The following is a 288358-nucleotide window of genomic DNA, read 5'->3' on the forward strand; positions in this document are numbered from 1 at the left end:
AAGGGAGTGAACCCAGTCCCTGAAAAGAAGCCTTCCAGAGAGCCATGAGTGCCCCCGTCCTGGCTATTTACAGTTTATTACCCATCAGGCATCACAGGCATTGATTTTCTCCTCCCTATCAGAGAGCACAGGCTGAATAGCCAGGGTACGGGGAAGAGTTTTCATAAAAATTAATTGCGCCACTCAGCTTTTCACCATATTTAGCAAATGCTGCTCCATTTGCCCTTCTCCTGGCCTGGACCTGCTCTTCCTGCTTCTGTCACATCCAGCGCATCCATAATGTACTCGGGCACATCCACACATTATTTATTTATAGTCTTATTTTCCTGAACTCTAGAAAAGGTGGTGATTTATTCTTGGTATAGGCCTGTGGTAGAGGTTTCAGGAAAGGTGGCAGCAAGCACTGGGATACTTCCTCCTGGTTCTCTGCCTGCCAGTCTCAGCCTGCTCTGCTCAGTCCATACCCCTCCCTCCTTTTCCCTAATTAGGAACTGCTACCAATTGTACATGGACAGATTTATGCATGGCTGGGGACCAGCTAGTCTCCCACTGATTGTCTAAAAGAAGAGTATGTTCTATGTCAAAAATCCTTTGCTTGGAGTCCAACTGTTTTCTTGGAAATAGCTCCTTTGACCCAGGCCCATAATTTTTTTTAGGTTTAAATTTTATGGGCCTGATTCAAAGTCTGTCAACATTTTCTTTCTGAGACTTATTCAGGGTACAGCATATTTTTGAAATGTGCAAAAGTTTGGGGATATTTCTGTCATCTGCTGCCAAGAGAATGTATTGGAAAAGAAGAGGGTGGGAGAGGCAGAGCATTATGCTTAATGACCACTTACTAAGGGATTTTTGAACACCAAGGCAGAAATGACATTCACATCAGAGGTGTGTGCGTATGCCTGTGTGTGCATACTTATATATGCATGAGGATATAATATTCTGTTGTTTAAACATAATAATAATACTTTAATAATACCTCTGGTTTCCAGTTTTGTGTGTAAGGAGCTTGGAAGGCATGACACTGTCTGAACAATAAATACAAGCTGAACAGACTGAAAAATCAGCAACTCTTCTTGGATCTGGATCCGTAAGAGAGAAGAGGACACAATCAGAGCATTGCCCCCAAAGCTGGAGAAACAGATATGTGAATACAGTGTCAGGATCTAGTCCATGCGTCTTACATATAGTAGCTCACTTGATCTCTCAGATCTAATGAAGTGGGTTATTATCATCCCCATTGTAGAGATGGGGAAACTGAGACACAGAGGTATTCAAGTATTTTGCCTACAATAACACAACTAAGTGTATGAGTCAGGTTTTGAAGTAATGCAGTCTACCTCCAGAGCCTATGTCTTAATTATTATACCTGACTATCTCTCTAAAGTCTAGGACAATTTCCAAGTTGATGCACATAACGTGGGAGATATATTTCTAGATACTTCAAACCACACCACTTGGTAGATACATCTTATTACCCTATATAATACTGACCTTGGAGTGCTTCGTATTACATCTATAGATAATTCTCTGGCGTCAATTTGGTACCTTTAATCACAGAATCCATTGTCAAGAAGAAGACATAAGTCTCTTAAATGTTATGTCAAACTGAGGTGTTATTTGCCTGTATGGTTGAATGAGTCACACTAACTTTGAAACCGGGTAGTAGAGGCAGCAATAGTAGCAGAAATACAAATACTACTACTACTAATAATAACAATAGCAGCAAGAGTCAAATGGCACTCTGTTGATCAATTATTATTTACCAAGCATCATGCTTAGTTTTCATATTCATTATATTTTTTAATCCTCAATAAGCCCTCTAAAATAGGTATTATTATCCTCACTTTACAGGTAGTGAAACTAAGAATTATAGAGAGGTTAAGTAAATTCTGTAAGGTCACAACAAGTAAGAGGATGAGATTTGCACCTAGGTCTTAGCCTTAGGCTGCACAATCCTTTATTGCCAATTTAATCTTCTGATAAGTTTGTTCACCTGTAAAATGAAGGAAGTTGAATTCCAAGATGGCTTCTAGCTCCATAGTGAAAGGACTGAATGCCTTTGAAGACATATAAATTGAATGTCAGGAGGAAAGTAAGTAGAGGTGGGATGATTTCATTAGATAAAGATTAAAGACACTCAGGACTTCCCTGGTGGCCCAGTGATTAAGAATCCACCTTGCAATGCTGGGGACACAGTTTCCATTCCTGGTCAGGGAACTAAAATCCCACAAGCCACAGATCAACTAAGGCTGCACGGTCACTACTGAGCCTGAGCACAACTGGAGAGTCCATGCATAGCAACAAAAGATCCCTGCATGACACAGTGACGATCCCACACGCCACAGCTAAGACCCAATGCAGCCAAATAAATAAATTTAAAAGAAAAGATTAAAGCTATTCTTCATGGAAAGGATATAAAGCATTTCTGTCCAAGAAAACCTCATCTCTGGACACAGGAACCAAAATGTCATGGTGACCAATGGCCAGAATAGACAGACTCTAAATCAGAGAGTAGATTCTCAGATAGTTGGATGTGGAGGAAAGAGCATGATGTTGGAAGTTAATGTTTACCAAACACTGGGACTCTGTACCCATATTTAAACACAGTTTCTTCTTTATATAAATGTATTTTAATGAAATGTATGAGTCAAATTAGAGAAAAATATTATATAAAAAAGTTTTAAATAATATGCAGATATGTCGGAAACAATAAAACTATTACCTACAACTGAATTTAGGAACACAGATAGTCTAGAACTCACTCTGATATTAACTAGATGTGAAACAACAAAGCTCTCCAATCTTTAGTTTCCCCGTTTAAAAATAGGAGAGTTAAATTAATTTCCAAATATCTCTTAAAACTCGAGTAAAGCTTCACTTTTAAAAACTGTTCATAAATAAATTTTAAAATGTATCCATATTAGATTTCCTTACACCTTTCACTGAGTCAAGTATGCTAGCCCATCCCATAATTAGCCAAATAGGCCATTTTTCAGTTAAAAGCTGTTTGACCTATTTATTGAGTATCTCTAATCTTGAATGGTCATCTGTCTGTTCAAAGTAGTTTAGGAAAATGATTCTGAATCTCCTTCTCAATCTAATTTTACACTCACATAACAAATTTCAAGTCAATGATACAAAGATTTCTGGTTTTTAAATGGCAAGATTAACTGACACATCAGGGAAGCCCAAATGTATAGTTATGTATAAATTATGACATATGCAATGAATAAATAGTAAGCAATCATAAAATTTTAAAAAAATTAAGATATCTCCACCTTCCATTCCTCCTTGAAATTACCTAAAATCAAGACATTTGAGAGGTCTTGAGAGAAACAACTGGAATGAAGTCTGTAATTGAGAACCAAACTGTATGAGAAAGAGCTCCCAAATTTAGCGAACAGTAGGCCAGAGCACAGAACAATGCTAGGGAACAATTGCACCTGGAGGTCACAGAATCCAAACCAGGTGGTGCCTTCTAAGGGAGAAGCAATAGAACAAGATGTGCAGCGATGATGGGACCTTCCCTGGACCTTTTTAGCAGCCAAGAATAACAAGAAAGACTGGGATAAAAAGGGAACACATGGACTTGCCATCATTTCTTGAAGGTATTAACACAGGAGAGACAAGAGGTTCTAAAGTTTGAGTAGATGTTAAACTCCGGTCAGCCTCAGAGATGAAAGTATCAACTAGTTGACACTCAAAACCCTAAATCATAAGGAGTTTTACTGTGCACCAGTGAGGCTTCCTGCTACCCCAGAACACTGCTAACACGAAACACGTCCAAATATCTGGCTCATCATTCAAAAATGAGTGATAATAAAAAGGAATTTGCAAAAGATCTAGTCAAAAATATTGTAGTAAAATATCCACTATGGAGAGCGGTATAGAGGTTCCTTAAAAAACTAAAAATAAAGCTACCAGATAATGCTGCAATCCCACTTCTAGACATATATCCAGAGAAGAACATGGTCCGAGAGGATACACACATCCCAGTGTTCACTGCAGCACTGTTTACAATAGCTAAGACATGGAGACAACCTAAACATTCATCAGCAGCTGCTGCTGCTGCTGCTAAGTTGCTTCAGTTGTGTCTGACTCTGTACGACCCCCATAGACGGAAGCCCATGAGGCTCCCCCATCCCTGGGATTCTCCAGACAAGAATACTGGAGTGGGTTGCCATTTCCTTCTCCAATGCAGGAAAGTGAAAAGTGAAAATGAAGTCGCTCAGTCGTGTCCGACTCTTGGTGACCCCATGGACTGCAGCCTACCAGGCTCCTCCGTCCATGGGATTTTCCAGGCAAGAGTACTGGAGTGGGGTGCCATTGCCTTCTCCGATCCATCAGCAGAGGAATGGATAAAGAACATGTCGTACATATATACTGTGGAATATTACTCAGCCATGAAAAATACTCCACCATGAAATAATGCCGTTTGCAGCAACATGGATGAACCTAGAGAGTACCATACTGAATGAACTCAGAGAAAGAGAAATATCATATGGTATCCCTTATATGCAGAATCTACAAAGAAATAATATAAATATAATATAAATATAAATATAATATAAATACAAAGAAATAATATAAATATAATATAATATAAATGAATATAAAAAATAATATAAATATAAATATAAATAATATAAATGAATAAATATAAAAAACAGAAACTGACTCACGAACTTAGAGAATGAACTTATGATCACCTGGGGGGAGGGTTGGGGTAAGGGACAGTTAGGGAGTTTGAGATCAGTGTATATATATATACACTATATATAGTAGTATATATTGTTATCAGATACAGCAATATACACTGCTAAATTTAAACTGGATAACCAACAAGGACCTACTGTATGGCACAGGAAACTCTGCTCAATATTATGTGGCAGCCTTGATGGGAGGGGAATTTGGGGGAGAATGGATACATGTACAGGTGTGGCTGAGTCACTTTTCTGTACACCTGAAACTAACACAACATTGTTAATTGGCTATACTACAATATAAAATTAAAACTTTTTTAAAAACACAAAAGGAGAGAAATAAAAAATCACATCATAAAAAATATAAAGAAGCAGACAGAAATATCAAATACATATCTAGGATCTCAGAGAATTAAATAGAAAAAATGTCATTTTAGAACAAGAGCACAAAGAAAAGATACAAGTATTCAAAAGGGAAAAAAATGATCAGACATCAGAAGGAAAATACATATGAAATATCCAGGACTCAGGAAAGAAGTCAAAGAGAAAAAAAAAACCATCAGAGAAGTCAAGACTGTTATGGAAATATCAAAAGTGCAATTCACACTGCAGAAAAAATAGAACTGAGAAAGGAGAACAAAATAAAATGTATATACTAAAGATTTTTATAGGACTAGAGAGGAAAGGCAATGGCACCCCACTCCAGTACTTTTGCCTGAAAAATCCCATGGATGGAGGAGCCTGGTAGGCTGCAGTCCATGGGGTCGCGAAGAGTCGGGCACACTGAGCGACTTCACTTTCACTTTTCACTTTCCTGCATTGGAGAAGGAAATGGCAGCCCACTCCAGTGTTCTTGCCTGGAGAATCCCAGGGATGGGGGAGCCTGGTGGGCTGCCATCTATGGGGTTGCACAGAGTCAGACACAACTGAAGTGACTTAGCAGCTTAGCAGAGAGGAAACAGAAAATATAAAACCAGGGAGATCCTAAATTTAAATATTTTTCTTCTTGAAAAAAACAGTATCAATTGAAGAGAAAAACAATCAAAGATATAATTCAAGATAATTATCTTCAGTTCAGTTCAGTTCAGTTCAGTCGCTCAGTCCTGTCCAACTCTTTGCGAGCCCATGAATCGCAGCACGCCAGGCTTCACTGTCTATCACCAACTCCCGGAGTTCACTCAGACTCACGTCCATCGAGTCAGTGATGCCATCCAGCCATCTCATCCTCTGTCGTCCCCTTCTCCTCCTGTCCCCAATCCCTCCCAGCATCAGAGTCTTTTCCAATGAGTCAACTTTTCCCATGAGGTGGCCAAAGTATTGGAGTTTCAGCTTCAGCATCATTTCCTCCAAAGAAATCCCAGGGCTGATCTCCTTCAGAATGGACTGGTTGGATCTCCTTGCAGTCCAAGGGACTCTCAAGAATCTTCTCCAACACCACAGTTCAAAAGCATCAATTCTTCGGTGCTCAGCCTTCTTCACAGTCCAACTCTCACATCCATACATGACCACAGAAAAACCATAGCCTTGACTAGACGGACCTTTGTTGGCAAAGTAATGTCTCTGCTTTTGAATATGCTATCTAGGTTGGTCATAACTTTCCTTCCAAGGAGTAAGCGTCTTTTAATTTCATGGCTGCAGTCACCATCTGCAGTGATTTGGGAGGCCAACAAAATAAAGTCTGACACTATTACCACTGTTTCTCCATCTATTTCCCATGAAGTGATGGGACCAGATGCCATGATCTTCGTTTTCTGAATGTTGAGCTTTAAGCCAACTTTTTCACTCGCCACTTTCACTTTCATCAAGAGGCTTTTTAGTTCCTCTTCACTTTCTGCCATAAGGGTGGTGTCATCTGCATATCTGAGGTTATTGATATTTCTCCCGGCAATCTTGATTCCAGCTTGTGTTTCTTCCAGTCCAGCATTTCTCATGATGTACTCTGCATATAAGTTAAATAAGCAGGGTGACAATATACAGCCTTGACATACTCCTTTCCCTATTTGGAACCAGTCTGTTGTTCCATGTCCAGTTCTAACTGTTGCTTCTTGACCTGCATACAGATTTCTCAAGAGGCAGGTCAGGTAGTCTGGTATTCCCATCTCTTTCAGAATTTTCCACAGTTGATTGTGATCCACACAGTCAAAGGATTTGGCATAGTCAATAAAGCAGAAATAGATGTTTTTCTGGAAGTCTCTTGCTTTTTCCATGATCCAGCGGATGTTGGCAATTTAATCTCTGGTTCCTCTGCCTTTTCTAAAACCAGCTTGAACATCAGGAAGTTCACGGTTCTCGTATTGCTGAAGCCTGGCTTGGAGAATTTTGAACATTACGTTACTAGCGTGTGAGATGAGTGCAATTGTGCAGTAGTTTGAGCATTCTTTGGCATTGCCTTTCTTTGGGATTGGAATGAAAACTGACCTTTTCCAGTCCTGTGGCCACTGCTGAATTTTCCAAATTTGCTGGCATATTGAGTGCAGCAGTTGCACAGGATCATCTTTCCGGATTTGAAATGGCTCAACTGGATTTCCATCACCTCCACTAGCTTTGTTCGTAGTGATGCTTTCTAAGGCCTACTTGACTTCACATTCCAGGATGTCTGGCTCTAGATGAATGATCACACCATCATGATTATCTGGGTCATGAAAAGTAAGATGAAACCATACTCACAGAAAACTAGTCAATTATGTTAAATCAGAGTTAGAACTACAGATTGAGAGGTTATACCATATACCAAGGAATAATGAATCAGAGAGATAAATATCAAGACATACTTCAGTAATGTAATTAAAGTTAAAGAAATAGTTATTTGGGTAGTGATCCAGAAATAGCAATCATGAAACTGCCAATATTTTGTCATTTCAGCCTGTAAAAAATGAAACAATTTCTTGTGGTTTTATTTAATAACAAAATCTTGGAGATAAGGGCTGAAATGGAGAATGGAGTGCAAATATATTGGTAGAAATTAAAATATATAATCTAATTCTGATTAATCTGGTAATAGAAATATGCCTATGGAAAGGTTCAAAGTAAACACTAAGAAAACAGAAAAAGATATCACAATCAGCTAAAATCAGGGTACTCAAGAAGAAGATAAGGTCAATAAAAATTGCAGGAATACTTATTTCTTTGTTCATAAAAGTGAAAATTAATTATATCACTTTAGACTATAACTATAAGGATAATCATGACAAATTGAAAATAACATAAAACATCAAATTATCATATGAATTGAATATATAACCAGCAAAGAGCAAACAGACCAGAAAATAAATGAGAAACAAAACAAAGAAAACTTTTAAGTTTTCTACCATATAATATGGGCTTCCCTGGTGCCTCAGGTAGTGCAGAAGGTACCGCAATGCACGAGACTCTGGTTGGATCCCTGGGTCAGGGAGATCCCCTGGAGAAGGGAATGACTCACTCCAGTATTCTTGCCTGGAGAATTCCAGGGACAGAGGAGCCTGGTGGGCTACAGTCCTTGGGGTCACAAAGAGTCAGACATGACTGAAGCAACTTTGCACATACACAGCACAATGCTATACCAGCAATAAGTCCAAAAATGTCATTAATAAGTGTACATGTTATAATATTATATACTCAAAATACACTCAGATACTCATAACAAGGCAAAATCCAGCCATAAGTGGGATATAAGACCTACCTCTGAAACAGTCATTCCAGGCACTCTCGCCAACAGGGCCCACAAGCTGTGGTCGTGGTGTCAGCCTGCACATATGGGCCTCTGCCATACCCTGCAGGCTGTGGGGCTGAGGACTGGTGACATCTGGATGCTGAGCATCAGCCTGCTCTGCTCTCCATGGGTAAATCACACACCTGAATGATATCAACAAAAAAAAAGGTGTTAAATCATAGAAATCAGCAATTTGGCACAGGAAGCTTTGGGAAGTGTCATTTAATGTAGGCTGCCTGAATTTGGGACAAAATTGAACAAGAGGAGTTTGGTGCTTTGCAAAGTGCAAAAGCTGCTGGTGAACTTTATTCTCCTCTATCAGATGTAACTGAAATCAATGAAGCTCTAGCAGAAAACTCAGGATTTGTCAACAGATCTTGCTAGGAAAATGTCTGACTGATCAAGATAGCACTAACCCTTCAGAACTAATAAGTGAAGAAGCATGTGAGAAATACACAAAATCTATTTAGGACTATTTATTTACACAAATGAAATAAACTAATTTGAAAGAACTTAATCTAGCATACTTAAATTAGTGGGGGAAAGAGGTCTCTTTAAAAGCAACTTTTGCAAAAAGAAACTACTTGCAGCAAAATGGTACCAGAAAAAAAAAAAATACTCCTTAAATTCCTAATGACTTCAGATAAACAGTATGAGTCTTTTTCACAGTACCTTATGATTTTTAGGCTAGGCTCCCATTGTAATACTCAGAATTCCTGAAATTAGTTGTGGTAAAACCAGTTATAAAAATTATTCAATTCAAGGATAACACTGTTATCTTAAGCCTTATATAATATTGTAACGTGCTTATATACATTCCTGGATTACAGTCAAAATACTTAATGATCTTCCCATTGGAAATAACTGGCAGTGGAGGGAAGTTTTTGCTAGTTACACGCTGTTAGATAAAGAACAATACTATCAGAATTTTGCTAGGAGCTTCCCTGGTGGCTCAGTGGTAAAGAATGGCTGCCAGTGCAGGAGACGTGGGTTCTATCTCTGATCCGGGAAGATTCTGCATGCCTCAGAGCAACTAAAACCCTGCACCACAACTACTGAGCTGTGCTCTAGAGTCCAGGAACCCTAATTACTGAGCCCATATGCAGCAACTACTAAAGACTGCAGACCTTAGAGCCTGTGCTCTGCAACAACAGAAGCCACTGCAATGAGAAGCCCAGGCACTGTAACTAGAACGTAACCTCCCTTCTCTGCAACTAGAGAAATGCCCATGCAGCAAGCAACATCCAGCACAGTGAAAAATAAATAAATTATTTTTTTAAAAATTTGCTCTACACTGTGTTTGCTGGTGCTATTTTTATACAGTGAAGCAAGAGTCATGAAAGAAAATAAGAAACAGTTTAATAGTAAAATATTCAACCTCTTAATTTAAAAAATAGGGCAATTTCAAAGTGATAAAAGAAAACCTGGAAAATGAAAAAGAATGGTGGTGGAGAGAAAGAAGGAAAAGAAAGAAAAAAATAGAGAGGGAGGAAGGGGAGGAAGAAGAACAAAAGGTTATGATCTCAATATTTTTAATGTATTCATAGTGTTAAAAAGTTTCTTACTGCAAAGGTTACACTCCATAAAGATCTACCAGGCAGAGTATCTATGCCTAGTAATACAGCATCCAGAAAACTCATAAAGACAACACTGAAGCAAGAGGGAGGCATAAGTTTTTGGATCTCTCACAATCTCCACATAAAAACAGAGGAAGTAGATGATAAACTCAAATATTCACAGGCAACAATTACAACAAACCACAAATGCCAAAATATAAATGGGTAGGGAAAAACCACCAGCAGCCATGAAATCTGCCAAAACAGAAAAGTGTCTAAAGACCCAAGAACTCAAGAATCCCAAAAGAACCAACAGGTATTCACTGAAAAGCAAGCTGTTCCTGTCTCCAATCCCAAAGAAGGGCAATGCCAAAGAATGTTCACACTACTGCACAATTGTGCTCATTTCACATGCTAGCAAGGTCATGTTCAAAATCTTTCAAGTTAGGCTTCAGCAGTATGTGAACCCAGAACTTCCAGATGTCAAGCTGGATTTAGAAAAGGCAGAGGAAACAGAGATCAAATTGCCAACATTCATTGGCTCATAGAGAGAGCAAGGGAATTACAGAAAAACATTACTTCTGCTTCATTGACTATGCTAAAGCCTTTTACTGTGTGTACCACAACAAACTGTGGAAAATTCTTAGAGATGGGAATACCAGACCACCTTACCTGTCTCCTGAGAAACCTGTATGCAGGTCAAAAAGCAACAGACATGAAACAACAGACTGGTTCAAAATAGACGAAGGAGTTTGTCGAGGTTGTATATTGTCACCTGCTTATTTAACATATGTAGAATACATCATGTGAAATGCCAGGCTGGATGAATCACAAGCTGAAATCAAGATTGCTGGGAGAAATATCAATAACCTCAGATATGCAGATGATGCCACTCTAATGGCAGAAAGTGAAGAGGAACTAAAGAGCCTCTTGATAAGGGTGAAAGAGGAGAGTGAAAAAGCTGACTTAAAACTCAACATTCAAAAAACTAGGATCATGGCATCCGGTCCCATCACTCCATGGCAATTAGAAGGTGGAAAAGTAGAAAGAGTGACAGATTTTATTTTCTTGGGCTCCAAAATCACTGCAGGTGCCATGAAATTAAAAGACGCTTGCTCCTTGGAAGAAAAGCTATGACAAACCTAGACTGCATTTTAAAAAGCAGAGACATCACTTTGCCAACAAAGGTCCATACAGTCAAAGCTATGGTTTTTCCAGTAGTCATGTACAGATGTGAGAATCGGACCTTAAAGAAAGTTGAAAGTGCTGAAGAATTGATGTTTTCAAATTGTGGTGCTGGAGAAGACTCTTGAGAATCCCTTGGACTTCAAGGAGATCAAACCAGTCAATCCTAAAAGAAATCAATTCTGAACACTCATTGGAAGGACTGAAGCTGATGCTCCAATCCTTTGGCCACCTGATGTGAAGAGCTGACTCATTGGAAAAGATGCTGATGCTGGGAAAGATTGAAGGCAAAAGGAGAAGGGGGCGGCAGAGGATGAGATGGTTGGATAGCATCACCAACTCAATGGACATGAATCTGAGCCAAGTCCAGGAGACAGTGATGGGCAGAGAAGCCTTGCATGCAGCAGTCCACGGGGATGCAGTCCGACATGACTTAGTGGCTGAACAACAGCCACCACCAATCTGGGAGGAGCAGTTAAACCTGGGAAGAGTTCTTCCCAAGCACATGATGGGGGAGCTCAAGGGCCACCCACATCAGGCCTCAAGGTGCTAGCAAGTAGAGCTTAATCCCCACCTACCCTCCCCCTTCAGAGGGGCCTAGACTGTGACTTACCTCCAGAAGATAGAATAGCAAAAGAGCAAAAGGGCAGTAATGAGACCTGGTAGACACTACCTTAACTAATGAAGGTTCACATTCCCAGTGGTGTCGTGGAGCTATCAGGAATGCCCTGATGTGAATATACGCTCGTGCTGCAGTACTTGGAGTCACAGAGTCAGACATGACTGAGCCACTGAACTGACCTGAACTGAACTGATAAAATGCAATGAAAAGGGCATTTCATCACTGTGCTATTTTTTTCAAAATCGTGTAACTCCAGTCTAATCATGCGGAAAACATAAGATACACCCAGCTTGGGAATATTCTATAAGGTATCTGGCCAATACTCCACAGGACTGTCAAGGTCATGAAAAGCAAGGAAAGGCTAAGAAGTTGTCATAGACCAGAGGAGAATCAGGAGATTGACAACCACACACATGTGGTACTCCCAACTTGTCCTGGAACAGAAAGAGGTATTCATGGAAAAACTGGTGAAATTCATATAAATTTGGCTATTTAAACGGATAGTAATGTGCCACTGTGGGTTTCCTAGTTCTGATGAATGTACCATGGTAGTGTACAATGTTAACAGTGGGAGCTACTGAGTAAGGGGAATATAGGAACTCTCTGTACTATCTTTGCCACGTCTCTGTAAATGTACCTTTTTCCAATTAAAAGTATTTTTTTATGGTAAATACATTCTTTTTTTAAAAAGAGGGCAAAAATGGATGGAGAGAACACAAATTAGTTTTTCAAGAGGCTTCCCAGGTGGCTCAGTAGTATAAAGAACCCACCTGCCAAGCAGGAGACTCGGGTTCCATCCCTGGGTTAGGAAGATCCCCTGGAGAAGGAAATGACAACCCACTCCAGTATTCTTACCTGGGAAATCCCATGGACAGAGGAGCCTGGTGGGCTACAGTCCATGGGGTCACAAAAGAGTCAGACACAACTTAGCGACTAAATAACGGCAATAATTTTTTTCAAGAAAATCATTTAGTTTGTAAGCCTCTCAGATTAATTTGTACAGAACTTATTTAGGATATTCACTTATTGTACAGTGCTTCTAACAAACACAGAAGTATGAAAGATGTTATAATAAACTCCCATGTACTTATCTCTGAGCCTCTGCTATTTTCATTTTTGCCAGTCTTCTTTCATTTAATGTTTTTAAAAAGTCAACACAGAAAAAAGAAGTAATGCAGATAAAGGCAGCAATCAGTGACTTGGAAATTAGAAAAAAAAATTAACCATGTTAGTAATATTAAATTACTAATAATTAAATTCAAGATCTGGCTCTTTGAAAAAACAAAAATAGATAAACCACTAACTGATCTAATTTTTTTGAAGAGCAAAAGCACAAACTGACAAGAGATATGAAAAGACAGTTCAAGGAAAAGAAAATTAAAATCTTTTAAATGCTTAAAAATATGTTAAATATTATTAATAATAAGAAATAAAAATAAAAAACTATGCAAGACTCCATGATTTAGTTACCACTATTGGCAGAGATCAAAATATTTGGTAATATCCAGTTGGTATGTTGGCAAAAAGAATGAGGAAACAGGTATTCCTGTGTATGTAGACGGAAGTGTAAACTTGTATGTTCTTAATGAAAAATAACTTGGTAATATTCTTCCAAATTAATTATTTTAGTTTTTAAGTGAAGTTTATACAATCTATTGTGATAAACCCAACATCTTAAATTCCACTGGAATAAAGTGGAGTATAAATATATGCATATATACTTCCTCTAAGCAGAAGATGTACTGTTGCTCATGGACAGGTGTGCAGCTGTAAGAACCCAAATGCTTCCTGTCCCAGACAGCTGACTCATATGAGACCCTGGAGCAGTCATTCAAGACTGCCTGGGCCCATTTCATCATTCCTCAGACCCCTTGGAAAATATCTTAAGATAGGTATTAAAATATCTGGTCATCAGGGAATTCCCTGATGTGGTTAGGAATTAGAGTTTTCACTGCCAAGGGTTCAGGTTGGATCGCTGGTCAGGGGACTAAGATTCTAAAAGCCGCACTGCATGACCAAATAATAAAATAAATAACCAACAGGGACCTATTGTATAGCATAGGGAACTCTCCTCAATATTATGTAATAACCTAAATAGGAAAATAACTTGAAAAAGAATAGATATTTGTATATGTATAACTAACTCACTTTGCTGTATACCTAATGCAGCACTGTTAATCAACTATACTCCAATACAAAAAGTTAAAAAAAAACTGGTCATCAGACTTTGATGACAGAAATGCCTACGACCAGTGACTTCCAGATTTTGGGGTTAATCAAAATCAGCTACATCACTAGAAATTCCTACTCAGTTAGTCTGGCTTATGCCCAGGAGTTAGAATGTTTAGCACATAAGTTGAGTAAATCAGGTGTATGTGGTCATTGGAACCAATTCAATAAACCTTGCCTTTAGGTACCAGTTTTCTGATGAGAAGAAACTGTGTTTTGTTAAAAGCTATTACTTGGTTTTTTCAAACCTGCATCACAATATCAGTTTCATCAACATTAACACTATGATCACCATAGTCTTGAAAATCTCACAGTGGCTCCATCAACTCAATAAAGTATCACAGGTGATTGCCTTCACCAATCACAGGGGCACCGTAACCAGGGTTGTCTTCTTCTCACACTCAGGGTCATTTGGGTCCTGTTGCAGATGCGGCTGAGATATCTGTCCTGGGGTCATCAGAGGGAGACAAAACTCCTAAGTTTCTGCATCAGGGGAAGAGTCAAGTCCACCTGCCCTCAGGTGTTGTGACCTATTACATCAGCTCCTGGTTGGTGCTGGTGGGTTTGAATATTCTGCTTCAGAATCCATTCTCCATGTCCTTGAACCTGGGTTCAGACACAAGGGGACACCCTTACAACCTCTAGGCCTCGGGTAGCTGTTCATCTTCCCAGGTCTCTTTTGTGCAAGGGGTGTCAGAGTTCCCACCTGTTTCAGGCAGCGTGCCCATGCAGCTGCAGGAACCAGGCTAGCCACCACGGGAGCTGCCTCTTCTACGTCCAGTAGAAGTTCTGGAATCAGGAGGCTGCACAGCCTGGGAACCTCTGTCTCCAGTGACAGACACCTGGAGTGGCCCCTCCACACCTACTATTAGATCACATTCCATAGTCAATTATAAGTAACTTTGCCTTCACCACTTATCTGAGGTAGAACTTGTTCCTTCTGTAACCTAGAAGAGCAAAATCTCCCGAATTAATGATTATTCACATACTCTAGATTCACCAATTCCACTTCCTGGAAATTATGCTACAAATACGCTTACAAATGCACACAAAGATATACGCACAAGGATTTATTTAGAGCATTACCCTAAAAAAGTAACACTTGCATACTGGAAGTAATTTAAATATTCAATAAAGGAGGATTATATTTTAAAACATTATAGTATTTCAAAACAATAAAATATTATAGCACCATTGAAAAGACGTAAGAAGTTCTTTATATAATACTATGAAACAAATTCCAAAATATGATGAATTTAAAAGCAAGAGTCAGAAGAGTCTGTATAGCATGGTAAAATCTGTGCACAAAATGAGAAAGGAATCCCACGACATATCATGCAACTGATGAAGTAGGACACGTCTGTTCTCAGCAGCTGAGTGCATTTAGCTATATATTCATGTTCCTGAGCATGTACTTCTTTGCCCTTTGGTTGAAGCAGTACAGGATCTAATGTCAATAACCATCTTTACTCTTCAGGGACTGAATGTACTCCTCACCCTATGACCACTAACCGTTTTGTTGGTTTCAGGCATTTCCTAAGTGTATGATAAGAGAAGAGGCCTTCTGTGAATGTAACTTCTTTCCTAGGAAGGAGTTTGCTGTTGTTGTTCAGTTGCTCAGTCATGTCCAACTCTTTGCAACCCCATGGACTGCAGCACCCCAGGTTTCCCTGTCCTTCATCCTCTCCCAGAGCCTGTTCAAACTCACGTCCATTGAGTTGGTGATGCCACCCAAAAATCTCATCCTCTCATCCTCTGTCATTCCCTTCTCCTCCTGCCTTCTATCTTTCCAACCATCAGGGTCTTTTCTAATGAGTCAGCTCTTCACACAAGGTGGCCAAAGTATTGGAGCTTCATCATCAGTCCTTCCAATGAATATTCAGAATTGATTTCCTTTAGAATTGACTAATTTGATCTCCTTGAAGTCCAAGGGACTCTCAAGTGTCTTCTTCAACAATACAGTTTAAAAAGCATCAGTTCTTCAGCACTCAGCCTTCTTTATGGTTCAACTCTCACACCTATACATGACTTCTGGAAAAACGATAGCTTTGAGTAGTCGGAACTTTGTTGGCAAAGTAATGCCTCTGCTTTTTAATACGCTGTCTAGGTTGGTCACAGCTTTTCTTCCAAGGAGCAAGCATCTTTTAATATCATGGCTGCAGTCACCATCTGCAGTAATTTTTGAGCCCAAGAAAATTAAGTCGGTCACTGTTTCTATTGTTTCCCCATCTATTTACCATGCATGAAGTGATGGGACTTAATGCATGATCTTTGTTTTTTGAATGTTGAGTTTCAAGCCAGCTTTTTCACTCTCCTTTTTCACTTTCATCAAGAGGTTCTTAAGTTCCTCTTTACTTTCTATCATAAGGGTGGTGTCATCTACATATCTGAGGTTATTGATACTTCTCCCAGCAATCTTGATTCCAGCTTGTGCTTCTTCCACCCCAGCATTTCTCATGATGTACTCTGCATATAAGTTAAATAAGCAGGGTGACAATATACAGCCTTGACGTACTCCTTTCCCAATTTGGAAACAGTCCATTGTTCCATATCCAGTTCTAACTGTTGCTTCTTGACTTGCATACAGGTTTTGCAGGAGGCAGGTAAAGTGATCTGATATTCCCATCTTTTTAAAAATATTCTACAATTTGTTGTGATGTTCCGCAGTCAAAGGCTTTAATGTAGTCAATGAAGCAGAAGTAGATGTTCTTCTGAAATTCTCTTGCTTTTCTAAATCCAACTTGAACGTCTGCAAGTTCTTGGTTCACGTACTGCTGAACCCTGGCTTGGAGAATTTTGAGCATTACTTTGCTAGCGTGTGAGATGAGTGCAATTGTATGGTAATGTGAACATTCTTTGGCATTGTCTTTCTTTGGGATTGGAATGAAAACTGACTTTTTCCAGTCCTGTGACCACTGCTGAGTTTTCTAAATTTGCTGGCATAATGAGTGTAGCACTTTAACAGCGTCATCTTTTAGGATATGAAATAGCTCAGCTGGAATTCCATTACTTTCACTAGCTTTGTTTGTAGTGATGCTTCCTGAGGCCCACTTGACTTCACACTCCAAGATGTCTGGCTCTAGGTGAGTGATCACACCATCGTGGTTATCTGGGTCATTAAGATTTTTTTTGTACAGTTCTTCTGTGTATTCTTGTCACCTCTTCTTAATATCTTCTGCTTCTTTTAGGTCCATACCATTTCTGTCCTTTATTGTGCCTATTTTTGCATGAAACATTCCCTTGGTATCTCTAATTTTCTTGAAGAGCTCTCGTCTTTCCCATTCTATTGTTTTCCTCTATTTCTTTGCACTGACCACTTAGGAAGTCTTTCTTATCTCTCTTTGCTATTCTTTGGAACTCTGCATTCAGATGGATATATCTTTCCTTTTCTCCTTTGCCTTTAGCTTCTCTTCTTTTCTCAGCTATTTGTTGTCCTCCTCAGACAACCATTTCAGCTTTTTGCATTTCTTTTTCTTACGCATGGTTTTGATCATTGCCTCCTGTACAATGTTATGAACCTCAGTCCATAGCTCTTCAGGCACTCTATCAGATCTAATCCCTTGAATATATTTGTACTTCCACTGTATAATCTTAAGGGAGTTAATTTAGGTCATACCTGAATGGTCTAGTGGTTTTCCCTACTTTCTTCAATTTAAGCCTGAATTTGGCAATGTAGTTCATGATCTGATCCACAGTCAGCTCCCAGTCTTGTTTTTGCTGACTATATAGAGCTTCTCCATCTTCGGCTGCAAAGAATATGATCAATCTGATTTCGGTATTGATCAGCTCATAATGTCCACGTGTAGAGTCATCTCTCATGATGTTGGAAGAGGGTTTTTGTTATGACCAATGCATTCTTTTGGCAAAACTCTGTTAGCCTTTGCCCTGCTTCATTTTGTACTCCAAGGCCAAACTTGCCTGTTACTCCAGGTATCTCTTGACTTCCTACTTTTGCATTACAGTCCCCTACAATGAAAGGACATTTATTTTGGGTGTTAGTTCTAGAAGATCTTATAGGTCTTCACAGAACCATTCAACTTCAGCTTCTTCAGCATTAGTGGTTGGGGCATAGACTTGGGATTACTGTGATGTTGAATGGTTTGCATTGGAGATGAACAGAGATCATTCTTTCATTTTTGAGATTGCACCCAAGTACTGAATTTCAGACTTTTTGGTTGACTGTGAAGGCTACTCCACTTCATCTAAGGGATTCCTTCCCAAAGTAGTAGATAAAATATTCATCTGAATTAAATTTCCCCATTCCAGTCCATTTTAGTTCATTGATTCCTAAAATGTCTATGTTCATGCTTGCCATCTCCTAGTTTGACCACTTCCAATTTACCTTGTTTTATGGACCTAACATTCCTATTCAATATTGTTCGTTACAGCATCAGACTTTACTTTTACCACCAGACACACCCACAACTGGGAGTTGTTTCCATTTTGGCTCAGCCTCTTCAGTTCCTCCTGGAGCTATTTCTCTGCTCTTGTCCAGTATATATTGGGTACCTAGTGACCTGAGGAGTTCATCTTTCAGTGTCATATCTTTCTGCTTTTTCATACTGTTCATGGGGTTCTCAAGAACCCCATGTCTAGGAAAGAGACAGACACTCTATTAATATAACAAAACCTAGATATCTTAGTGGTACAATAAAGCTGCAGAGTGCAGGATGTCTGATTGCTTTTGTGATCAGTATTCATGGCCAAGCCAGATCCCATAAAGGTGTTTTCTAACACCTTACACCCTCCATGACCCTAACAACAGAACCAGGAAGGAGAGAAAGCAAGAACAACAGTAATAACATTGGAGATGGTAACCAGAGAGAAATAAATTTCTAAATGGATGGGTCTGCCTAAGAGAGAGGCCTCTGAGGCCTCTTTTCAATGATTTTTAAGGTAATTTGCTAAAATGACAATTGTTGGGCTTAAAATGAAAAGCTATAAAAGCATGTTGTTGTTGTTGTTCAGTTGTAGTCATATCCAGTCCTGCAACCCCATGGACTGTAGGATGCCAGGCTCCCCTGTTATTCACTGTCTCCCAAAGTTGGCTCAAATTCATGTCCATTGAGCCAGCAATGCTATCTAACCATCTCATCTTCTGCTTCCCCCTTCTCCTTTTGCCCTCAATCTTTCCCAGCATCAGGAACTTTTTCAATGAGTAGGCTCTTTGCATCAGATGGCCAAAGTATTGGAGCTCCAACTTCATCATTAATCCTTCCAATGAGTATTGAGGATTGATTTCCTTTATGGGCCAGGCATTATTCTCAGGTCTGATGATACATCACTTAGAGAGTCCCTGTACACTTGAACCCTATGTTCTAGTGGACAAAGACAGGCACTGCATAAATAAAAGGGAAGAAAATGAAGCAAACTAAGGGGAAAGAGGATAGCAGAAGAAACGTGCTCTTTAGATATGGAGGTCAGGAAAGTCATCAGCTGATGAATTAGCATCTGTGCAGAAAGGTGAGTGAAGTGAGGACATAAACCATGAAGACATCTTCAAAGAATACTCCAGGCTGAGAAAATAGCAAGTGCAAAGGCTTCAAGAGAGGCCAGATCTTAAAGGGCTTTCTTGGAACTGTAAGAACTTTCTATTCCATTCCAAGTGAAATTGGGACATCATCTGAAGGTTTCAGGTAAAATAATAACACAATCAAATTTATGTTTCAAGAAAATCATTCTAGCTGCTATGAAGTGACCAGTCTGTAAAGTGACATGACTGGAAAAGACAGGCTAGTGGAGGCTATTGCCATAGTACAACCCAGAGTCTGTAGAAACTTGGACTTCAGTGGTGATAAATGGTCACTATCCGTATATATATATATATATATTTTTTTTTTTTTTAGGTAAAACAACAGATTTGCTGAAGAATGGATGTGGAGTACAAAGGTGAGAAAGAGTCAGGAATAGCTCCCTGGTTTGTGCCTGGAAAGTGAATAATTAGAAGAGCCATTTATTGAAGTGGGGAATATTGGGGTCACAAAGTTTTGGGGTATGAAATTAAGATTTTGTTTTACATATTTTAAGGAGTACTAAGAATTTATTCTCCAAGAGGCGTTGCCAAGGAGGCAGGCTGGACAGGAGAGTTGAAAGATTAAGGAAGAGATCTGGACTGGAGATATAAATTTGTGAATAATTACATTCTGAAAGTGAAAGTCGCTCAGTCATCTCTGTGATCCCATGGACTATACATATAGTCCATGAAATTCTCCATGCCAGAATACTCTAGGGGGCAGCCTTTCCCTTCTTCAGGGGATCTTCTCAACCCAGGGATCACAGGGATCGAACCCAGGTCTCCTGCACTGCAGGCGGATTCTTTACCAGCTGAGCTGCAAGGGAAGCCCAAGAATGCCGGAGTGGGTAGACTATCCCTTCTCCAGGGGATCTTCCCAACCCGGGAATCGAACAGGGGTCTCCTGCATTGCAGGCAGGTTCTTTACCAACTGAGCTATGAGGGTAGCCCCTAGATGGTACTTAAAAGTCTGATGTGACATACTGTGATGACATCTAACAGTATATAGGAAAAAACAAAGATATGGAAAAAGAGAACCATTGGATACACTGGCATGTAGACGCCTGGAAGATGGGGATATGTGACAAAAGAGACTGAAAAAGAGTGGATAATCAAGGGAGAAGAATGTTGATCCCTGACAGTCAAGTGAAGAAAGTGATTCAAGGAGGGAGTGATGAAATGAATCACATACTCCTAGGAGCAGAGTGAGATGAAAACTGAGAATTAACTACAGAATTCAGCAGTGCATAGTTTACTGACGGATTACAGTAGAGTGGTTGGCAGAAAACCTGACTGGAATAGATCAGTGAGGATGGTCCAAATACAATCCTTTATGTTTGTTTACACCACCAACCAAAAAGCATAACGCACGCATGCACACAATTGCGGGCACACTCAATCCCCGCCACCTGCCGTGTCTCTCATAGTCTTGCTTACAGGTTCATTTCCTCTGAGTTAAACCATAACTCCGGAGAAGGCAATGGCACCCCACTCCAGTACTCTTGCCTGGAAAATCCATGGACAGAGGAGCCTGGTGGGCTGCCGTCTATGGGGTCGCACAGAGTCGGACATGACTGAAGCGACTTAACATTAACATAACAAACCATAGCTCAACTTCTAGGGTTTTTAACTTCTGTGTACTATATTTCATATCAGTGTACAACTTTATAGAGCTACATTTTTATTTCACAATTTGGACTAAGTTCTTAATAAAGGGTATCAGAAATAAGAGTCTTGAGCTTACTAGAAAATACAGTTGCTATGGAAGATAATGTTCCCACTTAAATAACTGCTCCATTCAGTGTGGCAGGAGGATGACCTCAAAGACCTAAGTGTCATTACTCTGTTGACATGGCTAATAAGGGCAAACACATTTTCCTTGACAGGCAGAAGCCGCCGAAAGTCCCTTCTCTGGCCACTAATTAGAGAGGCAAGTTGTGCATGCTGAGGTAAGCCTGGACCTGCCTAAACACAGAAGGAATCTATTCTTTGGTCTGTGTCTAACAATAGTGAAGAAATTAGAGGCGGACACTTGAGCAGACTCCTATTATTACCAAGTGAATTATTTAATGCACTGTCCTTTATTCAGGGTTTCTGAGCTTACCAAAGTGTATACACATCACCTTTCAGCCTTGAGGACAAAGGAATAAAGCAAACTCATCACTTTACCAGAAGGGATAAGTACTGTTTCAATTAATGTGCTAATCTCTAATGAAGACAGCAGTCATTAGTTAAATAAGCAAACCATTAGGATAGGAGCAGAAATGTCAGTCCAATCACAGATCTACTGATTGTTGTTAGATATCATCTACAACCTACAAATCCTGAAAACGGTTTAGTAAAATGTGGTCTAAGACTGAAAGCTCTATTGCTGTTAAATAAATTGATTACATCTATATTAAAAGGAAGCCACCAGCTTCCCTGGTGGCTCAGTGGTAGAGAATCTGTCTGCCAATGCAGGAGTCTCCTGGAACTTGAATAGAATTTGTATCCTTCTGCTGTGTGAAAATTGCATAAATCTTAATTATATCAAATTGGTTCATAATGCTTTTCAGGTCTACTATATTCTTCTACTTCTCTGTATATTTATTCAATTAATTTCTGAGAGTTTTACACTGAAACTCCAACCAAAAATCTTTATTTATCTACTTAAAATGAACAATTGTAATATACAGTGGAACTATACATAATTTTGTTCTGTATTTTCCAAGTCTATAAATGTGTTATCATATTTTCAATTTAAAAAAAAAAAAAGAAAAGCAAAAAAACAAAAGGAATAAACCAGTCTATCAGCATGGCAGGGTCTCAAAAACATGTTGAAGCTAGATGGGCAATGTTCAAAAGTAATAATCCTTATGTACATTTTAGAAGTAACTCACAAAATAACACTATACATTGGGTATGGATATGGAGAAGTAGAAGTGTTAGTTGCTCAGTCATGTCTGACTCTTTGCAACACCATGGACTGTAGCCCACCAGGCTCCTCTCTCCATGGAATTCTCCAGGCAAGAAGACTGGAGTGGGTTACCATTCCCTTCTCCAGGAGATCTTCCCAACCCAGGGATCAAACCCAGGTCTCCCACATTGCAGGCGGATTCTTTACTGTCTGAGCCAGCAGGGAAGTCTACTGGATATGGAGAGATAGATGAATATATAGATACAAAGTAGAGTTTTTATACAGGTTTATAATGACATGCACCAAACTATTAATGGTGGCTGCCTTTGAAGATGTTGGGAAGAAAATGGGACATAAAATGATAGTTAAATGGGATATTAACAGTTAATTCTGGGTGATGGGAATAGGAGTGCTTGTTATGTTCTCTTTTATGCTTATTTTTTTTTAATAAAAAACATTTTAAAATAAATGATAACCTATCATGAAGTTCTCTGGGTTGGATATGTGGAGACCTGCAGCCCACAATGGAGAGAAAATCCATGATGGCTACCATGCTATCGTCACATGGATTTTCTTGTAGCCTGTCCTTAGCTCTCTCCATGTCTTAACCACTGCCCTACAATCTAGCTATCATTTCACAGTTTCACTCATCCTGGGATGGTGTGATCAGGGAGTTTATGCAGAGTAATTGTTTCACTGTAAAGAACTACTGGTGGTCTACAAAGCTTACAGCTCTCAGCCCAGTTTGTCTTTCAGGAGCAGCTTCTGCAACAATCATTCAATAACCCATTAGAAACCATCCAGCCACACTTCCAAGTATCAGGGAATGGACTACTCTGACGCATCACTAGACAAAGAATGCAGAGAAGTCAAGAAAACTTGACAAGTGAAGAACTTTCATGGAAGGCAGAAGCAGTCATTAATAGAAAATAAGTAGCGTTGAAGTAGCAAAGCCTGTTGATAAATCAGACTCAGGAAGAATGGCAAAGTATCAATAATGTTAAAATCCAAATTATCTTTTAGTGAGTGCAATTTGGCATCCAGATGGATCATACTAAACAATGCAATTCTATTTAATTATTTAAATATCATTTTGAGAATCACTTAACTTGGCAAGTAGAACTGTTTAAAATCTAATGTTGTATAGGAACCACATTACAGTTTTGCTACATAGAAGAAGACTTTTCTGTAGTCTTTGCATCATTTGTAGTAAACAATTCTAAGATTTTAATGGGCTGTATGTTCCAGCAAGAAGTACAGGAACTGACATTAAGAGTTCTTTGTATGTACCATGGCCCAGGCTGGTATCTTTAAGTATATTACAGTAGAACATCAGTATCATGTAGAGATTATTCTAGAGAGCTCAACATTCAGAAAACGAAGATCATGGCATCTGGTCCCATCACTTCATGGGAAATAGATGGGGAAACAGTGGAAACAGTGTCAGACTTTATTTTTGGGGCTCCAAAATCACTGCAGATGGTGACTGCAGCCATGAAATTAAAAGACACTTACTCCTTGGAAGGAAGATTATGACCAACCTAGATAGCATATTGAAAAGCAGAGACATTACTTTGCCAACAAAGGTCCATCTAGTCAAGGCTATGGTTTTTCCAGTGGTCATGTATGGATATGAGAGTTGGACTGTGAAGAAAGCTGAGCGCCAAAGAATTGATGCTTTCGAACTGTGGTGTTGGAGAAGACTCTTGAGAGTCCCTTGGACTGCAAGGAGATCCAACCAGTCCGTTCTGAAGGAGATCAGCCCTGGGTGTTCTTTGGAGGGAATGATGCTAAAGCTGAAACTCCAGTACTTTGCCCACCTCATGTGAAGAGTTGACTTATTGGAAAAGACTCTGATGCTGGGAGGGATTGGGGGCAGGAGGAGAAGGGGATGACAGAGGATGAGATGGCTGGATGGTATCACTGACTCAATGGACGTGAGTCTGAGTGAACTCCGGGAGTTGGTGATGGACAGGGAGGCCTGGCGTGCTGCGATTCATGGGGTCGCAAAGAGTCGGACACGACTGAGTGACTGAACTGAACTGAAAGGATTCTAGAGGTGAGAAAACTAGGCTTTGACTCTTAAAGTAACAAACAATCTCAGATGGTTGGAAAGTGGGAGATCCAGATTTCAAACCTAGGCTGCTCAACTTCAAAGTTTTAGTACTAGACAGCTCATTTGAAATACATTTTTAAAAAGTAATATAGACTATACTAGGAAGCATCATATGTAGCCATCACAGTAAATGGAAATGGAAATTCTGTGATATATATGAAAGCCTTTTATGAGAGAGCTTGTAAAAAAGCATCAATTCTTTGACCTATGAACCCCTACAAATACACTGTGGACTGTGGAAATCTCCCTAATTGAGATTTAGTAATCCATAATCACATTTTAATGAGCACATGAATCTCTGGGGATCTTATTAAAAGGCAGATTCAGATTCAGCTGGTTTAAGGTGGAGGTGAGACTCCAGCTCTAACAAGTTCCCCACAATAATGATCTTGCTGGTCCATGGACCACAGTTTAAGTAACAAGGAGTTATAGAATATTTAACTCTTTTCAAGTGAAGATGGTCTTCGGGGACAATTGTCTGCTGGTGGCAATCAAATTGTTTTGAATGACAAGATCTCATTTTAAAAATTATTTAATTTTCTTAAAGACCTTGGATTTATATCCTGCAGAACATACCGTATGGAATGATTTCCTACTAAAAAGAATTCCTCTAAACTCCCCCAAATTACAGACCTATCATGTCACCAAATGTATACCCAAAATCTGGGGTCCATTTTCCCCTCAATACATTGCACACATTGATTTCTCATTTAACTATGCAGCATAACCAATAAACTAGCTTCTGGATGAACTTTTTACCATGGAGCTTTGATTTATGTTGCTTCACTTAACAGAGGAACTGATTGAAAACAGCAGCAAGTATTAGACATTCTAAACATTTTTAAAATAAAAATCTGTCTCTGTGCTCTCAATAAAGTGACCCAAGACACTTAAGGATCTTGTGAGAGACTTTTTTTTTTTTTTTACAATATCACCTTTAAAATTACAACAAAGTTTAAGTATTTCAAACCACTATTTCAAATAGCATGGGGGGAAAAAGACTATGTTCCAGCCACTTCCTTTTTAATTTATATCTGAACAATTTTATGCAAATCTTTAGATACATGCTCCCTGCAATTAAAAAAAAAAAAAGAATGGGTTGTTATTCTTATCCATTCGGAGAACATAATACTACTGTAATGTTCTAAAGAAGGTAAAAATATCAGTTAATTATAATCAGGTAGAAGCATTAACCTTGATTATAATTAAACCAAAATCATAATTTGGGGACTTCCCTAGTAGCTCAGTTGGTAAAGGATCTGCCTGCAATGCAGGAGATCCTGGTTCAATTCCTGGGTCAAGAAGATCTGCTGGAGACAGGATAGGCTACCCACTCCAGTATTCTTGGGCTTCCCTGGTGGCTCAGCTGGTGAAGAATCCACCTGCAATGCAAGAGACCTGGGTTTGATCCCTGGGTTGGAAAGATCTCCTGGAGAAGGGAATGGTAACCCACTCCAGTATTCTTGCCTGGATAATTTCATGGACAGAAGAATCTGGTGGGCTATAGTCCATGGGGTTGCAAAGAGCTAGACATGACTGAACGACTTTCATTTTCATAATTTTTGGCCAACATGTCTCTGCCACAAGATGAATCATGATGAACAATTCTGCTGCTTGGGTTTACTCATCTGATTAATCAGAGTGTATTCTGTGGCTAATGTAATCCTGACAGATCTATCAGAATGCCTCTCTTATCAAAATTTAAACTTCCACATTATAGAACTGAATAACTGTGCCCTCAAAATCTTCCAAGAATAGCAAATATTGTGTTTGCCTAAAAAATAATCCACTCCCTCTTCTTTTGTTAACTATTCAATTCTCTTTAGATATCTATATCCGTACATAATCACACCCTTCCTGCCTCATGAAGCCAATGTGCTTTTGAAGGAAGGCAACCCCACCCCTACCCAGTCAACCCTAAACCAAGCAGAGTGCCCCTTTCTCTGGGCAGAGTAATTAGTTCAGAGATGGACTCCTGATGCAGTTGGAGTCAATAAAATATAAGAATGGGTTCATTGTCACAACCCAGGAAAGAAGCTTCCTGACTCCTCAGAAGGAAGACGAAGGAACCTTCTCCCTTTTCATAGCAAGCATCAGTGAAGCCACCTTTAACCACAAGGGGGAGCCAACCCTTATGATGTCGCTGACATAATAGTGGAGCCAAAGTAGGAACTATGTAGGTTGTTTCAAAGGAACTACCCTTAATACACTCTTTCCATCTCTGATTCAACCAATATTCCTCTAATTGATCTATGAGGACATTTTGAAAGCCCTTAAGATGCCTTGCTTTAGTTCAAAAGTACACTCTGCCACATTTTCCCTGGTACTATAGTCCAATATATCTGTCAAAGAAGGAAATGAGGTTACTGTAATGATGACCCAAACACTTCCTCTTCTTGGAACTCCAGGAAATAAAATAAAGCTCATAATTCAATAGTTTGCAGAATCTCTCTTCCTCTTTTTGAAAACTGGAATGGCAAAAAGATATTTGCCCATATCTGATCTTCCAATGTACCTCATTTGCCAAGATTACTCAACAATCTCATTTACAAGTTCTTTTTTAATATGGTGCAATATAATTTAAAGAAAAGCATGCATTTACAGCAAGAGGGTGCTTCTTTTAACAATCTTTTTGCTCACTGTGGCTCTCTCTTCCCCTTTGACTACAAGTCTAAGGAAGGACTGTTACTGTTTTATTCACTGTGTTAAATTTAATAGAAGTTTCTTTATCCAAAAAAAGAAGTCCAGAGATAGCTATCCCATAGTAGATACAGCTTCACTGTCACCAAGGACTCAAGTGTCTTTTCTCTTACATTTCGGGAATCTTCAGCATGTACTCATGGTCCATGCTAGTTAAGAACATCAGTCTCCTTGTCCACATTCCAAACAGCACAAAGAAGAAAGTGGTGGACAGAAGAATGTGCCATTTCTTTTAAAGAACTGCATTGATGAAGTTATGCTAGATTATGCTGTGACAACAAACTCCAAATTCCGAGATGCTTACAACATTTACTTTTCTCTCTCCCTCCACTCCACATATTGATCATCTCTCACCACTTAAAACTGACCTCTATGTGGGTGTGTGCCTCCTCTAATCTGACTCAATTTCCCACCCCTCCTGACTCCCTAACACCTTGCTCTGTCCCCTCTGCAACTTGAAATCCCCTGAGCTGTGACCTTGCCTCTGGAAAGCTGCCTTCACCTTCGTGCTCCAGCTAGAGCTCTCAGAGACCACTTCAAGAGCAGCGCTTTTAGGTAGAGGTTGTTTTTATTCTCATACCCAATAGTCAACAAAGTTTGAAATGGGCAGGGATTCCCCCTTGCTCCTTATCTTTATTTCTAAACTATTGTTTCCCCCAATGTCTAAAATCCTTCAGTTACAAGGAAACATGGGTTATCACATTGTTGTTTGTTGTTTAGTCACTTGGTCATGTCCAGCTCTTTGTAACACCATGGACTGTAGCCTGCCAGGCTTCTCTGTCCATGGGATTTCTCAGGCAAGAATACTGGAGTGGGTTGCCATTTCCTTCTCAAGGGGATCTTCCTGACCCAGGGATGGAAGCCATGTCTCCTACATTGGCAGGTAGATTCTTTACCACTGAGCCACCTGCCCTTGCTGCAATAATCTACCTTCTACTGGCTCCCATATTAATGTTCTAGACCTTGTCATTACCAACAAATATACTGCCTCCAAATTTTCCATTTAGGTCATCATCACTATTCTTCTTGCATCCCTCCAACAGTTTTGATCCACTAATTCTTCAACCACTTTGGGACTTCCTTTGACTCCCCCTACCACATTTCATTGTCTGTTGTACATTCTTATATGACTCTTCAGCCTGGTTAGATTTCACAATCCATTATTATAATGTTTTCCTTGCATATGCCTGCTACACACCCAGCAGGATCCCAGTTCGATCAAACGCCTGCCTCCAAGCCACTGAACACTGCGGGAGAAAGCTCATAGTCACTCTGATGGCTCATCATTCAATGTCTGTGCAAACTTCAAGTGGGGCCTCAGCACTGCCAGAAAGTCTTAGTCAACATTTTGGACATAATTTGCTTTCCCACTCCTCCTTAGGAGGCCCATTGCACAATTTCTCTTTTCTCTGCACATCTCCAACAGATCCTCCCTAGTCATGTTCAGCTGGCTTTTTTCCTTTTTTGCTAAGAAAACAGAAACAAACTAAGAGGTTAACTGCTGTGACAACCTACCCCAGAATTGCACTGAAAAGACCATGAGAGCCGTGGATTCTGACAGAAGAGTAGGAAAAGTCTAGTAAATAAGACAACATCAGCAACAGACTTTATCTTCTTTATATTTGCTTGAAAAGCTAGCTTTGGATTTTGTGTGGGACCCACCAGCCGGAGACCCTGGGCATATGGAGATGAACACTCCCCCAAAGTCATGGAATCCAGTCCAGTCTTGGAACCCCCGCTCCAGTCTTGGTTCCACCCACTTTACAGCTACACAAAACTTCCTGCACAAACAGGAAGGATTGCCAACTCAGTTAAAGACATGAAACTGCAGAGAGCTCATTTTCCTTATAAAATGGCACCATCAGCTTCTATGCTAAATTTCCTTTAATGCATGCAAATGAATGGGGAAGTGGGAGTGGTTGAACTTTTCTGTAAATCTATTTGAACTCCTTTGGGGAAAGATGTAAATAAGCAGAGCTACACGTTCATTGTGAAGACACAGACATGGTATTATTAGTAATAATTTAATTATATTAGCTAATTGTTATTACATTTTTATGCATTCACATGAAGGCATTTTGTCTTCCTGTTATCTTGTCATTAAAACAAAAAAAATAATGCTATCCTAGATGAGAAGAATCATGACTACGCCTGTCAAAATAGATTTATATCTTGAGCCTCAGACAGCCTCTATAGCATGTTTTTGCCAGGAGTATTCATTTGTTCTTCTTTCTCTTCTTTTCTGTTTCAGAGAAGACAGAAAGCAGATTTTAATCTTTACTATTGAGCCTCCCTCTCTAGTGATGCTCGGGGCAAAAACCCTTCAAAATTAGGTAACAATCAGTGCCAATTCCTTTGGTAACCATTGTAATAACATTAACATGATGAACTAATGAGATATTAATGCAGTTGTAATAGACATTTCCATAGGAGTTCCACTGTAATTGAGTAGGTTAATAATCTGCCTTAATCTGTACTTGGCAAATGTAATGTATGATGAATAGGGAAAGGTAGAATTTTGAATACTTTCAGCTTGTGTTTACTCTTTCAAAACAGAAAGGAAACACCTGTTTTTAAAAGCAGGTGCACCAGAGAACATTGGCGAAAACTTAGCCCAGAGTGTCATCATAACCCTTATTCCTCAAGTCATTTTGTATGTTTAACTTTCTAAATAGCAATAGATGTGGCAAGTGGACATTTAAGATCTTTATTTGTATTAGATACACATGTGATAGTTCATCCATTTATGTGACTTTCAGTCTATCAATACTTAGCAATTATAATTATGGATGGCAGAGCCTTGGGAATTCAACAATGGTTCAATCAGCGTTCCTCTTAGAGGAAAGAAACACCATATATCCATCCCCCCACACACGTACAGCCACAGTCACATAGATAGCACACATCTACATGCACATACATAAACATCTACACCCAGACACAAAGGCATGCACACAACACACACATGTACACTCATACGCAGAACAGCTTCTATTGTTTGAGACAAAGAAATAATGTCAAGAACCTATAAAGAAATAAAAAGGAATGAGGGATGGAAAAGCAAAAGCAAGATTGAAAAGCCAAGATATTCAGAGTGTTTCAATTGGATTCAAAAGGATACCTGCAAATAACCCAGGTTTGAACTCTGCTGAAAGAGATAGGAGCAGAAAGCGCAAGGCCTTTGTATGATTATTTGTTCCAGCAAACAACAGCACACGGCAACTCAGAGCCTTTCTATTCCCTGAGCTAATATTTGGAAGACATTGTATCTCCAGGGCAAATTCTAAGTGTGCCTCTTCTCTCTAAAGTAAAGAGGAAACGGGAAAAAATCAGGGGTTTCCATCATCCAAAGATAAAAAGAAAATACTGATGATATTCAACATTGAACATTGTATGAGGAAGATAAAAAATTAAGAGGAAAGTATGATGATAAGCTTTGCATGGCAAATACAAATGAAGGCTGTGTAAATCCATGTGATTTTTTTTTTTTTTTGAGGCAGACTGTTGTTAAATTAACTGGCAGCATTTCGAAATCCCTTAGCAATGAATGTTGCTGCCAGTTCTATACAGATCAAACCCCCTCTATGTGAGATCTGCTTTCCTGGACTGTTAAAGTGGTCTCAGTTCCACCCAGCCTTAATCCAAAGAGGTAGCCTACAGATTGGCCAGTGTCCTCTCATCTTCCCCAATTCCCTTTCCAGCTGATAATTACAATAGACCCGTTGCTCCGCTTCCCTTGGAAGAATGGACTTCCTTAGTGTAACTCAGCATCTTGTATTGACCTGGAGCACATCTCCAGGGCTTTTGCTTTGCTCCCCATCACAGCCAACCTCCTATTTAATTACTAGAGGGGACTGTCCAGAGTTTCACAATTAGCAAACTTTTGGACCCACCTGTAAATTTGACAACAGTAAGGCTTTTCGACACTAAGACTTTGGGAGAAATAAGCAGGCAGACCAGGTAGGAGACAGACCATCATCATGGAATTTAGAACACTCAGTTTTCAAATTCTGGTTTCTCCTATTTCATGCCTTATGTTACTTCACCTCTAGAGCATTTCAGCTTCCTCATATATGAAAGTATCTCTATTAGTCACCTCAGGCTGCTGTAACAGAATACAGACTGGGTAGGATAAACAAAAAAAAAATTATTTTCTCACAGTTCTGTTGGCCGGAAGTCCACAATCAAGGTGCTGGCAGGTTTGATTTTGGTGAGCCCTCACTTCCTGACTTGGAGATGGTTGCTTTATTGATATTGTCTTCATGTGGCCTTTCCTCTGTGTGAACTTTAGAGAGTTCTCTTGTGTCTTCTCTTCTTATAAGGACACGAGCCTCATCATTTTACGCTCTACCCTTAGGACCTCACTTAACCTTAATTACCTTCTTAAAGGCCCTGTCTCTACAAGGTCACATTGAGGTTTAGGGATTCAACACATCAACAAATCCAGTCCCCTGTAACCCCTCCCTTGAAAAATTTCAAGGATTCGCAGAGTTTTCATACTCCATGACGGAAGTTCCTGCACTGAAATGTACAAAGAAGGTGAGAGGAGAAAAAGAAGGCAAATCAAGGCAGCATTGTTTCAGGAACATCTCTGTGAAAAAGAAAACTGAGCTTTTATATTTTCTCAGGCCCTTATTAGCAAAGATTCTATATTTATAAGAGATAATCAAATAATGTATAATTTTATTCTTCTCTTGTATTAGGAAACATTGGAATAACCATTGTCCATATGACCAGAATATGCAGAATTCTAATTTCTGTCCCTGCCATTGACTGATATGGTCATTTTGAATATTAAAATTTCCCTCTATTTTTAGAGGAAATCAAATATTGCATAATAAACTACAGTCCAAACAAAACTATGTTATGCTTCTCAGCAATTATAAATAACCAGATCAACCCTAATCAAATTGGAGGAACATTTAGAGTCTACTGAATCCATTAGCTGTGGTGTAAGATAAACAGAATAAATAGAATATTCCTAATGAAAGACACAGACCATTGCTAGCTCTGCCCATACCATCTCTGGAATGGACACAGTGGTGTGCAACACCCTGGGATCAGGTCACTGGACCCAGGGTGGACACTGAACCCAAAATTGCCTAAATCTGTATTAGTTAAGGAAAGGCCATGGTTCCCATGCCTTCCCAGCAACAGGGCCCTTAAAGCCCATCTTTTAGCTCTTCTTCCTAATAAACCTCCTGAAACCTTATGAGAAACCATTCTCCTTTCATGGGCTGGCTTGGGTGAGCTTCTGTTCTGCAATCAAGGGAAACATCACTACTGATTTTAGATCTAAGACTGCAGCTTTTCTATGCCTTTCAATGCCCCTAAATCTAGAAAAACCCTCCAAAGCCTGAATGTCTCTTCGTCTAACAGCTCCTAAAGGACTTTTTGTTGGTATTTTGCTTATTAGATGTTATGTGTCCTTATTCTATTACTGTTACACCATATTCAAAGTGTGTGGTGATATGAGTCAGTTGGTATTGAATCACCATAATAGGATATCACCATTTACAAAGAATTTGTCTTAGGAACTAAAGACAAATTCACCTATAAATACTAAAACATATCTTGAGCAAAAAAAAAAAAAAAAAAGGCAAAACAAAAGCAACAAAACATTGGTTAATGTTTCTCAGCAGGAAAAAAAAATCAATAGATGAGTTTTAAATTCCCAGGGCTAGGACTCAAGAGCCCTAGACACTGATGTCAAAATCTCCCACTAACTAGTTCTATAACCTTAGGCACTTGTCCACCAGAACTTTTTTGTTTCATTTGTTTTAGTTTTTATTGAAGTATGCTGCTAAGTCACTTCAGTCGTGTCCGACTCTGTGCGACCCCACAGATGGCAGACTACCAGGCTCCCCGGTCCCTGGGATTCTCCAGGCAAGAACACTGGAGTGGGTTGCCATTTCCTACTCCAATGCATGAAAGTGAAAGTGAAGTCGATCAGTCGTGTCTGACTCTTAGCGACCCCATGGATTGCAGCTTACCAGGCTCCTCCATCCATGGGATTTTCCAGGCAAGGGTACTGGAGTGGGGTGCCATCACCTTCTCCGTTATTGAAGTATAGCTGCTGTATATTATGTAAATTGCAGGTGTACAATATAGTGATTTATAATTTTTAAAAGTTATACTCCATTGAGAGTTATTATAAAATATTGGCTATATTCCCTGTTGTACAATGTATCCCTGTGGCTTATTTCATACCCAGTAGTTTATAACTCTTACTCCCTTGTCTCTATATTGCCTCTCCTCTCTTCTTTCTTCCCACTGGTAACCACTAGTTTATTTCCTATATCTGGGCTGCTTCTTTTTTATTATATTCACTAGTTTGTTGTTATTTTTAGATTCCACATATAAAGTGATATCATACAGTATTTGTCCACGAGAACTTGAAGTTTTCTTATCTTTTTAAAGATGACAACAACACTTTCCCAAGCTGATAGAGTTGTTACTGGGAGTCAGTAAGGCAACATTTGCACAGAGGTGATGGAATAGCTAGAATGCTACATCAACAGTAGGTTTTAAAAAACAATACATACTATTAAAAATGTTATCTATCAATATATTATTAAATAGTATGTTATAAAATTCTGCCTTGATAATTTCAAAGTAACGATTATACTTCTATTTTGAAATGGAAGAATATGATATTCAAAATATCTAACAAGTAAATGTCCTTTTATCTAACAAATCTCCACTATGATGTCCAAAATATACTTAGGAGAACCAGCTCGTGAAATCTTCCTGCCGTTCCTGACCTTGGCCTGACTGGGACATGCGTTGGGCCTGCCCTGGACATCACGGCTGACATCAACTTTCCATCCTCATCTGCACCATACTTCCACTCTCCCTATTTCTAACTTAAGCATCATAAACATATCAAATAAATCCATCTCACTTTGCATTATATGCTTAGTGCTCAAAACATACTAGGTGTTAAATAAACACTGTTGAACAGTTTTCAAATAAATGAATAAAATTTCTTCAAAACCTATTCCTTCTTATGCACAAACTATACTATGATAATCCAAATTCTCTCTTCCCTTCACTTATACTCAGGAATTCTCAAAACACTTTCACTCTTTCAACTTGATCTGTTATTGAATTCAGGAAATTTGTCTTTCCCTTTTTGTATTCTCTCCATTGCCTTCAATGAGGTAGATGCTCAATAAATGTTGGTTGACTGGTTGAATGATAACTTGAAAATTGAGTGAAACAAACTGACAGTTTAATTTTTTTTTTAAATCAAATCAGTTTTGTCATGAGTTGACTGATCCTAATATTCTAATACCCAAACAAACTTTCATCTTTTTTAGGGAGTGGTGATTTGAACCAATATGTTCATATAAGACATTGGAGAGTTATAAGATTTTATATTCTTTATTATTGATACATTATACTATTTTATTACTTCCTCAGTATCTTCAGAGCCTACTTTGTTTTCATGGGGAAAGGATTGCAGAAGAATATGTAGGAGACATCTTGGGGAAATAAGGAAGGAATTAACTTTGAAGTTTCCTAGTTTGAAAGATTAAAAAGCACTCCAAAACAAGTCAGCATTCTCGAGGCCGGAAAATGACAATGCCTAAAAAAGTCTTTCAGCCTGTATGTGCTCTCTCCTCTGTCCCCAGTCCCTAGTGCTGGGTAACTCACAGATATAATTTATGATGGATTCACAAACAAAATGGTCAATGGTTCAGAACAAACCAAACATGAGCAGACACATTTCTAAACCCAACCGTCATGCTGCTTACACAATCTGTTGATCCATTGAACAAATATATGTTGAAAGATTAAGCGGGAGTTGACTGTCATTCAGGAAGATAAATGTAGAGTAGACTCATTTTCCGCCTGACTTAATGCTTAAGGATTTGTATTAGAAAGATGTTGGGGAGGGGATTTCTGTGGGGGATGGGAGGAAGGGAAATTCCAGTCACCCAGATCTTTAGAATGAGATTATCTCACCAAGGACCTCACACAGAGGCCTTTACCAGCCACTTCTTACATCTTGGGCCTTCTTTTCCCTTCAGTCTTTTATTGTTAAAAAAAAAAAAAAAAAATCCAAGGGAATAAATGAGTGCCGTTGGCTCGGCTATTCAGGTCTCGTTGATGGAACGATAGGAGACAGAATGTTTTATACAGTACAGTTTAAGATTTGAAAGGGGAAAAAAGAGTCAGCCAGTCATAAAGGCACATTGTTATCCAGCTGTCTCATAAAAGGGTTGTGAGCCATTAAGCTATAGAGAGGACTCAATGCCTGAAGCTAGAAACTCAGTGTTCCCGCTGGTGAGGCCAGTGCCATCCCCAGGCAGAGAGCAGGGCCAGGCTTGATTCAGCTCATTCTTGCTGACACCTTCCTCAATGGAGGTATGAGGCCAGGCTTCTGGAGTTGCATTTGTCTAGCTTGGCTAGGCTGAAAAAGACAGCCCTTCAAGGCTGTTGATCCTGTTATCAGTGTTTGAGCTTCACAAGAGAGCTTTGATAGACGGAAAGTAAAAGAGAGGGGAGGAAAGAGGGAGAGATGAAGGAAGAAAGGAAGGAAAGAAGGGAGGGAGGGAGAAAAGTAAAGAACAAGAGAGAAAAGCACAACCATTTGTACAATATAATTGATTTGTAAACCTGGGCCATAGCTACAATACAACAATGCAGTCATGCTGCTTCCTTGTATAGGAAGCTGTGAACAGTGTTCAGAGACATCCAACAACTCTGGCCTGGTTGGGAATGCATTCAAAAAGAAAACCACTGAGCACTGCAAAAAGAGATGGATCTTGACCTACCAAAGTACATGTGCCAATAAATGCGCTGGGAAGCTATTCACTTCAATTCAACATTTATTGAATGCCCATATGGGTCACGACACACGAGTAGGAACCATGCAAACTTTCAAAAGACCTGGATCTTGCCCTTGCAAAATTTTAGACAGGTGCCAGACTTCAGCAGTGCTATGAAGAAGAAAGAGGAGATTGAGCATGGAAAATGTCACATATACATTGTGGACACAAAGGCCATGAAAGAAATAATATTCAAATAGACTAGGAACATATTTATTTGCCAAGCAAAGCCGTATGTTTGGAAACCAAGAGATGATGGGTAAAAATGACTGATGAAAAGCCTTGAAGTTATTTTTAGCCAGTCATAAGCCCTTGCTTTTAATTTTTAAATGCATCCAACACAAGATGAAGAAATGCTAAAATAAAAATGCATGCACATAATTCTCTAAGTCAAATTTCTTTGGGTTCTTGTTCTTTTGAACTTTTAATTTTGTTTCTTCTCATCAGATTTCCCACCCTGAGTCATCCTAGGCCTCCAAGTTGAAGAGGATAATGACCAAAATATTCTAGCCCACTATTTCAGTTTCTTGTTGTTTTTGTCATTTTATTTCACTGGGAAATTTTGCTGGGACTTAAAATGGGGCCACACAACAGGTGGGCCTGGACCATTTCTTCAACATAATAGTCCTCTTTTCTCTTTCGTGACACAGTTATTAAATGTATCTTTCATGAGCACCTCCTTTTCAGATAAAACCCACCATCTCATAGCATAGTCTTAATCAACAAGTTTTAACTTTTGAACCAGTGAGTCTGCAGTCTGTTTCATTCCATTTGTTTATTTTAACCAAATATCATTAACTTTGAACTGCTTAATCTTAAGCATCTCATCTCTCCTCTACTTGGATGGCTAGAACTTGGCAAGCCAAACGTTAACTGTAAGAATAGAAAACAAGAAACACTAAAACTAGTGAATTCACTGGAAGTAGTTTGCAGCCTAGAGAAAACAGGACCATCTGGGTTAAGTTATAGACTAAGCTTTCTGTTTGGTTTGGCTTAGTGTGGGAAAGTTTCCCTCCTATCACTGTTTTACACTTTTGCTGAGCAACACAGAGTCAGATATTATTCTATGAGTGGCTTTTAAGTTTTCTGCAAGGCTACCCCATTGGACAAACAAGTCTCTGTGAATCTTGCACAGGATGGAAATTAGAAAGCATTCTCCTGGATGTTCATACAGCCTCCTGAAGTTATTTCTCTTCCTCCCTGGAGTGCACAGGGAACACACTGTAAGATCCACTCTCACCAGATCCAATCACAGGTGAGTAATATTGTCTTAAAATACCTCCATAGGAGAGTATGAGCCAGCTGATAGCAAAGCAGAATCTGAGAGGGTCTTTTTGCCCAAATTGGGCAGCGACTAGCATAGGCCCTCCTGACTAATTCGCAGTTGTCCCAGGGAAAGGAACAGGATGAGTATGGGCCCATCCCTACTTTGGCAAGAGGTTGCACTGGCCTGGATAGCCCTCATAAAGGCATACAGAAGGACTAAATGGTCACTGGGGGGATTTTAAGGATACAAAAAGTTAACGATTCTGCCACAAAATTATATTCTGGGTTGAAAAAAGAACCCTATTTTTAGCCCTTAAACCTAGGAGAAATTCTTTCAGAATAGCAAAATTAATGGTAGCTAAAGCTAATGGAGTGTTCTAAAAAGTATTTTACTCTTTCTCAATGAAGTTCCACGTGTATGATGACATTTTCAGAAGGAGCTAAAAGCTATTTTCCCCAAGTTTAAAGCACAGTTAGAAAATCTGCTCCAAATACAATGATCTGCTGGCTTTGAAATACTGTTCCGGAGTCAAGCCCCATGACGCTGGAGAAGACCTGAATCAGCAGAAGACGGGAGGGGGCACGAAGACGGTATTTATTATGTCTCGCGACGACTCTATAGGTCACTGCTGATTTCTGTTTACACTGCGCTGACCTTTCACACTCCAGAGCAATTTGTTCAGCTGTGATCTACAACCAAGAGTACATGCAGTCTGTCATCCACTGGGCCCCACTCTAGCCAATGGGTGTAACCAAGAAAACAGGTGGTACTACATACAAAGAAATGCCCAGCAGCCTACAGTTCCTTGAATTGTCTGTTTTCTCACTTTGCACTTTTGTACTAATAAAAACCACATGTCTGGGGATTCTGGTGTAAAACATGACCTTAATAAACTGGATTTTAACAAAGTGATTATTTCCACTTTACATTATGGAAATTGGAAAATAAGCCTGTGGAAACAATCCTATCTTCACCCATCTCAGTTAGGAGGTTCAAATACTGAAGTGCAATATAATGCTTTTTGTAATGGTTTGTGCCAACTCTTTGCAAAGGATTATCTCAGGCCACCATGCTGTGGTTGGAGAAAAACCACGGGCAGTTCTGTTAGCCTATGAGATTGATGTCTGCAGTCTGACTAATGAGGGTCTGTTTCTTGAACTTGGAGCTTGGATTGTTTTATCTACCTTTTCAAGAGCAAAGGACTCCTCCTGTGCTTCCTGGGTGTGAAAGTTTAACTACATTGCCATGGAAAAAATTGTGATTTTTCTGAGGCTAAAAACACTCATACCTGTGTCATATAAGCAATAATAATATAGTATTTGTTTCCCAGATAAAATTCTAATTCCAGGGGCTGTACTACATTAGTCACTCACTCCTGATTTACTCATGTGGATCTCTTAAGAGGGAATTCCCATATATAGATCACTTTTTATGATAGGCTCCCACAGAAAACTTTCTACATCTGCCCTCTCCTGTATCAACTTAGCATCTTATACTTCCCCTTGTCATAGTATTCAACATTGTACAATCACCCACACAGCTGGTTATCTGAGGAAAGGATCCATAGATTCATCTATAGATCTTAGTGCATACATAGAGCACCAGTGCCCAGCACAGTGCTTGACACACAGTAGGTACTCAATAAATGTGGAAGTGGACAGTGATTCTGTTACTTCTTCCTTAGAACCCACTGATATCTTGGGCTCTCGGATCCTAGACTCCTTTTAAAAATGAGAGAGAGAAGATGAAGAAGGAGGAGAGGGAAGAGGGGAGGAGGAGGAGGAGGAAAAGGAAAGAATGAGAGAGAAGGAAAGAAAATAAAATCAAAGATAAAAAGCAAGGAGCAGAAGAACAAAGGAAAGGAAAAAATTAAGGAAAACCCATAACTCTGAGTCTAACATAAGGAAGGACAGGCTAATAAAAGAAGTAATGCTGATGAATGTAAAGTGATCAAGTAAGCACTATTTTTCAAAGATGAAACAAAACAGAATTTAGAATTCTATTTCCAGCAACATGGCAGACTAATCCCTTCAGGCATAGCTAAAATGCTGAATAAAATATTTAAAATGTCATTTGAATGCATGGCATGGCTGGCAGGGAAATATAGGGATGGATCGGAGGCCAGAAATGAAGAATGTGAATCTCAGAACTAAGCAAGCAGTAGAGAAAGCACTTATCTTAGGACTATCTAAAAATCCTCAAAAGGCCCATAGCTCATTTTTTACTTGGCTGCACCCAGTAAAACTTGGGGCTCCAGCAAGCAAGCGGGTCAGATTAAAAAGCTCTGACACAAAGTGCCCTCCTAAACCCAAATATATATCGTCTCAGAGAATAGGGGGAAAAACATTCCTTACAATTTACAGAGAGAGATATTGGGCATATATGCCTCACTGGGCTTTGGCCTTAGATTTGGAAAAAGTCAAAAGAAAATTAAGCCTTGAGAATTTCTAATCACAAGTCCCATTTGTGTGGGTGGGATGTAAGAATTCCCTCTGTCTGTGTGACTCCCAGAAAAATACATACAGAAAAAATATTTCTTTAAATGGTCAAGCCACATCATATCCACATGCTAAGAAGAAAAGAGAAACAAAGCCACCTCCATTTCCCAGAAGCTGTACACACCAATTCTGGCCACAGCTTACTCATATGACGACACCGAGCTGTATATGCTGTCTTTATTCTGGGTTCCAAGTTTCTACTGATGGAGAGAAATGAATGAATAAATACTGGAGGTAGGGAGCCCCGCCTCTATCTTCAAATACTGAGACAACTCCCAAGAGACAATTAAGGTAATACATGATCCTTGGACTTACTGCTTAGTAATAGATGGAGTTTTTTCAGTCTCACTGTAGAATAAATTGGTTTTGCTTGTCTTCAAATTTTCATTAAAAAAAAAGATTACTAGGTAAAAAAATATATTTGAAATTGGAAATCAATTTCTTAAATAATAAAGGGAAGAAGAATCCAAGAGCATGAAATCATATAAACTGCAATTAAAGTTCTTTTTCTCAGGGAGATTGAAGTTCCTAGGATAGACAAAACTGCTCAGAACTGAAGTGGACTTATTTCATATCTATTTGCTTTCATTTTGCTCCTCATAATGCAAATTTCTTCAAAATAGCATAGAAGCAAAGCCCTCCTGGAGAGCTAGAAAAAGGGGAATAGATGGTTTCCTTTTGGTAGAATGTCTTAAGGCTTTTTGTTTGTTTTAGGTTTTTTCATCTTTAAAAGGAGAAGGCAATGGTGACCCACTCCAGTGTTCTTGCCTGGAGAATCCCAGGGATGGAGGAGCCTGGTGGGCTGCCGTCTATGGGATCGCACAGAGTCGGACACAACTGAAGCGACTTAGCAGCAGCAGCAGCAGCATCTTTAAAAGGTTTAAAAAGATATATTTTCTATAATAAGATAGCATCTTTTTTTAAAAAAACCACAGCTAATGTTTCTAAGTGTTCATTGCAGAAGAGAATTGTAATTTCCCTTTGTAGGATTAGCTTTACATAAAAATTAAATAAAAATCACAGCAACAAATCTGAAAATCCATAATAGAGGCATGTGAAAGGTCCCAGAAATAAGGGAGATATTTTATTTTTTGTATGGTGCTGCCAGCTAATGTACCAAAAATGAAATAAAATTTATTGTTTTGCAAGTATCAAAATGGCAGCAACTGGTAAGAATGGCTATTCTGGCTAAAAGAACTAAAGAGAGAACTAAACTGGATTGGTTTGGGGATGCAAGGAGGACATGCTTACACATTATGCATGTTCATATGCCTATACGCATCCAGTTGTGTGTGAGTCACAGTAACCACTGTGTTAGTGCAAAGGTTTTCCAGATGATTCAGCAGTCCTATCCAATATCCTATTTTCAATATCTCTACTTAGACCCTGTACATGGATAGCAATAAATTTACTGTAATCTAGTGACCCAAGAGGGAAGGAAAAAAAACATAAAGCCTCTGCTAAAAAGTGGTTATTTTCTGAAGAGCAGTTACAGTAGAGATATTTTGCCCTCTAACACTTTAAGTGACTCGGTTTATTTGGTAAGTGTATTCCTTGTAGTAGAAATCTTCTGCCCTCCTGTCATCTTCCTTCCCCTCTATCTCTGAGACTCTCTGGGTCCATGATAGTAAAGGCACAAAAATGTAGAATTTATCTAAAAAGCTTAACTCTCTGAAAGACTGGGATCATGAAAACTATGAAAGATATTTAGCTAAGTCACAATTTGAGATGGGTATATTTTGTAGGATTGTCTTTGATTCAATGTAATATAGATTCACATAAAAAAAAAAAAAAGCTTAACCAGATATCCTTTTCTATCTTATCACTATGCCATCTTTAGCACTTTACTTTCATCCTCCTGGCCTCATTATTGCCTCTATACCTCCAGGCATCACATCCACATTCCAGACAAGAAGAAACAAGTGTCAAAGAGGAAAAGAAAACGTCTACATCAGGAAAGCAAAACTTTCCAAGGCATTCCTAACAGAATTTGATTTGTGTCACGTTGGCCAGAATTAAAAGAAAAGCTGCAAGGCAGGCTACACAATAGGGTGTTTTTACTAGACATGTTGCCACCTCAAACAAATCAGGGTTCTACTAGGAAGGATAAGAAAGAATGGTATAAATATTTAATGCCAAAATTCTAGAATTCAATCCACAGAGAAAGCAATTAAGTGCCTCAAAGGAAAGTATAATATCATATTCACTTTTTACTCTCCAAGTGCTGACACACAGCCCACGGTCATCCAGCAACTATTTCTTGAGCTCCTATTGTATGCCAGGTGCTATTTTAGGTGCCTGGGATACACCCAGATACAAATTCTTGTCCCCTTAGATCTTACATTCTAGCAGGCACAGACAGATAATAAACTATAGTCAAAATAAATAAATAAAAGTCTGCAGTTTGTTCAAGAGTGATAAATTCTACAGAAAAAAAAAAAAGTATAGCTGAGTAAAGAGAATTAGGAGAGATAGGTGGAGTGGATGAGTTGTAACAAAAATAACACAGGAATTATGTATTAATTTGTTCCTTCCATTCCTCAGACCCTTCGAATTTCTGGAACATACAGTATATTTTATCTTGGAAAAAACCGTCCATTATTTTTTTCAGCTCCCATCCTTGAAAGTGCTGAATCCAACTGCTGTTATTTACACAAGAAATGTCGATGATTGTGTCATGTAGTATGGTGGGCTAGACATTGCCTCACACGGGGGAAACTGTTTGCAATTTACTTAAAGCGCCTAATTCCATAAGAAAGAAGGAAAATTCTGAGGATGAAAAGAGCAATTACCAAGGACAAAACACTCTTCTGACCTGGTGCCTTTTGAATGTCAGAGCAGGGCCTTTCTGGGGAATGTGGCTCTTCAATAGGCATAATGCAATTGGATTAACTCTCCTCTGCTTTAAATTATGAAAATAAGAACCACACACACACACACACACACACACACAAACACACAGGGAGTTACATTTCAATGTTAAAAAAAAATCCAAAATCAACACCTCCCAAGGGGTTGGGGTTTGATTGATTTTATTTAAAGTCTGGGTGGGTTTCTGACCACTAAATATTTGCTTAATTATCCCAGCAATGAAGAGTGATGCTCTCATTAGCAGGGGTTAGAAGCCCATCTGTGTTCTCTGTCAGTTTTTTGTGCGGGATTGTAAACCTGCAGATTGCATATACAGTTGGGGAGTTGGAAAATTATAATTGCAGCTCTGATATTCATTATTCCATGAACTTGGGTAGAACATTTTTTCCCCCTAGGCTTTGGCCTGTTTGCACATAAATGGTAGTTAACGGTACTCTACCACCATATGCAATTCAACCCTATTCTATGCTAAGCCAAAACATCTTGCCTTGTGTACTACTTATTGGCAAGAAACGATGTTCTCCCAGATCCAGAAGCTTAGGTTACTACAGAGCCCAAAATGACTGCTGCACAATTGGAAAGCAAGAGGATCTTATTGCTTTAGAATTTACAAACACGGAAATCACAAAGAGACCACATCCCCTGTCTCCTGAAGAAAACTGAACGTGAATGCCTCTCCAGATCGATGTGAAACACTATGAGGTGAATTTCACGAAAGTCAAGGGAAATGACTGACCCAAAGAAACTGGGATAGTTAATCTCAGGAGTGGCAAATTCAGATTTGGGGGAGCTCAGGAGATTTTAAAATATTTTTGTCAGGGAGAAGATGGTGCTCTTTAATAAAAGGCATACTTCATATTTCTTTAGAATGAAAAAAGGTCACAACACATTGCTAATTTTTTAATGGAAAACATCACAAAGTCACAAAACACATAAAATACTGACATTTTAACCTATATGCCCCACTTCCATAATATTTTTTCCCACATTTTTTGTCTGCACCCTTGACCATCTGTTCACACAACAACAATATTGAAAGGCATTTTCTGAGGCAGATTTACCATGAAAGGAATGAAGCTTTAGCTTTAGGTCCCTCACTCCCATGGGTCCCTTGCAAGGGCCTATATCAATTTTGTGTTCTCCTCAGTTCCCTTCACAAAAGAAAAAAAAAATTACAATGTCTTTGTAACTGTGCATGTTATATTATCCAGTTATTCCTGAGAGGAAAGAACTTCCATTTACTAGGATTTCAGTCAGTTCAGTCGCTCAGTTGTGTCCCACTCTTTGTGACCCCGTGGACTGCAGCACGCCAGGCTTCCCTGTCCTTCACCAACTCCCGGAGCTTGCTCAAACTCATGTCATTGAGTTGGTAATGCTATTCAACTATCTCATCCTCTGTTGTCCCCTTCTTCTCCTGCCTTCAATCTTTCCCAGAATCAGGGTCTTTTCCAATGAGTCAGCTCTTCACATCAGGTGGCCAAAGTATTGGAGTTCAGCTTCAGCATCAGTCCTTCCAATGAATATTCAGGACTGATCTCCTTTAGGATTGACTAGTTTGATCTCCATGCAGTCCAAGGGATTCTCAAGAATCTTCCCCAACACCACAGTTCAAAAGCATCAATTCTTCAGCGCTCAGCTTTCTTTATAGTCCAACTCACATCCATACACAACTACTGGAAAAACCATAGCTTTGACTCTACAGACCTTTGTTGGCAAAGTAATGTCTCTGCTTTTTAATATGGTGTCTAGGTTTGTCATTTTTCCAGTAGTCATGTATGGATGCAAAAGTTGGACTGTGAAGAAAGCTGAGCACCAAAGAATTGATGCTTTTGAACTGTGGTGTTGGAGAAGACTCTTGAGAGTCCCTTGGACTGCAAGGAGATCCAACCAGTCTATCCTTAAGGAGATCAGTCCTGAGTGTTCATTGGAAGGACTGATGTTGAAACTGAAACTCCAATACTTTAGCCACCTGATGCGAAGAGCTGGCTCATTTGAAAAGACCTTGATCCTGGGAAAGATTGATGGCAGGAGGAGAAGGGGACCACAGAGATGGTTGTATGGTATCACCGACTCAATGGACATGAGTTTGGGTAAACTCTGGGAGTTGGTGATGGATAAGGAGGGCTGGCATGCTGCAGTCCATGGGGTCTCAAAAAGTCGGACATGACTGAGCGATTGAACTGGACTGAACTGAGGTTGGTCATAGCTTTTGTTCCAAGGAGCAAGCATCTTTTAATTTCATGACTGCAGTGACCATCTGCAGTGATTTTGGAGCCCAAGAAAATAAAATTTGTCACTGTTTCCATTGTTTCCCCATCTATGTGCCATGAAATGATGGGACCGGATACCATGATCTTAGTTTTCTGAATGTTGAGTTTTAAGCCAGCTTTTTCACTCTTCTCTTTCACTTTAATCAAGAGGCTCTTTAGTTCCTCTTTGCTTTCTGCCATAAGGGTGGTGTCATCTGCATATCTGAGGTTAATGATATATCTCCCAGCAATCTTGATTCCAGCTTGTGCTTCATCCAGCTTGGCATTTCGCATGATGTACTCTGCATATAAGTTAAATAAGCAGGGTGACAATATACAGCCTTGACGTATTCCTTTCCCAATTTGGAACCAGTCCATTGTTCTATGTCCAGTTCTAACTGTTGCTTCTTGACCTGCATAAAAATTACTAGACTCTGATGAGAATAAAATTTTCTATTAAGAGCTGACGATGAGACACATTTTCCATACCAATTTCTGACTCTATATGCTTCCGATTTTGTTTTTCCTCCACTTCTCATATTCTTACAGTGCTGGGCTATGAAATGCATTCTTCAAGGTAACTCCATCCCCACACCTTCACAGCACAACACTAAGTAGCCAACTGGCAATAGGAGAGTTCCTGGAAGGCTTCCCACAGCTGAACACCTAGGCTAATTCTCCTTCTAAATAAACACCCACTATACACTTCTGGAAGTGACTGTGAAACAAATAAATATATCTCACTAAATTCTACCCCCAACTCAACTTCCTCTTAGCTGGATCCACAACACTTATGGCCTTTCCAATGTGACCCTATGCAAGAGAAAGAACAGTGGAAAGAATGTTTGCATGGAAATGGACCATAATCTCAAACAATATGTTTAAAATATTTCATTTTGAAAATTTTATAGCTATGACTTTGCAAGTGAATGGCCCTGAAGTTAAAATGGTAAATCTTCATTGATTGTGAGTCCTAGTGGCTCCACAGATGGTTGTGTTGTTGGGGGTGACCGCTCAGAGGAAATAGATGGTTGTACAGTATTCTGAGCTTCAGAAACAGCAGTATGGCATTTCCAGCTCCTTTGAAACTGGAGATGTGAATTCTGGTTTGGGTTTCAGAGAACACACGTTATTCACTCAGCTATCCATCAAGACACCAAAAAAAAAAAAAAAAAACAACTGAATTCTATCATCAAGAGACTCTGCTAAAATTTATGGGTGAAAAATAAGGAAGCCGCAGTCCCTGCCCTTACAGGACCCAGAGTCTAGTGGAGAAGACAAAAAATACATAATGTAAGACAAACTGCATTGGAAGGACAAAGGAAACAGAATTTCAAGTTGGAGTCTAAATGTTCAAACCATGGGCTTATGCAACTAAGTAATTGTATAACCTCTGATTCCCAGTTTTACCATCTATAAAATACAGGTGGCAATATACACCTCCAAAGACTAATATAAGGGTTAAGGGAGATATAAACTACATAAAATTGCCTAAATATAAGATTGTCTTTAAATATCACTCCCTAAAAGCAAAAACAATCTTATTCTTTTACATATCTACTTTTGTTCTAATGTTCAATAAATCTCTGTTCAAAGTAGTATAATAAATAGCAGGGTTAATAAATAAAAATAGAAGAAGAGATGTGAGGGCTTCCCAGAGAACATCTGATTTTACCCAAGCCTTGCAAGATGGTTTGAACACAGTGAAGAAATACCAAGAATGTATCAGACAAGAGTCTTTCAAAGACAAGAGGAAGAAACCCAACTCTAATGGTCTCAGCAAAAAAAGAGGGGAAAGTTGGCTAATTGAACTGAAAAGTCCAGGGGTAAAATTGGCTCCCCATTGCTGGAATCCTGGTATCCAAACAACATTCCCTGAATCAGTCTCTCTCCACTGCCCGGCCTGCTTTTTCTTCTTGTTAGCTTTATTCCCAGGCAAGCTCTCCCCACATCATGGCAAATGGTCACCTTCAGCTTCAGGTCTTGTTGTTTAGTCACTCAGTCATGTCTGACTCTTTACGACCCCATGGGATTTACCCTTCCAGGCTCCTCTCTCTGTCCATGGGATTTTTTCAGGCAAAAATACTGGAGTGGGTGTTGCCATTTCCTTCTCCAGGGGATCTTCCCTGCCCAGAGATTAAACCCACATCTCCTGTTTGGCAGGTGGATTCTTTACCACTGAGCCATCTGGGAAGCCCTTGGCTTCAGGTTTACATGGGCCCAAATCTGCCATCTCTGTAGAAGGATTCTCAGATATGGAATATGCAGATAGGACCACCCATGAAGCTGGCTGGAGGGGTGGCATCATACCAGAAGGCATTTCACCCACTCTGAATCTCAACTGAGACTAGGGAATGGGAGCCTCCCTTAAAAAACCCAGCAGATAAGTAGAAGGAAGGAAGAGACTGCTGTGGAATTCTACAAAGCACATTCCAGGTAGAGAAGAAAATAAGAGCCAGAGCCCAAATGTTTGCTGAGTACGTACTGCCCTGCTGTCTGGGAGGACATAAAGGTGAGGGAGCTATGATTCTGGCCTCCAGTAAGGGAGGTAAAGCATGTTGGAAAAATAAGCAATCATAATCCAAGCTAGGAAGTGAGTAAAGCCCTAAAAAGGTTGGCAGATGCCATTCATCAGAGGAGGCAGAGATCTCTTTCAGCTCAAAATGGAAACCTTTTAAAAAAGTCATGGCGCCTGAATTGGATTTCGTTTGACAGAATATGTAGGAAAAATGATGTTCACAAATTATCTGAGTGGAAATATTGCACAATCAGTCCTAGCATTGGCTTTTGAAGTATGGGGTTATTTAGAGTTCTGGTACATCAGAACTTCTAGTCATTTCTCAAATCATCATTATGATCAAAGATTAGAGTGGGAAAAGGCCAATAAGAAGGGTTATAGGGTGATTTGTGTTGTGGCAAGATATTGTCTGGTCTAAAATCTCTCTTTTAAATTTTAAGTAATTATATACTCTTGCATTTGCTCCTTTATTTCTCAATTTAGATAGACTTTTTTCTTTGAGGTAAAATTCACACAACGTAAAATCAACCATTTAAAAATGCACAATTCAGTGTTACCAAGTACATTCACAAAGTTGTTCAACCATCACCTCTATCTAGTTCTAAAACATGCTCATCTCCCTAAAGTGAAAACCCAAAACCATTACACAGCCACTCCTGTTATCCCATCCTGCATATCATCAAGTGTCTGGCAACCACTAATCTGCTTTTGTCTTTATGGATGTATGAAATACATCATACAAATGGTATTATAGTATGTAACTTTTCTTTTTTTTACTTAATGTAATATTTTCAAGTTAACAGGACTTCAGTTGATATTCCTTCCCATATCCTATAATGTGGGGCTACATACATAAGGACTCTATACCTAAGTTCCACTGTCTAGCAGTTGTCCTGTGATGGGCCTTCTGCCACGTAATATCCACTCACCCTGGTAGTCAGTATGCCCCCAGGGATCATGTCTTAAGAACTTCTTCAGGCTCTTCTAATAGTCATAGCAAGCATTCACTTGACATACAATGTTTGATAAGCTAGCCAGTTGTATATTAGGTGCTTGTAGACTCCAAAATCGGAGAAGGTAATGGCACCCCATTCCAGTGCTCTTGCCTGGAAAATCCCATGGAGGAGCCTGGAAGGCTGCAGTCCATGGGGTCGCTGAGGGTTGGACACAACTGAGCAACTTCACTTTCACTTTTCACTTTCTTGCATTGGAGAAGGAAATGGCAACCCACTCCAGTGTTCTTGCCTGGAGAATCCCAGGGACGGGAGAGCCTGGTGGGCTGCCGTCTATGGGGTCACACAGAGTCGGACATGACTGAAGTGACTTAGTAGTAGTAGTAGTAGTAGTAGACTCCAAAATATATTCTTTGTCCAAGCAGAACCCCTTCTTCAAGAACAATCAGTCAAAGAAAAGCCCACAAGTAGGCAGGAAGAAGAGCAGCAGCTCAGTTTTCAATCTCCAGTTCTTTACCCTTTACCACAGAATTTAAATCTCAAATTTAAAGAACCCTCAAAGGGTTCTTAAAGAACATCCGTTGTTTTTTAGATCGTGAAACTCAGGCCCAAGAAGCTTAAAAAACAATCACCCAAGCCCATACAGGTAGAGCATCAGAGCCCATTCAAATGCTCAGAAATTTTCAGTCTAAATTCAGTGCACTCTGATACGACCTAGTGTTCAATACTTTTCTCTCTAAAAGTAAGAACCAAATGTAAAAAGGCAGCAGATCTAAAAAATACCTTTCAACCCTGCAAAGAGATGAGAGGAGACTCTTTTTTTTTTAATCTGCACAAATCATAAAGGGAGTAACAATGCAGTTTACAAAGAAAGAGAAGCTAAGGTGTCAAACAGCAATTTTGATCTTAAATTAAAAGCACATGAGTGAATGGGCAATGCGTTATGTCATGTAAAAGTTTGGAGCTATCATTGGTGTTCTTTCTCCCTGTATGGGGTTTCTCTTTGTCAATGTGGCTTAGATCTTTATAGCGATGATGATCTGTGTCGGGCCATCTCATTTTGCTCCCAAGGGCACTAAATGTGACCAACCCAGCGATGAGGGAGAGGGTGGGAATAGGGGACAATGTTTAGGATTCGGAGGTAGTGAGGGGATCTGACTCACTCCAAGCAGCTAACCTGCTGTTCTTCCTCTCCAAAACTATGGCTTGTAAATGGGAGCTCAGATCCTTCTAGGTAGAACTGCAAGCCTGTAAATACCATGTCAGGATCTTGATTTTTTTTTTTGTAACATAAAGTTAATGATGCTTAAAATATGCACAATATGTACCCCTGTGGAACACTGAATTATCTTGATGTCTGAACTTCTGGGGATGGTCTATAAAGAAAATAATTCAGAAGTGAGTGGAAATAGACGGAACTGTAAAACGCAATTAGGAAGAGGGGCAGGGAAGCCCCAGGTGTATGTGCAGCAGCACCAAGGGGAAAACAAACCGGGGCCCTGATGGGCTCATCTTTGTCTTTTAATCTTATCTTTGAAAGATTCACTTCCTGGATTCTTGCCTGAGAGCTTCATGAGCATTTCCTGGAGATGATTTACTTCTTTTTAACTCAGGGAAAAGGTGCTTTCAAAAACAAGCCAACTAGACCGTTTTCTCCCCGCAGAGCCACAGCACTCAAACCCTCCGCACCTAAAACAAACAAATAAACAAACAAAAAACAAATCTTCTAACTAATAGTTAGACTTTTAAAAGCAGGTTGGTTGCAAGCCTCCCCAGGATAATCATTTGCACCTTCCTTCAGCCACACATAATACAGACTTTATTCAGCAAATAGCAAAGTCGTTTCCCGGCGAGTCAAAGGTCACTCTTTGCTGTATTAATAGCTGCTCTGGGAGGGTCAGTGTTGTGCTATCCTACATTTTTTCCAGGGCCTGGAGATGCAATTTCCTACAATCTGCAGGCAATTTCCCACCAATTTTCTTGGGGAGCTAATAGGCTGTGACAGGAGATGGAGCTAGCAAACAGCAGGCGGCTTCAGAAAAGACAAATTGCATCTCTGCCACCTAACTGGGCAATCTAGATCGACAGAGTTTATAGCTTTGTAGTGTTATTGGGCCCCATGCTAACAGCAAATCATTCACGCTGCTCGCTGAATTTCATATTCCCTTCCTTCTGAATTTGTTATTGCCACATATCACTCTGTAGCACTTGCCCTGGAAATTGCAATAAAAAGGGGAATCATATATATATTAGTGACTTAAACGTCTTCTAAATTTCTTACCAGAAATTATTAGCATTCAGTAATTTCTGTTTAAGGGTTTAGGGCTACACCAAACAGTTTTAAGTGATGGGATAGGAAAGTTGGAAAGAAAAATCAAAAAGGAATGGGTAACAGGTTGAAATCTTTGGGCGAGCAGAGAGAGACTATTTCTTCTTTCAAACAGGCCCATGTGCTTGTGCACAGTCAAATGTATTTCAACAAATAATATAAACATCTGTAAAACATGCCCACAAGGCTGCTTTATGCTTTGTCTAGACTGCTTTTTAAAAAGTTAGTAGTTTAATATAGCAGTGGAAATGCTTTTCTTGTAGGAAGGAGGACCCCGTTCCAGGGCCCGAAACTGGGCTCTTGTCTATCACTCAGAAATGAATTGTCAGAGGAGACACATGTGCTGACAAAGCAAGAGATTTTATTGGGAAAGGGCACCCGGGTGGAGAGCAGTAGGGTGAGGGAACCCAGGAGAACAGCTCTGCCATGTGGCTTACAGTCTCGGGTTTATGGTGATGGGATTAGTTTCTGGGTTGTCATTAGCCAATCATTCTGACTCAGAGTCCTTCCTCGTGGTGCACGCCTTGTTCAGCCAAGATGGATGCCAGATAGGAGAATTCTGGGAGGTGGTCAGACACGTGGTGTCTCATTTTGACCTTTCCTGAACTCTTCCAGTTGGTGGAGGCTTATTAGTTCCATGTTCCTTACCAGGATCTCCTGTTGTAAAACAACTCATGCAAATGGTTACTATGGTGCCTGGCCAGGGTGGGAGGTTTCAATCAGTGTGCTTCCCCTGACACTTTCATAGAATTAAACATAAACACCCATATTTTAATTTAAATATTTTTTTCCTTATTACTAAGTCATACAGGTTCAACCTAAAAGAGAAAAGACAAGAGAAGGAAATTAAAAGTCTGATTAGAGAAACAACTAGTTACTGTACCCACTCACACATTTTTGTTTTTATTAATTTACAAAAGACCTACTCTGTGCCAGGCGTGGCACAAAAGTGAGTGAGACCACTGCTCAGCAAATCCCTTGCTGCTGGGGATTTCATAGTCTAGCAACCAGACATGCAAACAGATAAACTGGAAGACACTTTTCCACAGCTGTCTGAATGGCACTTTTGAAGAAAGGAGGAACAGACTGCCTGCAAAAGTAAGCTGAGGTGAGAAGCAGAAAAACTCAGTTGGAATTAAATAGTGCAGGTGGATAAACAGCAGAGAGTCAGAGTCAGCTCTGCTTTCTAAAAGTGGTTCTATTGAGAAGATCAGTATGGAAATAGGAACCAGGGTACTCTTGTCACTTGTATCTAGAGACTATCACTTGAAAAAGATACAGGGAATTCCCTGGTGGTCCAGTGTTTAGGACTCCGCACTCTCACGGCTAAGGGTCTAGGTTCCATTCCTGGTCAGGGAACTAAAATCGGATAAGCTGCCCCCCTACCCCAGAAAAAAAAATGACAGAAAGTATAAATTCTTGGACAACACAGTCTAGATTGTAATGATTAAACTGATAGCACCATAATATCAGGGTCATTACAGCCTCACCTCAGCTTAAGAAGGTTGGGACCAGCCTTAGGGTTACAGGGGCCCACACAGCAAAGGGTGTTGAGCAGAGTAAGTGCCAGAGACACAAGCAGAATTCCTAGTTAATGAATCTCATTCCTAAATGATAGTTATTGCCAAACGCTTAAGCTAGGTATGGTTTTAAAAAATATATTCCAGGAAGGCTAATTGCCAATCACTTCCTAAAGATTAGGAAGCACCTGCTCTTCACAGATCAGTAAAACTGAAGCAGAAACACCTCCCACTTCTCTGGGCTAGCTAAGGCTGGAAGGACTGTGTAGTCTCTACAAAATTTCCCAGTGCCTCCAGAAGTAGTGTTATGATGCTTTCTTTTTCAGCTCATTAGCACATCAGGTATACATAAAGGTAAGCAAAAAGAAAGACCTCTAATGGGGAAAAGGAATATTCTTTGGTGTGCAACTTTTGGGATTCTGGGATTTTCGGATTTGATTTAAGCAGAACACAGTCTATGGTACTGGAGGACAGGAAGGAGAGATTCACCAAATAGAAATCAGAAAGGTTCAAGCAAGATCTCTGCTTTAAATTGTCTCTTTCACTTGCTGATTGTGCAATTGTAAACTTCATTATCTGTGTTTGTTCCTATCCCCAAGGCTTGTTTCAATGACCATGAGCCTTAAAGACAGAATGTGTTTTTAATCTCAAGGATTCAGAGTGAGCCCATAATAATCCTCCATATATACTGATTGACTTCGGCCCCTTAAATGAAATACAAATAACCCCTTGTAGAAACCAGACATTACCCATGTGTTCCCACCAGAGAAGTTTCCAACTGAACAGGTATGAGCAAAGACCCCAGCATCTGCTAATTAGATTCTGCAGAGCTAATTTTGAAACCCCCTGGGATAGTTATGGGGTGAGAAGGGTGGAATGGACACCACATGCATACCCACAGCAAATCTCTAAGGACAGCAATGATACATAGTGGAAAAAGCAAGAGAAAGGGTCTTTCATTTATAACCACACTTTACATCTTATGAGCAATAGGAACTGAACCATGCAACCTAGTCAGAACACTCTATCTCCTTATCTGTTGTAGTGCAAGCAATTGTAGAAGTCACAGGAGGTAATGCTTGTAAAACATCCCCCCCATCCCATAATGGCCAGCACCTTGCAGTGGGGAGGCTTGGAAGAAATGGCAGCTCTTCCTTCTCCTCCTAAGCTGGCAATGGATGTTATATTCCCTGCTGCCCAAGCCACCTCAGAAGTTCAAAGCTTCTCCCAGGTCTCAAGTTTCCACAAAGATTCAGCCCAAGCACTGAGAATAGTGTTTTCTCTTCAACCTCCCTCTTTCCTACTTCTGTCATTACACTTCTCTTGGGCATAAATTTCAAATGGATAAATGGAATATTATTGCTCCATGAGTGAATATCTTCCGTTCCTTCTTGTCATTTCTAGACATATTGTTATTGTATTAGTCACTCAGTCGTGTCTGACTCTTTGTGACCCCATGGACTGTACCCTGCCAACCTCCTCTGTTCATGGGTTTTTCCAGGCTAGAATACTGGAGTGGGTTGCCATTCCCTTCTCCAGGGGATCTTCCTGAAAATGGATTGAACCCTGGTCTCATGCATTGCAGGCAGATTCTCTACCACCTGAGCCAGACATAACAGCTTTTAATCAGATTCTGCACCAATTCTTGTATGCTACATTCACTTCTCTGTTTTCGTAAGTATGAGAAAAGTGAACCCTAAAATTCATACCACTAGAACCATAAGATACAAAATGGCACCCTGTGGCTTGAAAGAGTCAAAGGGCTTGACCCAGCATTTCACTTGCTTCTTCAGGAATTAAGTAAGGAAGAGAATATAGTTCATTAAATTTTTTAGATAAGTTAAGGACTTGTCCAAGATCACACAGAATTTCATATATTCCTCAATTACAAAGTTAAAAATGTATGGAAATATTTTCATGACTTTCAGGGACTTAAATACAGTGTTCAGACCTATGACTTTTCTGAGAATACCCAAGAATTAGAAACGAACTAGGAAAGGTCACTGGTGAGACAAAAATTCCATCTTTCATTTCTGCTTAAACTTTAATACTAAATGCATATCAGTTACTGAATCTAAGAATATTTAGAAAGAAATAATGTTGAATAAAATTAGTAAGGCTTGTAATTTTTCATAATATGAATAAATGAGATAGGATTAAAAATATTTCCTACTTAAATTAAGGCTGTCCAGTGGGAAAGAAAATTAGTTTATGCTTAGTAGAAAGATACATAAAATTTTACTATAATTCAGCCCTAAGGAATTTTTTAATTACCTCAGTAATGAAAAATGTTAAAATTACTGTGAGCGTCTGTGCTGGGATCTTTCAACACCCATTCCTTAGCTTTAAACCACTTGCCATTTTAATATCCGATTTCATAAATATTACATTTCTAAAATGTTTGGCCGTTCAGAAGATAGGAGTGAATGCAAGATAACATCTAGCAATAGCTTGCACTCAACAAGGAAGGAATATCCACAAACTGTGCAGATCCAACTGAGTTTAAATGCCAGCCAGTCATTTCTTAATCAGGAGCAGTGACAAAATCACAAATTCCATTGCTGCTGTGTCTTCAGAATTAGGTCCAACAAATCAAAAATAACAACTTTCACTAGTTTGTGTGGTCTGGCAAAGGATTAAGCCAAAAAAAATAAAATATTTTCCCAATCAGCAAATGTTCCATGAATGGATTGGCCAACCACCCCCAGTTCATTTCTTTGAATTATGTCTTGCATGCAATCCCATTTTTCCAATGATCCATTAGTTAACCAGAAATACTGTACATATTTTAATGGGTTAGAAGACCTTAAGGGAATCAATACATCTCAAATGCATGCCTCAGGGGACTCTGGTTTATTGCATAGAAGATAATTCTTTTCTGAAAAGGAGCAAGCTTCATTTGAAATTAAGATTTGGAGATCATAAATGGAATCAATTGAGCCAGGAAGTCTTTTGTAATGTATGGCATGTGGGAGGCAAATGAACGTCTGTAGTTACACCAGGAGAGGAAGGCCAGTAGAGTGACAGAAATCTTTCCCCCTACCTGCGTCACTTCAGAACCCGTAAACAGTGTGCTTTGTGAAAGAGATGTAAAACTTTTTTCTCAGCCAATGTGCCACACTAAATGAACCAAGAAGTTCATCTGAGAGACAGAGAGAGAGAAAATAAGTATTGGTCATGTTCCAGAATATCCTGATACAGTTAACCACAAAATAAGTTATTAGCTTGTCGTAAGGGCAGCCAGTTTTTAAAGTAATGGCGTAATCCACTATGGACTGCAGCAAGGAGGTAGGACAAAGGGTGTGAAGTGAACAGATGGATTTGATTTTTAACAAATTAGACCTATGACAAGGGATATAACAAGCCATTTTTCAGTTTTCCATGCTATGGGGTAACTTCCCTTGTGACCTCTCTAACCTGCTAGCTCATTTTCCCCCTACCAGGAAGTCAGGCCTTTCTGGGAGTGAAGCCTTGTGCTTTGCAATTGTAAACTACTGCCTCTTGCTTCTATAATCAAACGAGGCACCACAGGGGACTGCCATCATAAATGCTTGATTACTTAATCTCCAAACTAGTTGTTCTCTCAATCTCAGACTCCTTCCTGGACACGTTGACGAGAATAAGAACAAGGACAAATGTTCAGGAGATGTCACACCTTTGTAACTCTGGTTTCTGAGACTACCCAACAATCCCACGGTAGCACAACCCCCATCAATATGGCTGTCACCAACCCCAGGCTGATTCATGATGTGAGCCATCTTTGTCCTCTCCACCCTTTCTTTAATCCCACTCGTGCCTCCCTGCTCCAACTTCATGTGTTCAGTGGCCGAAAGCTGCCAAAGGCAGCCCCCACCACCCCGCTGCTGTGAGGCACACACCCCTTCCAATAAGCCTGAACTCCCTGGCAGTACCCACTACCTCAAAATGTCAGGCTGTTTCCTCACTGCCTCAGTAAAACTCCTATCTCGCCACAGCTAATGCCAACTAGAGCTTTGGGTGATGGTGAAGCTCCAATACTTTGGCCACCTGCTGTGAAGAACCAAGTCACTGGAAAAGACCCTGATGCTGGGAAAGACAGAAGGCAAAAGGAGAAGAGGGCTGCAGAGGATGAGATTGTTGGATAGCATTACCAATTCAGTAGACATGAACTTGGGCAAACTCTGGGAGATAGTGAGAGACAGGGAGGCCTGGCATGCTGCGGTTCATGGGGTGGCAAAGAGTTGGACACAACTTAGTGACTGAACAACAACAACAATGGGTGTACACAAATTTATACTTTGAGGTGAAAAGCTGACCCCTTTGACCTAAATTGTAAGTCTCCAAACTGACCCTTCTCTCTAGTCCACCTAAACAGAGCTGTCTAAAACAAAAACTGGACCAGGTTGTGTTGTTCCCCTGTGATCCACAGAAAATGTGGAAGCTCTCACCCTCACTCCATCGCATCTCCATTCTACCCAAATACCCACCGTTTCAGTCAAGGATAACCTTGCTCCACCCTCTTCCCATTACAGAATCATACTTTCCTCTGAACTTTCTTAATTCAACCCAGAACACACTTCTTCAGTTATAACCATTTAGCAAAATCTGAGTTAAAGCTTTACCTTCTCTGGAAACTTCCCTGACTAACATCCACACAACAAAGGTCATGGCTCACTTCTTGGTGTCAGAATCTTAACTCGTACCACCTCACACTGGTCAGAATGGTCATCATTAAGAAATCTACAAACAACAAATGTGGACAGGGTATGGAGAAAAGGGAACCAACCCTCTTACACTGTTGGTGGGAATGTAAATAGTGTAGCCACAATGGAAAACAGTATGGAGGTTCCTCAAAAGACTAAAAATAGGGATGGGAAGGAGGCTCAAGAGGATGGAGATATATGTATACCTGTACTGATTCACATTGTTGTACAGCAGAAACTAACATAGCATTGTAAAGCAATTCTACTCCAATTAAAAATAAATTTTTAAAAAAGATGTGAGCTAAAACAAAACAAAACCCTAAAAAATACAGTTGCCATATGATCCAGCAATCCCAATCCTGGGCATATATCCAGACAAAACTTGAACTCAGAAAGACACAATGCTCCCCTATGTTCACAGCAGTGCTGTTCATAATAGCCAAGATATGGAAACAACCGAAATGTCCACTGACAGATGAAACGATAAAGAAGATATGGTGTAGATATACAATGGAGTTCTACTCAGCCATAAAAAAAGAAGGAAATAATGCCATTTGAAGCAACATGGATGGACCTAGGGATTATCATACTAAGTGAAGTCAGAAAGAGAAATATCACATGACCTCACTTAATGTGGAAACTAAAATATGATATAAATGAACTTAGCCATGAAACAGAAACAGATTTATAGAGAACAGACCTGTGATTGGCAAGGTAGACGTGGGAAGGGATGGTTTGAAAGTTTGGGATTAGCAGATGCAAACTATTATATACAAAATGTATAAACAACAAGGTTCTCCTGTATAAGAACTATATTCAATATCCTGTGATAAACCATAATGGAATAAAGTATGAAAAAGACTGTATATTGATGTATGTGTAACTAAGTCACTTTGCTATACAGCAGAAATTAACATTGTAAATCAACTGTAGTTCAATTTTAAAAAAAAACCTTACCCCTTTCATGGTATCAGCTCCCAGTAATAATCACTCAATTTCTGCAAATTCAACCCTACCTAAATTGTTCTATTAGTCAGCTGTAAAATGTGACTGATGTGACACTTATGTATTAAGTACAGAAAAACAAAATAATCCTGTACGAGAACAAACACTACAAAAAGAAAAGAAAAATGAGCATGGTAGAGAGAAGCAAAACCATGGAGGAGACTCCCAGTTTATTCCCCTTGCCAGAATGAGACACAGGCTTTGTGTTTTGCTTTCATCCCATAGTTAGATGCAAGAGCCCAAAGGGGCCGCCTTAGGAGGAACTGAGAAGATTCTAGAGGTGAAGTCAGCCACAAAAGCCACTGGGTCAACTGGCAAGGAGTGCTTGTCTACTTCTGGTCCTAATACGACTTCCAAACCCCTCTCTTCCCTCCAGAGAAGTCTTTGTCAGCCTAGTTGTGCCTTCAGTGGTGATGAAGAATCCAGAAAACATGTAGCAGGAATATTACAGCAGGAACAGGGTGAGAAAGGTGAGAGGAAAGTAGATGCCATTCGCTTGCTGCCCCTCCTTCAGCACCTCGTTTCTGGGGGCGCAGGGGGGCCGTGCAAGGCAGAAAGGGAGCTAAAGGAGGAGCTGGCGGGTCGCGGAGGGTGAGGGAAACTGAAAAGCTACACAGGTTGGTCGCTGAAGGCGGCAGGCAGGTGTGACTGAGGATCTCAGGAGAGCTGACTTCAGTTAAAATAGTGCTGGCCAGTGGGTGTGGGTATTGACTGGGAAAGAGAACAAAGGGGCCTTCTGGGGTTCTGGAAACATTCCATATCTTAATCGAGGGGGTGTAAGCTTGCCAGATAAAATACAGAGAACTAGGTTAAATATTTGGGACAATGCATATCAGAAAAAAAGGTTATCTGAAATTCACATTTAACTGTGTGTCTTGTGTTTGTATTTGCTAAATCTGACCATGCTAAGGTGGTAGTTACATAAGTATAGACCAGTGTTTCTCCAATGGGGGTAATTTAGCCCCAGCAGACAAATATGGTGACATTTTTCAGCTGTCATGACTTGGATGGCCTCGATACTGGTACCTAGAAGGCAGAGGCCAGGGATGCTGCCAAACATCCTACATGGCACAGGGAAGTCCCCATGACAAAGAATCATCCAGCCCAAAGATGAATGTCAATAGTGTTCATCTTTGTGAAGAATCAGCAAGCTGACTTCACTGATAACGTTCTCTTTACTGTATGTCACAATACATTTATGACAAAAATAAAAATTATTTATCTGTGATATTAGAAACTTTAAAATCAGTGAAAGTTTGAATGGGATAGTGCCTCTCAACAACATCAGAAAAAACTTTCTATTTTTAACTATATTTTTTCATTGGAGTTTGAGTCCCTAAATTATGAGTCCTTGAGGAAATTGGCCGATGTGGGGCTCCAGGGTTATTTGAGTTGCATATTTCACATTTATATAAGACTTCATGGCTGTGGCTCCTGGGGTGCTCCAACAAAATCACTGGGATGCCATGAGATATTTTACATTTTCAAGGGAAAAACAGAGGTACCCAGCAACTTTCAAACATTGTATGAACTACCAGCTTGAGCTCATTTATAGTTTTTAACTTTAGATCAGAAAAATCACTATGGAATAGGAAATGAAGGGTGGTGGTGTTCAACTTGCTTCCAAAACACAAGAAGTTGTGAAGTTCCCCACTGGTGTACACATCCCACTAGTAAGTGTGGTCGTCTAAGGAAAATTTTTTCTTTTTTTTATGTGTATTTGTTTAAATGGCTGCCAAGTCTATAGGACACAGTATTATTAAGTTGTTTGATCCTAACTATTAAATAAATGGAAGTGAAGTGAAAGTTGCTCAGTCATGTCCGACTCTTTGTGACCCCATGGACTATACAATTCATGGAATTCTCCAGGCCAGAATACTGGAGTGGGTGGCCTTTAAATGTTAGATATTTCTTATTTCTTTTGGGGCTGTGGTGCTGTGAACAGAGAAAATTTGGGAAGCTCTGCCTAAAAGAATTGAATGATTGTATAAATTCAGCACTATTTATATGTAACACATCACACTGTTTTATTTTTTGAAAATAAGTGTGTCTCTCCTCCTTAAAGAGATCATGTTTGTCTACCTAAAGACAAAGAATGTTTGCTAAATGACTGTTGTGATTTAAAGGCTTATTTTTTAAGCCACTTTTATTGAAATAAGATTGACATATAAAGAGCTGTACATATTTAAAGTATACAATTTGATGAGTTTGGAAACCATCAAGACCAAAAGGGGGAAAGCAAGCTTCATAAAGAGAGCGTGTTACTCCCAGAAGAATAAAGCTAACAAGTGATTTCAGTTAATAGAATAAAATGTGAAAACCCACAAAAAACAGAAGAAAAGAGGAAACTTTGGTATCAGAAGATTTGAGGAGCAGCATTTTTTCTCGTGTCTTGGCATGACAATGCAGACACAGCAGCCTCCTAAGTTCGTGGGAGCAGCTTGGCCTTAGTGTGAGCACACAAGGCACAAGATAAAATTCTTGGGCTGAACATTAGAGGAGCTGATGTCACCACATCTCTATCTCATAATCACCAGTGGAAAACAGCCATTCTTCTACAAGTTAGCATGGAATTTTTCAGTTGTGTTTAAAGCATTGCCATAGACATGCTCATTTTGTCACCAGCTTCTCACTTAGCAAACAGCAGGAATATCACTGGGCCCCAAAGCCTTGCTAAGTTCAAATTCCCTGGCTTTCCAGAAGGCATCCAAACCTCTCGGCTTCTGCACAGGGCAGTATTCCTGTGACCTTTTGCAGTTTTCCACGGTAGTCTCACAACCAGTCAGTCTCAGGCAAGCACAATTAGTTGCACTGCCTAGTGCCAAGGGAGAAATGCCAAGCTGGTGAGGAAATGACTCAAAATGAATTGAAATTATCTGCAGAGAACTGATGAGGAAGACTCCAGCTGCGGCAAAAATCAATGAGTGAAAAAGAGGGTCTGCCTGAGAAAATCAATGAAACCAAAATGGGCTGACCGTAGAGAAGAATTCTCTCATATACACAGGCTGTGCCCGACCTCATGTGCTCAGCAAATATAGCCCTCGCCCAGCTTGTTGAAGGGAATATGACCTTTCCTCTGCAGCAGTGCTTCTTAAACTTCAGTGTACACACAAGACACCTGGGGAGCATGTTAACATGCGGATTCGGATTCAGTAGGAATGGGGTGGGGTCTGAGAATCTATATTTCTAACAAGCTCCCAGGAGATACTGATGCTGCTGGTGTGTGGACCACACTCTGAGTAGCAGGCATCTAGAGGAATATGGCTTCTCAAAATGTGTGGTCCCTGGACAGGCATCAGCAGCAGCATCTGAGAACTGGTTAGAAATGTAAATTTGTGGACCCCATCCCAGACTGACTGAATTAGAGGCTCTGGGAATAGAAATCTGAGTTTTTAACAAGCTCTCCAGGTGGTTCTGATGCACTCTCACATTTGAGAACCACAAGTATTCTAAATCTAGGCCATATTTTCATGTAGGTCCCCCACCATCTCTACCATGAAAAGTTCTCATGGTCAGCAGACCCTGAGATCCATTGCTTTCCTCTGAAATCATCATCTTGAAATCTGTTTTATGTCCTTGACTTTCCACATGCTTTTATTTGTCTCCTAAGTTATATCAAGAGGTTTTGTCTTCCAAACTATACCAAGAGCTATGAGAGCCAGGTCATAACTTGCTCAGTTCTGCATCTCTAGCTGCTTTAGCAGTGTTTGCTATATAGCATGTGATCAATAAACACTTGTTGACAGGCTGGTGATGTTTTGTGGATTCACAGTGAAGTCAAATTTGGTTAAGTGAGGAGCAGGAATTTAGTTGCTAGGTTGAGCAGGCTCCTCAAGTAACCAAAATATAAGTATTTGCATTAATTATCTAATGCTGCATAAAAAACTACCCCAAATGTTTTGTTTAAAAGTAATGGCTTTTAAACAACAATACTCATTTATTATCTCTCATTGTTTTTTGGGGAATTTGGGGCTTGACTATTTACCTGGAGACTCAGATGGTAGAGTCTACCTGCAATGTGGGAGACCTGGGTTTGATCCCTGAGTTGGGAAGATACCCTGGAGAAGGAAATGGCAACCCACTCTAGTATTCTTGCCTGGAAAATCCCATGGATGTCTATCTTCAATGGGGTCACAAAGAGTCGGACATGACTGAGCAACTTCACTTTCTTTCTTTTCTTTCTTTTCGCAGGGCAGTTCTGGCTTGGTATATGGGTCTCTGACGAGGTTGTAGTCAGATACTGGCAGGCTGAAGTCAACCAAAGGTTGGACTGGGCCTTATGGATCTGCTTCTACGATGACTCACTCACATGGCTAGCAAACTGATGCTGGTTGTTAGAAGATCTTCAGTATTACTCCATGGGGTGGCTACTTGAGTGACCTCACAACATGGCAGCTGCTGCTGCTGCTGCTGCTGCTAAGTCGCTTCAGTCGTGTCTGACTCTGTGCGACCCCATAGACGGCAGCCCACCAGGCTCCCCCTTCTCTGGGATTCTCCAGGCAAGAACACTGGAGTAGGTTGCCATTTCCTTCTCCAATGCATGAAAGTGAAAAGTGAAAGTGAAGTCACTCAGTCGTGTCCAACTCTTTCCCCCAAAGGAAGCCACTCAAAAGGCCAAGGCAGGAAGTCCCATACTGTCACTTTCTTAGTATTCTATTGGTCACACAAGTTAGTCCTGGCAACACAAGGGCCTGAGTACCAGGAGGCAAAGATAACTGGAAGCCATCGTGGGGGCTAGTTGTCACACTTGTATCTTCATATTTATTTGGCTGTCAGGTCTTAGTTGCAGCAGACAGGGTCTTTCAGTGGGGCACCCAGGCTTCTCTTGTTGTGGTGTGTGGGCTCCAGAGCTCACAGTCTCAGTAGTTAGGGTGAACACAGGCTTAATAGCCTGTGGGATCTTAGTTCCCCGATCAGGGATCAAACCTGCATCCCCTGCATTGGAAGGCAGATTCTTAACCACTGGACCACCAGGGAAGTCCTTCACAGGTATCTTCAGTTTGGCAGATATTGAGTTTGCTTTTAAGGAGTTCACAGTCTTAAGGAAGACAAAAATACATGCATAAAAAAATTAACAGAAGTAGATGAGGTGGAGGATAACTTTAGATCATGAGCTCAGAGACTCTCTGAGATAGTGATATGTGAACTGGATGATCAGGATTCTGCATGTGGCAACCAAGGAGGCAGAATGGTTTGGCACAAAGGCACTGGACAAACTGGAACACATTTGGCATGTGTCAGAAACAGAAAGAAGGCAAGTGTGGCTGGAGGGAGTAAAGGAACAGGGAGTGCCAGTGAGGAGAAGCTGGCTTCCAGAGAGGCAGGAAGCAACCTGTTTGTCTGTCTCCAAAGTCAAGAGAGTGTTTCTAGGACAGAGTAATCAATGGGCTTAAAAAGCTGCTGAGAGGTCAAACAAGAAAAACATGAAGAATTGGCCAATGGATTTGGTGAGGAGGGTATCAGTGACCTCATCAAAAGCAGTTTCTATGGTGTGGCTGGGATTAAAAGCCTGCTGAGTCTGAAGGTGAAGAAACAGAGGCAACTGGCATGAAATTATTCTGAAAAGAACTGATGTGATAAGAAGACAAATGGAGCAGCACCCCTGTTGTTCAGTCGCTAAGTCGTGTCTGATTCTTTGCGACCCTATGGACTGCAGCATGCAAGGCTTCCCTGTCCTTCACTGTCTCCCAGAGTTGGCTTAAACCCATGTCCATTGAGTCAGTAATGGTATCCAACCACTTCATCCTCTGTTGTCCCTTTCTCCCACCTTCAATTTTTCCCAGCATCAGGATCTTTTCCAATGAGCTGGCTCTTTGAATCAGGTAGCCTAAGTATTGGAGCTTCAGTGATTTCCTTTAGGACTGACTGGTTGAATCTCCTTGCTGTCCAAGGGACTCTCAAGAGTCTTCTGTGTTCCCCCATTACATCTAATGATTTTTTCCTTTTCTGTATGTGCCACAACCTGAGGAAGATTGGGAAATACTGATTTAAAAACACTTAGTGGGAGTCAAAAGTCAGTGCAGGCCTTCTTGCTTTTTTCCTGACTCCTCCTGGATGGGCCCCTGTTGTCCACCCAAGCTCAAGTGTCAACCCTGCCCTTCTCCCTTGGAGACTCCTACCCTCTTTCAACATAGCACCTTGTAAAGAACAGGGTTCTACTTGGGCTTAAGGTTGCTGCCTGGTTAAAGAGGTGAAGGAAGAGACTTCAAGAAAATCAGTGTTCCATATGTGCATGTAGGTTAATGTCAGTCTCCCTGGTTGCTGAGTTAGCATGAACCCTACTTCAGAACCCTTAATCCAGAAGCAGTTAATTAGGAATCAAAGAACCCCAATCAGGAGTACATATTCTAGATTCTGTAAATCCTCCAAATGTTATCTGAATCAGCACCAAGTATTCTGTAATTAGCATACAGCTGTTAGGTTTCAGGTGTCTCTATTTCTGTCTTGCAAATTTAATCTATACCATTTTTCTAGATTCCACATATATGCATTAATCTATAATAATTTTTCTCTTTCCGACTTACTTCACTCTGTATGACACTTTCTAGGTCCATCCACATCTCTGCAAATGGCACAATTTCATTCTTTTTTATGGGTGATAGTCCATTGTATATATGTACCACATCTTCCTTATCCATTCCCCTGTTGATGGACATTTAAGCTGCTTCCAATTTTGATATTTTAAATATTGTAGTAAAGTGTGACTTATCTTGATCACTGAGATTTCTGGCATCACCTTAAACTTTCAGTCTTCACCTCACCCTAAACCTGGCCCTTGATGCAGTTCCATCAGGACAGATACCATGTCTTATTATTATTTTAAAATAAAATATGGCAAATAGAGTAAGAAGTACCTGACATACCACTGTATGTCAATAAATGTCCTCAATAAATGTTATCCATAGTGCAGTTATGTCCCTCAAATAGCACCTCAGTGACCTGTACATAGTAAATGTTTGTTGAATGAAGTAAATAGCTTTTTACAAATATCCTCTTACTTTTCACATATTTAAAAGGCACATTATTATCTGTTTTGTCAGGCTGAGCAAATTTGGAGTTTGGGGGCCTGTCCATATGTTTATTTTCACCTTTGATATTTCAAACATTGCATTTTAAAAAGTCTAGTGCTTTTAGGTAGCAAATGCTTCCACTGAAGCCTGGATGGAGAAAAACTTTCTAATCAAACTGGGGGGAAAAAAAAGAAAGCTGGTTTCCTTTGCCCCTCTTGTTATGGAGTGTGATGCAGATATGCATTTGCTCTGGGATTTTACTGGTGATTAAAATAACATTACGATTCAATAAAAAGTGCACCAGGCAGTGTCGCTTACACATGACTACATGCCTCTGTGTTTTTTCCTAAAGTTCAGAAAATAAAGTATAACTCACTACTGACTTTAGGGTTTACTCTAATGTTTATTTTTATCAACTAGAGTTTGATCAGCATTCATTTCTTCTATGATTTTCCTCACATGCCAGAATCTTTGACATGGGGATCTGAATGACTCTAAGGATTTTAATCACTGGCAAATTATAGAATTGTAATTCCTAAAACAAAAGTAGTCGTAAACTAGAGTTGTTCAGAATACAGACAGTGATGACAGGAAAATCTTGTGAAACAGCCTATGGAAACACCGGGAGAAAATTTTCCCATTCTAACAGGATAGTCACTGATATTTTTGTGACTGTGCCAAGAAGCTATTCCAAAAGTTCTTGCACTTACGCAAGGCAAGACATTTAATAACCTGCTTCTGAACGGCTGTCAAGAGCCGACATAAGGAACCACACACTACACACAATGAAATTTCTGTTTAAATCAAATCAAAGACTTATTTATACACATCTCTGTATCTCCCAGTCTACCTCAAAGAAGTTGTAATTGCATCTAAAGGGCTTTAGACAAGCCAGGTAGGATGTCATCCTCACCCACTGCACAGTCGATTTGAGGAAAGAAGAGAAGGAGGAGCAGAGAAAATGTTAAGTTTAATGTCTTTTAGCTTGTGAAAATATTGGGTAACTGGTGATTTATCTTCATGTTTCTCTGCCCTCAGGAGGGGGTGGAGGGCCAGCACCAAAATCCATTTCAGCACTTTTCTTGTGTGAGTCATTCAACCAACAACCAACCAACTCTTCAACACCTTACCCTAGAAAACGTGTTGAGTTGTGGCTAACAGGAAGGAAAGCTTCCCCCAGCCATGGATGCTGAGAGGAACGTGGCTGATGAGGGCAGAGTGGTCTCCAGCAGAACTTGTCGTAAAGGGTTACTGCTCTGCAGATGCATTTTATAAATAAGGCAGGTTTGTGCTAAAGAATTTTAAGTTTACATATTTCATATCACCATTAATAGGTAGCAATTGATATTTACCAAGTACAAAATCTGTTGAGGTTTAAAGTTTAAATAGTGAACATCTAGTTGATTTAATCTAAATAATGTAAGTCTAATGTTCGCAGTGACTACACCACCACCACCAATGTTTGTAGAGAAGCCTGGAGTTGATGGGATACTAAAGCATATTTTTAACAAAAGCCAACTGGAGAGGCAAAAACTCATATTGTGAGTGATCCAACATTTCTATACGGCAACAGTGAGAGCTGAAATCACTTTGAAGCACTGTTCCTTTTAAAGAGTCCCTTCTACTAATTTTTTCACATTACTAACAAATAACCATCCTCTGCTGAAATGTTCAATTGAACTGCAGCCGTGTTGCTGGTGCTGCTGCTAAGTCACTTCAGTCGTGTCCGACTCTGTGTGATGCCATAGACGGCAGCCCACCAGGCTTCCCTGTCCCTGGGATTCTCCAGGCAAGAACACTGGAGTGGGTTGCCATTTCCTTCTCCAATGCATGAAAGTGAAAAGTGAAAGTGAATTCACTCAGTCCTGTCTGACTCTTAGCGACCCCATGGACTTCAGCCAACCAGGCTCCTCTGTCCATGGGATTTTCCAGGCAAGAATACTGGAGTGGGGTGCCATTGCCTTCTCCAACTGCAGCCGTGATGAGGCATTTTTTTTTTTAACAGTAGTTCCCTTACTTGCTGGGGATTCAGCTCCACAGATGTTAGGGACAACTTAGAACTTTTCAATTATTTAGATGTGTATGTTAAGATTTCCAACTACTTCATTCTAAGAGCCCACATCTTCTAGAAGGGAAAACATCTAAAATATATATGAATTAATTAGTAGATAATATGATCAAATGTGCACTTCCCAGGTAGCTCAGTAGTAAAGAACCCACCTGCAATACAGGAGACACAGGTTCAATCCCTGAGTCAGGAAGATCCCCTGGAGAAGGGCATGGCAACCCACTCCAGTATTCTTGCCTGGAGAATCCCATGGACAGAGGAGCTTGGCAGGCTACAGTCCATGGGTTCTCAAAGAGTCAGACATGATGGAAGCGACTGAGCATGAATGTATGCATGACCAAATGTACAGACAAAAGTTAAAAACAACACTAAGATTTACATTCTATGTACTGAGGGTATGAAAAGCTCATATATTCTGAGTGCCAAAATATCTGGTAAAATAAATGACAGCCACTAGAGATAGTCATCATTGCTGCTAAGCATTAGTCCAGAAATTAGGAAGATAAACATGGTAGACAAGGTGTGCACGTTGTCAAAGTGGCAATGATGGAAAGCAATAATATAATAATCAATTGAACCATATTCCTGAATTATCATTTGTTTGATAAAAGGTTAGAAGAACAGACATCTTGGCTGAGTGAATTCTATTTTATTCACTCTTCAAATAAAAGTCTTTCCAGCCCAAGGATATGTCATGGGATTGTGCAAATTGACATTTGAGGATATCAAAAGGATGTCTGCCACTGAGAGACATGTGAGTTTACTGTCAGTTGCTGGCTTTTCTGTTCCTGTTTCCATGGAAATTGACATTAGATAGGTGGTGAGGGGAGGAGGGGGAGTAATGGGTTTGGTTATTTCATTATTTCAAATAAAATGTTTGAACCTTTTACCTTTCGCACCCAGCTGATACTGGTTTCCCTGGTAACAGAATCAGGGATGCTGCCCCTCTACCCCAAGAGCTGACAGTAAGAACTCTTACTTTACTGATCTTGTTAGATAGCACTGAAGGAGCGATTCAGGAAGGGTATGGTTCGTGGGATGAGCCAAAGGGGTGAAGGACGAAAAGGAATTAGAAGTGACCTGAAACTTCATAAGGATTAAAAAATATAAAACAAGGGTTTTTTGTTTTGTTTTTTTTAATTCAAAATCTAGTCATTCAAGTAAAACAAATATACAGGTGATGGTCTGCCAGGGACCTTACAAACAGCCATCCTGGAGGTCACAACAGCTTTCCCCGACGGCTCAGATCGTTCACTCATGCATTTTCTTATACATCATGCTCACTTTTCTTAGAGGAGAAAAAAAAACAAAACAAAAATTCCAGACTAGGGCTCACTGGATCATTTTTTCCCATAGATCAATGTTTTTTCATACTGAGTGATTTGTTTTCCAAGGGACTATAGTTGTTTTTAAAAGGATTTTCACTGTAGAGAGTACATTAAATGGAGAAGGTGGTGGTATTGGAATGGCTGTCTGCTTAAAAAAAAATAATATACAAGAAACCATAGGAAAAAGAAAAGAGTGGCCATTAAACCAAACTATTAAGAATGGTTGCACTTTACATTCCAAATGTGAAGTTATGTATCAGAGCTATTACAATTGCAGAGTGCTGCTCACTGGATTCAGTAGAATGGTCATATAAATTGAAAAGCAAACTAATGTCTCTTCAAGCTCTGGAAACCACCGAAGGAATTTGCTCCCAAGTGGAAAACTCTAGGCAATCAACCAATGAATCACTCACCTAAAGAACAAGAGCTTTGTCTTTCTCATCAACTGTCTTTTACGCAGAAGTGAGATACGGGTCACTTCATACAATATCAGAAAGAAAACCAGAAGGGCATAGGTTTCGGCACATAGGCCTCACTTGAGTGCTGATGGTTCATATTACGAAAAGGGAAACAGTGTGTTCCTTTCTTTCATTTTGCCATATAAAACATTCTCAGGAAATATTACACCTGAAATGCTTGATAAAAATAAAACTCTTGGTTGAGATGCTTGTGTTGGGTGGAGGGAACAGATTTTACTTTTATGTAAATAAGAAAGTCAATTACAGACGTGAAAAACAGAATTATAATACATTCACACCCTATGATCTAACAATCCTATCCTTAAGGTTATACCAAATAAATAGTTCAAAAGAAGAAAAAGGTTCTGCCTATAGAAATACTTAATACAGTAGTAGTTATTAGTGACAGTGTGGTTAAAACAATAACCATGCAACATTGCAGAAGTAGTCTAATAAATGGTGGTGTATCATTTGATGGAACCAATAAAAATAAATGAAGACTATGCAGGTGGGGAGAAAGAACTTGTGATAGATAAATGTGAAGAGTGGAATACACTAGAGTCAAATGAGTGCTGTGCTCACATGTGAATATACTCAGAAAGAGACTTAAGGGAAATACACCAAAAATAGAAATCTTAGAATGAAGAGGTTTGCAGCGTCTTTGTTGTTGTTGTTTCTTTTAAGCTTTATAGCCCTTAATGACATAGATCTATAAAGATATTTGTATGTATAAAATAAGACAGTAATTTGATTCCTGGACCTTCCAGCCTCACTTTTGTAAGTGGCTTTGCATGTTGGCTCTTGCTTACTTATCAGTTCCATAGCATACAGTAAAGCTGGGTTGTTACACTGGTTACCTCTCCATCTAGACACAGAGTGAATAAAATAAAGAAATAGTATAATGCTTTGCTCACAGCAAGGGCAATGGCCACATGCATCCAAAAAATGCTAACACTGACAATTAACAGAACAGGTGGAAATTGTGCAAGCCTTATAGCACACTCCCTTTTGGGTAAAATGCATAATACAGCCTTTAAAATTGCAAGAGATATACACCACCCAAACTCTAAGGGATACTGAAACACACATTTTCTTCCTAGAGAGAACAGTCTGAATAATCAGTGTTACACTGATCCCCAAACTTTTTGGCACCAGGGACTGGTTTCATGGAAGACAATTTTTCCAAAGACTGGGGAGGTGATGGGGGAGAGGATGGTTTCAGGACAATTTAAGCGCATTTATTGTGTACTTTATTTCTATTATTATTACATCAGCTCCACCTCAGATCATCAGGTATTAGATCCCAGAGGTTGGGTACCCCTGTTGTAAGAGATGAACAGTATCCTTCCAATCTAACCTGTTAAGGTGAAATCCACTTATTGGCACTGTCAGCATCTTTTTCCCAGAGCTGAGAGATGCTATGTAGAGTAGATGTATGCTAGTTGCCAGCAGATGGTGTCAGGACTGAAACAAGTCTGCAGCACCCCTACGAGAATTGCTAAGCAATTCCAAGTCTCTTTAGAAATTACCATTTCAAAAATCCTCAACAAAATTCTAGCAAACAGAATGCAACAACATTAAAAAGATCATACATCATGACCAAGTGGGCTTTATCCCAGGGATGCAAGGATTCTTCAATATTTCCAACTCAATCAATGTGCTATACCACATTAACAAATTGAAAGATAAAAACCATATGGTTATCTCAAGAGATGCAGAGAAAGCCTTTGACAAAATTCAACATCCATTTATGATAAGAACCCCCCAGAAAGCAGGCATAGAAGGAACATATGTCAACATAAATAAAAGCCATATATGACAAACCCACAGCAAACATTATCCTCAATGGTGAAAAATTGAAAGCATTTCCCCTAAAGTCAGGAACAAGACAAGGGTGCCCACTCTCACCACTACTATTCAACATAGTTTTGGAAGTTTTAGCCACAGCAATCAGAGAAGAAAAAGAAATAAAAGGAATCCAGAGTGGAAAAGAAGAAGTAAAACTCTCAGTGTTTGCAGATGGCATAATCCTCTACATAGAAAACCCTAAAGATACCACCAGAAAAATTACTAGAGCTAATCAATGAATATAGTGAAGTTGCAGGATATAAAATTAATACACAGAAACCCCTTGCATTTCTACACACTAACAATGAGAAAACAGAAAGAGAAATTAAGGAAACAATTCCATTCACCATTGCAATGAAAAGAATAAAATACCTAGGAATAAATCTACCTAAAGAAACAAAAGACCTATATATAGAAAACTATAAAACAGTGATGAAAGAAATCAAAGATGACACAAATAGATAGATAAATATACCATGTTCATGGATTGGAAGAATCAATATAGTGAAAATGAGTATACTATCCAAAGCAATCTATAGATTCAACGCAATCCCTATCAAGCTACCAGCAGTATTTTTCACAGAACTAGAACAAATAATTTCAAAATTTGTACGGAAATAAAAAAAAAACATCAAATAGCTGAAGCAATCTTGAGAAAGAAGAATGGAACTGGAGGAGGAATCAACCTGCCTGACTTCAGACTATACTACAAAGCTACAGTCATCAAGACAATATGGTACTGGCAAAAAGACAGAAATATAGATCAATGGAACAAAATAGAAAGCCCAGAGATAAATCCACGCACCTGTGAACACCTTATCTTTGACATAGGAGGCAAGAATATACAATGGAGAAAAGACAATCTCTTTAACAAGTGGTGCTGGGAAAACTGGTCAACCACCTGTAAACTAGAACACTTTCTTGTTTCATTGTTTGTTTCAGGACATCCCTGGTGGCTCAGACGGTAAAGTGTTTGCCTGCAATGCAGGAGACCTGGGTTCAATCCCTGGGTCTGGAAGATCCTCTGGAGAAGGAAATGGCAATGCATTCCAGTACTCTTGCCTGGAAAATCCCATGGATGGAGGAGCATGGTAGGCTACAGTCCATGGGGTTGCAAAGAGTCAGACACGACTGAGTGACTTCACTTCACTTCTGAACACTTTCTAACACTGTACACAAAAATAAACTCAAAATGCATTAAAGATCTAAACGTAAGACCAGAAACTAAAACTCCTAGAGGAAAACATAGGCAAAAAACTCTCTGACATAAATCACAGCAGGATCCTCTATGACCTACCTTCCAGAGTAATGGAAATAAAAGCAAAAATAAACAAATGGGACCTAATTAAACTTAAAAGCTTTTGCACAATGAAGGAAACTATAAGCAAGGTGAAAAGACAGCCTTCAGAATGGGAGAAAATAATAGCAAACGAAGCAACTGACAAACTAATCTTGAAAATATACAAACAGCTTATGCAGCTCAATACCAGAAAAATAAATGACCCAATCAAAAAATGGGCCAAAGAACTAAATGGACATTTCTCCAAAGAAGACATACAGATGGCTAACAAACACATGAAAAGATGCTCAACATCACTCATTACCAGAGAAATGCAAATCAAAACCACAGTGAGGTACCATCTCATGCTGGTCAGAATGGCTGCTATCAAAAAGTCTACAAACAATAAATGCTGGAGAGGGTGTGGAGAAAAGGGAACCCTCTCACACTTTTGGTGGGAATACAAACTAGTACAGCCACTATGGAGAACAGTGTGGAGATTCCTTAAAAAACTGGAAACAGAACTGCCATATGATCCAGCAATCCCACTGCTGGGCATATACACAGAGGAAACCAGAATTGAAAGAGATGTGTGTACCCCCATGTTCATCATAGCACTGTTTACAATAACTAGGACATGGAAGCAACCTAGATGTCCATTGGCAGATGGCTGGATAAAAAAGCTGTGGTACATATACACAATGGAATATTACTCAGCTATTAGAAAGAATGCATTTGAATCAGTTCTAATGAGGTGGATGAAACTGGAGCCTATTATACAGAGTGAAGTAAGTCAGAAAGAAAAACACCAATACAGTATATTAACACACATATATGGAATTTAGAAAGATGGTAACAATGACCCTATATGCAAGACAGCAAAAGAACAGACTTTTGGACTCTGTGGGAGAAGGCAAGGGTGGGATGATTTGAGAGAATAGCACTGAAACATGTATATTACCATATGTGAAATAGATGATGAGTCCAAGTTCAATGCATGAAACAGGGCACTCAAAGCCAGGGCACTGGGACAACCCTGAGGGATGGGATGGGGAGGGAGGTGGGAGGGGGGTTCAGGATGGGGGACACATGTACACCATTGGCTGATTCATGTCAATGTATGGCAAAAACCATAATACTGTAAAGTAATTAGCCTCCAATCAAAATAAATTAATTTTTTTTTAAGTAAAAAAAAAAAAAGAAATTGCCTTTACAAAAGTTGACACTCCAGTCTGGTTATTTCTATGGAAAGATGTCAGTTCAGAGCATCATGGATGCAAAGGCCTGACTTTACAAGATCCACAGATGCACTTGAACAGACTAAACTGGGGTTGCTGACCATGCCAATCACTGATGTGCAAGCTTTAGTTCACTCTGAGACCACCTCTTCATTGCCCAAGGTAATCACAAGTAATAACTAGCAGGTGACTTCAGTGGTTAGCACAACTCAGATTCAAATGGCAGTTTCTCAAAGAAAATGTGACCAGCATCATATTAAATTCTCAACATAAAGTCTCAAAAATTGATAAAAATTCTTAAACTTTGTTTTAAAAATCTCAAATTTCTTAAAATTGTTCAATGCTGAATTCTTATTAAAAAAAAAAAGAAAAGGCAACTTATTTAATTTCTTCAACAGTCCTATGACATAGGCGTTTTTATTCCAATTTGACAGTTGAAGAAAGACCCTGAGGGACTGAGAAGCTTGCCCAAGGCCATACACAAATGATAACTATGAATCACCCCTGGGATCCTTACCTGATGGGAGTTGATTCCAAATGCGTTATACTGGTAACAGTACCAGGTTTATGTCCTCATTACAAGTGGGATATTACTCATGCAACTACAGAAACAACAGAACAAAAACAACAAAAATGGTACGGAAGTACATCCTAGTCCCCTGCTTTTAATTCATTACTAAGGTTTACCATCATTGTGGTTTCTAAATGAATTCCTTGAGGCCAGCAAAGAATAATGATGGAAAATATTAACACAGTTAATTATTAAAAACTATTGATCCTTAATATCAAAACTAAAACCTACAAGTTTATACAAGAGAAAGCTACCTTGAAAAAGCTGGACATCTACTTTAAATGGCCAAAAGAAACTCTCCAGAGTCTATGAAAGGTTTTCTAGGAATCGTTAACAGAACAGACATCTTAAGTATGGGGATAGGATATCAATGACATGACTGAGTGACTGAACTGAACTGAACTGACTGAAGCTCTTCAGGATCCTTTCAAAGAATGAATCTAAGTTAGAACAAAACTAAACGGGAAAACGAAATGTCATTTATGGCCTATTATTAGCAAATATTTTTTAGAATAAGAACAATATTGTTGTTCAGTCACTCAGTCGTGTCCAACTCTTTGCTACCCCATGGACTGCAGCATGCCAGGCTTCCCTGTCCTTCACCATCTCCCCAAGTTTGCTCAAACTCATTTCCATTGAGTTGATGATGCCATCCAACCATCTCATCCTCTGTTGCCTCCTTCTCCTCCTGCCCTCAATCTTTCCTAGCATCAGGGTCTTTTCAGATGAGTCAGCTCTTCACATCAGGTGACCAAAGTATTGGAGCTTCAGCATCACAACTTCCAATGAATATTCAGAGTTGATTTCCTTTAGGATTGACTAGTTTGATCTTCTTGCAGTCCAAAGCACTCTCAAGAGTCTTCTCCAACACCACAGTTCAAAAGCATCAATTCTTCAGTGCTCAGCTTTTCTTTATAGTCCAACTCTCACATCCGTACATGACTACTGGAAAAACCATAGCTTTGACAAGATGCACCTTTGTCATCAAAGTGATGTCTCTGCTTTTAAATACACTAACTTTGCCATAGCTTTTCTTCCAAGGAGCAAGCCTCTTTTGATGGCTGCAGTCACTGTCCACAGTGACTTTAAGCCCACGAAAATAAAGTCTATCACTGTTTCCACTTTCCCCCATCTATTTGCCATGAAACAAGTTACCACTGCCATGCTTTGCTGGGAGTAGTAATATTTCTGGAAGGCAATTTGGCAGTGAATAATATCAAAGATTTGAAACATCATTCTATCTTTTGATGCAGTAATTCCATTTGTTGGGATTAATTTTAAGGAAAGGAACAGAAATAAGGTGAGAATATGATATACAAACATTTGCTTTATAAGAATTGTATCTTAGTGTTTGGAATAGCTTATATGCCTAATAAGTGGTAGGGCAAGTTATAGTAAATTCAGCACTGTAAGTTGTTTGTGAATAAATTTTAATAAAGTTAACTGAATACAAAAAATCTTCAAATAACCTAATTTTCTTAAAATGAGCAAAAGACCTGAATAGCCATTTTCCCAAAAGACATACAAAAGGCCAACAAATACATGAAAAAGTTTTCAACATCACTGATTATCAGAATATGCAAATCAAAACCACAAGGAGGTACCATCTCATATCTGTTAGAATAACCAAAAGACAAGAGCTGACAAACACTGGCCAGAACATGAAGAAAGGGAACTCTTGGTGGGAATGTAAATTGGCTCAGCCACTACAGAAAATACGATAGAGGTTTCTCAAGATATTAAAAATAAAAATTACCGTGTGATCTAGCAACCCCGCTTCTTTGTAGACATCCAAAGGAAATGAAATCATCTTAAAGAAATATGTGCACCCCCACTGCAGCATCACCCACAATAGCCAAGGTATAACGAAAACATTCTACCTTGTGTTCATCAACAAATGGATAAAGGAAATGTGACATATGTATGTATATGGGTATATATATACATGCTGCTGCTACCGCTGCTAAGTCGCTTCAGTCGTGTCTGACTCTGCGCGACCCCATAGACAGTGGCCCACCAGGCTCCCTCGTCCCTGGGATTCTCCAGGCAAGAACACTAGAGTGGGTTGCCATTTCCTTCTCCAATGCATGAAAGGGAAAAGTGAAAGTGAAGTTGCTCAGTCGTGTCCGACTCTTTGAGACCCCATGGTCTGCAGCCTACCAGGCTCCTCCGTCCATGGGATTTTCCAGGCAAGAGTACTGGAGTGGAGTGCCATTGCCTTCTCCAATATATATATACATACATATATATAAAACAATATTATTCAGCATTTAAAAAGGAAACCTTGGCATTTGTGATAACATAGAATAACTTAGAGGGCATTAAGTGAAGTGAGATAAGCCAGACAGAGAAAAACAAATATTGCATGGTATCATTTATATGTGAAATCTTAAAAAAAAGTCACTCAGAGTTGAATAGTTGCCAGAGGCTGAAGGGGGTGAGAGAAATAGGGAGAGGTTGGTAAAAGGTACAGATTTACAGATATAAGATGAACAACATTGAGGATAATAATAATGTATCATATTACTGAAATTTGCTAGGAAAATAAACTTGTGTTCTCACTTAAAAAAAAAAAAAAGAAAGTATGTGGAAAAAAAAAAGAGCCCAGGTTAATTAATTGGATGTGGAGAATCCTCTCACAGTGTATACATATATCAATTCATCATGTTGGACACTTTATTCTTTATTTTTTTTGAAGAGCTAAATTATCCATAACTGGAAATAATTTTAATAATGTGTGTACAGGGCAACCTCAGTTAGCCAACACAGAACTATAGCTCTAAAGCAACCAGCTCTCTTCAGGCTGAGAAGGCCCACGTCCATCTCAAGGGAAAACAGTAACAATCAAAACAGCAACGAATACTTTTTTTTTAATTTATTTATTTAAATTAGAGGCTAATTACTTTACAATAAAAATACCTACTGTTTTACTTGTCAATTATACCTCGAGCTGAAAACGAAAAACTGAGCACCAGGTTCCAAAACCACTTGGGCAAGGAGGTTAAACTGTAGAATTAAGACAATGGGCTTTGGAATCTGACTGCCTGGGTTAAATCTTACTCTGCCAACAATTAGCTGTGTGATCTCAAGTTGGTTATTGAATCTCAGTTTCTTCACTGGTTAAATGAGTATGAAACCAGTAACTAGTTCATTGGACTTCCGTGAAAATTCAGTGAGATAATACAAAATATTCAACTGTCCTTGGCACATAGAAAACACTCAACAAATTGCTCACCATTATTAATCATCTATATTATAGTTGACATAATTGACATAAAAACGATAATGTATTATTTCTAGGTGGTATTTTATTTTTATTTTTTATTTTCTTCTTTGTACCTTGCCCTATTTTCCAAGTCAGAGATGTAGGATACTCTCATGAATAAAAAACTTTTTTCTGAGAAAACATCTGGCCCAGTGCCTGGCACATGGATGTTCTTCCAAATGCTTGCTGGAATGGTACCCACTGGCTACCCTCACCAGCTAATGTCAAATGAGTAATTCACATCCAAGACTGCCGCAAGCTGCCTGCCCATCCTACTGTGGGTCTCCTTAGGGCAAAGCCTCTCCCACATCCTGCTCCATTACCACCAGTAGATTCTTCTCCAGCGCCCCCTAATGGAATAATTTCACCTTAGTCAGCCCAGTGACCACCTTGCCAAATGCTGAGGTCACCTATTCAATAAATACTGCTGATTCACTGAATCTAGTATGATAATTTGAAGAATGAAGACATTTGATAAAGTCAGCAGCTTATTGTCCTACATATAGTAAGTATTCCAGTTTTCAAAGAATGATTTCTAACTCTTAATTATGCATCACCACTTCCATCAAACACTGTGTACATTCTCAAGGCTTCTTCTACTATATGAGGTCATCATGGCAGGTTTTCCAAGCCTTACAACACTCACACAATTCACATTGAAAAATGGGTAAGTTGTTAAAAAAAACAACTTTAAGGGCTCAATTTTGGTTTAGACCTATTATAATAGTCAACTTCAAAAGTTAGTTTTGGGAACAGAGACTAATGAAACAGCAACTTCACCACAGTATGTCTACATTTTACGCCATTTTGCTTTTAATTCTCAGCCCAAAGTTAAAAATACAGCATTATGAGAGAATATGAATATACTCCAATAGTTGATAGCTCTCTAGATAAACACTGACAGCTCTATTGTAAAGATTATTATTCTAGATTCAGTTCAGTTCAGCCACTCAGTCATGTCCGACTCTTTGCGACCGCATGAATTGCAGCACGCCAGGCCTCCCTGTCCATCACCAACTCCCGGAGTTCACTCAAACTCATGTCCATCGACTTGGTGATGCCATCCAGCCATCTCATCCTCTGTTGTCCCGTTCTCCTCCTCCCTCCAATTCCTCCCAGCATCAGAGTCTTTTCCAATGAGTTAACTCTTTGCATCAGGTGGCCAAAGTACTGGAGTTTCAGCTTTAGCATCAGTTCTTCCAAAGAACACCCAGGGCTGATCTCCTTTAGAATGGACTGGTTGGATCTCCTTGCAGTCCAAGGGACTCCCAAGAGTCTTCTCCAACACCACAGTTGAAAGGCATCAATTCTTCAGCGCTCAGCTTTCTTCACAGTCCAACTCTCACATAAATACATGACCACAGGAAAAACCATAGCCTTGACTAGATGGACCTTTGTTGGCAAAATAATGTCTCTGCTTTTGAATATGCTATCTAGGTTGGTCATAACTTTCCTTCCAAGGAGTAAGCGTCTTTTAATTTCATGGCTGCAATCACCATCTACAGTGATTCTGGAGCCCAAAAAATAAAGTCTGACACTGTTTCCCCATCTATTTCCCATGAAGTAATGGGACCAGATGCCATGATCTCGTTTTCTGAATGTTGAGCTTTTAAGCCAAGGTTTTCACTCTCCTCTTTCATTTTCATCAAGAGGCTTTTTAGTTCCTCTTCACTTTCTGCCATGAGGGTGGTGTCATCTGCATATCTGAGGTTATTGATATTTCTCCCAGCAATCTTGATTCCAGCTTGTGCTTCTTCCAGCCCAGCGTTTCTCATTATGTACTCTGCATAAGTTAAATAAGCAGGGTGACAATATACAGCCTTGACGTACTCCTTTTCCTATTTGGAACCAGTCTGTTGTTCCATGTCCAGTTCTAACTGTTGCTTCCTGACCTGCATACAGGTTTCTCAAGAGGCAGGTCAGGTGGTCTCGTATTCCCATCTCTTTCAGAATTTTCCACAGTTTATTGTGATCCACACAGTCAAAGGCTTTGGCATAGTCAATAAAGCAGAAATAGATGTTTTTCTGGAACTTTCTTGCTTTTTCCATCATCCAGCGGATGTTGGCAATTTGATCTCTGGTTCTTCTGCCTTTTCTAAAACCAGCTTGAACATCAGGAATTCACGGTTCACGTGTTGCTGAAGCCTGGCTTGGAGAATTTTGAGCATTACTTTACTAGCATGTGAGATGAGTGCAATTGTGCAGTAGTTTGAGCATTCTTTGCCATTGCCTTTCTTTGGGACTGGAATGAAAATGACCTTTTCCAGTCCTGTGGCCACTGCTGAGTTTTCCAAATTTGCTGGCATATTGAGCACAGCAGTTGCACAGCATCATCTTTCAGGATTTGAAATAGCTCAACTGGAATTCCATCACCTCCACTAGCTTTGTTCATAGTGATGCTTTCTAAGGCTCACTTGACTTCACATTCCAGGATGTCTGGCTCTAGGTCAGTGATCACACCATGTGATTATCTTGGTCATGAAGATCTTTTTTGTGTAGTTTTTGTGCATTCTTGCCACCTCTTCTTCATATCTTCTGCTTCTGTTAGGTCCATACCATTTCTGTCCTTTATCGAGCCCATCTTTGCATGAAATGTTCCTTTGGTATCTCTAATTTTCTTGAAGAGATCTCTAGTCTTTCCCATTCTGTTGTTTTCCTCTATTTCTTTGCATTGATTGCTGAGGAAATCTTTCTTATCTCTCTTTGCTTTTCTTTGGAACTCTGCATTCAGATGCTTATATCTTTCCTTTTCTCCTTTGCTTTTCTCTTCTCTTCTAATCACAGCTGTTTGTAAGGCCTCCCCAGACAGCCATTTTGCTTTTTGCATTTCTTTTCCATGGGGATGGTCTTGATCCCTGTCTCCTGTACAATGTCACGAACCTCCATCCATAGTTCATCAGACACTCTATCAGATCTAGTCCCTTAAATCTATTTCTCACTTCCACTGTATAATCATAAGGGATTTGATTTAGGTCATACCTGAATGGTCTAGTGGTTTCCCCTACTTTCTTCAATTTCAGTCTGAATTTGGCAATAAGGAGTTCATGATGTGAGCCACAGTCAGCTCCTGGTCTTGTTTTTGCTAACTCTATAGAGCTTCTCCATCTTTGGCTGCAATGAATATAATCAGTCTTATTTCAGTGTTGACCATCTGGTGATTTCCATGTGTAGAGTCTTCTCGTGTTGTTGGAAGAGGGTGTTTGTTATGACCAGTGCGTTCTCTTGGCAAAACTCTATTAGCCTTTGCCCTGCTTCATTCTGTATTCCAAGGCCCAATTTGCCTGTTACCCCAGGTGTTTCTTGACTTCCTACTTTTGCATTCCAGTCCCCTATAATGAAAAATACATCTTTTTTGGGTGTTAGGTCTAAAAGGTCTTGTAGGTCTTCATAGGACTGTTCAATTTCAGCTTCTTCAGCGTTACTGGTTGGGGTATACACTTGGATTACTGTTATATTGAATGGTTTGCCTTGGGAATGAACACAGATCATTCTGTCGTTTTTGAGATTGCATCCAAGTACTGCATTTCAGACTCTTTCATTGACCATGATGGCTACTCCATTTCTTCTAAGGGATTCCTACCCACAGTAGTAGATATAATGGTCATCTGAGTTAAATTCACCCATTCCAGTCCATTTCAGTTCACTGATTCCTAGAATGTCAATGTTCACTCTTGCCATCTCCTGTTTGACCAATTCCAATTTGCCTTGATTCATGGACCTAACATTCCAGGTTCCTATGCAATATTGCTTAACAGCATCAGACCTTGCTTCTATCACCAGTCACATCCACAACTGCGTATTGTTTTTGCTTTGGCTCATCCCTTCATTCTTTCTGGAGTTATTTCTCCACTGATCTCCAGTAGCATGTTGGGCACCTACCAACCTGGGGAGTTCCCCTTTCAGTATCCTATCATTTTGCCTTTTCATACCTTTCATGGGGTTCTCAAGGCAAGAATACTGAAGTGGTTTGCCAGTCCCTTCTCCAGTGGATCACATTCTGTCAGTTATGTGTAATTATTCTAGATTAGCTCTGCTCAAAGTGTGGTCTCCAGACCAGCAGCCTCAAGACCAACTAGAACTTGTCATAAATGCTGATTCTCAGGTCCTACCCTGACCTAGTGAATCAAAAACTCTGAGACTGGGGCCCAGAAATCTGAATTTTAACTAGTCCTCTAGTGATTCTGATGCAGACTAAAGTTTGAAAACAATGTGTCTAAAAACAGGAATCCAACTAACACCAAACCATATAACTCTTTAAGTACTAGGACAACTATATAGCCAGAGAAGCCTTGGCTATCTGGAGAGTAAGTTTCCTGGGGCAGAAAATGCGCCTCACACAAGCTTCATCTTGCTCAGGGAAGCCTGAAACTGTGGTGATTTGATGATTTCATTGCCAAAGGAAGAGTACAGAGAAGACATCCTTGAGAAACAAACAAGCCATGATCTACAGCAGTGGAAAGTATGAAATATCCTTCCTCATGCTCAAGCTGATGGCAGAGGCAACAGTCCCTTGATGGAATTAAACAGCATGCTGAAATTAAGAATTTGATCCCCTCTGTCTGATTTGCTGGGAAACTTTTGGGAAAGTCACTACCTCATTGTGCCATTAGCAAAACTGCAATTTTTAAAATCCCTGTATGAATGCTTTGGAGCCAGCTGCTACTTACCAGTCATGAACTCTTCAAAGAATCTTCAAAGATGGAAAAATCTCTCAGGACTTCCCTGGTGATCCAGTGGCTAAGACTCCATGCTTCCAATGCAGGGGTCATGCATTTGATCCCTGGCCAGGGAAGTTCCATATGCCATGCAGCCAAGAAAAAAAGAAAGTCCCATCTCTTAGGCCACTGTGAGGATTTTTAAAATTTATAAAACAGTTCCCTATCATCTGTCAAATAACAGAAACTTTGAAATTTTTAATTATCATATTGATGAAATATTTTGTTATTATGAAATAAGTAGTACTAGAAACATCTGGTAATGAAAAAGGTATTACAAAACCAATCTTACTAGGCCTTCAATTATTATCCAGCAAACTTCAATGCCATGAAAGAGAACATGACAGAAACCTACATTCAAGGTTAAGACTGTGAGTGATAGAAAAAAAAAAAAGATTAAATAAATATTAAATAAAACCTATTAAAAAGAATAGGGAAAACAATCATTTGCTTAAATTTAGTCATAAATCCTGGTGGCTCAGACAGTAAAGAATCTGCCTGCAGTGTGGGAGACTGAGACAAACAGTGTGGGTTTGATCCCTCGGTCAGGAAGATCCCCTGGAGTAGGAAATGGCTACTCACTCCAGTATTCTTGCCTGGAGAATTTCATGGACAGAGCAGCCTGGTGGGCTACAGTCCATGGGGTTGCAAGGAGTCAGACATGAGTGAGCAACTAACACTTTCACTTTCATACACCTATATACATCAGAGAAATGTGCAAGTTGTAAATATTTCAAATGAAATGAAAAGGAAATTTGGAGAGCTTGGAAATATCACAGGCCACTTTATGAAACTCAAAAGAATAAGCCTGAATTTGGTTCTATCTCCCATGAGGTCAGGAGGACACAGCTTCCCTGAACCTTGGTTACTTCTATAGGGATAATGACAATCATCTCTTGATATTTTTATATGCAAACCTGCCTTGCATGGCTCTCTAGATGGATCTGAATCTGTTGAATCCTAATTCACAATCCATTTTTCAAAGCAAGAGGTACATAAACATTTGGCTTACCCAGATTTTAATAATCACATGATTCCATGTTTCCTGGGGAAAAGAGGTGGGGCCTCCTAACTTTACAGTAGGGGAGCAAATCTCCCACTCATAGATGGTGCTCCCAGTCATGCTTCACACACCAGATTCTGATCTTCAAGACCCTGAGATATAGGCATGACTATTTTATCATTCCCATTTTGCGAGTGGAGAAACAACTGGGCAGTCCCCCAAGATTCCAAACCTTGAACAGAGGGATGAGCTCTGCAGAACACCTCTTCTGGGACCAGACTAGAGTCTCAACCAAAAGCAAATGGAAGTGGTTTCATCAAATTGAAGATAATTGATGAACTGATAAAGATCTAGACCCTCAGAAAATCCCATGAGAGAAAGAATATTGGGAGCTTGGGAAACCATAAAGCATGAAGGGAGAAAATGCACTAACAGAAAATGGGACTATTTCCTTAACCCAGAATCCCTCCAAATATATTCTCCCTTCTCCATGGGTACCCACTGCACAGGAAGAGACCATAACCCCCAGACTCCCCCGTGTCTAGGTCTCCACTAATGGATTGGTAATGGAAATGATAGAGAAATTCCTAGTCACCTGCCTGGGAGGACACCCTTCCCCTGGACTCCCACTCTTTCCCTCTGGGAAGGAGGACTCCAGTCCCTCTGGAGGCTGGGACTAGAGACCACGGGAGTAACTGTGGATGCCCAGAGCTGACTAATGGCCTGGGTCTCTGGGTCATAAGTGGGTAAGACACAAACCCTTTGTGGTCTCAGAGCCACTGTATTGTTGGGTGCTGTTATAGCAACTTAACCTCTACTCTACTATTACAGAAAACAGGGAAGGTGAGGCAGGAAGGAGAGAGACCAGAAAAGGTAAACAGTATGTTATGAACCCATCAGAGTCTGTAGTATAGAAACCTACTTCATTATACAGGGAAGGGATGAGAGAGAAATCAGCTTCAGTAATTAGGCCTTTGCCATCCACTTAATGAGAAGAGAAAATATTTAACAAACTGTACATAACACTATTTTGGCAAAAAGTAAACAAAATACTGTTAAGTATATAAAAACAAATTGGTCTGGATAACAAATAAAAAATATTAAGACAAATTGCCAACAATTTGCTGGATCATAAGAAAATAAGGACATTATAAAATTCCTCAGGTGCTATTTTTAAACAGCCAGAAAACCTGGCTTGAAATTATTAACCATGATTTTTTAAAATATAGCAGTAAATAACAGGTATATAAAGAATGAGCCATGTGGCCTTTTCAGGAGGAATCATGCATGGCAACTTATTAAAAGCCCAGGGTTACAGGTTCCATCTAATCAAATTAGTAGAAGCTTGTCCATGAAGATAAAGATCAGACTAATGACAGGCAGGAAGGGCTGCAGCTGTAGGGAAAGCCTTAATGAGAAGGATGGAGCAAAGTGCTGGGTGTGGTTGGCTTAAGTCAATTAATATAATAGATCAAATAAGTATTAATGAGATAAAACCAGCGGGCACCTCACCTTTCTTCTACAGTTTAATGAACTCCACAGCTTTGTGGATATCATCAGTCTTAGCACTAAACCCAAGTCACCTTCATTTCTTGAAATGTAAAGCCTGTAAAGGGAGACTATAGATTTGAAAGTGCCAGGCTTTCCTAGAAAAAAAGAGTATTCTGTCTCCCAGTGAATCACCAAGAAAAAGTAAAGTTTTAATTGACAACCTCGAATCACAAGAGTATCCAAACAAAAGAATGAATCTTGGCTTAAGTCATGTTATGTTAGCTTCCCAAATAAAATCATCATTAATAAACCTTTGGTTACTTATTATTCTTCCTCTTGACTTCCTGATTAACTCAGAAGAGGTAATTAGGTCCTAGTGCAGCAGGAGTCTGTGACCAAATATATTTATAAAACGAGAAGCGCATTTTAAAACTTCCTGTACAAATTTCTGAACTTTGCTTATAGAACCCACACCAATGATTAAAAACAATAATGGAGGAGAAGGAAAAACCACTTATTGGTACTAAAGCCTTTACTGTAATAAACCAAATATATTTACAATTTATACAAATGTTTAACCTTCAACAAAAATACAAAAAAAACATTTCACAAGATGCAAAACCAGGAAACAAGTTCATTGGAGACACCACTGATCTACCAAGGACAGATAGGAGGGAAACCACAAGGAACAGAAAGGTAATCTCGGCAGACCTCACAGAAAGAAAAGGATGAACTCTGCCTGGGCCGGCAGGCTCTGTTCCTGGAGCCTCCAACCCTCACCCCTCTGTCCATGTTGCCTCGGTGCTCCATTTGGTCTAGGTAGATAGGTGACCTTCTCTTGATGTGCTCGTTGCCTCCTCTTTGTAGACGCAAAGTAGTTTTGTGTCAAGGTTTGGAAACAGGTTTTTGTGTTTTTAAAGTTACGACTTTTCTATTTCTACAAATTCAAAACATTTTGGCCCAATTCAACTATAAACATTAAACCACATAATGTTTTCAGTAGATGACTTCATAGACTGTAGCCTTCTTGTCCCCTGAGCCAGTGACAATGTATTTGTCATCCACAGAGATGTCACAGCTGAGCACAGATGAGGACTCTTTGGACTGGAAGAGAAAACAATGGACGTGTGTTTGGTGTGGAATAGAGATGCTCCAGGCCCTGTCCCTCCAAGGCACCTTCACTTCCAGCATCATCAGGAACACTGTAGTCCAACTGTTGCCATTCTGGGTGAGGAGCACTGACTTACCTGGAATATACTAGCTCCATAGGGGGTCCTCCAAGCATTGAGGAGGTTATCTTTTCCAGTACTCACAAACCATTTACCTAGAATTAGCAAAGGAATAGGTAATAAGATCAAAATTCCTGGTATATATTAGCTACCTGAACTTAATCAAACTCAGAGCATTGTTTAATTATGAGCTATCATGCCCAAGGGTGTGACATAAGTAGAGAAGGCAGGTTTTAAATATGGGCTCCATTGTGAACCACCTGTGATCTTGGGTTTAATCAAAGCGGTGGCAGGGACCATTTCAGTCCCATTAGCCACTGGAAACATGACAAGTAGCTTTACACCCAGCACACAGTGGGTCCTCTGTCAATCAATGAAGTTGTTTTCTGTTAGTCTCCTTATGATAAATGGGACTAGAAAGGATTGAATGAGGAATCTAAGTTAAATGGCAGATAGGATATATGGCACATAGAATGTGGTCAGTATAATGTGATAGCTATTAATCCACCCTTCATCTCATGAATAAGTATTCCCCATGAACTTCTCTCATATTCCTCACTGCAGACTGTAATGGTCTGGGCGCCCCGAAATGCTCCCTTCTCTGACCATGGGCTCCTCATCCTGGTCAGTCTACAATGACCTGCCCCATTCTCCTACAAATTCCCACCCATCCCCCTCAGAGGGGTACCTAACTGCCCTCCACCCACACTTCTGATTCTCTTTACTAAAAACAAACATGCGTCAAAACCTTGTATTAGGCAATTTTATCGCCTGCTGACTTTTCTCAAATTAGGGAAACAGACCGAAACAGACATCACTATGCTCTGAGGGACAATTTTAAGACAATAGAATGATTGCATCCAGCTGCTCAGAGAACAACATTTTTTCCAGATATGATCTCCACTGTATTTTTTTAGAAGTATTTTCCATTTCGGCCACCAGCATCCTCCAGTTTCCTTTCAGCTGAACTCACCACAATAAGCGAATTTTAGGGACAGCACACAGCTCTCGTGGAGATGCAGCTGGTACTTGTCAGGTTTGTTCACGTGGAGGACTTCCACGTTGCTGCTCTCCATGCCCACAGCCAGCCACTCCCCAGTTGGGCAATACCCAAGGGAGAATATCTACAAGAAGCAGAGAGGCTCACTGAGTAGTTTGCCCATATAGACCTGGGAAGTGAACAGACAACAAAGGGGAAAACTAGCAAGAACAGGAGGATGTATTAAGTAAAGCGCAGGCTGTGGCCAAGTCTACAGGACAAGCAACCCAACCCAGATAAGTCAAGTGTTAAAGACCTTGAAGGAACAACTTGAGAGAAAGAAAAACAACACTTACTCCATGTGTGATAAAACCAAGAAGTAAATTCCCAGGAACTAATAAAGGTATTCATGTGTGTTGTCTGAAAGGGTTGTCTTTTATAGTTAGTGGTGGTGGTTTAGTCACTAAGTCATAACCAACTCTTGCGACCCCATGGACGATAGCCCTCCAGGTTTCTCTATTCATGGGATTTTTCAGGGAAGAATACTGGAGTGGGTTGCCATTTCCTCCTCCAGGGGATCTTAATGACCCAGGGATCAAACTCCATGTCTCCTGTACTGCACGTGGATTCTTGAAAGCCTGTCTTTTATAGATACTAACTGAAATACTTATGGATGAAATGATACAATGTCTGGGATTTACTTTAATAAACATAATCCAGTGTTTGGAGGCAGGGATGACAGATGAGAAGGGTTATGTGTTAGGAACTGAAGTTGGATGATGGGCATATGGAGTTTATCACATAATTCTCTGTGCTTTCATATATGCTTGAACATTCTCTGTTCTCATATATATTTGAAATTTTTCATAAGAACTTTTTTTTTTTTAATAAAAAAATGTAGACGGAAAATAGAATCCTAACCATAACGGAAACAGGGCTGGAAGGGAACAGGGAAGACTATAAGGAACTCAACAAAATTTTGACAGGGACATGAAATTTAGTTGAACGTATAGTTGCTTTCCATTTCTGTCCTACTTTTCTGAGTCGAATTATTTTTATTACCAAAAAAAAAAAAAAGTAAATAAGTCATGACAAAATAAAACAATTCCACCATCAAAAAAACAGTTAACATGGCATGCACTGTCTTTCCCCAAACAGGCCTAGATTCAGACACTTGACATCTAAATAATCTCCCCAATGCACAAAGTTGCCATTTTCCTATCATTTCAAAACTCCATAAATCTAGTCAGCCATGAGTCCAGTTTCTAAGGGATGACTAATAAAACAGGCACCCACTGAGATACCACTGTATTTTTTAAGCTCCCTGATGTAAGTGAAATGAATTAACTTGTAGAGCTGTTGTGATTTTTCTCTACTCCTTGTGACATCCCTGCATATTTTTAAAGGTCTATTTATATGAGAATCAAATCATCTCTCACCCCTACATCAGATGGTGAGAAGATGGACAACACATCAGACCCTGTACTTTATTCACGGCACAAATTCCTGCAATGAATTCACCGATAAACAAAACAACTAACAAGTCTTTACCTACAGCATTTTAAAAGCCAGTCTAAGTGTTTCAGGGTGATTTGGGGTGTGTGTGTGTGTGTGTGTGTGTGTGTGTGTGTGTACCTCAAATGAAAGTCTGGTCTGTTTGTCTAGCGTCCACTCTCCTGGGGGTGAGGGTGGGGGCAGGGTGCCACACACCGAGCACCGTGTGGGTCCCGGGGAGGGACAAGCACACACCTGGGAGGTGAAGTCGTGCTGCTGCAGCTGCCGCCCCTCGCGCAGGTCCCAGGACCGGACCGTGTTGTCCAAGCCGCCCGTCCAGAGCTTGGTGCCATCGTTAGAAATGTCAATACAGCTGGCCCCGTCCGTGTGGCCCTGGAATTGCCTGATAAAACAAACCAGATTGAATAATGATTTCCTGCCAGAGCTCAAGGTAAACACTGTTGTGTTGTTAGTTTTGGACTCGCCGGGCGTGTGTCATCTCCTCGGTGTCTGCTGATGTGCAAGATCAAACCAACCTTCTTCCCTCGAGGAGGAGAGGAAACGGCACCTGCAGATTTTCTTTTCCTTTTTTCATGATCCAAGTGCTGAAGAAATGGAATGCTGTTTTAGGTCACCACACAGGAGAAGTTAAATACGCTCCAAGAGCTATTTTTACAAATCTGTCTGGAAGGTGAAATTCCTCCCAGGTCTGGAAAAGTGTTTAAGTGTGAAAAGAAGGGGGAAAAAAAAAGACAAACACACAGAATCCCAAGTGTATTCCTTACAAGAGGCAGGCCTTGCCTCTAACCACAAAGGCCTGTATCACCACACCACAGACTCGGGGCCCAGGAGCACACCCATTTCCATGAGTGAGTAGCACCGAGATGCCCTTCGTGCCAGCAAAGCATGAGCTCATGTATTGACTCAACCTCACGTTCTCTATTAGAAAAAGCCCTGCATTAGGAAATCTGGACTCCCAGAGACAAATGGGCACACCAGCCTCCTGACTCAAACGCACGGGGCAGAGAGAGCTGATTGCTGACTGACCCCTGGGCATGGTCCTGCCTGGAATTCCAGCACAAGGCCTTTGTTCTCTTGAAGGGGAATCTCATGCCTCAGTCAATAACCACCACCAAAGACCCAGAGAACACATTTGTGGTTGCCAAGGATAGGATGGGGCGGAGGGAGAGGGATGGACTGGGAGTTTGGGGTTAGTAGATGCAAATTATTACGTTTAGAATGAATAAACAACAAGGTCATACTCTGCAGCACAGGGAACTTCATCCAATCTCCTGAGATAAACCATAATGGAAAAGAATATTAAAAAAAAATGTATATATGTATCTAACTGAGTCATTCTGCTGTACAGCAGAAATTAGCACAACATTGTAAATCAACTATACTTACACACACACACACACACACACACACACACACACACACACACATACAATGAATCACCACCAAGAATAACCAACCAACAGGGGTTTGCTGAGCACAGACGCTCTGCCAGGCCTCAAGTGGGGCTTGCTGAAGGGAGGGTGATGTAACCCACCACAGGGCTGATGGTGTGGGGGGTCATGGGCCTGGTTTTGCAGACCAAGAGGGAGCAGGCAGGGGAGTGACTGGAATAGGTGAGAGGTGTTCCAAGGCTCGATCACGATGGCAAACCAGGCAGAATCCATGAGAGAACTGCTTGGGAACTCAACACGCACAGCAGAGTTTCCACTGCCTCTTCTTCCTGTTACCTTATTATTCCCACAGAGCTTCACACTTTAAAGATGAGCTTGGAATGTAAAGGGCATGGAGGAGAGGATGTGAGCTCCACTGCTGCCCTGAATTCTGAGACAAGATACAAAACAGTATTTCAAAAGTCTCTCTTCTGAAAACTACTCAGAACTTCCACCATGGTCTTCTCCCCCATGCACCCCAACTCTGTCCCTCAAAGTCCCAGCCTGCATCCAAGGTGTCCCCACTGGTCCCCCAGGCCTACTGTAGTCCTACCCCACCTTTCCAAAGTGCTGCTTTTCCATCTTCAAAAACCTTGTGAAACCCAAGGACCTCCTTTTCATTTCAGCCTCTGAATTCTTCTTATCTCTGGAACTCATGAAATACCTGTACTCCTTGAGAACAACTGTTTCTCTGGGGACCTAAGCACGTAGCTGGTGCTCATTTCTCCATCCCTCCATCCACCCATCTCAGCTCTGCACTAAGGCTCCTAGAAAGCAGCTTTTAGGGCTATTCAGAACGTGCTGGGTCACAGACATACACAGATATTCAACAGACTCTGCACTGCCCTGTCACACAGGGTGGCCACCAGCTGCATGTGGCCAGTCCAAACAGAGAGATGTGTGAGGCATGACCCCATCATATCCAACAGGTACTTAAGCCCCAGGGGCTGGCACAGAGCAGGAGTTCAGAGCACATGAGAGGGCAGGGTGCCCAAACCCCTTTGCAGCGCCTCCATGATAACATCAGGATAAAGCAGTGCACAAGTGACAGGGGTTAAACAGATGAATACTTGAAAAGCACTTCAAATGAATATTTTGAAAGTGTATTTATTAAGTTAAAAAAAAAGCAGAAAACAAAGAAAAAATAACTAATAATCACTAGGCTAGAAGTTTGAAGTGGCTGTTGGCTCTGGCTCCAGTTGTTCACTTTGCTCATTCTGAGCTGCCCAGAGTGACAAAAATAAAATAAAATAACTGCAGACTGTCACCCACATGCAGGGACAGAGCCTGGTGCGGTAAGACTTGGTAGATTTCTACATAAAAGGCTGAAGAGTGAGCCGCTTTAATGAGTTCCACGCTCTCTTCCTTCCCTCCAGCCCGTGGCCTGGAAGCATGGAGGGAGTTCTGCTTAAGTAACCTATGAGTCTAAAAATGTACCACACGCAATGTTTCTAAGTGAAGATGAACTGTGACATGAAAGGGCAAAACATAGGCCCATTCTGCTTTAGATGTTTAATCACTGCTTCCTTTATTTATTTATTCATTTATTTTTTGGGTGAGTTGGGGGCTACTCCCTAGCTGTGGTGCATGGGCTTCTCATTGTGGTGACCTCTTGTTGTGGAGCACAGGATCGGTAGTTGTGGTGCATGGGCTTATTAGCTGCCCCATGGCGTGTGGGATCTTCCCAGACCAGGGATCGAACCCATGTTCCCTGCAATGGCAGTCAGATTCTTAACCACTGGACCACCAGGGAAGTCCGGTGCTTCCTTTTCAAAAGGCTTTTCTCTATCATCTCTGACATGAGCATCAACTTGGCCAGAGGGAGGGAGCTGGCCAGAGCCGAGGAGGGACACAAAGGTGGCAGATACCAGGCAGCTAGGCTTGTTCCTGGGGGAAATGACCCCTGGACAGGGCTTATTTAGTTATTGAGAAACACTGCTACTTTAAAACCATTTTGTGGGTTAAATTCGTGGAATCTCTTCTAATGTTCTTTTGTTGATTTTCTGTTATCCTGTATCAGTTGGTTCCTGTTTGCACATATGAGGTTCCAGGCAAAGCCAAAAACATCTAGCGTTGAGGACCTTTTGTACCTCCATCTAATCCATGGTATTCTGCCCCTTGGCAAAGGCCAGGGATGTTTTTTAAACAAATCTGGCATGAAGAATAGGAACATTAGGGAGGTAAATACAAAGTCTGGGTGACACCCAAGCATGGCAGCAAGAGTGTAAGCCCCTGAGGGCAGCGACACGGTCCTGACACCCCGTTCCAAGCCTGGCCTGTGTGGGCTGAGAACTTGGGGGCAGGCAGAGAAGTAGGAGAAATGGGGGGAGGGGGCCTTTCTGACCCAAGGAGCCCCAACTTAGGAAACCACCCCCGCTCACCTCACCAGCGTCTGGTTGTGCAGGTCCCACACAGCAATGTTGCCATCGCTGCAGCACGAGAAGCAGACCTTGGAGTCCGGGCTGATGGCCAGGGCGTAGCAGGCGGGGGCCGAGGACGTCAGCTCTGCCTTGATGCGCGGGGTGGGAGCCGCCAGGTCCCAGATGGACAGGGTACTAGCTTCCCCTCCCACTATGAGAGTGCAGCCATCAGGGAGCAATTTGCAGGAACGGATGTAGTTATCCCTGTTCTGTGAAATAAACATAATTCAATTGTTATAATGCATGACCAAGCAGTAACAATGCTATGTTCTCTAACGGCTATCTTGGTTGTTGACTTAAAAAGTGGTATTTCACGGACACTAGCAAAGCAAGCAGTCTATAGTAAAGATCCGGGTCTGATGGCCACTGGCTCCTTCAGAGTAGTAAACAAAACAACCTCAAAGGACTGCTCAGTGCATGTGAAGGCTCACATATAACTCCCACTGCTGCCTAGTTTCCTGCTGAAGAGACGAAACTGAGACCATCAGTACATGGAAGGTGGGTATACATGTACTTCTCTATGAAAAAAACCACTTTTCAAAGCTAGTTTAGAAATCTTTGACCTCATTACCCTGTTATTTACTATTTGCAAAATGCAGACTTGCTGCCTGGGTTTTGGTTTTCATTACTCTTAAGTCTCTCTGCCTAAGGCTTGTACCGTGTCTTCATTAGCCAGATGTATCCTTGTCTGGGAATTTAACACAGCTGCTTTCTCCAGTTGTAACCTGGCTGCTGTCATATTTAAGCCTTTCAATCCAGAGGCCAAAGAAATCAACAAAAGAAGGCATCTATCTATCAAAACCAATACATTAGAAAGGAAGGTGAAACCTAAAATGACCCCCCTGCCTCTGCCACCACCAACAAAGAAGTAACCGCATCCCCAACAGAAACAGCCAAAGTCTTTACTGTGCTTTAACCATGGCCTATTGTTCAAAGAGGAGAGAAACTGTAACCAGTGTGATTTCAAAAAAATGAGTGTTACAGAACTCTCCTACTACCACAGAATGTTAAGTTGTTTAAGTATGTTTCCTCATGTTTCATTAATAGATATATGTTTAAGTTATTTGATTACAAAAATAAATCAAGGACTATCCCAAAGATCCTTTTCATCTCAAAACCATAGTCTGTCTTCTTTTTGGAAACACCCTCTCCAGAATCCTTGCTGTGTGCCCTGCAGGCTGTGGGTCAAGGACCACAAGGTAGCCTATAGTCTGCCAAGGCCAATGGTACGTGGTCTATGAATGGGTACTGTACATGGGTACTCTGTAAAGGACATGTCCCAACATGTTCTATGATCCCTAAAAATGCAACATGGTATTCTCTTACTGTGGGAGTGGGGGTGGGGAGGTGGCATAGGTGCTTGAAGGGAGCACTCCCTCCCACCCCACCACCCCCATTCTGCTGATGGCTGCCCTGATTTCGTGCAGTGTGATCTATTAACTCTTTCCTGAAGTTAAGGTCATAAAACTCAGCCAGATCTCCCTGAAAACACAGCCCCTGTTCAGAACGGTTCTATGTCATGTTATCAAATGTTTACTCTTCAATATTTATCCAAAGGCTGCAGGGAAATTAAAAGTGGAGTGGAGTACAGGGCTCAGAGTCCAGGCCTAGCTGCCCTCCATCCATTAAACGGGACACCCCCTTCTGAACACACATTCAAACAAGAACAGCTTCTGTAAACTACCGTTGAAATATTTTTTTAAGAGAAATCCATCAACTCTGGGATTTAACCACTGAAATAGCAACAAATGAAACCTTCACGCTGAGGGGAGAGGGTGGGGAGAGCTAAATGGCTAACACAGGAAACAGAATGGGCTTCCATTTCCTCATAATGGGAATAAAACCCAGGCCCCGACAGCGATTTCCTTATTGCGTCTCCAAGGGGAAATTACCCTGGTGCACCGGTTCCTTCTCACTCACCAGACAATCGAGCTGAGAGACGGGGCTCTTGTTGCCGGGGTGGCTGATGTCCCAGACCTTGACGCAGCCCTTCCCACCCGTGTACACGTGTCGCGTGGGGTTGCTGATGGTCACCGCACACACCACCTCTCCATGGCTCAGGGTGTTGATCTGGCGAGCGTGTCGGGGGATGCCAGGGCCGATGAGGGCATCTGGGGGGAAGGGGACGGGCTGCATCTGACCATCTGCGGTAACGTGGAAGGAGTATGCGCTTTTGGAGATGGGATGATTAGGGAGAAGAACATGAGAGAAGACAGAAAAAATATTTATCATAAAGCAAGTAATCATTACCACAGTATACTTCTATGAAAAAGACAAAGAAAAGATTCTTGCTCTGCTTTCCTTTTGAAAGCAATAGAAGTTGAAGTGTTTATTGACGGAACAAATGAAATAAATAATAGCCAAAGTCTAGGGTTTAAAAAAATATATATATTGAATAAGATTTTAAAATTTTATAAAGATTTTTAAATTGTGCTTTATTTCATAAAATAAATTCCTTCAAAAGAACACTAAATGTACTTCCAAATTACCATAAAATTCCTCCTTCTATGTACCTAGTATAATTGTATGATTTCTTAGTACAATTTAAAATGATTATTTTTGATGCTTAAGATGAAGCCCTTACGAGCTCATAATAATTACACATGGTACAGTATATTTCAAAATCAACAAACAAAAACAGCTTTCTAAATGTACCAGTTTAATGTTTGGACTTAAAACCCTTCTGCATAATTGACATAAAATAATAAAAGAGAATGTCTTAAGTTAAATAAAGACTTCAAGTTTCCTCCTCAACTACCTCCCTGTCTACTTTGGCCACAAAACACAGTTTTATCAAAGGTAGCAAAGCTCCCAGTAAAAGATGACTCCTCTCAGCTTTGCTCTGGCCAGGTATGCCCACGTTCTGTCTGATGAGATGTAGGCAGAAGCTGCTGGGTAGCACTTAGTTCATAACCTAAAAGAAAGGGAATCTGGGGGATATGGAAACTGTCTGTACTTTCCATACAATTTTGCTGTTAGCCTAAAATTGCTCTAAAAAATAAGTTTATTAATTAAAAAAAAAAGAAAGAAAAAGAATTTAAAAAGAGGGAAGGGAGTGTGCCTTCTCTCTTCTTTCCCTCTTTTCTGCTAACTGAACTATAAGCATGATGACTGGAGCTTCCGTAGCCTTTTTGGGTCACAACATGACTTTGAAGATGGAAATCAGTTGCTGAGGGGCACAAAACAAAATGATAGGGTGCACAAACCCTGATGACACTATGGGGCTGCGACACCTGCCCTGGGCTGACAGCCAGTATCTTTTATGGGAGAGGGAAATGAACTTCTATGTTTTTTTGGCTATTATTTTCTTCCCTGTTAAAAACAGACAAATACCTGTATTTAGTTAATACCTAATCCCAATGTTGGCACCCCACTCCAGTACTCTTGCCTGGAGAATCCCATGGACAGAGGAGCCTGGAAGGCTGCAGTCCGTGGGGTCCCTGAGGGTTGGACACGACCGAGCGACTTCACTTTCACTTTCACTAATCCCAATGTACACTTGTTTCTAAACCAAAATCTTAAAGCATATTTTTTCTTTAACAATCTAATCTCTTAAACTCCAAGTACTAATATATTACAGATACTATAAAATCTCTACAAAGTAAAGACCCTGTAGGGGATGGAAGAAATAGGAGTGATAATATTTCCCACCCACATCTGAACTAGGCACTTTGAAGCCCACTGCTTTCACTTTCTTCTTATTCAGAGCATCACTTGGTAATCTAGAAGTGCAACATTAAACCTCTATAAGTCCGAACACATAAACAACAAACGAAGTATGTAGGGTTTTCTCCTTCCCATAACGCTCTGGGGTAAGTCTGGGCTCCTTCTGGAACTTATCATTGGCACCTTGAAGTCCCTTAACAGATTCTAAAGACCATGGGTATTAAATATAGAACTTAAATTTTCATTTCAATGCTAACTCAAAGTTTGAAAAATAACTAAGCATGAACAAAACTGAAAACTGATACAAGATATCAGGTTTCTACCTGCTTGCACATAAAACCCATATAACTTCCTTGAAAGTTATGAAAGCTTGAAAATAAAATATCTGTCCTTATTTTTCTTCTATAGAAACAAAGTATCAAATATATGAAAAGATTTCTCCTTAGACTCTAAGAATCTTAGAGTACAAAAAGGCAAAAGGAATCTTAGATATGTTATCTCCTGGCAAACTGGTTCCAATAACTAATATTAAATGGCTATTTGGCCCAAATCCTTAACATTACCCTTAATTTGAATGACAGAATACACATGATGGGAACTGCACAGAATGTCATAGGAAATAAATATGCAAATAAAACAATTATAGATCAAGGCACTTATGTCACTAGACCACTAAATCTGTATTTTTTAATTGAAATCTAATATAGCATTATGTAAGTTACAGGCATATAACATGAGTCACAACTTTTAAAGGTTATAGTTCATTTATAGTTATTGTAAAATATTGGCTATATTCTGTGTTGTACAAAATGTCCTCGTAGCTTATTTTACACATAATAGTTGTGCCTCCCTATCCCATTTGTCCCTCCTCGCTTTCCTCTCCCCACTGATAACCACTAGTTTGTCCCTACATCAGTTAGTCTGTTTCTTTTTTATTATTAAATCTTCTATTTTTTAGCCCACAGTATCCTTTGGTGTTGTTAGTCCTTATCAGGTCCACATGATGTTTCAATACATGCACGTTAGAATTAGTTGAACCTATGCCATTTATTCTGGAGAAGGCAATGGCACCCCACTCCAGTACTCTTGCCTGGAAAATCCCATGGACGGAGGAGCCTGGTAGACTGCAGTCCATGGGGTCACTAAGAGTCGGACACGACTGAGTGACTTCACTTTCACTTTTCACTTTCATGCATTGGAGAAGGAAATGGCAACCCACTCCAGTGTTCTTACCTGGAGAATCCCAGGGACAGGGGAGCCTGGTGGGCTGCTGTCTATGGCGTCGCACAGAGTCGGACACGACTGAAGCGACTTAGCAGCAGCATGTCATTTATTACAGGGTATTTGGGGTTGGAATCAAAAAGCATTGTATTACTGCCCTTGAAGATAAGACCACAAGAGCTGGGGTTGAAGTCTATCTACATTCCAACTTATGTGACCCAAATACCAGGCACCACAATCTAGGTCTGAAGATGACACATGAACGGTGGTCAACATGGGGAGAAAACTTGCTTCTTAGAGCTTTCTGTAATTTCTAAAGAGTTACGGCAGATGTGAGGGTTAGCTTTTCTTTTTGCCATAAATCAAGGTGGGCACTTCCAGGTAGGCAGTTTCTATCAGGTGCCATTTTAGCAATTCTGGATTTTTCAGTTCAGTTCAGCTCAGTTCAGTTGCTCAGTCGTGTCTAACTCTTTGCAACCCCATGAATTGCAGCACACCAGGCCTCCCTGTCCATCACCAACTCCCGGGGTTCACTCAGACTCACATCTATCAAGTCGGTGATGCCATCCAGCCATCTCATCCTCTGTCGTCCCCTTCTCCTCCTGCTCCCAATCCCTCCCAGCATCAGAATCTTTTCCAATGAGTCAACTCTTCGCATCAGATGGCCAAAGTACTGGAGTTTCAGCTTTAGCATCATTCCTTCCAAACAACACCCAGGGCTGATCTCCTTTAGAATGGACTGGTTGGATCTCCTTGCAGTCCAAGGGACTCTCAAGAGTCTTCTCCAATACCACAGTTCAAAGGCATCAATTCTTCAGCGCTCAGCTTTCTTCACAGTCCAACTCTCACATCCATACATGACCACTGGAAAAACCATAGCCTTGACTAGATGGACCTTTGTTGGCAAAGTAACGTCTCTGCTTTTGAATATGCTATCTAGGTTGGTCATAACTTTCCTTCCAAGGAGTAAGCATCTTTTAATTTCATGGTTGCAGTCACCATCTGTAGTGATTTTGGAGCCCAGAAAAAAAAAGTCTGACACTGTTTCCCCATCTATTTCCCATGAAGTAATGGAACCAGATGCCATGATCTTAGTTTTCTGAATGTTGAGCTTTAAGCCAACTTTTTCACTCGCCTTTTTCACTTTCATCAAGAGGCTTTTTAGTTCCTCTTCAGTTTCTGTCATAAGGGTGGTGCCAATCTGCATATCTGAGGTTATTGATATTTCTCCCAGTAATCTGGATTTTTAGGGGAAGGAAATTTTATCTGCTTCCCCTGGAACTCGGCTTATTATAGAGTTAAATGTTCCAGATTAAAACAGATGCACAAAGTACAGACGGAGAGCTGTATGCTTATCTTTGGAAGATACCCACCTCTCTCCCAGGTGTCCTCTTCTTTAAACCACACAGGAGGTCTGTGATCATCATACTTAGGCAGTTTTAAAACTGATTCACAGTGCAGTGAACTGCTGCCAGAAGCTGTGAACATTCGTCCATCCCAGGGGAAACCCATACGGATGTTAATACATCAGTCACAGGGGGCCTCAGAGGAAGCTGGCGCTGCCCGCTGTGCTGGAGAGCCTAATCAAATGAACAGACCCCAACGAGGCACAGAGCAGGTGTGGCTCACAGAGGGAAAGATGGAAAGGAAAAACCAGGGAAGCAAATGAAACAGCTTGGAATCTGTTATTCACCTCCAGGAAGAACATGAGTGTCTTTGAGAAAGCCCACTTCAATGGCACATCCTAACAATGTTGACAAGGTCCCAGAAGTAAACTTTGCCTTTTACTGACTGAGAAACTAGGAAAAGTAAGATCAATTAGGAGTGGGTATTTATAAATAGATAGTGTACATTTATAAATACTTCTCATGCCTGAATTTAGAAAGAGACCAGCCACAAAAGAATGCATATGGCATGACCGCATTTATAGAAGTTCACACACAGGCAGGATTTACCTCTGGTATTAGAAGTTGGGGTGGTGGCTCCCCTTGAGACTGGAAGAGGCATAGATAAGGTTTCTTGGATGCTCTTTGTGCAAGTCACTGGGCTATACACACGTGATTTGTGTACTTTCCTATACATGTGCCTCTATTTTTAATGCTTGGATTCATGGGAGGGAGGCTCAAGAGGGAGGGGACCTGTGGCAGAAACCAACACAATATTGTAATTATCCTCCAATTAAAAATAAAATTAAAAAAAAAAACTTGGATTTGTTTATTCAAGAAAAAGAGGAGGGGCTTTCCTGGTGGCTCAGTGGCAAAGAATCCACCTGCTGATGCAGGGGACACAGGAAGAGCCTATGTGCCGCAGCACAACCAAGCCCGTGAGCCTGAACTACCTGAGCATGAGCACCTAGAGGCTGTGCTCAGTGACAAGAAAAACCACTGCAATGAGAAGCCTGAACACGGAAACTAGACAGCAGCCCCCACTCGCCACAACTGAAGAAGGCCCACACACACCAACGAAGATCCAGCACAGCCAAAAACGAAGAAAGAAATCTTTAAAAAGAAAGAAAGAGGGAAGAGGAGGACTCCTGACCACTGTAGGCTGGGTCCACAGCCAGGTTGAGAGCCCAGACCCTGGATTTAAAGGGACATGAGCTTCAGGGGCCCCAGTTCACAGCCTCACAGACTATGGTCTTCCTAAGGGGCTTAACTACCTGCAGCCTATTACGTATCTGTTTCCTGATCGACAAGATAGAAATAATAATGAAACATAAGGGCCTCAGGGATGGTAGTAAGGAAAAAAAGGGCCAGCAGCTGCAAAAGTGCAAAACACTTAACACTGTGCTTGACACCTGCAGGGGCCTTCAGGAAATGACAGCGTAGATACTAAATACCCATGACTTAAAAAGAGGAAAGTGAGGCGATGTTGAATCCAGGGCTCTTATCTTGACCAGAGGACAAGTGTGACAGCCAGGAATGCGGAAAGGGAGGAAGGCGTGGGGTGGGAGCCAGGAAAGCTTGTGGTGATGGCGAGGCCAGGAAAACCAGGATACCCATAAATCCTAAAAGGCTATGTGGGGAGACAGCACAGGCAAAGACGAGTGGAGGATGTTTGGAGAAAGCACTGTGGCCAACTGCGGGGTGGAAATGAGGAGCCTTGGGTGGTGGGGCCCGGTTAGGGGCCATCTACCCACACCCCAGAGCCTCAGAGCTGAGTCCCCAGACCCGGCTGTCTGAATCAAGCACTTGCAGATCAGGATCTAATTCTGAAATCTGGTGGCAGAACTGAACAGAAAAAGGCCCACTGGACATCACAGATTTAAAACCTGAATGAAACTGAACTCTTTTGGAACCAGGGACTCTTTACTCCTGGGGCACACAGCAGAGATGGAGGCACCCTGAGTCCCTGCAGGTGCTGCAAACTGGGAAATGGCAGCGTGTTTCCGGGAAGCAGGTGGTTTCCCTAGCAGACTGGCCCCTGTTCATAAAACTACACTGTGTTCCGTGGTCAGTGCTAGAGTTGTGGGCTTGCTGGAAGTAGGCAGGGTCCAGCACACAGTAATGAAGAACCAGGGACCCTGGCGATGAAGGCTGTGGCCAAGACCCTGCTGCCTGTGGACTTGGCCCTCCTGAGCGAGAATTTCTTGCTGTATTAACAGGTATCAAAAAAAAATCTGATCAGATCAAAACCTTCACTCACTTTTTATGGCTCACCAAGCCTTCACAATTGAGTGCCTATGAGCTTCAGTTCATATGACCATCTTGTAGCCTAAATTCCTAGCCGTGTGGCACAACAGGCCATTCCCCTAAAATATCGCACACTGTCACATCCCCACATAGTGCACAAACTGTTCCCTCCTGCTTGGAATAGCACTGCCTCCCCTTCAGTGCACGTCTCCTCCCCACTCTCGCGGCTTGCCTCGACTCCCCAGGTGCCATGAGTCCCTTCCCAGTGCCCTGATTCAATATAAATCGGTATCATGCTGGGGACGACTGCCCACAGTTATATCTGTCTCATTCCCGAGTCCTCTGGGGACAGGCGGGATGACTGCACCAGCGAGCATACAGCTGGTGCTCAGTAGAAGAATCCGAATGTCTCAACTCATTAATTGCTACCTAATCACTTACGAATCGAGGCATGAAAGACTGCTCCAGTAAGGAAAGTGAGCTACAGAAAGGTGGGGAGTCCACTTGGGCTCTGCCAGCCAACTTTCCCATAAAACTTATACTAAATGTGCCTAGGAGGTGGTTTCTCAAAGGGGAGAGGTAGTCCCAGAGATACAGAGCTGATGAAGAGCAGAACAAGAGGCAATGAGAACAACAGTAACTGTGAAATCCACAGGCCACCCCATCAGCAGAACCTGGCGGATGAGAGACCCCTCAGACATCAGCTGTGGCGGAAGTTGCCGTGGGTCACGTGTGACAAGCTGGTTCCTGAGTCTGGGTACTGAAGAGCATACGGTGAAGCTTAGGAAGTGAGGGGACCCAGGCCAGAGTTTCAGTTTAGTCACTAGTGAGATGTGGAGACCATATAGAAGTTATCTGGGTTGCATTTCCCTATTTTTACAGCGTGCTGTGACAAAACATACCCTGTAAATGTGACTGCTGAGGTGTGGGGGGAATGATGTCATGTGGGAAAGTACTTGCAGGAAAGTAGGAAGCATTATATAGATTCAACCTTTGGCTCCCATGTCACAGGAGACAGCTCGCCATCCCTTCTTATTTACAGAGGAGGGAAAGCAGGACAAGAGAGCATGCATAACAGGTTCAACTCAGCTCATACAAAGGAGGGGCCAGCCAATCACAGAAGTGGGGCTCTAACCTCTACTTCACTTCCAAGTCACCACCTTTGACACTCTCGCCTCAAGAGGGATTGTGGGGCCCACCAGGATGGAGACACCTTCCTTACACAAAAAGAGAACACCAGGCATCATCCACGTGCTTCATGAAGGAGCCCTGAGGGCTGAGGGCTGTGGCATCTAGCTCATTCTAAGACAGATGAGAACAATGTTAAGTTATGATCTTGGATGATGCTCCCAGCCACAAGAACTAGTAGAGTGAAGGTTGTGGCTGGGGCTGTTGGGATGTGGACTCATAAGAAAATCAGAGCCATATTATTCTAAGATTCAGAGGGGGGGAAGTCCTCAGGTATATAATTCATCTACTAATGATAAAAATCTTTCTTTGCCAATCTAACAAGCTCTACCTTTAATTTTTTTTTTAGGGTCTGCATGCCTAGCTTATAACATCTGTTAAATCCTTTACTTCTTTCACAGGATTTTCTCAGTTTGGCCTCTGAGCATCCTCCCAAACAGTAAACATGCAGATCAAGGTACAGTCCTCACCCCACTTGAAGATAGCATTTCTACATCAATGGAAGGCTTTAGTAACAAAATACAAATAGAGGACATTAAACTATTAAGATGGGAGACTTTTCCCCTTATTTAGTTGAATACACAGCTATCCTCATATTTTAAAAAGGGGAATGCAGAACTTCTTAAAATAGATATAAAAAAAATTACTAGACAAAGTAATGAAGAAGAGATGGTCTAGCTGATACACCAGAAGTTCTCTGATCAAAGTCTGCATTTATGATTCTAAGGCCCTACTTTCTCCATCAATTAAATTTTTCCAAACTGTAAATGTGCTGGGGCAGCAACAGGGCTCCTATGCAGGACAAGATACAAACCAAGAGACACGTGGACAAAAAGTAAGACAAAGACAAGTTTAAAATAACAGCCACTTCAAAGCTCCATTTAAAAGTCCTAGCAAAGGAACCAATCACTGCAGGTAAATAGCAGCATTCACTTAAGAGATAAGACAAGCTATGTCTAGTAAGCTGAAAGCCATTTCTGAAGAGGTAAAAAGGGAGAGAAAAGGAAGGGACGATTGTCCAGCAGCTAAACATAACTCAGATCAAAAGGAAAGGACTTACACTTCAATATAAACCTAAGAAATTAGGGACACAGTCCTAGACCATTCAAAGGTAGAAAAAGAGAAGTTAAACTCAAACACACATGGTGACAATATAGCACAAAATAAGCATGTTCCTTTATGCACTTAATAGACAAAAAAAAAAAAAAACCAAATATCATAATAAGTAAAAAAGGGCAGGGGCTGAATTGATTTCCAAATCCACTAAATAAACCAAGTGTGGAATCTAGACATGGTCAGCACAGGGATCAGAAGCAAGATCAGGAATGGACAGGAGGGAGAGGGGACTGGCCACAAAAACGTTTTCTCAGCTAGAAGCTGGATGGCCTTTTTCAATGCTGCAAAACATATTTTCTTAAGAGGCAATTTTACCCCAAATGTAGTTTAGATTTTCTCTTCCCATTAGGCAACTCCAAAAAGGTAGTTTAGAAGGTTTATTTAAACACTAAACAAGTGGGTGGAAGATTTCTCAATTACACGTCTAGCATTAAAACACAGGGTGAGGGAACTTGGAACTTAGCTGGAATCTTGAGTCAAACTATTATTAGTGTGAGTTACAACTGACCTCTAGATGTTACTGTATGAGGCAAGTAGACCTTGGCCCCAAGTATTTGTGGGGAGGAAAGCGGTGCCCTTAGGCCAGGAAAAAAACATCTTGAGAGGAGGGAGGCACAAAGTATAACAAAGATGTCAATCTGTCTAAACTTCTTCTAGGTTTCTTTTTTTATCAGTGAGCTCCACAGAGTTCAGGGAATAAATTTCCTAAAACTCAAAGTAAGTTCAAATTAAGTCGACAAAACGCAACAATTAAATTTCCTAAAACTCAAAGTAAGTTCAAATTAAGTCGACAAAACGCAACAATTAAATTTGGAAACACAGTGAGAGCAACCGCTTATAAATCAGCATTGCATGTCTCTAAAATGCAAACTGCATTCTCCCTTGGAAAAGGATGAATCATACGGCCTTACACAATCCTGGGCTCATCCCCCACCTTGTCAACGCGGCAAGTATTTGTTTACTGGCTATCAAGGCTCAAGGGGACAAGAGGACTTCAGAAGCTTTAATTGTAGTGGGGAAGAAGCAAATAGAGACAGGACTTGTACACATGGTTATAATTCAAGGCCAAAGTGTGGAAAGTGTCACAAGACTTACAAGGGGCTGGTGGAGAGAGATCATATGTGGGACAGGCATCAGCAAAGGCTTCTGGGAGGTGGCAGCAGCCTGAAGTGGTCTTTAAATTAAAGAAAATATTTCTGCAGGAACAGGTAGAGACAAGTTAGAGAGGAAGTTGCTCCAAGTAGGAGGAGAGCCATTCACGGAATACAAGGTTATCCCATTCAGCCAGAGCATGAGATGCAATGCATATGGGACATGAGGCTGGAAAAACAAGCTGAGGTGACTCTATCAGAGGGATTACATCAGGAGATTATATGCACCTTTTGCAGATTTCTGAGCAAGAAACAGATAAGATCAGATAAATATTTCATTACAGAAAACTCTTGCCACAATCTTGGTGAGGATTTTAAAAAATAATAAGACTGGGTAAAATGGAAAGCATCAAACCTAAAGTCTGAGTACAGATGTAAGAAATGGGATGATGCCTTCAACAAAAAGAAGTCAAGAGAAGTCAGAAGTGGGAGAGAGAGAAAAATGTCCAGGTTGGTTGGGAAAGCTACTGAGATCTTAGATCACGCTGACACCAGAACAAGTACAGAATAGTGGCAATGTCATGCTCTTTGATAAGAAACAATGAAAGGCCACAGGGCCTTTGCATATGCTGGTTTCTCTACCTAGAGGCTTCTGCCCTTCCCCTTCAAACTCTTCAAGAATTTTCCCTTAACCCTCCAAATGGGATCAGGCTTTCAGAGTTTCAGAAAACAATACTCCTCTATCACAGTTCTTGTTATTGTTGTTCAGTTGCTAAGTCATGTCTGACTCTTCGAGACCCCATGGACTATTGACTATAGCACAACAGGCTCCTCAGTCCTTCACTATCTCCCTGAGTTTGCTCAGATTCATGTCCAATGAGTTGGTGATGCTATCTAATCTTATCCTCTGCCACCCCCTTTTCCTTTTGCATTCCATCTTTCCCAGCATTAGAGTCTTTTCCAATGAGTCAGCCCTTAGCACCAGGTGGCCAAAGTACTGGAGCTTCAGCTTCAGCATCAGTCCTTCCAATGAATATTCAGGGTTGATTTCCTTAGGATAGACTGGTTTGATCTCCTTGCAGTCCAAATGACTCTCAAGAGTCCTCTTCAGCACCACAATCCAAAAGTATCAATTCTTTGGCACTCAGCTTTCTTTATGGTCCAACTCTCACATTCATACATGACTACTGGAAAAACTATAGTTTTGACTATATGGACCTTTGTTGGCAAAGTGATGTCCCTGCTTTTTCAAATGCACTCTAGGTTTGTCATAGCTTTCCTTCCAAGGAGCAAGCATCTTTTAATTTCATGGCTGCGGTCACCATCCACAGTGATTTTGGAGCCCAAGAAAATAAAATCTGTAACTGTTTCCACTTTTTTCCCCTTCTATTTGTCATGAAGTAACGGGACTGGCTGCCCTGATCTTAGTTTTTTGAATGTTGAGTTTCAAGCCTCTTTTAACTTCAGCAAGAGGCAATTTAGTTCCTCTTCGCTTTCTGCCACTAGAGTGGTATCATCTGCATATCTGAGGTTGTTGATATTTCTCCCGGCAATCTTGATCCCAGCTTGTGATTCATCCTGCCCAACATTTCGCATGATGTACTCTGCATAGAAGTTAAATAAGCACGATGACAATATACAGCCTTGTTGTACTCCTTTCCCAATTTTGAACCAGCCAGTTCTTCCATGTAACTTTCTAACTGTTGCTATTTGACCTGCATACAGGTTTCTCAAGAGATAGGTAAAGCAGTCTGGTACTCCCATCCCTTTAAGAATTTTCCAGTTTGTTGTGATCCACACAGTCAAAGGATTTAGTGTACTCAATGAAGCAGAAGTAGATATTTTTCTGGAATTCCCTTGCTTTTTCTATGACCCAGTGAATACTGGCAATTTGATCTATGGTTCCTCTGACTTTTTTAAACTCAGCTACTAGAAATGGAAGTTCTTGATTCAAGTACTGCTGAAGCCTAGCTTGAAGGATTTTGAGTATAACCTTGGTAGCATGAAATGAGCATAATTGTATGGTAGTCTGAATATTCTTTGGCACTGTCTTTCTTTGGGACTGGAATGAAAACTGACCTTTTCCAGTCCTGTGGTCACGGTTGAGTTTTCCAAATTTGCTGAGCAAATATTGAGTGCCGCACTTTTGCAGCATCATCTTTTAGGATTTTAAATAGCTCAGATGGAATTCCATCACTTTCACTAGCTTTGTTCATAGTAATGCTTCTTAAGGCCCACTTGACTTCACACTCCAGGGTATCTGGCTCTAGGTAAGTGACCACACCATTGTGGCTATTCAGGTCATTAAGACCTTTTTTGTGTAGTTTTTTATCTGTGTATTCTTCCTACTTCTTCATAATCTCTTCTGCTTCTGTTCGATTCTTGCCATTCCTGTCCTTTACTGTGCCCATCTTTGCATGAAATGTTCCCTTTATATTTCCAATTTTCTTGAAGAGATCTCTAGCCTTTCCCATTCTATTGTTTTCCTCTATTTCTTTGCACTGTTCATTTAAGAAGCCTTTCTTATCTCTCCCTGCTACTCTCTGGAACTCTGCATTCAGTTGGTATATCTTTCCCTGTCTCCCTTGCCTTTCACATCTCTTCTTTTCTCAGCTATTTGTAAAGCCTCCTCAGACAACCACTTTGCCTTCTTGCATTTCTTTTTCTTTCAGATGATTTTGGTCACTGATTTCTGTACAATGTCATGAACCTCTGTCCATAGTTCTTTAGGCACTCCATCTACCAGATCTAATCCCTTGAAACTATTTGTCATCTCCACTGTATAATCATAAGGGATTTGACTTAGGTCATACCTGACTGGTATGGTATGGTCACAGCTACCTCAATTTAATTACACATTTATTTTTGTGATTACTTGATTAAAACCATCTCCCCATCATCAGGCTGTGAGCTCCTAATAGGGTCCTCTAGCCTATTCAGCAAATTTGGATGACATCTGTAGAAGACAGGAAAGGAAGTGGAGTGACTGACAGATGGCCTAGGAACCTGAAATCATATCCCATAAATCAAGGCTGAAGCTACAGACACACTCAGCTGGAAGACACACGTGGTGGAGAGATGGTGGTCTCCAAAGATCTCAAGAGCTGTCTGTCTTGAGAAGGCTGGATTAGTGGAGCACTGTGTGGTCCCAGGGAGTGGATAAGAACAGGATTGACAGGTAAAAGCTCCAGGGAGACAGAGTTCAACTCAAGGGCTCAAAGAGTTTTCAAAGGGCCAGGGAAAATGAGCTGATATCACTAGAGAATCAGTCAGAGATGCTCAGATACTTGGTGAGGCCATTATAGGAAACTTGAACCACAGATGAGCATTCACACTAGAGGCACTTCTAAGGTCCCTCCAACCCTAAATGAACTCTCCCGGCTGTACCACACTTCTCAGACACTCATCCACCTGCCCGTGAATTGTCAAGCTGCTTCTCTGTGCTGGGAGCCTGCTGTCCCCTATACCTGCAACAGCCCACCCTCCAAGCCCCCTCTGCCCAGCTCTGCCCTATCCTCTTGCGTGAACTTCAGCTTTCTGCATATCTACCCTACCCCAAGGAAGCCGTTACCAACTCTGTCACTCTTTACCTGTCTGTCTATCACCATTGTTCTGCCTTCACAGCACTCAGCACTTGTCACAAACGTAACTCAAGTATTTACTGTTTCTTTAAGGTCCACCCAACATCAGTAGCCACCCCCAGAGATGGGATGACCAACACTGTCTTTCCTGGGCCTGCTGGGTACCTAACACACAGTTCTCCATCAAACATCTACAAAGAGCTTCCATTTGCCCTTTCCAATTATTATTTCCATTGGAATTTCTCAGAGAGAGACACTGGAAAATTTTTACCACTTTGTTCACCTTCCGCTAGACATGGTGGCTTGTCACCATTACTCTTATGAGCCTCAGACGGCACTGCTCAGTGTGGTTGGCAAACATTCACTGCTGCCCCTGGTGAGGTGCCCACTCTCCCAGAGACTTTTACACAGCAACTCAAGTCAACTCACGACTGCTGTCTCTTGTAATAAAACCCTGGGACTGGTATTTTGTATCTTTTCCTCCTTACTCATCTTTATCTATCTTTTACAGGAGTCTCAATCTTTGTCATTTCAGGGAAAAACTGGTCTGTCATCATAGCTGGTTTGAACAGCACTGCCTCGGGCAGTATGACTTTACTAAACGATGAGAACAGTATGTCTTCTCAAACTAATTAATGGATTAATACATGGAGTAAGACTGCATAGCCCAGATCCTGGACAGTGGGCAAGTTCATTTTTCCCTCTGCTACCAATTAATTTGATCTTCCTCCCATAATATCTTAAAAGAGAATACCTTAATCTTGAAAGAGAATCCAAAAAATATCTTAACTGTTTTAGAAAGCAGTGACACCTCTGATCCACAGACCAGTGCCCTTTTTGATCAAGGGGAGAAAACCACTGTTACATGAGTCTCACAGCTTTGCCTCTCAGTCCGCTGTTGCGGTCTGAGCCGTGAACACGGGGAAGTCCAAGGTGCTGGCAAGTCAAGAACATGACTCTTTTGGCTCTAAGAAGCATGTTCACTGAAAGTATAAACTTGGTGTCTAACTGCACACACAACTGTTAGGAACTGGGTCTGAGTTAACCATCCCTCATACCAGCCTTCAGGACCAACTCTATGGCTGTCAGCTCTGCCCACCTCCAGTCTCCTTCCTCACATTTCACATCCAGGGTGGGGTCTTGGGCACACCCTCCACAGCTCTGACTGCAGAAACTGGCTTTCCCTAATGGTTAGTTGAACTTGGCCTTAGTTACCTAATATTTCTCTGAAGATTTATCAGTTACTATTAATGACTGTCTCTTAGCTCAACAGTACTCATGTGCCCCTTATCCACTCACCAGGCAGAAGGACACATGACAGCTAGCTACTCTGCCAGCAACCACAGGTAAGAAATACCGATGGGCACCCTGAGGCCTTCCTAAGAAAGCACAACATAGTAGTTCACAGGTCAGTAGTTCACTGAAGCCTTTCAGTCAGAAGAGATCTACCAGCCAAGAAAGTATTTGCAACACTGCCCCGCTTCCCAGTTCTGCTCTTCCCTGGGCCAAGATGTCACTGTAAATTCTTAACGTCTCTACTAGTTCCTAATACAAACCAAAGCTTCAGTTCATCATGAGTCAAATTATCATGAAATAGATATCAAAATGCAGGAAAAGAGGAGCAGTGTGAATCTGCCTTCTAAAAGCAGGTGATAGAGTAAGGATTCCCATCTTCTGAAGCAAGGCTGCAATAAAAACCACACAAGGATGACCAAATAGTCGAACGGACCACTCAAAATAATGCAGTATGCAACAGACATGTAAGTAACAGCTGAATGCAACTGTTTGAAAGTAAAGGGTATAAGCAAAACAAAAACAAAAACAAAAAAAAACTGAAGGCCTGTGACATGCACCTCTTTTGGGAGGAAAAAAAAAAAAATCAGTGAATTGGAACCAGCTTTCTGCCATCTTCTACCTAGGGAAACAAGAATGTTTGCTGAGAAGACAGACAGACTCTGGTACTTCAAGCTTGCTTTGTACAAAAATGAAGAACTTTAGGAATTATTTGAAATCACATTTCTAATTACTAACATATTATGGAAAACAGGTGGTTTTCAGTGACCCTGGAAGAATAACCCACAGGGCTTTTCAAATTCTGAATGCTCTTTTGCCCTTTAACCTACCTCTCACTGCTTCCCATCATGCCATATTACACTTTATAATCCTGGCTCTCCCAGAGGAAGGCACCCAGCAAAACTTTACTGGAGTGCCGGGGGGGTGGGGGTGGGGGGCGGAACTCCCCCACCTTTCACACAACTCTTGCTTCCACCAAAATAAGGAAGAGGTGGCACTGAGCTGGGTAAAGAAATAGCATATTTCATTTTTCTGAGACTTCAAGTCTGACAGCTTACTGCCCACAACACAGTTCTGTGGGAAACCTCCAACAGGCACCCTCTAACCCAGGGGCAAGGCAGAGCAGCTTTCTGAGGAAGGGTCAAGCAAGCGGGACCGACCATCCCTGGTTCTCACCTCCCTCCTTGGCCCTGTCTCCAACAGCTTCTCTCCAGAAATAACTAAATGCATGAGATCACCCACAGTGAGAAGACAGAGGCATGACACCTACCCAGTGTTTATTTATAGAAAGTGTTAACACTCCTCAGGAAAAGACAGTGGAAATCTCCTTGGAAACGCCCAAGCCTGTGCTCCCTTTGGAATTCTAGTGCACTGATACCTGTGACTAAATAACCGCCTTTAAAACAGAACCCAAGAATTAGAGGTACTTACGGCTTCCCCCCGGGGATTCCTGCCAGGTTTGGAGGGATCGTTGGTACACGCATGTGAGGGGGAGGATCAAACCCAACCTGGGAACAGAATAAGGCATAAGACTCAGTTTATGCAGGGTAGGCACTTTGTGACACCACTAAAAACTTTTTACTAGAAACTCAGAAATCCCCAAAGCAACAGAAACAGGGACACGTGTTAACATTTCCCAAAAGAAAAATTATAATGCAAGAAATAATACAGCCTTCACTAAATACCACAAGACACACTTCTTTTTTGGAAGGTAGGATGGCACAGGATCCATCTGTGTATTGAGAACCAGCTTCCCATGGTAAATACGTCCTGTGGACTTAGGATGTTCTGCCTGTTCAAACAAGTACAAAGAACATACGCTGTCTGAGCCAGGACAACGTGACTATCAACTTCAGCACTATTGACGTTTTGGGCCAGATAATTCTTGGCGGGGGGCTGGCCTGGAATGGCAGGATAATTAGCAGCATCACTGGCCTCTACCCTCTAAGTGCCCATAGCAACCCCCCAGTTCTGATGAACAAAAGTGTCTCCAGATACAATTGAATGTCCCAAGGAGGCAAAATCACCTCCAGTTTCATGCCACTGGTCTAAGTCAATGCTTAGAAATTCACACATGGACTCTCTTTTTTGTGCACCTAGTCCCTCGGCTGCCCCCTTTGCTTTAAATGATCTTGCCCTCCACTACATAGCCTTTCCTAGGAATGAAAAGGAAGGGGAAAACGATGCACTTTAATATCATCTCCAGTTATTGGAGGTAATGAAGAAGGGAGAGGAGAGAAATGCACATGCCATATTTCAAACAGTCAACAGAAATGATTTGGGGACTTTCATTTGCTATGAGTTATAATTTAGTCCCTTTTCCTGATGCAATCAAGGACCACACGGTCAACTTTTTCCTTTACTCAAAGTTCTATCTCTTCCTGGTCAAGCAGGACTCATTTACAGGGTGGGAGAAGGCAGACGAGAAGGAGACCCTGCCCCACAACTTCAGTCCCTCTGTGTTTCTCCCTGTTGAGCTGAGATAACCGCTTACGCCAAAGTCATGCAATTGGGTTTAAAGAATAATATAAGCACGGAAAGAGAAAATAACGGCTTCTCAAATATTTTTTCCTAAGAATTAAAGAGGAGAAAAAAAAAATGTCAAGAAACGAATGAAAAGGCTTCTGTGAGCTACTTGAGTCATTTCATCGCCTTCCAGAGGAAAAAAAAATCTACCTTGGTGGGAGAAAACCAGATGTCCCCTGAACCACGGAAGGAGCTCCTAAACACTGCCTTTTTTCATCCACAAAAACAGTAAAACAAAAAGTGTTTGGCCTTAACTTAATGAAGCGGCACGTTGATGAAGGTGGACAAGAAGCAGTGAAGACACTGGGTCTTTGTCTGCAGGTGTGGGGGCTGCCAGCCGCTGGCGCTCCGCAGGTCCCCACCCACACCCTTCCTCAGTCCCTGCTATCCTCACCATTGGGGAGCGCCCATAAGCCACCACGGCGGCAGCGGCCGCAGCTGCACTCATCTGCGGTGACATGTTGTGGAGGCTGGCGTAGGCGGCGCTGGGGCTGGTCAGCTCACCATTCATGCCTGCGTGGGGCACCATCCCAAATGGTGCGGGGTATGGGCCGGGCACCGCCAGGGGTGTCCTCAGGCCAGCTGCTGCAAGGAAGCACAAGCCACAGTGACTCACCTGGCCACTCAAAGCAGCCTGATCGTCAATTTCAGGGCCCTCTTCAGTGCCTCCTGTTATAGAGATGGAGGGAAGGCTGGGGGTGTGGGGGGTGAGGGGTGGGGTGTGGGGGTCTAGGGGGCTGTTGGGAGGGGAAGGTATCACCTCCAATTCCTACATAGGGTCCTGGTCCCTTCTTCCCTACAGCTGAACTCCTCTCCAGGAGAGAATGGACTCCAAGGGGAGCACTGCCCACACATTTCCCCCTGTACCTCCACTTGACAACACTGGGAAACCAGGGGAATTAAGCAGCATTATTGTACCTAATTGACAGAAAGCACCACCTTCTGACTTAAACTCAGAACGTTTTCCTGATAAAAATCCATAATTCTTCCTTCAGCTTGAACTTTCCATTTCTGGTACCAATTTCAAATAAAAACCTGATCCTAGATTTATGTAAACAAGAGCACAGGTTTAGGAGGAATATTCTGGGGCCTCTTTACCGCCTGGTCCAGGGTATTACATTCTCCCTTTCCCAGGGAGGACGATATAGTTAAAAGTTATGAGTTTGCTCAGGGGCTGGAGTCTCAGTGAAACCCTCCCAATTTCTCCTGGAAGAGAGACCACTGATTCCTAAGGGATGTACCAGCAGAACACTGGCCAACTAAAGCACACAAGAAACACACTTGGGCCGGCCAGACCGGCTGTTTCAGTCAACATTAGCAATCTCAGACACACAATGATAGTTTGGTAAGGAGCTTACGTGCGGAATAATTATCAGAAACTTTATTGAAGTCCTTGGGATTTGGATTATTTGGAAATAAAAGAAAAGCCAAATGTAAACAGTCGGAGACTGAACAGGGTACAGCTGCTGAAACCCAAGGACAAACATCTGTTTCTTATCACAGCTTTTCAGAGATAAGCAGGAGGGAGGCAGGCAGAAAGCACCTCTCATATTCACGGGGAAATGCACAATGAGATGAACAGACAAATCAAGTTGGGAAAGAGAAAAACAAAACACAGCCCACGAGAGGCAATGCCTTACCCGCTTGGTTGACAAGGGGGTCCATGGCTGGAGGCTTGCCGAGGCCTGGACGGAGTCCTGGAGTGGCGCTGGTGCCCGGCGTTGGCATGTCACTCCGAGGCGTCGGTGTGCTGGATTTCAGCACAGGCGTGCTGGCTTTCTCATGCTGGTATCATTAAACAAATTAAATGAGTATTATTTTTAATCCAAGCCATATTACACAATTTATCACAACAGCAGCTGGAACACTGGGCACCTTCTAGCTACTCCCTCGGCCAATTTTCATAAATCCACACAATGTTGACAGCATTAACTTGTGAGTGAGAAATGTTGACCTTTCCTCTTCCTGCCAGAATTAAAACTCTAGCTAGAGACACAGAACATGATCACACGCCTTCCTCCGCAGATTTTATTTTAAAAAGTATTTTTCCATCAGGCTTGTGGACTTCGGATCTAGTCCAAGTAAGAATGATGACCACCCAGAGGAAAGTTCTCGGTCACTCAGAAACAAATGCCTCCATCATCGAGAATATCAGAGGGAGGAACCCCCTTACCAACCTTTCCACCCTTGCCTTTTAGTGGCAGTGGGATTGAGACTGACAGAGAGAGACAGCTGAGCCATCAGCTTGATGAGAAGCAAACTAGCATTTCAGAGGCAAAAGCCCTAGAACTAGCCCTATCATTTTAAGAGACGTACCTAAAAAAAATAACTCTTTGGCATTCAGCAGCAGCACCCATTTGCCTACATAAACAGTGTGGACCCACTAGTGTAAGAGGCCTTCGGCAGTCAAGATGGTAACAGGGTCACAGGGCACCTTCTTCTGCATCTCAACCTTTCGTGTCCTTTTAGCCAGTCTGAGAAGTGCTCTGGGATAGCAAAGAACATAGGCTAGACAGACCCCAGCTCTTTCTGGCCTGGGAGTCCATGTGCTGTGTAAACTTGGCAGGCTCCTCAAGCTTGCCAACTTGAGGCCTGCCCCCCCATCAGTGAAACGGGATAATGCCTTGAGGGACCACACAGGGATTAACTGCAGGGTTGTTATGGTGCAGTTATGGTGAGTGGAGAGATGAGACACTCCACAATGTCTGGTGAATGACTGAGAGCATGAATGGGCCTGATACCACCCTCATCCCTCCCCACGTCCAGGTTACCTCTGGTGCCACCTTGAGTACATCACCATTTGCCCAGTAACCCGGTCACAACATGACCTGACAGGATGGGTCAGTCTAAAACCAGGGGAAATGCACCGCTTAAGAAAGTGAAGGACTTCATAGGACCTAAGGCATTCAAACCATTTGTCAAGTAAGAAGTTTCAGAGAGTCTGTGCCACAGACACATCCCCCAAGAAAGCAGGCAATAGGCACGGAAGCTTATCTTGCTTAACCATGGCCCAGAAGAGATGACCCAGTGGGAAAAAGGAATCACCCAGGGACAGAGAACAAAACCATGAGTTTCACTTTAAAACCCTTAAAAATATAACTCAGTCATTAAAAACCCCATATTTCAAATACATTAGGGAACCTCTGGTTCCCCAAGAAAACCGAACTGCTAAATAGGCAAGTGACAGTTCTTATGACCTACCAAGCTCATTTCTTTGGATTTCAAAGAAGTGGAACTTCCCGAGGAGGCAGTGGACGCCGGGCTGCTGGAGGCGTCTTTCTTCAGCAGGCGGGTTTTGTCAATCCCATTTTCCCTGGGTGAATGGGCGGGGCTTGCGCGGGGAGATGAGGGGTCCTCCAGAAGCACAAGCAAAGGTCTCATGATTTCACTCACAACAGATGGATCTTTCCCTTTACACACTCTGTTTCCATACCAATTCTCCAAATTAAAGGAGAGTGCTCAAAGTCCTTGAGATTTGGGCGATTTGAGGGCATGCACCTAATATTGTTGTTACAATGAACAGGATGGTGTCTGCAAGCACACCGGTGGAGACACTGTAAAGAAAAAAATCTAGAAACAACTGTGTCTCCCCTCATGCTCACCTACTTTGCCCAGAGGGCACAGGATAGAAAGGAGCACCAGACACCAACTTAGGAATCCAAAATGGTTAGGGAGACCGATTATTTTTTTAAAGAAACCAGTTTGTGTTGCTTTTAGACCATTACTGCTCTATGAACACTCAGTAAATTCTTAATGTGTAAAGTTGCAAAAGACCAACATACGTTGGCTCCACGTCCTTTCTCTCACAAGTTGCTCTAAAAATAAAGTTTGATGAAGAGAATGGTTACCTCATTAGAAACATCCACAACTAAGTTGTCATCGCTTTTGTCACCATCGCTATCCTGAAAAAAAAAAAGAGATTTTAATGCCATTTACTAAAGGGATTGAGGCTCAATGAAATACCTATAGTTCTTGGTAGCAGACAGACTAGAAAATGACCTGGGACATGCCTACAGGTTCCCTTACAGAATGCCCGCCCTGGTAACTAAGATCACCTTCTACCCTTCTCATCTGACCCAGGGAGGTGCAGAGCCCCAGGCAGGAACTCTGTTGCAATAGCACACCAGCCATACAGTCACAGTGTGTATACAGGTGATGGCATCCTGTAAAACTTGGCACACAGTAAAGACTCAATAAATGTTTGCAACAGCTGAATCTCTTATAATCCAAAAACTACATGTCCCTCTTTAAGAGATCTTTCCCCAACGGATTTCAAACTAAGAACACAATTTCATACCATTGCTTTTATATGTATCACCTTGAAGGCTGTCAACAATTCTAGTGTTCATGGGCAATTCATAATTACAAAGACAAATTTGGACGTTGTTCCCATGGGGTTACTAATTACTGCAAAAAAAGTTATATAAAGCAAAAAAATAAATAAAGCAAAAATAAAGTACAAACAACAAAGCTAAGTACTGGCTGAAATTACCTAGATCTAATTTAACCTCACATTGGCTCTTTAGCAATCAACTTGGAATATTCTTGTGATGGAAGGAAGATAGGATGACAGTATCTGGAGGGCACTGGCATCCTACAGTAGAGCTTTTATGGTCTTGACATGAAGCCATAAAATTGGCTCATCAGAGGAAACTCCATGGTTGCACTGAATTTGAAAAAGCTTCAGAAAAAAACTGTTCAATTTAATAACGTGATCACTCTTACATCAAGTTCAGGGCAGGCTGAAGAAGCCCTGAACTAAGGTTAAGAAGCTTTCTTAGCCAAAAGGCCTATGCTCTTTAGTTCAGTCATACAATGGACATACAAAAAAACAGGTTATCGCAAATGGGCCCTAATTCTCAAAAAGGAGCAGGCCCCGGGTTTATGATCTACACAGTTCTTATACTGATGTCATTGTCAAATAAGAATACACTAATAATGCCTGAGAAATATCAGTATAAGTGCAAACCCATTAACTTTCTGTGGACCCCAAGTCCAGCTAGAAAGACACCCCCAACTCTAAATTCACGTCTTAAATGTTTTATCTAGTCATACCTAAAGTGTTATACGAGGGAGACCCAATTGACTTTCTTCAATAATGTGTGACTAGATATGCTTTAGTCATAGTTATAAAAATCCCATGCAATTCACTAGCAATATCAAGAAATTACAACCAATGAGGAAGCCTGGGTAATTTAAAATAAGTCTGTTGAAAGAAGTATTTTTTCATGCAATAAAAGAAAAAATACTAAAAAAAATTTGCTTTCTCTTAACAAAGCCCACAGAAAATCACAAACGTTTTCAGGTACTAAGAAACCCAAGGTATGGGAATTCCCTGGTGGTCCAGCAGTTAGTACTCCACCCTTTCACTGCAGGGGGCACGGATTTGATCCCTCTTCAGGGAACTAAGATTCGCATGCTGCACAGTGCGGCCAACCAAAACAACAACAACAACAAAAAACACTGATTAAAAGAAAGAAAGAAAGGAACCCAGGTGACAGTGACAAAATACAAGCTGAAGGGGTTTCCCTTTAGGAAAAAAAAGTAGGAAAATAAAAAAGGTTAATGTAATGTACAGACCAACTGGTAAGAAGTAGCAGACAATTCATTTATTTAAAATGGAACTGTGAAGTGCATCCCTAAGTAGTCTGAAATGTAAATGTTAGCTTTGTATCGGATCATCCCCCAAATATAAACCTTCACAGTACAGTACATATCTGTCATCAAACATCTAAGGTCTGAGTCCTTTGCTCCACCTTCTCCAACATCATCTCAATACATTGCCCTCAACTACCAATACAACTAGACACAGCTAATAGCAGCAGGTTACGAAAAAGTCATGTAGAGCCATGGATTCTACATCACTCACTACTAAATAATTTATCCACACGAGCCTTGCACAGAGCAACTTAGAATTGTATCATTGGCAAGTGTGCAAATTTCGGTATGTCATGGCTGACGAACAATCAATGTCATATATAAAAGTATCTGTGTGCAACACAAGTGCTGGGCAAAAGATAAGGGGCAAATACATACTAAAAAGGCTTGGGCTGGGGTGGGGAGATCAACAATTTGGGTTCTTAGAGTATTATTATGGAACAAAGTAGGTACCAATATTCTGCGCCAAAACATCCAATCCTAGGCTCTTGCTTTGGGAATCCTAGCATGGTTACCAAGAGCATGGATTCTAGAGTCAGGCTGTCTCCAGGCTCTGCTACTAACGCTGGCCTTGGGCCAATCACTTAAAAGCTCTGTGCTGCAGTTCCTTTATCTATGAAATGGAGGGATGGTACCAAATACACAGGGTGGTTTTGAGAGTTAAGTGAAACAAGCCACACAGAAGGATACAGTACCTGGCACTACCTTGAGGTGCTGCTCAAGAACTGTTACCCATTTCTAAACACTACATTAGCCCTCAGCTTGTGCCAGCTAGCAGGAGACAGAGGCCTAGCGTGGAAACCTCTGCACAGCAGCCAGCTGGAGGTGGACACGTTCTCCTCCAGGGGCAACCGGGAATGGCTCAACTCACCCTCTGCTCTCACACTTCTGATAATGTGTCCATCCTGAAATAGAAACTCACGGACACACAAGGGAATGACAAGGTATCTGTCAGATGCAATGTTTATGACCCCGAGACCACAGTCAATGGCCATTTGGCTTGGTTTGCTCTCCTCATGAATGTGGTTTTAGCCAGATCTGAATCAAGAGTCCTCATATCAAGCTGTGTGGTCTCATCTGTAGGGTTTGAACAAGATGCCCCCAGTGTTTCTTCCATTTTTACCACGGACTTTTATCACTGCACCACTCGCTGCAGCAGAGGACAGACTCTGATTTAAGGCCTAATTTGGACCTGAATCTATTACCACAGTGGCATCCAAGAAGGCAGCTGGTGACACCAAATTCTCATCCTCATTATCTCAGCACAACAGGGTACCAAATTTTGCAAGGCCTGGGACAAAATGAAAATAAGGCCCTGGCTCAAAAATTGAGCATTTAAAGATGGTGGAGAGCAGAGGATGAAACTAAGGGTGAGACAGGTTCCTTTTAAGAGCAGGGCCAGTGCAGCTGGCTCAGACCACACACCATGAAGCTAGTCCTACATTTCTGTATCCCCTCTTATGAATAACTGCAGAAGAAAGCCCAAAATTTAATACTGAGCCTAGAAGATACATAATTTACAGCTCTAGAGGGAAATAATATCCTACAATGTAAGAATCTATCCTCTTGATACATTATTTTAAGGTATGTGAAATTATCAGATCTTTTATAGACTCACTTAGAAGGTGAGCAAGAAGACAAACAAAATATTATTTCAAGCCCTTTATTTACTTACATAGTGGCTGGAGTCCTTATCGTCCACCTTTCTTTTTTTGATGTCATTAGAAAACTCGGGTCCATTTCTGCGTTTATCTGTGCCTCTTAGACTGTCTGGGACCAAGAGGGAATTACTCTGCAAGACCAAAAAAAAAAAAAATAATCAAAGATTTCTTCCCAAGTCTTTCTGTACACATGAAAACCCAACCTGGATGTGACAGCCGATTTGGAAAAGTGATACCTACATAGCCTTTCATTCCATTTAATTCGTCTCATCTGAGGACGTAGATGGCAAACATTTATAGAGATTTAAGCACTTAAAAGGGAGACCCTGATTATGCAATCAAGCCATCCAAAGCCTCGTGGATCCTTCTGGCCCTACTCACTTAAACTGCTCCTCTGTTCTGTTTGTTCTTAAGAGAAATGGGAACCTGCTGTTTATATGTGGATGTGTTTTTATTCTTTCCCACTGAGACTCCCTGGTCTGGAATACGAATGTCTATGAGCAAAACCTGAGATCACTCTATTAGACGTATTCTGTCACTGTAAGAGTCAATGTGGGCCTTTCTAAAAAGACACAAAGAGAGCGGGTGGGATTAACAGCATGCTTTCCTAAAAGGCAAATCACATTTTCCACAGTCACAATGAAGGAACTCTTTTGAATTCTTTTAATTTATTGTTGAAAATAAGATTTGGTGTTCCTTGCCAAGAGCACTGAAATTTAAGACCCAAAGCAGGAATTCCAGCCAGTGAATCTTCAACAGCAAGGCCAGCTCCCACACACAAAAGCAGGAACAAGGACTAATCTTTTCCACAAACCACACAGGATACTTTCCTTCACATGTGCTGAGTATGAACTGCTGACCCAAAGAAAACAGGCATTTTAGATATTTGAGGGTCACATGACACGATCTGACATCCCTTCAATTCCCATCTCCCCTTGGGCTAAAGCATCAGAACATGTTACAATGAGTTCTTTTAAGTGTGGGATTAGCATATGCAAGAGGGCAATTTGTTCAGTGATGTGTTACTGCCTTGAACAATGCTGAACTGGCTGTGCAAAAACTTCCTTTCTCAAAGCCCAGATAACCCCAATTTCTGAAAAATGCTGGAGAACTCAGTCCGCGGCCAACAAACAGTGATGCTACCTTTCTAAGCTGCAATTTAAAATACAAAGGGGCTTGGGAAAACCTTGAAGTAAGACCACCTCTAATGCAATAAAAACCAGGAGCAAATCTTTAAATAAAGGTCCATTTTTAGAGGCCCTGGATGGGTCTTCCGTCCTAACCAGCCCAAGGAAATTAGCCAGGTGGCTTGCTCTCAAACCGCCCCCCTTCTGTGCCCTGTGAAAACTGGGGACCCCACCATGGGAACATTCTCAGCTCAACCACACTCAGGAGGAAATCAAAAGGCATGCTGAAGCCCCTCTGCCCACTTCAGAGGCTGCCTCTGAAGCAGCTGAGCTTTCATTCATGACCGTTCAAGCTCCACAAATGCCGGGAGGCTTACATAAAAGCAGTGGTAGGAACCAACACCATTCAATATAGAGAAGCTCAGAATAATGTCGCGAGCACAGTGTGGGGCTGAAAGGTGAGCTGGCTGGATCCCTGAACTAATTACCTTGGCAAACGTCTGCTAAAAACTAACCCCTCTGACCCAGACCCATTGCCTGACAGGACGCAGGAGACTTAACAAAACTCCTGTGAAGAGCTAACACACGCACTGGGGAGGGGAGCAGCAGCTTGTGCTCACGTGGAAAAAGTGTCCAAACACGCTTGTCTGTGTTCTAGATTATATCAGCCCCCAAGTCTCTTCCTCCAGACTCTGACCAGAAGCAGTGAGGGCCAGGCTGCATCATTCTCAACCGGACACCTACGCATGCGCCCAGCAGAACACAGCAGTGTTGGTGTCCACTGGCAATTTTAAAGTCTCTTTCTCCAGGGTCTCCTGAGCAGCTCTCCTGCTATAACTAGCACTGGGCATCCAAACCACTCAGCTACTCAAAGACAGCTTTCTAATGATCTGATTTTTCTCATCAAATGGGACTGTGATCATGAAAGTAAACGACGAACCTTCTAGGAACAACGCAATTTTTGCTAGAAACAATAACATTCCTCTGGCTGGACCCTGGCGAGCTGTGAGGCTTCTGCATTTCCATGTCAGAAGTTAAATTCTCATTCCTGTTTGAGCAGCTTAAGTGAGGCCTATAATCTGAATGAGTTCTGCAAAGCTCTGAAAGTACTTCTAAATTTAGATGGGGTTGGTAATTAGCACTCCTGCTTATCTGAAAATTGGCTCCATTCAGATGGAAGATTGAGACAAGTTACAAAATGAAATGTCTCATCATACCTTTGATGGTATAAAATTGATTCAAAACACGGCAGCAAGGAGTGCGGGCTGGAGAGGCCTGGGACAGCCGCAGTCTGGAGGCAGGGGGTGCCTGGCCCCCGCTGCAGCCCCACCTGTGACAAACCACTTTCTTGTGGTTCCCATGTGCCCTGTTTGCTGTAATTGTCCCCAGCATCTTCGAGCTCTGACACTGCTTTCATTGTTGTTCTTGACTTAAGCAAATAGTTCCAACCTAATGAACTTCAATGCACTGTTGGCAGCAACAGTTTTGCTAAACTACTGCCTAGGTGACCTTCATCTTTCACAATTCCCTCATTTGATCCTCAGAACCCGCAAGTGACCACATGGGTAGTGCTGGATGTCTCCTGATACCGTAAGTCTTCTTCCCTGGTGCTATGTTTTGTTCTCACACATTGTCTTACGTTCCTCAGGGCTCAGCAGCAGAATAGTCATTCTGATGGCTGTTCTGAGACATTTTACACACATTTTAAGAATGAAGAGACTATACCTGGGTGCTGACTGAATATCCTTTGGGTCCTTCAAAATTTATGGTTCTATTTTGATTTGTTAGATTTGAAAGAGGACAAGAGAGAATCATATTTAACATTAAAGTTTAATATTCAATCAACATTTAAGAAGAGCCTGTTTGTAAAAGAATAAAACTGAGGTTGCTTCAAGTTACTGAAGACAGTTAGGACCAAACCTCTGATGAGGTTAAAGCAACCTTAACACATATTCATTGCCTTTATCCCCCTTGTTTTATCTAGAGGACGTCCAGAAGGGGAGGTGATTTTCCTGAAGTCAAGAAGCTTCTGTCCATTAAGTCAAAGTGTTGCACTCCCAAAAGAGTGATTTTTAAACTCAGTTTATGTACATTGAATACTTGTACCCAAATACTTGACCCCCCCAAATACCTCTCACTTAAAAGTCATATTGGCTCTTTAACCTAGTGAGCCTGAAATTCTAATGTGATATAATAGCTACTAATGTATGCTCTCTTGGATTTCCACCACCTCCTAAACACAGACACATCTTGCCTTACTTGGTATATGCCCACCGTAACAAAATTGTGAACATAATATCAAACACCAAAAACATTTTACAGCTTAGTTTTAAATGACCTGAAAACAATCCCAAATTCCTGGCTTTCCACTCACGATTCCTGCCATTTATAACCCAAGAATCACACTAAAGAAACACCCCAGCAGACAGCAACAAAATAGCCCAGGTATCCACAGCCCCAGTTTCATGCCCCATCAATTACTGCCAACAGTGGTTCCATATACTTATTTACTGCTTCTCCCCCTAGAGTCTGTATTTTGAAAGGTACTTATCTCCCAAACAGCATTCATCAAGTAAAATTCACTTTTCAAATATTTATTTGCCAAATAAATATTTAATTGTGAATCAGAGTTTTTTAATCAACATGAAAACTAGTGTTACCACACTGAATGATAGACTCGAATTCTAGCCAAGAAACTTGATGTTTTATTTCACCTTGCAGCTGGTAAAATTTAATTATCTGCCAGAATTTTTCAAACACTATAATTACTGGGCAGACTTCTACTACAAATGTTCCGAGAGCTGGGATTTCCAGACTGTATATAAGTTTTCGTTTGTTTAAAAATTTTCTTAAGAACCAAACAAAATCATCTTATTTACCTTATGTCTTTCCTACAAGAACTCAAAAATAGAAGTTTCATACAGCCCATGGGGGATATTACAAATCTGAGCAAATCAAGATCTAAAAACACACTGTTTTCAAAATAAGCTAAAATTTGAAAACCGTGATGATTTTCTGCACCTTTCAAGTTACACACACTGGTGGGAATAGAGCCAAGTAAAACAATAAAGGGAGAGGCAGATGAAAAAGTCTCTAAAGAAAACAAGATCCCCCTGGAATGTTCAGCCCAGAGACAGAGTGTCTAAAAGACCCGTTATCCCAACTGGCATGCTTTTCTCTCCATCTATATAAAGAAACTATTCATGAAATGATTAGATGAGGTCTAAGAACAGAGAAAAGGTACGAACCACAAGAAGGGACCCATCCCTTCTAAAACCTGGAATATCTGAGAACCTAAAACCTCATTGGGCATGTGAACTGACAACAGGTGAACTGTTCACTATGGTTACCCTGTGCTTCCCGAGAGTCCCTTCTTGCACTAACAGTGATGTGATGGTTAAGAACAGAAATGAGAGTGAGCAAAAAAGCTACCCAGAAAGCATAGGAAGCCTTCAAATGTTATAACCTGTGGTCAGATTCAGAGCACAATTTCCCAAATAGGGGAAACATGTTGCATAAAAACACACCAGATCATTCCCTGCTCAAGATGAGTGGGCCCAAGTTAACTAGAGAGTTGGTGGTATTTGAACTAGCGGGTAGAAGTGGACAATGTAATCTCTTAAAGTAAAAATAAAATCCATACATGTAAATAACAAACCATACCTTCCTATAAGAACTTACAATTTAAATAGAAGAATCTTTTGAATTTCAAAGAGCATTCAGTCGAATCAGAAAAAAATGCCAAGATTTGGACTTTGTGTTACCTTTATTCTGACCATTCTGGAAAATAATGTTTCTATTTCATGCTCTGAACACCCACCTACTCAAGACCAACATAGAGAGACTTAGCTGCTTTAATATGAATAATAAACAGTCTTTATAGTCTTGTTTTGAGAATTTTACTTTTCTTGGGCAATTTAACAAGAATGGCTGTTCATGTACACTGAGGTATTTTGGAAGGTAAACTCCAGATATATGAAAGAGAGCTGGTTTACACTGTTAGTGTTGCCAGAACACTTTATAAGAGCATTCACGTCTACCTTCATCTACTCTGAGACCTCAAAGCAATTCTTTTGCCAGCCAAATCTAAAGCCTGAAGCCACCAGCAGCAAATGTGAAAGGAAAACCCGTTTATGGAGACAGCAAAAGCTAGACAGGTTTCCCTAATGTGAAAATAATGCACATTATTCAAATGGATTTCTTTAGCTGCCATGCTGATTCCCCTTGGGAACAGTCTCCTCCTCACAGGAAAAGTGTTTGTGTCAGAGGTACAGATTGGAAACTCATGACACCTCATTTATCCTCAGTTACACTAAGGCAGTGGGAACCTAATTTGCTAGCACACTCTACGCTGACAATTAACTTCTCAGTGAACATTAAAACAATTAGGTAACGACACACCCCATCACATCTGTGCACCGCCTCATCCACACCTGGTACCAATTAAGCCGTCACTCTGTGCCTACTTTGTGCTGCGGTCCAGTTGGTCATTCATGCATTCTGTGTGACAAATGCACTTTTAACGTATAAAACTAACAGAATCCCCACTTGTCAATGGCAAAATGTGGAAGCAAATAGAGATGTGTGGAAACATAGAAAACATGTCTCAGAAGATTGGCTGTGAAGCAGGTCTGAAGGGTAAACATCTATTTTTCACATGGTTTGAAGGCAAAATATGGGGAGAACAATAAAAAAAAATTAAAAGAAAATACATGTTCGTGCACCTGCATTTAGGAACTCAGCACTGTTGGATGCAGATGGGTGACTCGAGAGGATGTTCAAGATAAAAGAGCTATAGACACACACCCAGTGACATCTGGGCTGAAAGTGCTAAACCATGAAATGCCTTCAGCGTCACTCTCTAGGTCCACAGTTTGCTTTTCCACCCTCCTTCTCCAGGTAAAACAAAATAAAACGCTTTCAATAAAAACTATGAAGCTGAAAAGAAACATAACTACTTAAAAATAATCTTTAAATGACCTCATAACACCTTTATTCCCCTAATCAGGACCTTGGTCACAGCAAAAATCAAGCTATATCTCAAACCTTTTCTAGAAGCATGTTTGTAAAGCGCTCTTAGGTGCTACTGCCCCTCTTCATTTGCCAGCCTCTGGTGAGAAGCTTCTACTGCAAAGAAAAAGGTCCTGAAACTAGAAAGCAATGGGTCAGGACTGGACTGTGGTATCTGGTATCTGACGGCACTTACACCCATCTCTCCTCATCGGAAAGATACAGTTTGCTGTACTATGTTAAGGAGGGGATGTTGAAAATGATAAGCAGACACCTCACCTGGCACAGGAACACACCATTCCCAACAAGCAAGAAACCGCCAGAGTCCTCCTTCCCTTGGGGGTTCACCCTTCTCACGGCAGTGATGCTGGTTTTCCCAGAGGATTTATTTTATTTTTTTAAGTACAGTGTTTTAAGTTCTGCCAAAAGAAAAATCTACTGAGGCCACTGCTTCAGAAAATGTAAGTGTTTCCTACTGTGCCTTAAATATAGAGATTTCAGGTAATTCATCTTAGTTTTATCCTTTGTCTCCACACAATTCCTTGGCATAGGCCAAGATAAAGTCATCAATGTTTAGGTGAAAACACCTCCTCTGAGCCCCCATTTACCTTTGATGGATTCCAGCATCATTCAACTGATCAAGTTCCTAAGAGACTGGGGTGTGTTTCGTGATGCTGACACACAGATAATCAGGACCAGCCGCTCAGTCAAGTGGGCCCTCATCGCCACAGAAGCCTCACACATTGTGTGAGAAGGAAAGGAAACCACAAGTAACTATGCTGAAGGTGACCAACGACATGTTTCCTGTTGTCTGGCTCCCCTGCAGGCAGATGCAGGGAGGACCTGCCTAAAGGCCTGCAATGGCAGGTCTGACGACTTTCCATTTGTGGGTCCTGAACCCTTACCCTGCAGGCAGCCACCATCGCCATTTTACAGAGGAGACAAGAAGGTCCAAAAGGATGAGGAATACTGCCTGTGCAGCCAGAATTCCACTGGGTCTGCCTTAGTCCAAAACCTACCTTCTTTCTATCACTGCTCCTTTCCCCCCCACACACCCCCACACTGCCATGGTCATAAAAAGCCATGAGGAGACAATGTGACATTCAAAAAAATAAAATGTCAGAAACAGCCAAGGGTGAAGTACTTCCCAAAGCAAGCCTCGTAGCTTATTCCCTCTTTGCCCTTTATTCTGCACAGTGTCATTTCAGAAAAAGGGAAGGGGTGGGTGGTCCAGAACTAGGCTCTGGTCCTGCCTCTGCCAATTAACTAGTCAAGTACAACAGCTAGAGAAGAAAAAAATAAAGACACCATCTTAACATCAAGTGATGGTTGTCATAACCACTTGATTATAAGTTCTAAATGTGAGCATGGTAACTGTAGAAATCAGTTACAGGAGTGGTAATAGAGTCCCTCAGAAAGATGATCTGTATGAACAGAAGCACCCAACCTCCTTGTGCTTTGCGTGTGAGAAAAGAGATGTGTGCTGTCACTTCTGTCATGTCTGACTCTCTGCGACCCCATGGACTGTAGCCTGCCAGGTTCCTCTGTCCATGGGATTCTTCAGGCAAGAATACTGGAGTGGGTTGCCGTGCCCTCCTCCAGGAGATCTTCCGGACCCAGGGACTGAACTGGATCTTTTATGTTTCCTGCAAGTGGGTTCTTTACTACTAGTACCACCTAGGAAGAAAATGATGGTGATGCACTATTCTGACCTAAAGCAGGTGAAAAGTGCTTAAGACTTTTCAGAGCCAGGAACCCCCCATGGAGAATTTAGTGAGAGTTATGATCTTTTCCCAGCATTACATAAGAGCACTCACCCACAGTACTCTACATACAATCTTAGGGGTATTCAAGGGCCTTCTGAAGTCCACTCAGGAGCCTGCCTAAGTTTACAGACCGTCCCATTCTAGAGTCTCAAGTGACAGCCCGCTCAAGTCTCCTCCCTTTTCTAGATGTTCCAAATAATGATCACACGAGTGAGGTATTTCAGTGCTTTTCATTCAACACATAATTTGACTCTGACATCATAAGACATCACTGTAAAATGGCAGCAAGTATATGCAGTGCTCTCAGCCAGTGCCTGGCAGATAGTAAATGGTCAATAAATATTTGTTTAATGAATGAGTACTTAAATAAACATCCTATCACATTTTCTTAAAAGCCATACAGCTCCTTGTCAATTCTCTAACTCCAAGTCTTTCAAGCAGACTTAATTTAAAGGAGATTTTCTTCAGCCAAAATGAATTTGGTGCAATTCATCTTTAAATTAACTTGAGTATCTAAATTTTATTACTCTTGAAGAAATAAAGGCTTTTGTCAGGTCATTTCTTTGCTCAGTAGTAGCATTCTGATAAATAGGCTTATGTTAAAATAAAAAAAGGTTTGTGAATTAGAAAAACAGTAGTCAAATCTTAATTTAAAATCAATAGCCAAACAGCAAATTACACCTCTCTTAAGTTACTAGCTTTACCACTCATCCCTTTCAGAAATGAGAAACTTAAAAAATTGTGTCCTCTCTGCTCTTAGCTCTCTCCTTTCCTGGGTTTTACATAAAACAGGTTACATTATAATTCATTTGTTTTCCCACCATAAAACCTTCAACTAGAGAATGGAATAGTTTAGACTCAGATAACAATACATACACACTCAACAGTTCCCTCTGGATCTATTGTAAGTCCTTGATTTTTGCACTGGATATAAAAAATGTCTGTTCAACATAGAAAGAAGAGTAGGAAAAAAATAAAACTATATGCCAGCCTAGAATTTCTCAGAACTCCTTGGTCTTATTTATGGCAGAGATTCTCAAGAGTTTGGTCCAAGGACCTCAAGGGTGTCTCTTTGTGGGCAGATTTTAATACTTAAACCAAAACAATATATGTCAACAAACAGAATGCAAAAAATTGACAAGAACTCAGCTACCCTCTTTAAACCAGGCAATAAAGACATTTGCAAATGTGCAAAAAACAAAGACATTCATCCCACTCTAATTTTTTATTTTGGAAATTATTTTTCACTAAAAATGTTATTTAACACAATTAAGTAACTATCTGTTTAAGTAATTTAAAAATCTGTTTTATTTCTAACCCAGAGATTTTCAAAATATGTGACATACATAAACAAAAGTTCTCTGGGGTCATCAATTACTTTAAGGATATGAAGGTTCTGAGACCACAAGGTGTGAAAATCATTGCCCTAGATAGCCACTGCTCTTAACCCCTCATTGAGTGAAAAAACAAAACACCTGTATAATCAATTGACTTTATCTGCCAAGTAAAATTCAACTTCATAATTCAAACCACTTTATTAAATAGTTAAGTATTATAATATTTTAGGTGTTAATAGTACACATCATCTCATTACCCACTGAGTCTCATATTTAATTTTACATAAAGTTTGAAGAGAGTTAGTTAATTTTACATAACTGCAGCAAAATCCCACTTATATGGACAGTGAACAATTTAATTCCTCTCTACAGACTGAATTAAATGTTTAGGTTACAAAGTAATCTAGTTTCTCCATTTTATACAATCATTACCATGAGTTTTCTATAATAATTATGCAGGAAACTCAGTATATATACTTCTGAAAATGTTGAAATTATAATTAAGACTTGACAGAAGTTTGGTGTAAAAAAGGAGACATGCAAACAAAACATTAAGTAACTATGTATTTTATCATACATTGGTTTATGCAATGTATCTACCACATTTGGACTTCAAAGTTCACTGACTGCTAACTCAACATGGACTTACTAATAACCAAACTAGCTGGACTTAAAAACAATCCACAGCTGCCTGAAACTGAAGAACTATTTTGTACTTCTTTAAGGTACAACTTCCCCATCAATCAAGTTAGTTCCTCCATGTATCAGTTTACTTAGGTCTGTACTTTGGGAGAAGGTGATTTTATTCCCTAGGTCTAATTTTTTCTCCCCTCTTTTTCCTTCCTAACATTTTCCAAAGAAAACTTACAGAACAAGAATTTCAAAACCAGCTTTCTCATCCTTTCACCATTATCTATTCCCCTAATATACTCTGACACATAAAGTATACCAAGCTTGGTCCCAAAGAAAATTCTTAAAACAGTTACTATTCTACCCAGAAGGTGGAGGGAGAGGGGACCTAAACTTTTCAAACTGAAAAAAATTACATATCTTCCCCCCAGATTCATAAGAAAGTATCAGAGTGATTTAAAAGTTCAGTAGGGCTTCCCCAGTGGCTCAGAGGGTAAAGCGCCTGCCTGCAATGCGGGAGACCCGGGTTCGATCCCTGGGTCGAGAAGTTCCCCTGGAGAAGGAAATGGCAACCCACTCCAGTATTCTTGCCTGGAGAATCCCATGGATGGAAGAGCCTGGTGGGCTACAGTCCATGGGGTCGCAAAGAGTCAGACACGACTGAGCGAGCTCACTTCACTTCACTTCATCTCATTTTTAAACCATATTTAGATTGAAGATCATCAAAATACTGTCATGTTCAGAAAGTTAAAAGGAAGGAGGGAAGGGGTAAAAACTTCAGGTTATCTTAGCTGAAAAGGGGCCAGTTTCTCACTGTTTGCTCCACAACATGAGAGGTGCATTCTAGAGACAGGCAACCCCACAAGTAACTGGCAGATATGTGAACAGATCAAATAGTACATAAAGTGGGTTTCTCCATTTTATATAACCATTACCATGAGTTTTCTATAATAATTATGCAGGAAACTCAATATATACTGAGATTTAGGCTGGTGAAAAAATGAACTCAAAAAGCACAGAGCTCCGTGAACTCAATTTTCTTGGTTTTGAGAGATTACTCAAAGACTCAGTTCTTTGGACTAAAATAAAGTTCAAGTTCACACTCCAAGGACGATTATGAAAAGAAAACCAGATATAGAAACCTAGCAACTAAGATGCATTTGCAGAGGATAATGATGGTTTAGGTAGAAATAACACAACACTAACCAATTTCATATATGGATTATGACCTCTTGCCTGCAGAACTGACTTAAGAAAAAAATGAATACTCTCTTACATTAGAGGTAAACCTGGACTCGAAGTGCAATGATAAACACATTTTTAAAATGGGGCACATAAGGATCAAAGTGTATTTTCAAGTGAGTAATCTTAGCTTTGCCTCCCTCTCATCTGATAAAAAGTTTTATACAAAAGATGGGGGGTGGGGGAGAGAACAGACATACTAAAAAAAAAACACAAAAAAACAAGTTGCTGAGAGAGATAGAGTAGAATACACGTGTCTGTGCCTATATGTACAGAAAGGCGGCTGGGGTGCACCGTGGGGGTGGGAGGAGGAACGTGTTTTTATGTGCAGCAGGCACATAAAGTCGGGGTACTTACTGTGCCTGGTTCTCTGTCTGCTCCCGAGGTTACCAAGAAACGCACAGACATGCCCGTTCAGACACAGAGGCAAGAACAGAAATAAAAAAAAGGGGGGAATAATTAGAACACAAGCCCCAAACAGTTTTAAAAATGGCTTTTATTTATATAAGTCATTGCACATTCCTAATACAGTGATTTCCTGAAAATTACAGTATTTTGTAAACATAAGATTTACAGTTTAACCATACACAAAAGCCTATTTTTTTTAAAATTTCTTGACAGAATAAATTACTCTTTTTTTTTTTTTTCAAAAAATTAGTCAAGTGCAATTTTGCCCAATATTTAATGCATACTAGAATTAAAGCCTATGAAACTAAGTAGTAACAGATGCAATTATCAAACCTTTCATTTGAACACATTCACTTTCAAATTTAACTTCTTATTTCGCCCCATTTAACAACATTACTTTCTTTGAAAATTACCCAATTAAGCAGTTAACAGTTTTCCATAATATGGTACAGGCCACTGGCATTAACGAGGCAGTTGCCAAGATGTCAAGATGCCTGCCATCTAAAGAGATGGAGAAATCTACAGATGCCCACGTTAAACCCTGAAAACCTCCAGGGTGAACTGTGTTTCAGTGGCCAAGCTTTGCGACAGACAGTTCCTCTTAGCTCATTGTTTGCGCTCTGTATGGGTTGGGGCTTTCTTTAGCGGTGCACAAACTTTGCAGCACTGTAAGAGTGTTAGGACAAGGTCCTAATCTGGCTTGCCCGGCCTCTCACCTCTGTGGTGCTCTGCATCGTGGTGCTTCTTGTCATCTTTAATTGCCAAGTGAGACTGGCCACTCAGAGCACTAGACAGCGCCAGGAGGCCGGCACTGCCGCCGAGGGGCGGGATTCCAGGAGGCTGAAGTCCCGAAGGGTGAGGGGTGAGGGGCACTGGAGGTCCGTGGCCATGAGAAAGATGCTGAGCTTGCAACTGCTGCTGCTGTTGGAGGTGGTGGTTGAGAGGAAGAGGGAGAGAGAAACAAAGAGTGGTGGTGGCGGCGGTGGTGGTGGCATCCGGGTAGAAACCAGACATGACATGAGAGGATGGAGGAGACAGATCAGGAGGTTACACACATACACAGCAAAGAGAGAGAGAGAGAGGGAGGAAAGGGAGAAAAAAAAATGTGGTTAGTACGTTCAGTCCATCAAAAGCCTGCATCTGCTTAGTTACCTGATATCATATAATCTTCCCAAAACATAATCTTCAGACTAACATTGTCACTTTCTGGCCTAACTCACACCCTGAGAGCATAGCTGTGCAAGCTTGGATAGGTAAGTAAGCCCTCACATATTAGTCCCATCTCTAGGCAGCTCCAGGGTTGAAATCCAGTGCTGTCACTGAATCTAAGATGCCACAGATTTTGGGTTCATTCTGATTTCAGAAAGGTTACAACAGGGGAGGCACAGATATACATCCTACAATATAGTACCTATATTCTCAACGAGTCACAGGTTACTAGGCGATTCCATTCTACCCCAGCATTCTTGTGTTAACCTAACACAATGGTAGGATGAGACAAAACCAAATATTAACATACCCAGAAAGAAGGAAGAACTAGCATCTCTTATGCACTGGTGTGCCCTTACTTCATCAAGGTTTATGTTCATCTTAAGTCAGTTCTACTTCATCAAACCCTCACAGAAATGAGGAAGTACTGATATTCCCATTTCACAGGGGGCCAGGTTCAAGGCACTGAGTTTCTCCCACCAGGTGGGAGGGGAGTGAAGTCAACATAAGAAGGGCCGTCATGGTACTACCACACACAGAGGGAGGCCTCAGGGAGACATGTATGTGACAACTTAAAGAAACCACAGAGGCAGAACTTTGATTATCCCTTCCTTTCTCCTGAGCTTCATGCCCCAAACCAGCCCCTCTCCATGTCACAGAGGAAGACACCGGGATACAGTGAGGCTAAGAAGCCTGCTGAGGAAAACACTCTTGATGACCAAGTCCCTCGTTCCTAAATGCCTTCACCTCTATCGCTTAACCCATTCCAGAAGTTATAAATCGGTTCATATTAAAAAGTACCATTGCTCTCATATATTATATTTAAGACACACTACAGGAAATGAAAAAGTATCCCAGAAATGGCCCCTCCACCATAAATCTGGCTGCATTTCAGCTGTCCAACATAAAACTCATTTTTGATGAGATAGTAAAAACGATTAAAGCTCAATTTCTAAGGTGTAATGTTAGGAAATTCTTAAGATTCTGATTTGTGCTCACTTCCCTGGGACTCAATTACTAGTTTTATTTATTACCCCCTTGCGTGTACTGAATATATTAGATCTTTATGCCAGATCTTCAGTAATTTCCACCCCAACTACTGATATTTGATTGAATACTAAACAGGTTTCCAGCCCTCAAGAGCAAGAGGCAGCTAAAAGGCAGAAATCAGTGTCTACAGTTATCTTACAGTGAATTTTCAACCACTCCTAGTATCTTTTTAAAAATCTTTAGAAGCCAACCTCTTTAAACTTCCATTCCTTCCAAAGAGAGCACAGTTCTAATGAGAAAGAAATTGGAAAAGGGAGCGAGGTCACAGAGAGCAACATTAATAGCATTCTTGGAAAGTATTTATAAACTACTCATTCACCATTTGAGATCATAATAACAATTTCTTTATGCATAAAATCACCTTCCTGTCATCCCAAAGACACTAATTCCTGCTCTGTCACCTTTTAAGAGCTCAGCAATAGCAGGACATAAAACTGAAGAAGCTGGCAGAGGCATCACGGTCCACTAGGCATGCTCATTAGCACTTAATTAGGAACTAGACACCTGCCATAAGAAATGTGCTCAGAGAAGGATGAGGAACAGGTCTGCCCTACCAGCGATTACTATCATTACTCGGAGAGTGAGAGCTATGTCCGGCTGCTGCGGGGGGAAGGCAGTGATGCATACAGAAGTGGGTGCAGTGGGGTAATTAAGAGCAGCACTGATTAAAAGAAGATGAGCGAGGCTAAGCAGAGGGGAAGGACTTTAACTACAGGGTGGAGGATACAACCCTATCACCCTTCCCTGCACCCCGTCCCTCCCAGTTACCCCCCTAAAATTCCCCCCCAAATGGAGTTACCAAAAAATGACTCCAGACGTGGGATTTTATGTCAGAGTTAAGGCAGTCTCAGGTGACATTTGAAGACGCTAGAAGGAAGGGAATTTTCTGCCAAAGCCAAGTTGGTTTTTAGAAAGATGAACTGGAAAGCATTCTCATTACTAAAAAGAAGACTAAGCTTACAAAATAAAGGGGCTTTGCCTTAGCTGTGAAGCAGACCTGAAAGGTTAAACCCAACATTTAGGCAAATGGCTCTCAACAGAACTCTCCAACAGCTTACACTGGCCATAGGTAACCCCCACCTCTATCCTGCTCGAGAGTTTCAGGCCCATGAAGACAGTCTATTATTAGAGGCAATGAGGTTCTTCCATCCTGAGCTTGGCCATCTTGAAAGTGCCTTCTTCCACCTTTTTTAAAAAAGCATAACTCTCTCACAAAATGAAAGGAATACTTAAGTAGATAGCAACAGGATGAATCACAGCTACTGAAGATGCTGCAGACCCAGGAAACATGAACACTGCTGCCTCACATTCTACTTCTTTATCCTGCCATGCAGAGCTCCTAGATCACAATTCCAGCTTCCTTATCTGGCCTCAGCTTAGAACATACCAGAGGGAGGGAGGGTGGGAATCATGGCTCCCATTTCACAGATGAAAGAGTGGCTTGCCATAGGTTCTCAGCCAGAATGATGATTGAAAACCTTTCATTCCCTTCAACAGCATCTCTCCTGTGACCCCAGCAGCCCAGGCATGTTCATAAGGAGTCAGTGACAGACCCAGAGTTCCCAAGCAGCCTAAGGAAGAAGACAAGCTCTTTCTCCACTGATGACTTCACATTTCTCCCTTCCCAGGTAAGGGGATACTCCTGAGGGCACGCAACACTGTACACCCAGAGACAATCCACTTCACTGTCGGATGTTTACTGGGAAATAAAATGATCTCCACAATGCAGCCTCGGCAGCAGTGACAGATGGGAATTTGTTCTGAGATTTACAACTCACAAGTGCCATCTCTCCAGTCTCCACTTCCCAACACCCTACATATGAGAAATGAAAACATCTTTCACTCTAGCTCTCTTCCAAGGAAGTTGATAAGGAAGAATCAAGCTGAAACAGAGATAGTCTGGCTTCTCTCAGAAGACGCTTAATAAATAAGAAGTGTTGTAAGATAAAATATTCATGGAAATGAATAGAGGGCCCACATCCAGGAGATTAAAACAGCTGACTCTAAAAGAGCAGCTGACCTGTCCCATGTGTTCTTGAAAGAACATGTTGTTTTGTGTCCCCCCTGCCCCCGGTTTACCTGAGACAGCCTAATACCCATCACCTTTACGAAAAGAAAAAAAACATGAATGCTACTCAAAAATACGTGTTAGAACAAAAGACACTACTATACAGCCAGCAACACCTCAAAACACCCAATGGCTCTGCCAATTAAGGGAATTTACATGCATCAGTCCTCCATAGACCCAAACCTGCCCAAATCATTGGGGAAACTAAAATGTTTCTCAACATGACAGCAAGGCTGGAAAAATTCAACCTTCTACCCATTCATTAGCTTGCACTAATTAGTAAACTTTTTTTTTAAGTGATTGGCTATAGATTTATAACCATAGAACACACAAGCAAAACAGTTTACAAAGCTATCAGAAAAGGCATTTTTGATGAACAGTGGTGGCTGAGGCAATATGTATCAATCTAAACAGGTGGTTCTCAAACAAAGCAATTTTGACACCCTTTTCCCCCACCCCAGGGACATTTGGCAACATCTAGAGACATTTATGGTTGTCACAGCTGGGAGGGAGAGAGGAGGAGAAGTGCTACTGGCATCCAGTAGGTAGAGGCTGGGGATGCTGTTCAACGCTGTACAATGCACAGAACAGCCCTCATCACAGAGAATTCACAAGCCTAAAATGTCAGTAACACTGAAACACAGAAATTCTGGTCTAGATCTAAGCTAGAATTCTGTACCATTATGTTAGAATCCATGTTCTTATATGCCAAAGGATTTGCCAAATTGTTTAAAACCCAAAAGTACTTTTCAGCATTCAACTCTTCACTGTCCTTTCTCCATCAAGTACCTTGTCACGACCCCCCAAAATGGGCAGCTGCTTATGCTGACTCCAGTAACAATTTAAAACAAACAGAAACTTCACATTTTACAAAACAATTTGGAGAAAGAGCTACACTGGGAACTTTTATGGACTGTTCTGGTGCCGCAGAGATGATTAGGGAAAGGTTTAGTTTGGGGCATGAGGAGATAAATGCACTCATTCCTACCCAAACAATTTGAATAGGCTGCGAATGAGATGAAGAAAATAAACACCAAACCCTGAGTTAATGATACTGAAAACCCACAAGGAATAAAATAACCTCATCCATGTCAAACAACAGCCATGCATTTAGAATTTTAATTCACATTTTACCTAGTGCAGCCCAGGTCAATTATGTTGCTATAATGAAACTGACTTTGCTGTTTACATTCAGAGCTTTAATGTAATAGTGAGGTGGTTTTTACATTTTTGTTTCTAAAACAGGTATAGCACAAGATTTATCACCACAAAGCTGCCTATACAAGTAGAAAGGAAACCAGAAAAATGAAGACCAATATCCTCATCCCCACTAGATGTTAGTAAGTTTCTCATCACCAACCACTGAATCAATTTGAATTTCTGAAATTTAACCCACTTTACAACCTTTGGGAAAACTGTCACACAGACCACAAACTGAACCCAAACAGAACTAAAACGATGCCCCAAAACAGCATCTCCAATGCTAAAAGTGTGACAGTAAGTGGCATTTATAGTACTTTGTATTTAAACACTTTTAAAGGTGGGGAAGGGGGGAGTGAAAAGTAGCATTTATTGACAGTTTTCTCCAAATCACTCTTCCTTGATTTTCTGCTATTACTCTGTTCTTTAAAACGCTCAGTTCTTATCTTGGGAGAGTGCATAAAAAGAAAATTGGTACGCTACGATAAATAAGTGGGAGAAGTGGGGAAGAGCTGTGTGGCAGCAGAAACATCAAGGACACTACTCTGGGAGTTCTCTGAAAACCTCCCATTATGTGGATGGCCTCTCGTGTGAAGAGGGGCAGGGGTGATAAACAGGCAGGAACTGCTTGCTGGGGCCAAGAATTCACAAGCCACTTGAAGACAATAAAAAGTAAGTAAATAAATAAATCCACTGAAAGGCCCCATTTTGATGCAGGAGCACACAGAAACAAAACTGCTGACTTACATGTAGGCAGGCGCCCAGAAGGCCTAAAATTCTGAAAAGGATGGAAACTCTTCTTTTCTGTTTCTGTTTTTCGGCTAACCTGCACAGGCCAACCTGTTCTGCATCATCACCCTGACTTACTCATTCTACCTGCTCTGGGTGCCTGTTTCCATCATGACTTAAAGACCTAAACTAGAGTGAGTTTTTACAAGTCATGTGCACTTAAGTAGATCCACTTCTAAAACCAGATAATTTTCAATATAAAGATGCTCACCATAACCAGCCATCAGAGAAATATAAATCAAAACCACAAATCAGACAGCATGTCACACCCACTAGGAGGACTAGAATCAAACAATGGACAATAACAAGTGTTGGAGAAGCAGCAGAGAAACTGGAATTCTCACCCACTGCTAGGGGGGAATGTAAAATCGTACAGCCACTGGGTTGTTTAAAAAGTTAGATGGAATTACCATATGACCCAGAGACTCCATTCCTAGATATAAATACCAGATAAAAGAAAACATGTCCACAGAAAAATTTTTATACAAATGTTTCAGTTCAGTCTCTCAGTCATGTCTGACTCTTTGCGACCCCATGGACTGCAGCACGCTAGCCCTCCCTGTCATCACCAGCTCCCAGAATTTACTCAAACTCATGTCCATTGAATCAGTGATGCCATCCAACCATCTCATCCTCATACAAATATGTACAGCAGCATTATTTATAATAGCCAAAAAGAAACAATTAAATGACCAGCAAGTGACTGAACAGATAAACAAATGCAGTATACTGACGTAATAGAATATTTTTCATCAAAAAAAGGACTCAAAAACCTTGAAAACATTATGCCAAGTGAAATAAGCCAGACACAAAGGAACGTATTATGTGATTCCATTTACAGGAAATATTTAGAACAGAAAAATCCATAAGAGATAGAAAGATTAAGCATTGCCAGGGAGTTGAAGGGATGGAGAAGGGGGTCTTGACTGCTAATGAATATGGGTTTATTTTTGGAGTGATGAAAATGTTCAAGAATTACATATTAGTGATAGTTATACATGTTTGTAAATATATTAAAAACACTGTGCTTTTAAAAGGGTGACTGAGGGACTTCCCTGGCAATCTAGTGGTTAAGACTTTGCCTTCCAATGCAGGGGGGTGCAGGTTCAAACCCTAGTTGGGGAGCTGAAAGTCCACATGTGTCACAGCCAGAAAACCAAAGAAACATAAAATAGAATCAATATTGTGAAAAATTCCGTAGAGACTTTAAAAATGGTCCACATTTTAAAAAACTCTTAAAAAAAAAAAGCAGGGTGAATGATACGGTACATAAATCACCCATCAATTAAAAAAACCTGCATAGATCTAATAATTAAAATGAGATGCTCTACTTTCTATTCTGAAGAGTTCTTCCCCTGAAAAGAGGGAAAATATTATAATGCCTTCTAATAAATCCAAATAAAAATCATATGAAAATATATGGGGACATGAACAAATAAACAACGCTTCAGCAAGTTTCCTAATAAATTAAAAGCACACTACCTATTCAGAGGAACTCAGACACTGAAACCAAGCCCTGCATTTGTTAGAGATACCTAGCTGTACTCTCAGTTAAAAAAAAAAAAAAAAGTCAGATGCAGAGAAGACTTCTTGGCTGTATTGCTCCATCCCTTTGGAAAATTAATAAACGGGCTGAACTATTGGAATTTAAGTGGCAGGTAAGTCACAAAATAGAAGCTGGTAGAACTGGAAGATCCATGTTTGTTGTCATTTTAGTTACTTCCTGTGGTAGCAGGCTATGCATTATTCTCCTAGGGTGATTTTGTTTTATAAAGAAACTTACAGCTGGGTTACTGATGGGCTTTCCAGGGATTAACTGCATACTCATAAGAATAAGAGGCTAACCTCATCCTCTTAAACTTCACACACTACAATCCTATAGATGGCTGACAGCTACAGCCGGAGGAGAAAAATAATCCAACATTTTTGCTAATCCTTAAACCAATCATCTCATGCAACAATGGGGAGTCCTTTAGGTCTACAACTCAATCTCTTCAGGACAGAAAGGCTCCTTCTGACACATCAGAAGTCTGTATTCACAGCCATCACCTACACAAACACACATAGTCAGATACCACAAACCACCCTAGGCTTCTTTTATTACATACTAAGTTGTTTTAAAGTATAGAGAATTATAAATTTGCCTATGAAACAAGAATACACACACCTGACCAAAACTGGAGCCCCAAACCAGAGCCCCACAGACCTTGACAGAAGTTATATTTGGGGAATGTAAGTTAGATCACATCCAAATAAATGAGAAAGGATAAACAAGGTTGCTTATATTAACTCCAAATTTCCTTGAGTTCCTGACCTTCATATACTGCTATGGAAAATTGTTTACATTTTCTTATGTCCAACAATCAGCATGGAGGCAGCTATCAGAAATCTGGCATTTTGTGGTAGGGGAATTGGTCATCTGGGCATCTCTTCTAATTCTGCCCTCCTTCTAATTCCATCTCAAGGATCCCTGCCACTTCTCAGTGCCAACAAAAGAACTGGTCCCTCATGCTTTATGCTGAGTAAGGAAGCCAAAAGTGCCTGATCCTCACACGTTTGCTTCTCAAACTTCTCTCCATCTGTTCCCCAAAGTTAACTTTTCCCTCGGTTCTGAATTTTAAGTTTGTTCACCAAAAGTTAAATGGCAATGCTTCTACACTGCTGTGTCCTTATTAAAACTCATTCAAGCACACGACTTAATGGCAGAAGCACAGCATCTGGCTGGGTCTAATCTCTAATAACAATATCCACGTAACCACCAGAAAAGACAAAAGAGGAGGTGACCCACTGCCTGCAGTAATCACCCCTTGAAGAAGCTTGGTCAACTGGACCCAGAGATGTGCTACAGGCACCGAGAGAAACCAGGCAGGCAAAACTGCAGTTCAGGGCAGTCAGTTCACCCACATGTCAGGCAAAGGCTGCTGGTCAGTCTTACCCTCTACAAAAGCCATACAAGGTAAATGGCATTGTCCACCTGAAGATGGATGCTGATGGAGCTAAACTGGCTGTACGAGGTCACAAAGCATAATAGTGCCAAGTGTCCCAAAAAAGTCCAGCCTTATCCTAGGACCAGGTAACATGGGTACCAACACGGGCACCATGTTATCCAAGATTCAGTTCAGTTCAGTCGCTCAGTCATGTCCAACTCTTTGTGACTCCATGAACCGCAGCATGCCAGGCCTCCCTGTCCATCACCAACTCCCCGAGTCCACCCAAACCCAGGTCCACTGAGTCAGTGATGCCATCCAACCATCTCATCCTCTGTTGCCCCCTTCTCCTCCTGCCCTCAATCTTTCCCAGCATCAGGGTCTTTTCCAAAGAGTCAGCTCTTCACATCAGGTGGCCAAAGTATTAGAGTTTTAGCTTCAACATCAGTCCTTCCAATGAACACCCAGCACTGATCTCCTTTAGGATGGACTGGTTGGATCTCCTTGCAGTCCAAAGGACTCGCAAGAGTCTTCTCTAACACCACAGTTCAAAAGCATCAATTCTTCAGCGCTCAGCTTTCTCCACAGTCCAACTCTCACATCCATACATGGCCACTGGAAAAACCATAGCCTTGACTAGCCGGACCTTTGTTGACAAAGTAATGTCTCTGCTTATTAATATGCTGTCTACGTTGGTCATAACTTTCCTTCTAAGGAGTAAGCGTCTTTTAGTTTCATGGCTGCAGTCACCATCTGCAGTGATTTTGGAGCCCCCAAAAATAAAGTCTGTCACTGTTTCCACTGTCTCCCCCATCTATTTGCCATGAAGTGATGGGACCAGATGCCATGATCTTAGTTTTCTGAATGTTGAGCTTTAAGCCAACTTTTCCAATCTCCTCTTTCACTTTTATCCAGATGCTCTTTAGTTCTTCTTCACTTTCTGCCATAAGAGTGGTGTCATCTGCATATCTGAGGTTATTGATATTTCTCCCGGCAATCTTGATTCCAGCTTGTAATTCCTCCAGCCCAGCATTTCTCATGATGTACTCTGCATTTAAGTTAAATATGCAGGGTGACAATATACAGCCTTGACGTACTCCTTTTCCTATTGGAACCAGTCTGTTGTTTCATGTCCAGTTCTAACTGTTGCTTCCTGATCTGCATACAGGTTTCTCAAGAGGCAGGTCAGGTGGTCTGGTATCCCCATCTCCTTCAGAATTTTCCATAGTTTATTGTGATCCACACAGTCAAAGGCTTTGGCATAGTCAATGAAGCAGAAATAGATGTTTTTCTGGAACTCTCTTGCTTTTTCGACGATCCAGCAGATGTTGGCAATTTGATCTCTGGTTCTTCTGCCTTTTCTAAAACTAGCAAGAACATCTGGAAGTTCACAGTTCACATATTGCTGAAGCTTGGCTTGGAAAATTTTGAGCAGTACTTTGCTAGTATATGCGGAGAAGGCAATGGCACCCCACTCCAGTACTCTTGCCTGGAAAATCCCATGGACGGAGGAGCCTGGTAGGCTACAGTCCATGGGGTCGCTAGGAGTCGGACACGACTGAGCGACTTCACTTTCACTTTTCACTTGCATGCACTGGAGAAGGATTAATGGCAACCCACTCCAGTGTTCTTGCCTGGAGAATCCCAGGGATGGGGGAGCCTGGCGGGCTGCCGTCTATGGGGTCACACAGAGTCAGACACGACTGAAGTGACTTACCTTACCTTACTAGTATATGAGATGAGTGCAATTGTGCAGTAGTTTGAGCATTCTTTGGCATTGCCTTTCTTAGGGATTAGAATGAAAACGGACCTTTTCCAGTCCTGTGGCCACTGCTGAATTTTCCAAATGTGCTTGCATATTGAGTGCAGCACTTTCACAGCATCATCTGTTGGGATTTGAAATAGCTCAACTGGAATTCCATCACCTCCACTAACTTTGTTCATAGTGATGCTTCCTAAGGCCCACTTGACTTCACATTCTAGGATGTCTGGCTTTAGGTGAGTGTGAGTGATTGCATCATCGTGATTATCTGGGTCATGAAGATCTTTTTTGTACAGTCTGTGTATTCTTGCCACTTCTTCTTAATATCTTCTGCTTGTTAGGTCCATACCATTTCTGTCCTTTATTGAGCCCATCTTGGAGGAGCCCGGTAGGCTACAGGTCCACAGGGTCGCAAAGAGCTGGACACGACTAAGCGACTTCACTTTTGCATGAAATGTTCCCTTGGTATCTCTAATTTTCTTGAAGAGATCTCTATTTTCTTTATTCTATTTCTTTGTGTTGTTCACTGAGGAAGGCCTTCTTATCTCTCCTTGCTATTCTTTGGAACTCTGTATTCAAATGGATCTATCTTTCCTTTTCTCCTTTGCTTTTTGCTTCTCTTCTTTTCACAGCTATTTGTAAGGCCTCCTCAGACAGCCATTTTGCTTTTTTGCATTTCTTTTTCTTGGGGATGGTCTTGATTCCTGTCTCCTGTACAATGTCACGAACCTCCGTCCATAGTTCATCAGGTACTCCACCTATCAGATCTAGTCCCTTAAATCTATTTCTCACTTCCACTGTATAATCATAAGGGATTTGATTTAGATCATATCTGAATGGTCTAGTGGTCTTCCTGACTTTCTTCAATTTAAGTCTGAATTTGGCAATAAAGAGTTCATGCTCTGAGCCACAGTCAGCTCCCAGTCGTGTTTTTGCTGATCGTATAGGACTTCTCTGTCTTTGGCTGCAAAGAATATAATCAATCTGATTTTGGTGTTGACCATCTGGTGATGTTCATGTGTAGAGTCTTCTCTTGTGTTGTTGGAACAGGATGTTTGCTATGACCAGTACGTTATCTTGGCAGAACTCTATTAGCCTTTGCCCTTCTTCATTCTGTACTCCAAGGCCAAATTTGCCCATTACTCTAGGTGTTCTTGACTTCCTACTTTTGCATTCCAGTCCCCTATAATGAAAATGACATCTTTTCGGGGTGTTAGTTCTAGAACATGATGTAAATGGCCTTTTTGAGCATAAATGAAACACTGAGAAGTTAGGCAGCAGGTATTTGGTTAGAAATAGGTAAACTATGCAATTGTTTTCTTTAAAAAAGAAATTGCCCTCTGCTAATTATCCTTTCACTTTTTAATCAAAAAGTAACCATGTTTCTTCAGGGAGTGGGAAATCTTGACTGACAAGAAGACAAGGGGACTTTCTATGGTGGTGGGGACAATCTGTACCCTGAGAGAGAGTGTGGCCCAAAGGGTGTGTGCCTGTGCCAGGGGTCAGTCTGGACACTGCATTTCACGTGTAAATTACACATCAAATTTTAAAAATCCATGTGTGTACAGGTATGTACATAGCCATATCTATATTGGTATGACATATTAATTTTATATGATATAAAACCAATTACATGTGATATAATAAATCCAGTTAAAAGACAACACTAATTATTTGTAATCCTAATCTCAGTTTAGAATCAATTACTTAGTGTCAGAGCAGGTAAAGGAGAGTTCTAAGTTTCCAACTACCCAAATACTACAATGGGGAGTAATGAACAATTTTCTTTTCCTTCAGGTAGCCATTAGCTATTCCACAAATAAAATGTTACATTAAGTCAATAAACTATTTCATTTTGAGCATTTTTAATAGCATTCCAAATTTTAAAAAAATATTTGAGGAATGCTGATTAAATTGTGTTGTTTATCCCAATGTTTGGGGTGGGGGGGAAATCAAGGTTCAAGTAAGTTCCCTTCCCACAATGAACTTGTTTTCTAAAATACAAGTCAGCTTGTGTCAAAGTGAATAAACCCTGTGCCTATTAGGATCTCTGCATTATTACTTTTTATTGTTACAAGAACATATGTTTAATAGCAAGAGAGCTTAAAAAAAATTCAAAATCTAGGGTTGCAGTTATTATTCTGACAATTATAAAATTTACCATCAAAGTTATTTTTAAAAAGTATAACCAAAAATATCTCAAATATCTAAGAAGTTTATCTTTCTTAAATACCAGTAATCTATGTAAGTTGAAGGCAGGTGCTGCAGTGGAAAAGATTTAAAATTCAGTATTTCCCATCAGATATGAGAACTAAGTGTTTTATCCCAGTGCAAAACAGGTATCATTAATTCACTTCACAAAAATGGAAAAAAAAATAATAGAACCTCTCTCTTCCTACTAAAAGAGCATCCACAGTCCCAGGACACAGCTAATCTCACTTAGAAGCCTGGTGTCCTTAGGAAGATATAACTTTTTCCAGGTTTGCTAAAGAGAAATCTTTAGCCCTGTTAAGCAAGCAGTAAGTTCCTTGATTGTACCTTAAAGGGGATGAGAAATTTTCGGTTCATCTGCATTTTAAAGGGTACTCTTTCATGATCTTTCACACTTGTAATAGATGTCTAAACCGTTAAATTACTATTTCTTTTCTTAGCCTGAAAGTCGATGCAGACGAAGACCGTGGCCTCTCCCATTGTTCTTTACCCTAAGTCGGTCCCTGAACAATACTGACAGCTGCTATCAAACCAGGCTGCATTTACTCTACGCGCAGCTGCTGCTTGTAGGAACAGACAGCCTCCCAGAGCCTCCTCCCCTCTGGGGAGAAAGGTTGACACACTGCATGTTCAATGAAGGGGTGCAAAGGTCCACTGAATTGTCAACCCAATTTTATGCTACTTCGATTTTCCAGGACGCACACAATTCCTTTCAAGCAAAAATCAAGCATATGCCAGAGCATGAAACTTATGGTGCAGGATAATTATTGATCACTACAAACTTTAAAAGAGCCTGCCGACATAAATTAATATACTGATCCAAACATTACAATTATAAAAGCCACACATGCCAATATGCTGAAGACTCACAATTGGCGTTAAGTCTTGTGCTGGGCCCAATTCACTGATTTGGGTTATTGTTGCTAGCTATCAGAGCTAATCTGCCTTTATAATCTCAACAACATGTTTCCTGGACTAAAGCCACTCATAAAATTAGCGATTCATCTGCCCTTGCAAAACAACCTGTTATTTTTATTTTCTGATTCAACGTGAAATGAGTATTACCTATAAACATGTGGTTAACACAATTTCCTCCTTTCTAATGGGTACAATTGGGCAGTGGCTTTGAGGACATAAAGAGTACAAAGTTTTACCATCAAGAAATGATATGTAAAAATTTAGAGCCTATCAGAAAACAAACATGTTCCACAAAGTTGAACTGGGTACTTGAGAACTGCTTTGCATATGTTTTCCTTTAATCAAAACAGGCTTTTCCATCCTCATTCATTTGGGTTAAAAAATTCTGCGCTAGAGCTACAAGTACAATTTGCTATTAGTCTTTGCTAATCAAACACAGTACATGCAAAAGTACCAGTGAATATTTGATTTGATCTCTGAAATAAAGCAATTCATTACACAAGAAAAGGGTACAGAAGGCAGCAAATGCAGATGTAATTGTGTTTTTTGTTGAATGTGATTAGAGAGCCCACTAAGTAACAGTCAAAAATGTGATACGAAGGGGGAGAGATGCAGAGCCTGGATCTGGGGTGAAGGGGAGGAGGGAGAATTGTTTATGCAGAGCTAAGCTGTCAAGTGTAATAAAGCAGCTTGAATAAAATTTAAGCTGAAAATCCACTGAAGCTCCCCATTTCAGGGAGGAAAAAGCTATTAAAAGGAAATGAAGGTCACCCTCCCAGTTTATTTCACCTAATTGACTGCCAATAGCTTACCACAGGCAACCCGACTGCAGATCTGCAATTGAGAAACTGATGAAAGGAGAGTTTTCAAGCTGAGGCTCATTCTTTAATCCTCCTTGGCTCTTATGTTTTTCTCCATCTCCAGTTGGGATGTAATTTTAAACCCTGATGGATTAACTGGTTCCATTGTCTGTGGCCGTCACTGCACTATGGCACTCTTAATCCGTAGAGCAGCATGTCTAATTATCATTACAAAGTGTCTGAGGGAACTATAAAGACCAGCAGGGCATCTTCTCACAAGCAATTAACATAAATTGATAAATGAGTGATTTGAATCCGCTCAAGGCACTCACGTATGAATAAAATCAGAAAGGACGGTCCCTTGTTTCAGCTACTTCTCTCGCTTAGTCTGGAAGGGCAGAAAACATGAGAACCGTCCTGGATCCTGCAGTTGAGGGGAAGGAAGGGGGCGTGGTCAGGGGGTGGGGAATGAACTCATGCAGGAGATGACCCCACGGTTCACCGGGCTCATTAACGCAGAGCAAATGACTTGTGATTGACAACCAGTTGCCAGCAAGGAGCACTAACTGAACTCAACCCAGAAGAGCAGAAACCTCGTGAAAGGCTAGAGGGCACCAGGGCAGACAATTATCACTTCTTCAACGGCAAGAGGGCTTTCTTTTCGTTGGGGTGCCACTTAAAACTTCATGAAAGAGCCACAAGAAAATCAAAACAGTTTTACATAGGTTCTAATACCCTGGGAAAGCAAAAGGCAAAAGAAGCAAAAGATAACAAAATGAAATAATTCCAAGTGATGTCTTGACCCCAACTGGGATCTAAAGTTATATGACAGAAGTAAGGAAAGTAGGTATTTAAAACCTTTACCTAAAGTTTTAACCTAAGGGAGGGGGATAAACTATATTTATTTTTCCATTGAAAAGAAGATTTATTTTGTTCCCATCCTAAAAAAGGTTGCTATTACCTCCCTTATGCCAAGTGTTCATCCCTTATACACCTCAGTGTACCTGAAACCACTTCCCTGTACCTGAAACTGCCTCCCCCTCTCCCACTTATCAAAAAGGTCAAGGTTAACTTCATATTATATACAGATTAGATATAGATTAAGCCAACAAATTTAGAAGAAATGAAAGCTGGTTATACACACTGTAGGAGGTAGACCTGGTAGGCCACGTACCCCGATGATGGCATTCAGCTCTGCCATGGTCACCTGTTTGGCACGTTCGACAGCCTGGGCCACCTGCTGTTGATGCTTTGAAAACAAGAAGAAAAAGTATTAGTGAGGCAGCCAAGAACTTCACTGTACCTTTCAACAACAAGACAAATGCTGCATGTGGTACAGACTGAGGTGTAATATGAGTTTAAATGTGAACTTGCTGGAGCACATATTTCACAGAACACAACCAGGGAAAGAAAACAGTGGTGCTGCCCATCTTTCTAAACAGCACTAGTTAACTTCTGATGGGAATTTGGGGTTCAGAATGGTAGAAAGGCAAAAAAAAGATATCAAAAATGCTCATGTAAAGCCTTAGAAATCAATAGTATGGGATTTGGAAGATCATCCTGATTCTCAGAAAGGGTTTGCTATGATAAATTTGAGCAGGAGAAATTTACAACCATTTAAAACACCCCTTTGGATACTCAAATTTTAAACATTAAACCTGCAATCTCTTCTCTGGTCAACAAATCTCAACCCACCAGTTGGTTCTGGACTCTGGGAATTCCTTTCCTCCTTTAGTCCTTAGATGTTTCACCCGCCACAGGAGAAAGGAAAGACACACACACACACACACACACACACTCTGAGATCACAGGCTGGAAATACGGAAATAGCCCACACACCTCCCAGGTCCACTCACAAATAAAAACAAAGTTGCACGTCTCTTTGGGAGAAAGGAGACTATATATAGCAGAGACCCCGAATTACTAAAGTCTAACTAACAACAGGCTTCAAAAGGCCAACAAATCTAAATGGTAACATCACGTAAATGCTATACTGGAAAAGGCTGCCATAGTAATAGCAGGGATGGTGCTACCCAGCATGGAGCAGTAGATGCCAATAAGAGCAGACACTCAGCATTCCAGCTCCAAGGCCCATAAGCTTTTCACTCTGTCTCAAGATATATGCATCTTGTACACACTTAAAACACAGTTTTACATTTATTAGCTTGTATCCAAAAGTAAACTTTAAGGCAAAACTAAAACATACTGGTTTTGAGTCAATTTCATAGGTTTACTCACACAAAGAGCTTTCCCCTCTCAAAATATTAAGGTTAAACTATCTATGACTTTGTAACAATAAAATGGCTCATATATGGATATAACTCTGTAAGCCAAGGTAACACGAACATGTAACATGAATGCTCTTAACCTTAAGAGTATTGGCATCCACTCCCTCCACAGACAGCATTAAGTCAATCTGCCTTGAGGTACAAGGACAAATGAAATACCTGCTCCCATGATCAAGTCAACCCTGATGGAACCATTTTTAAAAAGCAGTAAAAGAAACAGTAAAAGGACACATTAATCATCAGAAGCGATCAAGCTTATACTACTCCTCGAAGAAAAGAAAAGCTTTATGCTTGATAGTCATTTTGCAGTTTTCCATAGAAAAGAATTAATTTAAGGTTGAGCTATCGTCACTGCTTCCACAGTGTGCCCTTAGATCTATGAGATGGAATAGCAGGGGGTTTACACACTTCAGCTGTAACAGATGTTCTTCACACTTGTTCCTTGTGATAAAATTAACATCTTAAAACTAGCTAATTTGCAAACAGAGAAGCAACATAATTGCACTTTAACAGCTGAACAGTTTTACTTACTTCCTGAGACAGAAATGGGATGACTTGTGCACAAATCGTATTCAATCTCTTGGCGATTTCAGTCTATAAAGACAAAGCCATATAAATGGTTAGCATATTTCATAATCAGTTCAGAAGATAAAACTTCATACACAACAGTGGAGTCCTCTACTGCCTCACTCTTAAGGGCATAAAATTGCTTTCCCAGGCTATGTTAGCAATATTTATCTTGAGATAAACAGTAGATATTAATCCCACTTGCAAAGAAAGACATAATCGCACGTTTTATTGGTCACTTAAATAAGAGATAATGGGTAGTTTAATTGAGTCAGAAAATCTATGCAGTTTGAGGCTACATAATCACTTAACCTGGTGATTCCAAACCCTTCTGTACACTTATTCAATTATGGCATACCAGAGCACTTTTATGAAGCAAGTTCATTCAAACCAAAGTCAGAACCCTGGAGAGCAGAAGCACTGCCAAAGCAGACTGGCTCTCAAGTTGAGGTCCAGAGTGAGAGTGGAAGACCTCCTTCCACTTGTTTCAACTCCTGCACAACTGAAATTGAACTTTAATGTTAATAAGCCTTCACCAAGTTTCAAAATTTCAAACAAGCCTAGAAAACACCGCTGAAACAGACTCAAATCCAGACAGTCAAGCCAAGGGGTTCTAGATATCTGTAAAGTTTTACCACAACTCAGCATCAAATGCCAGGAGCCCACGGTTCCACTGAGTTTAAGAAAATGTGTCCTGAGTGTCTGTGGCACAGGCTATTCTAGAGCAAGGAGGAATAGTCCCTGCTCAGCTCCAAGGGCACAGGAGTCCCTCTAGAAGAGGGACAAATTGGCAAAGGAGGGAATACAGTGTGCTCTGCTCCCAGACTAGGAAGGCTCCCCCTGCCCACCCCTCCTCCAACACCCTGCAGCTATGCAAAGGAACCCTGCTTCCCTCTAACTCTGAAGAACAGTTTTGTTTTGGGGGGTGGAGGGGGAAAGACATCTGAAGAGTCCCAGGTTGACCTTATGTATATATTTCGTCATTTCTGTGTCAATGTTTACTGATGCTACCTCTATTACTGAACTAGGCAATGAAAAGGACTACGGGGAGAAAAAAATTAGAAGAGCACAGCCCATGCCCTTGAGAAAGACAGAATGGAATAAGTGAGATAAAGTAGGAACCTCAGGAACTGTATAATCAAGTACATAAAAAAGAGCTGCCTTTTGTCCTCTGAGATGATTCCAGTTAACTGAGCAACAAGCCTTTCCTTTTATGGGATTGGATTTACGCCAATCCAACTCAATTCTCCCTGACCACCACTGAGACAGGGTTACAGACCATGCACTGGAAGAAATGTACTAGAAAGGGAAATCACTGGTATAGAGAACAATCCCATGACCTTGCTTGAACAAGTGGAGCTAACAGATACGTATATGCAAAAAGGGCACAGCTGTACCAGGTGCAATCACAAAACTGGGTCAGCCCCACCTAGCTCGTTTGATCACAGCCACCCACTCAAGTGAACACAAGGTCATGGCTCTCCTGGAAAGCACGGGCCAGCTACCCTTGCCTTTGCAACAAGGTTCTACCCTGTATGTTTGGGAAGACATAAAGAGGCAGAGATGCCCTTTGTGGGGTCTGAGTCCTTGCTCCCCACTTTCCACCCGCCATACATTCCAACAGCATTCTGTTCTTACCCGGCCTCCAAAATTCTCTTCATGTTTTCCTATGTTAAAAATGACATCTGCTCACTCTGAGTACATATCCACAGATGTATACTACACAGAAATACACAAGAACTAAGTCTGCCACCCAGAGACAACCACAATAACTCTGTGGTGATCCTGGGAAGCAACCCCCCAAGCTCTCATTATCTGTGTGTGCACAAGCCCAGAGTGGAGAGAGACACCTTGACATCAACGGATCCCCTGAGGTATACTGCTCTTCTGCAATTTGTTCCTTCCACTCAAACCTGTCATGGACACCCTTCCAATCCATAAAAACAGATATAAGTAAGAACATCATCAATATATCCCACTACACAAGCAGTCAGGTGTCTGAACACTCCCAACATCAGGGGATATTTATTTTTCACCTAATATTCCACAATTACACGCTCTACATCAACTAACCCTTTCCCTAGATCTCTAAAAGGAATCTCTAGAAGTGAAATTGCTAGGTCAAAGTGTCTGCATATTTTAAACTGTAATGCATGCTGATAAACTGCCCAGCAGAGAAGCTTACCAATTTATAGTATCCGTCTATGATGGTGCTTGCTCCCCCACCCAGTGTCAATACTGCGTTTCATTGACCTTTTTATAATCTTTATCCATCTAATAGATTAAAAAATGATCTCATTTTTATTTGCATTACTCCGATTCTTCCTGAAGTTAAACATCTTTTCATATATTGATTGGCCCACTTTATTTTTCCTTTGGTATTTATTCACCCTTGTCTTCTTGTAGTAGTTCCTTCTATAAGATAAATACTGACTTTTCCACGGTCTTTCCACCTTGTCACCTGTCTTTCAGCCTTGCTTAGTATGGGTTTTTTGCTATACATAACTACATTTTTACATGGTCGGACTAAAGAATAGCCTTCCTATGTTCCTGGCCTTTGGGTGAGGATTAGAACACTCCCAAATTAAAGAAGCCATTCTTAATTTTCCTCTAGTGCTGCTACAGCTGTACTTTCTACATTTAATTACTTGACCTACATGGAATTTATTTTAGTTTAAGAAGGAAAGATGATCTCCTCTTTAATTAATAATTATATATGTTATTACACAGAGTGGCTTCAAGGTAGAAGTGAACTTCACTGTCAGGGGACAGTTAAGACCTGGTCTGAATGAAACGAACTCATAAACCTTTAATATTAATCCTTTAATATTAAGAGGAAAATAAAAGAAGTACGGATTAAGAGCACAGACCACATAAATTGGGTTAGAGCAGCTAAGACTGCAACAGGAGGACGAGTGTTAAAGATCAAAGCTCAAACTGATGCAGAAACATCAAAAGCCATACCATTTGTCCTGGGAATTCTAAATAAACGGTTTGGAAAAGAAACAGAAACAAGAATAACAGAGAAGGATCTTGTCCCAGCTGTCTCCTTCCTCTGCCAGGTCTCTAATCCCTAATCTTAAAACCATCCTCTGACAAGTGAGCTTGACTTGAGCCAGGAAATCTAGCTTCCAACCTCACCTCTGGTTTACCTTGAAATTCTCTGAGCCAGCTGTAGAGTCCCTGCTCCTGGCAGCGTGAGGACGCATCTGATCTCCCTGACAGTGCTCTGGGAGGTCTAACACATCACCACCACTGCCGCCCTTCAAACAGTCTGGATGACAACTGACAGCGATCCTCCAGCATCATCTCTTGCTTCAACATAAGGATATTCTGACAAGAACTTAGCACAAATTAACGAGTAGTAGTGTTTTCTACCTGTGCTTCTATTCCTGACCACAGAGTTTACAAGCAGGTTAGACTGGATAGTTGACCCTGCTTAAGCAGGTGTTGAGAAAGTCCCATAACCTTTTCAGACTGCCTTCTTTCTACCTCTTTCAAAGACCAGACAACTCCAATGGAAGAAAAAAAAAAAACAAAACTGCAGGCTAACTGTGTTTTCCACCTAGAAATCATTTTCCTGACCCAAGATGAAGATGTATTTGGTACCTGCTAACAGACATATTGTTTATAAGTAAACTTACCCTGTGTCTGTATTTCTGACACCATGTAAGGCAACAACACTAAGTCAGCACTCAAGAGCCAGACCCAAACCAGATCTGCATGGAAACACTGTGCCCAAAAACTTACCCAGCTTGGTAAAGGCCCCGGCATCAGGCCTTGCCTCAGGGACGGCAAGCACCCACCAAGGCAGCAGGAGTTCGTCTGTTCAGAACCAGCTTTTTTTAAAGTGCATTATGAGTTATTTTATTTTTGGCTACACTGAGTCTTCATTGCTGTGCTCATGCTTTGGTAGCTGCAACTCATGGCTTAGTTGCCCTGCAGCACGTGGGATCTTCCCAGAGCAGGGATTGGACCTCTGTCTCCTGCACTGGCAAGCAGATTCCTAACCACTGGACCACCAGGGAAGTCCCCAGAACCAGCTTTTATTCTCATCAGTGCCAACTCCTTTCTCACTGATTTGCTTATGGTGGTAAGAGTCAGCCCTCATAATCCAAGAACTTGGGTTTGCATCTCAGCAAAATAGTACTAGGCGTCCTGAGTTAAGTCACTTCAACGGCTGAGCGCCAGGTCTCTTATCACCAATCTACTTCAGTGATTTATCAGAATCACATAAGCTAATATGTAAACTACAGCTGCACTATTATAAAGTGCTGTGCTCTCATCCCAGTCTTTTAAGGACGACCTCAAATCCAAATAGAAGCTGCCTTTCCCCTGTAACACCAATAAACAAACTCTAGGCCCTTCAAGATCCTCCAGAGCAATTTAACTTTATTTAGTAAACTAAGATTAAATGTTGAAAATCACATCTGACATGAAGCTTCTGGACAGTTTCCTACAGCTTCCAGCATCAAGGCTGGCATCATGCATCTTAACCTAACAGGGAAGCAGGAGAAGACTCCTGATTCAGCTCCTCGCTGAACCCTCCCCATCAAAACTGACCACAGGATACCCTTTCCACATTTGGAACTTTCAAAGGAATGCCTTACAGAACCAAAACAGAATCCCCATACATCCTAAACTCAATGACCAACATGGAACTACATAAACCATTCCTAACCAGTGTTAGGAACAGGCTCTGTTTACAATAAGAAATCACATCTCAGTACAAGAGTCAGGTTGCTGTTGTTGCTTAGCCGCTTTGTCGTGTCTGCCTCTTTGCAACCCCCATGGACTGTAGCCTGCCAGGCTCCTCTCTATCCATGGGATTTTCCAGGAATGTATACTGGAATGGATTGTCATTTCTTTCTCCAGCAGATCTCCCTGACCCAGGCATCAAACCTGCATCTCCTGCATTGCAGGTGAACTCTTTACCAATGAGCCATCTGGGAAGCCTGCAAGATTCAGATACATGTATATTTTAACAGAGTTAAAGAGGTCAAATATCTCAAAGGCCAGCAATGAACCGAACTCTTAAACTGAAGATATGATCTGAGCATCTGAACTTACATTTTTGGACTTCACGATTCCTAAAAGCTCAGCTCTCCACCTTATCATATTCCTTCCACCTCATCTAATTACCAGACTGAAGAGCCAGCCCGCTTTCCAACGGCTGCCCACTGATCTCCACTACACACCGAGTAATATATAATGAGGGTTGTTGGAGGCTCAAAGCAGGGCGAGGGCTGCTTAAGAGTAAATTGCCCATGGGTCTCAAAGCAATCCAATGGCACCCTGCCCAAAGTCAGCTTAGGGAGGGGAAACTCCACCACCATTAAATTGCAAATTGATGGATCATAAAAAATGCCGCTTATGCTGAGGGCTGGCAAACTGATCTTTTGGTTTCCTCGAACCAAGCGGGAGGCCAAGAGAAAAACACAGTGGAGAGCTGGTCATAAGTATCTGGCAAAAGATAAACGGGCAAGAACATGAAAACAAAGCACACAAAAGGAAATAAATAATCTCTAAATCCCTTCTGACTAGAAGGTTCAGAGTCTGTGAAATGACAGCCTTCAATCCAGAAAAAATGTTCAGCCTCAGCGGCAACCAAATAAAATGCAAATGTAGTTCTAAGTAAGGTGGGTCATTCTGCACCAGTTATGTTAGCTTATTTTTTAAAAAATTAATGAAATCCAAAGCTGATGAGTCTTCTGGGAAACTGGAGCAATCATACATTACTGATGACAGAGTAAATTGGTACAGTCATCTTGGAAAGCAACTGGGCAATGTGTTTCAAGAGCATGAAATTATTCAAACCTTTTGGTAAGGCTTCCCACAGCTAAGAATTTATCCTAAGGAAATAGTTCAAATGAAAAGCATTCCATGCATGAAGCTGCTCACTGCAGCATAAGTTTCAAAGCAAAAGAGAAAAAGTCAGGTAAAGATATAACAGTAGTTCGACACATCACAACCATCTGCAGAGTTTTTGAAAAACTTAACATTTGCCCTCCTGATAAATCAGTTGTCTAGTACTAGGAGAATGGTTAAATACACGACATCAACCCAAAGGCATGGCAGGTAACCGTTTTAAAGTCATATTTATGATAATGATGCTTAAATAGCCAACATATTTACTAGATGAATCAGGAGGAGAACAAAGCTGTGGTGTTCATGTGCTTGTGTTTTGTTTTTTTTTAACAACATATGCATGTGGTGAAGCACTGTAATTTGATACCCCAAATAAAACCAGTGATTATCCTGCAATGGCAGCATTATCAATGCCTTGTTTCCCCCAAGAGTGACTTTGCAGATGTCGCCTGCCCTTGATTTACCGTTTGAATGTATTATTCAATGGGGAAGGGTGATCAGGCCCCCCACTCCTGTGATGGACCCTGGCCCTGAGTCATAAGGATGCTGACAAACCCTGACACCCTTTGGGTGCCCAGCCCTCTCACAAACATCCTATCACACATGGGGAAGCAAACACCTAAATGAAACGATTTGCCCAGGATCATAAAGATAAGAAGCCACGTTCACTGCCTAGCTCTTTCTCCAGGGAAGTGGAAGTGGGAAATTGGAACATACTCTAGACCAGAAACAAAGCTTAAACACTCAGCTTTGTATGCAAAGCAGTAGAGCCCACACAGGGCCACAGCAGCACAAGGCCATGTCACTGCTGAGCCAACGACAGGACCACAACACGTGGCCACCGTATGTCAGTGACAGGGTCACTGGACTCCTGCTGCCTTGGGCAGAAGTACAGTGCAAGGCAAAGGAGGCATTTCACAAGGAGCCTCAGTCCTAAACTGCAAACCTTAAATAAACAACAGCAGCCAAACTACACACCTCTGTCTCACCTTTCAGAGGCAAAGAGAATTAGTGCCTCAGCACTAACTTCAGACAACCTGGCCCACCAATGAAGCAGAATCCACGAAAACAAAGCCACAAATACATCTCTCATTTCCTGAACATTGTCTCTGATGTACCTAAAGATAATTCAAGATGTTTGCCTGATAGTGCATACCCAAAATCATCTATGCAAAACTCTGCAAATAATCTTCCAGTACTCTGACCACCCCTTTAGGAGGGGAAAAGGCTTCTTGGGCTAGAGACTGCCTTCAGAACAATAGCTACGCATCAGACTAACACCTTGCTTCACCAGCACACTCATGAAAGAGGAATTTTATCAGAAATTCTAATGCATCAGAGTAGCTTTTCTGTTTAAAATATAATGACGGAGATAAATGACTAGCCACGATTTGGGGGAAATCCAAATGAAAAGGACTTGCGATCTCTTTAAGTTGAGGATATACTGATCATGAGGTTACCATGTTTAATAAGAGTGCCCCAGGTTCACTTGAAGGGTTTGATAAAAGACAGCTGGACCCACTCAAAGAATTTCTGAGCCAGGAGGTCTGGGGCCCCAGCATCTGCCTTTCTAACAAGGTCCCAGGTGCTCTGCAGATTTCTGGACCAGGGACCACACTTTGAGAACCTTGGAAATTGAATAATCATGACAGAGGCAGCGTCTACTGCTTAACACACCTGAGCTCCAATTACATACAGGCTCTAAATGTCAGTTAGTGTAGGTACCCTTGGAGACTGGACCGGAAAGGTTAAAATAACTCGCCCAGGGTCAGAATTAAGCAGGACGGGAGATCAGATCTGTCTCTCTCCAAAGCCTTGCCACAGAGAGAGACAATCGCCTTTCTCCATGCCTTTTTAGAAAATCAGACCAAGGCAAGAACACAAACCGAGGCTGGAGCAAGCCATTTGCCTACTGTGGGAAAGCTCAAACTATATTCATTTAAATGAGTCCACCCATGGCAATGTAATCTCGTCCCTTCTTCAACCCAATAATTAAAGCAAAACAAAGAGGGCCAGATGACAGAACCCCTTCAGTGGCTCAATTAATCAAAATACAAAGTCGCCAATTACAGGAAGATCATAACTTTCATGTTCTGCCTCCTCCTCATCTGGCAGCTTCTACAAGCACATTCTAGACCCCAGCCCTTTCCAACAGGGCGCCGACTCTCTCCTTCCACTGCTCACCTTTCACACTCACAGTTTCTCTCAGAGCAAGGAGGAGTTAAAATAAAGGGAAAGAAAAACCTGCTGAAGGCTGCCTGGGCGGAGATAGCAACACTAATTGCTCCCATTCTCTGGCTCCTTGTGAGGCAGATCGCAGGGGCCTGCATCTTCGGAGAAAGCTCTCGGATCTTCGCAGCAGCTCTCAGCAGAGCAACTCAAGTGCCCTTAATTGTTTATGTCCTTAATGCAGAGCCTCTTGAATGCATTCATTTTTAATAGCAGGCTTGAGTGTGGGGCCCATCAAAGAAGGACAAAGCAACTCTATTCATTGGTCCTCCTTCCTGCAATGACAGTTTTCTGATTTATTTGCAAATGACAAGCTTGGCAGGCCCCACTTGAAGGCTGCCCTCTTTTTTTTTTTTTTAAAGAATTCAGTTGCATTTTCCAAGATGAAGTTGAGTCTGCAAAGCTGTGTATTTGTGTAAATTCTTCCCCCTTCAGTTCCTTCTAATTAATGACTTAAATGTTTTGACCCAACTGTTGCCAAGCAGAGCATTTGGGCTTTAATTTGTCATTTTGGTAAAGATGCATCCTTGACAAAAGCATTGCAGCTGTTTCAGTGCCTAAACAGCACATTTCCATTATTCAGAAACCCTTGTTGCGGAGTTCAGAAAGTGCTGCTCACAAGAAATCGTTCTGACTCGTTCCATGATGCAAAAAGACAGCATTTGGTGGTGTCAGAGGAAAATGCGCTCTGTTGTGCCACAAGAAGGGTTTCAAGACAAACTCCATGGGGTGAACCACGGAACAATACTATGAATTAATCACCTATTGTTCTGGGAATGGAAAGAGAGCAAGCCTACACCTTTCACCCTCTTCACAGGGCTTAGTCGTTTAGGGAGCTCATGAGAAATTAGATAGTATCATACAACAGCAGGAAGATCAGTGGGAGGAAGAACGGGCTACATCATCATGGCACGAAGGCTAAAATTACAATTACGAAAATAAAATATACCTACGTAAAGACAAAGACTGCACAAGAATATGCAAAAACCAAGTAGCCTCTGAAAACCGGGTTTATGAGAATGGTCTTGATTCAAAACTTGGAAAGTTACTTTCTTTGTAATAACACTTAAACCCTTTCTTTTTCATCAGAGCAACCTTTTAGGTCTGTTTCCCTGTGGCTCAGTGGTGAAGAATCCAGCTGCCCATTTAGGAGACGAGGGTTCTATCCCTAGGTTGGGAAGATCCCTTGGTGAAGGAAAGGGTCCCAGTATTCTTGCCTGGGAAATCCTATGGACAGCAGAGCCTGGCAGGCTACAGGTCATGGGGTCACAAAGAGTTGGACATGACTTAGTGACTAAACAACAACAAACCCATTTCTGGATGGTACTGGCTTCCAACAGTCTGCATCACTGTGCCCCTGCCCCCCATCACGATAAAGCAAACATCCAGTGCACACAACTATAAAGCACAATTTATCATCAGCTTTAGTATTTCTCATCATACCCTCTCCCCACATCTTATTTGGAGATCACTGGATAGGTATGAATGTTGCCCTAAAAGGTTGGAATCTTCAGCCAGTCTAGATGGTGGGAAAGGAATCTCCTGCCTGAACGGACCATGAACAGTGGTTCACTAATTTTATAAGCATGCTGCAGCTGAATGACCCATACACATGAAGGATGGCTGCCACTCTTGTTCCAGAGCAACTTCCTGGGAAAAGCAGCTACTTCATCAAGAGGTCTACGCCATCAAAGCCATGTGACATGCAGGAGAATGGCCCAAGTTAGAAAGACGTGTGTGTGTATGCACTGGTAAGGCCATCCTTGAGTCCCAAACTCAAGTCTAAGGTGGAAAGCCCCATCTCTGGGCCTGACTCCTCACAGGTTGAACTGCTGGAGAGGTGGTCCTTTGGGAAGGAAGACAAGGTTCCTGGCATTCCCAGTTGAAACCTGGGGCTCTCTTTTCCATCAACATCATGTACCAACAAACTCCAGAATGCAAGTTACCCCCTAGAGTGGCCAGAGGATGAATCTGAAGGGAGGGGGCTCTATTGCAGACTGGGGTTGGGGTTCTGCCTCAGGACAGTCCTCTGCTGAACCTAGCAGTGCCAGAAAAGCATCGAAGTTTGAGGGGAAAAAAAAAAAATGTGCACAGTGACATCAAAAGTCAAGGAAAAAATTACTTTCTCAAAAGCACCTTAGATCATAATTAAAATGAAATCTGGGGACTTTCCTGGTGGTCCAGTAGTTAAGAATCCACCTGCCAATGCAAGGGACACAGGTGTGAGCCCTGATCTGGAAAGATTCCACATGCTGTGGAACAACGAAGTCCATGCACCACAACGAATGAGCCAGTGCTGTAGAGCCTGTGAGCCACAAGAGAAGCCTGTGCACTGCATCTAGAGAGTAGCCCCCACTCACCACAACTAAAGGAAGCCCACTCAAAGAGACAAAGACCTAATGCAGCCAAAAATAAAGTATTAATTTACAAAAAATGAAATCTGATAGGCTGGTGAAAATTGTGTTCAAAGCATCACCTTTTGGAAAAACTTTTAAGTATTTATAAGATGGTAAGCACAAAGATCCTAGATGTCAGACTTCATTAGTACACTCAAGAGCCACAGGATATTAACTTGGCTATGCAGGTGGATGCAAAGAGAAACAGCATTTTAAACACAAATTAAGGGACTTCCATGGTGGCCCAGTGGTTCAGACCCCCAATGTAGGAGGCCTGGGTCAATCCCTGGTTGAGGAACTAGATCCCACATGCCACAACTAAGACCCAGCACACATAAATAAATACAAGTTAATTCTTAAACAAAGCACCTGTTCATCACATTGCATCACAATACGATCCACAGAGAAATCTAAGCAGTAAGAAAAATAATCATCACTTCTCCAACATAACAATCAAGCTACTTTCAGGGGGTAAAAAGTGTGCTGTCTGAAGATAATTTAGTCAGGGCTACATGGATTGACCACAAATATATATATAATTAAAAGTATTTAAAGAAAAGCCCCCTTATGCCGTCATATCACCTTGTAATTTTAAAATGACACATCAATGTCATGTGTTGTCTAACATTTACCAGGGAAGAATTAAACAAGAAGGGATGAAAGAATACTGAAAGAATACTGGATAATCCAAGCGAGAACAATTTATAAACCAGGGGTCATCAGAAGTTACCACTCCTATCATTCACCAGTTATTTTACAAGTGGACAAATCAATTTTTGTGCTCGTGTGTTTTTAGAAAGCATCCTAGATATTCTTCCATTAATTATGTGGGTTCAAGACATGTCAATTCTTGTTTCCCAGAGCACAAGAAACCAAATTTAACCCACGTATTGTGTTACACGGGTCTGCACTCGCATGGTTCCCACAGGGCTGGGCTGGCTCAATAATGTCGAGCTTCTTCTGGAAGAACAGAATAGACTTCCTGCCATTTGGACTGTGAAACACAGTAATCCACCAGGGAATAAAGGTCAATGTTGCACTTTTGGTCATTACTGAATCATTTGAGATGATCTGTGGTGAGGATGAGAGGAAAATCGAAGGCTGTGAGAACGCTGCAAATGGCTTGACCTCAGACCAATTTCCATCTCCATCTGTCTAATAGACATGTGGATAAAAAGCCTCCCTCCTTCTGGGCCACTCTGCTGTTTTCAAATCCACCGCACAAGCCAGGAACCAGTTAAACAATACGTTAATAAGGGGAAATAACCTTCTAAGCCCCAGACTGACACTTACTCAGGTTTTAGGGCATCAGCTCAAGTTTGGAAAGCAATTTTCCAGTCTGCGAGCAGTACTGCAAAGGAGAAATTCTAACGAATATGGAGAATCATCTGCAGTGCAAGGGCATGTGCCAAAAATCTCCTTATTTGTACATGCAAATATATGCATGCTCACACACCTCCGCCCCGCCACCAAAAGACATCCACACGATTTCTATTACGTCTGCTAACACAAAGGAGAACAGCAGTTCCAAAAGCTGTGTGCTGCTGAGGAATCTTTTTTCTTCCAAGTGTCCAATTAATGCTCCTTAATCATTATTAAAGCATTTCAATCATTAAATACAAAATATTCCTGGGAACCCAGAGCCTAATTATCACTTAAGCCACGGAATAAATGTTAATACCCTGACTTTACGCTAATACTCCTCTTCCCTGGTTTGGTCAAGCTCCTTTGTGAAGGTAATGATGGTCCATATGTAAGTTTAGGCCCCCACAGTATATCAATGTCAAACAACATCGTGTCAAGCTAAGATTCAATTCAGGTAAGTGCCACTGCCAAATTTTCTTGTTCCCAGACGGGCTTTAAGATTATTTTATTGCTTAAAATTTAATTTGTTCCAACTCGTGTCTCCATGACAACGTTGGCTAACCCTGCAAATCATTTGGGTAATTGGATATCTTATCTTTCTATTGCTCTCAAATCGAATGATTCTGCTAGAATTGTAACAGCCAATCAAATTTACAGTCCTCCTGAGTAATAGACTTGGAAAAGTAGCCACATTCATCTCCTCTTTACGGCCATATTAACCAGTATGCGACAAACAGTAGAATCTGGTCTTCAAACTACACTCCAAACTCTAAGGATGTCAACACCAATATCCTCACTGTGCAAAGTCTACCCAAAAGCCCCTTCCCTTTTATACTATTTTAATTTGCAAAGCAACAGTTGGTACCCATTCCATGTTAATCTTGAGCAATTTCAGCATTTTGAGGGAAACCAATGAGTTTATCAGAAAAAGTAATAATAAAATAAAAATCTCAGCTTTTGGTGGGTACTTGACCTTGTGATAAAATCATGAGCAAAACAATGGCTGCACAAGATGACAGGAGTGTACCACCACTGCTCTGTCTGGGGCTCTTTCTGGGTAAGCCACATCTGACACTGTACATTATAAAAAGTAAGAATGAATACAGATTTAGCAACCAGTTCAAAAATCTCTGTATCCCTAGAGAAATCCAGTTGAAATGTGACACCCCATTAATTTAATTTAATTCATGAATTCAGAACAGTCACAGCATTCAGAATAATCAATTATGAAATAGAGATTTTTTTGTAAGATTCAAAAGTCAGCCGCTCTTGAGTTAGTGGTATAATTTTGGCCTTTGGTGAGCTAAAAAGGACAGGAGTTGGACACATTTCAATGGTCCAATTCCAATCTTCTCGGGAGCTCTACAAGGACACTGGCTCCGAGGGAGCACAGGGCCCAGGCACTGTAAGAGGGCCAGCCAGCTTAGAAAACGAAAAGGCTCCACAACCCCGGCCAACTGGCAGGCCAAGGGGTTGTCAAGAACTTCATGCTTCGCCTACAGACACTCGGAGGACTTTAGGACCTGAGCTAAACACAGAGCCACAACATGGGGCGTCTCAGCACACTGAAGTCAGTAGGCAGCAGGGGTTTTAAGCAAACGTGAGAGCAGGCACTGGCACAATTTGTCCAGGTGTGACCTCTTTTAACCCAAATACTTACAAAAAGTTGCTACTGCATCATGCCTGGCAGTAAGAGTCAACAGTCTAACTTCCAGTCCATCTAATCCCAATGGCCCTGCTTTTCTCTCTCTCCTGTGGGTTTTGTGGGTGTGTGTGTGTTTTCCTGCTTCCTCATATACTAGCACTTAAGTAGCAATTGTGAACTGACAGTCTACAAAAATCTCAAGCCCATGGAGTACATGGAAAATACTGCAACACATCTACTCAAACTTTTGCATGCACTCCAGAATTTTCATAGCCAAAGAAAACTATACATATCAATTTACATTCCCACCAACAGTGTAAGAGGGTTCCCTTTTCTCCACTTTCTCTCCAGCAATTTTGTAGATTTTTTAATGATGGCCATTCTGACTGGTGTGAGATGACACCTCATTGCACTTTTTTGATTTGCATTTCTCTAACAATGAGTGATGAGGGCATATTTTCAGGTGTCTGTTGGCCCTCTGTATGTCTTCTTTGGAGAAATGTCTGTTCAGGTCTTTTGCCCACTTTTTGACTGGGTTGTTTGTTTTTCTGGTATTGCACTGCATGAGTTGCTTGTATATTTTGGAGATCAATCCTTCGTCAGTTGTTTCATTGGCAATTAGTCCTAAATGAGGTGAATGAACCTAGAGCCTATTACATAGGGTGAAGTAAGTCAGAAAGAGAAACACAAATATTGCATATTAACGCATGCATATGAAATCTAGAAAGATGGTACTGATGATTCTATTTGCAGGGCAGCAATGGAGACAGAGACATGGAGAACAGGCTGTGGACACAGTGGGGAAAGGAAAGGGTGGCACAAATTGAGAGAACAGCATGGAAACATATATTACCATATGTAAAACAGACAGCAAGTGGGCATTTGCTGTGTGACACTGGGAGCTCAACCCAGTGCTTTGTGACAACCTAGAGGGGTGGGACTGGAGAAAGAAATGGCAACCCACTCCAGTGTTCTCGCCTGGAGAATCCCAGGGACGGGGGAGCCTGGTGGGCTGCCATCTATGGAACTGCACAGAGTTGGGCATGACTGAAGCGACTTAGCAGCAGCAGCAGAGGGGTGGGATGGGGAGGTAGATGGCGAAGGCAGGGGTGGTTCAGGAGGGAGGGAACATATGTATAACTGTGGCTGATTCATGTAGACGTATGGCAGAAATCAACACAATATTGTAAAGCAATTATCCTTCAATAAAAAAAATAAACCAAAAAACTGTATGTATGTATACGTCATCAAGACACACGTTTTTTTTCTCCCTTTCTCCAACAAAGCAACAACTGTCTTTAATTCATCCACACACCTTTTTTTTTTTCAGGATAATAAAATTATCTTCCAATTCAAAATTTGATTTTCTACGTTACATCAAAAAGAAAAAAAAATAGGAAACACACCTCCCATCCTTTATTCTGCCAGAACTCACTTCAATAAAAATGAACCAAATCTGTTCTCTGTTGTTCACCCATCCCCATAAATGAAAAAACTCAACACAAAACTATTCTCACTGGTAGCTGTATTAACTACTTAGCACTGTTGCCTTCCAAGGGCACCTTTTGCTGTTTGACTTAAATAAGGCACCTTAATTCCTTTAGAGCACATATGTGTGCGTGTGTACGTATGTGCGTGCTCAGTTGTGTCCGACTCTTTTCAACCCTACAGACTGTAACCTGCCAGGCTCCTCTGTCCATGGGATTTTCCTGGCAAGAATACTGGAGTGTGTTGACATTTCCTCCTCCAGGGGATCTTCCCAACCCAAGGATCAAACCCTCATCTCCTACATCTCCTGGACTCCAGGTGGATTCGTTTACCACTGAGCCACCATAGAGGCTGCCAACAGGAGATTAAAAAAAGAGAGGGAAAAAAATGCCCTTTTGAACCTACAGATAAATGCTCCTGATCTTAAAAGTAAACAAACAATAAAAACTTTGAGGGGAAATACTGGAAAGCAAACAGTTCAGATGCAGGAAGGAAGGAAACTGGACTTGGAAAAACAATAGGGAGCATGGCCTAGAATTCCAAATACAGTGTATAGTTTAAAAGGAATCAATAATAGAGTCAATAACAGATTCTGAGAACAGCTGTCCTGAGACTGCCCAAGTACAGGCTCCTGCACACAGAAACTCGCTCAATCCTGATAACTACCCTATACAGTAGATGCTACTGTCATCCCCTAACCTTCTTGCCTGTTTTTTTCCTTTGCAAGGGGGAATAATTAATACCCAAGGGAGGCTGGAAGGATTTACAGAGAGTTCCTAGGTGGCTTAGTGGTAAAGAATTTGCCTGCAATGCAGGAGACAAGGGTTTGTTCCTTGGGTCAGGAAGATCCCTGGGAGAAGGAAATGGCTACCTACTCCAGTACTCTTGCTTGGGAAATCTCATGAACTGAAGAGTCTGGTGGGATACAATCCATGGAGTTGCAAAAGGAGTCGGCTATGACTTAGTGACTCAATAACAACATACTGTACAATTTCTAGGGCACATGTGGCTCAATACATGGAGCTAAGAATATTTACTCTCGTGTCTCAAATAAGCTTACTACTGAATCTGCCTGCCAATGCAAGATACACAGGTTCGAACCCTGAGTCGGGAAGATCCCTGGGAGAAGGAAATGGCAACCCACTCTAGTATTTTGCCTGGGAAATCCCATAGACAGAGGAGCCAGGAGGGATACCGTCCATGGGGTTTCAAAGAGTCTGACACGACTTAGCGACTAAACAATAACAACAATAATAGACCTAAGAAGCTGACTTTTGAAAGCCAAAGTGCTGAAACAGACAAATGTCTGAGAACTGAGTGGGCACCTATAGCTGCAGGTTGCATGGGGACCAGATGCCCTTCCTCCATCCCAGGGGCCCAACCATTTTTCTTTCCATACCAGACCAAGATGCAGATCAATGTTTAAGACCCCCTTTCCTAAACCAAAAGCAACCTTTTTATTTACACTCACTAAGCCATAGAAGCCTTTCAAATGGCACAAATAAAGGCGGCTGCGTTTTGTTCTCTAAATCAATTTTCTCCCCAGCCATCAACTAGATGTTCCTGCACAGAGAAAGAACAGCCCTTCCCTTCTAATTCAAAAATCCATACTGCCATTGCCCTTGCAAACTGCTAAACAAGCAGTATCGGCAAGTCACTTGTGTTCTGTAATATATTTACTGCAAATCCCAGTGGCTCACCTCCTAATGCAGTTTTTTATCGTGTCTGTGAGTGTCAATACACTGGCCAGTCACCTTACTTGTAAGAGGCTCTGCCCAGCTATTTGCTCAAGGCATCAAGAGGGCACAGAGGACAAAGGCTGTGCTCCTAGAGGCTCCAGCGATGGAGAGCCTCCTCCTCAGGCCAGGATCTTCAAAGAGGTTTTGGTCTCTGGCAATCCACATCCTAGTAACACCCACAGCATCTGAGAGGCCACCTTAAATTCTCCATCAGGAGAGCTTCCATTCACACAAAGTTCAAAATCACAGTCCTGATCAGAGTCCTTCCCAGTTTCCTACCTATCAACACTAAAGCTGTTCCCCTGGTGAATTTGCTGATCACATCTGAAAGGTGCATTATCAAGCACCAAAAGGGGAAGGGGCTTTTTTAAGTACCAACCTCTGCTCTCAGATGAGAGCATAAGAGCAAGCACCCCAACACCAAATAATGGTGGATCATCTAATACAATCACGCCAAAACACAAAGGGCAAGTTAGAAGGAAAATGTTACAAAATGCGATAAACACCTATTCAGATGGTGTATACTTGGAGAAATTCCCCTTCCATGTGCACCAGACTCAAAGGTTGCTAAAGAAAGGCTTGAATTACCTATTTATCTTTCAGGGTGAGCAGAAGGCAAGCGCTCTATGCAAAATATGGGACAGAGACACTACAAAAATGCTACTTTACAGACTCCTGGGATCAAATAGGTGGGTATAATACAGGGTGTTCACTTTACATTTCTTTCTCCTCTTCTGTATATTTGAAACTCTTCATAGCAAAATGTTTGGGGTGGGGGAATGAACTCTGTAAAGACAAGTAAATCATGCCCATGCTCAGTCGGGTCTTACTCTCTGCAACCCCATGGACTGTAGCCCACCAGGCTCCTCTGTTCATGCAATTTTTCAGGCAAGAATACTGCAGTGGGTTGTCATTCCTTCTCCAGGGGATCTTCCCAACTTAGGGACTAAACCCGCGTCTCCTGCATTGGCAAGTGGGTTCTTTACCACTGAGCCACCTGGGAAGCCTCTATAAGTAAATAATCAATCGTATAATTATTAAGAAACCTGGTGATTAAGTCAAGTCTAATGCCCTGGAAGAAGCTTGTAATGCAACTTATCCACAGCTCTGTTAGCGGCTGTGGTCATCCTTAGGAGATAAATGGTGGTTCCCAGGGCAGTAAAGCATGCACACACTTAATTCACATGGAAACCCAGACCTCAGAAACATACTACTTCTGTTTTCTCTCTTTTTACCTTTTTACTACAAACTGAAATATATTACTGTAATTAAACTTCTCTAAGTAGCCTCTATAGATATTTGACTATAAATTATTTTTCAAAAGAAAAACATCTGAGCAAAAGTGGTTGGATGAGATTAGAACTGTAATCCTACAAAACATCTGGTGAAACCAAACAGATTTCACTCTTAATTTTATCATAAGGACTCATACTGGTACTCTAGAGTCAAGTTTTTAATCTAGATTCCATGGACTTGCTGATGGATCTTAAGATGTCCACAAAGAGCCAAAATTGTTTGGCAAAGCTGCATGTGTATCAAAATGCATATGGTTTTTTGCCAAGCAGGTTTTACCCGATTTTCATATGGGTTCAGGATCCAAAATTGTTACTCTACAGGCTCTGAGGGGCACAATAAATGCTTCTTAAATGCCTACTCAGGGATTTTCCTGGTGGTCCAGTGGCTAAGATGCCACAATCCTAATGCAGGGGGCCTGGGTTCAATTCTTGGTTGAGGAACCAAATCCCACATGCCACAACTAAAGATCCCACACACTGCATTAAAAAAAAGAAAAAAAGTCCTGCATGCCACAACTAAGACTTGGCACAGCCAAATAGATAAATAAATACTCCTTATTTTCTTTTTTAATTTTTAAATGCCTACTCAAACTCACTGGGAAAGATGCAAATCTCAAACTCAAGCCTCAAGCAGACTGCAGCATAGTTGAAGTATCAGAAAAAAGGCACATGAAAACACCACTACAAAAATCAGAGCAAAAATAAGTGATGTGACAGCCTCCTGCTGGGAGTAGCCATGGAAGGCCTTGAAGTAGAAAGGTAGTGTTGGTATTTGAACTGGATCTTGAAGGATACTGAAAAAGGCCATGTGAACTTTGACAAAAGAGCCTGGACATTTAAGAAAACAGAAAAACACAAAGCATGTTTTAGGTATGAAGAAAGGACCCATTTGGCTGGATTAAATGACCTGGAGGGAAGAGGATGGAGGTGACCAGGTAAGACTGGCAGGGACAGTGACCAGAGCCAGACACAGAGGCTGTGAGTGATGGGCAGAGAAGCAACCACCCGAGTGGGAAGTCAAATTTAGAAAAATTGGGCATACCGAAGAGACGAAAAGACCCAAGCCCCCCATTCACTCCCTTAAAGATGCTCCCTTCCAGGATGAGCGTTCTAAGACTGTTTACAATGTGGGTTAATGTTGACCGTGGGCCCAAGGGCCACACCGGACAAGCCAACAGGGAGCACAGAGACTGTGAGAAGTTTGCTGTTAACCCCTCCAATTAAAATTCCCATTTATTATACATGTATATAACAATCAGTATAGTAACATATTTACAGAACTTACCAATTCATAAGTAAACAAGTCTGGGGATACATTTTTTAACTTTTTACTGACAGGCTGTACAAAGCTAGTTAGATCACTGAAGACAGTACAGTCAAACCCAGCCTAGACAATTTCCTGGAAGTCCAATGGTTAAGATTCCATGCTTTCATTGCTGAAGGTGCAGGTTCAATCCCTGGCTGGGGAACTAAGATTCCTCAAGTCATGCAGCAGAGGGGAAAAAAGAAAAAAAAAAACAAAAAACCCCAACCTAGTACCACCTGTATTTATTTCAGCGGTTTAACAAGTAGCATGATTTGGACATACAAGTTCAAATGTACCTATGTTCTCAAAGACAACTGATTCCACTATCAAATGAATAATGACTGTCTAATGAGAATCTACTGAAAATAGGTACACCACCCCTTTCAGCATGCACAGCAATGCACACCCACCACACTTAATAGCAATTTTTCCTCTATTTGGCAAGTGGAAAAGCTGATTCAATGAACAGAATTCTTCTGGTTTGATTTTCCTTATACTCAAAATAGCCTTCATCCTTCCCTTTTCCGGCAAACATATTTTGTGGTCAAAGAATGACCAAGTAGCAAATAATGCAACTAGAAAAACTAGAAAAATGTGTTTGTTATATCTAGTATGAAAACATGGTGGGGTGGGGATGAAGGTAAACAATATTCTCATGGTTATGACTGTTATGCTGCTTTAAAGTAGGCAAATAGAATTAAAAATTTACTAGGTACCAAAAGTTGAAATGTAAAATAATGAAATACAGACTTGTTTGAAATCACAGGTTAGTTGGTAAAACTTTGTGTCAAAATTTCTTGTAGTTTCACAAAAAGCATTATGGTGACTGGGTGATCTATAAATTGAACAGTTCTGTAATCACTGTGCTCTTGCAAACAATTTTAGAAACCATTTTTTTTTCTTTAGCCAAGTGAATAGTAATACAGGAATCTCTTAATTTATGTTAAAATTTCAGTGTAAACTTTTTTCATTTTTCCAATCAAACCATGCCTCAGAAAAAAGTTAGAAAATCTCTCCCACACTTGAGGGACTCATGCCTACACACACACACACTCTCTCTCTCTCTCTCTCTCCTTCAAGCACCAAGCCATATTCATGGAACAATCCTATGGCACATTTCTTACTACAGAATTCACCAGTTCCATTATCGAACACTATTTTTGAAGCTATAAATGCCTAATCTTGTCAAATCAGCCAACCTCCCAGAACAGCTGTCTAAAATTTAATTAAAGACCATTAAACCAAATAGTCCACATCAAACGTACTGGTCCTAAGAATTTCAATTTTAAAAAATCTGAAGCAACAGCTAAGTACCAGGGAAGGGAAGGGTAGGAGGCAGGGGGCATAGGAGATGACTGAGTCAGTCAAGGCTTAATGAGAGCCCAGTCAGTTTCTTAGTTTCCTCAAATTTAATCCAAGCCTGGAGACCACAAAAGTTTAATAATAGACAAGTCAAAGACTCAGATCTAGGGAAACTCAAAATGGTTCCAGGAGCCAGTAACTGAATATATCTTTAGTGAAACTACCACACAAGATACTTATTTAAATATTTGCTAAAGGAACAGATTTTCTTTCTGTGTTTCTTAATAAACACTGTTTGAAGGGACCTCTGAAGCCTCCAGACAGATTCTCCTCAGCTGACATATACACGGAGCTGGGTTTGAAGTCCGGTGGAGGGTGCTCCTTGCTCTGGAGGAGTGAGTCCCCTCTGCAGGGCAGAGGTCTACGTCAGAGTCTGTCTAGTCTCATCACCCTCTTCTCAGAGCCGGAAACCAGGGTCCAGGCAACTTGTTAATGACCCACCCCATCGCTAACAGGGTCCCTAATAAGTGACTTCAGTCAGCTCTATCTTACACCCAGATAGATCCCACACATCACTGGGACATTCCACCTCGCCCTGTCCTCTGGAGATGCAGAGCAAAGAGGAGGGGAGGGCGGCTCTCTGACCCCACATGTGCCTCCCTGGCCTCACCTCACCCTATTCCCAACCCTGTTAGATTCTGCCCCTACATAAAATGCTGGCATTTTGTTCCTCACGGGTTTTTTGGCTTTGATCTCGAACTTTAAAAATATTTAAAAAGCTTGATGGTTGGATGGCATCATCGACTCAAGGGGCATGAGTTTGAGCAAACTCCGGGAGACAGTAAAGGACAGGGAAGCCTGGCGTGCAGCAGTCCATAGGGCTGCAAAGAGTGGGACACAACTGAGCGACTGAACACAATGAGGCTTTCTGATACCTCCCTTAAACTCTGTGCCCAAGGCAAATGCCTTACTCACCTACCCTAGTCATGGCCCTGGAAAGAAACCCACAACGAGCCCAGCTATGGAAGGGGTCAGGAGGGTGCTGTGTAAGGAGCGAAGGATAAAAACAAACCAAAAAAAAAAAACACAAAGGCTAATCTTGCACCTCGGAATCTAGGTTCTACACACAGGGAGCTTTATCTCTTAACTCCTACTTGTAAAGGACAGGCCTGGCTAATGAAATGAAGTGAGGGACCACTCCAACCTTGATGACAGCTGTCTTCTTTGTATTACAAGATGGAGGTTTAACTCCAAGTGCCTATACTCCAGTTGATCAGTTCCATTCGGAGATGCTGACTTAGAAAAAAAAGAAAAAGATCTCAAAATGAGAAGCTGTAGACTGAAAACCCACATGATTTAAAAGCAGGAAGAAAGATAAAGCGTACAGACAAAATAATAAGGGTCACATCTAAGGAATTAACCCACGAGTGAACCCCTAAAAGTTCCACCACAACACTTTTAAAACACTACTGAAGAACATTTCTTTCTAGAGAGGAACTTTAAAGCACTTACCAAAACTGTGAAAGCAGTTTTAACTCCAAAATTTATATGGTCTGAGACACTGTGCTTGCTGAATTATCACACAGAGTTTTGAAATGTTCAGCTCTCATCTTTTTTTTTTCCTTCCTTCTCCTCTCCTTCCCCACCCCACAATCAGGACTGCAGAAAACCTTCCTACTAGTCCTTTCATTTATTTTTAAATTCTTCCACCACCCTGGAGAGCCCTAAGCACTGCCTGCTCTTCAAAAGAATACAGGCACAGAGAGGCAAAGTAATCAATCAAACTCACTGCATTGCTGGGTTTCAACTAGGAATCCTGATAACGCGTTTCATGGTTTTTTTTTTTTTTGGGTCTTAGGCCTATTTTAACCTGTGGACAGTGTTGCTCAGTTAGTTACAACTTTCTACTTGCCCACAGCTGTGGCCTCCACCCACCAGTCAGTACTGCTGATATTCCTAATTTCTACAATATGTGCCTTGCCCCAAGCTGTCTTGCAAATTGTGAAATTGGTCAAAACAGATAAAGATCAAACATAGGCACGCAGCAAAGTAGATTTAGGTCGCTAAACACAGGCTCAAGTGTGATTCCACTACTGGCCTCATCCTCCAAAGGCAGCAGGGTTGGAGGAGACACGGAAGAAGCACTGAATGGGGAACCAGGTGACCCAAACTCAAGTTTCAGTAGATTCTTGGCCCTGACAAGTTGCAGACTCTGAGCATTTGGCCCCACATTACAAGGCAGAGCACAACACCTACCCAATCTAACACCTAGCCAATTTTCTTCAGAGGACAAGGCCAATTTGCTTTTGAAAACTAAGTGCTGTACAAATTCATGCCACTAATGACAACTTATGGCATGGCTTTATCAGTGTGCTGAACAGGTACACAAGTGGGATAAATAAGCCCTAAGTAAGGATTTACAGTGCATGTTGTTCCCCAAAATATAAATGAAACAATACCATGCCACATGACAGAAAAAAAAAAAAAAAAAAAAACTTTATCAAGCTGCCAAATACACTAGGCACAGTCCTAACCTCAAAAACAGCTAGACTCACGTTAACCTATTTTTTCATGTACCTGAACACTGGTGGTATCAGAATTGCTCCAGCTTTCATGAACAGTCCCCACCTTCCTGTATAGAGATATCTAGAGTTTACATGACCTACCTGAAAACAGACAGACAGGTGGGAAGCTATAAAAAGCACAAAGGAAAAAAATTTTGTCTTCATGCTACAATTAGAGATTTAAATATCCATGACCACCCTGATTTCACTGACTTTTTGGTAACTGGCCACAGATGGCAGCAGAGAAAGTAAGGGGAAGGCTTATCAGGAAGTGTTGACACACGGACTGCGGGCACCAAACCAGCTAAGGAAACCACAATTATGCCATTCTTGATCTGGATGTACTTCCACTTTCAAACTTCCAGACGCAAAAGGTGGTGGTGAGATTTGACACTGAAATCTCTCAAACTCACCCCTCAACAAAGCTGCTGAAAGGTGGGGAGGAGAGCGGTCGTCACGCTGGAGACAAATCTTAACAACATTAAAGGACTCTCCATGGAAAGTTTCCCCATCACTGCATTTTTTTTTTTTCCAGTAACAAAGATGTTGTCAGAAATGACAATTTTTTGTGTCCCCTGATGATGCCTTGCTAGCATTTGGTTATAAGCCATAAAGCAGGACTAATTTCAGCCTGTCAGGAGTCTTGCTAATGCCCAGTTTCCCCCTAGAGAGAATTCCTGTCAAATCTAATGAGAGCTCCAAAGGCCCTCTCTACAATATAATGAGCACTTAGGCCATGCTGGTGATCAGGCGGCAAAAAGCATCAATTTGAGCCTGGCTACACCCTGGGGGCCAGACGTCACCAGTTTTAATAAGAATTATGATTACTAGCTGCACCAAATGCCTCCTCAGAACTTATTATTAATGTGTGACATTCAGAAGGGTGTTTTTCAAATGTAAGGCCACTTTAAACTGAATTACAGCACGGCTTTGCGTACTACTCTAGTTAAGGGTCTGTCAGCATTTACGATACAAACCAAATTTCAGGGGGCTTAATATCCTACTATGGAGAACACAACATCTCTCAGCTTTTCACATTTTTCAAATTACTGAACCAATTATACACAGCATATTATTAACGCACACTGGCTCATGAACAGACAATATATACCCACAAATGCCCAATGGAGTCCAGAAACTCGTTAGAAAACTATTTTCACACCATGGGGTTCCTGATCCTCCTTATCCCTTCTTCGTTTTGATAGAAGTCCTCCACCAAGTAACTTACAGGAACCGAGGAGAATTTCACACCTCCTGTAGCTCCCCCAATAAATCCAGCACCAATACACATCACACAGAGGTGGCGTTCCCCTGTACGGAGTCAGTGAGGTTATTACATCCTTTGAGTTCATGAGTTTAAGAGAAAGCTCAATCTCCTCCTTACCCTTCCAGAAAATTTGTTGGGGGAAAAAAATGTGCCTTTAGGGTAACTTTAAAAAAACAAGGTGGCACATTAGAATCCTCCACCAAGTTTTTTTGCATAATTCATTTAAATGACCATATATCTCAGTATAATTACTATCAATAAGTTACAATTGCCTCAATCAGGCACTGGCCCCTTTAAGCACATAGAAACAAAGACACAAACCCAGCAGAAACTAGGCTACCAACTTTGCAAATCGGAACAGAACTGGCATTTTTAAAGGCCCATTACACTGCTAATGAAAAGCCTTGAACTTAACCATCTCCTTCCAAACACGTATCTGAGAACAGATCTAAGGTACACGATGATAACATAACATTATGAAATCTATGATGAATTAAAAATCAAAGAGTGCAGAGTTACAAAAGCAGAATTCAACTCTGAAATACACTTGCTTAATGAAAGTCTTTGAATATAAGGAAGATCTGAAGGCTGAACTAATCAATTTCTCCACTGTGCCCCAGCCGGTCAGCCATGCTCTTTAATTTAATGAAACAAGGGTTTGAGATGAAATAGCACATATACATCAAGTAAGAATTGTATTGTTGCACTTTGAAATGTGTCCAACTGTGCAACTTCATCTGATGATAATTTTTTAAGAGGCAATCGATTTCTAAAAGACTTATTGTACCAGAGTCTTGATGAAAAAGTGAATGTCAGCATATCTCCAGAATACTTACACCCTGCCATTAATGCTTTCTTTGGCAGACAATGACTACTCAATCGAGGGTCCTTTGGGCTGAGCAATCATTTAGCTTTTCTTCTCTTATGAGGTCCTTAGTGCCTTGTTCCAGCTCAATACTCTTTTTATACACCATTATAGTAGCCATAAGTGTGAATTTTATGGGAACTTGCAAACTCATAGTCATAGCTTGAGCTTTCCAGTCACTAATCTTTTCATGCTTTTAAAACCACTAGGACTGAAGCAACTCCCAACATACGCTGTGGTCATATAAGGATGGTTTTTTCACCTCCAAACCTGTATCAACTGAGACATTTTTTAAAAAATTGTTTGCTAATATGCCACTAATCCTGAGTGTCGCTTTATGTAGCCCCCAAAACTCCATAGTTCATCTTATACCTTGTTTAACCTGAGTAAAGAAACTCCTGAATACCCATCTTTCTCCCAAAGGGCCACACTTCTTTCCAAATCAGCACAAAAACGTTAGCTATTCTGAACTTCAGAACTTGACAGGATATCCACGTCTTCCAAGAGGAGAATCAATGTATCCAGGCAGTAAAGTCAAGTCAAAGCCTCGATTCCAACCTGCCTATAAACAGGCTAGTTTACACTTCCAAAGCACCTCTCACCTAGGAACTTAAACATTCTATAACTGTCAAGAACCAGCTCTTGCTCCAGAACACCGCCCCCCAATTCCCAGGAAGGGAAACCACGGCTGAAACATGGCATGCAGATACCTCCCACTACAGAGGACAAAGCCAGCACTATAGAATCATGACTTTATTTCTCATTTCAACTTGAGACTTCACTAAAGCTTACCTGTTTATGCATTTCTATGTTTAATCCATATGACATTTCATAATACTGTAAAAAGAAAAAAGAACCAAGTATTTCATTAACTCATGTTCTGTAACGCCGAGAACACATATTTGTTACTATTACATGAAAAGGGAAAAAACCTCATCTTTGATACCTACCATCACATAGTGCCTCTGCATTTCTGTCTTTTCACTTGCCAGTTTCTCACATTCCAATTTAAGGCTACGAAAACAAAACAGGCAACTTAATGTAAACATTATGTCACTTGTTTTAACATCTGCCTCACATATTTGCACTTCAAGTAAAAACACAGACCAATTTGGAAAAGCCATAAACTATCTAGGTAAACACCCAAAAGCTTTGTCCTTGCATGAAATGGGGAAAAGGAATAAGAGGAACAGTGCAAGGTATCCACTTAGAAACTAAGCTTTTCCTTCTTCGTGCATACCTGCTCTGATGCCAAGACCAAAAGATCTGTCAAAACCTCTGATCTACTCAGAAGACTGATTTCTCCTCATGGTCATCTGTTCACTCCTACTTGCTTCACTGCATCAAAGTTTGCTTCCCTGGACTTAACCAAAATCTGGCCTTTGTATAACCTTCAGTCTCAGGCATAGGCTGTGTCACCTCTGCCAACTCAGTCTCTTGGTTTGAAAACTGTACCTGTAAAGTTACTTCTACAATTGTTGGTCCCTTTTAATACCTTTGTTTTTTAATTCCCTGCCAAAATATGTCATATAGCTTCTGCAATTAAAGTGGGCTGAAGTCCTCCCTTCCTGGTAAACATGGTGTGGGCAGGGATGTTTCAAGCTCTAGAGACTATTATCTTCAAGTAGACAAAAGGTCAATAGTCAGAAAGCCTCTGACAAAAATAAGAAAGTTCACACCCCAGCAGCTGTGTGCTTTCTCTGGGGCATGACAAAAACAAAACCTGTCATTACAGTTATTTCTTAGCTCTAATCAGCTAAGATTTCATAGAAACGGGAACAAAGTAACATTTCTAGAAAATTTACTATGGACTGGGTGCTTTACAAATAGCTTTCTTTATAAATTTTCTGAAGCAGCTTTCATTAGATGAAGAGACTAAAGGTGAGATGACTACAAATGTGACTCCAATCCCGTGCCCTACCCAAACCAACCCAGAATGAAGCCAAAGCAGGTGAGCTATCCCCTAAACACATCCACAGCACCCCCACTAAGGATGGGCACAGCTAAAAGCATCTGCCCTCCCATAATGGACTTTGCCTCAAAGAACCCATTCTAATATGGCAAACAGCGATTTCAACACTGGCTTTGCCTCTCTGAACCTGCACTCCTGAGCTGGGGCATCGACTGAACCAAGCTCAGCCTGTTGCAAAATAAATACATGAAGTGCAAATATTGACAGTTCTCATGCAACTCCTAAATACACGAAAAAAGGCTCCTTGGAACAGGAGCAAACGGGCAAAGGGGAAACAATGGGAGGAGGAGGAGACAAGAGAAGAGGCGGCCCGGGAAGAGCAGGGGAAAGGGGTAACGTGAATGACAGGTCTTAACTGTGACTCCACGCGCCACCGCCTGGACGCAAGTACTAAGTACAGCTGCCGCCACCACCAGGATGGGCGACCCGGGGCACAGCGCTGCCCGGGCGACCACTCACCGGGCGCGGCGCGACACGCACCTGTGATACTGCGCCTGCAGGAACTGAAATTCCTCTTTAATCCGGTCCAGGGATTCCGGGATAGTGAACTTGAAGGGCTGGCCTGCAGCCTGGTGCGGCGTCTAAGGGCGACCAGCGAGGGGGACCGAGCGACGGGGATGCGGGCGGTTGGATAAAGCAGTCGGAGTATCAAAGAGTGGGTGGGACATAAACGAAAAATAAAGTTAGAAGTGGCACCAAACGGAGTCCCGAACTCCAATTAGCGCTTCACTTGGGGAGAGGGAAGGTGGACCTTCCCAGATCCGAAGCTCCTCAAATGACGCTCGCAGCCTCTTCCAGCCTCCAGGGCGGGCCGCGGTAAGTGCGCCTGGGTCACCTGGTTGAAGGGACAAGGGTTCCCGGCGGCGGCCGTGGAGGACCTGGCCAGACTGTCGTCGACGACGCCGCCTCCTCCCTCAGGGGGCGATAATGACCCGGGGGACCAGAGGAGAAAACTCCCTGATGTTCCCCGTTCCCAGAGTCGCCGGGGCCACCTCCAGGCGCGCCGGAACCGGGGCCTCATTGATATGTAAATAGGCGAGACGAGAAACAAAGCGGGGGCGCACTACCCGCCTGGGGAAGGGAGAGGATACGGCCGCGGGAGAAACCCCAGTCTCCCCAAGCGCCCCGCCCGCCCAGTCTAGACGTCAAGTAGGAGGGAGCCTAGAGCAAAGGGGTTGAATTGAGAGTTTCAGCCCCCTTCCCACACAGGAGGAGAGGGCCCGGGACCTCCCAAGTCTTGTACCCTTGGAGGCCAGGGGGCTCGGTCAGATTGTAGCAGCCACCCATCTCCTCACCGCACAGAAAGAACAACTACCACTCCGCCACCTCCCTTCCCCCCACTCCGCCACCACCGCGCCTCACCGGGTGCCGGCTCTGCGGGAACATCGCTCTGGCGGCGGCCGCGGCTCTGTTCCCGGGCAACTCAATTCTCCGCTCAATTTCCAACTTTAATCCCGCCGAGGAAAATTAAGCCGGGAAGCCAGGCAGAAGCGGGCAGCGCGCTGGCCACGCACGCAGGCGCGCTCGGCGGGACGCACAGGCCACTCTGCTCCCGCCCGTGCGGACTCCCGCGCTCAGGGCCACATCACAGGGCACTCCGGGCCCGGCCGCACCAAGAACCTGCGGGACGCCGCTGGTGCTCGTGGGGAGGGCGCGGGGGCTGCGCTTCCACCCGAGGGCCTCGGCCGCCCGGGCTGAGAGATGACGAGCCCGGTGACTCGGTGCTCCCCTCGGCAATCCGCGTGCGCCGCAGCGGTCCCGGGCAACAAATCCAGAGAAGGACTGCTCTCCTTTGCTCTTCTCCCGGCCCGCCTCTTCTTCGGGTATTCCCCGAGGCGCCCGCCGGCGAGGTGCAGGTGGCGCGGCGCCCGCGGCTAACCCCACACAAACAAACCTGACTGTGTTCAGGGGTGACCCCCTCGGGCCCAGGCAGCGCTCACGACCGGGAGCTCGCAGGCTCCCGTGAGGCGGCGGGGTGCGAGGTCCCGGTGGCAGCGGAGGCTCCCCGCCCGGCGCTCCGCAGCTTTAACCCGAGACGAGGAGCGCGGGATGACGACGAGGCGGGGAAAGTGCGGAGGGCGCGCCGGGAGGCGGCTTGGCACGCCCAGTGCGCCGGCTCTGGGTGTTCTCCGAGGTTGCACAAACCCTCCTGGGCCGACGGGTCTACTCCGCCGAGGGCAATCCCGCAGCCGCCCGCTGCTCCTCCAGACCTGGGCGCATCCAGGCGCCGCGGCCCGCGCGCACTCGTCCTGCACCGCCGGCCAGACCTCTCCGGACCCTTTCTCAGAGCCTCTCTGTTGATCCCCTTTCTTTCCTTCTCTTCCTCTGCCTCTCCTCAAAGGGCGCTCCAGCCCGCTCCAAAGTTCTCTCACGACCCGGAGAAAGACATACAAGAGACGGTGAGGAAAAGCCCAAGAGTGCGCTCCGCCGCTCGGCCTCCCTCCCGGGCCGGCAAACTCCGCGGGCAAGTCCGGAGTAGTCGCGGAGGCGGTTAAGTTGCCGAGGGCAGGCGGAGGTCCCGGTTGGTGGCGCGGTTCCCGCCCGGTCCTGCGAAGGCGGGAGTGGCGCAGTCGGCTGCCTCGGGGACGCAGGACACAGGGTACCCGCCGCCGCCGCCGCCGCCGCTGCTCCTGCAGCCGCCGCTCCAGCCGCTGCCGCCGCCCGCGCCTCTCGCGCCGGTTACATTAACACGCGGTTTCACACTCCGGAGCTAACCAGCGCCGGCCCCGCCCAGCACCGCGCGGGCGGGGGGCGCGAGCGCGGAGCCGGCAGGGGACGTGAGCCTGTCTGGTGGAGGGGGGTGGGGGGAAGGCCCTCGTCAGCCAATCGCTTACGGCGCGCCCAACGTGGGGTGCTGACGAGAAGCCTCCCCAGAGCCTATGGCAGCGCGGCACCGGACAGGCCGTCTCACCCGGTCCCCCTCTCCTCTCCCACCCCACTTGCTTCCATCTCCGCCGTCTCCCCCGTCTCCCCTCCCATCCACCCCCACCACTCCTCCGCCAGCCGCGTCCTCCCGGGCTCGGTGAGGAACTGTTCCTGGAGGAGCCGCGGGATGCCGAAACCAGCCAATGGGAAGCAGCGAGACGCGGAGATTGGCACGGTGGATGGGAAGGTCGGTAGGAAGGAGAGCGGCGGGGCCGGGCTGTCAATCAAAGTAACGTGGGGTCGGCGAGGGAGCGCGCGGGAGCGCGCGAGCAGGAGGGACACGCGAGCGTGCAGCCTCGGAAGCCGGGGGTTCGAGTTTGCAGAAATCCTGCCACTTGTTCACTTTTCCCTTTAATGAAAATCCTCAGATCTCAGTGAAAGTAACCCGGAGACTAACCGCGTAGTTTCTTAAGAGGGAGAGTGGGTGCTTTTTGGTAGTTCAAGCCAAAGGTGTCTTTCGGAGGCCCCTGTTCGATGCTACTCTACAAAGTGAGGTCATATTCAAAATTTCTGAAAAACAAAAAAATTTCTGTGAGGATTGTTTTCCCTTGAGCTGTCTTTACGCGGATGCCCGAGGAGTGGACTGTGCACTTCATGGAAACTGCATAAATAGGCAACTCATTGGCTGCGTAGATACACTAGCGGCTTAGGACTAGGCTTCTAATGCCCACGCCCCCTTTTGCACTCAAGGTGGTAGGAATTGTTTTTTATTGGAGTATTTCAAACCACCTTGGAAAAAGATCGACCTGAGTTGGGGCGGGAGGGATACCCGAGGAGATGTCAGGGTAAGCCTGGCGCGTCCCGATCAAGGATGAGATGTTTTGCCCGCCGCGCGAAATCTCGGGTCCTTCTGTTTTAAAGTCCCGATTTCGCTGTACTGGGTAGAAGAGGGCTACTGAGAGTTCCAGGGGCCTCTCAGGAACACGACCACGAGTCTGTTTCCAATTTCCAGAAACAAAGGGAGACAATGGGATAAACAGCATTGAGACCTGAAAAACCTGTCCTGCCCACCTCACCCCCATAGTTCGGGTGGTACCCCCGCCCTTAAGCTATGTAAGGAGCTAAATGGGAAGCTTTGTGGAAAAGACGTCGAAAAAAATTCTTATGAGCTGGAACTTGACTTGAAAAGAATTTTAAGATTTTAAATAAACGGAGCATACTGCGTAAATCTCCAGTTTTTGTCAGTTTTTCTAAAATACATCCCACAGAAAACCTTCAATATTGCTGCTTTTATACGTTAAAGAGCAGTTCAGTTGAGCTATTTCCACATGATTGGTAAGTGAATAATGCTGTTTTAGCCAAATAGGGGTGAATTCTTCCATGAGAAAGACACATCTTTGACAAGCATTCATCTAATGTTGGAATATACTTCAGTTTTTGGTGTTAATGGCCCCCATGTTCCCATTATTTTACTTTCAAGAGAATTATGGAAAGGCATTTATTTAAACAGAAATACAATTTATTCGAAGATTTGCTTTTACAGAGATCTTTTCCTTGAAATATTAAAAGAATCATTTTAGATAATACGTTTCACTGGTGGAGTTCTTAAATATGTATGATATTGATTTGTCTATAATTGGATCAATCCCAAATATCAATTATAAATGAAAAATTAAAGGAGCGATTTTAGCCAGTCTGTACAACGCCATAGTAATTCTCAAACAAATTCAGAATTGTGGCTCATTAAGTGGGGTTAAAGGAGTGGGTTCTATTATTCATTTCTGCTGACATTGGAAATGAATAGCAAGGAAGCACTGCCCCTTTTCTTGGTTATATTTAGTGATGAGAGCAGTCTTGCTCCACATACAGGAGTTTTTGAATCATACAACCATGGGTTGGCAACCTGTTAGTTGTTCAGTCCCTCAGTCGTGTCTGAGTCTTGCAACCCTATGAACTGCAGCACACCAGGTTTCCCTGTCCTTCACTGTCTCCCAGAGTTTGCTTAAACTCATGTCCATTGAGTCTCTCTTTCTGGAGCTGTTTCTCCACTTTTCCCCAGTGACATACTGGACACCTACTGACCTGGGGGGCTCATCTTCCAGTGTCATATCTTTTTGCTTTTTCATACTGTTTGTGGGATTCTTGAGGCAAACATACTGAAGTAGTTTACCATTCCCTTCTCCAGTGGACTACATTTTGTCAGAACTCTCCACCATGACCTGTCTTTCTTGCGTGGCCCTGCGCGGCTTGGTTCATAGCTTCCTTGAGTTGGGATTGGCAACCTATGTGCCTTGAAATCACATAGTATTGGGTCACGTATACCAGTCTATGGTTGCTTCATCCCGTAATCAGCTCCAGGGTTGTGTAGAAAGTTCTTGGATTCCACAAATATGCCTCTGCATGCGGGAACAACTAGGGCAACCAAGACTTCATGGCTTTACCCAAACTTTACTTTGATTTACTGGCACATGCTAGTAGTTAAGTTTAAGACTTCTCTGGTGGCTCAGACAGTAAAGCGTCTGCCTACAATGTGGGAGGCCAGGTTCAATCCCTGGATTGGGAAGATCCCCTGGAGAAGAAAATGGCAACCCACTCCAGTACTCTTGCCTGGAAAATCCCATGGACAGAGGATCCTAGTAGGCTACAGACCATGGGGTCGCAAAGAGTCAGACACGACTGAGCAATTTCACTTTCAGAGAAGTTAAAACAGGAGTAAAAATGTTGCTACTTCTCACCCTTCCTCATCCCCTTCAAAATGTCTTCTAACACATTTTTGTTTGTTTGTTTTAATTTTAATATGTATTTGTTTTGGCTGTGTCGGGTCTTAGCTGCAGTACGCAGGGTCTTTAGTTGCAGCATGTGGGATCTAGACCAAGGGTGGAACCTGGGCCCCTTGTATTGGGAGCCCAGAGTCTTACCCCTGGACCACTGTGGAAATCCCTAATACATTGTCAGTCAGTAAGTCAGTCAGTTCAGTCACTCTATCGTGTCTGACTCTTTGTGACCCCATGGACTGCAGCCAGGCCAATGTTCTCTAATATAACTTTTCACAGCGAACGTGTCTACTCAACCATATTTCCTAGTCTGCCAAAGGGGAAAATTAGAAATTTTCTTTTATTTGCTTATTTAAATTTTTTATTTTGTATTGGGATATAGCTGATTAACAATGTTGTGACAGTTTCAGGTGAACAACAAGAAATTCTCTTTTAACTCGTGCTTCTTTACCAGTAGAGTTTGATACACCAGGCCTTCTGATTTCCTTCTGATGTAGTATTTGGCGAAAAGAAAGAATACTGATTTGAAAATTGAAAGGCCTTCAATTGTGTGCATAAAGATGGTTGGTTTTCGATGGCTTCTTTCTCTTACAGCGCATCCTCCTTGAGAGAGGAGGCTGGGCCCCCTTTCAAGGTCATTTTTCCTATGTGATTGTCATGCTGTAATAATTATACTACAAAACTCTCATCAAACTGCATTACAAATGATGGTGTTTAAACAATCAAGTAGCTTTAATCTTATGTTTTAAATAAATAATATATGTGCAGATTGCCTACAGCCTATTTAAAGGAAAATAGTTCTACTCACGAAATCTGTAATTTTGGTCTTCTGTTTAAAGTCTGTTAACCATAATCTTCTTTACCTTTAACATTCATATGTTGATGATGTTTTTACATGAAATATTAAGTACTCTGCTTCCATAGGAAATTGTCTCTGAAAAAAATTCCCTCTTTATCCTCTGCAAGAAAACAAAAAGATTGCTCTTTATCATTGATGCATGTATGTTTCCATTCATTTGTTGCTGAGTTATCAGATTTTCAATTCACTAATAGTATAAGTGATTACAAAAACTAGGTGCTATCTGTAGTATAGGTACTAGACACAATAGGAAGAATTATGAATGCTGGTCATGGAAATTATACATCTTTTAAATCTGTCACTTTTTTATTTGAAATAAATACTAATTACACACATTTTAAAAAGATCACTTTTGTCATTTTCTCTTCCTTTCAGCTGTTACACATTTTCTCATTTGACTTTTTTTTTTAAACTGGAAGTTTTCTTAAACCTAAGAATGCAGGGTCCAGAAGAAATCTTCCCAGCATTGCTTTATAACCTTTTTCCCTCAGCATTTTACCAAAGAAAAGAACAGGATGGGCATGGGGTTGGAAGGGAGAAAGCAGAGAAGGAAAGGGAAAAAAAAGTCAGTAGCAAATCCATGAAGCAGTAAAACCTCAAATAAAATCACATCCAAAGAATCTCTTGCGGTTTCACACAATATGGTAAAATTAGAGATTGCAGGAAACCAACTAAATTAAACTGGGAGCATTTGAAGAGAAATGAGCAGACTTTATGAAAATGACACATTGACTGACCAGTATGCTTTTTTATCAACAATTTCTTTGTTAAAACACAGATCAAAGGAACCTGCATATGTTTTCATTTTGTTCTAACTAGAAAATTACATCCAGATGTTTAATAGGCATTTGGTTGGTTTTTCAGCATTGATTAGATATGTTGGTTCTGTTTGCTTACAAGTGTAGCCGGATCATTAGCTAATGCAAAGAAATGTTTGCTGTGAGTTGCTAATTAGGGCTTTTGGAAACCCTCCATGCTCAAGAACAATTTGTACAGTGGCCAGAGAACTTGTGGGACTTGGGGAAGTTGTTTTCCCTTCTCTGTCAGGGTGGGGAGAAGCAAACAGCCCAGTCCCTAATCTCCTTTTGCCTAGGGGGATTGCGATGCTACCCCTGAGGATTGGAGTGCAAATAAATTAGGAAGAGACCACACAGGCACTCCCAAACACAGAGATAAATGTGCTGTTTCTGGAACCACCGCCGTGCTGTCTTTGAGGGTGGGGGGAGCGAATATCTAAAACGCCGAACATCAACATGTGGAAGATGCTCAGTGCTAATGTTATCAAATACACAGTCTTTTTAAGTATACTTTAGAGACAGATGGAAAAGCCCTTTATGATAAACGAGTGTACTTGAATTCATTACTGTAGTACTTATAATTAAAAATGTCTCCTTTGCAATTTGAGTACATTTACAGGGTACAAGAGACCAAGCTTTGGAAGGGGGAGGCTGGGGCTGCTGAAAGGAATGAGGGAGCGGAATTTGGGAGAGGAGGATGAGACTGGGAGGAAATGCAGTGTTTACTTTCAGAGCCCACCCACTTGTTTACCTTGCTAAAGCCCCAAAACTTGTCGGAGATTAGCCATTCACACGGTATTCAAATAAACTGTTTGAGAATTTGAGGCACCAGGCGGATAAACTTCTTAGCTGGCCAATCATGTTTTAAAAAACACTCGCCTGCAGAAGAAACCACCTCAGCCAGGGCGAACTTGTGTTTATTTAAGTCTGAACTTCTAGAGAGGTGGAGGTCCAAAATAGCCTGTGTTTATAAGTCATCCTAGAAGTGCAGATACAAATGTTCTTCTCCATCTCACTGCCCCTTCTAGGCCTGTTTACATCTCTTGCCCGTGTATGGAGCACGTGTTAATTTGTTAATGTGGCCTGGTACTAGTTGGAATAATACACACTTTTTTTTTTAACTTTTCAGTTTAGCATTTAGCTCAAGAGAAGCTGAAGGGTATTTCATAGACAAAAGAAAAAGTAGTTAAAGGAAGTACCTTTGACGCTCCTTCCTAGGGATTCACATAAAGGAGCAAACTTTGTTGATTTAATAATTCTCTTCAATGACCCACTTTACCACAGGCCTTGGACTTACTAGGAAAAATTACACAGGGGCACCTTTCCTCTGCCTTTTCTTTGGGAGTATCATTTAAATAACTTTTCTTCCTGGAGCTACACAGTTTCTTTGAAGGGTTAAAGCTGAGTTCAGCTAATCTCTGATCTCTTGATGTTCCTCACTGGTTGAAGGCAGGTGAGCCCTGGAGATGAAAAATGGGATAGATAGCAAGTGAATATTTCAAATACTTGCGTGGCTTCTAGAATGCTAAGTGTAGACCTAGATGAACAAGTCAAGTGACATAATTACAGAATGTTGGAACATTTCATGAGACAACTGGCCTCTGCTCTAAAATTCAGTGTCATGAGAGGGGAAAAAAAATGGAAAGGACTATTCCATAAAAGCAAAGACGCATGATGAGAATGCAATATATGAATCTATACTGGTTCCTAGGTCAAAAAACAAAAACCCATCACGTATCTGTGAAAGATGTTCTTCACAAGTTTTAATATGGACTGGTTATTAGGTAATATGGGATTATGGTTAATTTTTTTTAAAAATTGTGATCATGTCAAAGGATATTCTGAGAAGATGCTTGCAACTGATGCATGCAACTTCAAATGAAGTCTTCAACTGCAGAGAAAATGTGTAGGTAGAGAAAGAGAAACCAAATCTTCAAATCTGAAAAGAAAGGAAAAGCAAATCTGTAAACAGAAACTGTAGAGTTTAGGAGCAGAGTCTGTCGTTTTTCATTTTACTAACCTTTCAAGTTTTCTGTTTGAAATTTTTCATGACAAAAAGTGGGAAAGCCATTTTAGGTTCATTGTCTGCATCTTTTTCTTCACATGGTAATAGAAATTCCCTTCATAGTTAAAAGATTGGCTTATGATGTTTCCAGTTTTTAAAAGTACGAAAAAAGTGCCCCCCCATCATGTTAAAGCTCTTGTACTAATATCCAAAGTATTACCCAGTGTTTTTCTCTGGATCTTTTAGTTCTTTTATTATTAATGGTATTTTATTTTTTCCCCGCTGTCTCAAATGTCCCTTAGTTATCAATTAACATAAAATGAAAATCTTTAAACAAATTAGGGCATTACATTAGCAATCCTCTAATGCATCATTTTGTGGACCATCAGGCTCAGAATAACCAGAAAATCTACTATAAAATAAGGAACAAAACTACTTACATATTAAGAATAAGATTGTAGCAAATAAATTTTATATCAGTTTCTTAATTCCCATTATAAATAGGTGTTCTGCTGGCCTTTTCATCACTTGAACCCAGCAGTGAAATTTATAAATTGTTAGTTTGATTTGGAAACTTCCTGAAGATTTTTAAATTTAATACTGAAACTGATTATTGCTCTGTGTATTAGGCTTTAAATATTAATCTTGAAAAGGAATGAAAATAGCACTAAATCTTGGATGCTGATGTTATGTTCATCTAGAATCACAGAGGCACATATTTATGATGTGCAAGTAAATAGTTTTCCAAAAAGTTGTGAAAAGTGACAAAGCATAATCTGAGCATTGACTATTGGAATGCCCCATCCATCAGTTTTTTCCCTTTAATTGTGTCCATTTAGCATGAATTTTGTTTTCCCCATTGCCATTATGTTGACTGAAAGGAAACATTTCTGTGACAGTAGTAAACAGATTCCAGTTTGTGTGTGAACAGATTAAATCCACAAGTTCCACTGAAAAACTTGAGTGCCTGACAGGGAGGCAAATATGAAAATACAGAAAAACCAGGACTTTCTACACAGTGTCCAATATTTCTAGCCACCATCCACATAATGCTTATGTAAAGTGAAAACGATAAAAATAACTCCTTCACGATGACAGAAAAAAATCCCTTGGGGACAGAGTTAACCATTCTAATTTCCCCCATTGGCGTTCTCCACACTTCAGAAGAACTGGCAAGCTACAATTGGCACTTGAAAAAGTGTTACAAAACACTGACTAGTATTAGAGAAATGTTGATTAATGTAAACAGCCTGCCTCAAGGAATAATACCTTTCTTAAGAAAACTGGATTTCTAATTAGCATTTCTATGGAGATGGGTATCTCTAGGTAACTCCAGGAAGTGTTTCAAGAAGTTATTTGCCTTTGCTAGTGAAAGGAGGCATTTTCATATTTATATCTTTAATTTCTGAAAACTTCAAAAATTTGATAGGTTAAAAGATCAGTGTGTGTGTGTGTATGTGTGTGTGTTAGTCACTCAGTCGTGTCCGACTCTTTGCACCTCCATGGACTGTAGCCTGTTAGGCTCATTTGTCCATGGGATTCTCCAGGCAGGAATACTGGAGTGGGTTGCCATTTCCTTCTCCAGGGAGTCTTCCTGACACAGGGATTGAACCCAGGTCTCCTGCATTGCAAGCAGATTCTTTACCGTCTGACAGGTCAGTGGGCTTCAATAAAAAAGAACAAATTTTGCCATTTGCAGCTACCTGGATGGTCTTGGAGGGCATTATGCTAAGTGAAATAAATCAGAGAAAGACAAATACTGTATGTTATTACTTAATGTAGAATATAAAAAAATACAACAAACTAGTGAATATAACAAAAAAAGAAGCAAACTCCAGATACAGAGAACAAAGTAGTGGTTACCAGCTAGGAGACGAGGTGGGAAAAGTGGCAATATAAGGGTGGGGGAATGAGAGGTACAAAGCATTGGTATAAGATAGGCTCAAGGCTGGGTTGTACAACACGGGGAATATAGCCAGTACTTTGTAATGATTGTAAATGGAGTGTAACCTTTAAAATATATAAACAATTAAATAATCAATGGACCTTAGGCTTCCCTGGTGGCACAGAGGTAAAGAATCCGCTTGCCAAGGCAGGAGACACGGGTTTGATCCCTGGGTCTGGAAGATTCCCCTGGAGGAGGAAATGGCAACCACTCCAGTATTCTTGCCTGGGAAATCTCATGGACAGAGGAGCCTGACGGGATACAGTCCATGGGGTCACAAAAGAGTTGGACGTGACTTAGCCACTGAAAAATAACAATGGACCTTAAAAGCAAAGGAAATTCTAACACATACCATAGTATGGAGGACATTATGCTAGTGAAATAAGCCAGACACAAAATGACAAGGACTTTATGATCCTACTTATATGAAGTACCTAGACTGGGCAAATTTATAGACAGAAAAGTGAACAGAGGTTGCCAGGGGCTGGGGAGAGGAAGTTATTGCTTAACAGGTACAGAGTTTTAGTTTTGCAAGAGGCATAGAGTTCTTGGATGGATGGTGGTGAAGGCAGCACAACAGTGTGAATGTACTTAGTGACACCGCATTATGCCTTTAAAAATGCTTATGACACATTTTGTGTATGTTGTTAGTTATATGTTTAAAGTCAGTAGGATTTCTTTTTTGGGTATGTACCAGTTTTACAGTGGATTCTCATCCTATTCATTTCCTGAATGTGCATACCATTGTTTATTGAGCACTTACTGTGTGTCAGGCACTGTTCTAAGTGCTTTATTGTTCGTATTACCTCATTTGACCATCAAAGCATTTGTATTACTATACCTATTTTACTGACCAGAAGCCCAAGGCCCAGTACTTTCTCAGTCACTTGTAGGAGAGCTGGGTTTTTTGAAGCCTGGTACTCCAGAGAACTCACTAGCAGCCACTGGCCACAGTGAGTTCTCTTTCATTGATCAAATCCCTCATTGATCTCCTGATAGAAAACATTTATATGTATTTTGCTCACAAGCTTGGTAGGCTGTCTTAGTACTTTGGAAGTGAGGTTGATACTTTAAGGACTTATATTCCTGCAGAGTTGCCTCTGGGCTCTAGAACTGTGTGCATTGCCAGCAGAGAAAGGCATGTTATGTGCTTTCTGGAAGCACCCAATCCATGCCCTAAATTGCAGTTCAGTTAAAAAAAAAAAAAGATGGACTCAGTAGCCAGATGAAGCAGAAGAACGCCAAAGATAGCAAGTCTTAATTTTCACCTAGGATAGCAAAGCAACTGTCCTGATTTACAATGTCACAAATGATAAAAAAAAAAAAAAAAAGGCAGGGAGATATATAGAATTCTGTAATTAATAATGGTTTCGGGTGTCCTGGTAATGGTAGACATATGGTCTGGGTCCTGATAATATGTTTGGAAACATTTGACCTGTTGAATGTAAATGGATTGTTTCTATCCTCCAAATTCTCCTAAAATAAATGGATTTTGAATATCTTTGACCATGAACCACACTAAGAAATACATTTAAAAAAATCTCTGTCCGGTTCTTTTCTCTTTTACATTCACAGGGGTCATATAAACAGGTTGCACCACGATTTTAAAACATTACTTTAAATTATTACTGTTACTGTTCTAGTCAGGGTTCTCCAGAGGAATAGAACCAATAGGAGAGAAAAAGAGAGGAGAGATTTATTAAAGGAATTGGCCCCTGAAGTTATGGAAGCCGTGAATCTGCCATCTGTAAGTCGGAGAACCAGGAAAGCCAGTGGTATAATTCATTTTGAGTCCAAAGGCCTGAGAACCAAGGGCTACTTGTGTGAGAACCAGGAGCTTGACATCCCAGCTCAAGAAGAGTGGAGAGCTCACCCTTCCTCCTTTTTGTCCTGTGTGGGCCCCCCCAGCCCCCATGGATTGGATGATGCCCGCCTGCATTGGGCATTGGTGATGGTGAGCTTTATTTAGTCTATTGAGTCAAATGCTTATCTCCAGAAGCGCTCTCACAGACACACCCAGAAATGCTTTATCAGCTATTTGAGCATCCCTTAGCCCAGTTGACACCTGAAATGAACCATCACAGCTATAGAATTTTTCAGTTTGATTATTAACAACTTCAGCTTATGGAAAGTCATTAACCCCAAAACCATATTCATGAAAAATGGTGAAACAAGTCTGCTCAATAACATTAGGACCTTTCTTTACACTTTTGGCAACGATAAATCATAATCCGTGCCTTAAATGCAGTTGTTCTTGTTTAGTCACTACTGTCCGACTCTTTTTGCAAACCTCTGTACTGTAGCCCGCCAGGCTCCTCTGTCCATGGGATTTCCCAGGCAAGAATACTGGACTGGGTTGCCATATCCTTATCTAGGGGAAATTCCCAATTCAGGGATGAACCCAGGGATGGAATTCATCTCTTACATCGACAGGCAGATCCTTTACCACTGAGCCAACAGGGAAGCCCTACATTCAGTTACAAAGTTCCAAATCAGTAAGATTCAAAGGCCTTCAGAGAATTTCCTGCATAATTCTTTTGTCCTTCTCTTCTTTGAGGGCCCTTTCCTGCCTCTTGTTTCCATCTCCCCTCTCAGGATCCCCATCCACATCCTGTGACATCCTTCATTCTCCTCCCTGCCCCACCCAACCCTGAAGCCTAGAGAAGTTTAACAAAAAGTGCACCAAGCCTAGAGACAGAGGATCCTGAAATGGAATCCCTGTCTGCCTCTTACTGTATAACACTGGGCAAACTACTCCCCTCTCTGAGCATCAGTTTCCTCACCCATAAAAGCACAGGTCTCTCAAGGTGGTTGCCTGGACTGAAAGAGATAAGCTGAGATAACACAGTATCCTATTCCACTCAGTGCTTGGCCCTAAGAACCTTGTTCCTTTCCCTTTTTTGCCTGGAAAGAAGGGCCCTAACCTAGGTCACTAAAGAGCTGGGGGATTATCCCCCCTGCTATTATGCATCCTTGAAAATCAGCTAGCAGGACAGATTCTAAAAGGGTGATCTGAGGAACTCTAGTCCAGCCATGGCCTGTGTGGGGGCCCCAAGAAATACGTCTGGGGCCCAAGAATACTCTGCAGCCCAGAAATACATCACTATGGGTTTCTTGGAGGCAGGATAAATGGATCTTGTAAAAGGCAGGAGCCATAGATCATGAATGCCCTCCCATTCATAGGCTGTTTCATACTCAAGAAAAAATGCCACTGGTACACATATCTTTTTGGAAGTGAAGGGGCTTCCCTGGTTGCCCAGTGGTTAAGAATCTGCCTTGCAATGCCAGGGATACTGGATGGGATACTGTTTAATCCCTGGTCTGGGAAGATCCCACATGCTGCAGAGCAACTAAGCCCCTGCATCACAACTACTGAACCTGCACTCTAGAGCCCAGGAACCGCAACTACTGAGAGCCTTGTGCCCAGAGCCTGTGCTTGGCAACCAGGAAAGCCACTGCAATGAGGAGCCTGCGCACCGCAGCTAGAGAATAGCCCCTTCTCACTGCAACTTAAGAAAGCCCCCACAGCAACAAAGACCCACCACAGTCAAAAAATTAAATAAGTAAATAAATCTTTGTGGAAGTGAAAATGCAATTTGGTGTGGGAGTAGTACTGTGAAAACAAATCATGAGCTACATACAGTGGTTATTTTGGATGGCTAAATCCCCTGAATTCCCTCATTTAGATAATATAACAAGAAAAATGTGGCTTACCAGCAAGAGGTTAATGGAATTATGTCTCAAATACGCTCCAGTGTCATACCATCTCACCCTATGAATGTGAAGTTGTGTGTTGAGAAGACCTTGAGAAACACATATAGAAATTAGGAAGTCGATTAGATATTAACTTAATTCTTTTGAGGAATGTGATCTGCCCTAGGATTCTTTTTGAACTGGGAACTTCCACTTTCCTTCCACATCATCTATTTAATTAGCAATGGCTGAGGTCTCTCATTCTGTGAATAGGGTTTAGTGAGAATTGATGGGCCCTGGCTAAGTAAGAATCCTAATGGCCGTGGATTGCTGTTCTGTGGTAGATGTCAATCTCAAATATCTTTAAATCCAACAATTCTCTGTCAACCAAGGAACTCTTTAGGACCTCTTCTATGTGTCTTTCTTCATTTGACATCTTTTGTTTGAAATCAGGGCTACCCTAGAAAGATAAAAAAATTGAAATACAAGACATTCATTTGTGAAGAGAGTAAATCAAAGAAAAAGAGAAGGGATTTTTCTTTCTAGATTTCACTTTTTACATTAAGGAACAATTAGACCATTGGGTAAAGAAGCTTGGCTACCCAAATCAGGCTTTAAAAAAAAACAAAACAGAAAAACATAATCCTCATGATTTATAAAGGGTTGTATGTTTAGCATTGCTGTGTCCATAGACCAATTCTCGCAGCTTTTACATCACTGCCACACCCTTCCCCCACTACAGCCATTTAAGGAGGAGTTCTATTTAGGAAGAAAGAACAAAGCTGTGAACAGTACAGAGTTCCCAGCTGTGGGGGAGGGGAGAAGAGGAAGGGATAATGAACAAGGAGTAGGTGGTACTTAGTTCTTAAATTTTTCTTAGTAAGAATTACTTCAGTGTCAATTGGGAGGCATATCTAGAATTTGCAGTCTGTCAACTCGTATTTGCCGTCTTCAGACAAATCCCTGGAAACACAGCCCTCTTTTTCAATAAGCATGTTCACATAATAATAGATTAGCAGACATTAGGACCAGCATGGATTAGAAGATCCACAGTTACATTGGGCTAAAATTAGGAAATTTTTTCTAGGAATGAATGAAGTATTCTCATTTCCAACATCCTTTTAGGTTGAGTATGGAAAAAAAACATGGATTGGGGGAAAGACCAGGGTGTGAGTGTTGGTTGTGGATGGAAGACATTAATGATGGGAATTTTTTATTTCCAGTGTGAAAAAGAGCCTAAGATGTTCCTTCTGTGAACCCTATCATTCATATTCTTGAAAAGTGTTTTGAAAGGATTCTGCATAGTTCTACAATTTCATCGGATACCCAGGAGGAATCTCAAGCTGGATTTTGTTTCACTGGGTTTAGCTCAGTGGTCTGTACAGTTTTTCTCTATGTAAAAGGAATCAGTAGGGAAAGAGCTTCTTCAAATATTAACTTTAGAAACCAGAAAAGTACAATTCCTTTGCAACCCAGCAAGCCTTTAAAGCGAATGGAATTTCTGTGGTGAAGTGGGTTTTTTCCAGCCATAACTCTTATAAGGATTAATGCCCTACTCGTGAGGCTCCAGTTATGGACCTTTTCATGATCCATCTAGATCTGTTGAACTGGGCTGTTGATCCTCAGTAGGTGGACATTTTCTACTGTCTTAACCATTAAGACTTAGCTACCCAATGTTCCAATTCCAATGGGGGATTAAATGAAAATTAAAAGTTGTGAAGCATAATTCATTCCAGGTAACAAGTTATGAGCTAATATGTTTATTTGGATATACCAAAAACAGTTTCTGCCCTAGGCTTTGAGGACATCAGGAGCTATATAAACATTAATTCCTCTCTCAGAGAGCATGCAGTATAGCTGGGAAATCTAGCTTATACTTTGTTTTAATTTTATTGAAGTATAGTTGATTTACAATGTTTTGTTTAATTTCTGCTATACAGCAAAAATATATATGAATACATATACATATATGTATTCTATTTTCATATTCTTTTCTATTATGATGTATCACAAGGTATTGGATATAGGTCCCCATCCTATACTATATACCTTGTTGTTTATCCAGCCTATATATAACAGTTTGCCTCGGTTAATCCCAATTCTCCCCTCCTTTTTCCCCCTGCCCCTTGGCAACCACAAGTCTGTTCTCTATGTCTGTGAGTTGGTTTCTCTTTTATAAGTATGTTCATTTGTGTTGTATTTTATATTCTACATATAAATGATATATAGTATTGTCTTTCTCTTTCTGACTTACTTCACTTAGCAAGATAATCTCTAGGTCCATCCATGTTGCTACAAATGGCATTATTTCATTCTTACTAATGGCTGAGTAATAGTCCATTGTATATATACATGCATATATATATGTGTAGATATTAATATATATCACATATTCTTTATTCATTCACCTGTTGATGGACATTTATATTGTTTCCATGTCTTGGCTATTGTGAATATCACTGCTGTGAACATAGGCGTGCATGTATCTTTTTGAATCATAGTTTTGTCTGGCTATATGCCCAGGAATGGGATTGTTGGATCTTATGGCAACTCTGTTTTTACAAACTTATATTTTAAATGATGAGTACTAATAAAAAAGGGAAAGATATACCCAACTGAATGCAGAGTTGCATAGCAAGAAGAGATAAGAAGGTCTTCTTAAGTGAACAATGCAAAGAAGTAGAGGAAAACAATAGAATGGAAAGGACTAGAGATCCCTTCAAGAAAATTGGAAATATCAAGGGAACATTTCATGCAAGGATGGGCATGATAAAGGACAGAAATGGTAAGGAACTAACAGGAGCAGAAGAGATTAAGAGGTAGCAAGAATTCAAGAAGAACTATACAGAAAAGGTCTTAATGACCAGGATAACCAAGATAGTGTGGTCCTCACTTTGAACCAGACATCTGGAGTGTGAAGTCAAGTGGGCCTTAGGAATCATTTCCACAAACAAAGCTAGTGGATGTGATGGAATTCCAGCTTGAGCTATTTAAAATCCTAAAAGATGATGCTGTGAAAGTGTGCTGCACTTAGTATGTCAGCAAATTTGGAAAACTCAGCAGTGGCCACAGAACTGGAAAAGATCATTTTTCATTCATTCCAATCCTGAAGAAGGACAGTACCAAAGAATGTTCAAACTATCGTACAGTTGGGTTCATTTCACATACTAGTAAAGTTATGCTCAAAATCCTTCAAGCTAGGCTTCAGCATTATGTTAACCAAAAAATTCCAAATGTACATGCTGGGTTCAGAAAAGGCACAGGACCAGAGGTCAAATTGCCAACTTTCATTGCATCATAGAGAAAGCAAGGGAATTCCAGAAAAACATCTATTTCTGCTTTACTGACTATGCTAAAGCCTTTGACTGTGTGGAGCACAAGAAACTGGAAAATTCTTAGAGAGATAGGAATACCTTACTTGTCTACCTTACTTGTCTCCCGAGAAACCTGTATGCAGGTCAAGAAGTAACAGTTAGACACTTACATGGAACAATGGACTGGTTCAAAATTGGGAAAGGAGTAAAACAAGGCTGTATATTGTCAGCCTGTTTATTTAACTTATATGTGGAGTACATCACACGAAATGCCGGCCTGGATGAATCACAAGCTGCAATCAAGATTGCTGGGAGAAATATCAAAAACCTCAGATATGCAGATGATTCTACTCTAATGGCAGAAAGTGAAGAGGAACTAGAGAGCCTCTTGATGAGGGTGAAAGGGGAGAGTGAAAAAGCTTGCTTAAAACTCAGCATTCAAAAAGCTAAGATCATGGCATCCGGTCCCATCACTTCATGAGAAGTAGAAGGGGAAAAAGTGGAAAGAGTGATAGATTTTCTTTTCTTGGACTCCAAGATCGCTGCATATGGTGACTGCAGCCATGAAATTAAACAACTCTTGCTCCTTGGAAGGAAAGCTTTGACAAATCTAGACAGTGTATTAAAAAGCAGAGACAACCCTTTGCCGAGAAAGGTCCACATAGTCAAACCTATGGTTTTCCCAGTAGTCATGTATGGATGTGAGAGTTGGACCATAAAGAACGCTGAGCACTGAAGAACTGATGCTTTCAAACTGTGTATTGAAGGCAGAAGGAGAAGAGGGCAGCAGAGGATGAATGGTTAGATAGCATCACTGACTCAAGAACATGAATTTCAGCAAACTCAGGGAGATGGTGAAGAACAGGGAAGCCTAGTGTGCTGCAGTCAATGGGGTCACAAACAGTCTGACACAACTTAGCGAATGAACAACAACAAATAAAAAAAAAAAACAAAACAACTTTAAAACAGTGCATCAGTTCAGTTCAGTCGCACAGCCGTGTCCAACTATATGCGATCCCATGAATCACAGCACACAAGGCCTCCCTGTCCATCACCAACTCCTGGAGTTCACTCAAACTCACATCCATCGAGTCAATGATGCCATGCAGCCATCTCATCCTCTGTCGTCCCCTTCTCCTCCTGCCCCCAATCCCTCCCAACATCAGATTCTTTTCCAAATGAGCCAACTCTTCACATGAGGTGGCCAAAGTATTGGAGTTTCAGCCTCAGCATCAGTCCTTCCAGTGAACACCCAGGACTAGTCTCCTTTAGGATGGACTGGTTGGATCTCCTTGCAGTCCAAGGGACTCTCAAGAGTCTTCTCTAACACCACAGCTCAAAAGCATCCATTCTTTGGTACTCAGCCTTCTTTATGGTCCAATTCTCACATCCATACATGACCACTGGAAAAACCATAGCCTTGACTAGATGGACCTTTGTTGGCAAAGTAATAACTCTGCTTTTTAATATACTGTCTAGGTTGGTTATAACTTTCCTTCCAAGGAGTAAGCATCTTTTAATTTCATGGCTGCAATCACCATCTGCAGTGATGTTGGAGCACCGCCCCCCCTGCCAAAAAAAAGAGTCTGACACTGTTTCCACTGTTTCCCCATCTATTTGCCATGAAGTGATGGGACCAGATGCCATGATCTTAGTTTTCTGAATGTTGAGCTTTGAGCCAACTTTTTCACTCTCCTCTTTCACTTTCATCAAGAGGATCTTTAGTTCCTCTTCAATTTCTGCTCTAAGGGTGGTGTCATCTGCATATCTGAGGTTATTGATATTTCTCCCGGCAATCTTGATTCCAGCTTGTGCTTCTTCCAGCCCAGCGTTTCTCATGATGTACTCTGCATAGAAGTTACATAAGCAGGGTGACAATATACAGCCTTGATGTACTCCTTTTCCTATTTGGAACCAGTCTGTTGTTCCATGTCCAGTTCTAACTGTTGCTTCCTGACCTATATAGAGGTTTCTCAAGAAGCAGGTCAGGTGGTCTGGTATTCCTATCTCCTTCAGAATTTTCCACAGTTTATTGTGATCCACACAGTCAAAGGCTTTGGCATAGTCAGTAAAGCAGAAATAGATGTTTTTCTGGAACTCTCTTGCTTTTTTGACGATCCAGCGGATATTGGCAATTTGATCTCTGGTTCCTCTGCCTTTTCTAAAACCAGCTTGTACATCTGGAAGTTCACGGTTCATGTATTGCTGAAGCCTGGCTTGGAGAATTTTGAGCATTACTTTACTAGTGTGTGAGATGAGTGCAATTGTGCGGAAGTTTGAACATTGTTTGGCATTGCCTTTCTTTGGGATTGGAATGAAAACTGACCTTTTCCAGTCCTATGGCCACTGCTGAGTTTTCCAAATTTGCTGGCAGATTGAGGGCAGCACTCGCAGCATCATCTTTCAGGATTTGAAATAGCTCAACTGGAATCCTATAACCTCCACTAGCTTTGTTCGTAGTGATACTTTCTAAGGCCCACTTGACTTCACATTCTAGGATGTCTGGCTCTAGGTCAGTGATCACATCATCATGATTATCTGGGTCGTGAAGATCTTTTTTGTACAGTCCTTCTGTGTATTCTTGCCACCTCTTCTTAATATCTTCTGCTTCTGGTAGGTCCATAACATTTCTGTCCTTTATCGAGCCCATCTTTGCATGAAATGTTATCTTATCTCTTATTTGGTATCTCTTATTTTCTTGAAGAGATCTCTAGTCTTTCCCATTCTGTTGTTTTCCTCTATTTCTTTGCATTGACCACTGAGGAAGGCTTTCTTATCTCTCCTTTCTATTCTTTGGAACTCTGCATTCAGATGCTTATATCTTTCCTTTTCTCCTTTGCTTTTCACTTCTCTTCTTTTCACAGCAATTGTAAGGCCTCCTCAGACAGCCATTTTGCTTTTTTGCATTTCTTTTCCATGAGGTTGGTCTTGATTCCTGTCTCCTGTACAATGTCACAAACCTCTGTCCATAGTTCATCAGACACTCTGTCTATCAGATCTAGTCCCTTAAATCTATTTCTCACTTCCACTGTATAATCATAAGGGATCTGATTTAGGTCATACCTGAATGGTCTAGTGGTTTTCCCTACTTTGTTCAATCTAAGTCTGAATTTGGCAATAAGGAGTTCATGATCTGAGCCACAGTCAGCTCCTGGTCTTGTTTTTGCTAACTCTATAGAGCTTCTCCATCTTTGGCTGCAAAGAATATAATCAATCTGATTTCGGTGTTGACCATCTGGTGATGTCCATGTGTAGAGTCTTCTCTTGTGTTGCTGGAAGAGGGTGTTTGCTATGACCAGTGCGTTCTCTTGGCAAAACTCTATTAGCCTTTGCCCTGCTTCATTCTGCACTCCAAGGCCAAATTTGCCTGTTACTCCAGGTGTTTCTTGACTTCTGACTTTTGCATTCCAGTACCCTATAATGAAAAAGACATCTTTTTTTGGGTGTTAGTTCTAAAAGGTCTTGTAGGTCTTCATAGAACCATTCAACTTCAGCTTCTTCAGTGTTACTGGTTGAGGCATATACTTGGATTACTGTGATATTGAATGGTTTGTCTTGGAAACGAACAGAGATCATTCTATCATTTTTGAGATTGCATCCAAGTACTGCATTTCGGACTCTGTTGTTGACCATGATGGCTACTCCATTTCTTCTAAAGGATTCCTCCCCACAGTAGTAGATACAATGGTCATCTGAGTTAAATTCACCCATTCCAGTCCATTTGAGTTCGCTGATTCTTAGAATGTCAATAGTCACTCTTGCCATCTCCTGTTTGACCACTTCCAATTTGCCTTGATTCATGGACCTGACATTCCGGGTTCCTATGCAATATTGCTGTTTACAGCATCGGACCTTGTTTCAATCACCAGTCACATCCACACCTGGGTATTGTTTTTGCTTTGGCTCCATCCCTTCATTCTTTCTGGAGTTATTTCTCCACTTATCTCCAGTAGCATATTGGGCACCTACCAACCTGGGGAGTTCCTCTTTCAGTATCCTATCATTTTGCCTTTTCATACTGTTCATGGGGTTCTCAAGGCAAGAATACTGATGTGGTTTGCCATTCCTTTCTCCAATTGATCACATTCTTTCAGACCTCTCCACCATGACCTGTCCATCTTGGGTGGCCCCACACAGCATGGCTTAGTTTCATTGAGTTAGACAAGGCTGTGGTCCATGTGATCAGATTAGCTAGTTTTCTGTGATTATGGTTTCAGTGTGTCTGCACTCTGATGCCCTCTTGCGACACCTACCATCTTACTTGGGTTTCTCTTACCTTGATCATGGGGTATCTCTTCACGGCTGCTCCAGCAAAGCAAGCGCTGTTCCTTACCTTGGACAAGGTCGCCCCTCCTGACCTTGAATGTGTAGTAGCTCCTGTCGGCCCTCCTGCGCCCTGCGCAGCCACCGCTCCTTGGACGTAGGGTTGCTCCTCTGGGCCGCCGCCCCTGACCTCAGTCATGCGGTAGCTCATCTCGGTTGCCACCCTTGCATGCTAAGGGTCAAATGATTGTTACACTCAGTGAGCCCTGTAGGGATTAGTGGAGCCATGTTCCTGGAGATGGTACCAATGACGACCTTTGATACTTGACCAAGGGACTCATTCTTTCAGGTGGCACTGAGCCTTGATTCTATTTCATGCTAGGGCACAACCAAATACAGACACATTTCATTCTCTCATATACATAAAAACTAATATTACTAGCAAAAAATGACTCACAGATCTTCAGTCTAAAGTAAAAACCATTGAGTATAGTTTCATGAAAAGTCATCTGGCTATTGAGCTAGGCTTGGGCAACCAAGCATTTGAGTTTTGCCAATAATATTTATTTTCTACCCCTTAATTCCTTCCAAACACTTATAGCACCAAAGGTATAAAAACTTATAAGTAGGATGAAAATTTAAGTTTAAAATTTGTATCCATTAGCTTAATTTGGTCTGCAGCTAGTGAAGAATGGGTTCAGGGAAGGCTGTCATTGTTCAGTTTTAGCAGTGAGTTACTTTGGCCCAGCCCCTGAAATACTTGCACCCCCTGAAGCATACTTTGGGGACCATTGAAAATTGTAAGAGTGATCAAAAGGGAATCTTCAGGTTCCATGGCAGGTTGAAGGAAGATGCCTTTTGGCAGCTTTATAGTCCTACTTATCATTATCTTCATTTTCTAGCCATCATTCCTGAGTTCACTCGTCTAAATACTTTATGTATGAATTCATTTATTCTTCACAATGATTCTAAAGTCAGTATGTTATCACCTCCTGTGCTGGTTAATTTTGTGTGTCATCTTGACAAGGCTATGAGATGCTCAGATAGATGTTAAAACATTATTTCTGCTGTATCTGAGGGTTATTCTGCAAGAGGTTAGCATTTGAATCAGTAGACGAAGTAAAGATAGTCTTTACCAATATGGGTGAGCATCATCCAATGGATAGAACAACGTGGAAGGGCAAATTTGCTCTTTGCTTGAGCTGAGACAAATATCTTAAGCCGTCCAACATCATGCTCCTGGTTCTCAGGCCTTAGGACTTGGACTGAACTACACACTGGCTTCACGGGTTCTCCAGCTTGCAGACTGCAGATCATGTGGCTTCTCATCCTCCACAGTCATGTGAACCAGTTCCTTTGATAAATCTCCTCTCCTCTCTCTCTCTGTATACACACACACACACACACACACACACACACATATACTCATCCTATTGACTCTGTTTATCTCTAGAGAACTCTGACTAGAGGATCTCTATTTCACATATGGAATATGAGGCAGAGAAAGTTGCTTTGTTGTTGATGTTGTTCAGTCACTCAGTTGTGTCTGACTCTTTGCAACCCCATGGACTGCAGCATGCCAGGCTTCCCTGTCCTTCACCATCTCCCGGAGCTTGCTCAAACTCATGTCTATTGAGTCAATGGTGCCATCCAACCATCTCATCCTCTGTCGTCCCTGCTCCTCCTGCCTTCAATCTTTCCCAGCATCAGGGTCTTTTCCAGTGAGTTAGCTCTTCACATCAGGTGGCCAAAGTATTGGAGTTTCAACTTCAACATCAGTCCTTCCAATGAATATTCAGGACTGATTTCCTTTAGGACTGACTGATTTGATCTCCTTTCAGTCCAAGGGACTCTCAAGAGTCTTCTCCAGAACCACAGCTCAAAAGCATCAATTCTTCAGTGTTCAGCCTTCTTTGTGGCCCAACTCTCACATGCATGCAAGACTACAGGAAAAACCATAGCTTTGACTACATGGACCTTTGTTGGCAAAGTAATGTCTCTGCTTTTTAGTACATTGTCTATGTTTGTCAGAGAGTTGCTGGCTTTCCTCAAATCTCACTAGCTAGTGGGTGGCAGAGATACTCTGTAGTCAGCATTCCTCAACCTGGGTGCTGCTACCCCTCAGGTGGGTTACTGACTACCACTTTGAGCCAAAGCCTAACCTCTGGGTTTAACTGAAGGAGATGGACCTAGAGAAGTCCAGTTTGGAGATGGTCAGAGTTCCTGTCACCCCAGAGCGTGAGAAAAGTCTTAGAAGAGTGCTCTCTTGAACTCGCAGACAGTAGCAACAACACAGAAATGGCATGTTTTTGAACTGGTGTAAGATTTGTCAAGACAAACCACACCTGTTTTGATTCTTCCCTGGCATCTTTTTTCTTATAGTCCTTAAGGAAATTGAAACAGCCTGTAGTAAGACTTGTTCTTTCTCAGGGTTTCTTGGGTCTCCTGTAGAGTTAGTTTGAGTGGGCAAATGTGGGCTTCGTCACAGGGAAGGGAGGACAGACATGGCTGGATAATGTGCCTGGTGGCACTTCTAGGAGACAGGATTGCCCCCAGCCCCCGTCTCATCACAGATGGTAACTCTGGGGGCTCCCTTTTGCCCTTGTACTTCTGCCCCCTTTCTACCCCTTTCTTGGCCACCACCCTCAGTGTCTTCCATTCCCCCCAACATGATAATCTAGGACACATTTATTGAAGGGTTCTGTTACTGTTCATTGCAGTCAAGAAACTTTGTTTAACCTTTTTCTTTTTTGCTTCCTGCTATTGTGAAGGGCCAGGCTGGCCTTCCCGGTGCCTTCTGAGGATGTTTAGACTAAGGAAACAAAGCAAAGTAGGGAGATTTATTTAGGAGTCCTGGTCTTGGCCCCATCTTTCTCTCCAAATGAATCAGAGACACACTGATTTGGAAGGGGGTAGGTATGGGAGCTGGACGTGGCACTTGCCCAGCTGGTTCCTTTTCCCCATTTGACTGTTGTTCAGTGTGTGTCTGTTCTCCCTTATGGCAAAGATCCCTGGAGGAATAGAGAGGGCAGTGACAGGAGCTATACCTCAGAACCTGTTCCTGAAGTTCTAATATCAGGAGGACACTGTTAGGTAATGCTAAGGCTTTAATATTAGCAACTGACACTGTCTGGGGGAAGACGGGCAATGGTATGTATCCCAACAGAGCCCACAAATGGACTGGTTATATCTTTGTCAATATTGAATCAAGAGCCATAAAATATTTCATCTTCTCTAATCCAATAATCCCACTGCTGGGATGGTGGTCAAGGAAAGAGTTAAAAGAAAGACAAGATAATTATAAGTATACCTAGTGCCCAGGTCTTAGTTTCTAAATACTATTATCCACAGATAGGTACCAGAGCTTCTGGGAAAAATCTCTCATTCAGATTTGGGGCAGGGAAACCTCTCACTTTCACTGTCAGTAAGTAAAATGGTGCTCAAAGGATGAAGAGTTTTGAATGAAGAGGTAATGAATTCTCCTTTGGCTTGAGTTTGGGGCACCTGGGAGATACACAGCTGAAGATGTTCAATGGAGGCTACACAGACATGGTTGTGGAGATAGATCTGTGTAGACATACATGTATAAATATAGACATGTGCAAATGGATAATAAGGCCGAATAGTTCCTACACCACTTTGCAGAAAAAATCTTTCAGATGCTTGGTGAACATGCATATTTCTGGGACCTACCTCAGGGAGCAGGACAACTGCATGTTAAGGTATTCTCTAAATTACCCTTTGTGCACATATCAGTGTAAGAAATATTTGTTTAAAAGGTTGCAAAAATGCTAGAAGCCATTATAAGTCTGAGAATATAGAGAAATAATAGGTATCTCTGGATAGTGAAATGCACAGAACCAAAAAACAGAATGTTTTACTGCAGATCCCTGTGTCATGTCGCTGAGAGGGCAAGAGAGTTACTACAAGCATAAATGTAAAAAAAGAAGCCATAAAAGAACAGAAGAAAATAGAGGTAAAATTTTACCTGATCACAAGATAGAGCACTTTGTAAGCATAAAAGCAAAGGGAAAAAACAAAGTGTTGCCACATTTGAATGTTATATGTTTCAGCAGGCAAAAGAGATCATAAGAAAACATTAATATAAGAAATGTAGAGGGACTTCCTTCATGGTCCTGTGGTTAAGACTTCGCCTTCCAATTCAGGGAGTGAGGGTTCGACCCCTGAACTGGGAGCTAAGATCCCATATGCCATGTGGCCAAAACACTAAAACATAAAACAGAAGAGGTATTGTAACAAATTCAATGATGACTGTTAAAAAATAATCTACATTAAAAAAATCTTAAAAAAAAAAAGAAATGAGGTAATCCTGTGGCACAGATGATCAAGTAATGTCATTAATATATAAACTTTATGTAATCCGTTCAGGAAACTATGACTATCTTAGTAGAGAAATGAGCAAACACATGAACAGACAATTCCCAAAGGAAATACAATTATCAATACATATGAAAAAATGAATATGAAATACATATTAAGCAAAAATAAAATGCCTTTTTCTTTTTAGTTTTCCTATATAAGTGAGATCATGTAGCATTTGTCTTTCTCTGTCTGATTTGTTTCACTTAATATACTGCTTGCAATGCCATTTTTAACTCCTCAAATTGGCCAAAAAAAAAAAAAAGTAATGATTTGGTATAGAGAGGGAAATAAGAAAAGTCTTCCACTGTTAGTATAATGTATTTGGGCAATTTTTCTAAAAGTCTCTTGGAAGTATAGATCAAAAGTTTGAAAATATTCTTACCCTTCAAAAACAATTCTGCTTCTAGGAACTCATCTTTTCAAAATTATGTAAAATGATGTCCCTTTTAGTATTTTTTGTAATATCAACAAACTGAATGTCCAATAACAGAATTTTGGATCAATATATTATGGAAGTCATATAATGCAGTGTTTTCAAAAGCCTTTGCAAAGCATCCTTTAGTAAAAGGATTCCACATTTGGATGCCAGACAGTAATAGGAGTAAAGTAGTCTGGCTATAAAATGGAGACATGGAGAAGAGAACTATTTCATGTTCCTAATTTTTCAAAGAGTATAAGAGAAATTGTAAACAGCAACTGACAGTCTAAGTTGGAGAACCACAGGGCACAGTGAGAACTGCAGTAAAGTGGAAGCACAGTCCTATCACTCAGGATCAGCCGAGTTCCACATGTCTGAACACCCTGTGAGCCCATCAGATGTATTTCACTTCAGTTCAGTTCAGTCGCTCAGTCATGTCCAACTCTTTGCGACCCCATGAATCGCAGCACACCAGGCCTCCCTGTCCATCACCAACTTCCGGAGTTCACTCAAACTCACGTCCATCAAGTCAGTGATGCCATCCAGCCATCTCATCCTCTGTTGTCCCCTTCTCCTCCTGCCCCCAATCCCTCCCAGCATCAGAGTCTTTTCCAATGAGTCAACTCTTCACATGAGGTGGCCAAAGTATTGGAGTTTCAACTTTAGCATCAGTCCTTCCAATGAACACCCAGGACTGATCTCCTTCAGAATGGACTGCTTGGATCTCCTTGCAGTCCAAGGGACTCTCAAGAGTCTTCTCCAACACTACAGTTCAAAAGCAGCAATTCTTCAGCACTCAGCTTTCTTCACAGTCCAACTCTTACATCCAAAAACCATAGCCTTGACTAGACGGACCTTTGTTGGCAAAGTAATGTCTCTGCTTTTCAATATGCTATCTAGGTTGGTCATAACTTTTCTTCCAAGGAGTAAGCGTCTTTTAATTTCACGGCTGCAGTCACCATCTGCAGTGATTTTGGAGCCCCCAAAAATAAAGTCTGACACTGTTTCCACTGTTTCCCCATCTATTTCCCATGAAGTGATGGGACCAGATGCCATGATCTTAGTTTTCATTGGCCACCAATTTACAACCTTTGCTTTCAAGTTTTTGTTGGTAAGAAAATGTTTATAGTTGTTACATGAAAAAAGTAGGTTCTGTAGTAGTAAATATATAGTAATAAATATATATAATAAATATATATACATATATAATATATACATATATAATAAATGTATATATATATACACATATATAATAAATGTGTAATCGTAAATGTAGTATATCATAGTATGATATTGAGTTAGATAATATTTGTGTATATGTGTGTGTGTACATCTTAATATATGCACAGAACAAAGCCTGTAAGGAAACAAACCAAAATGTGACTTTATGTAGGTCTTATAATCTAAGCTGCTTTAATTTTTTTCTTTAATATCTCTGCATTTTCAATATCTTCCATAACAAATGCGTACATGTTGTTGTTGTGCAGTTGCTCAGTCGTGTCTGACCCTCTGCGACCCCATGGACTGCAGCACACCAGACTCCTGTGTCCTTCACTATCTCCCAGAGTTTGCTCAAATTTATGCCTGTTGAGTTGATGATGCTATCTAACCATCTCATCCTCTGCTGCCCCGTTCTCCTTTTTCTTTCAGTCTTTCCCAGCATCGGGGGCTTTTTCAATGAGTACGTATTACTTTTAAAACTATACCCACAAAAGTTTATTTTGAAAACACCGAGGTTCAGTTTTTGACACTCAGGAAGGATGTTCCTGAAAAGCACAGATGGAGTCCTCCTCTAGCAGTTGTATTGTCAGCTCTTGACCTAAAACTGAGTCTGGTAGCCTGGTTGTTGCTGTTGTTGTTTTTAAAATGTTCACTGACTTTTGGCAACCTTGTGTTCGTTCATTACCATTGCCAAGAAATTTACAGAAGTGTGAGCCAGTGAGAGTTTACTTGTTCTAACTTTTGAAAAAGTTCTGTTTCTTCATAGATAGAGATATACACTTTAAAAAGATAACTATACAAATATATACTATCTATGCCAAACCAATAGGTATAGATAGATATATACTGTCTACACCAAGCCCTATTAAACAGCACAAATCCATGCACTGTACTTCAGTTGTTCAAATGTCCTTATGAAACCAGTTGAAAAACTTGCATTTGTGTACATGGGCAGTCTTAAGCATCCATAAGTTGTCTGTTTTCCCCTAGGCTGGGGAACACTTTGGAAGTCAGACCAGCAAATCTCGAGAATGCTAATAGAGAGTTGCAAACCTGTGAGCTCCTTTATTCTGTTCACAGACTTCCAGAACAAAATGGATTGCTTCACAATTGTGAAGGGGTAAAAAAAAGAATAGAAAAGAAGAAAAGAACATGTTGGCTTTGTCTGCCATTGGTTTGAGTAGAGGGAGATTTTTTTTTTTCTTTTTTGGATGAAAAGTGGGATCTTAATGGGCACTCCCAGTCAGCCGAGGCAGCCTCTGAAAGCTCCTCTTGTGAGAGATAGAAGGATCCATTGTTTTGCCAATCTGAAGTTATCACTCTTTCCTTTATCCTTTCTTTTGGACCTTTTAGTGTTTGCTTTATCAGAATATTTTAATCCCTACTGTGGTGACTGGTGTAATTTATCTCATTAAGCCTCTCCTGTTTTCTTCTGTTTACATGACTAATATTATTATGTTTTATGGGGCTTATACCAACAAGCCGCTCCTTTGTCCCATTGTTTCAGCTCTAGGCCAAAAATCAACAAACGAAGTTTTATCTTTCCAATCTTAGACCTCACCTGCTTGTCATTCAGTTTGTACAGGTTGCATGAAGAGCGTGTTCCTTTGAAAACAAAGCAAGGATTCATTTTTATGACCTAACACCAAACAATTACCTTTCTCAAAAGGTCCCGGTCATCTCTTTTTACGAGTGTAGAGTGGCAGACTCACCTTATGAGGGGGGAAAAAATAAGCAGATACTTCCTTGTGGATTGAAAGCCTAAAGTCCCCTAGCAATAATGCTCTGCTTCCTAACTTGTCTATCGTTCATAGTGTATAGAATATCCTAGAAGCGGAGAACCTGAGCACTAGAAGGTAGGTGGTGAGGTTATCTCATCCAAACCCCAGCCCTTCAGCAAAATTACACCCAAGCTGGACTGAGCCAGACTGGAGGAGAATCAGCCTTGTTTTAAAGGCATATGAAGGAGAGCCTTCATTCAACCAGTCGCATATTTGAAATGCTCTGTCAGAACGTTCCTTCTCTAAAACACCAGCCTAATAAAAGCTTAAATTGTCATTTCCTCAGTTCCGCTTTTTCTTTTCCAGATTGAAAACAACTGGGTGCCATGCTCAGGGAACCAGCAGCAGCTTAATGAACAGTAACTTCCTCCAAGGCAGTGATTCTCCAATGTTAGTGCACAGCAGACCTGCCTGCAGGCTTCTGAAAAGCCCAGATTGCTGGCCTTCCAGAGTTTCTGATTCGTGAGAAGGAGGAAAGCTGGAGAATTTGCATGTCTAGCAGGTTCCCAGGTGATGCTGATGCTGTCAGACCAGGAATCCCACTTTGAGAACTGCTGACTCTAGGAACTCGAAAGGAGAAATATGAGGATAATTAAGAAGCAGAAACAAGTGGAGTAACAGCAAGTTAACCTCTACATGGAAAATGTTAAATGCCTATCAGATAAGTTCTTTGCTGTCAGGCAGAGTCCAGTGGGGAAGGCTGACCATGAGCAGTAGTTCAGGATGTTAGCCATTAACACAGGGACCTGCGGGAGCAAACAGGAGCACAGTGTTCTGGCTAGGTGGGGAAGAGGCTAGGAAGGCTTCCTGCAGAAAGGGAGGCCTGAGGAGTAATTGCTGGATTGACTCTTAAAAAAGGGCAGGTATCCAGACAAAGGGAGGGCTTTCCAGCAGAAGGAATTAAAGAAGGAGTTTTCATGGAAATTTTCAAGTTGTCCGATTTTCTCAGAGGGGAGAGAGGCCGATGAGGTGGTGATGACAACCACAGAGGTAGGCAGGGGCTAGATGAAGAAGGAACGTCAGAGTTGGTAAGGAGTTTGGCGATATTCTAAAGACCATTATTTGACATGGAATATAAAGAACAATTTAATAAGTCTCCATGAACCTCGGAAATGAGAAGAGAGTACAGAACACAGATATCCCCAATCTTTGTACTTCTTTCTCTGCAGTTAGGACTTCTCTATGAGGCTTTCTCTGGTTTGCAGCTGATGTCGAGGACTTGCTAACTTTCTAGTCTATGTGTGAACAAAATTTCCTTTCCTTTTAGTTTAGTTGAGAGCATTTGGAGTTTCATAAAGGGAAATTTGTAAAGACACTAGGCAAACATAAAACCAAAGTGAATAGAATACAGAATTTGGGTCTAGAGATAAACAGACTCCTCTAGCTTGTCTTTCACTAGCTATACAGTGTACTGCACGTTACTTAACTTCTTGTGCCATAGTTTCTGTGTTTGAATAGAGTCTAATTCCCTGACGAGATCCATAGGTCTTAGTAGTCCGGCCCCTACCTGCCTTTTTCAGCTTCATCTTGTGTCCACTGATCTTACTCGTTCTGCTTCAACTGCATAAATCTGCTTCAATTTGTTTTTCATGCTCCCTTCTACCACAGGGCCTTTGCACATACTCTGTCTTCTGTCTGGAATAGTCTTGTCTGCCTCTTCAGTAATTCCTAGATCTAGACGTAAGGTCCACTCCCTCTAGGAAATCCTTGATCTCTCTGAATAAGTAAAAATCCCTCCTGTTTATAGGGGTTTTTTTTTTTTCCACTATGAGGAACTTATATGATAACACTTAATATTGTTATTTGTGTCATTCTTTGCTTAATATTTCTCTTTTCCTAAACCAGGGGTCAGCAAACTATCTCCAGCTTTGGCCTGTAGTCTGTTTTTGTAAATTAAGTTTTATCGAGGGACCCTGGTGGTCCAGTGGTTAAGACTCTGCACTTCCAGGGCAGGGGCCTAGGTTCAACCCCTGGTAGGGGGACCTAGATCCTGCATGCCACAATTAATTTGCATGCCAAAACTAAAAATATCCCTCATGCAGCAATGAAGATCGAAGATCCTGCATGCCTCAACTAAGACCTGGTACAGCCAAAGAAATAAATAAATATATACATTTTTAAGTTTTATTGAAGCACAATCATGCCCACTTATTTACATATTATCTGCGGCCACAGAGTTGAGTTGCAGCAGCCTTTATGGCTCAAAATGCCTAATTACTGTGGCCCTTCATAGAAAAAATTTACCAAGTCCTGTACTTGACTAGAGTCTCCATGACAGCAGGTACAAGACCTGTTTTTGCTTAGTGACATATCTTCAGCTTCTGGCCCAATGTCTGTTACATGAACGATGCACAATCAATCAATAATAATAAATGCAGACTTCTCTGGTGGTCCAGTGGTTAAGAATCTGCCTGCCAATGCAGGGGAACACAGGTTCAATCCCTGGTGTGGAAGATTCTACATGCCACAGGGCAACTTAGCCTGTGTGCCACAGCTACTGAAGCCTTCACAGCTAGAGGCTGTGCTCTGCAACAAGAGAAGCCACTGCAATGAGAAGCACACAACTAGAGAAAGCCTGTGTGCAGTGATGAAGACCTAGCACAGCCAAAAAGTAAAATAATATCAATAAACGCAAGGAGATTTTTAAAAAATGTCTTTTTTACTAGAGTGTTGGAAGGGTTAAATAGGATAATAAATATAAAGAACCCAGCAATAGTGCCTGAGACATACCAGATTGTTAATGAATTCTCAGTCTTTTCTTAGCGCGTGTTGGTCTTCTCTAGGGGTCTGGCTATAAGCTGCCCCCTGGCCCTGGGCTGAGTTACATTCCTGTCCTTCACTAGTTCCACTGTCTCTTGCCCTCTGGCTTTTGCCTCATGTACTTCTATTTCTGGCTCCAGGATTCTTTCCTTGGTCTCAGATTCTTAGGAATGTCTTCACTCTTCCTAGAGATTTTTCTTCTACAATGTTCCATCTTTTTGAAGCATGTTATTCTCAAACCTTGTAGCCTTAGGGTGACCCTCCTTTAATCTGTCCCCAGGGCTTAGCTTCACCAGGGTCATCTATGTGATGGCAGTTTCATCTTATTTTATGGCCTCCTCCTTCAGGGATAGCAGACAACTTCTCTTCTGCTTTGGCAGGAGAAGCTGTAGGATTGGAGAAGAGCTCCTCATGAGAGCAATGAACAGGGTTCGGGAACTGAACCCGTGTGATTCTGAGGCAGGAGGGATCAAAGCCCAGCCTGCAGGCTGTTCAGCCTCAACACAGACCCAGCTGGTACAGAGCCAAAAAGGAGCGGGATTAGTAAAACTGGGGGTCACCAAACTGTCACCAATGAGCCAAATCCAGCCTGCCTCCCATTCTTCTGTGAGAAGAAGAATGGGTTTTGCCTTTTTAAATGGTTGGGGGGAAAAAATCAAAAGAAGAATATTTTGTGATACATAAAAAGTATATGAAACCCAAATTTCAGTGTCCATAAATAAATTCTTACTGGAACACAGCTGTGCTGTGTTTTATTTACATCTATGGTTACTTTTCACGTCACAGCAGCAGAGTAGGTGGCATCAGAGACTGTAAAGCCAAGGATGTTTACTGACTGGCCCTTTAGAGAAATTAGCCTGAGCTGTGGACAGTGATTTTACCCTGAGCTCATCAAAGCCTCTTCTGTGTTCAGTGTTGCACGGCCTCTACAAACTCTACCGGATCCCAGCCCAGGGTACAGCCCAGGGTGTGACAGGGAGAGAATGGGTTAATTAGATGGGTTCATTAGAGAAATCGTTCCTGAAGGAGGTGGGAAGGGATGGGAGATGAGAGAATACAACAGTCTGGTTCGAAGGCTGGTTTCACCACATAGCATAGTAGGAGTTTGAGCCAGTGTCTTACCTTCTCTAAGCAGCCGTTCCCATGTTTTAAAATGTGAATAATTATACTCTCAAATGCACAGTGATGTGGTGAAGACCAAATGAGCTAATGCCTGCAACAATGCCTGGTATGTAGTAGACCCTCAATAAATACTCACTACTTCTTGCCATGATATTAAAAGACGCTTGCTCCTTGAAAGAAAAGCTATGACCAACCTAGACAGCATATTAAAAAGCAGAGACATTACTTTGCCAACAAAGGTCCGTATAGTCAAAGCTATGTTTTTTTCCAGTAGTCATGTATGGATGTGAGAGTTGGACCATCAAGAAGGCTGAGCACCAAATAATGGATGCTTTTGAACTGTGGTGTTGGAGAAGACTCTTGAGAGTCCCTTGAACTACAAGGAGATCCATCCAGTCAATCTTAAAGGAAATCAATCCTGAATATTCATGGGAAGGACTGATGCTGAAGCTGAAACTCCAGTACTTTGGCCACCTGATGCAAAGAGCTAACTCATTAGAAAACATCCTGATCCTGGGAAAGATTGAAGGCAGGAGGAGAAGGGGACAACAGAGGATGAGATGGTTGGTTGGCATCACTGACTCAACGGACATGAGTTTGAGCAAGCTCCAGGAGATGGTGAAGGACAGGGAAGCCTGGCCTGCTGCAGTCCATGGGGTCACAAAGAGTTGGACATGACTGAGCAACTGAACAGCAACAACAACTCTTACTGTGAGCTTCCTTGGTGGCTCAGTGGTAAAGCATCTGCTTGCCAATGCAAGAAACGTGGGTTCAGTCCCTGGGTCAGGAAGATCTCCTAGAGGAGGGGATGACTACCTACTCCAGTATTCTTACCTGGGAAATCCCAAGGACAGAGGAGCCTGGTGGGCTACCATCCATGAGGTCAGAAAAGAGTCAAACACAAGTGAGCAACTGAACGACAACAACAACACTCTTCCTACATGTGATGGACTTTATCAGTGGAAGAGGTGGCTTTGGTGAAGAGAAACCATGTCATTGCAGCCTGTAGAATAGTGTAAAAAAAAAAAAAAAAAGACATCGGAGATAAACAGCTGAGTTCACTTTTGTCTCTGCTAATATATGCATTACTGCTGTGTGATACTAGGAAAGTTGATTACCTTCTCTGAGCCTCAGTTCCACCATCCCCACCCCCTCCCCCAACCTTTATGTAACTCAGATGTCAAGTGGGCCCTTCCTACTCTTTGATTTAGGAAACATTTCCTTATGGAGCCACCTGTCACCATCTCAGGTGAAACGCATTGGGCTCCTGTTTCACGCTATGCCACCCAGCACATTCAGAAAATTCTTTCAGCAAGCACTTCATGAATTGAGGAAATTTATTGGAGATTTGAAGAGCTATACTTTTGGGAATAGGGTCATTCTGTGCCCCACAGTATTTTTCTAAGCCTCTTCCTCTCATCTACCTCCCTTCTTTCTGAGTGAAGGGCCCACAGTGCCCCTGCCCACCACCATTCTCCACCCATTTCCCTATACACCCCCTTTAGCCAAAAGAGGCTAGTCAAGGGCATTTCCTCACAAAGCTGGTTCTGTCCCCAAGAGGAATTCTCCTACCAGCTGCTAAGAGGATAAATTTCCTCTATCCACTAACAAGTGAAATAGGGATAATTATGACTACCTCACAAAGTGTTTGTGGGAATTAAATGAGGTAATGTGTCTGCCAGCTCCTGGCATGCAGAAGGCACCCCCTCCCCTCTTGATTCTTCCCCTGAGATTTAAAGGAACAAAAAAGAGGAGCTAAGAGATATTTTGAGGTGGAGGTGAGGGTTGATAAAGCAGCCAGGAAAGTCATCCCCTTGACCATCACCCTCCAGCGAAGTAGAAGAGATTATTTGCCAAGAGAAACTGGGAGAGGTGGAGGGACTCGGGGCGGAAGCCAGACAAGTCTGGTTTATCTTGGAGTCCATCCAAAAGGGTTTAGTTACTAAAACAGCAGTTCCTCTACATAAATCCTTCAGGTTCTTGAAAAATATTATTAAATCACTACTGCATCATAAATAATCCTAATTTTATTAATCTTGCCCCTGAGGCCAAGGCACAGCTCCTGCAAGACTCTCTCTCCTGGGAATACAGCTGCGGGGGCCTGGTCCCTCAGACAGAGGGCAGTACCCATGCCCTGGCATTCCCTGATGTTTTCTGAGTGCTTGCAGAATAGGCTCTTCTTAATAATCTTTCGTTAGGTGTAGGATTCAAAATGGGCAGTTTATTGGCAAGAGTCTGCCTGCAGAGGCATGGGAATTCTGTTACTCGTCTGCTTGGATTTGTTTGATGTCCTATTTGCATTAGTATTCCTTTTCTTTCTTTCTTTTTAACCCCAGAAGTTTGGTGTTTTTTCCTTTCTTTTCTTTTTAACTTCTTCCGAAAGAGGATAGATGGCTCTCTCTCATTTTGCTTTGGGCCGACGATGTTTCTACGCAATGTTGTGATAACAAGTGGTCATGATTAGTCAATGCCAGGTTGTATCCTATAGCTTAAGAGGCCCTTGCTATCCTCCCTAACTGCTCCTACCAACCTCTCTCTCTCTTCTTAACTGAGAGATTTCCTTCTTTTCAAAGCAAAACTAAGATAAAGAGTTAGCAACACCTATCTCTTTATATGGTGGTGTGTGGGGCTTACAAAAAAAATATAGATTAGGAGTTTAGGAAACAAGGGTTCAGTTCCTGTTAGTCCTCCGTGTGTCTTCTGAAAGAGTCTTTATTAAATTTTTGGTTTCATGACTTACTGTTTTCCTCAAATATAAAAATAATTTGTATTTGTGTGTAAAACATGGAACACCGAAAAATATAAATAAAAACCACGTACTGAGTTCTTCCACCTGTGGGAACCCCACTGTTAGCATCTTCATGCATTTCCCTAGACATTTGTTTTCTCTGCAAATGTGCATATATAGTTACCAAATGTGATCCTACTGTGCACACAGTTTTGAAGCCTGCATTTTTACTTAATACTTATTTCATGAGCATTTGCTTGTCATAAAAATTCATCAAAAGCTCCCCTCTTAATGGCTACGTGGTACTTGGAGTATTTGTTGTCCCTGACCTAATCATCCTCAGATCATCCCGCATGTAGCCTGTGTCCAGTTTTCCGCCATATGAATAATGCTACAGTGAGTGTCTGTATTTGTGTATCTGAAAATTCCCATGGAAGTATTCTTAGGATTCCTGGCAAAATAGAATCCTGGAACCTCACGTTAGTCTTCACTGACTTAAGTCAGCCCAAGGTGTCTCACCTTGGATCACATGACAGTGTTTAGGAACTAAACTAGCAAAAGGACAAGCTGATGATTGCCCATTGGTGGTTTTATGGTATGCAGCTTGGAGATAATATAATATAATGATGTTGTGCCATGATCTGGAGATATTCCAAGGTGATAATAATAGTAACAGCTCACATTTATTGGGTGGTTAATATGTGCAAGACTCTGTTTTGTTTTACAGATATTAACTCATTTAATCTCACCACAAGTCTAGGAAGTACTTGTAATAGTGGTATTATTATTCCCATTTTATAGATGGGAAAATTGAGGCAACAGAGGGGTCAAACTTTAAGAAAAGTGACTGAGCCAGGATTCAAACCCAAGCATTTTGACTGGGCGTTCATGCCCTTAAACACTTGATGACCCTGCCTGGAAGTAACCAAGTGGGAAGATTCCTCCCCCACATGCCAAGGCTGCAGTGCAGCAGGAAGGGGATGGGGGATCTACTGCTCCCTACCAAATTGCAGCCCTTGTTCTCCCAGCTCTCCTGGTCCTTTTCCCTAGCTGTGCACCTGCCCAGGTGAGGACAGGAGGAAACCAAGCTGTGAAACACCCAATTGTGTATCTGAAAGGGAAGAGGAATATATATCAAGGTGGTCTCAGGAAGCTGCTTATTCAGGAAAGAAGGGAGAAAATAAATGAAAAAACACTGCTTCAGTGTCGTGGTGTTTTTGTTTTGTTTTCATTTTGGGCTTAGACCGTCATTACAGCATTAGGCGTGCCTACATAGAAGCAGTGTTTCCCTTACGTTTTTCACCAATTTCATTTCAGTGAGTTCCTGGCTTGTCTGTCGGTGCAGCGCCAGAAGCAAGCTGCAGAACAGAAGTTACTGGGGACGGCAGTGACCATGAATCCCAAAGGAGGTAACTAATCATTTTTGGTCCTGTCCACTACTCAGTGCCTTGGTTACAAATGACCCCTAGACAACTGTTCAACATGGATGGTTCTAAAGGCACCTTGTTGTGGAGAGTGCTGTGTGGGACTGGAGTTCTGATTAATGGCCATTTTCTTTTGTCCCACCTCCTTATGTTTCCTTAAAATAATACTGGTGTTACAAAGGGCCGCACAGGGTGTTTCTATTCAGGTAAAGTTGACTGCTGCCGCGGTGAAAGAAAACACAACACAACCACTGCCGCAGAGCACAAACACGGAGCAGATCAGTCCTGCTTCACCTCCCCGCCTGGCCAGGCTCTACCAAGGAAACCCAGCCAGGGGAGTTCCCTAGGTTCGCCCTGGCTCAGGATTGGAATGTGTAAAACTCTGAACAGCACCAGCAGTGACCCAGGGAAGAAATGAACCACAGAACCTTTCAAGGATGCGGCCAACAGACACTGTCAGTCTCTGCAGTAGGGGACCCAGAATGGCCAGAAATATGCCTCCAGGGTCTTTGTGTGTGGATCTGACTCATAGAGGCCATCAGCCAATGCCTGCTGAATTGTTGTAGGTGCTGTTGAGCTGGAGTGGATGGAATAGTAAAAGGCAGGAACAGAGATGCTTTTTCGTTTTATTTTGTTACAGCCTAATAGCACTTATAGTAATGGTAGTGATAGCAATAAGAGTTAACATTGTGTCCTATGGGCCAGGCTCTGTTCCAAGGAGTCTTTCCTTTCCTGGGGGATAACCTCTATCCTGACTTTTTAACACCATAGTTGGTAAAGGGAAATTGTTAACGGGAGGAAAGTTTTTAAAGTTCATCAAGTATCCTCAGTTTCCCTGAGTGCCTCCATAATGTCTAATCAGCCCAGTTGCTCAGAGGCCTAACAGCTAAAAGTAGGAAAGCAAGGAGTTAAGTTCACATTAGAAATTGTGCCTCAAAAAATAAAAATGAAATAGAAAAGATTAATTATTGAATCCCGTCTCCTTGAGGTCACATCAACCTCCTCCACTTCCTTTGTTGTTGTAGAGATCCGGAAGGACCCTTTCAGATCACCATGAGGTTGGGATGAGAATGGGGAGGAGGCTGTTTAAGCAGGTCTGTAAAGAAATAACAAGCCAATTAAAAGGGAGTCCATGGTAGAGTTTTATGTACAGCTAAAAATAGTGACTACACAGCAACAACCAAAAAAACACCCAAAGTGCCTTCTAAGACTCAAGAATTTAAAAAGGCCTATTATATGTGGAAACCTCTGCGCCTCCCTTCTAAGAATTCTCCAGGAGGTTGGGGATTGGGAGTAGCAGCCACGTTGGTACAATGTGGCTCTTGCCCAGTTGACAGAAGGCACCAGAAGCAGACATGTGACTCAAGGCCAGCCAATTAGATCCTCTCTCCCAGGAATTTACCACTGGAATGAAAGGATGCTAGTTAGCATGGGCTGGTCTCTTAAATCAAGGACGCACAACTCAAGAGCTGTGCTATTGCACCCTAGGCAGTCAGAACTCTGCAGAGAGAAGGAAGCAGGTGTTCTGGGCTACAGGTGAGGGCCCTGAAGTAAGAGACCAGAGAAGAAGACAGAAGGAGAAAAAGAGATGACGCTGGAGCAAAGTAGCTGATTGGCTTCTGCTGCTTTTCTAATTGAGTTCCTATTCAACCCATCCAGAGACCCTGCCATGCCTCTTCTGGGCAGCCATTGGCTGCTCTGGAACCTTTATACTCTAACTTCCACTATTTTGATAATGCTAACTCGAGGGGCTTCTCTTACTTGCTGTTCTGGCTACAATGGCTGTGTAACAAAAACCCCCCCAGGGGCTTCCGTGTGGTTCAGTGGTAAAGAATCTACCTGTCACTGCAGGAGACACCAAGTTCGATCCCTAATCTGGGAAGATCCCACATGCCTCAGAGCACCAAAACCCGTGTGCCACAGCTGCTGAGCCCACATGCTGCCACTGCTGAAGCCCTCGCACTTTAGAGCCTGTGCTCCTCAACAAGGGAAACCACCACAATAAGACGGTCACGCACTGTAATGAAGAGCAGCCCCACTCGCCACGACTAGGGAGAAGCCCACGCAGCAATGTAGGCCCAACACAGCCAAAAATAAATACATAATTGATTTAAAAACATTCCCAAATTTAGTGGCTTACAATAAGAACACTTATTTTGCCTAAAAACCTGCACTCTGAGCAGAGCTTAGCATGGACAGCTTGTTTCCGCTACAGTTTGGTTTCAGTGAGTGCAGCTTGCAGGCCAGGGGCTAAAATTGCCTGAACTCTTCACTGCCTGGCCTAGAAAGACTCAAGCAGCTGGGTACTACAAGAGTTGGAGCTATGCAGAAATCTCTCTATCCATCTGTGGTCTCTTTATCATGGTAGCTTCAAGGTATGTGGACTTTCCCCTCGAGGCTTAGGGCTCCAAAGGCACAGACCCAAGGAGAGAGGACCAGGTGGAGGCTGTATCACTTTTTATAACCTAGTTTCCCAAGTCATGTGGTGTTATTTCCACCTTATCATATTAATATTTGTGGAGGAAGTTATCAACACAAAGATCCACCCATGCTCAAAAGGCTGCTGCCTCTCAATGAAGGAATGTTACCATCACATAGTGAGAATAACATGTGACCAGACTCCAGTACTTTTGCCTAGAAAATCCCATGGGCGGAGAAGCCTGGTAGGCTGCAGTCAATGGGGTCGCTAGAGTCGGACACAACTGAGTGACTTCACTTTCACTTTTCACTTTCATGCATTGGAGAAGGAAATGGCAACCCACTCCAGTGTTCTTGCCTGGAGAATCCCAGGGATGGAGAAGCCTGGTGGGCTGCCATCTATGGGATCGCACAGAGTCAGACATGACTGAAGTGACTTAGCAGTTAGCAGAATGTATATTAATGTGGACATTTTTAGAAAACAAAATCAGTCATACTATAATCAAAAGAACCTTGATTAACATATGGAATAATCTCTAAAACTCAGAAAGGTTTCAGAGTTCCCAGAAAATTCTCAGGGTTGTGATGAAAAATACACTGGTTGGTAGATACAGTGAGACTTCTTTCTTTTTCTTCCTGTTCTGATTAGCAAAGATCGAATTTTTCCATAGGGGATCTCACTGGGTTCTGCCCAGGAAACAGCATTTTGAAGTTGACTTGTGTCCTTGATTCTGGAACCATCTTATCTTTTATTTTGCCACATAATTAGGTGAGGATTAAGTTCAAATCCCTGCTGTTTATAGCAAAAAGTTTCCGGTCATCTTATTTTCAAAAGTTATTTGCAAGCATATCCTTTATTGCTTAGTGAATGAGGTTTTTCCTCTAACTGGATTCTTCTTTTTTTTTTTTTTGAATGAATAATAATCCAGGTTTTCAGGGTCCAAAATACTCCAGAGCTGTAAAGTAGGCACTACTGAAAGATGTGTTAACTCCTTCAGGCCTCCAAGGTGCTATTTCAAACGTTATTGCTTTATATTCCATAATAGAAGCTTGAACCTTATTGATGGCCTTTCTTTGTGTGTGTGCAGGGTGAAGGCTGGGAGAGAATGAGTCAATGACCTGGAACAGGAAGCTGAATCAACTCTTTCAGCAAGACTTAAAAGAAAAGATTTTGGTTTTATAATCTCTAAAGCCTAAAAGATACTGAAGCTTCCAGAATGAGTCAGTACCTAAGATAGTGTTATTAGATACAGTAATTACTGGAATGATAAAAATCCTTGTTGATGCTAGCTGAAAATAGGTATGTTCTATGCCTACTACATAGCAGCATTTTCAATACTGTACCAGAATGAAGTTAACTATAAAAATATGCACATTCTGATTACGTATAGACAACTTCAAGCTGTCTTTTTTTTATTGTTGATGAAGGTTACTGAGGTTTGTACAAAAATCTTTATAGGTTCAGTCTGTTATTTGATATGTGAAATAAAATGATAAGACCATTGATGGTGAGTTTTCAAACTTCTTCCTATAACAAGTGAATATAGGGCAGCCTGAATAATAGGTATATTTTGAATTATGTACGACCAGTGGTCTGGTAAATATTTAACAACCAGCTCATCCAGGGGGTAGGAGGGTTTTGACTTATACCACTTGCCAATTTCTGTGATGTAAGTATTTCCACCATGGCTGATTTCAAGCTACCAACATGGCATCACAGAATGCAGAATTGCCAGCACACACTCTGAGCTGTATGAGCTGGTCTTGCACACCCTTGGTTACAATTTTGGGAAAGCCAGTTGGCTGACTCCTGGATAAATCTTGTTATAATCCTAGGGGGATAATAAGGACCTACTGTTAAGCACAGGGAACTCTACTCAGTACTCTGTAATGACCTATATGGGAAAAGAATCTAAAAAAATTGTGACTATATGTCTATATCCCCTTCATGGATCATGCAGAGTACATCATGTGAAATGCCAGCCTGGATGAATCACAAGCTGGAATCAAGATTGCTGGGAGAATTAGAGCTAATCAGTGAATTTAGTAAAGTTGCAAGATACAAAATCAATACACACAAATCACTTGCATTTCTATAAACTAACAATGAAACTCCGGGAGTTGGTGATGGATAGGGAGGCCTGGCGTGCTGCGATTCATGGGGTCACAAAGAGTCAGACATGACTGAGCAACTGAACTGAACTGAACAGTGAAAAATCAGAAAGAGAAATTAAGGAATCAATCCCACTCACCATTGCAACAAAAAGAATAAAATATGTAGGAATAAACTTACCTAAGGCAACAAAAGAACTGTACACAGAAAATTATGACACTAATGAAAGAAATCAAAGATGACATAAACAGATGGAGAGATATTCCATGTTTCTGAGTATGAAGAATCAATATTGTGAGAAAGACTGTACTATCAAAAGCGATCTACAGAGTCAATAACCCCTATCAAATTACAAATGGCATTGTTCACAGAACTAGAACAAAAAATTTCACAATTCATATGGAAGCACAAAAGACCCTGAATAGCCAAAGCAGTCTTGAGAAAGAAGAACGGGGCCAGAGGAATCAACCTTCCTGACTTCATATTATACTACAAAGATACAGTCATCAAGACAGTATAGTACTGGCACAAAAACAAATATAGAGCAATGGAACAAGATAGAAAGCCCAGAAATAGACCCATGCACCCATGGGTACATTACTTTTGATAAAGGAGGCAAAAGTATACAATGGGGCAAAGACAGCCTCTTCAATAAATTGTGCTGGGAAAACTGAAAAGCTACATGTAAAAGAATGAAATTAGAACACTTCCTAACACCATACACAAAGATAAACTCAAAATGGATTAAAGACCTAAGTGTAAGACCAGAAAGGACAACCCTCAGAATGGGAGAAAATAATAGCAAATGAAACAACTGACAAAGGATTAATTTCCAAAATATACAAGCAGCTCATACTACTCAATGCCAGAAAAACAAACAACCCAGTCAAAAAATGGGGAAAAGACCTATATAGAAATTTCTCCAAAGAAGACATACAGATGGCTAATAAACACATGAAAAGATGCTCAACATCTCTCATTATTCAGTTCAGTTCAGTTCAGTCACTCAGTTGTGTCCAGTTCTTTGCAACCCCATGAATCCCAGCATGCAAGGCCTCCCTGTCCATCACCAACTCCTGGATTTCACTCAGACTCACGTCCATCGAGTCAGTGATGCCATCCAGCCGTCTCATCCTCAGTCGTCCCCTTCTCCTCCTGCCCCCAATCCCTCCCAGCATCAGAGTCTTTTCCAATGAGCCAACTCTTCACATAAGGTGGCCAAAGTACTGGAGTTTCAGCTTTAGCATCATTCCTTCCAAAGAAATCCCAGGGCTGATCTCCTTCAGAATGGACTGCTTGGATCTCCTTGCAGTCCAAGGGACTCTCAAGAGTCTTCTCCAACACCACAGTTCAAAAGCATCAATTCTTCGGCACTCAGCTTTCTTCACAGTCCAACTCTCACATCCATACATGACCACAGGAAAAACCATAGCCTTGACTAGACGGACCTTTGTTGGCAAAGTAATGTCTCTGCTTTTCAATATGCTATCTAGTTTGCTCATAACTTTTCTTCCAAGGAATAAACGTCTTTTAATTTCATGGCTACAGTCACCATCTGCAGTGATTTTGGAGCCCAAAGAAATAAAGTCTTTCCACTGTTTCCCCATCTATTTCCCATGAAGTGATGGGACCAGATGCCATGATCTTAATTTTCTGCATGTTGAGTTTTAAGCCAACTTTTTCACACTCCTTTTTCACCTTCATCAAGAGGCTTTTTAGTTCCTCTTCACTTTCTGCCATAAGGGTGGTGTCATCTGCATATCTGAGATTATCGATATTTCTCCTGGCAATCTTGATTCCAGCTTGTGCTTCTTCCAGCCCAGCGTTTCTCATGATGTACTCTGCATGTAAGTTAAATAAGCAGGGTGACAATATACAGCCTTGATGTACTCCTTATCCTATTTGGAACCAGTCTGTTGTTCCATGTCCAGTTCTAACTGTTGCTTCCTAACCTGCATACAGATTTCTCAAGAGGCAGGTTAGGTGGTCTGGTATTCCCATCTCTTGAAGAATTTTCCACAGTTTATTGTGATCCACACAGTCAAAGGCTTTGGCATAGTCAATAAAGCAGAAATAGATGTTTTTCTGGAACTCTCTTGCTTTTTCCATGATCCAGCGGATGTTGGCAATTTGATCTCTGGTTCCTCTGCCTTTTCTAAAACCAGCTTGAATATCTGGAAGTTCACAGTTCACGTATTGCTGAAGCCTGACTTGGAGAATTTTGAGCATTATTTTACTAGCATGTGAGATGAGTGCAATTGTGTGGTAGTTTGAGCATTTTTTGTCATTGCCTTTCTTTGGGATTGGAATGAAAACTAACCTTTTCCAGTCCTGTGGCCACTATTGAGTTTTCCAAATTTGCTGGCATATTGAGTGCAGCACTTTCACAGCATCATCTTTCAGGATTTGAAATAGCTCAACTGGAATTCCATCACCTCCACTAGCTTAGAAATGCAAATCAAAACTACAATGAGATATCACCTCTCACCAGTCAGAATGGCCCTCATCAAAAAGTCTACAAACAATAAATGCTGGAGAGAATGTAGAGCAAAGGGAACGCTTTTGCACTGTTGGTGGGAATGTAAATTGATACAGCCCCTATGGAAGAGAGTATGGAGATTCCTTTAAAAACTAGGAATAAACCACCATATGACCCAGCAATCCCACTCCTGTGTCAGCTCTGATGAGGTGGATAAACCTAGAACCTATTATACAGAGTGAAGTGAGTCAGAAAGAGAAAGATAAATATTGTATTCTAACATACACATATGGAATCTAGAAAAATGGCACTGAAGAATTTATTTACAGGGCAGCAATGGAGAAACAGACATAGAGGACAGACTTATGAACATGGGGAGAGGGGATGAGAGGGTGAGATATATGAAAAGCGTAACGTGGGAGTTTGCTGTATGGCTCAGGAAACTCAAACAGGGGCTCTGTATCAACCTAGAGGGGTGGGATGGGGCAGGAGATGGGAGGGAGGTTCAAAAGGGAGGGGATATATGTATACCTATGACTGATTCATAAAATCATAAGAAAATTCATAGAATTCATATGAAAGAGATGGGAATACCAGACCACCTGATCTACCTCTTGAGAAACCTCTGTGCAGGTCAGGAAGCAACAGTTAGAACTGGACATGGAACAACAGACTGGTTCCAAATAGGAAAAGGAGTACATCAAGGCTGTATATTGTTACCCTGCTTATTTAACTTAAATGCAGAGTACATCATGAGAAACGCTGGGCTGGAGGAAGCACAAGCTGGAGATAAGTCTGCCGGGAGAAATATCAATAACCTCAGATATGCAGATGACACCACCCTTATGGCAGAAAGTGAAGAACAACTAAAGAGCCTCTTGATGAAAGTGAAAGAGGAGAGTGGAAAAGTTGACTTAAAGCTCAACATTCAGAAAACTAAGATCATGGCATCCGGTCCCATCACTTAATGGCAAATAGATGGGGAAACAGTGGCTAACTTTATTTTTCTGGGCTCCAAAATCACTGCAGATGGTGACTGCAGCCATGAAATTAGAAGATGCTTACTCCTTGGAAGGAAAGTTATGACCAACCTAGACAACATATTAAAAAGCAGAGACATTTGTTTGTCAACAAAGGTATGTCTAGTCAAGGCTATGGTTTTTCCAGTGGTCATGTATGGATGTGAGAGTTGGACTATAAAGAAAGCTGAGTGCTGAAGAATTGATGCTTTTGAACTGTGGTGTTGGAGAAGACTCTTGAGAGTCCCTTGGACTGCAAAGAGATCCAACCAGTCCATCCTAAAGGAGATCAGCCCTGGGTGTTCATTGGAAGGACTGATGTTGAAACTGAAACTCCAATACTTGGGCCACATGATGCGAAGAGCAGACTCATTTGAAAAGACCCTGATTCTGGGAAACATTGAGGGCAGGAGGAGACGGGGATGACAGAGGATGAGATGGTTGGATGGCATCACCAACTCAATGGACATGGGTTTGGGTGGACTCCAGGAGTTGGTGATGGACAGGGAGGCCTGGCATGCTGCGGTTCATGGGGTCACAAAGAGTCGGACACGACTGAGCGACTGAACTGAACCATGTTGAGGTTTGGCAGAAAATGACAAAATTCTGTAAAGCAATTATCCTTCAATAAAAAAATTAATTAAAAAAAAGATTGCTGGGAGAAATATCAATAACCTCAGATATGCAGATGATACCACTCTAATGACAGAAAGTGAGGAGGAACTAAACAGCCTCTTGATGATGGTGAAAGAGGAGAGTGAAAAAGCTGGCTTAAAACTCAGCATTCACAAAACTAAGATCATGGCATCTGGTCCCATCACTTCATGGCAAATAGATGGCAAAAAACTGGAAGCAGTAATAGATTTGCTTTTCCTGGGCTCCAAAATCACTGTAAATGGTGACTGAAACCATGAAATTAAGACACTTGCTCCTTGGAAGGAATGTTATGACAAACCTAGACAGTGTATTTAAAAAGTAGAGACATCACTTTGTCAACAACTAGTAGTTTCTCCACTAGTCATGTAGGGATGTGAGAGCTGGACAGAAAAGAAGGCTGAGCACTGAAGAACTGATACTTGCAAATTGTGGTGCTGGAGTACATTCTGAGAGTCCCTTGGACAGCAAGGAGATCAAACCATTCAGTGCTAGAGGAAATCAAGTCTGAATATTCATTTGAAGGACTAATGCTGAAGCTGAAACTCCAATACTTTGGCCACCTGATGAGAAGGGCTGACTCACTGGAAAAAACCCTGATGCTGGGAAAGATAGTGACAGAGGATGAGATGGTTAGACAGCATCACCAACTCAGTGAACATGAATCTGAGCAAACTCTGAGAGTTGGTGATAGACAGGGAGGCCTGGCTTGCTGCAGTCTATGAGGTCACAAAGAATTGGAGACAACTTAGTGACTGAAGAACAACATATGCTAAGTCACTTCAGTCGTGTCTGACTCTGTGCAATCCCATGACCACAGCCCACTAGGCTCTGCCTTCCCTGGGATTCTCCAGGCAAGAACACTGGAGTGGGTTGCCATTTCCTTCTCCAATGCATGAAAGTGAAAAGTGAAAGTGAAGTCGCTCAGTTGTGTCCAACTCCTAGAGACCCCATGGACTGTAGCCCACCAGACTCCTCCATCCATGGGACTTTCCAGGCAAGAGTAGTGGAGTGGGGTGCCAGGGCCTTTTCCAGAACAACATATATATATGTATAATTGATTCATTTTGCTGTACAGCAGAATCCAACACAACATTGTAAATCAACTATACTCAAATAAAATCAGTTAAAAAATATTGGTGGTAAGATCTGCAGCAGAGATATTTAATGCCCTCTGACTCTCCATTTACTCCCCCACATTCCTCATTGACCAATGGACTGGGAAAAGAGATGGAAGAAGCATTTAAAAGTTGGTATGCAACGCCCAGTCCTCTCTTCCCTTGCCTGTGCACCTCTCTGGTAAAGGAGGTCACATGTTCCCAGTGGTGCAGATACAAGACGGTAGAACTGGTATCCACATGGTTCCATGAGGGGCTGTGTGGAGCTCAACCCCTGTACACCAACCTTGGATGTGTGCCCTGCTTCTGTTAGTGACTAATGCCCAGCAAACCATCCTATACAGGATGACTTAAAACAATTTATTGTTGTATCTCACATTTCTATGAGTTGGTTGAGCTCCAGTGGGTAATTCTTGTTTTTTTTTTTTTTTAACTTTTTATTTTGCATTGGAGTATGGACTTCCCAGATGGCTCAGTGGTAAAATATCGGCCTGCCAATGCAAGAGACACAGGAAACAAGGGTTCTATCCCTGGGTCCAGAAAATCCCCTGGAGGAGGAAATGGCAACCCACTCCAGTATTCTTGCCTGGAAATTTCCATGGACAGAGGAGCCTGGTGGGCTACAAGTCCCTGGGTTGCAAGAGTTGGACACAACCAAGTAACAGAGCACTGCAGTCAGTTAACAATATTGTGATAACGTCAGGTGGATGGCAAAGGGAGTCAGCCACACATATACAAGTATCCATTCTTCCCCAAACTCCCCTCCGATCCAGGCTGCCACATAACATTGAGCAGAGTTCCATGTGCTATACAGTAGGACCTTGTTGGTTATCCGTTTTAAACATAGAAATGTATACATGTCCATCCCAAACTCCCTGTCTCTTCCCTCCATTCTTCCCAAGTGGGCAGTTCTGTTCTTCTCACTTAGGGTTTCATGTGTGCTGTGCTCAGTCACTGTCGTGTCTCATTCTTTGTGACTATGGACTGTAGCCTTCCAGGCTCCTCTGTCCATGGAATTCTCCAGACAAGACTACTGGAGTAGGTTGCCATTTCCTACTCCAGGGGATCTTTCCAGCCCAGGGATAGAACACACATCTCTTGCGTTTCTACATTGGCAGGAGGATTCTTTACCACTGTGCCAACTGGGATGACTAGGGCTGGAATCCTTGGAAAGCTTGACTGGGATTGAACTGAGAATGACCTTCTTGCTAAGGTCTAACACCTAAGTGCACCTCCACATTGAGTTGCATTCTCCAGCCATCTGCACATGGCCTCTCTTTGCAGTGGGATGCTCAGAGTTCTTATATCATGAATGACTTCAAATGCAGAGGCTGTCAAGATTTCCTAAGGCTTCTGCTTCATTTTCTTGCTTAAAGTGTGTCATGGGATCAGTGCAGAGATGGAATAGCAGGTGACTAAGATAAGGGTGTGACTACCAGGAGGTAAGAGTAAGTGGGAGCCCTCTTTGGAGACTAGCTAATCACATACCACAAGTAAGAAGTAAGCCTTTGTTATGTTAAGCCACTTAGATTTCAGGGTTAATTTGTTCCCTTGGCAAAACCTAATCTGACTAATCCAGAAATTGGTACTGTATTAGTGAAGATAAGGTAGATGGTGCTGCAAAAATACTCCCCCCTCCCCAAATCTTAGCAGCTTAATGTGTGAGCCTCTGGGGGGCTGATGGCTCTCTAGGACCACTGCCTTCCAGTGATGACTCAGCGGTCTTGGTCACCAAGTGATGACTTATAGGCCACTTGCATTTTGTTGGTCTGTCATTAGGAACATTTGGCTTCCAGATCATCTGGGCAGGAGGAGAGAGGGCAAGGGGAACTCATGACTCTCAAGTTCCTAGTGGCCAGAACTAGTCATATGCCTCTTGCTCCAACTGTAAGGATGCTGGAAAATTTGGGGTAAGCACATGGATATATGGGGATTAGTAAATGTCTCTGTCATAAAGTTATGTGGAGTTCTTTGCCTTTTTTGTTTTTCCTCCCTTTCCTTTCCCCTACCTCACCCTCTATAAGAAATTTAAGAAAAAGAGAGTTTAATGGAAGGGTGGGAAGAGAGAGGGAGGAAAGAAGGAAAGAAATACCAAGGGAGGGAGGGTTGAAAGGAAGGAAGAATACAGAAGGAATGTATAGGATGCAAATTGGACCACTGAACTATTAGCGAAACTATTAACAAGTACTGCTAAACAAAATCTATTAACAAATAACTGTAATAGCAGAGGCTTTCACTGCGCTTTTAGTCTTTTTTTTTTTTTTTTTCCTTTTTAATCAGCAATGATAAGAAAACTAAACCAGATTAAGTGCTATCTTATTGGAGATACAAAGGCAAACAAGGGGAAAGAAGTGATTGAAGAGCTCTTCAGAAAGCTCAGTACATTCAAATCAGCAGGGCCTGATTACTTACAACCCAGGGCACTTAAGGAATTGGCAAATGTAATTGCAAGACCACTAGCCTTTATTTTAGAAAACGAAGGTTGGACAGGAGAAAGTCCTGACAAGTGGAATCTGCAGATGGAGTTTTTTTTTTTTTTTTTAAACAGAGAAAAGCACAACTGTAGTAATTATAGACTATTCAGTTTATCTTGGATACCTGGGAAGATACAGAAGCAAATCATCAAACAAACAATTTGCAAACATCTAGAAGAGTACAAGGTTCTGCGTAGTAATCAACATGATTTTGTGAACTGCAAATTATGTTAGACCAATTTAATTTTACCAGCAGAGAGTGATGAGCCCGTCGGAAGAGGGGAAAGCAATACCCACAACTGGACTTTACTAAGATTTTTTGTATGTGTTTGTTTTCTTTTTTTAAAAATTCCATCCCCTCATTTTCAGCATCAACACTCCAAGAGGATGCCACCTAGATCAACAGTTGGGTGGACATGATTCCAATGAGGCACTCAGAGTCGTAAAAACTAAGGTTCTGCTCCAGGCTGACACAGTCGTTAGTAACAGGTATTCTTATTTTAATCAGCTGATGTGGACAAAGAAGATGACTGTGGTAAAGAAGGTGTTGAGATACAAATAACATTCTCCACTACAGAGGGGAAGTATGAAAGAAAGAGGAGATATAAAAACCAGTCTAGGAAATACAGCAGCTAAATATTTATAAGATTCAGGAATGGAGAAAATGATAACAGGAAAATGACTAGAGATAAAATATTTTAAAATTTCCCATAAAAGGACATATATGTTTACATTAAAAGAGCCCACTGAGGACCAACTGCAGCCAACGGAGAAGATAACCAACTCGGACACAGCATTGTAAAAATTTAGAACTCTAAGAATAAATTAAATTTCTAAAAGTTTCTAGAGAGAAAAATTAGGCCACCAACTCAGGAATTAAAATTGAGCAGCCACATTCTCATTAATATCTCTGGCTGCTAGAAGACAATAGAGTGGTTGGTCCTTTTAACTCTGGGGGAAGTTGAATTTAAAATAATTTGTATATTCGGCCAACCTGTCGTTCAACTGTGACAGTAGAATATAGAAATTTCACATAAACCAGCACTTGGAAAGTTTACTTCCCAGGACTTCTTTCTTAAGAGTTACTTTAATATATATTAAAGAGAATGAGGACATTATCCAAGAAAGAAGGTGGAAAGGGTCTTAATACAGGAAATGGAATTAGAGTATAATACAAAATCTTCCATTTTAGAGCAGGAGGGCAATGTTCATAACTCTAACATGCTCCTTAGCCTGGCAGTGCATGGTGTTGACATAACCTTAATGTAAGTATTTTGGCTTTAAACCCTTGCAGTCAACCTAAGGACAGAGAAAGGAAGATCTTGGTTATGCTGCCAAAAAAAATGCAAACATTAAACTTTATACTATGAAGCTCACAGAAAGTGGGAAGTACAAACTGAAGGAAATATGAAGAGAAGAATAGTATCATTGACATCCTCAACTTCTATAACGAGAAGTCAAGTCTTCTATAACAAGACAAGGGTAGAAGGAACCTACCTCAACATAGTAAAGGCCGTATATGATAAGCCTAGAGCAAACCTTATTCTTAATGGTGAAAAACTGAAAGCATTCCCCCTAAGATCAGGAACAAGACCAAGATATTCAAGTTTTTAGAAAGAGAAATTGAGGCATGACATAATATTTAAAGTTACAAGGGTAACCAAAACAAAACTTAAAAATAATGACAACTGCCCCAAACTGGGAGGAGTTGGCAGGAAGAAGAAGATAACGTGAATGAGCTAAATGTTTACCTTTTGTAACTGGAGGCCATTCATAACCAAGAAATTGAAAAGAGGAATCAATTTCCAAACACCCCATATATTCAAAGAATGAGTAATTCAGGAGTTATTTTTTATAGGCATCAATAATCTTAAGGACACATTATCGTGCTGATGATCTTGTAGTCATGGCATTTTTTCCCATTCCATTATCCATGTCCAGTTATAAGATTATATTTGCAAACAAAGTCATATCTGTTTTAATGCTTTTTAAGTTTTTTCTCAGAATTATCTCTATTATTCCACAGAGTACTCTTTCCAAAAGTCATAGCATAGTATATGGCCATGTGGCCTCTTGATGGTATTTTATTATATCTAATTTCTCTTCCCTAAGAATATATTCTCAGAATTGGGATTTTGCTCCCACTGGATGAAAGCTTAGATGACCTGGTTATAGGATAAAAACTATTTTTAAATTAATCCTTAAAAATAATATAAAATTCCCTTGAATTACTTCTAGACGTTTGTATAGCAGCATGGTTTACAGGCTCCTGTTAAAACATGGCAGAGGCAAGTAAAACTCTGCTGTAACTTCATAACTGAGGTACAAAACATCCCGTCGTGTAATGTGTGGGACCAACTTAGTGCAGAGTTAATGAAATGACCAACGTGAGCCGGCTGCAGGAAGACAGGAGCCAATCACCAAAATTGTCATATACAAATTTCCATTATCAAGGAGTGTGTAATTACAAGTTCCACTGTTCTTCTGATTACTGGCTAGAGTGGCATGCCACATGGCCACACAGATAAACACGGTTGCCATACATGTTGTTTGCTAGCTTTAAATTATGCAATTCTTGATTACTCTTGGCAAGAGTTAAACTATTTCAAATTTTGCACAAAATTGGTACTTACCTAATAGGCCAATTACACTACTTCAAATATGCATTATTCTAATTTTTCTAAAATATGAGTATATTGTAAAAGAACAGTATTTACTTTTTTAAATTAGGGGAAGTCAGGGGGGTGTTTACAACCAGAGGAACTAAAAGCAAAAGTCTTTAGGACTTGCATGGTGGTCCAGTGGTTAAGAATCTGCCTGCCAATGCAAGGGACACATATTCGATCCCTTGTCCAGGAAGATTTCACATACCACAGAGCAACTAAGTCTGCATGCCTCAAATACTGAAGCTCCACACCCTAGAGCCTATGTTCTGCTACAAGAGAAGCCACTGCAATGAAAAGCCCACACCGCAACAAAAACCTAGCACAGCCAAAAGTAAAAAGAGATAAATAAATAAATTAATTAATTTTTAAAAATCTTTAAAACAACTTTCTTAAGAGGTGGAATTGGGGGTGGGGGTTAGGAATCACCATAAGCTTCTCTGTATCGTTTTATCTATACTGGTCAATTTATTGAAGGTGTATTTACTACCCTAACACGGTAAGTATTGTTTTACAGTAACTAAATTCATAAAAACAGTAACAGTTGTCTCTTTCTCTCTCTTTTTCCTTTTAGTTGTCTCTCTTAATATTTCTCAAGGACTGGTCCCTGCAATACTTGTTACAAATGCAGAATCCCTGGTTCCAAACGCAGTCCTAATGAACTTGAGCCCCTCAACTGGGACCCAGGAATCTGCATTGGAACCAGTGGTTGAGACACAGATCTTACCAAAGGCTTACTTGTACATCTTCTTCAGGTGTATTTCAGGACTGAACTTGTTGTGAAACCATCACATGCTGTATGGCCTTCTGTGCTATTTACCATATCCCAGCATCCTCCCTTCCACTTCTGTACCACGAAGATGAAGGGATAAAAGATGACCTCACACATTCTTTTTGCATATGATCTTATCTAGGGGAATAATAGTTCTTTTCAAGATCCCTTAAGCTGTGCCACTTCTTAAACATGGAACAGCTAAGAAAATCTCAGTTTTAAAATTCATGACAATGACTGGTTAGTTAATTATGTAAGGAGAAATATTTTGAGACTGTCTTTGTTGCTTATTTTGGTGCTAATCATTTTTTCTCATTCCTGTGACTGCAGGAATATTGATCTCAGTGTTACTTCGACCACTAATGAATTATGATGACAATAAGCAGAGACGCACACCTCCAGCCTCCTGGGAGCTTAATCTTCTGCTACAACATTTGCTTTTGTAATCAGCACCTGTGTGATCTATATTCAAACTATTTGTTATTCTCCTTTAATTACATATTGGTGGTGATCCATTTGTAGCTTGAGAGCAACCAACTGGAGAGTCAAAGAAATTATTAAAATATTGACTTTGAATTAGAAGGCCAAAAAGAAACATGGCTGAATTTATTCCTACCCATTTCATTGTGATGGTTCGGGAACAGTTATTCCCTTTCATGTCAAGAAAACCTGGGTCTAAAAAGTTAGTACAGAACTTTTACCTTAACAGAACTTTTAACTTTATTAAAGTTCTACCTTAGAACTTTTAACAGTATTTCTGTTAACCTTATCTGTCAAGCAGCGTTTGGTTTGGCAGGTGGACTGCAAGGAGATCCAACCAGTCCATTCTGAAGGAGATCAGCCCTGGGATTTCTTTGGAAGGAATGATGCTGAAGCTAAAACTCCAGTACTTTGGCCACCTCATGCGAAGAGTTGACTCTTTGGAAAAGACTCTGATGCTGGGAGGGATTGGGGACAGGAGGAGAAGGGGACGACAGAGGATGAGATGGCTGGATGGCATCACTGACTCGATGGACGTGAGTCTGAGTGAACTCCAGGAGTTGGTGATGGACAGGGAGGCCTGGCGTGCTGCGATTCATGGGGTCTCAAAGAGTCGGACACGACTGAGCGACTGAACTGAACTGACATTATTTTTACATCCTGTGCTTCCTACTTGGGCTTCCCTGGTGGATCAGTGGTAAAGAACCCACCTGCCAATGCAGGAGATGCAGGTTCAATCCCTGGTTCAGGAAGATCCCCTAGAGAAGGAAATGGCAACGCATCCAGTATTCTTGCCTGAGAAATCCTATGGACAGAAGAACCTGGCAGGCTACAGTCCATGGGGTCACAAAAGATTTGGACACAACTTAGTGACTAAACAACAACAACTTCCTACTTGGTCCTATCAGTCACTTAAGTTGAGACTTAGGGAATTGTGTATGGTCAAGTCAATCCCAGAAAACTTTTTCTTTTAGCATTTTGGTAACTTTTATTTTGACATAGTTTCAAATTTCTATAAAAGTTTCAAGAATTGTACAAGAAATCCCCTTTACTGAGATTCATATTTATTTACATCTTGCTGCACTCACTACCTCTGTTTCTACAAATCTATTTACATTGCACGCTCTGTTTCTTTCCTGACCCATTTGAGAGTAAATTGAAGACACCCTACCCTTTACTCTGAAATATTTTGGTATTTGTCTAAGAATAACATTCTCTTTAATAACTATGGTTGCTATCAAAATAAGATATTTTAACATGATAAAAGCCATAGTCCAAATTTTAATTCAGATTTTCTCAATTATCTCAGTGATGTCCCAATAACTTTTTACAAGTGAATTTTTTTTTTCCCAGACCAAGATCCAGTCCAGGAGAGTGCATTGTACTGAGTTGTAATATCTCCTTTGTTTCCTGTAATCTGGGAAAGTTTCTAAGCCTTTGTCTTCCTAACTTGACACTTTTAAAAAAAGCAGATCAATACCCCATTATTTTTCTTTGTTCTTCTTGTCAGGGTGCAGGGGAAGGCTCTTCATTCTGGGTTTGACTGGGTTTATCTTCATGTTTAGACCTGTGTTATATATTTTTGGCAGAGATACCACTGAGGTGAAGAAGCCCTGTCCTTGTCAATGTACCATAACAGGGGTACCCGAAGTCCATTAATGTTAACTTTGATCACTTGGTTCAGGTGCTTTCTCCACTGTGAAGTTACAGCTTTTCTCCTGGTAAATTACAAGTGTTTTTTGGGGAGGTATTTTGAGACTATGTCAATATTCTGTCTGTAAAATTTCTCTTTGACTACTTTGCACTGTTTAGTGATGTTACTTCTAGATTTATTAGTTGTCATTTTGCTATAAAGAAGAGCTTTTCTTCTTCACATTTTCTTTTTTTCCTTATTTAAGTCCAAACTTATGGATTCTTATGGTATTCAATGGGTTATGATCTATTTCTGTCCTTTTGGATTTTGATGCTCAAATTTTCTGATTTGGCCAGCCCCTTCGATCTGTTTTTATTTTATTTTGTTGACATGTTTTCATGATGCTTTGAAGTACTACCTTACTTTCTATAGCAAATGACTCATCTTGTGCTTCCTCTGCCCCCTCCCTGGAATTAACCATTTCTCCCATGAGCCCCCAGGTGAATTTTGCTAAGAAAATAACATTTATCTTTTGTTTCTGCCCCTCCCCCTTTCTCTTCACCTTTTAGTAACTTGTCCTATGAGTCCCTACTGTAACCATGATTTTTAGTATCTGTAGTTAGGAAATTCTGATAAATTCATCTGCCTTAAAGTTGTTTGGGAAGGATTGCATTGCATTACCTTTCTTAGGAATGCTTGCATTTTATTTTATTTATTATTATTATCTCTTTGGCCATGGCCATGCTGCATGGCATGCAAGATCTTAGTTTCCGGACCAGGGATTCAGCTGCTGCCCCCTGCAGTGGAAGCATGGAGTCTTAACCACTGGCACTCCAGAGAAGCCCCAGTATTTGTATTTTAAAAAAGGAAACCAGTTAGAAAGCATTCCTCTCAATTTTTATTGTCATTTTTCCCCTTTTGCTCATTTTGCGAGAGGAGAGTTTTTCTTTTTTTTTTTTAACGGGTGTGCTAGACATAATGAATGAAACACATATTATTATTGAGCCTAAAATGAATTACATTAGCATTGCTATCTTTTATCTAATAAATTATGGTGCATATATATGCTTACCTATTAGAAAATTTTAACTTCTGAATACTTACATTCTAATTGGTGTTCAAAACTTCTTTTCATATCAAATAATTTATCATAGGATTTGTCACTTTACTAAGCCAGTTTATTATTGGACATGTGAATTTGCCTTTCTTTTTATTAATTTTCATCATCACAAGACTATATGCATAATTATTCTGTTTTACCAAATTACAGTTATTAAATGCTCATAGGTTCATGGATATATCCAATTGTTTGTTATTCTTTCTTTCCTTTCTCTTCTCTTTTCTTGCTTTTTCTACTTTGAGATTATCTTTACCTTTTAACCTAAGAGGCAGGTCATAGGGAATAAATTTTATAAAATATAATGCCTGCCTCATGGCACGATTAGGAGAACTAAACACAATAAAATGCATATGGAAGCTCTTAGCACACTGCATGACATCAGTTTTTACTTTTTAAACATTTAAGAAATGGTACTTCCACAAGCTTGCTGCTGCTCCTGCTAAGTTGCTTCCATCGTGTCTGACTCTGTGAGACCCTATGGACTATGGCCTGCCAGGCTCCTCTGTCCGTGGGATTCTCTAGGCAAGAATACAGGAATGAGTTGCCATGACCTCCTCCAGGGGGTCTTCCTGACCCAGGGATCGAACTTACGTCTCTTTTGTTTCCTGCATTAGCAGGCAGGTTCTTTACCATTAGGGTTACCTCGAAGCCCTCCACAAGCTTGATATGTCCTCAAAACTGCTATTCTGTGTAAAACTTCTCCTTTAGTGAAATGAAAGGTAAATAAGTACGGCTCTTTGTAGGGTTTGCATTTAAACTGTAATAGGCAGATTAAGAGTCTTGCCAATGATGGGAGCAAGACAGCGCAATGTGAATTTGGTCGTGAGACCAAGGACTCTGGCTCGGTGACTGCCCTGCCACGTGACCTTGGTGACTTTGCTTTGAGGCTTCAGTTTATTCAACTGTACTAGGGTGTGGATGGTCCCCAGGGTGCTTTGGGTTTTAAAACCTGATGATTCTACAAATGTAGCACTTTAAAAAATGGATTTATCCCTGGGATGAAGAAAGTCCTGAAAGATGTATACCATCACACTCATGCTGGGGGTGCCAGGGTGATGGTAGGAGGGAGGGCATTCTCCTACCGTCTCTCCCTCTTTTCTTCCCTCCCCATCTCCTTCCCTTCTTTCCTTCCTTCCCCACTTACTTCTTCTTTCAACAATTATTTATAGCATCTTCCATGAGCCAGGCACTCTACCTGGGCACTGGCATATTTCAGTCCTACATTGATGAAGCTAATAGTCTTTTTGTCTATTTATTTTTTCCTTTTTTAAAAAAATTTAAATTTATTTATTTTAATTAGAGGCTAATTACAATAGAACATGAATGAACAGTAGCATGAACATTCATATCTACTAGATTTACCAACTGTTAACATTTTTTGTTCTGTGTGATTATATCTGTGTGTGTATATGTGCATATGTTTATGTATACACACATGCATTTTTCTGCACCATTTAAAAGTTGCAGACTTCATGCTTCGCCTCTAAGTAACTGAACGTGCATCTCCAAGAATCAGTGCACTCTCATAGGTACCATAATACCATTATCACACCTAACTTAGTTGAGCTGCCCCCAAATTAGTACCAATCCTATAGAATTATACAATGTCTGTTTCACATTCAGGTTGCTTTAATTACCCCAAGAATGTCTTTTAATGCCCTCTTCACCAAATCCTGATTCTCCAGACAAAGGTTCACACGTTAATTTGATTTTTGTCTTTCTTTTTTTTGGCCTCGATGCACAGCTTGTGGGATCTTAGTTCCCACCTCAGGGTATATGTAAGCCTGGGCTCTTGGCAGTGAGAGTGAGGAGTCCTAACCTCTGGACCACCAAAGAATCCCCCCATGTCTCTTTTAATATAGAACTCTTCCCCTAATTTTTCTTTTTTAATGACATCGACTTTTTGAAAAGCACAGGCTCATCATCTTATAGAACATATAAAATTCTATTGATAGATTTGTCTGATTCCTTATGGTGTCATGAACTTATTTCTGTTATTCTGCCTATTTATTGTAATCTGGGAGTTAGATCTTTTTTTTTTTAATTTTATTTTATTTTTAAACTTTACATAATTGTATTAGTTTTGCCAAATATCAAAATGAATCTGCCACAGGTATACATGTGTTCCCCGTCCTGAACCCTCCTCCCTCCTCCCTCCCCATACCATCCCTCTGGGTCGTCCCAGTGCACTAGCCCCAAGCATCCAGTATCGTGCATCGAACCTGGACTGGCATCTCGTTTCATACATGATATTTTACATGTTTCAATGCCATTCTCCCAAATCTTCCCACCCTCTCCCTCTCCCACAGAGTCCATAAGACTGTTCTATACATCAGTGTCTCTGGGAGTTAGATCTTAACGTTTGTTTTACAGATGGAATTGTGCTATCTAGTTGAAGTTTTCTACAAAGATCATTTACCTAATGATGAAGAAGTAGAAATAAATTTAAATTTATATTATATGATTTGTTAAGATATAGTACAGAAAGCATGAGTTTGCTAGCAGGGGCCTGGATATGAGTGCAAATTTTATTCTCTCTAGCAGTTTGATCAGATTAACTAACCTAGTAATTTAACCTTTCATGAAAGACCAGAGAAGACAGATCACTCCAGGAACCTTCTTGAAATGTGTGTTCTTGTCCCACCTCTCCACTCCCTGGTATTTTTTTAAAAAGAGGAGTAGTTTATACCACCTCTTTTCCTCAGGCCACCCTTCTCACCCCTACCCCAAGCTTAAATGCTACCAATTGAAGTCTCTATCTTGAAAGATTATCTTAAGAGTTGGAGATATATAATATTATGTATGTTTAATGTATATAAAGATAATAATATGTATAAAGTACACAGCACAGAGTCTGCCACATTATTATATGCTCCGTTCACCCACCACTGTTAGTGTCATTACAGAAGTAATGCAAAGAAGAGAGAGAGAGAATTCTTTGCAAAGAAGAGAGAATTTGAAAAGGGACAGGAAGTGGTATAGTACAGAAGAGAGGAGTGTTCAGTTTCTAAGCGGTTACTTCAAAAAACTTTCTAAGAATGTTTGTGCTTGTGCAGTGACCTAAATAAAAGTTCAGCTGGGACAGTACTATAACAGAGTAATCACTAACATTTAGGCAGCCCTTTACAGTTTACAAAGCACATCCACATGCGTTATTATGTTTGATGTACACCCTCTTTCACGAAGATCAGCTGTGTGTAATGCTTTGCCCAAGGACACAGTGTAATCTGTGAAAGTGAAAGTGAAAGTCGCTCAGTCACGTCCAACTCTTTGCGACCCCATATACTGTAGTCCAGAGAATTCTCCAGGGCAGAATACTGGAGAGGGTAAGCCCTTCCCTTCTCCAGGGGATCTTCCCAACCCAGGGGTCGAACCCAGGTCTCCCACATTGCAGGTAGATTCTTTACCAGCTGAGCCACAAGGGAAGCCATGTAATCTGTGGGGGAGCTCAAATTAGGAGTTCTGATTGTAGAACAGACTTCTTCCCTGAAAATGTGCAGCCTGAAACAGACACCAAATGTCTCTTTTCTAAATTCCTGACCAAGGGACTCATTCCTTATGGTGCAGGTTATTGAAATGCTTAGTTTAAAGCTCTCTGAGTCTATTTCAGACTTACAGCGTCTCTTCTGTCGTATTTTATCTACACTGGGTGACATTTCCGGTACTGTCGTGTGTTACTCAGCCAAAGAGCTTTAGTTATTCCTTGCTCTTTGCTCTGACAGAGAGAAGTACTGGTTAGTGAATCTGAATTAACACCATCAGATGCATATTAAAAATGCATTTGAACCTTTCAGCCAGACTAATTTCCTTCCTAATACTGTCTCATTGCTGTCTAGTCACTAAGTCACGTCCAGCTCTTTGGTACTGTTTGACATCAGGCAAATTAAGGACTTGTCCAAAGATAGGCTTTTTTTTTTTTTTTTTAATTTTAGGCCCTTGTTTTTTGAAGCAGTTTGAATTCATGTTTCTTAGTGTTGACCTTGATATTTTTTACCTGGTCATGTATATCTCTCTTTCGGATAAGAGAAATATTACTGTTCTAAACAAAAACTGACTATCTTTTGTTTAGCAGCCTAGTGTAGCATGAAACATCTTAGAGGAGTTGATTTATTCTTTATTATTCAGTTCAAGGTATTTTCTAGTTTCTTTTGTGATTTCTTCTTTGTATCCCAAGATAGAGTTGTATTTTTTTAATTTCCAATATTTGTGGACTTTCTAGTTAACTTATTAATGGTATCTATATTTCTATTCATATTAATGTTTTTCTTTTTTTATTGGAGGATAATTACTTTACAGTGTTGTATTGGTTTCTGCCATACAACGTATGAATCAGCTATAAGTAAACATATATCCCCTCCCTCTTGAGTCTCTATCCCACCACCCCCCTCCCCCATCCCACCCCTCTAGGTCATCACAGAGCAGTGGGCTGAGCTCCCTGCGTTATGCAACAGCTTCCCACTAGCTATCTATTTTATATGAGGTAATGTATATATTCCAATGCTACTCTCTCAATTTGTCCCACTTTCTCCTTCCCCCTCTATGTCCACAGTCTTACTGGTGTTTTAGCATAACTTTGCAATATCCAGGGAACAGATTCTGTGAGATTTCAGTCTTGGGAAGGCAGCTGAGACTTGCTTTGCTGTCCAGCATTCATTGATTTTACAAGTGCTACAAGTGCACTTGAAGAAGGAATCGTTTTCTGTAGTTGTTGGTGGGAATGTTCCTTGTATATCAGTCACACTGTGTGTTAATCTTGCTCAAATCATATGTATTTGCTGATATGCTGATTTTTTTGGCTTGACTGTTTGCTTACCCTGTTATTTCCCGAGGGTTAAAATGTGTGCTAAAATCTCTCACTAAAAGTATGGATTCATTTCTCTCTTCAGTTTTTGCTATGTATATATTTTTGGAGGCAAAGTTATTAGGTGTATACAAACTTAGAATTGTTCTGTTTTGTGAATGTAACCTTTTTCTCATAATGAAGTGTCATTTGTCTCTAGGAATTCTTTCTGCTTCAGAGAATGCTGCTGCTGCTGTTCGCTTCAGTCGTGTCCAACTCTGTGCGACCTCATAGATGGCAGCCCACCAGGCTCCTCTGTCCCTGGGATTCTCCAGGCATTTAAGGTTGAACTTCCCTGAGGAAACAGAATTTAAGTTGAAAATATAGATGAAGGAAGGAAAGAAGATGAAGAAGGATCCCACCAGAGTACAGACTATATATTGCAAACACTTAAGATGGGGAAGGATATTGAACTAAAGGTATTTTAGCAACTTTAGTGCTGCATGCCTGAAGTGTAGAATATGGGTGGAAGTACCCGGTGATGAAATAGAAGAGATCAGAGAGGAGTAGTACAAGTAACAATAACAGTGACAATAGTAATAATTACATTTATTGAAAAGTTCTATTTTTTGATGCTTTCATTAAGAGACATGCATGCCATCTCATTAAGAAAGCACACTGAGCTACCTGCTATAATTTAGAATTTTGCAATATATTAAGTTCTGTCTTTGAAAGTATGTATTTTCTCGGTGCTTTATTCCACTCATAGAATAGTATTATCAGAAATTTATTCTCCAGGCAAAATATGTAATAAAATGTTAATTGACTAAAAAGAAAAAAAAAAAAAGAATACTGGAGTGGGTTGCCACTTCCTTCTCCAATGCATGCATGCATGCTAAGTCACTTCAGTTGTGTCCAATTCTGTGCGACCCCAAGGACAGCAGCCCACCAGGCTCCTCTGTCCACAGGGTTCTCCAGGCAAGAATACTGGAGTGGGTTGGCATTTCCTTCTCCAGCTTCAGAGACTACTTTGATACTAATATAGCTACGCTGTGTTTCTTCTGGTTAATATTTGCATCCTTTATATCATCCTTTTCCCTTTTCTGTCTGCTTATTCTTGATCTTTTTAATACTTCACTTATGTCTCCCCTTAATATTTTACTATATTTCCTTTACACAATTTTTGCTCATCTTTGAAAATTAAATTGTAGACATTGTGACTTCAGTATACATTTCTCCAAATAATCACCTAATATCATTTAATACCCAGCCCATACTCAAAGACCCACAGTTGTTTCTAACGTGACTTTGATAACTGTGTGGGTCATTGCATTTGACTATGTGGCTCTTAGTCTTTCAAAATCTAGAATGAGCTAACTTAATTGATATACTCTTATATCAAGAGTGACCGTAAGGAAATGAAATGGATATTTTAAAGGTTACATATATATATATGTATATGTACATGACTATATATGTATATATATACATATATATAATATATAGTAATACATCTCATTTGTAATAATAATCTGAAAAAGCTAGAAAGTAGAAATGAAAAAATACTTTTCTACCTTCTACCAATTGTGAGCATTACTACCTTCCTGTTATGTTTATCTATTTCTGAATTTTGAAGAAATCTTAGTCTGTTTCACATTATGTGCTCATTATAGTGGCTGAGAAATGAACATTCTAAGACTAAAGGTATAAACTCTTTTAAGGCTTTCCAGGAATGTGTTTCAAATGTTAATAATCCCAATGTGTCAAAGCTTATGGCATTAGAAAGGATGTCTTCTTCAAAGCAGACAGTGCATGGGTAATTACTTATTGTAGATATTTAGTTATTATGGATAATTAGTTACCATACACCTATAGTGGATAATTGTCCTTTGCAGGCAATAGCACCCCACTCCAGTACTCTTGCCTGGAAAATCCCATGGATGGAGGAGCCTGATAGGCTGCAGTCCACAGGGTTGCTAAGAGTCGGACACGACTGAGTGACTTCACTTTCACTTTTCACTTTCATGCATTGGAGAAGGAAATGGCGGCCCACTCCAGTGTTCTTGCCTGGAGAATCCCAGGGACGGGGGAGCCTGGTGGGCTGCTGTCTATGGGGTCGCACAGAGTCGGACATGACTGAAGCGACTTAGCAGCAGCAGCAGCACCTGTGGTAAAAACTGAAAATGCCAAAGATACCTTCTCGGGCTTCTTCAAAGCTAAGCCATCAGCTTGTAATCAGGGATTAACCTGTCAAATTGACCCCCCTTCAGACTCTGAGACTGAAATCATTTATGCAAGGAATTGGGCACAGTGGAGATCCTTCTGGGGTGTATAGTGACAGTCACTTAGAGCAAGTCAGCATCTGATACTCCGTGCTGAGGTAGGGTTCAAGCCATGAAGTCCAGCATTCAGTGATGGTGGCAGCGGTGTTCCCACCAGAAGGACTCTGTCTTGGTCAATGTCTTATTCTTTCCCATTTCTTGAGCCTGTTTGTCCAGCCTTCTCTGATCCCCTGTCAAGTCTCAATATCCTTTAATAAATTACTCTGTTGAAACAAGCCAGAGTTTGATTCTACTGCTTGCAAAAAAAGAACTTGGTAAATTTCCATGCAGGAATTCTCCCCTCTATATAGCAGGACCTATTTCAAATGGCAGGAGAATTGACATGCATGAGGGAGATCAGGGAACTGGGGGGAACAGAAAGGTCTCAGCAAGTTGAGTTCTCAGGACAGGGAACTGGGAAGAATCTGGTTGAAATTGGGTCAATGTTGAGAGGAAGGTAAGAGCAGCTTCTTAAGAAGGGAACATTTATCACTCTTGGGCACCTGATCTGGTTGCCAGCAGAGTGACTGCAGGGCCCATTCAGGAATCCAACCCTTGTAAATGTGGAAATGGAATGTTAGGCCTCCAAATGAATGGTAAGCCAAGTGGCCTTGACTGGACTGACTGTGCATCTGAGACTCTAGGTGGGATCAAGGGGCCATAGCAGATAAAGCTGTGTAGACTTGAAGTAGAAGCTAATAATCACCATGGAAGGCCATGCCACCACTTTCAGAAATTCTCTTTGGCAGTTTTCTTCAGAACCAATTTTCAAGTAATACAACCAAGGCAGCGTTATTACATAAGAGGTCAACTTTATGTCTGACCAAAATTGGTATGGAGGGTGATCACCTTCCACATGGGAACAGACTTGGAATTAAATAAAAAATTTAAAGAAGTTTTGTCCATTTCAAAATCCAGAAAACCAAGGTTGTAACCACTGGGGATATTTTTAAAAGCATTGCCAGCTCTAAAGGCAAGCTTTAGAGTAACTATTTATTTAGCTTTTATACGTTTCCCAAGTTATACCAGGGCTTTGCATTAACTATCTTCTTTAAATCTCTCAACAACCCTGAAAGGTGGGTTTTAGTAACCTTGTTTTACAGATGAAAGCACAGGCTGAAAAGTTAATTATCAGATAAGACAGCACGTGAGTGGTAAAGTGAGAATTCAAACCTAGGTCTAGTTCTCTCTAAAGCACATGCTCTTCCTCTAGGCAGTGCTTAGGGAGGAACCAGAAGACTTTAAACAATTTCAGCATTACTGTTGTCTCCTCAGGAAACTGCTTTAAGGGAAACAATATACACCTGACTATAAATTCCAGCTTTTAAAAGTCACAGTTAACATATCCAGGAGCCCATTTGTGAAATAACCCACAAGATTCTGCCCAAAGGCTATGAAATCTTTGATTAAGGGTTTAAAAGCAGTGAAAAGCAATACACAGTGGATCTAACTACAGCTCAAATAATAAAACACCTTCACTGATTTTCATACTCAGCAAAAGTATTTTTAATGATAAAAAATAATCATAATCCTCACTCTACTAACTCAGTGACACATTGTAAAATTAGCCTGGCTTGTGTAACTGTAAACCCAGCCACGCTGTCTGTGTAGGCATCATGCTTTCTGCCACGGTGCAGAAGAGAGGGCCTGCTTGTGAAGGGGTTCTTTCTGGGCATTTCTTTCCATGATTCTTAGTGTGTATTTGTTAAGGACCACCCCGCCCCACCCCACCCCCAACCACCACCCCCTCACCCCGCCCCGACACACACACACACAACAGCTAGAAATCTCACCCACTGGAGTTCACTTGGCTAACCTCAGGCCAGTCTTCAGACTGCCGCAAACGCCCACCAGTAAGGACAAAGAAAGGGGAACAGGCACTGAATTGCAGTGCCTTTATACTTCTTCCCCGCCAAACAGCGAGGGAGGGACAATGGTATAGATTGTGAGGAGGAGGTGGGGTGCATGTGACTGGCTTGGCGAGAGAAGTGGTGAAGATTTCAGATTTTCTTTTTTAAAATAATAGTTTGCTGTGTGGGCCTCAGCAGCAGATAGGGTGGTGCCTGCCCTGCTGGGTGGCACTTAGTCCCACAGACCCATTCACCATGGATGGGTCTCTGTGTTAGGAGCCAGGTCAGGGGATGCTAGGTCAACCAAGTCTTCCCCGGTGGCTCAGACGGTGAAGAATCTGCTTGCAATGCAGAAGACCTGGGTTCAATCCCTTGGTCAGGAAGATTCCCTGGAGAAGGGAATGGTTATTCACCCCAGTATTCTAGCCTGGGAAATCCCATGGACAGAGGAGCCTGGCGGGCCACAGTCCGTAGGAGTCAGAGTTGGACACAACTGAGCAACTCACACTTTCACCTTGGTTGGTGCTTTGTCCTTACCTCCCAAGCACTGACACAGTGGGGAGTGTCAAGTGGTGCTGTGTTGTCTTAAGGTTTCCTAAAAACAACAGCAACAATAACAGCTACCACCAATAAAGCAAAAACTTTCTGCTTCCCAAATCTGTCTCCCAGGGAAGATCCAAAGGCTGTTCTGAACCAGCTGGGCACTGATGTCTCTGTGCTCCTCTGATTTGTGGGTTTGGTGGTGGGAGGCAGGAAGGAACCCAGCAGAGGGGTCTTGCATGCTGTTGCCTCCCTCCTACAATTGTTTCAGATGTCCCAGCTCCAGCCAGACAGTCCTAGATTGTCTCTGCACAGCATGCACAAAAACCCCCTGTTTTGTAAAAATAGCTCCTTTGATTTCTCCCAGCCTGGGACCCTGCTTCGTTAGGGGCACTGACCAAGAGACAAGTCATCTGTGGCTGTCCTGGGGAGAGGGGAAGGGACCACCCATGGCTTCCCAGCTGCACTGCCTGTGGAGCAAAAAGTTCAGAAGCAAAGGATTTTTAAAAATATAATGATATAAAAAGAATGAAAGAAAGAAGACCTCTGAAAGCCCTTACTGTTTCCTGCTATTGCCTACAGCGATTGTCCTTTCATTAGTGTGGTATAACAATGTGAAGGGTTTTTTTTTTTTTTCACTTTGATATCAGCCTAATTCTTGAGATTAAGCTTACGGCAAGCCACCTATCAAGGTTAGAGAAAAGAAAGGTGTAACTGGGAATACCACCAGTCCTTTAGCTATTGTACATTTTCATGTTCATCCTTTGAAGAATGAGATAATAATATATCGTCTTGTTACTCAGGATCCCCTTGGTTACTGGCAACCGAAATCCAAATTGAACTTGTATAGCAGAAAGGAAGGGTTTATTGGGAGAATATTGAGGTGTTTTAAGTAAATTGAAGGCAGGATCAAAAGTCAACCTTTGGGAAAGACAAGGAAGCAGTCAAATTTAATGTAAAACAAAACAATAAAACTGGGAGCCAAAGTGCTATGGGAATTCCCTCCCTCTGCCTTCCTCTCTGCTCCCTGTGGTTGTGTCCATATCCCTCTCTCTGAGTAGACCTTGAGCTTCACTGTTGTTGGATAGAGCACGAAAGGGGCCTTGACTTTATTTCTTAATTCCAGATAGAAATATTTTAGGGAAGGAGAGGATTGTCCTGACTTTAGGCAGGGACCCAGCCTGGTCCAGTTAATTGTGTCAGTGGGATGGGATCAGCTAAGAACATGGTTCAGCTCTCTTGAACCCCATGTTTGGAATGTGGAAAGCAGCAGTTTCAAGAAGGGAGTTTCTTTCTTGGAGGAGGAAGGGGGGTTAATATTATATAATATTAATATAACATTATTATAATCAATAATATAATTAATTATATGTGGGTTTGGTGGTGGGAGGCAGGAAGGAACCCAGCAGAGGGGTCTTGCATGCTGTTGCCTCCCTCCTACAATTATATATACATATAATATATATATTATATATAATATAACTCCACAGAGATCTGAAAAGAATCCTTATCTGATTCTTGGCAACCAGAGTCTTGATATAAGCCAGAAATTAAAAACCTAATCCAGATATGGATATATGGCAAAAACCATAGGATTCATTCATTCATTCATTTTAACTTGGGACTCCTAAGAATGCAAAATATTGAGAATGACTCAACTCACATTCTTAAATAAACCAAATACATAGTAGTTTACACTCTTATTTATATACATTATTGTGTAAGGGATTTTAGTGAATTTTTTGTTTACCTCTGGTTCCTCCTAGAAGATGCTGTGACCACTGTAAATTCATGTGTCTAAGGGAATTTTCTGTGCTTGTCTGGACTGGATTTTTTTCTGCGTACTCTCCACTGTTTTCATTTTATTTGGTTTGGTGTGAGACATCCACTTTTTACCTTAAAGCTCTTATTTCTCAATGTTGCCTCTGCTAACCCACTAGGACAGCTGTGTTCACAGTGGCCCCCTGGCCTGATGGAGTTCCCTCTGTACAGGTTCAAGGGCATCATTGTCATCCTGCTGAGGTGACTGCCTCTCCAGGTGCTGATGGTGGGTGGAATGTTCTAAGCCCCTTAGGCAGGATGAGCCTTCTTCTCCTGACTGGTGTCTGAAAATCACATTAAGAGATTGCTCCTTTACGCAGGTCTCTGGTGTAGTCTTCTGCACAAAATACTCCTTTCTTTCCACCACCCATCTTGCCTGACTCTCCCTGCCACAATATGTTGCCAGCAGCCTAGATATTACTGTTCATTAATTCATGCCTAACATGCAGTGGCTTATACTAGGTGTTATTAAATGTCTAAAAATAGGCACAGAGCCTGGAAGTGAAAATTGCAAAATGGCTGGGTGGAAAAAATGATGGGACACAGAGCAGGCCTTTTGATATTTTTCACTGTGGTTATCTTTTCCAGGTTAAATAAGATTAATACACATGGTGAACCAAGGGCAATTAGACACTTCAGATGTTATATTTTTTAGCTTTTTCCAAAACCTGTTTTATTTCTTTAATTTAACGGGGCTTTGCCTCGATTGGGACCATTTGCATAAGATGTCTTGCATTACGTGTGTGCCATCATGTTTTTATTTCTCAAGGTTTGCCTGTCAAGTCAGGCAACAAATTCTAGCAAATATACTTTCGTGTACACATGACCATAATTGGAATATAAGACTATACTAAAACAAACCCCCCAAATAGTCTTTAAGAGTAAAAGGTTTTATGCTTTCTATTTATAGGAAGAATTTGGGGAGAGGGAGAGAATAGCTTTATTTTTAAAATAATAAAATTGAGTATATAGCTGACTTCCCTGATGGCCCAATGGTTAAAAATCCACCTGCCAATGTGGGGTACACAGGTTCAGTCCCTGGTCTGGGAAGATCCCACATGTCACTGGGCAGTTAAGCCCGTGCGATGAAACTACAGAGCCATCAAGCTCTAGAGCCTGTGCTTCTCAACAAGAAAAGCCACTGCAATGAGAAGCCTGTGCGCTGAAACCAGAGAGTAACCCCCACACAGCAACGAAGACTCAGTGCAGCCAAAAATAAAGAAATAATTTAAATGCAAAAATGTAGTATAATATTTTCTGATTGTAACCTAAACAGCTAACAAGGCAAAGAAGGTTGCAGGATTCCTATCTGTGATTGCTGAACAACAGACCTTTCTGCTTTTCTTTATTTTTTTTAAATTGAAGAATAGTTGATTTACTATTATATTAGTTTCAAGTGTACAACATAGTGATTCAGTATTTTTATAGGTGATACTCTATTTAAAGTTATTGCAAAACAATGGCTATAACCTTTCTGCTTTACTTTCCTCCTCTGCTTTCCATCACTCCCCATACAGTGTTAGCCCACTGCTTACTCTCATCCTGTCTTCAGAAGACCTGGCTAAGATATTTTCTAAAATGCTGTAAACATGATTTCACAAATAATCTTAGCACTATGATTTTATTTAATCTTTCTAACAAATCTGTAATGTAAATAGCCTAGGCCCACTCGTTATAAATGTCAAGGCTGGAATATGTATTTGCAATTTTTGATTTTAAGTCAAGGACCTTTCTCATCATTCATATTTCTGAAATTAGGGTCTGAAGATCCTTGAAAGTCTGCAGTTGTATTTTCAAGGGGCCTTGAGTTCTCTGCAAGAATTTAATTTTGTGTTTTCATTTTGGTAATAATAATAAATGACTATCAACATATTTTCGTTCCTTTGGATGATGAACTTAACAGAGAGCTGCTGTGTGCTATCAGGGCCTGTATTTTTGTCTGTGTTTGAGATTTCTGTAGGTGCCAGGGAGTGCCACTTTAATTGTTGGAGACAAATGATTTGGAAAACACACATAGAGGCAGTTAATATGTGAAGATTGTTCTCACCAAGTGAAGGCCAAATGACTTCATCACAGGATGTATGAAGGAAGGCTCTGCGTAGTTGAATGGAGACAAGAGGCGGAAGCACTGAGTCATTACACAGCATGTGGTCATCAACACACTGGACTCAGAGGAGCCTGCACAAGAACACATTCAGGTTGTGGGATAGAGTGGAGATCTGTACATGTCCCATTAAATTAAAATTGTCGATTTGAATTTTAGGAGTCCTACATTTGTTGATTAGCAACTTAATTTTAATTTTATTTTTTTATGGGTATTCCCTGGTGGTCCAGTGGGTAGGATTCCATACTTCCATTTCCAGGGCCCCAGGTTTGATCCCTGGTGGGGGAACTATGATCCCACAAGCCATGGGACATGGCCACACATACACACAAAATTATTGTTGTATGATCTCTGTAAGCAAACATTTTTTATGTCTAGTTTTTTACCATATGAAATTATCTTCTAATTTATTAGTCTGCTTATCTATTATCTGTTTGTTTTTTTTTTTTCACAATAGAATATAAACTTCTGGAGAGCAAAGACTTTACTTCTCTATAATTTGCTTTTTCATGACATTTGGAATCTTGGGGATTGAAAGAATTTACAGAGACCTTGTAGACCAAGTGCATAAGAGGGTGTAGGACATAACTCTAAGAGAGTTAAGTATTTAAGAGGTGAATAAGCTGGCAGTGCAGACCAAAGGAACATCTAAGCAGAAAGAGGAGTATAAAATCATGGGAAGATATTGGAAGATAGTGTTTTAAAAAGGAGGTCAGAGTCAATAGTAGAAATGCTGCCTAGAAGATAAATATAGTCTCTAATGGTTGTAATGACTTGGAGGACATTGGTAACCTTGGGGGAAGTATGCTTCATTGAAATGATGGGATGGAAACAAGCCTGGAGTGGACACAGAGAGTCATGAGAGAGGAAGAAGCTGAGGCAGTAATTGTGAATGACTTAACTCCTTCCTGAAATTCGGCAAGGATGTAACTAGAGTTGGACATGGAGCTGAGAAAAGAACTTTTTCTTTTTTTTAAAAGTAGAAGATAGTTGAGCTAATGGACTGAGGCTGGAAGGGAAGTTGAAGGAAAAAGAGAGATGGAGGATAATGGATGTCACTAAGTCTGTGAGAAGTCAGAGGGGTGGAATTGGAAGATGGGGAGAAAGGGTTCAGAAAGAGTAGGCTACCGCTTCTGTTCTGATAGGAGAGAAGGCAGGATATATACTCAACACCTGCTGTGAGGAAACAACAAGGAGCATGATCCCCATTCTCGAGAAGCGACAGTCCAGTTGGAGTGGCAAGACATTGCAACAGAAAAGAATAATACTCTGTGATAAGCTGGCAGGCAATGAGTGCTGGGGCGTTTGAGAGGAGAGCGAGATGAGCTCCTGATGCTGTGATCAAGGAAGACTTCAGGAGAAGTGGCATTTGATTTTGAACTTGAAAGCAGAGTAGGATTGTACTAGCTGGAGATATAAATGGTAAGAGAAAATAAAGGAGAAAAAAGTGCATTTCATGTAGAGGACTGGCATGAACAAAGGATTGAAGTACTGAACTTCAATTAGTTTATCCCTCAGCAAAGAAACAGGGACTTCTTTTTTGGGGGGTCTGTACTCTCATAGAACACAGCAATTGAGAGGAAGAAAGAGACCTCAGAGACTATCCTGTCTAATGTCCTTATTTTTCTAGATATGAGAACCAGAGTGCAGAGAGATGGAAGTGACTATTGAAAGTTACAAAACTCTTTTTAGGTGGTGTGGTCTGTGGAATCTTAGTTTCCCAACCAGGGATCGAACCCAGGCCCTCCATAGTGAAAGCATGGAGTCCTAACTGTCAGACCACCAGGGAATTTCCTGCAAGTCACAAAAATCTTAAGTGAGAGTTGGGCTCGGGCTCACAAAGGTAGTTTCCATGATAACACTATTATACATGTTTTAAGGATAGAATATGTTCAGTAAAACTGCACCTGATTTTGTTAAATTACTTTAGAGGAGTAAGGGAGTAAAGACAAGAAGAACTTTAGGTTTTTTTCAACAAGAGATACAGTTGCTAGTCATGGTGATGATAAGCATTCTGAGTTTTGATGTGGAGACATTTCATTGTTACCTGCATTAATAAAGCTATAGAGATAGTTCATTATTAGGAGATTTATGATTTCCTGTAATTCACCAAACATACTGAGCTCCAATGCCTTGGACAGATTAAGCCCCAACTGGCCAAAAGTGAATTTGAAGAAAAATTTATGTTGACTCAAAGTATACATTTACAACAGAGAAGGAGGAGGTATTCACTTCCTATTGTAGCTGTAATGAATTCCCACACACATCTGACTTAAAACAGTACCAAGTGTACTGTTTTAAACTTCTCAAGGTCTGAAGTCCAACACAGTTCTCAACGGGCTAAAATCAAGGTGTTAGCTAAACTACAAATCCTTTTTGGAGACTCCAGAGAAACACTTGTTTCCTGCTTTTTCTAGCTTCTGGAGGCTGCCTTGTTCTCCTGCCTTGTGGTCCCATTCCTCCATATTCAAAACCAGCAACATTGCACTCCTCTGACTCTTTATCTAATTATTAGGAAATCTGATCTCCCTCTGACCACACCCAGAAAAAGAGGTTCCCTGCTTTTAAGGACTTATGTGATTAGATTGGGTACACCCAGGTCAATCTAGGATTATCTCTTTATCTCAAGATCCTTAACCTTAATCACACCTTTGCCATGTAAAGTAACAAATTCACAGGTTCTGGGATTAGGACATGGACATACTTGGGGGATTGGGGTGGGGGAGGGGGTGGTTGGGGGGCAGGGGATTCCCTGGTGGCTCAGATGGTAAAAATCTGCTTGCAATGCAGGAGACCTGATTTCGATCCCTGGGTCAGGAAGGTCCCCTAGAGAGGGGAATGGCTACCCATTCCAGTATTCTAGCCTGGAAAACTCCATGGACAGAGGAGCCTGGCAGGCTATAGTCCATGCGGTCACAAAGAGCTGGACACCGCTGAGTAACTGACACCACTGAGTAACAACACGCACACACGTACTTGTGGGGAGGGGCATTATTTGGCCTCCCACAAAGAGGGAGAAAGAGAAAAAGAAAAATTATGGATTATTAAAGACACGACTTACAGATAATTGGGAAAGAAAATGAGCATCAAGAGCCAGTAATAATTCACTAAGTCATAGCAAATTTCATTTTCTTATTTAATGGAGTTACTCGGCAAATAGATGTGGGGATGCCAGGCACAAATTTATCAGCTCAGTTTTTCTCTCAGGATGTTCTTGTGGAAAGATGAAGGAATGTGTGTCAGATGCCAGTGCAGTAAGCTCTATTCACAACTCATTAAACAACTGATGAAAAGTGGAAATGGATGTAAACCTGGATGAAAGGCTCCTCGCACGTCACAGGGCTCTTTGTCCTTGGTCCTTCTTTAGTCACAGCTTTATCAGTGACTTGGATGAGGACTTAAAGGTCAGGCTGATCGAATCTGTGTGCAACACAATAGAATTCAAAAGTTAGAGAAAATCTTAATAAACTGGGACAAGAAGATGAAAGCATGAATTGTTATGATAGGAAATTGTGAAGTCAAATAACAGGAAGAAAATCAGTTAAATACAGGATAGATGGTACTAGATTTGGTGTCAGTTTATTAGGGGAAAAAAGGAAAACAGTGAATGCATCTGTGAAAGTAGAAGTCATGTTAAAAGCGCTAGTTAATGGTTTTTGAGCATTTATTAGGTATTGGATACCGTGCCAGGGACTTTACATATGTCATACATTTTCACCCACAAAAAAGTACCTTGTATATGTCTCACAGGTGATTTTTTTTTTTTTTAGGGTTTAGAGATGTGAAGTAACTTATCTGAGATTGCAAAATTATCTATCAATATAAATTGGGGTCTGACTCCAAAGCCATACTCATATAATAGAATCACAGGAGAATTTTTTAAAAGTCAAGGGGTTGTAGCTGCATTAGTGAAAATACAGTGCCCATGCTGTAGCCAAAGAAATCTTGGAAGTATCTCCCAGTTTGAGCTCTTCACATTAGAGGGGATTTTTTTTTTTTTTCCAGAACCCTGAGGTATGTGAGATCCTAATTCCCCAACCAAGGGTTGAACCCATGCTCCCTGCAATGGAAGCACAGACTCTTAACCACCGGACTACCAGGGAAGTCCCAAGTGGAGATATGATGAACAAACGTGCACAGAGGAGTATCACCAGGGTCATGAGTGGTTTGGACACTGAGGCATAGAAGTGATGGAAAAACTTGGTATATTTTGCCTAAGAGAGACTTAGATTGAAATGGGTGGCACAGAAGTATAACTACTTATGAAAAATATTCGAAAACAGAACTGTTCTCTCTTTTGGAACTTGTATGGAGGCAGATTTGTTCAAGAGTGTGTGCTAAGTCGCTTCAATCGTGTCTGACTCTTTGTGACCCTATGGGCCACAGCCGCAGGGCTCCGCAGTTCATGGGATTCTCCAGGCAAGAATACTGGAGGGGGTTGTCATTTCTTTCTCCAGGAGATCCTCCCAACCCAGGGATCAAACCCGTGTCTCTTATGTCTCCTGCCTTGCCAGGCAGGTTCTTTACCACTAGCGCCACCTGTTCAAGAGACCTTGATGTTAACGATTTATGTTAGAAAGTCAGCATTCAAGAACAGGCGTGTTGTGAGTTCCTTGGAAGTAGCAACCAAAGTTCTTTGGAATTAAATGATGCTTGGCAGGTGCTCAATTTGTTTATGTTGACTGTGTTAACAAGTGACTTTGTCAGGGACATCATGTAAGAAATTAGTGAATTAAGAAGCAGTTTCAGTTCAGTTCAGTTGCTCAGTCATGTCCGACTCTTTGCAACCCCATGAATCGCAGCATGCCAGGCCTCCATGTCCATCACCAACTCCCAGAGTTCACTGAGACTCACATCCATAGAGTTAGTGATGCCATCCAGCCATCTCATCCTCTGTCGTCCCCTTCTCCTCCTGCCCCCAATCCCTTCCAGCATCAGAGTCTTTTCCAGTGAGTCAACTCTTCCCACGAGGTGGCCAAAGTACTGGAGTTTCAGCTTTAGCATCATTCCTTCCAAAGAAATCCCAGAGCTGATCTCCATCAGAATGGACTGGTTGGATCTCCTTGCAGTCCAAGGGACTCTCAAGAGTCTTCTCCAACACCACAGTTCAAAAGCATCAATTCTTCAGCTCTCAGCTTTCTTCACAGTCCAACTCTCACATCCATACATGACCACTGGAAAAACCATAGCCTTGACTAGACGAACCTTTGTTGGCAAAGTAATGTCTCTGCTTTTCAATATGCTATCTAGGTTGGTCATAACTTTCTTTCCAAGGAGTAAGCGTCTTTTAATGTCATGGCTGCAGTCATCATCTGCAGTGATTTTGGAGCCCCCAAAAATAAAGTCTGACACTGTTTCCACTGTTTCCCCATCTATTTCCCATGAAGTGTTGGGATCAGATGCCATGATCTTCGTTTTCTGAATGTTGAGTTTTAAGCCAACTTTTTCACTCTCCTCTTTCACCTTCATCAAGAAGCTTTTTAGTTCCTCTTCACTTTCTGCCATAAGGATGGTATCATCTGCATATCTGAGGTTATTGATATTTCTCCTGGCAATCTTGATTCCAGCTTGTGCTTCTTCCAGCCCAGCGTTTCTCATGATGTACTCTGCATATAAGTTAAATAAGCAGGGTGACAATATACAGCCTTGACGTACTCCTTTTCCTATTTAGAAGAGATGAACTCTTGGGTTATTGCTGAGTTTGGAATTTTTCTTTTTTATTTAGATTGTTGATTTGAGATAATCAACCCACAGCCCTGGGTCTACTGTCCCTCTTTGCCTAACTGGTAAGTTGATATAAAGTTCTAATGGCCTGATTAACATTAGGTTCTAACGACCTGAATGTCAATATCAAAAGTATTTCATATTTGTGTTACTAATAGGTCTCTTTCCAAACCTGTTAATATTTTAATTGTTCTTGAGTAGCCACCATTATTTCTTTCTCCCTGCATTTTGGCAGGATTGATTGGATAAAGCATAGAAAAAAAATTAAATTTGCAATCTGGCCACTTTCTGTAAACAAGCTAGCCATGTAAGGACTGCTGAGTGGTTACAGTTTTGACAATAGCTGCCTTGAGTCAAGTGGAATTGCTTCAGAGGGTTCTCATGAACTGTGGAGCAGTAAAGATGGCCAAGAGAATTCAGACGCGAAAGAAGATGCCACAGAACTGAGGCAGAGTTGGAAGTGGCCTCTATTATACATTTGAGGAGCCTCAAGAAAGGCCATTGTCTGGCTTTCAAAAAAATAATGTTGAAGCCATATGTATTTATCAAAATCCCTTCTTTAATGCAAGGTATATGTGTTATTAATCTGTGGTTCCACAGGAGTAGACAGCTGAATTGCTCCTAAAATTTCTACATTTCTTTTGCTCTATTTTGATGCCCAGCTATTGGACTCAGGTTGGGTGGGTGTCACTAAGTTGGCAAGAATGTAGTGCATTTAGATCCATTCCCTAACCCACCAGCATTTATCTGTAACCCCTGCCATTATTAAGTCTCACAGTTTATTATAATATGATCCCATGTCACCAGGGACACCTACAAGGGATACATCTGTACAGCTGTTTAGCCTTTTGCAAGGTGCCTCCTTGAAATTTAATTTGGGGGACTCTCTGACTTGTTTTCCCATTCCAGTCATCCTGGCTACCAACCACTTACTCATTTGCCTTAGGTACCTGAATTTCTGCTATTAGGGTTATTCCTTTAGTTTTCAGAGAAGACTCTTTCAGAAAGGTACTCCACTAAATCACTTGCATTTAGTTAGTTTATCAGATTAGTTCGTTTGTCCTTTTCTTTCCTAGGATCTCCTGTGGATCACTCAGGGTCTGTTTGGGAAATGGATGACACATTCAAGCTGGTAATTGAGGAGAATTTAATGAAGGGGCTGTTTACAAAGTGTGTGTGGCCTAGGAATGGCCAGTGTAAGAACATGTGACTTATTAGCACTCCTGGGTCTGATGGGGTGAGGGGTACCTCCTAGATCCTGGTGAGGTAGTTGTATAAGGAAGCTACCTGAAAGTTGCTGTGACATTTAGTGGAGTGATGAAGCAAGGAGCAAGCTGGAGAATGAATATCCAGCCTTCACTCTTCTCGCCTTGTATATACTAGTGGGCTCCCATATTGACTAAATCCAAACAAAACCAGAGGACATAGAAGCCCACTGGAGTCCTCAATATAAGTCAGTCTCCTGGGACTGGGCAGAGAGTGGATCTGAAAGGGCAAAAGGAAGAGATTTGGCACAATCTGTAGCAAAATGGGAGTTCCTACTCTGCTCCACCTCCTTGCCTGCACTGTTCCTATGTGCCATCCCGTGTATGCTTTCTACTCCTCCCTTCATCCTATAGGTTGATGTCCAAATAACTCCACCACTCCACCTGAATTTCCCCTAGATACCTCACCCTCAACATACCCTGAATGAATTTATCACACTCACATCTTTATGCCCTTTATTATCTTATAAAATCAGTAAACATATCACTATTTTAATGGCCACGTCAGAAATCTAGACATCATTTTGTACCATACTCTTTCTCTCACCCCCAACACCCCATCACCAATTCTCCTGATTCTGCCTCCAAGGTGTTTCTCTCTCTAGCTCTGTTTTTCTTAATTTCTGCTCCCACTTTTCTGGTTTAGGTCATTACTACTTCTTGAAACCTGTCTCCTGGCCTCCAGTAAGTCCCCTCTTGAAACTGTAACCCACATTGCCATCAGAATGTGTATTTAAAAATCAAATTCTGTTTCATTCATTCATTTGAAAAATATTTATTGTGAACTATTATGTGTCATGCTGTGCTGTGCTTAATGGCTCAGTAGGGTCCAACTCTTTGTGATCCCATGGACTGTAAGCCGCCAGGCTCCTCTGTCCATGGGGATTCTCCAGGCAAGAATACTGGAGTGGGTTGCCATGCCCTCCTCTGGGGAATCTTCCTAACCCAGGGATGGAGCCCAGGTCTTCCACATTGGAGGCATATTCTTTACCATCTGAGCCACCAGGGAAGCCCAAGAATACTGGAGTGGGTAGCCTATCCCTTCCCAGAGGAGCGTCCCAACTTAGGAATCAAACCGGAGTCTCCCGCCTTGCAGGTGGATTCTTTACCAGTTGAGCTACCCAGGAAGCCCCATTATGTGCTATATATTATGCTAAATGTTGGGAATTCTGAAATGAATAAAACGTGTTCTCTGCCTTCAATATAATCTCGTGATAGACAGAAGTAAGTATGAGTTGATAGAATTGTGAACCAAATTAATAGAATTGTGAATCTGGCACATATCTCATGATAGGAATAAGAGTGGCAGAGGAAAGTCCATGGAGAAATTAACACCTAGCTTAGCCCCAAAGACCTGATAGAAGATGGTCAGGTAAAAGGAAGGAGAAGAGGAGAGACAGACAGGAAAATGAGACAGGCTCTGAGTGAAACCCGGTGCACATTCTGAAAGCAAGTCGGAGTATAAGAGCTGGAAGAATTTAAAGTAACTTACTGTGGGTGAAGCAGAAACTGTGAAATCACTGGTCAGATGATGAAGAGTTTTAAGGACTTTGAACTTCATCTCAAAGATTATGGGGACCCCGGAGAACTTTAAGCCAAGGATTGGCATGAGCAGATTTGCGTTTTGGAAGGATTACTCTTGTAGTTGTTTGCAAATAGATTTGAAAGGGGTAAGGTTGGAGACAGATTAGCCAGTTGTTACTGAACTCAGGAAGTAGTGGTAGATACAGAATGATCCAAAATGTATTAAAGTGATATTATTTATAGGAGACATTGAAGAATTGAACTAGGAGGATGAAGAAGAGAAAGAAATCAAGACTGATGCCTAGAACTCTAGTTTGAGCAACTGGGTAGACAGAGCTAACATTCACCAAGGTAGAGAATTCAGAAAGATGAGGTGTTGGAATGTCAGGTGGAACTTAATTTTGGACGCACTGAGTTTGTGATTCCTGTAGGCCATTTGGAGTGGAGATGCTGAGTTGGATGTTCATATCTAGATTCTGAATTATGATAAGACACGAGGTTTCTCAAGGCATTCCTACTGAATGAAAGTAAGTTTCATGAAGGACCAACATGTAAAGCTTGTTGAAGGAATAGAACAAGTTCCAAAGAGCTAGGAAGAAAAATCTCCATTATCTACTGGATCAAGACCAAGCTCTTAAATTACTTTCTCTCTAACTTTATCTCATGCTAATCCCTAGTTCACAATGTAAGTTCTGTTTGTTCTCTTAGGTTCTATTAGTTTTATTAGATCCAAGTTGCTGGTGGTTCTTCATGGGTGCCTGGGTATCCAGATTCCTTGGATATCTGTCTGCTGTTTGCTTTTAGCATTTTCTTTCTCTATCTGGAATATTTGTTCCCTCTTCAATATTTGGTTACAGCCTAATTAGCCTTTAGAAATAATCTTGAGATTTTCTTCTCCGGTAGGACTTGAGTCCACTTGGTTGAACTACCTGTCCCTTCCCTCCTTCCTTTCCATAGCTTTTGTGTGTAGGTGTTGTTTAGTCACTAAGTCATGTCTGACTCTTTGTGACCCTATGGACTGTAGCCTGCCAGGCTCCTCTTCCATGGAATTTCCCAGGCAAGAACACTGGGAATGGATTGCCATTTCCTCCTCCAGGGGACCTTCCCAACCCAGGGATCAAATCCACATCTCCTGTGTCTCCTGCACTGGCAGGTGTATTTACCACTGAACCACCAGGGAAGCCCATATTTATCCTAGTGTTTATCATATGATATTGAAATCATCTGTCTACCTAATGTACCTTAAAAATTGTTTCATGGCTTCAAGAATTGTACTACAGGTTGGATTCTCCAAGAAGCAGATTCTGAGACAGACTTCTTTTTTTAGTTTTGTTGTTGTTCAGTCACTCAGTCGTGTCTGACTCTTTGTGACCTCATGGACTGCAGCACACCAGGCTTCCCTGTCCTTTACTATCCCCCGGAGTTTGCTCAAACTCATGTCCATTGAGTTGATGATGCCATCCAACCATCTCATCGTCTGTCACCCTCTTCTCCTCCTGTCCTCAATCTTTCCCAGCATCAGGATCTTTTCCAATGAGTCCATTCTTTGCATCAGGTGGCCAAAGTATTGGAGCTTCAGCTGCAGGATCAGTCCTTCCAATGAATTTTCAGGATTGATTTCCTTTAGGATTGACTGGTCTGCTCTTCTTGCAGTCCAAGGGACTGTCAAGAGTCTTCTTTTTAGTGTACAAGATGTGTATTCAGGAGCATCCTTGGGATCAACACCTGTGGAAAGGAGGAGGAAACAGGAGTGGGTCAAGGGAGAAATCCTGTTGCAAACCCAGCTGCCTCATTCAACACCATGAAGAGCTCTGGGGCTGAATGCCCTTTCAGAGTTGTTCTCAACTGGCGTGGGGTGGCTGAGTATCCTTTACCTTGTTGGAGGAAAGAAAGAACAAGTTCCAAAGAGCTAGGAAGAAAAGTCTTCAATTTAAGTTCTATTCGTTCTTTTAGGTTCTTTTAGTTCTAGTAAGTTTTATTTGAAGCAAATTGCTGGTGATTCTTGGGTCTTTGGGCATGGGCTGCCCCAGGAAGGGGCATGACATTGGAGGAGGCAGCTCCATCACTTAAGCAGTCCTTGCAGAGATTGTCAGCTGAAGACCATTTGCTGACATCACTTTCTACAGCTGGGATAGCACCTCCTTTCCTGAAAGGGAGTATGGCAGTGCATTGCAAAATCCATCACACACCAGATATTTTTCTTTGCATTTCTAGGGCCTACCACAGTGTGACAGATGCAAAATGTGGGCTGGGGCTGGGGTTGAGCAGTGGTTCTTATTTAAAACCTCATGCTCTTCCACTGGGCTTCCTAGGTGGCACAGTGGTAAAGAATCCACCTGTCAATGCAGGAGACATAAGAGACAGCTTCGATCCCTGGGTTGGGAAGGTCCCCTGGAGTAGGAAATGGCAACCACTCCAGTACTCTTGCCTGGAAAATCCCATGGACAGAGGAACCTGGCGGGCTATAGTCCATGGGGTTGCAAAGAATTGGACATGACTGAGCTCATAGGCGCTATCTTCCATTATGGCATTCAAAAACTTTGGGGTATTCCTCTTGGAAGACGATTTGGTGGATCTGTCTTGATTAGTCTAGGCTAGATCAGAAGAAAATATTAATAATATCTTAACAAAACAAAAAAAATATTCAGGTAGGAAGAAACTGGAAATTTTCTAAGTTGGCAACAAGGACTAGAAAGGTAGACTGTTCTTTTAGGACCTACTTTTCTCAGTTGGTTTCAAAGGAGTAAAAACAATCAGAGCCGCAAGGCAGAGCAAGAGACAAGACAAGGCTGATGATCAAAGGGGAGAGCAATATAGGAAAATAGCAATATTTCATACACAGCCACACACACTGAAATGTGTCAGCAATGCAAGGTCATTGTTAACTGCCAAGAATAAGTCTGAAATTGATTGTTAAATGAGAGACAACATTGTCAAGCCTGAGTTGTATGCTTGCTTCAAAAGGACAAAATTCTGAGAGGTGGAATGAAAGAAAATTTATCCAGTTGACTGCAAAATGAAAATATGATGGCTCCAGGGCTTCCCAGTGGTGCTAGTGGTAAAGAATCTGCCTGCCAATGCAGGAGATGCAGGTTCAATCTCTGGGTCAGGAAGATCCCCTGGAGAAGGAAATGGCTATGCACTCCAGTATGCTTGCCTGGAAAATGCCATGAATGGAGGAGCCTGGTGGGCTACAGCCCATAGCGTTACAAAGAGTCGGACATGACTGAGCACATACACAGCAGCATAGCAGCATGATGTCTCCAGTGCTGGAGATTAAATTTTTTTTATTACACTAAACTTGACTAGTGGAAAGGTTTTAGAAATTACATTTTTCCTGTCTACATAACTTAAAATACAGGATTTTGTTTTTTCAAGGGGAAAATCTTTTTTTTTTTTTTTAATTTATTTTTTCCTGCACCACATGGCTTTCAGTATCTTAGTTCCCTGATGAGGGATTAACCTGGGCCATAGGTTCTTGTAGCTAACTTTATATTTAATGAGGTAAGGATGTCTGCCTTGCCATTTCTACTGAACATTCATAACGGAACTCCTAGTCAATGTAACAAGGCAAGAAAAAGAAAATGCATTCAGAATGGAAAATAAAACTTTTTAGATGAAATTATTGCCTAAGAAGAAGGTCTCAAAGAATCTACAAAAATGTTCCTAGAACTTAAGAGTGAATTTGATAAGGTCTCAAGCTATGAGATTGAAATACAAAAACAATTGTATTTCTATTCAGGAATACTTTGTTTTATTGGGCTTCACTTAATTGTGCTTCACAGATGGGTTTTCTACAGATTGAAGGTTTATGGCATCCCTGTGTTGAGCAAGTCTATCAGCTCCATTTTCCAGTAACATTTGCTCACTTCATGTTTCTGTGTCTCATTTTTGTAATTCTCACAATATTTCACACTTTTTCATTATTGTATTTGTTAGGGCAATCTGTGATAAGTGATTTTTGATGTCACTGTTAAGACTTGCTGAAGGCGCAGATGATGGTTGGCTTTCTTTAGCAAAATGTATTTTTAAATTAAGGTATATACTTGTTTTTTTTAAACATAATGTTATTGACAACCTCATAGATTACAGTTTAATGTAAATATAACTTTTATATACACTAGGAAACAAAAAAAAACCATGATGTGACTTGCTTTATTTTGACATTGGCTTTGGTTAGTCTGGAACAAAACCCACAATATTGCTGAGGTATGCCTGTAATGACAATAAACAAAAATTGAAAATTAGTACCATTTAGAATAGCACCCCAAATCGATCAGTAAACATTTATATATAAATTTATCAGGATCTGTATGCTTAAAACTGATAAAATGAATAAAAAGACTATTCATGGATTAGAAGATTCAGTGACTCAATATACTTAAGATGTCAATTCTCCTTAATTTGATCTATATATTTGGAGCAATTCCAATAAAAAATCCTAGCAAGCATGTTTGCATTTATTGGCAAAGTGATTTTAAATTTTATATGGAAAGGCAAAGGAGCATATTCAGTGAAATTTGCAAATGAACAAAGTTGGAAGACTTCGTTCATATCAATACTTACTGTAAAGCTACTGTTATTAAAACAATGAGAGGTTGATGAAAATATAAATATACAAATCAGTGGAGTGGAATAGAGACTTTGGAAATGAACTCATAGTATTGTAATCAGTTGAGTTTTGAAAAAGATACAAAGGCCATTCCATGGAGAAAAGATAGTCTCTTCAAAAAATTGTGCTGAACAACTGAAATCCCATGTGCAAAAAAATTGAATCTTGACCTAAACTTCACATTTTGTACAAAATTAACCCAAAATGGGTAACAAAACTAAATGCAAATCATAAAGTTATAAAACTTTTTAAAGAAAACCTAGGAAAAAAATCTTTGTAGGCTTAAGGTAGCTAGAGAATTCTTAAATATGATACTAAAAGCAAGATTTTCATAAGAAAAGTTGTTAAATTAGACTTTATCACAATTTAGACTTATGCATTATCAAATTGCTGTTAAGAGAATGAAAAGACAAGTCCCAGGTTGGGAGAAAAATATTTGCAAATTATATGTCTGACAAAGACCTTGGACTGAGGATATATAAAGAACTTTCCAAAGTCAACAATAAGAAAGGAGCAAGCTAGTTTTCAAAAGAGCAAAAAACTTCAACAGATATTTCAGAAGAGAGAGACATTGGTGGCAGGTAAGTGTAGGGAAAGAGTCTCAGCATCACTAGGCATTAGTCATTAGAGAAAGACAAATTAAAATCATGATATAAACTGCACACCTATTAGAATTACTAAAATTAAAAACAAACAACTAACAATACTAGGTCTGCATTGCTATGAGAATGCAAAATGATACAGCCCCTCTGAGACACAGTTTGGCAGTTTCTTATAAAAGTAAACATATACTTACCATATGATCCAGCTATCCCACTCCTGGGTATTTACCCTAGAGAACTGAAGACTTAAGTTCACACAAAAACCTATTGCAGCCTTATTCAAAATTAATCAAATCTAAAACAACCCAAATATCCTTTAATGAGTGAATGGATAATCAAACTGTGGTACATTTCATGCAATGGAACACTACTGAGCATAAAAAGAATGAACTATTTGATACATGCAATACATGCAACAACCTGGATGGATCGCAGTCATTTTGCTAAGTGAAAGAAGCCAAATTCAAGAAGTTACATATGATGTGATTCCATTTATATATGTCATTCTGGATAAGCTATAAGCTAAAGCTATAGCGATGGAGAACAGAGCAGTGATTTTTCAGGATTAGTGGTGGAATGGTTGACTAAAGCAGGCAGCCTGCAGGAATGAGTGTGTGCCTGTGTGTGTGTGTTTTTTTTCTCACTGACCAAGTAGCCTTGGAGTTGAAGATTTACATGCTATTCATTGAATGACCTATTCATTAAAAAAATGTTTAAACTTAAAATAATAATGATTATAGTTAAAATTATTCATTGGTTACTATGTGTCATGAGTGATGATAAGTATTTTACAGGTAGTCAAATGTCTCAATTCCTCCCCATGGAGTAAGGATGGCTAAAAATCTAGCATGTGTTCCACTCTTCCCTTTCCCATGCCCATGTTTGCGACACCAGAATCCTTTTTAACTTTGTACTTAAGGCAGCCAATAGCAATCATTCAGCGTGTTAGTTTGCTAGAGCAGCCATCACAAGTTCCACTGACTTCATGACTTAAGCAACAGAAGTTTATTTCTCACAGTTCTGGAGAATGCAAGTCCAAGATGAAGTCCAAGTTTGGTTTCTTCTGAGACCTCTTGCCTTGGCTCACATATGGCTACCTTCTTTCTGTGTCCTCATGTGACCTTCCATCTGTGCATGTACATCCCTGGTACTTCTTTTGTGGGTTCAGATTTCCTCTTTTACAGGGACACCAGTCAGATTGGATTAGGGTCTACCCTAATGGCCTCATTTTAGCTTAATTATCTCTTAAAAGACCCTATCTTCAAATAACAGTCACATTTTGAGATATTGGGGGTTAGGCTTCAAACTATGAATTTTGGAAGGACACAATCCAGCCTATTATCCTCAGATAGAATGTATTTGCAATCTCTGCCACATAGTATAAATGCAATAATTTTACATAGAAATAATTTAAAGTGAGTATAATCTGCTTTTATTTTTTTAACTGAAAATGTTTGTCAACCCTGGACCAGAGTACACTGCTTTGAGAATGAGATTTTATTGCAGGATCCCATCTTTGAGCGGCCTTCTGAGCTCTTCAGGCCTGAAGGTGCCTGAAGGTGCCCACTGTGAGCAACCTTCACCTTAAAGGTACAGCAGAATCATCTAGAAATCACTTCTTAGTTAAATCTGTGTCGAGGCTTCACTGCCACTCCAGAGTCACCCAAAGCCTAGGGCCTCACCAGACTGTCCCAAATCACTGAGTCGGTGTCACTGCAGTCAGGAGTATTCCTCCACCTCCTTAGCCTTAGGACGGGGGTAGGGGGCAAGATTTTAAAACCTAGAGAATTTGAGCCACAGTGATTCTATCACAAACATATTTTTGCAACATGCACACAGGTTAGAAGCATATTTCATAACAATCTTCAGTTATTCTCACTGGAGAACAGTCATGACCCTTTATTGCTTAAGAAATTACCCATACTCACAGATTGAAAGCTAGGAACAGTCCCATTATTCTATATGTAAGATCCAAGAAAATTACATTGAGAAAAGTGATGAAGGGACAATTAAGGACTATAGATAGGCACATAGCAAAGAATCATGGAAGTATGAAACAGATATTGGCTCTAAACAATCCACTGGAAACAAAGCAGTGGCTATGTTCTAGCTACCTACTGTTATCTGTTTTTCTAGAGGTTACCTGACACTCTAATTTGAGATGCACACTTTAGCATTTCTGGAATTGGACTTCAGTCTTGCAATAAATATAAAATTTTATGGAATCTTTCTTCTTCCTTTTATTTTCTTTCCTCTTTTCCTTTCCCCACCTCTCTGGAAAATCCTTATTAACAAGCTGGTGCGTTTTATAGATGATGCCTTAGAATGGAGGTAATGTACCTCCGATTTGTTTTGAAGTCCAGGTTGAAAACTAGTTTTAGTTTAGTTCTGCCCAATTGGTTCACAAAGTAGACTCTGATAATTTGCCCTTCGGGACCGGAAGGAACCCTAATGGAAACCCTAATGTGCTTTGACATCGTCTCAGATCTCAGCTCTTAGAGGACTCTTGTCTGAGGTGTGTCCTGATAAGGTCCTGGGAAGACTAAGTCTGCCAAAGGCCATGTGATGCGCTGGCAAATGCCAAGCTCCAGAAATGAACACAGAGACCCTGATGGTGATATAATGTAACACAAGGGAACATCTCTTTGCTTCAAATTTATACAAATTTTGTATAAATTTATAAATTTTGTACAAATTTATAAATTTATACAAAATTTGTATAAATTTATAATTTATTTGTAAAATTATATGTAACACAAGGGAACATCTATGTAACACAATGTAACACAAGGGAACATCTCTTTGCTTCAAATTTATACAAATTTTGTATAAATTTATAAATTTTGTACAAATTTATAAATAAATATAAATATTTGTATGAAAGTGAAAGTGAAGTCGCTCAGTCATGCCGACTCTTTGTGACCCCATGGATAGTAGCCTGCACCAAGCTCCTCCATCCATGGGATTTTCAAGGCAAGAGTACTGGAGTGGGTTGCCATTTCCTTCTCCAGGGAATCTTCCCAACCCAGGGATCGAACCCAGGTCTGAGCCACCAGGGATTATACTTGTATAAATTTATATAAGTATAAATTTCAGAGAAAACCTCTATTTTGCCAAGTAAGGTACATTAATGTATGTATACGTATATTGAAAGTAAAAGCTACCATCTTATTGTAAATTAAAGAACATTAAGTCACTGAAATATATTAAATAACTAATTATATCAAGAATAGTCTAGGCATTAGTCCTCTGGAGCAATCTGCTTTATAGGTTAACATGAGAGCTTATTTGCATATATGCTATAGACACACGAAACAAAGAGTACGTATATATACATATATATATAACATATATGGCATATACAATGTTTTACCGAGAGTAAATACCATGTAGTTAATTCCTGTGGCCAAAGACAAGTTCAGTGTTTTTGCAACATTTGACAATCACTTCATCTTTGTAATGCCATCTAAATTAGCATTTTTAAGAGTCCCATATATTACTTAACAGAAAAGGCCTAAGTGGCATCAGAAGAGACTGGAGGCAAATTAAGTTTCCTTTTGTCCAACTTTGTGTCACTTCCTGCCTCCATAAATAGGGAAAGCAAAATATCTGTGCTTCTTATTCATGTACATCTGCCAAACCAATTAACACCTCCTGAATGTTATCTTAATTGCATTTATTAACATAACATTAACATAGCAGGGAGATAACATTCAGAAGGTATTAATTGGTTTGGCAGACACTCTTGAATGGGAAGCATAGAGAAGGGCCCTTCTTGGTATCTTGTGTGGGTTTTTATTTCCCCCTTTGGTGGTAGAGAGGAAATGAGATTACATTGAAAGAAAGAAAATATATCTTAACCAAAATAGTAGCCACATCACGGGGTCACTTGATTTTCCTTTCTAAAAGCTGCAGAGAAGCATCTGCTCTGAAGCCTGCTTATCTGACAGTTTACCCATGCGCTCTCCGCCCCACTGTCCCGGTGCATTTCTGCTAAGGAGGCCTCTGGAGGTGGGGAGGTATAGGCTTCTTGGGGATGCACTGAGCTACAGTCATAAATTTTTACAGCACCTCAACAGCTTTAAAAATAATTCAAATATGTTCCTCTGATGAGAATTTAATAGGACTTCTATCCTTAAAGAATCATAGAACTATAGAGTGCTTTAACTAGATGAGCCTATTAACTCAACAGGCCTTTGGGAGCACCTGCGTCAGCCCAAGACTATTAAATAGGTAAACAGGACTCAATACCTGGCTCAAGATGTCCTGCTGACATAGGAATTGGCCATGGAGACAATGATGGTAGGTGCATGGTTCTTAGTGGATACCCCATACATCTCTACTAAGTGAATGAGTCAATGAAATACAATCACTGTGGTTCTCTTCTGGTGGTGGTATGGAGGCTGGTCTGTGTGGGTGTGTCAGTCAGTTTTCACTTCAGTCACTCAATCATGTCCTAATCTTTGTGACCCAATGGACTGCGGTGTGCTTTGGTTCCCTGCCCATCACCAACTCCCGGAGCTTGCTAAAACTCATGTCCATGGAGTTGATGATGCCAACCAACCATCTCATCCTCTGTTGTCCCCTTCTCCTCCTGCCCTCAATCTTTCCTAGTATCAGGGTCTTTTCCAATGAGTCAGTTCTTCACATCAGGTGGCCAAAGTATTGGAGTTTCAACTTCAACATCAGTCCTTTCAATAATATTCAGGACTGATTTCCTTTAGGAATGACTGGTTGGGTCTCCCTGCAGTCCAAGGGACTCTCAAGAGTCTTCTCCAACACCACTGTTCAAAAGCATCAATTCTTCGGCACTCAGCTTTCTTTATAGTCCAACTCTCACATCCATACATGATTACTGGAAAAACCATAGCTTTGACTAGACAGACCTTTGATGACAAATGTCTCTGCTTTTCAATATGCTATCTAGGCTTGTCATAGCTTTTCTTCCAAGGAGCAAGTGTCTTTTAATTTCATGTCTGCAGTCACCATCTGCAGTGATTTTGGAGCCCAGAAAAATAAAGTCTCTCATTGTTTCCGTTGTTTCCCCATCTATTTGCCGTGAAGTGATGGGACCAGATAACATGAACTTAGTTTTCTGAATGTTAAGTTTTAAGCCAACTTTTTCACTCTCCTCTTTCACTTTCATCAAGAGGCTCTTTAGTTCTTCTTTGCTTTCTGCCATAAGGGTGGTGTCATCTGCGTATCTGAGGTTACTGATAATTCTCCCGGCAATCTTGATTCCAGCTTGTGCTTCATCCAGCCCAGAATTTCGCATGATATACTCTGCATGTAAGTTGAATAAGCAGGGTGACAATATACAGCCTTGATGTACTCTTTTCCAGATTTGGAACCAATCTTTGTTCCATGTCCAGTTCTCACTGTTGCTTCTTGACCTGCATACAGATTTCTCAGGAGACAGGTCAGGTGGTCCAGTAATCCCATCTCTTTAGGAATTTTCCACAGTTTATTGTGATCCACACAGTCAAAGGCTTTGGCGTAGTTAATAAAGCAGAAGTAGATGTTTTTCTGGAATTCTCTTGCTTTTTTGATGATCCAACTGATGCTGGCAATTTGATCTGTGGTTCCTCTGCCTTTTCTAAATCCAGCTTGAACATCTGGAAGTTCACAGTTCACGTACTGCTGAAGCATGGCTTGGATTTGTGGGTGTGTAGTGATGTATGTATACTGTGCTTGGTGGCTCAATCGTGCCCGACTCCTTGCGATCCCATGGACTGTAGCCCCCCAGGCTCCTCTGTCTATGGGGCTTCTCCAGGCAAGAACACTGAAGTGGGTTGCCATGCCTTCCTCCAGAGGATCTTCTCAACTCAGGTATTGAACCCAGGTCTCCTGCATTGCAGGTGGATTATTTACTGTCTGAGTCACAAGGGATGCCTGGGATGTATGTATAAGAAGGCAGAACTGAACACAGCAAATGATCATGGAAAGTAAAAATGAGGAGGGGCTGAACTAAGGCAGAAACACTAGGGAGGAAGAAGGTAGCATAGATAAGGAAATCTGCATGATTCAAATAGCCACTCCCATTTATTGAGAGTTTTCTTTGTTGTAGGCAGTGCCCTTAACATTTGATATGAATTTCATTTCCTCAACAATTGTCTAAAGTGGTCCTATTATTATACCCATTTTAAAGGTGAGGAAGTTGAGTATGGTAGGCAGAGTAATGCCCCCCTCTGCCCCCCACCCAAGCCTATCCACACTCTAACCCCTGAACCTGTGAATCTGTTACACTGCATAGCAAAAGAGACTTTGCAGATGGAATTAGGTTAAGGATTTTCCAATGGGAAGGTTATCTGTGTGGGCTAGAGGTAATTACAGGGCCTTTATATGAATGGGACAGAAATAGAGTCAGAGTAAGAAGCTAACAGGACAGAAGCGGAGGTCAGAGAAGTAAGAAGGCCACACTGGAGACTCGAGATGAAAGGGCCACAAACCAAGGAATGTAGGTGACCTGTAGAGGGGCTTTCCCTGGCCCCTCCATGTAATGAGACTCCTTCCAGTTACCCATGTTTTCCACTTTCTTTCATTTCCATTCTCTTTGGAAAAGTACACTAATTGTACAATATTTTTCTTACTAAAAAACTGTTTCCCTCATTGCATTATCACTTCCATGAAGGCTGTTCCTGTGTTTTTCACTTGCTGAACTGATGCCTAACACTGTGCCGGACACAAACGGTATCTTCAATAAATACATATTCAAAGAGTATAGGAAGGGAAGAAGTTCTCATACTTGTTCAGGGTGGCATATTTCTGAGCTGTCAGGGTGTCCTCTGAGGGCCTTGATGGATTGAAATAACAGACTTACAATCACCTGTGACATGCAGGTGCCTGCCCACATCTGCCTTCAATGAAGAACCTACTGACCCAGCTGCTCAGCTGCACCCACTCTTAGTTACTAACCACTTCAGGGACTACCTGACCTGCAGCAAACATTCCAGTGACTGATTGAGACAGACATAAAGGTCTGGCCATTTCAGTCCAACATGGGACTACTCTGGCAGGCCAGTTTAGCTCCAGAGTTCCTTGTGAGATTATCCAAGGTTGTCATGGAGCCTATACTGTGCTTGATTTCTGCCTCATTCAGTCCTGAGTCCACTTCCCTTCCACAGGCGTTAATCCCAAGGACACTCCTTAATAAACATCCTGCACACTAAACTGTCTTAGAGTCTGCTTCCTGGACAACCCCATCTCAAACAATCACTAAGCATAGAATTCTATTGAGCCAGGTATTTACAAATAATCGGAGACAGAATCTAAAATGTAGGGAAAATGTATAGACCATCTTAATATTAAGGAAATCTGCCCCATTAATTCTCTTTTTTCTGAGTTAGAAAGACTGCTATTACTAAAGACTTAAGAGTGGAATCCCTCAACATGCTGATCCCTGCCCCTCTCCAAACATGGTTTGACACTCAGTCAGTTCTCTCTCCTAAGCATCTTTTTGATTCATCAACTTCATTACTCTTAATTCAAGCCACCCATTATTTCTCTCAGTTTCATTAACAACTCTGAGTCCCTTATTTTGTCTTCCTCCATTTTTCCTCCATGCTGGAGTGGCCATTGGCCCACTTAAAGCTCTTTAGTAGCTCCACATCACCCGTAGTAAAAAGTCTAACTCCTAAACATGACATCCAAAGCCCTCTCTGATTGGGCTTCTCCCTGTTTCCAGACTCATCTCTGGCATGCCCTAATCATCCTCCCCACTTCACCACCACCTCTTTGTGTTGGTCCTGCCAAAGTCCTCCGAATTCTCCATGCTGGTGCTGGGGCCCATCAGGATCTAGATTCTCTTTAGAGCTCAACCCTTGAATTTTGCCACCGCTCTTACTTTCTAGTCTCAGCCTTCCTGAGTGACATGTAGTTCATCAATATGCCTTGACCTTGTTTGACTCTGGGCCTTTGCAAATGTTTCTGCTCTGAACTATTTTCTCTTTCTTTGCCTACCTATCTCCCTGGCCTTCGCCTTGCCAAGTTGATTTCTACTGATACTCACCCTTCTCTGATTACCTGGGGATGAATTTGGTGCCTCTCTCATGTGCTCTTTTGGCACTCTGTGCTTCGTCTTTTTGATAACAGCTGTAACGTTTGTGATCACACCATCGTGATTATCTGGGTCGTGAAGATCTTTTTTTGTACAGTTCTTCTGTGTATTCTTGCCACCTCTTCTTAATATCTTCTGCTTCTGTTAGGTCCATACCATTTCTGTCCTTTATCGAGCCCATCTTTGCATGAAATGTTCCCTTGGTATCTCTAATTTTCTTGAAGAGATCTCTAGTCTTTCCCATTCTGTTGTTTTCCTCTATTTCTTTGCACTGATCGCTGAGGAAGTCTTTCTTTATCTCTCCTTGCTATTCTTTGGAACTCTGCATTCAGATGCTTATATTTTTCCTTTTCTCCTTTGCTTTTTGCTTCTCTTCTTTTCACAGCAATTGTAAGGCCTCCCCAGACAGCCATTTTGCTCTTTTGCATTTCTTTTCCATGGGGATGATCTTTTTTTTTCTTTTTTTTAAATATAAATTTATTTATTTTAATTGGAGGTTAATTACTTTACAATATTGTATTGGTTTTGCCATACATCAACATGAATCCACCACAGGTATACACATGTTCCCCATCCCGAAACCCCCTCCCTCCTCCCTTCCTGTACTATCCCTCTGGGTCGTCCCAGTGCACCAGCCCCAAGCATCCAGTATCATGCATCGAACCTGGACTGGTGACTTGTTTCATATATGATATTATACATGTTTCAATGCCATTCTCCCAAATCATCCCACCCTCTCCCTCTCCCACAGAGTCCAAAAGACTGTTCTATACATCTGTGTCTCTTTTGCTGTCTCATGATCTTGATCCCTGTCTCCTGTACAATGTCACAAACCTCCATCCATAGTTCATTAGGCACTCTATTTATCAGATCTAGTCCCTTAAATCTATTTCTCACCTCCACTGTATAATCATAAGGGATCTGATTTAGGTCATACCTAATGGTCTAGTGGTTTTCCCTACTTTCTTCACGACCAAGATAATCACGATGGTGTGATCACTGACCTAGAGCTGGACATCCTGGAATGTGAAGTCAAGTGGGCCTTAGAAAGCATCACTATGAACAAAGCTAGTGGAGGTGATGGAATTCCAGTTGAGCTATTTCAAATCCTGAAAGATGATGCTGTGAAAGTGCTGCACTCAATATGCCAGCAAATTTGGAAAACTCAGCAGTAGCCCCAGGACTGGAAAAGGTCCATTTTCATTCCAATCCCAAAGAAAGGCAATGCCAAAGAATGCTCAAACTACCGTACAATTGCACTCATCTCACACGCTAGTAAAATAATGCTCAAAATTCTCCAAGCCAGGCTTTAGCAATACATGAACCATGAACTTCCATATGTTCAAGCTGGTTTTAGAAAAGGCAGAGGAACCAGAGACCAAATTGCCAACATCTGCTGGATCATTGAAAAAGCAAGAAGTTCCAGAAAAACATCTATTTCTGCTTTATTGACTATGCCTAGCCTTTGACTGTGTGGATCACAATAAACTGTGGAAAATTCTGAAAGAGATGGGAATAGCAGACCACCTGATCTGCCTCTTGAGAAATCTGTATGCAGGTCAGGAAGCAACAGTTAGAACTGGACATGGAACAACAGACTGGTTCCAAATAGGAAAAGGAGTACGTCAAGGCTGTATATTGTCACCCTGCTTATTTAACTTCTATGCAGAGTACATCATGAGAAACGCTGGGCTGGAAGAAGCACAAGCTGGAATCAAGATTGCTGGGAGAAATATCAATCACCTCAGATATGCAGATGACACCACCCTTAAGGCAGAAAGTGAAAAGGAACTCAAAAGCCTCTTGATGAAAGTGAAAGTGGAGAGTGAAAAAGTTGGCTTAAAGCTCAACATTCAGAAAACTAAGATCATGGCATCTGGTCCCATCACTTCATGGCAAATAGATGGGGAAACAGTGGAAACAGTGTCAGATTTTATTTTTTGGGGCTCCAAAATCACTGCAGATGGTGATTACAGCCATGAAATTAAAAGATGCTTACTCCTTGGAAGGAAAGTTATGACCAACCTAGATAGCATATTGAAAAACAGAGACATTACCCTGCCAACAAAGGTCCATCTATTCAAGGCTATGGTTTTTCCAGTGGTCATGTATGGATGTGAGAGTTGGACTGTGAAGAAGGCTGAGTGCTGAAGAATTGATGCTTTTGAACTGTGGTGTTGGAGAGTCCCTTGGACTGCAAGGAGATCCAACCAGTCCATCCTAAAGGAGATCAGTCCTGGATGTTCATTGGAAGGACTGATGCTGAAGTTGAAACTCCAATACTTTGGCCACCTCATGCAAAGAGTTGACTCATTGGAAAAGACTCTGATGCTGGGAGGGATTGGGGGCAGGAGGAGAAGGGGACGACAGAGGATGAGATGGCTGGATGGCATCACTGACTCAATGGACATGAGTTTGAGTGAACTCCGGGAGTTGGTGATGAACAGGGAGGCCTAGCATGCTGCGATTCATGGGGTCGCAAAGAGTCGGACATGACTGAGCGACTGAACTGAACTGAACTGTACCATTTGTAATTTTCTTACAAATTACAGAGAGTTAAGTTACAAACTTAACTCTCTGTGCCACTAGACTAAACTTCTTTTCATAGCTGTGAACACAATGATGGACACAGTGCTTATCACGTAGAAGGTACTTGGGAAATATTTATTGATGAATGAATGAAGAATTGAAGTCTCATGACAACACTAACACATAGGCAGGGTAAACGTATTAGAGATATGGAAATTGAAGTTGCTACATTTTGGAGATGTGGAAATTGAGGTTGACTGAGCCCAAGTAACGTTGCCTTCTGACTGCAGCTCTAGTGCCTTTTGTTGTTTGTTGTTGTTTAGTCACTAAGTCGTGTCCAGTGCTTTTGTGCCCATGGAGCATTTATAGTAAATCTACTCACTGTGCGTGCTGCTGCTGCTGCTAAGTCGCTTCAGTCGTGTCCGACTCTGCGTGACCCCATAGACGGCGGCCCACCAGGCTCCCCGTCCCTGGGATTCTCCAGGCAAGAACACTAGAGTGGGCTGCCATTTCCTTCTCCAGTGCATGAAAGGGAAAAGTGAAAGTGAATATGCTCAGTCGTTTCCGACTCCTAGCGACCCCAGGAACTGCAGCCCACCAGGCTCCTCCATCCATGGGATTTTCCAGGCAAGAGTACTGGGGTGGGGTGCCATCGCCTTCTCCACTGTACATGCTACTTACTGTAAATGCCTCAATCCTTCATTCATTTATCATTATATCATTCTATAGCTATTTCACAGACTTGAAAGCCTGCTGTGTGGCTGTGTGTTGGGCTTTATTACAGGTGATGGAGTGACATGATCTCTCTTATGGAGCTTACATTCTAGAAGGAAAGATTGACAATAAACAAGTCACAATAATGTTCAGTAGAGGTAAGTTCTGTGAAGGAAATACAATGTGGTGGTGTGGTAGAGTGACCACATGTAGAAGAGAGTAGTTCTTTAGAGTTGAAGGTCAGGGAATGCCCCTTGGAGGAAATGATGTTTGAGCTGAGGTCTGAAATATAGGGAGTCAGTCGTGAGACAAGGCAAAGAAAAACCTTCCTGGCAAAGGGAAGATGATGGACAAAGCTCTGAAATGGGAAAGTACTCAGTGTATTAAAGGATCAGAAAGAAGGTTGGAATGGCAAGATCATAGTGAGTAGTGGGGAAAATGATAGGAGTAGCATGAGTCTAGATATGTAGGATGGTAGATCCTGGCCAAGAGTTTGGGTTTTGTTCTAAATGAAATGGGATGCCAATGAAAGATTTAAAGAGCAGAGATGGGCAGTTACTTAAGCCAGACTGTGACAAAGTGAGCATCCTAATGATACAGAAAACTGGATGATTAGGATGTAAGGAAATAAAAGCCCAGGTAATGGAAAAGGTAGTCTAGTAGGATAAGAGCTCTAGAAGCTATGCAGACCCAGAGGTCCTTTTCCCTAGAGAATTACAGGTGCTTTTATAAACCTTGATTATGGTTTCCACCAGTATGCTTATACTAAAAAACTCCATGTCTCAGTTTCCAGCTTCTTATTTCCAACTGTTTGCTGGACAGCTGACCCATAGAGTCCTGCAATTTATGTAGATCTGCGATTTAGGTCTATCTGTTGACTTGCCCACCTACCCTATCATACAGTGGTATTCTCCTTTTTTATTTTCTAAGTTCTAGGCATCCTAAATGACAACCAAGTAACAAAGTCCAGTTGACCACCATGTTCTGACATCTTCTACCACCCAAATATTTCTCAGATTCAGTTTCATCATTCTTGTCCCTCTTCAGGTTTTCATCTGCTATCACCAAAAATTTTGCAGCAACTTCCTAAATTAGCATCAGTCATCTTTATTCCAGTGTCATTTCAAACTACTACTGACCTGATCTTATTTTTTTATCCCTAAATGCAAACTCTTTTATATTTTATTCCCAATACAAAGGTAATACTTTCTTGTTAAATAACCCAATCCTATTACCAAATGAAAATTCAGTGTGTATCCTTCTAAATATTCTTCTATGATTATGCACATATATATACAAACTAGATTATAATATAATCCTGTTTGGTGACATCCCTTTTTATTTAATAGATGTTATTTTTCTGAATGAATAGATACACAGCGACATCATTTTTGGTGGTTTTATATTATTCTGTTATATGAATGTACTATAATTTTCTTATATAATTTTCTTTTGAAAGCCATTCAAGTTATTTTGCTTTCACAAATTATATTGAACATCCTTCTATTATTTTTCTACTTGTATCTCTTTGTGTTACTTTCTTTGAAGGATTCACTTGAAATAGGGCTCTCTATCACATATAATTTTTTTATGTAAACATTGTATTTATTTATTTATTTTTGGCTATGCTGGGTCTTCATTGCTACACAGCATTTTCTTTAGTTTGTGGCAAGTGGGAGCCACTCTCTAGTTGCGGTGGGCAGGTTTCTCATTGCTGTGGCTTTTCTTGTTGTGGAGCACAGGCTCTAGGATGAGCAGGCTTCGGTAGTTGTGGCTCCAGGCTCTAGAGTACAAGCTCAGTAGCTGTGGTGCAGGGGCTTAGTTGCTCCAAGGCATGTGGGATCTTTCTGCATCAGGGATTGAAATTATGACTCCTGCATTGGCACGCAGATTCTTTCCCGCTGAGTTGCCAAGTAAGTCCTTGATCACGAATCATTTAATTGTTGTGGTTTCACGATGTATACTGCTGCTGCTGCTAAGTCGCTTCAGCGTGTCCAACTCTGTGCAACCCTATAGACGGCAGCCTACCATGCTCCCCCGTCCCTGGGATTCTCCAGGCAAGAATACTGGAGTGGGTTGCCATTTCCTTCTCCAATGCATGAAAGGGAAAAGTGAAAGTGAAGTCGCTCAGTCGTGTCCGACTCTCAGCGACCCTATGGACTGCAGCCTACCAGGCTCCTCCGTCCATGGGATTTTCCAGGCAAGAGTACTGGAGTGGGGTGCCATTGCCTTCTCCGTCATGATGTATAGTTGTGTCTTTTTGCTTGTTTGTTTTTGGGGGGGCCATGGCACATGACTTGTAGGATCTCAGTTCCCCGACTAGGGATTGAACCTTGGGCCGCAGCAGTGAAAGCCTGGGATCCTAACTACGAGGTCACCTGGGAATTCTTGTATAGTTGTTTTTAAGGAAAATCTTTGGCATGAGGTGTGAGACAGTGTTTTGAACTTTATTTTTCCTAAAATGGTTGGCTAGCTTTCCTCAGTACTATTTATACTTAAATCCAACCTTTCTCCAATGATTTGAGGTGACAACACTGTCATATACTAAATTTTTATTTAATTTTGGGTCTGTTTCTGGGCTTTCTATTCTGTTCCTTCAATTTGACTACAAATTTAGCAAAGATGCTCTGTTGGTTTGAATCTAGTAGCTTTCTAATGAGTTTTAATATTTGACAGGCCAAGTCCTCCTCTTGGCTCCTTTATTTATATATTTACTTTTTTGTGTAGCAGAGATTTGCCTACCCCCCGACCCCCGCCACATTTTATTTTTCAAATAAAATTGAGCATAATTGTATCATGTCTCAAAAACACTTGTTGAGATTTTTATGTTAATTGTATTAAATTTATACATTATTTTGGAAGAATTTGCCATCAGTAGAACTATCCTCCTAAACCAAATCTGGTCTTATGATTATCCTGCTTAAAAACCTCTCATCGCTTTCCCTAATGGAAAGGTTTTTTTTTTTTTTTTTTTTTTTGCATAACATATAACATATTTTGACCCATGCATACTTTCTCTTGTGCTTTAGAGATTTAGAAAATCTTAGATTACAGTACCTCAAAGAATATGGAGTTGTCATTTGAATCTCAAAGTTCGAGCAGAGGAGGAAGTGGGGAGCAGAGAATACACTGGCAGATCTAAGATGTAATTTAGAAATCTGTATTTACCTCACTTGCAGTTGTGACTGGAGCCAGAAGCTCCTAAGCTTGATTGCATTTTGGCCTGTACGTCCATCCAGGGGAAGATCATCAGTTCTAACCTACAAACATTCCAAGAAAATGTGTGTGATCAAGGCTATCTTTCTTTTAAGTCTTGGGAAAACTGTGATGTTCCAAAGTTTGGCTCCTGCCTCTTGACAATGAAGAAAATCCCACTAACTGCAAAATAGTTTGGCCACATTGTGTTTAGCCTGTGGCTTAATCTCTAAATCCTGCCCTCAAAGTTGCTGTTGGCTCTTGTCATCCATCCTCACCCTTCGTTGCTCTCCTTGTGTTTCCCCATTCTCTGTCATGCACAAATCTGGTGGAGGAGATCTGGGTCAGTGATAGTGGGTACGCAAGAAGGAAGTGAAGGAACAGGGAGAAATATGAAGACAACTGAGTTGGCAATGTTAAAACTTGCAGAGAGGAGACTTCTCCGTCTTTTTAAAATTTTAATTTTTAAAGATAAAAAATTATGTTTTAGTTAATTAAATTTTTAACTGTCCTTTGTAAGATCTCAAAATGCAAGCACTCTTGTGGGATGTAGACTATGATTTTTCAGACATCCAGTCAAATCCTGGATACTCTCAGGGTACTTGTTTATATAAGCATGTTAGCTGGAAAATCTTATAAAAATTCAGTCACAGTATTTGGGAATTGGATTTCGTGGTTATCTTGTTAAACTTGGGATATAAAATCAACTCCCTCATTGCTTTTAGCATCAGAAGAAGGGTGATTGTGCATGGGTTTTCAAACTCTAGAGATTTTATTTTAGTCAATTGTTTCAGGTTTCCCTTCAAACAATCTTATTGGAGAGATGCTAAAATGGATACTATAGGATAGCTTGTGTTTTTTTCTGCCTTTATTTTTTTGCCTTTTGTTTACTAAAGTTGATAATGATGGTTGTGATGGTTTAGTTGCTAAGTTCTATCTGACTCTTGCATCCCAATGGACTGTAGCCCGCAAAGCTCCTCTGTCCCAGGGATTTCCCAGGCAAGAATACTTGCGTGGATAGCCATTCCCTTCTTCAGGGGATCTTCCCAACCCAAGAATTGAACTCACGTCTCCTGCATTGCAGGCGGATTGTTTTCAATACTGAGCCACCAGGGAAGCCCCCATTGATAATGATATTGAGCAACAAAGTAAAGAGAAGATGAGTGAACAAAAACAGGAATAAGGGAATGCAATTTATAAATTGCATCATCACCATTAAATAATCAAAAGCTTGACATTGTAGTCCATATAAGTTGATATTGAGTTATTATAAGACAAAATAATGCCAAAAGTTTATTAATCTTTATTACCATGGTATGTTGTTCACTGGATGTCCTATACAAGCTTCTGAAAAGAAGATGCTTCTACCTCACAGTCACTTTTAAGATCAAGTGGTGAAGCCATAAAACTTAACGGATAGAGGAATTGATGTTTTTGAAAATGATTTTTCCCAAGTCCAGATTATCTGTGTCAAGCTAGTGAAAACATGGTTCAGTTCAGTTCAGTCGCTCAGTCATGTCCAACTCTTTGTGACCCCATGAATCGCAGCACGCCAGGCCTCCCCGTCCATCACCAACTCCCGGAGTTCACTCAAATTCATGTCCATCGAGTTGGTGATGCCATCCAGCCATCTCATCTTCTGTCATCCCCTTCTCCTCCTGCCCCCAATCCCTCCCAGCATCAGAGTCTTTTCCAATGAGTCAACTCTGCGTGAGGTGGCCAAAGTATTGGAGTTTCAACTTTAGCGTCAGTCCTTCCAATGAAGGATGGACTGGTTGGATCTCCTTTCAGTCCAAGGGACTCTCAAGAGTCTTCTCCAACACCACAGTTCAAAAGCATCAATTCTTCAGCATTCAGCTTTCTTCACAGTCCAATTCTCACATCCATACACGACTGCTGGAAAAACCATAGCCTTGACTAGATGGACCTTTGTTGGCAAAGTAATGTCTCTGCTTTTCAATATGCTATCTAGGTTGGTCATAACTTTCCTTCCAAGGAGTAAGTGTCTTTTAATTTCATGGCTGCAATCACCATCTGCAGTGGTTTTGGAGCCCCCCAAAATAAAGTGAGACACTGTTTCCACTCTTTCCCCATCTATTTGCCATGAAGTGATGGGACCAGATGCCATGATCTTAGTTTTCTGAATGTTGAGCTTTAAGCCAACATTTTCACTCTCCTCTTTCGTTTTGATCAAGAGACTTTTTAGTTCCTCTTCACTTTCTGCCATAAGGGTGGTGTCATCTGCATATCTGAGGTTACTGATATTTCTCCTGGCAATCTTGATTCCAGCTTGTGCTTTTTCCAGTGTTTCTCATAATATACTCTGCATATAGGTTAAATAAGCAGGGTGACAATATACAGCCTTGATGTACTCCTTTTCCTATTTGGAACCAGTCTGTTGTTCCATGTCCAGTTCTAACTGTTGCTTCCTGACCTGCATTTCTTAAGAGGCAGGTCAGGTGGTCTGGTATTCCCATCTCTTTCAGAATTTTCCACAGTTTATTGTGATACACATAGTCAAAGGCTTGGGCATGGTCAATAAAGCAGAAATAGCTGTTTTTCTGAAACTGTCTTCCTTTTTTAATGATCCAGCGGATGTTGACAATTTGATCTCTGGTTCCTCTGCCTTTTCTAAAACGAGTTTGAACATCAGGAAGTTCACGGTTCACGTATTGCTGAAGCCTGTCTTGGAGAATTTTGAGCATTACTTTACTACCGTGTGAGATGAGTCCAATTGTGCAGTAGTTTGAGCATTCTTTGGCATTGCCTTTCTTTGGGATTGGAATGAAAACTGATCTTTTCCAGTCCTGGGGCCACTGCTGAGTTTTCCAAATTTGCTAGCATATTGAGTGCAGCACTTTCACAGCATCATCTTTCAGGATTTGAAATAGCTCAACTGGAGTTCCATCACCTCCACTAGTTTTGTTCATAGTGATGCTTTCTAAGGCCCACTTGACTTCACATTCCAGGATGTCTGGCTGTAGGTGAGTGATCACACCATCATGATTATCTGGGACAAGAAGATCTTTTTTGTACAGTTCTTCTGTGTATTTTTGCCACCTCTGCTTAGTATCTTCTGCTTCTGTTAGGTCTATAACATTTCTGTCCTTTATCGAGTCCATCTTTGCATGAAATGTTCCCTTGGTGTCTCTAATTTTCTTGAAGAGATCTCTAGTCTTTCCCATTCTGTTGTTTTCCTCTGTTTCTTTGCATTGATCGCTGAGGAAGGCTTTCTTATCTCTCCTTGCTATTCTTTGGAACTCTGTATTCAGGTGCTTATATCTTTCCTTTTCTCCTTTGCTTTTCGCTTCTCTTCTTTCCACAGCTATTTGTAACGCCTCCTCAGATAGCCATTTTGCTTTTTTGCATTTCTTTTCCATGGGGCTGGTCTTGATCCCTGTCTCCTATACAATGTCATAAACCTCCGTCCATAGTTCATCAGGCACTCTATCAGATCTAGTCCCTTAAATCTATTTCTCACTTCAACTGTAGAAAACATGGTTCAGTTCAGTTCAGTTCAGTTGCTCAGTCGTGTCCGACTCTTTGCGACCCCATGAATTGCAGCACGCCAGGCCTCCCTGTCCATCACCAACTCCCGGAGTTCACTCAAATTCATGTCCATTGAGTCGGTGATGCAATCCAGCCATCTCATCCTCTGTCTTGCCCTTCTCCTCCTGCCCTCAATCCCTCCCAGCATCAGAGTCTTTTCCAATGAGTCAACTCTTCGCATGAGGTGGCCAAAGTACTCGAGTTTCAGCTTTAGCATCATTCCTTCCAAAGAAATCCCAGGGCTGATCTCCTTCAGAATGGACTGGTTGGATCTCCTTGCAGCCCAAGGGACTCTCAAGTGTCTTCTCCAAAACCACAGTTCAAAAGCATCAATTCTTAGCGCTCAGCCTTCTTCATAGTCCAACTCTCACATCCATACATGACCACAGGAAAAACCATAGCCTTGACTAGATGAACCTTTGTTGGCAAAGTAATGTCTCTGCTTTTCAATATGCTATCTAGGTTGGTCATAACTTTCCTTCCAAGGAGTAAGCATCTTTTAATTTCATGGCTGCAGTCACCATCTACAGTGATTTTGGAGCCCCCCAAAATAAAGTCTTACACTGTTTCCACTGTTTCCCCATCTGTTTCCCATGATGTGATGGGACCGGATGCCATGATCTTCATTTTCTGAATGTTGAGCTTTAAGCCAACTTTTTCACTCTCCTCTTTCACCTTCATCAAGAGGCTTTTAAGTTCCTCTTCTCTTTCTGCCATAAGGGTGGTGTCATCTGCATATCTGAGGTTATTGATATTTCTCCTGGCAATCTTGATTCCAGCTTGTGCTTCTTCCAGCCCAGCATTTCTCATGATGTACTCTGCATATAAGTTAAATAAGCAGGGTGACAATGTTCAGCCTTGACTTACTCCTTTTCCTATTTGGAACCAGTCTGTTGTTCCATGTCCAGTTCTAACTGTTGCTTCCTGACCTGCATACAGATTTCTCCAGAGGCAGGTCTGGTGGTCTGGAATTCCCATCTCTTTCAGAATTTCCCACAGTTTATTGTGATCCACACAGTCAAAGGCTAGTCATAGTCAATAAAGCAGAAATAGATGATTTTCTGGAACTCTCTTGCTCTTTCCATGATCCAGCGGATGTTGGCAGTTTGATCTCTGATTCCTCTGCCTTTTCTAAAACCAGCTTGAACGTCAGGAAGTTCACGGTTCACGTATTGCTGAAGCCTGGCTTGGAGAATTTTGAGCATTATTTACTAGCATGGTTATAATTTATCAATTATTAAACATAACAAGTAAAGCAAGAAGTATAGAGAGCATGTATAATATTGTTTTTATCTTTCAGAAATGTTATATGTGCACCATAAGCGTAGTTTCCCCTTTTGAATGTGAGAAGCTTAGTCATGTAAGCAGAAATAAAAAAAAGTTTAACCAAGCCACTTGGCTTTTCCAAGATCATGAATTATAGAGTTGAGGGGGTGCTCAAGGACACTAATTGCCCATACAATCCTGCAGGGAGTTAAACTGAGCTGAGTTTTAGGTCACAGCAGGGATGAGGAGGACAGAAGGTAATGAGATGTTTGGGCAGTAGGGTAGCTCATCACCTGCTCATCTGAGAAAGCCTGCATGAGGCACACGTGACTCATTGGTTCGAGCTGATGCAGGAAACACGGTGATCAAGGAAGGAGATCAAAGAGTAACTCAAGATGGTGGGAGACATCGAAATAACAAGCATCCATCTTTATGGATGGCCTTATTTAACCAGGGGTAAGAGTTAGCTGATTGTGGCTCAGATCATGAACTCCTTATTGCCAAATTCAGACTTAAATTTAAGAAAGTAGGGAAAACCACTAGACCATTCAGGTATGACCTACATCAAATCCTTTATGATTATACAGTGGAAGTGAGAACTAGATTTAAGGGACTAGATCTGATACATAGAGTGCCTGATGAGCTATGGACTGAGGTTCGTGACATTGTACAGGAGACAGGGATCAAGACCAGCCCCACGGAAAAGAAATGCAAAAAAAGCAAAATGGCTGTCTGGGGAGGCCTTACAAATAGCTGTGAAAGAAGAGAAGGGAAAAGCAAAGGAGAAAAGGAAAGATATAAGCATCTGAATGCAGAGTTCCAAAGAATAGCAAGGAGAGATAAGAAAGCCTTCTTCAGCGATCAATGCAAAGAAACAGAGAAAAACAACAGAATGGGAAAGACTAGAGATCTCTTCAAGAAAATTAAGAGACACCAAGGGAACATTTCATGCAAAGATGGACTCGATAAAGGACAGAAATGTTATGGACCTAACAGAAGCAGAAGATACTAAGCAGAGGTGGCAAAAATACACAGAAGAACTGTACAAAAAAGATCTTCTTGTCCCAGATAATCATGATGGTGTGATCACTGACTTAGAGCTAGACATCCTGGAATGTGAAGTCAAGTGGGCCTTAGAAAGCATCAATACGAACAAAACTAGTGGAGGTGATGGAATTCCAGTTGAGCTATTTCAAATCCTAAAGATGATGCTGTGAAAGTGCTGCACTCAATATGCTAGCAAATTTGGAAAACTCAGCAGTAGCCCCAGGACTGGAAAAGGTCAGTTTTCATTCCAGTCCCAAAGAAAGGCAATGCCAAAGAATGCTCAAACTACCGTACAGTTGGACTCATCTCACACGGTAGTAAAGTAATGCTCAAAATTCTCCAAGCCAGGCTTCAGCAATACATGAACCGTGAACTTCCAGAGGTTCAAACTGGTTTTAGAAAAAGCAGAGGAACCAGAGATCAAATTGCCAACATCCGCTGGATCATTGAAAAAGCAAGAGAGTTCCAGAAAAACATCTATTTCTGCTTTACTGACCATGCCAAAGCCTTTGACTGTGTGGATCACAATAAACTGTGGAAAATTCTGAAAGAGATGGGAATTCCAGACCACCAGACCTGCCTCTGGAGAAATCTGTATGCAGGTCAGGAAGCAACAGTTAGAACTGGACATGGAACAACAGACTGGTTCCGAATAGGAAAAGTAGTACGTCAAGGCTGTATATTGTCACCCTGCTTATTTAACTTATATGCAGAGTACATCATGAGAAATGCTGGGCTGGAAGAAGCACAAGCTGGAATCAAGATTGCCAGGAGAAATATCAATAACCTCAGATATGCAGATGACACCACCCTTATGGCAGAAAGTGAAGAGGAACTCAAAAGCCTCTTGATGAAGGTGAAAGAGGAGAGTGAAAAAGTTGGCTTAAAACTCAACATTCAGAAAACGAAGATCATGGCATCTGGTCCCATCACTTCATGGGAAATAGATGGGGAAACAGTGGAAACAGTGTCAGACTTTATTTTTCTGGGCTCCAAAATCACTGTAGATGGTGACTGCAGCCATGAAATTGAAAGATGCTTACTCCTTGGAAGGAAAGTTATGACCAACCTAGATAGCATATTGAAAATCAGAGACATTACTTTGCCAACAAAGGTTCGTCTAGTCAAGGCTATGGTTTTTCCTGTGGTCTTGTGTGGATGTGAGAGTTGGACTGTGAAGAAGGCTGAGCGCCAAAGAATTGATGCTTTCGAACTGTGGTGTTGGAGAAGACTCTTGAGAGTCCCTTGGACTGCAAGGAGATCCAACCAGTCCATTCTGAAGGAGATGAGCCCTGGGATTTCTTTGGAAGGAATGATGCTAAAGCTGAAACTCGAGTACTTTGGCCACCTCATGCGAAGAGTTGACTCATTGGAAAAGACTCTGATGCTGGGAGGGATTGGGGGCAGGAGGAGAAGGGCACGACAGAGGATGAGATGGCTGGATGGCATCACTGACTCAATGGACATGAGTCTGAGTGAATTCCAGGAGTTGGTGATGGACAGGGAGGCCTGGCTTGGTGCGATTCATGGGGTCACAAAGAGTTGGACATGACTGAGTGACTGAACTGAACTGAAGAGTTAGAAATGTACATTTGTCCACTTATTTGAAGGGAGTATCATGCAGAAGAACCAGTATATGCACAGATACATTAATAAGTGATGTCCTTTGCATCAGGAAAGGAACAAAATTATCAAACATTATAGAACCTATATTCCAATGTAGAAACTTCTTTTTCCCCCATTAATTAGCATTTCAGATATATTCAGAAAGGACTTCTCTAGTGGTCCAGAGTTTAGGAAACCACTTTGCAATGCAGGGAATGCAGGTTTGATCCCTGGTCCGGGAACTAAGATCCCACATGCTGCGTAGGAAATGAGCCCACACTCCACAACTAGGGAGCCCTTACACCACAGCAAGAGACCCCACATAATGCAATGAAGAGCCCACGTTCCACAACTAAGACCCAATGCAGATAAAATAAATAGAAAAGGAGAAATACACTGACCCTTATGAACCCATTTTCCAGCTTCACCAATTATCAATTATACCTTTCTTGGAAGAAATCATTTTTGATGAAGGAAGTTGGCCTAAGCAGAGACCTGGAAGCACACTCTGCAGTGGGGGAAGCAAAGGCCCACGTTGTCGGCAGGCTCCCTGGATCCCTCCAGTGTGACATTATTACAGCATTACTGTGTTACTTGTTAAAGTGAAAGGTATTAGGTCTGTGAATAATCAGGTAATCAAAAAGTAGTTACTGCTTTGACTTTTTATTACATGTTCTTCAGTCACTTACATTTAAAATTTTTTAATATATCATTATTTTAAACACACATCATTATTTTAATGATATCCAATTAAATATACCTGCATCTCCTCAGCATGCATCATTATGTACTTTACTAAAAAGCACTTAGAATCAAATTGCATACCAACGTTCTTTATTATAATTTATGTGCCCATATCTGAAGCACAGCTATACATTTCGGAGATTAATTATCAAGGAGTTTGTTTAGATTTTCAGTAAATGTGAAACTTAAACTTTAGTTAACTTTGGTATTTATAGTTTGATGGTATTATGTTATTGTTCTGTTAGATACCATTTTGATTTTTATCTAAGGAGAGTATGGGCACACGAAGAGAAGTCTGTGAACACAGAATCGTTCATGCTCACATCCTTATATCTTTTTCATCTCTTTTGGTTCCCCCTGCAACTCACGCTTTTTGGATTCTGCCAAACAGCAGACTGAAAGATTGCTTGTGGATTCAGTCCCTATCATATGAAAATAATATTTCTAGGTTATAGGAATATAGTGGGTATATTTCTTTACTTCCTCCAGTATATGAACAAAAGTCTTCCTATTTGGTTTCTGGATTAATTCGTATTTCAAGCCCTGGCATCTTTCTCTTGTTTTTCTTTCAAGAGAGGCTGCCTGTTGTCAGAGCAGTTCTGCACTACTTCCCACCTCTTGACTTAGCTGGTAAAGAGTCTGCCTGCAATGCAGGAGACCTTGGGTTCGATCCCTGGGTCAGGAAGATCCTCTTGAGAAGGGAATGGCTACCCACTCCAGTATTCTTCCCTGGAAAATTCCACGGACAGAGGAGCCTGACAGGCTACAGTCCATGCGGTTGCAAAGAGTTGGACATGACTGAAATGACTAACACTTACACTTTCAGGAGTTGGAGACTGAATTTCTCTGCAATTGAGTGTGTCAGTTACTTTCTCAAATTTCAATTTCACCCCAACTGAGGAATTTGGGACTAGATCATCTCTAATGGTCCTTTCATTGTTAACATTCTGTTTTGTTTGTTTGTGGTATTTGTCCTATTTTTAAATATTATACAATCATGTATGATCACATTCTCAGTGTAAAAGTTTTCTACAGTATGCAAATGAACAGAAAATGGCTGTAGAGTCCCCTTAATTCATTGTCCCTCTCACCCCCTCCCTTTTATAGACAAAGATAACTACCCACATAACATTCTTTGATTAATTTGTCTAATAAAACTTTGCTATACACAGTTGCTTCTTTTTGGCCTTTTAGCAGCTACGATCTGTACATTCTATTTTGAATATTGTTAGTCATTCAAGAGGCTGTGCTAGTGAGAAATGGTGTGGGTGATCTAAAAAGCACACGTTTTCTGCAGAAGATTTGAAATATGAACAAAGAATTCTTCTTCTTGGTTTGAATATGATTCTGTGAAGTTAGTTCTCTCCCTTTTCAATGACAAGGAATTTTAAGGGGAAGGAGATGGTGGTGAGAAAAGTAGAGAGGATAATATATTACTTGTCATCTTACAGATATCAGTGTGTAAAACTAGTCATTCAGACATTTTATTTCCTTCATCACAGTAGTCCATGAAGCTTATGTGGTGAATGGTATTTTGGGGATTAAGTTTTGTAATGCCAATGACTAAGTTTTCCATTGAACAGAGTAACTGAGAACATAGATTAAGGTAAAATTCAATGTAAACAGATATTTCTTTTAAAAATGCTATTAAATGATAAAATATGATAATTTCTAGTGATGAATTATTGTATTAACTGCAGGGTCCTTACAGCAAAGTTTAAAGAAGTAGAAATACATATGCTCTGTTTCGCTTGTTGGTAGCATTATCTATTGTCAGTAGCTAATTATTTGAACAACAGTACTAGCCTGGCTGGGCTGAAGGAATCACAAACTGGAATCAGAATTGCCAGGAGAAATATTTACACCTCAGATGTGCATTTGATATCACTCTAATGGCAGAAAGCAAATAGGAACTAAAGAGCCTCTTGAAGGTGAAAGAGGAGAGTGAAAAAGCTGGCTTAAAACTCAGTATTCAAAAAACGAAGATCATGGCATCTGATCCCATCACTTCATGGCAAATAGATGGGGAAAAAGTGGAATCAGTGATAGATTTTCTTTTCCTGGGCTCCAAAATCACTGAGTATGATGACTGTAGCCATGAAATTAAAAGACACTTGTTCCTTAGAAGAAAAGCTATGACAAACCTAGACAGTGTATTAAAAAGCACAGACATCACTTTGCCAACAAAGGTCCATATAGTGAAAGCTATGGTTTTTCCAGTAGTCATGTATGGATGTGAGAGTTGGCTTAAAAGGAAGGCTGATCACTGAGGTTTCGATGCTTTCAAAGTGTGGTGCTGGAGAAGACTCTTGAGAGTCCCATGGACTTCAAGGAGATCAAACCAGTCAATCCTAAAGGAAATCAGTCCTGAATATTTATTAGAAGGACTGATGCTGAAGCTGAAGCTCCAATCCTTTGGCCACCTGAGGTGAAGAGTCAACTCGTTGGAAAAGACCCTGATGCTGGGAAAGATTGAGGGCAGGAGTTTAAAAGGGTGACAGAGGATGAGATGGTTGGATGGCATCACTGACTCAATGGACATGAGTTTGAGCAATCTCCAGGATATAGTGAAGGACAGGGAAGCCTGGTGTGCTGCAGTCCATGGGTTTGCAAAGAGTCAGACATGACTTAACAACTGAACGAGTTGCAGTTAAAACCAGACATTTCTTTCAATTCAGCATTTCCACAATGTACACAAAATAGTACACACATGAATGTTTATGACATTGTTGATTATATTATCCCCAAACTGGAAATGACCTAAATGTCCATCAGTAGGAGAATACTTAATATTTATGATGGTACATATTCTCGAATGCTAAGATTGAAAGAATGAAGTAGACTTCTGTCTACTAACTTGAGAAGCTCGTTCATATTTAATATTAACAAATAATAATAAAGTGACAAAAACTATGTATAAAGTTTATCTATTTAATTATTCTTAAATACATGTAATACTTAAACATTTATAATAAAAGTGAAAGTGTTAGTCACTCAGTTGTGTCTGACTCTTTATGACCCTATGGACTGTAGTTTCCCAGGCTCCTCTGTCCTTTGAATTCTCCAGGCAAGAATGGGCTTCCCTAGCTAGCTCAGATGGTGAAGAATCTGCCTGCAATAGGGGAGACCTAAGTTCAATCCCTGGGTTAGAAAGACCCCCTGGAGGAGGGAATGGCAACCCACTCTGGTATTCTTGCCTGGAGAATTCCATGGACAGAAGAGCCTGGTGGGCTACAGTCCATGGGGTTGCAAAGAGCTGGACACTACTGAGCATGCACATATATATATATATATATATATAAAGTAGAAAAAGAACTAGAAAGACACACACTATAGAGGAAATCCTTCTGGAAATGGGGAAAGGAAGATTGTGGGGGATGGAACATGTATTTTCACTGTTGATATTTATATATAAAACTAGATAATTTGAAATGTATGGTTTATCATATTCCATGTATTTTTAAAACTTCTATCTCCTTTCACATTTCTAATTTTTAAAAGGGAAAAGTCATGATTTCACTAGTTTCTATTTGATAAGTTTCATAGATGACATACCATTACAAAAGAGAAATATATTATTATATTTTTATTATGTGTTATGTTCATTATTTTGTCACTTGAGAATCTTCATTAGTAGCATGTGTGTGTGTGGAGCATCGGTGTATGTATTGAACGTGTGTGTGTGGAACGCTGGTTCCCCGGGCAGTGCCCGAGAGGCAGCGTCCTCACTCCAGGATCACTCCGGTCCGTTTGCCTGGAAGCTGACAGGCCCCATGACAAGGTGGTGGGGGATGTGCAGAGCAACCTTGCCCTCGTGCTTTTGTGGACCTCCCCAGACTGCTGAATAGAAATTCCTTTGCAATGAAGGTCAGCCCAGTGCTATTCTGTGTGTGGCAGGTGAAAGACACTGAAACCCAGAACTTCTCTGAATTTCACATGCAGAAAGCCCCATCTCATTGCCCTGCTGGGTTTGTGAGATCTGTCATTAAGAGAAGGAAGTCAGATTATCTGGAATAACTTGCTCCACGACTAGTCAGGTTGGTTATCCATGCTTTCTCCTCTTCCCTGGCATGGTAACAAATTTAAACTGACCCCCGTATACAATTCCCAAGCCACTTTCTCTTTCTTTCTCCCTCTCTTGAAAGATAGGCATTTTAAAATTCCTGTTTCCTATTTTATATTACATCCATTTCTGTCTATAAGTCTTAAACCTAATAGTAATTCAACTTGAGATTTGGCAATATGGCTACACAAAGCATTAAAAAAAAATAAAATCTCTGCTTTTCTGTCCTTCAGGAGAACATCCCTGGAGTAGAGAGGAAATCGGAATCAGGAATCAGAAAATTTGTGTTTGAGGCCTGCTTTCCAGGTCCTTTTGCAACTCATGTATCTTCTCCTAGGCCTCCCTTTGTGTCAGTTGTAAATGGAGAGATTGGGAAAAACAGGGAGAAACTGGGTTGTGGGGAGACAAAAGGAAGAATATATTCAATGAAGGAGAAAGGGCTTTGGAAAGTATAAAGCAACAGGCCAGTGTGAAACTTTATACAAGCCCATTTCTCCCCTTCTCTCTGTCTCTTTCACACACACACACACACACACAGCTGCAAGCACACTTTGGATTTCTATTCTCTTTCATTTATGTTCCTTTTATTATTTTATTTATTTATTTCTTAATGTGGATCATTTTTAAAGTCTTTTGGCTTTGTTACAAGATTGATTCTGGTTTTTTTTTTTATCTTTCATATGAGTTTATTCAAAATTATTCAGTTTTCAAGAGTCTCTTCAGAAATGCATGATTAAAATAAAGCCTATTACATATTCTTTTTTTTTTTCTTTTTGCTTCTGTTTTATGCTTTGATTTTTTTGGTTGCAAGTCATGCGGAATCTTAGCTCCCCGACCAGGGATCGAACTGGCACCCCATCCATTGGAAGGCAAAGTCTTAACCACTGGACCAGAGAATTCCCTGTTCCCTTTAAAGTAGGTATCTGAATTCCTCCTAGGGGCGTCCCTGGTGAAGAATCTGCCTGCAATGTGGGAGACCCGTTCTGGAGGAGGTCATGGCAACCCACTCTAGTATTTTTGCGTGGAGAATCCCCATGGACAGAGGAGCCTGATGGGTTATAGTCCATGGGGTCACAAACAGTCAGACATGATTGAAGTGATTTAGTGCTAACACAGCCAGGTCAGTTTTTTATCACTTGTGTCCACTGATCTAACCAGCCCCTGAGGCCTTGGATTTATTCCTACTTTTCTGGCAGCACCTGTTTTCTCCCAGAGGTGCATGTAGCTTGGTGTTGAAGCACAGCGTGTTCTCTTTTTGTTAACTTAACCTTTGTCTTGTTTTTAAAAAATCAGATTTGAAAGAACAGAGACCCTAGAAAGCCTGTAATATGTAAATATTTAGCCAGGTAGATAGGGATAGTAAGCATTTTCTCTCAACACAAAACATGATTTATTTGCTAAAGCTGTAATCTTGTTTGATAATCTATCAGTTTATTATCAGCTATGTGGTGAGACATAATGCCACAGGGAGATAATCAAGAACCTTCACTTGATACTACAGGGTTGATTACAGTGGCTGGAAAAGGGGGAATCTTCTGGAGGGGATTATAAACATAGACTTTCTATTTACAGTTGATTTCCTCCTAGTGCTTTAACCATTTTTCTCCCTGCCTAGGTAAGTAGGTCATCTGAAAACCACCAAAGAAGAGGAGTCTTTGCAGGTGAAGAACAACAAAACCTGTTTCCTTACCAGGTTGTATTTGTCCTTATTTCATGCTCAGTGCATTTCTAAATCACAGAAAAAAAGAGAGATGAAGATGCTCCATTGAAGACAGTATTGAAAAAACAAGCAAACCCCAAACGGAAAAGTCCACTTTGAAAATAAAACAGGAACTTCTTCCACCCCACATGTAACATCAGAATCCAGCAAACTAAGTTCAGCAAACTAAATTACTAAACTGAAATTTCAACACAACATTGATCTGTAAGCCTCTCAAGGATGTAATCTGTGGTTTCTGAATCAGAGGCAGCACCTTTGTAGGGTATCCTGAGAGATTCCACCCCCCTCCCACCCCCCCCGCCCCGCCCCCCGCTACCACACCCATTCCCCCACCCTCCACCACCAGGTCAGTTGGAATGCATGGCCCCTGGAGGCAAAGAGATTACCAGGGAGGAATAGTTGT

The 288358-nt window shown here is 41.2% G+C and overlaps 2 protein-coding genes across 10 annotated transcripts; one reads left to right on the forward strand and one right to left on the reverse strand.

The window, feature by feature from the left end:
• Positions 1 to 84727: 84727 nt before the first annotated feature.
• Positions 84728 to 177710, reverse strand: LOC133252737 (transducin-like enhancer protein 1). Of its 9 annotated transcripts, none has more exons than XM_061425616.1 (20): positions 176392 to 177710; positions 175510 to 175610; positions 174008 to 174071; positions 173850 to 173894; positions 147693 to 147755; positions 146048 to 146122; positions 130656 to 130857; positions 129889 to 129905; positions 118434 to 118550; positions 114949 to 115002; positions 114302 to 114454; positions 112741 to 112885; positions 111495 to 111682; positions 110006 to 110082; positions 93707 to 93956; positions 91748 to 91995; positions 88171 to 88318; positions 86416 to 86566; positions 85461 to 85537; positions 84728 to 85317 (listed from the first exon to the last, which is right to left on the reverse strand). In XM_061425616.1, exons 1-20 carry the CDS (start codon positions 176413 to 176415, stop codon positions 85210 to 85212), a joined length of 2307 nt encoding a protein of 768 aa, XP_061281600.1. In that variant the 5' UTR covers positions 176416 to 177710; the 3' UTR covers positions 84728 to 85209. The 9 variants fall into 9 exon arrangements, with proteins under 9 accessions (XP_061281600.1, XP_061281596.1, XP_061281599.1 ...); XM_061425612.1 differs by having other exon boundaries at positions 111495 to 111685; XM_061425615.1 differs by having other exon boundaries at positions 130656 to 130860.
• Positions 176731 to 217303, forward strand: LOC133253475 (uncharacterized). Its single transcript, XM_061427076.1, has 5 exons — positions 176731 to 176879; positions 176963 to 177428; positions 177509 to 178141; positions 213275 to 213366; positions 216888 to 217303. The coding sequence occupies exons 1-4, from the start codon at positions 176731 to 176733 to the stop codon at positions 213275 to 213277; spliced, it is 1251 nt and encodes a 416-aa protein (XP_061283060.1). The 3' UTR covers positions 213278 to 213366; positions 216888 to 217303.
• The last annotated feature ends 71055 nt before the right edge of the window (positions 217304 to 288358 follow it).

This window comes from Bos javanicus, chromosome 8 (genome assembly GCF_032452875.1).
Source record: "Bos javanicus breed banteng chromosome 8, ARS-OSU_banteng_1.0, whole genome shotgun sequence".
In the NCBI taxonomy this organism is placed as follows: Eukaryota; Metazoa; Chordata; class Mammalia; order Artiodactyla; family Bovidae; genus Bos; species Bos javanicus.

Coding starts and splice junctions, on each gene's coding strand:
- LOC133252737 (XM_061425607.1), bottom strand. CDS start 176,415: ATGTTCCCGCAGAGCCGGCACCCG. Junction 112,886..114,301: donor AATCCAAAGAAATGAGCTTG/GTAGGTCATAAG, acceptor TAATGATACCAG/CATGAGAAAGCCAGCACGCC. Junction 91,996..93,706: donor TCTCTCAGCTCGATTGTCTG/GTGAGTGAGAAG, acceptor TTTATTTCACAG/AACAGGGATAACTACATCCG.
- LOC133253475 (XM_061427076.1), top strand. CDS start 176,731: ATGACGAGCCCGGTGACTCGGTGCTCCCCTCGGCAATCCGCGTGCGCC. Junction 176,880..176,962: donor CCGAGGCGCCCGCCGGCGAG/GTGCAGGTGGCG, acceptor GGGCCCAGGCAG/CGCTCACGACCGGGAGCTCG. Junction 177,429..177,508: donor AGAAAGACATACAAGAGACG/GTGAGGAAAAGC, acceptor AGTCCGGAGTAG/TCGCGGAGGCGGTTAAGTTG.